Source organism: Dendropsophus ebraccatus, chromosome 4 (assembly GCF_027789765.1).
Source record: "Dendropsophus ebraccatus isolate aDenEbr1 chromosome 4, aDenEbr1.pat, whole genome shotgun sequence".
Taxonomy (NCBI): domain Eukaryota; kingdom Metazoa; phylum Chordata; class Amphibia; order Anura; family Hylidae; genus Dendropsophus; species Dendropsophus ebraccatus.
In genome coordinates this window covers 165,429,130-165,672,922 of record NC_091457.1, presented here as the reverse complement: position 1 = coordinate 165,672,922, position 243,793 = coordinate 165,429,130, and the positions used below count along the sequence as shown (strand labels likewise).

At 46.7% G+C, this 243,793-nt stretch overlaps 1 protein-coding gene across 3 annotated transcripts; it reads left to right on the top strand.

The window, feature by feature from the left end:
- The first annotated feature begins 4,929 nt into the window (after positions 1–4,929).
- TGFBR3 (transforming growth factor beta receptor 3) lies at positions 4,930–163,978 on the top strand. 3 transcript variants are annotated; one of them, XM_069967660.1, is made up of 17 exons: positions 4,930–5,025; positions 5,343–5,494; positions 54,897–55,081; positions 78,611–78,748; positions 109,239–109,422; positions 109,819–109,984; positions 112,624–112,771; positions 123,652–123,835; positions 124,374–124,594; positions 125,661–125,810; positions 129,037–129,183; positions 131,988–132,137; positions 134,119–134,418; positions 139,347–139,464; positions 140,915–140,953; positions 144,446–144,553; positions 163,782–163,978. In XM_069967660.1, exons 2-17 carry the CDS (start codon positions 5,425–5,427, stop codon positions 163,898–163,900), a joined length of 2,427 nt encoding a protein of 808 aa, XP_069823761.1. In that variant the 5' UTR covers positions 4,930–5,025; positions 5,343–5,424; the 3' UTR covers positions 163,901–163,978. The 3 variants fall into 3 exon arrangements, with proteins under 3 accessions (XP_069823761.1, XP_069823762.1, XP_069823763.1); XM_069967661.1 differs by lacking the exon at positions 125,661–125,810; XM_069967662.1 differs by lacking the exons at positions 125,661–125,810; positions 129,037–129,183.
- The last annotated feature ends 79,815 nt before the right edge of the window (positions 163,979–243,793 follow it).

Here is a 243,793-nt window from a genome sequence, read left to right as displayed (position 1 = left end):
ATTCGTCCGGGATTGTGCTTGTAATCCAAATTACTCGTATATCAAAGAAAATCTTCCCATAAGAGATCATTGAAATGCGGAGGATTCATTCCACAACCCAATAATAAGGTGGGTGAGGTGTTCTGTATCTATGGAGAAAACTGTATCAGTAAAGAAGGGGTTAATCAGTTAACTCCCCCACACACACACAACTTCCCAGGTGACTGCAATCCTGCTGGTGCTGGTAGCTGCTGGTTCTAGTGCCGGCTGTCTGGTGCAGCTATCGGTGAAGGGGTTAATTCAGGCGTCATTGGGAAGCAGTAGTCATTCACCATCCAGCGCCCAGGGAGGCAAAATGGCGGTGACACGTGCGGAGGAGCGGCGGGAGATGTCCGGACGAGGCCCTGGGGAGTTGAATCATTCAGCGCTTGGGTTACACATGCAGGATCTAGGCTGCCTGACTCTAGAGTAGGAGGGCGCCGCAGCCTCACTCACACTCAGTCCTCCGGCAGCAGGGAGAGGAGGCTGTGCTGCTCGCTTCCACAGGAGGATCTCCACAGTTCTACAGGGTACCAGACACGGATGGGCACTGGAGGAGAGCCGGAAAGAGCCCGACCACTGGCAGAGTTGATCAGGTGACAGTGGGTTAAAATGAAAGGGATTTCTACCCAGTACAGTATCAGGATGGGGGCACAGGGAGGTCATGTTACCAAATCTTGCTCCTTTTACGAATAACAATTTAAAAAAAAAAAACGTTCTCAGACCAAGTTACTTTTTTCTTTGTACTTACATTGCAACAAGTTTATCCCGAAGTCCCACAATGGTTAGTGTATCTGTAGCTGCTAAAGTAGTCATTGGGTGCAGTAACGGTATGGATCTCCCGGTAGAGTGTCAGCGCTCTCAGCTGAAGTCAATGTGCAAAAATTAGCAGTTTCTAAAAAAATAAATAAAAAGAATGTAAATTTTACTTACCGGCTAAAGAATCCTTCCATGTGGTGCGCTCATCTCCGCATTCGATGGGATCAGGAAGGAAAGAATGAATTGATAAATTCGCCCCATTGTGTCTGTTGCCCCCAGCCCTACAGCATCTTGACCAGAGAGAAATAATATATAATACTTCATGCTGGATGCCAAGAGCCCGTTTCAGTCTTCTGTGCAATGCTTCAGATACACCACACGACTGTACAGCTACCACATATCGGTGATGACCTGCATTACTATTGGTGTAGACGGTATAGGAGCTGCTATATGGCCCAACCATCGAGGGAACTGCCATACCGATCACTGCGATTGGGAGGAGGAGCCGCCACCACTCATTTGTCCATTTAGGAATTTATAGAATTTAAATGGGTTTTCAAGCATACACAACTGATGACCTATCCTTAGGGTAGGCTATCAGTGACCGACCGTGGGGTGATGCCACACCCGCAGCACCTACACTACACCGTGATGGCCGCCAGAAGCAGCTAACTGGCCAGTAACTGCGGCTCAGCTCTGACTCAGTCAATGTTGGGAGTGATGACTGTGGTGCCCACAAGGAAGATGAGCATTATGCTGCGGGCTAGCTGAGGGTAGTAGTGTTCTACTGTGAAATTATTATTGGATATTTTATGATAAGAATGTAAAGTTCTGCTATTTTCTTGCTTCTGTTTGAGTGTTCTCTTCTGGGTGGAATCTAGCTCGTGTACGGCCGCTGTATTCCTTCCAGATGACTTTATGAAACAATCTCCATTCCTTCCCCTATATTGTGTGGTGATGAGAGACGCCCTGGTCCACCTTGTCATACAGATCACCAGATGTTACGTGATTCGCCCACCCCGGAGCTTTATAAACACCGCATGTTATAATAGCCCTCTCCTGCAGCCGCCGGCCCGGGGTCAGTGAGGTCATCTCCTCCGAGGGATGACCTCATGGGATGGATAACAATGGACGCTGCAATATCACAGATAAGATAACAACGATGAGGTAGTAAGGATAAAGAGGCCGCGCTGTCCACCTATAGGGGGGGGGGCACAATTCCTGCTGTTTATGTTGGATAGATAGTCGGAATCTGCAGATGTGCAGGAGGCTCCAGGACACCGGGATCTTGCTGATCTGCTCGGGCGCGGTCCGGCTGAGAAGAAAAGACTCTACGTTCTGGGATGACATGTACTTGTCTCAGCACCCGCCAGCCGCACAGACACCGCCATTATCCCAGGATCAGAGACCTTGTCTTTGGGGGCAGAAGTTTATGTTCATTGTGAAAATAAGAAGTTCATGCAGCGATAAGCCGTACCGGAGAGCGGGCTCGGCATAAAATGGACGCATCTCTGCTATTTTATCAGGGCGCCCTCACACAGTCTTTTTGTGTGGCCTTTTTTAAGGTTTTAAAATAGCATTTTCGAGACAACCAGCGCAATCCCATTGAAGTATATGGGAGAAAAGCCGCCACCCCTTTAGAATGCTACTTTTTCCCAAGCTCCCACAGAATCTGAAAAACGCCACCCGCTAAAACTCCATGTGTGTAAGGTCAATCTCATTCACTGGGCACCCCCGTTCTCATGATGGGTTGGACCCCAGTGATCAGCTGGTCATTGTCTATCCTGTGGATGGGGGTAATGGTAAATCTTGGCATAACTCATGAGGACAAGCCATAAGTCTGGATAACCTAACCCTATGACTAAGGTGAAGGTCGGTCTCAGTGAGGATTCTGGTCACCATGACACCTGATGGCAGGGCCGCTGCTTGTTGAGGAGGTGAAAGTTTTTTTGTTTTTTTTTTCGAGGACAATTTAAAGGAATTTTACGGATTTCTGCCGAGTACTAGGACATGTTCTTTTTTTCTAATCTTTACACCATGGGGGCAGCCATCTTGTTTTTTTCAAAAGAATGGACGCTGATTGCATTGAAATCAGGGGCCATTCTTTTCTGCAGCGGCAGCATTGCATTGAATTTAATGCAATGCCACCTTCTGTGTTTCTACTTCGTTATTTTAATGTCCGTTCTGTAAAATGGACGTTAAAATAATGAACATGCCCATTCTTTCGGATTTCTGGAAACATCAGCTGTTCATACAATGTAATGTACGGCCGGTGGGCATACTTTACATTTTAGTCTACTTTACATTGTAGCCAGGGGCGGATTAACTTTACCATAGGCCCCGGGCTGTTCACCAAGTCTGGGCCCCCCCACCCCACTGTAACTATGGCAGCACTAGCCTGGCGTTCATAGTACAGGACAGATAATGTCATGATGTCCTGATTTGTGCAAAATTGCCATAAAAAACAGTGAATCATGCAAATCATGGCGGAAGTGTAGCCAGGAGACAGTACACCACTGAAAGTATTATACTTTTTTGGTGGTCATGGGCCCCCCAGGAGCTCAGGGCCCCGGGCTGCCACCTGAAACGCTCCTATTATAATCCACTACTGATTGTAGCCAATGGTGCCCACAAATCAGTTGTAAAAAGACAAGGTTCCTGCAGCTAATACAGCGGTAATGGCTGCAGGAACATGCCAAACGGCGCCCAGTGTCCAGCAGTATAAAGCCGTGCGTTGCTATGCAATGGACAGACTAAATGTGAACATAGCCTTAAACAGTATTTTTAGTAATATGCTTTACAGCAAGCCTAGTTGGGTGATGTCCTATTGTCATGAATGGGAAACATTACTGAGAACGCTCTGTGACCTTTTTGAAGAGATCACTCCACAGGGAGGGGAAGGCTGAGCTTTGTCTGTTGTCTTCTCTATCTACTGGTGTCACATGACGCTGCAATGCTGCACGAATCACTTTACTGCAGCCTTCTCCTTATCATCCCTGACACAGTAGGAAGTTTCAGCCTTGTGGGAAGAGTGAAAACTGCAAGATATCAGGATTATATTATAATATAGATAGAAAAATGAAAGAGGCGGGGGTGGGGGGGGGGTGGTTAGGGTTATCTTTGGGTGTGCTGTCATTTTTGATATTGTAATTATCTGTTGCTGATGTATTGGAAGTGTGGTTTCTTATTGTTATATTTTGGAACTTTATAATAAAAATTATATAAAAAAAAAAAGATAGAAAAATGAAAACTTTGAAAAAACAACAGCAAACATGTTTAACATAAAAACGTGATATAAAGAAAAGGTCGTTCTAATGAGACTCCCTTTAATTACAGCACAATCACTGCGTATACCATTAGTTTCAAAAAGTTATGTTTTGGGAGGGAAAGAAAAAGAAGCCATCCTGCCACTGATTTTTTTGGGGGGATATATTTATTTTATCGCATTCTATGTGTAGTATAAATTATAATGTTAAAGGGGTACTTCAGCAGAATTTTTTTTTTTTTAAATCAACTGAAAGTTACACAGATTTGTAATTTACTTCTATTTAAAAATCTTCCAGTACTTATCAGCTGCTGTATGCCCTGCAGGAAGTGGTGTAAACAAACAAACACTGAATAAGATAGCAGAAAACACCTTCTAAGTGAACACCAGAAAAAAATGCTTAAAAAAAGCTGAAAAAACTGCAGTTTATTGGTCATGTTAAATATATATATATATATATATATATATATATATATATATATATATATATATATACAGTGCTCCATTCTGAGCTGAAGTCATTGTAAATGCTGATTTGGTGCAATCCGCATGGAATTTAGTGTTGAACAATTTTGGATCAATTTTACACAGACGTAATTAAAAAGTTGCCAGAAAATGCTTTAATGTCATAGTTTGAGTAAATGAGAAGAATTTTCTTATTGCATAGTAATCCTCTCCTCCCTCCAGTATCTGAATACACTAACAATATTCTGTTAATAATCATCATTATTGACCATAAATCATGTAACAGGACAATAGTGACTGCGGCCACTGGATGGCGATAGAGTTCCTCCTGCCGCCCTGCCAGCAGCTGTTACAGTACAGGACAGCAGTGGCCACGCCCCGGGGACAGCCAGAGCTCCGCCTTCTTCTTTTCCTCTCTGCAGCCTGGAGTGTCCCAGAGCCGGAGATGCCTGAAACTTCAGCCCAGTGGGATCTGACAGCGGGCAGCAGAAGCTGGGCAGCCTGTGCCTGAGACTGGGGTGAGTGTTCCCTGCCGGCTGATGGCATTGGGGTGATAGTAGTGACCCCTGCCTCGAAGGGCAGATCCCATCCTCCAGCTGCGCTCTCTCTCTCTGGATCAGCAGCTGCATGCTTGCACTTGGGTTTCTTGCATTGTAATCTGTTGCATCCTCTGCACAGAGTTCTGCTGGATCCAGAGTGTGTCAGCAGAGCCCAGCGTGCGCCCCGGAGAGCTCTGCTATTCCGCCGCCGTGTCCTGCATGGAGCTGGGGGTGGGATATGTCAGCAGGATGTTTTCATCAGTTACAGATTGAAGTTTTCTTCTCTTCCTTCCCAGGCTGCAGGAGGATCTGCTGGAGAGAAACAAGAGGAAAGCTGGGGGGAAGCTTACGGGACGGAGAGCACCCCGAACGGGCAGGATGAAGGCTGCGGGGCTCCTCGGTGCATGCCTCCTCCTCTGCTGCTGCCGCTGGCCATCAACCTCTGCAGGTAACATGGATCGTCCGCTCCTGCCACCTCCCAATCTCTATGCTATAAGACGATTGTGGAGAACTACAAACCCCAGCAATCCCTGCAGAGATGGAGAGCTGTGGTGACCTGATTGATTTTAGAGGTTATTCCTATAGCTGTCAGAGAATGCTGGGACTTGTAGTGCTGCAGCAGCCGCAGACACCGGTGTAAACTACATGATGTGTAATGGAGAGTTCTCTGCCAGAGTTTAGTCTGATGGGAGTTGTAGTTCTGTAACTTTGGCTGCCTGTAGTTTTGCTGTTTCAGCTGTGATGGAGGCGACAGGTTTGTGGTTTCAGCTGTCAGCACAGGAGAGGGGTACTTTGGCTGGATGAGAATTGTACATTGGCAACTTTGAATGTTAGAGCATGCTGGGAGTTGTAGTCTTGCACCAGCTGGTTTGTAAACACTGGTAGAATCCATATGATACTCCTCTATATTGTTTTGCACTATAGATTATTCAGATGGGAGTTGTAGTGTTGCAGCTTCAGGCGACACGGCATGATGGCTGTTGTCATTTCAAAACCTCTGAGCATGTTGGGAGTTGTAGTTTTGCGACAACTGAAGAGCCACATGTTGGAGATGACAGCATTATTTGATCCTTGGGTCATTTGTGCGTCATCAAGATCCATCAGACCCATCATTCATTTGCAACTTTAAATGCCAAAGCATGCTGGGAGTTGTAGTTTTGCACCAGCTGGAAAGGCACAGGTGGTTAACACTGTACTCCTGGTTCTCCTGTATATTGTTTTGCACTATAGATTATTCAGAGTTGTAGTGAGTTGTAGTGTTGCAGCTTCAGGCGAAACGGCATGATGGGTGTTGTCATTTTGAAAACCTTTGAGCATGTTGGGAGTTGTAGTTTTGCAACCACTGGAGATGGCAGCTTTATGTGATGAGAGCCGCAGATCCTTGTGTCCTTTGTGTCCATCAGGATCCATCAGACCCGTCGTAGACTTTCTATAACTCTGTGCAGTGTACCATATGACACACTCAGCTCTGCTGCATCTGTATATACATTATACAGATGCATATATACGGATATATATATGTATGTGTGTGTATTATACAGATGCATATATACGGATATATATATATATATATATATATATATATATATAATGTGTGTATTATACAGATGCATATATACGGATATATATATATATATATATATATATATATATATATAATGTGTGTGTATTATACAGATGCATAATTATGGATAGATATATATATATATGTATGTGTGTGTATTATACAGATGCATATATACGGATATATATATGTATGTGTGTGTATTATACAGATGCATATATATATATGGAGATATATGTGTGTGTATTATACAGATGCATATATACGGATATATATATATATGTATGTGTGTGTATTATACAGATGCATATATACGGATATATATATATGTATGTGTGTGTATTATACAGATGCATATATACGGATATATATATATATGTATGTGTGTGTATTATACAGATGCATATATACGGATATATATATATATATGTGTGTGTATTATACAGATGCATATTTATGGATATATATATATATGTGTGTGTGTGTATTATACAGATGCATATATACGGATATATATATATGTATGTGTGTGTATTATACAGATGCATATATACGGATATATATATATGTATGTGTGTGTATTATACAGATGCATATATACGGATATATATATATGTATGTGTGTTTATTATACAGATGCATATATACGGATATATATATATGTATGTGTGTGTATTATACAGATGCATATATACGGATATATATATATGTATGTGTGTGTATTATACAGATGCATATATACGGATATATATATATATGTATGTGTGTTTATTATACAGATGCATATATATGGATACATGTATTATGCAGATAAAATTGAGTTTTTGTGCATGTAACTGTGGTGTATATAACGGAGACAAAGTGTATGGGATGTATGCAGACGTGGTGATCGGGACAGTGATAGATCCTCACCCTCATCCTCCATGGCCGCGGTGCTGACAGTGAGCGCTGTGTACTGTGGCATCCAGCCCAGGAGAGATGCAGCACCATCCGTCCGCAGCCGCTGACCTCCGGCCTCATCCCTGGAGGGGCTATTGCTATGAGAGCCTTGTGTATAGGATTATATACTGTAGATGAGGGATGTCAAACTCAGGCCCTCCAGCTGTTACAAAACTACAACTCCCATCATGCCGGGACAGTCGAAGAATGATGGGAATTGTAGTTTGGTGACAGCTGGAGGGTCTGGTGTTTGACACCTGTGATATAGAGTGATGTGGGGGGATTATTGTCCTGGTATTAACCCCTAATCCACCATCCCCAAAAACTACAACTCTCATCGTGCCATGACAGCTGAAGTACAACGTTCTGCAGCAGCTGAAGAGACACGGCTGAAAAGCAGCATAATCTGGTCATATACTGGTCTGTGTTACAGTGTAATAAGTTACAGCCGACATACATGATATAATCTGGTCATATACTGGTCTGTGTTACAGTGTAATAAGTTACATTGCCGTCTGGAACTTATAGAAATTGATGGGAGTTGTAGTTCTGCAACAGCCGGAGATACACCGGTTGGGGGATCACTATCCAAGAGACACCAGGGCGGCTTAATCATGGTAGTTGTGTATCAGCCTTTTACATATAAGTGACTGATGTGCTGGTGTATATAGTGTATGATACTACTGATGTGCTGGTGTATATAGTGTATATAGTGTATAATACTACTGGTGTGCTGGTGTATATAGTGTATGATACTACTGATGTGCTGGTGTATATAGTGTATAATACTACTGGTGTGCTGGTGTATATAGTGTATGATACTACTGATGTGCTGGTGTATATAGTGTATGATACTACTGATGTGCTGGTGTATATAGTGTATGATACTACTGATGTGCTGGTGTATATAGTGTATATAGTGTATAATACTACTGGTGTGCTGGTGTATATAGTGTATGATACTACTGATGTGCTGGTGTATATAGTGTATGATACTACTGATGTGCTGCTGGTGTATATAGTGTATAATACTACTGATGTGCTGGTGTATATAGTGTATGATACTACTGATGTGCTGCTGGTGTATATAGTGTATGATACTGCTGTGCTGGTCTATATAGTGTATGATACTACTGATGTGCTGGTGTATATAGTGTATGATACTACTGATGTGCTGGTGTATATAGTGTATGATACTACTGATGTGCTGCTGGTGTATATAGTGTATAATACTACTGATGTGCTGGTGTATATAGTGTATAATACTACTGATGTGCTGGTGTATATAGTGTATGATACTACTGATGTGCTGGTGTATATAGTGTATGATACTACTGATGTGCTGGTGTATATAGTGTATATAGTGTATAATACTACTGGTGTGCTGGTGTATATAGTGTATGATACTACTGATGTGCTGGTGTATATAGTGTATGATACTACTGATGTGCTGCTGGTGTATATAGTGTATAATACTACTGATGTGCTGGTGTATATAGTGTATAATACTACTGATGTGCTGGTGTATATAGTGTATGATACTACTGATGTGCTGGTGTATATAGTGTATGATACTACTGATGTGCTGGTGTATATAGTGTATATAGTGTATAATACTACTGGTGTGCTGGTGTATATAGTGTATGATACTACTGATGTGCTGCTGGTGTATATAGTGTATAATACTACTGATGTGCTGGTGTATATAGTGTATGATGCTACTGATGTGCTGCTGGTGTATATAGTGTATGATACTGCTGTGCTGGTCTATATAGTGTATGATACTACTGATGTGCTGGTGTATATAGTGTATGATACTACTGATGTGCTGCTGGTGTATATAGTGTATGATACTGCTGTGCTGGTGTATATAGTGTATGATACTACTGCTGTGCTGGTGTATATAGTGTATATAGTGTATGATACTGCTGTGCTGGTGTACATAGTGTATATAGTGTATGATACTACTGATGTGCTGGTGTATATAGTGTATGATACTGCTGTGCTGGTGTACATAGTGTATATAGTGTATGATACTACTGATGTGCTGGTGTATATAGTGTATATAGTGTATGATACTACTGGTGTGCTGGTGTATATAGTGTATGATACTACTGCTGTGCTGGTGTATATAGTGTATGATACTACTGCTGTGCTAGTGTATATAGTGTATATAGTGTATGATACTACTGCTGTGCTGGTGTATATAGTGTATGATACTACTGCTGTGCTGGTGTATATAGTGTATGATACTACTGCTGTGCTAGTGTATATAGTGTATATAGTGTATGATACTACTGCTGTGCTGGTGTATATAGTGTATGATACTACTGATGTGCTGGTGTATATAGTGTATGATACTACTGATGTGCTGCTGGTGTATATAGTGTATGATACTGCTGTGCTGGTGTATATAGTGTATGATACTGCTGTGCTGGTGTATATAGTGTATGATACTGCTGTGCTGGTGTATATAGTGTATGATACTGCTGTGCTGGTGTATATAGTGTATGATACTGCTGTGCTGGTGTATATAGTGTATATAGTGTATGATACTGCTGTGCTGGTGTATATAGTGTATATAGTGTATGATACTACTGATGTGCTGGTGTATATAGTGTATATAGTGTATGATACTGCTGTGCTGGTGTATATAGTGTATATAGTGTATGATACTACTGGTGTGCTGGTGTATATAGTGTATATAGTGTATGATACTGCTGTGCTGGTGTATATAGTGTATATAGTGTATGATACTGCTGTGCTGGTGTATATAGTGTATGATACTACTGCTGTGCTGGTGTATATAGTGTATATAGTGTATGATACTGCTGTGCTGGTGTATATAGTGTATGATACTACTGGTGTGCTGGTGTATATAGTGTATGATACTGCTGTGCTGGTGTATATAGTGTATGATACTGCTGTGCTGGTGTATATAGTGTATGATACTACTGCTGTGCTGGTGTATATAGTGTATGATACTACTGCTGTGCTGGTGTATATAGTGTATGATACTGCTGTGCTGGTGTACATAGTGTATGATACTACTGCTGTGCTGGTGTATATAGTGTATGATACTGGTGTGCTGGTGTATATAGTGTATGATACTACTGATGTGCTGGTGTATATAGTGTATATAGTGTATGATACTACTGATGTGCTGGTGTATATAGTGTATATAGTGTATGATACTACTGGTGTGCTGGTGTATATAGTGTATGATACTACTGGTGTGCTGGTGTATATAGTGTATATAGTGTATGATACTGCTGTGCTGGTGTATATAGTGTATGATACTACTGCTGTGCTGGTGTATATAGTGTATATAGTGTATGATACTGCTGTGCTGGTGTATATAGTGTATGATACTACTGATGTGCTGCTGGTGTATATAGTGTATGATACTACTGATGTGCTGCTGGTGTATATAGTGTATGATACTACTGCTGTGCTGGTGTATATAGTGTATGATACTGCTGTGCTGGTGTATATAGTGTATGATACTGCTGTGCTGGTGTATATAGTGTATGATACTGCTGTGCTGGTGTATATAGTGTATGATACTACTGATGTGCTGGTGTATATAGTGTATGATACTACTGATGTGCTGCTGGTGTATATAGTGTATGATACTGCTGTGCTGGTGTATATAGTGTATGATACTGCTGTGCTGGTGTATATAGTGTATGATACTGCTGTGCTGGTGTATATAGTGTATGATACTACTGATGTGCTGGTGTATATAGTGTATGATACTACTGATGTGCTGGTGTATATAGTGTATGATACTACTGATGTGCTGGTGTATATAGTGTATGATACTACTGATGTGCTGCTGGTGTATATAGTGTATGATACTACTGCTGTGCTGGTGTATATAGTGTATATAGTGTATGATACTACTGATGTGCTGCTGGTGTATATAGTGTATGATACTGCTGTGCTGGTGTATATAGTGTATGATACTACTGATGTGCTGGTGTATATAGTGTATGATACTACTGATGTGCTGGTGTATATAGTGTATGATACTACTGATGTGCTGGTGTATATAGTGTATGATACTACTGATGTGCTGGTGTATATAGTGTATAATACTACTGGTGTGCTGGTGTATATAGTGTATGATACTACTGATGTGCTGCTGGTGTATATAGTGTATGATACTACTGATGTGCTGGTGTATATAGTGTATGATACTACTGATGTGCTGCTGGTGTATATAGTGTATGATACTACTGATGTGCTGGTGTATATAGTGTATGATACTACTGATGTGCTGGTGTATATAGTGTATGATACTACTGATGTGCTGCTGGTGTATATAGTGTATGATACTGCTGTGCTGGTGTACATAGTGTATGATACTGTTGTGCTGGTGTATATAGTGTATGATACTGCTGTGCTGGTGTATATAGTGTATATAGTGTATGATACTGCTGTGCTGGTGTATATAGTGTATGATACTGCTGTGCTGGTGTATATAGTGTATGATACTACTGATGTGCTGGTGTATATAGTGTATGATACTGCTGTGCTGGTGTATATAGTGTATGATACTACTGCTGTGCTGGTGTATATAGTGTATGATACTGCTGTGCTGGTGTATATAGTGTATGATACTACTGCTGTGCTGGTGTATATAGTGTATGATACTGCTGTGCTGGTGTATATAGTGTATGATACTGCTGTGCTGGTGTACATAGTGTATGACCCTCCTCGTGTCCCCGCACTTGCTCTCTACCTTACCTCATTGGCCGCTGGGTCTTGTGACAGTGACAGATTATGTGTGTAAAATCTGATTACATTGTAATAGTTGAAGCCATTGAGCTCCAAGTCCTGAGGAGTGACGGCCGCTCTGCTGCTCCGATCCTCTGCTCTATCCCACAGTCCCCGCACTATATACCGATATATACCATATATACCGATAACATAGTGCACAGACAGCAGCCGGAAAGCTCTGTACAGAATGGGTGTATTCTCTCCAGTCCTCCAGTACTTATCAGCTGCTGTATGTCCTGTATGAAGTGGTGTATTCTCTCCAGTCCTCCAATACTTATCAGCTGCGGTATGTCCTGCAGAAAGTGGTGTATTCTCTCCAGTCTGACACAGTGCTCTCTGCTGCCACCTCTGTCCATGTCAGGAACTGTCCAGAGCAGCAGCAAATCCCCATAGAAAACCTCTCCTGCTCTGGACAGTTCCTGACATGGATAGAGATGGCAGCAGAGAGCACTGTGTCAGACTGGAGAGAATACACCACTTCCTACAGGACATACAGCGGCTGATAAGTACTGGAAGACCAGTTTTTTATAGAAGTGAATTACAGATGTGTATAAGTGTCTGATAGCAGGTGATGCACCCCATTATACAGAACAGTGACCGCTCTGTGGATAGAGATGTGTTTGCATCATTGAGCCTGTGATGTGTATCTTACTCTCAGACGTCGGGTGGTGATATTCATGGCCGCCCCTTGTCCTGTGCTGCGTCTGGTGGACTTTATAAGAGTTTCCCTTCTCCTGCCCCCTTTCTGCCAGTGCCTGGGCTCAGTGTCAGGGCTGGCAGCACCGCCCGCTCAGAGTAAGACATTGCCAGGCAGCACTTATTCATGATAGTAATTCATCATCTTCACATCCAGAAGTAACATCACTGCCGGGAGACATTGTCAGGGTGCCCTGAGCTGTCAGAGAGAGATGAGAGAGAGATGGGAGAGAGAGATGGGAGATAGATAGGAGATAGATGGATAGATAGATAGGAGATAGATGGATAGATAGATAGGAGATAGATAGATAGATAGATAGATAGATAGGAGATAGATAGGAGATAGATAGATAGATAGGAGATAGATAGATAGATAGGAGATAGATAGATAGATAGATAGATAGGAGATAGATAGATAGGAGATAGATAGGAGATAGATAGATAGGAGATAGATAGATAGATAGGAGATAGATAGATAGATAGATAGGAGATAGATAGATAGGAGATAGATAGATAGATAGATAGATAGGAGATAGATAGATAGATAGGAGATAGATAGATAGGAGATAGATGGATAGATAGATAGGAGATAGATAGATAGATAGATAGATAGATAGATAGATAGATAGATAGATAGATAGGAGATAGATAGGAGATAGATAGATAGATAGGAGATAGATAGATAGATAGATAGATAGATAGATAGATAGATAGATAGATAGGAGATAGATAGATAGGAGATAGATAGGAGATAGATAGATAGGAGATAGATAGATAGATAGGAGATAGATAGATAGATAGATAGATAGATAGGAGATAGATAGATAGATAGATAGATAGATAGATAGATAGATAGATAGGAGATAGATAGATAGATAGATAGATAGATAGGAGATAGATAGATAGATAGATAGGAGATAGATAGATAGATAGATAGGAGATAGATAGATAGATAGATAGGAGATAGATAGGAGATAGATAGATAGATAGATAGATAGATAGGAGATAGATAGGAGAGAGAGATAGATAGATAGGAGATAGATAGGTAGATAGATAGATAGATAGATAGGAGATAGATAGATAGATAGGAGATAGATAGATAGATAGATAGATAGGAGATAGATAGATAGGAGATAGATAGATAGATAGATAGATAGATAGATAGATAGATAGGAGATAGATAGGAGAGAGATAGATAGATAGATAGATAGGAGATAGATAGATAGATAGATAGGAGATAGATAGATAGATAGATAGGAGATAGATAGGAGATAGATAGATAGATAGGAGATAGATAGATAGGAGATAGATAGATAGATAGATAGATAGATAGGAGATAGATAGGAGAGAGAGAGAGAGATAGATAGATAGATAGATAGATAGGAGAGAGATAGATAGATAGATAGATAGATAGATAGATAGATAGATAGATAGGAGATAGATAGGAGATAGATAGATAGATAGATAGGAGATAGATAGATAGATAGGAGATAGATAGATAGGAGATAGATAGATAGATAGGAGAAAGATAGATAGATAGATAGATAGATAGGAGATAGATAGGAGATAGATAGATAGATAGATAGATAGATAGATAGATAGGAGATGGATAGATAGATAGGAGATAGATAGATGCAGCACCTGAGCTCCTTATACAGGACCGGCTGTAGTGATACAATAGACATTTACTAGAGTCACCGGAATAGAAGCCAAAGTTGCGGCAACTGTGGCCGGAGAATCTGCCAGCCGATAGTGTCAAGGAGAGACAGGTATGTGCCGTGTCACCGGGGTCTGTCCATTACATAACACCTGGCGGCTGTGAGGAGCTCGGAGTGCTTGGCTCGGTGTTCTTCCTTATAAGTCACATTTCCCGTAGAGGTTGGGTCCCTGTATATCGGACTGTGGGCACTTACAGATGTGACTCCATGGTTGGCAGCGGGGCAGGCACACACAGTCCTGGGGCGGCATAGTCCTTGTAGATGGATTATTTATTTAGCTAATACTAATAAACCTGCTAGCATATAAATCACCCAGGGATATTTCATCTCCACCCAGAGGAATGCTGGGAAATGCTGGGTGGGGTGTGTATAAACCGTATAACCCTGAAGAAGTCGCCCCCTGGAGGCAGGTATCGGGAGAAACAGGGCGGATTGTAGCTGAAGTCTGGCAGCGGCTTTCTCCCCTCTCCCCATTCAGAATATATACATGCTCAGTGGAGCCCCGTGTGGAGGTGTATGATGGGATCAGGACTATTATAAGCACCTCAGCTGAGGCGTCCTGCCCCCTGCTGGCAGATCCTGGTATTATACGACCCGTGTAATTCCTGGGCACGTCGCTCCCGGCACAGAGCGGCCTCATTGTCTCGATTTGTCCATAGAAATAAGTGCGATCCAGGAAGGTCACGGCGACATTGTCAGCAAGGCCGGGGGACGTCTTTAAGGTGGATCCCTACACTTTGCGCTACTTTCCCAGCTGGATTTAGAGATTTTTCCATTGCAGATGAAGCGCTTCGTTTTACATGTTGACCCTTTATTCCTTTAAATAGAATTGCTGGATCTATCTTAAGCCTCAGAGTGACCCCGCGCTGGGTTTATGACCGTCATCTAGTGCTGAACACAGAGAACATCACATTATACTGTAAGATAAGTTATTATGGAGGATAATAGAGAGAACTGCAGGAAAGCAGCTGAATCAGCAATGTTATGGGGATGGGCCCATCATTGATGTGTATGGGGGTCTCCAGACTGAACGGCAGCAGATCTACGGTTATTGGACAGTCAGTGTACCCCAGTCATTGTTCTTATTGGGGATAATTCACTAGCAGAGGGGTCTGGCAGCAGTTCTGCTGACAGCTATTCCTCCCATTCCCACTACACATGCACACCAGGTTCTGCTGACAGCTATTCCTCCCATCCCCTCCTACACATGCACGCCTGGTTCTGCTGACCGCTATTCCTCCCATTCCCACTACACATGCACACCAGGTTCTGCTGACCGCTATTCCTCCCATTCCCACTACACATGCACACCAGGTTCTGCTGACCGCTATTCCTCCCATTCCCACTACACATGCATGTCTGGTTCTGCTGACAGCTATTCCTCCCATCCCCTCCTACACATGCATGTCTGGTTCTGCTGACAGCTATTCCTCCCATTCCCACTACACATGCACGCCTGGTTCTGCTGACAGCTATTCCTCCCATTCCCACTACACATGCACGCCTGGTTCTGCTGACAGCTATTCCTCCCATTCCCACTACACATGCACACCGGGTTCTGCTGACAGCTATTCCTCCCATTCCCACTACACATGCACACCGGGTTCTGCTGACAGCTATTCCTCCCATCCCCTCCTACACATGCACACCGGGTTCTGCTGACAGCTATTCCTCCCATCCCCTCCTACACATGCACACCGGGTTCTGCTGACAGCTATTCCTCCCATCCCCTCCTACACATGCACGCCTGGTTCTGCTGACAGCTATTCCTCCCATCCCCTCCTACACATGCACGCCTGGTTCTGCTGACAGCTATTCCTCCCATTCCCACTACACATGCACACCAGGTTCTGCTGACCGCTATTCCTCCCATTCCCACTACACATGCACACCAGGTTCTGCTGACCGCTATTCCTCCCATTCCCACTACACATGCACACCAGGTTCTGCTGACAGCTATTCCTCCCATTCCCACTACACATGCACACCAGGTTCTGCTGACCGCTATTCCTCCCATTCCCACTACACATGCACACCAGGTTCTGCTGACCGCTATTCCTCCCATTCCCACTACACATGCACACCAGGTTCTGCTGACAGCTATTCCTCCCATTCCCACTACACATGCACACCAGGTTCTGCTGACAGCTATTCCTCCCATTCCCACTACACATGCATGCCTGGTTCTGCTGACAGCTATTCCTCCCATCCCCTCCTACACATGCACGCCTGGTTCTGCTGACAGCTATTCCTCCCATTCCCACTACACATGCACGCCTGGTTCTGCTGACAGCTATTCCTCCCATTCCCACTACACATGCACGCCTGGTTCTGCTGACAGCTATTCCTCCCATTCCCACTACACATGCACACCGGGTTCTGCAGGGTTCCACCCTCCAGAAACCCCCCCATTAAAACTTTACAACTGGTACCAATGCCGACACACACAACTTAGCTGATCCCATTGATGTTAGTGGTATGGGCCGATGATCTGATGTGGGGAGGTGGGGTCCTAGCATGATGGGAATTGAAGATTTGCAGCATCTGGAGGACTGCAGCCGACTGGAGCCCCCGTTCCCTGATATAGACCCAGTAGCAGTAGAGGAGGAATAAATGGAAAGATTTCATTTAGCATGCACATATTTTTCTGTAGAAATAATGCAGATGATCTTGTGTTCTGGCACCAGGACGTGGGCGGCCGTCGCTGATCTCCTGTCAGAAGTGCCACCATTGTTAATGATTGACCGCTGTATATCAGATACTATGAGCTCCCTGCAAACTTCACTTTGTTTAACCAACCAATTCACTGCCCGAGCTATGGGCAGCCATGAGATGTATGAGAAGCCGGCATCAAAGGGCCGAGCCCCAACCATGAGGGTGTGAAAGCCATGTTTACTTGTCAGAGGAGGAGGAGGAGCGGCTGATGGATGGCCGACCCATCAATGAGCCGCTCTGTGGCCTGAAGGTTGCCGAGAACTTTCAGACACTTGGAAGGTTGTGAGATTATTTGCAGAATCTGTGGAAGCCGGCGGCATCCTGAGGAGGGAAACAGTCAGCATTTGTATCGCCTGTACACACCAGTGTCCTTATTACTGTACTGCTATATATACAGCGTATACCGTGATATGTGCGGATTATTACTGTACTGCTATATATACAGCGTATACCGTGATATGTGCGGATTATTACTGTACTGCTATATATACAGCGTATACCGTGATATGTGCGGATTATTACTGTACTGCTATATATACAGTTTATACAGTGATATGTGCGGATTATTACAGTACTGCTATATATATACAGCGTATACCGTGATATGTGCGGATTATTACTGTACTGCTATATATATATACAGCTTATACAGTGATAGGTGCGGATTATTACTGTACTGCTATATATATATATACAGCGTATACCGTGATATGTGCGGATTATTACTGTACTGCTATATATACAGCGTATACCGTGATATGTGCGGATTATTACTGTACTGCTATATATATATACAGCTTATACAGTGATATGTGCGGATTATTACTGTACTGCTATATATACAGCGTATACCGTGATATGTGCAGATTATTACTGTACTGCCATATATACAGCGTATACCGTGATATGTGCGGATTATTACTGTACTGCTATATATACAGTGTATACCGTGATATGTGTGGATTATTACTGTACTGCTATATATACAGCGTATACCGTGATATGTGCGGATTATTACTGTACTGCTATATATACAGCGTATACCGTGATATGTGCGGATTATTACTGTACTGCTATATATATATACAGCGTATACCGTGATATGTGCGGATTATTACTGTACTGCTATATATACAGTGTATACCGTGATATGTGCGGATTATTACTGTACTGCTATATATACAGCGTATACCGTGATATGTGCGGATTATTACTGTACTGCTATATATACAGCGTATACCGTGATATGTGCGGATTATTACTGTACTGCTATATATACAGCGTATACCGTGATATGTGCGGATTATTACTGTACTGCTATATGTACAGCGTATATGGTGATAGGTGCGGATTATTACTGTACTGCTACATGCGGTGGTGGTGGTGGAGGGGAGGTGGCAGCGGTGGTGGTGGTGGTGGAGGGGAGGAGGAGGTGGCGGCGGTGGTGGTGGTGGAGGGGAGGTGACGGCGGTGGTGGAGGGGAGGTGGCAGCGGTGGTGGTGGAGGGGAGGTGGCGGCGGTGGTGGTGGTGGTGGAGGGGAGGTGGCGGCGGTGGTGGTGGTGGTGGAGGGGAGGTGGCGGTGGTGGTGGTGGTGGAGGGGAGGTGACGGCGGTGGTGGTGGTGGTGGTGGTGGAGGGGAGGTGACGGCGGTGGTGGTGGTGGTGGTGGAGGGGAGGTGACGGCGGTGGTGGTGGTGGTGGAGGGGAGGTGGCGACGGCGGTGGTGGTGGAGGGGAGGTGACGGCGGTGGTGGTGGAGGGGAGGTGGCGGCGGTGGTGGTGGTCGGGGTGGAAGCTTCTCTGCCAGCCGCCACCTTCTGTGTATTTCAGCACAAACACAACCTAAACAAATACTATTAGCGGCTGTGATGGGCGATTACTCCTCTCTTCCTCAGATGTTACTGCAGCTTTGTTTACTGAAATAATAGATTGTCCTCAGGGTGGGGGATGGGGGTCGTCTACAGCGGCTCATGTCCCTGACGGGATTCACTACAGCAGTGGTCTCCAGCCTGTAACTTTCCGGCCACATGGTGTCAGGGCATGCTAGGAGTTGTAGTGTGTAACAGCTGGAGAGAAACAGCCATCAAACCCGTGCCCTCTTCCAGACACCTTTGGCCCCTGCAGAGCCACCTATGGGCATCTTTAAAGTATTACTGTCATTAAGTTGGTACTCTGTTTCTGGTGTCAGAAAGTTATAAGATAGATTTGTCATTTATGTCTATTTAAAAATCTTCAGTCTTCCAGTACTTATCAGCTGCTGTATGTCCTGCAGGAAGTGATGTATTCTCTCCAGTCTGACACAGTGCTGCCACCTCTGTCCATGTCAGGAACTGTCCAGAGCAGGAGAGGTTTACTATGGGGTTTTGCTGCCATGACAGAGGTGGCAGCAGAGAGCTCTGTGTCAGACTGGAACACATACACCACTTCCTGCAGGACATACAGCAGCTGAAAGGCTTGTTGCAGGAAAGGGATTATATACAAAGTATATGGAGCCTGTCTTATGCAAAAAAAGATTGGGAGGGAAGAGCCTGGCTAAGTGCTTCTCACTACTCGTTCTAGCATTACTCCTGCTCTTTTCTGATTCAACAATAGGGGGCGCAAGCACTGAATGTGCCTGGGAGAGCATGAACGTCACCCAGAGCCCTGACTGTCAGTGTAACGGGATGAAATCAGCAGAACAGTCTAAATGTTTATTAATACATTTTTTATCCCATGTGGACTGAGCTGTCTCCCTGATCCATGGAGATCTGATAGCTGAAGATGTAAGATCAGAGCTGATCCCTGGAGATTTGACAGTTGGAGATATCAGCGCTGATCCCTGGAGATCTGACAGCAGGAGATATCAAAGCCGATCCCTGAAGATCTGACAGCAGGAGATATCAAAGCCGATCCCTGGAGATCTGACAGCTGGAGATATAAGATCAGATCTGATTTCTGGAGATCTGACAGCAGGAGAGATTAAACCCGATCCTCAGAGATCTGACAACTGGAGATATCAGAGCCAATCCCTGGAGATCTGACAGCAGGAGAGATCAGAGCCGATCGCCGGAGATCTGAGAGCTGGAGATATAAGATCAGATCTGATTCTTGTAGATCTGACAGCAGGAGAGATTATACCCGATCCTCGGAGATCTGACAGCTGGAGATATCAGAGCCAATCCCCGGAGAACTGACAGCAGGAGAGATCAGAGCCGATCCCTGGAGATCTGACAGCTGGAGATATCAGAGCCAATTCCTGGAGAACTGACAGCAGGAGAGATCAGAGCCGATCCCTGGAGATCTGACAGCAGGAGATATCAGAGCCGATCCCTGGAGATCTGACAGTTGGAGATATCAGAGCTGATCCCTGGAGATCTGACGGCGGGAGATATCAGAGCCGATCCCTGGAGATCTGACAGCAGGAGATATCAGAGCCGATCCCTGGAGATCTGACAGTTGGAGATATCAGAGCTGATCCCTGGAGATCTGACAGCCGGAGATATCAGAGCCGATCCCTGGAGATCTGACAGCAGGAGATATTAGAGCTGATCCCTGGAGATCTGACAGCAGGAGATATCAGAGCCGATCCCTGGAGATCTGACAGCAGGAGATATTAGAGCTGATCCCTGGAGATCTGACAGCAGGATATATTAGAGCAGATCCCTGGAGATCTGACAGCAGGAGATCTCAGAGCCGATCCCTGGAGATCTGACAGCAGGAGATCTCAGAGCCGATCCCTGGAGATCTGACAGCAGGAGATATCAGAGCAGATCCCTGGAGATCTGACAGTTGGAGATATCAGAGCTGATCCCTGGAGATCTGACAGCAGGAGATATCAGAGCAGATCCCTTGAGATCTAACATCTGGACATATAAGATGAGAGTTGGCCCCGGCTGAGTTACAGGAGGGCCGTTCTCTTCTATCGGTCAGCTCTATAATCGTGTTTCGCTGACTCTGCTTCTCCCCGGCCGCCCCCAGACTCTCAGAAGTCGATTTCTCCACACGAGGAAAAAATAAACACAGTTGCCAAAATAATTCCGTCCATAAGAAGCTGCGAGGTTTAGTACTAAAATGCAGAATACAGGAAATCCTGAGACAACACAGGGATTTCAGCCGGAAATGTGCGCCTCCGCGAAGGCTAAACTCCAGTGTGATGGGCCCCCGTATCCCTGAGAGCAACGCCCCCTTTCCAGGGTCACAGCCTGCACACACGTGTCTCCTTAAAGGGGTTGTCCAGGGGAAGAAAAAACCCTCGTCCTCAGGTTATGTGGAATATTACAATTCATCCCCATTCATTTCAATGGCACTGAGCTGCAATACCTCACTCAAACAGCAGGGCTGCTGTTGTTGGTAGAATGCGGCCATGCTTTTCTAAGAAGACTGGTGATGCTTCGTTCTCAATTGCTGTGTAACAGAGAAGCTGTATAATACGCAGCCGTCAGTGAGCTCACCCGTCCCCGTGCCTCCAGGCTCTCAGTAATCGCAGGAAACCAGGTCACAGGTCACATACCGGCTCCTGCAGCAGCAACGTCACCACCCGGCCGAGTCATTGCCGTTGTCCCGCCCCAGTCACTGATTGGCTGAGCAGGCAGTCGCTGTGCTGGGGCTGTAACGTTGCAGCTAGCCGAGCTGCAGGACCCCGCTGATGTGTAGGGACCCGGGAGCGGCATTGCAGAGACACGGGGACAGGTTTGTTATCTTCTCTCACACCCCGTCCGCCCGCCTGCTGCGTCTCCTTTAAAGATTGTCTAAGTTTGGACTTAGTTTTAGTAAATGTGGGCGGATGACTGCGGACTAGATGGGTCCCTCACTTGTTGGAGTCTGTAACACCCCCCCCCCCCCTTGACCCTCGCAGGGATGTTCCCACCAGGTACGCGGTGTCTCTTTGCGTCACATCTCCCACCCGTGGATACATGACTCACCGGCGTCAGCTATGTCACATCACCGGCGGCAGCTATGTCACATCACCGGCGGCAGCTATGTCACATCACCGGCGGCAGCTATGTCCCATCACCGGCGGCAGCTATGTCACATCACTGGCGGCAGCTATGTCACATCACCGGCGGCAGCTATGTCGCATCACCGGCGGCAGCTATGTCGCATCACCGGCGGCTGCTATGTCACATCACCGGCGGCTGCTATGTCACATCACCGGCGGCAGCTATGTCGCATCACCGGCGGCAGCTATGTCACATCACCGGCGGCTGCTATGTCACATCACCGGTGGCAGCTATGTCCCATCACCGGCGGCAGCTATGTCACATCACCGGCGGCAGCTATGTCACATCACCGGCGGCAGCTATGTCGCATCACCGGCGGCAGCTATGTCACATCACCGGCGGCAGCTATGTCACATCACCGGCATCAGCTATGTCCCATCACCGGCGGCAGCTATGTCACATCACCGGCGGCAGCTATGTCACATCACCGGTGGCAGCTATGTCCCATCACTGGCGGCAGCTATGTCCCATCACCGGTGGCAGCTATGTCACATCACCGGCATCAGCTATGTCACATCACCGGCGGCAGCTATGTCCCATCACCGGTGGCAGCTATGTCACATCACCGGCGGCAGCTATGTCACATCACCGGCGGCAGCTATGTCACATCACCGGCGGCAGCTATGTCACATCACCGGCGGCAGCTATGTCACATCACCGGCGGCTGCTATGTCACATCACCGGCGGCAGCTATGTCACATCACCGGCGGCCGCTATGTCACCTCACCGGCGGCCGCTATGTCACCTCACCGGCGGCAGCTATGTCACCTCACCGGCGGCTGCTATGTCACATCACCGGCGGCAGCTATGTCACATCACCGGCGGCAGCTATGTCACCTCACCGGCGGCAGCTATGTCACCTCACCGGCGGCTGCTATGTCACATCACCGGCGTCAGCTATGTCACATCACCGGCGATAGCTATGTCACATCACCGGCGTCAGCTATGTCACATCACCGGCGGCAGCTATGTCACATCACCGGCATCAGCTATGTCATTCAGAAGGTTTCAGGTTTGGGCTTTTCTTTTCACTTCCTTTTCCATGGACTATTAATAGAGGAAGTGCAATGGTTACCACGCGAGCGTCCGTCCTGCGGTTACCGTGATATTTGGTGACCGACCGACTTTTTCAGTGCATTTTGAGTAGTTTCTGTCACATAAATTATATCACCTGGGTAATACTATACGCTATATACATCTAATAGATCACCTGGGTAATACTATACGCTATATACATCTAATAGATCACCTGGGTAATACTATACGCTATATACATCTTACAGATCACCTGGGTAATACTATACGCTATATACATCTTACAGATCACCTGGGTAATACTATACGCTATATACATCTTACAGATCACCTGGGTAATACTATACGCTATATACATCTAATAGATCACCTGGGTAATATCTATACACTATATACATCTTACAGATCACCTGGGTAATACTATACGCTATATACATCTAATAGATCATCCGGGTAATATCTATACACTATATACATCTAATAGATCACCCGGGTAATACTATACGCTATATACATCTAATAGATCACCTGGGTAATACTATACGCTATATACATCTAATAGATCACCTGGATAATAACTATACGCTATATACATCTTACAGATCACCTGGATAATAACTATACGCTATATACATCTAATAGATCACTTGGGTAATACTATACGCTATATACATTTTACAGATCACCCCAGTAATAACTATACGCTATATACATCTTATAGTTCACCCGAGTAATAACTATACGCTATATACACATTTATGTTTTAAGAGTGTGTTCACACGTACAGGATCCGCAGCAGATTTGAAGTTGAATCTAATATGGGCCATCAGATCTGCTGCGGATCCTGTACTTGTGAACGCACCATTAATGTGTTTCTCACCAACTATGCACGTCACATGTCTGCAGGATGGGTGGTGATGTTCTGATTGGTGGGGGTCCAGTCATATTAAGGGGGTCCTGTCTGTGTCACCCCCCCCCCCCTCACGGGTGGCATAACACTACAATACATGTGTTTTATTTTTGCCCTTCTGGCACTGTGGCCCACTGGCACATAACCCTGATGGCGGTCTGCCAAGGCCCGGCACCCGGTGATCACATGATGACCAGGACGGGAAGCAAGAAGCTTCATGGCTGCCGAGCTGTAAGTAAAGCAATCCGGACGTCAGGGACGGTAATAGACCATCGGTGCCGACAGTTCAGTCACCTGTGGCTGGTGGAGAAATACAGACCCCTCTGCAATGGTCCAGGGACAGCTGGCGTGTATGAGGACCCGGTGCACTAGTTACCCTGACCACCGCCTTCTGCAGCCGGCTCTCCCATTCCTGATCTCCCTTACTATACACAGTATAAAGTTGTATATGTCCTGTGATCGGTGCCATGTTCTATAGCAGCCAAATGTCTTATACAGAGAGAAGGGAACAAAGCGCAAGATTGGGAGAGTGTACGGGAATAAACCTGGGAACGGGAGCCTCTCCAATCCATTGCTGGATGCCGCTCCCGACACGGCTGCTCCCTCACTTACCGCTTGGCTATTGCTCTTTCCTGCCAGTTATTTTATTACAGAATGAAAGGAACAGATTTTCTTCCATTTCACCTCCGTTCACCTCTCGATGTAGGAAATGTCCGTATGTTCATTTTATATCATGTAGGTGGAGCTGTATATGTGTCTGATACAGTGATGTGACCCTGTATACATATATACATATATACATCCATCACTCACATTGCCTTCTGTTTTCTGCTTTTCCAACACTGATTCTCTCTCCAGTTCTTCCTGCTGTTAGTGAATATTGATCTTTAAAGGGGCACTCCGGCGAAAATCTTTTTATTTTAAATCAACTGGTGTCAGAAAGATATTATTACCAATCACTAACGAGAGCTACCAGAGGACGTTCACCGTATTACACAGATTGCAGATCACTAACGAGAGCTACCAGAGACAGCTCACCGTATTACACAGATTACAGATCACTAACGAGAGCTACCAGAGACCACTCACCATTATACACAGATTACAGATCACTAACGAGAGCTACCAGAGACAGCTCACCGTATTACACAGATTGCAGATCACTAACGAGAGCTACCAGAGACAGCTCACCGTATTACACAGATTGCAGATCACTAACGAGAGCTACCAGAGACAGCTCACCGTATTACACAGATTGCAGATCACTAACGAGAGATACCAGAGGCCGTTCACCGTATTACACAGATTACAGATCACTAACGAGAGCTACCAGAGACAGCTCACGGTATTACACAGATTACAGATCACTAACGAGAGCTACCAGAGGACGTTCACCGTATTACACAGATTGCAGATCACTAACGAGAGCTCCCAGAGGCCGTTCACCATATTACACAGATTACAGATCACTAACGAGAGCTACCAGAGACAGCTCACCGTATTACACAGATTACAGATCACTAACGAGAGCTACCAGAGGACGTTCACCGTATTACACAGATTGCAGATCACTAACGAGAGCTCCCAGAGGCTGTTCACCATATTACACAGATTAAAGATCACTAACGAGAGCTACCAGAGGCCGTTCACCGTATTACACAGATTACAGATCACTAACGAGAGCTACCAGAGACTGCTCACTGTATTACACAGATTACAGATCACTAACGAGAGATACCAGAGGCCGTTCACCGTATTACACAGATTACAGATCACTAACGAGAGCTACCAGAGACAGCTCACCGTATTACACAGATTGCAGATCACTAACGAGAGATACCAGAGGCCGTTCACCGTATTACACAGATTACAGATCACTAACGAGAGCTACCAGAGACTGCTCACTGCATTACACAGATTACAGATCACTAACGAGAGATACCAGAGGCCGTTCACCGTATTACACAGATTACCGATGACTGACGAGAGATACCAGAGGCCGTTTACGGTATTACACCGAGCAATAGTCGTTAGTAATGATCAGTTACTCTCTGATCCCAGGAAATGAAGGAACAATGCGGAATCACACTGAACCATTAGTGACGATTCTAGGTTCAGCTCATATAACGATTTTTTACAGGACAATCGTCCCGTGTAATAGGGCTGTTTTGTTGAGAGAGTGAAATCCTGGGATCGCTGGAGTGTTCCTTTAAATGGATGCTGATCTATTTATTTGCTCATTAGAGATGAGGGAGGGGGGGGGGAGTCACACAAACCTGAACGAGCGACATTTATATCCGGCTGCCTGAGGAAGCTGGATGCAGCATGGATACAGCCAGAGGCCACATCTGTGTTTTCCAGACAGTTCTTGAGCTGCATCCACCTTCTCCAGACAGTCCTCGGGCCGCATCCACCTTCTCCAGACAGTCTTCGGGCTGCATCCACCTTCTCCAGAAAGTCCTCGGGCTGCATCCACCTTCTCCAGACAGTCTTCGGGCTGCATCCACCTTCTCCAGAAAGTCCTCGGGCTGCATCCACCTTCTCCAGACAGTCTTCGGGCTGCATCCACCTTCTCCAGAAAGTCCTCGGGCTGCATCCACCTTCTCCACACAGTCTTTGGGCTGCATCCACCTTCTCCAGACAGTCCTCGGGCGGCATCCACCTTCTCCACACAGTCTTCGGGCTGCATCCACCTTCTCCATACAGTCCTCGGGCTGCATCCACCTTCTCCAGACAGTCCTCGGGCTGCATCCACCTTCTCCAGACAGTCTTCGGGCTGCATCCACCTTCTCCAGTCAGTCCTCTGGCTGCATCCACCTTCTCCAGACAGTGCTCGGGCTGCATCCACCTTCTCCAGACAGTCCTCGGCCTGCATCCACCTTCTCCAGACAGTCTTCGGCCTGCATCCACCTTCTCCAGACAGTCCTCGGGCTGCATCCACCTTCTCCAGACAGTCCTCGGGCTGCATCCACCTTCTCCACACAGTCTTCGGGCTGCTTCCCCTTCAGACAGTCCTCGGGCTGCATCCACCTTCTCCAGACACTCCTCGGGCTGCATCCACCTTCTCAGTCAGTCCTCCGGCTGCATCCACCTTCTCCAGACAGTCCTCTGGCTGCATCCACCTTCTCCAGACAGTCCTCGGGCTGCATCCACCTTCTCCAGACAGTCTTCGGGCTGCATCCATCTTTTCCAGGCAGCGGGAATACCTAAAGCTCCACTCACAGCATATTTAGGTTATACATGTTCCCGGCATACATCAGGACACTCCGCAGTGTATGTGGCGGCTGTATGTACACAACCGGTTACACCTGGGTTATTGCGGAGCCCAGTGATTGGCTGCTCGAGCTCTATTAGCGCACAGCCCTCCCTACAGACGTGTTCTATTACACTATAGTGTAGCCTCCATCTTACGGGCAGTGACTATAGGCCGGGGGGGGCACTGGGGGCTGACTTGCACTTCGGCTTTTTATATCCTGACGGCCTGTGAAGTATTCCGCGGCTTCTGCTCCTGCTGGCACTTACGGCTTTCAGTAGATCCCTGCCACAACCTTCAGTGTCAGAGTGACTTATATTCTGTGACCCTTTTAGCCCTGACTATTGACAGCTTGGCTTTCCTAGCCCCCCCCCCCCCTCCCGGCAAGGTGAGCTGTCACTCACACCGCTCTATTTCTGGCAGCAGCTAATGTGAGATGGGGGGCGGGGGTCCCCCTGACCATGGGAATTACTTTACCAGATTATTCTACTCCGGTGCATCACTGTCTGTATATACAGCTTATACCGGGGAGGGGGAACCTGCAGCCCCCCAGCCTACGGCTGTCCAGGCATGATGGCAATTGTAGTTCTGCAAACAGCTGGAGCTCCAGTCTGACACAGCGCTCTCTGCTGCCACCTCTGTCCATGTCAGGAACTGTCCAGAGCAGGAGAGGTTTTCTATGGGGATTTGCTGCTGCTCTGGACAGTTCCTGACATGGACAGAGGTGGCAGCAGAGAGCACTGTGTCAGACTGGAGAGAATACACCACTTCCTGCAGGACATACAGCAGCTAATAAGTACTGGAAGACTGGAGATTTTTAACTAGAAGTAAATTACAATTTCTATTTCTATATAAATTTCTGAAATCAGTTGATATGAAAGAAAAGGATCTATGTCAGAGTGCCCCTTTAACACAATTATTTAGCAGAAGAATTTGATAGAAACAAAAAATGTAGCTGCATTTTCCCCAAAACAGCGCCACCCCTGTCCTTCGGGTTGTGTGCCATATTACAACATGCTACATTTACTTCGATAGAACTTAGCTGCAGTACCGCAGACAAACTGAGCACAGGAGGGGCGCTGTTTCTTAAGAAAGGGGACATATTTTTGTTCTAATGCTCCATAACTCCTTCCCTGTTTTCTAGTGTTATTATTTCCCCGTTTACGCTGAGGTCAATCATGCGGTAACACGTAGTAACCAGATACAACAATTCCATCGGGGTCCTAGTGCCCGGATCATTAATATGGAGCCTTACATTGGCTGAGTGTAAGCTGAACAGCTGAAGGATTGTGTCGCTGAGTGAATAGTCAGGAGGCCGGCGGCGCGGTGACTTGGAGAGAAGCCAGCGGGAGGCTCCTCGCTCTCTCTGCCTATGGCCATATTGTGTGAGCTTCCATAACTGCAGGCACGGCGGCCTGATCTGTCGGATACACCGCTTCTCCTCTTCTCCTGAGCCGCCCTTAATTATTTCCTATAGCCGCACTATTTATCATCTTCTTCAAAGAAAAAAGTTGCAGTGGCGGACAGTAAGACGCGGCGCCCCCATTCTGATAACCAAACAGTCCTCTATGGGATCAGTCAGATTTCTGCACAAACACGTAAAAAAAAAAACCTGATCTGGGGGGCAACTGTCTGATCATTCGGGGGGCGATTACTGCGACCCCTTTAATTCACAATATTAAGTCTTAATCAAGGTTTCTATTTTCTGACTTTCATTCTACAGGGAGCTGCTATCGTCTCCTCTATCTACTGGTGTCACATGACGCTGCAATGCTGTACAGATCACTTTACTGCAGCCTCCTCTTATCACCACAGACACAACAGGAAGTCTCAGCTTAGTATTAGCCCCAGTGGTGAGAATGAGAACTGCGAGATCTCAGGATTATTATATAATATAGATAGTAATGTCTCCATTGATGCCGTCAGTGGTTGTATCAGCGGGATCGCTCCCATCCCCCTCGTGTATGATTGTTGTTGAGAATCGATAGACGGTAAATCTTCTGTGTTTTGCAGCAGTTTGATTTGTTTGCCAGATGTCTGTCTGTAATCAGAGCCAATCGATGTCTGTCTGGTCAAACTTGACGCTGATCCAGCTGTTTGACTATCAAGGTCCGAGCAGATGCCCATAACACAGGACACCATTGCCAGGAGTCTTCCATCTGCCAAATTCTACAATTGCAAAAGGGGCGTCTGTGATGGTCCAGCAAGTAACCCGTCCCTCTCACCTTTCCTCCAGTTTATACGGAAATAAGGTCCATTTTACATGGATATCTGGTGTTGTTTGTCCTGTGTTTGTATACTTAAAGGGGTACTCCGGCCAGCATTTTTTTCTTTCAAATCAACTGGTGTCAGAAAGTTTTATACAGATTTACTAATTTAAAAAATCTCAATTGTTCCCATACTTATCAGCTGCTGTATGCCCTGCAGAAAGTGGTGTATCCTCTCCAGTCTGACACAGTGCTCTCTGCTGCCACCTCTGTCCAGTGCAGGAAAGGTTTTCTATGGGGATTTGCTGCTGCTCTGGACAGTTCCTGACATGGACAGAGGTGGCAGCAGAGAGCACTGTGTCAGACTGGAGAGAATACACCACTTCCTGCAGGACATACAGCAGCTAATAAGTACTGGAAGAATAAGGATTTTCAAATAGAAGTAAATTACAAATCTCTATAACTTTTTGACACAAGTTGATTTGAAAGAAAAAGAAATAGCTGGAGTGCCCCTTTAACAACTTGTGGGGGTCTAGTTTAGGATATATAGAGGACAATTTGGGTATGATGGGAGTTGTAGTTATGCAGCAGCTGTAGGGCCTCAGGTTAGGAGTCGGTGCTGTCAGTTTCGCCTGCGTGTCAGTGCTTGTTTATGTATCAGCACTAAAGGAAGTACTTATGTGTGAGGAGGTCAGGACGCCGGCAAAGCGGGGGACATGGACTGAGATCATTTGTCCATGAGAACAATATAGTCGCCTGCTCCGACCCATCACTTCTAGCGTTATTGCATCTCTGGCGTCTACCGTATCGGACGTACACGTCTTGATTTCAGGGACCGTTGGAATTTCGGTATTTGGAATAAAGTTCCCTAAGTTCTATTTAAAAAAAACTAAATAAAACAATATATAAAATAGTATAATAAATATAATAAAAGTAACGACGACAATGTTCTGAGTGCGAGGGTGACCTCACCGGCCTGCGCTCTTACTACGTGTGTGTATCATTTCTGACATACCGCGCACTCGCCCCGCATCTGGAGCGAGCCTGGAGCTTGGACGCCTCGGCCGGCGTTGCTTCGCGTAGGTGATTCACTAGAAAGGAATTATAATGAAGCTGTTATTCGCAGCGTTGGCCGTCTCCTCGTCCAATATTTATGTGTATTGGAAGAACAGAGCAAAGTGAGTAAGAAGGGAGTACATAGTTGTTGTTCTGTCAGAGCGTGACCCTTTCTCCTCTCTGGGAGGGGATTGGTATCACGTACAACGTCCGGCGTGCCTTGGCTTTCTGGACGGAACGTCTGTAACGCCATGTACTGTCGTGCAGGAGATGGAAGGCTTAGTTTTAAGGAGTTGTCCTATTCACAATTCCGACTTTTTAGCTGGGGGGCTAGAAACCCTCCATCGCTGATAATCGGTCCGTGTAAAAGTAACAGCCGAGGATCGTGAAAACGCACGCTCATCGATTAAAGGGGTAGTCCACCCAAAAAAAATTTCTTTCAAATCAACTGGTGCCATAAAGTGCCAGAGATTTGTAATTCACTTCTATTAAAAAAACTTAAGTCTTCCAGTACTTATCAGCTGCTGTGTGTCCAGCAGGAAGTGGTGTTTTCTTTCCTGTCTGACTCAGTGCTCTCTGTTGCCTCCTCTGTCCATGTCAGGAACTGTCCAAAGCAGGAGCAAATCAACATAGAAAACCTCTCCTGCTCTCCAGACTGGAAATAATACAACTTCCTGTTGGGCATACAGCAGCTGATAAGTACTGGAAGGCTTGAGATTTTTTAATAGAAGTAAATTACAAATCTCTGGCACTTCATGGTAGCAGTTGATTTGAAAGAAATTTTTTTTTGGTGGACTACCCCTTTAATCGCATCTTTTGTGCAGCTTCAAAATTTATCGTTATCGGACGCACCTTCTTGTAAACTGGTGAAGTGCTGCCTATAGCAATATATATATATATATATATATATATATATATATATATATATATATATATATATATATATACACTCACCGGCCACTTTATTAGGTACACCATGCTAGTAACGGGTTGGACCCCCTTTTGCCTTCACAACTGCCCCAATTCTTCGTGGCATAGATACAACAAGGTGCTGGAAGCTTCCTCAGAGATTTTGGTCCATATTGACATGATGGCATCACACAGTTGCCGCAGATTTGTCGGCTGCACATCCATGATGCCAATCTCCCGTTCCACCACATCCCAAAGATGCTCTATTGGATTGAGATCTGGTGACTGTGGAGGCCATTGGAGTACAGTGACCTCATTGTCATGTTCAAGCAGAAATCGAGACTCATCAGACCAGGCAACGTTTTTCCAATCTTTTACTGTCCAATTTCGATGAGCTTGTGCAAATTGTAGCCTCAGTTTCCTGTTCTTAGCTGAGCGGAGTGGCCCCCGGTGTGGTCTTCTGCTGCTGTAGCCCATACTGTGTACTGTGCGTTCAGAGATGCTCTTCTGCCTACCTTGGTTGTAACTGTTGGCTATTTGAGTCACTGTTGCCTTTCTATCAGCTGGAACCAGTCTGCCCATTCTCCTCTGACCTCTGGCATCAACAAGGCATTTCCGCCCACAGAACTGCCGCTCACTGGATGGTTTTTCTTTTTCGGACCATTCTCTGTAAACCCTAGAGATGGTTCTGCGTGAAAATCCCAGTAGATCAGCAGTTTCTGAAATACTCAGACCAGCCCTTCTGGTACCAACAACCATGCCACGTTCAAAGGCACCAAATCACCTTTCTTCCCCATACTGATGCTCGGTTTGAACTGCAGGAGATTGTCTTGACCATGTCTACATGCCTAAATGCACTGAGTTGCCGCCATGTGATTGGCTGATTAGAAATTAAGAGGTAACGTGCAGTTGGACAGGTGTACCTAATAAAGTGGCCGGTGAGTGTGTATGTATATATATATATATATATATATATATATATATATGATGCAGATCAATGGCGCTGCCTGGCCACATGACTAACCGCGCCTTCGGAGGGCCCTGCTATCAATCTCGCTGACTGATTGTGTCTCTGTCCAGCCCCATATCAGGCCGTGTAAAACGACCCTTAGGCTGGGTTCACACTACATTTTTACAATCCGTTTTTTGCAAAAAAACGGATAAAAAAAGGAAAGAAAAAACGGATGCATGTGTGTGCATCTGTTTTTCCATTGACTTTCATTATAAAAAAAAAAAAAATGGATCAAAACTTATCAGTTTTTTTAGCGGACACAAAAATGAGGTCGACCACGTTTTTGTGTACGCTTTAAAAAAACGGATCCGTTTTGATCTGTTGTTTTTTTTTTTATATATATATATATAATGGAAGTCAATGGAAAAACAGATCAAAACGGAATGCACAGTTTTTTCATTTTTTTTTTTTCGTTTGTTTTTTCGCTTAAGATCCTATTAGACAAATCAATTTTACTGATTAACGATAGACTATTGCAAACCTGATTATTTATCGTTAACCTGAAATCGTTCACTATATCGCACAGAACGATAGTCGTTAGTTATAATTGTTACTCAGATCGTTTACACGGTGTGAACGATTAGTGATTGAATGCGGAATTACAGCAATTACATCAATTAACAACGATTATGGTGTCAGCACTAAACAAACGATTTGATCGCTGGCTGCATTTACACAAAACATTTATCGTTTAAATTTGAAAAATATAACGATAATTCACACGATAATCGCCCCTAAAAACTGAAATTTAGATTTCACGACCACTTCTACAAAGTAGCTATTGCAGCAGAAAAACACCAAAAGTGTTTTTTTTTTTTTTTAAAGTTTTGCCCGGTTCACGAATCCCCCTTCTGTGTTTTTGATTCTGCTAACCTCTATCCAGCTTCCTTCTGCAGCCAGTCCTGCTAGATAAAGATGTTGGGTGAGATCCTCAGGATGTGTCTCCATGCGGCATTGTCAGAACTTATCCGGTGACTGATTTCAAAATTCCTTCCTCAGTTGACGCCTATAGAAATCTGGCTGAAAGACTTTTTTTTTTTTTTTTTTTCCCTGTTTCTTTCTTTTCAATGAAAGTTCCTACATGACGGCCTCTGGATTGCAACACTTTAGTGGTGTCTGATGGTGGCACACTTCCATCTCTTATTTCAGAGAGAAGAAATCCTCCCAAAGCCGCCGAGAACTTTTCAACCCTTGGGGTGAGCTCTGTACGTCTGAGAATCTCGTTGCTTACAACAACAGACAGTACACGGCAAACTTCTCCGTACTCGGCCAACTGGCGATGCTCGGCTATTATTCTCCTTCACGTTGGGTGAAACAGGTTGTGCAAATTTGTCCCGGGGCTGCGGAGATTTGGCCTCGAGATGGCGTGTAATTAACTGTCTGCATAATAAAACACTAAAAAGTTGGCCAAAAATAGAGTAATAGATCAGGCTGTGTACTCGGCCGTCACACACAAGACATGAACCAATCTCGTCTCGTGTAAAAGTATAAAAAAGGCGATGGTGAGTAATAGACGCGTGTGTCATAGCGAACATCTGCCGCACTAGTTCTGTAGAAACGTTGTCTCTAGGCGGGGGCGCTGTGATAACTCTGACAGAGAACGGATTACCGCTTCATAAAGGTGGAGGGAGGGATCTGTATGAGGTGTACGCCGAGTATTGTTTTACCCTTTGACCTTTTCACGTTGAGAGATGACAGTGGATTTGTCTTTTGTTCATCTGCAGGAAAAAGCCCTAAAGGCCACGGACACATTTACACTAATAGTTTTTATTACTCATTTGTTTTTAAATCCATTTATCTGGCCGTTTCTCAGAAAGACCCAGACAAAAGGGAGGAGATCATACATGGAGGGAAGATATCACAGGCTGTAGATAGGGAGGAGAGCATACATGGAGGGCAGATATTACAGGCTGTATATAGGGAGGAGAGCATACATGGAGGGCAGATATTACAGGCTGTATATAGGGAGGAGAGCATACATGGAGGGCAGATATTACAGGCTGTATATAGGGAGGAGAGCATACATGGAGGGCAGATATTACAGGCTGTATATAGGGAGGAGAGCATACATGGAGGGCAGATATCACAGGCTTTTTATAGGGAGGAGAGCATACATGGAGGGCAGCTCACAGGCTGTATATAGGGAGGAGAGTGTACATAGAGGGCAGATATCACAGGCTTTAGGTAGGAAGGAGAGCATACATGGAGAGCAGCCTACACAGGCTATAGATAGAGAGGAAAGTAACTCAGGCTGTAGATAGAAGGGAGAGCGTACATAGAGAGTAGCTCACATAGGCTTCAGATGGGGAGAGCATACATGGAGAGTAGCTCATACTGGCTGTAAATAGGGAGGATAACGTGCATGAAGGTCAGATTACACAGGCTGGAGATGGATAGGAGGGCATGCATGGGGAGTAGCCTAGACAGGCTGGAGATAGAGTGGAGGGCATGCATGGAGAGTGATTAACACAAGCTGTAGATAAATAAGAGAGCACAACTGGAGAGTAGGTCACACAGACTGGAGAGAGAGAGTAGAGCATACATAGGGTGTAGACAGGGAGGACAGCGTACTTGGAGGGCAGCTCACACACGATGGAGACAGGGAGGAGAACATACATGTAGGGAATATCAAAAATATACGGGTATAGGCCACTATGTATGGACATGGTTTCAGACAAAGGTCATAGATGCAATGGGGGAACGACCCTTTGCCTGATAGGAAATCATTTTAAACAGCCTGTTGCAAGATGGGGGGAGGGGGGGGGACAGCTTTCCCTCAAAAGGTACAGAGTTTACATTAGTTGTATCAGAGTTCTCCTGCGTCTCGTTCTATACCTTGGGGACGATAGATTTCCTCTGAGGAAGAATGAAAGACTCTGATCTTGTGAATGCAGCGTCCTGTTCACTGATATCCTCTCATCCTAGAAACGTGCCAACAAGTCTCCCGTAATAGGAGCGTCTTCCTGGACCAGGACATGGAAGCTTCTGTCTTCTCCATACAGATCCTTCTTATATATTTTACCACTTTACGAACTGATCATTATTGATATCTTGGTTATTAGTTTACGGTGGGACAAACCTTAGATACTAGGTTCCCCTTTAATTTGTAGGCACTTTAGCACATGACATGTCAGAGGAGGTGTGGGGGGGTGAGATCCCCACTGGGGCACAGCTGCTCGGCACTCAGCTTTTCCTGGAAAACCACAGTGTACGGATTCATAGGAAGAAGTCTTAAAAGAGGTGATCACGCTGAGCATATCTGCTCCCTTTGGGGGTCTTAGCACCTGGATCAATCTGACAAATAACTACGACCTGTCAAATGTTTTTCATATAATAGGAATTAAAGAGAAAAAGAAAAAAGAAACTTTCACCCAACAGCTGTTCTCTCCCCCCCCCCCCTCATATTCATGCATTAGTTGTCAATAGAGAAAGGGCAGTAACCTGCTGCCAGACACCTATGGGGTTATCTATGTAAACAACAGAAGCATTGGGCATTCAAATTCAACATGTCTGATCCTTCTTTTTCCCAATAACATCTGTCGGTAGGTCCCATCACATTCGATAGTCCTGATTGGTCAGTCCTGCTGAAATCATTGGTGTTTGCCGTTCACTGATAGCCAAGCAGAAGTCTGAAAATGGAATTGAAATGCAAACTATACTGGAAAGTTATAGAATTTTTTTTTTTAAAGGGATTGTCTGGGCGGCAGGGGGTTGTGTAAACATAACAAACACCCCCAGCTGCCCTGCAACTTTTGATTTTGCACAGACAACCTCTTTAACAATTCACTTTAAGAAGTCATAAGATAAGTCTGTAGAGACCTGATATGAGATGAAGAGTGAATTTGGCTTGTATGGTTTGTAGTAAGTGATGTCACCATTAGCCTGGGTTCACACTGCAAATACCGGATGAAAAAACAGATGCATTTGTGTGCATTCATTTGGATCTGTTTTTCCATTGACTTCCATTAAAAAAAAAACAGAGCCGTAACAGATGCATTCAATGGATGAAATATAAACCGATTGCAAAATCTCAGTGTGAACCCAGCCTTACTATGATATCCTGACCCGTCAGTCCAATGTGCATCTTATATAAACGAGATCCCGTTCTTTGTAACAGAGAACAATGAGTCCTGCGTTGTTTTATAGGCGTCCTGCTTCTAACGCTGCGTATGTTTTCCGGTCCCCTCCCCCCCTCCCCCTTCTGTAATATAAAATATAGATTTTACTAGTCCGGCCTCTCGTTTCATGGCCATTTTTGGTCTCATCTTTTTAGTTTGTGTTTTACTCCTATTTGACATCTTGGCTTTAGCTGCTCATAGTAGAATCGTGGAGACAACAAGTCCATTATCACAGAGACTGCCGCTTCATACGTTTGTGTTACGTCACTGTCCATTGTCTATTGAGCCCGTGCGCTTTCCTTGTCATCAGCGTTGACCTTTGTCTTCCATGCTTGGGTTGTTGCAATTATAGAATTTTATATTTTTTTCATTTATACTAAATTTCTTCCTTCCCAAATTGGTGAAAAAACATTGAAGCAAACCTTCCTGAGGGCAAGTTTCCAACATCGCACAAAGACGTTTTCTGTTGTACTGAGATTTAGTTCATTTGATGAATCTGTGAAAAGATCTTTTGTCCTTTATGTATTCCGGCTAAAAAGGAAATAATTGTATCCCCGGAATATACAATCTTCTTTCCATTATGGCTGGGCGCCCTCCATTACGACGCTCAGGCCCTCCGATGCGGGTCGAGGGTGGCACACCAGGATGGGCACCTGCTCTGGATCTCTGTGGCTGCTCCATCTTGTAGTATCTCTCACCATCACAAACAGATCACGTTACAAATGGAGATGGACTTGACTTTAACCCATTTCGGAGGGCTTCATCTTACAGTTTTTCTTTTTCCATTTTGGATATTTCAGACACTATAAACTTGTGGAAGTTCACTTTACTATGTCAAGGCTGTGAGTGTGTAATCATTATGTAAAAGGGCGTACTGGCAACATTGTAACCAAATCGCTACAATGAAGCCCCACCCTGGAGGTGTCTGGAGTGGATAGAGGAGTCTAGAGGGGACAGAGCAATCCAGAAAGGACAGAGGAGTCTGGAGGGGACAGAGCAATCCAGAAAGGACAGAGGAGTCTGGAGGGGACAGAGCAATCCAGAAAGGACAGAGGAGGGGACAGAAGATTAAAGAAGAACAGAGGAGTCTGGAAGGGGACAAAGGGTACTATTACACGGAGCGATAATCGGGCCAATTCGGCCGATTATCGCTCCGTGTAATAAATGCAAAGATCAGCCGATGACAATGATCATCGGCTGATCGTTGATATAGGTTAGAACCTATTTTTGTCGGGCACCGACCGCGCATCGCTACATGTAATAGCGGTGCACGGGCGGCCACTAACGATATACATTACCCATCCACGTTCCAGGGCTGCTCCTGCCGTCCGCTTCTACCGGGATCCCGCGCGTGCTCTAACTTCACAGTGGCCTGTGAGCCGATAGGCCTCTCAGCCAATCACAGGCCGTGGCGGTCCTGGCCTCTGATTGGCTGAGCGGCCTATCAACTGACAGGCCGCTGTGAAGCTAGAGCGCGCGCGGGACCCAGGGAGAAGCGAATGGCAGGAGCAGCCCTGGAACATGGATGGGTAATGTATGCCAGTTTAGCAAAGGCTGCTTGTTAAACGATTATCGGGGCTGTGTAATAGGCCAAGTAAACGAGCGACAATCTAGCTCGTTTATCTGGAGCTCGTTTACAGGTATTATGGGGCCCTGCTCGGCCCGTGTAATACCACCCTAAGGGTCCTATTACGATTACGATTTTTAACGATAAACGATTGCAAAAGAGATTGTTTATCGTTAACCTGAAATAATTCACCATATTACACAGAACGATGGTCGTTAGTTATGATTGTTACTATAACCGTTATTGTGATTGTTACTTTGATCGTTTATTCCTTCTGATCCCGGCAAAACAATGAACAATGTGCAATTACACTGAACAATTAGTGAAAAAATGCGGAACTTCTGCGAATGTGGAATTACAGTGAACGACTAACGATAATTTTAGGTTCAGATCTAAATCAACGACATACAAGCGATTTTTCGATTGTTGCCTGCAATTACACAGAACGATTATTGTTTAAATTCAATCGTTATAACGATTTTTCGCACGATAATCGACCCGTGTAATAGGGCCCTTAGGTGTCTAGACAGAGGGACAGAGGAGCCTGAAATCAGAGGTGTATATGGGAGGAAAGGTGTGTCTAAATGGGGACATAGGAAAATGGAGGGAACAGAGAAGTCTGAAGGGGTCTTAAGAGTCTAGAGGGGGACAGAGAGCTTGAGAGAGGACATATAGATTTGGGGGGTTCAGGGGCTCTAAAGAGGATACAGAGGTCTGGAGGAGACAGAGAAGAAAAGTAAGGACAGAGGAGTCATGAAGAGATAGAGGCGTCGGGCAGGAGCTTGTTTCCCTCTCCCCATGACACCTGAACACTGGGCAGGAGCGTCTATTATTACGGGAGTGTTGGCACAATAGCTGTCATCCTGATGAGTGTTTGAAGGCTTCTTGAAGGGATTTGATGGCTGTTTTTGTCGGAGTGTCCTCACACCCTCACGTTATTACTAATATGCCGCGGCAGAACAATATGTATTATAGTTATTCTCAAAATTTACAAATGCTGTTACCCCCTTGGTCCCCAATAGTGCTGAATCCTTTCACTGTCAGATATGTTACTGTCGTACGTAACGTCGTATCCACTTCAGACGCAGAATAATTGCCCCTCTGGTTGTATTTGCTTTTGAAACTTGAGCCTCTTTTCCAGGACCCTAGAGTAAGCAAAGCCCACACAATGCCTCCCATCTTGGACTTATTAGAAGCCGGTTAAGCCGGGGCCGGAGCCGATGACAGAACGATACAGCCACTCTAAGGTTTCAGATGTCTTAGTCACAATGTGCTTTCAATTACCGCCTGTCATACAGTCAACTGGGGGATCACCTTTGGCTAAAAAGGTGGCGGGGGACAAAGAATGAGACTGGGGCTATGGAGCAGACAATGCCAGACGTGACCCCAGGCGCTTCAGAATTAACAATGAGGTTTTCCCTCAATACAGTTATAAGAACGCAACGTTTTGTGATCTCGACCAACATGTGGGTCATATTTGTGCCGTAGAGACACCCATTGGTTGACATGGCACAGTTTGGCTCAGACAACCACAGTCTTGGAGATGACTTTATGGCCATTCAGTCTTTCAAAGTTACTTTTTCCTTTGTTCTAGTTGCGTTGGACGGAAATCACGCTTAATCCCGGGAGAGGACGAATGTTCCATGTGTCACATGACCGCATTTTTCTTAAACTCCTTAGAGGAAAAATAAGGTTTCCTGGTTAATATAATAAAATATAATGTCTTTCCCAGCGGCAGCTGTGCCCTCGCAGGTGGGCAGAATGACCGGCTGATGACTTGGCCTTACGTTATTAAAGTTTACGGCCATCTGTCGCTGACATACCTGCGGCACGCCGCTCTCTCCACTTCCCCTGGATTTGCATACGGCTTCAGACAATCTGGCTGTTCTTGCCTCCTGGAGTCCGAGTTCTAGTCACCTATGGAATTTGGCTTTTATTTTGCTCTCAGTGCTCATAGTCTGCCTGAGCCGACCTATCATTCCTGACTACTGACCCTCTTCAGGCGGCTTCAACTCTCTTTAGTGCCGACTGATCCCGTTGCGTAACAAAACATTTTTTTGCCGTATAATAATTTAGCCGATGAGCGGCGTGTCGCTTTGTATTAGATAAAGGCAAAGAAAACAAATCTCCCCCCCCCCCCTTAGTAGAACCTGAATATTCCTTTTTAGGTCTTAAAGTTCACGATTGGAGAATTATTTTGCAGCTTGTCGACGCGTCCAAGATATGTTCTCCTGCAGCCAAGTTTGTGCAATAAATGGGGAAAAAAAGGATATACATTGTCTAAACTTGTTTTCAACCCGATGATGTAAGAGCGAAGACGTTGCTTGGTTTTGGCAATGTTGTTTTAGGATTCGATTTTGAGTGTTGCGGAAGGCATTGCCATGTTGGGGGGGGGGATGAATAGAGCAAAAGGGATCAAAGCCGCAAGGCCACCAACAGAGACCAATATCCTTAAAAAGTGTGCAGTATTTCATTACTGGTGGCTGGAGAGGTTGGGTATCGCCTTTGGGAGTCCTAGAAAACATGGATACAGTCTATGGCCTATGTCTGTATCCATGTTTTCCAGGGAGCCTTGGGGCTGTATCCAACTTCCTCAGCCATGTTACACTTGGGTTCGCTCATCCCTAGATCCTAGTTTTTTGGAAAGAATTTGTCCTCCAGGCCACCTTCTCCATATAACATCCCTTTAAGCCAATGTTTGACCCTCAAAGGGTTGCTACGTCCAGTAGATGGCAGTGGAGAGCAAACTCCTTTCCTTTTGATGGAGAGCTACTTTGCATCATTTTTACCATGGTGCATTCAGGAGCTTTGGATGACTCTGACATGGAATTACAGACGTATATATAAAAGCTACCATGTGTCTCCTTGTCATAACAGCTATCTAAGAGGAACCTGAACTGCAGCTGACAGATTCACTTTAAGTCAAGAAAGATTTATTTCTAGGTTTTTACCAGTGGCGTAGCTACTATATAGGCAGACCACACCACTGCACTTAGGAGGCCCGCAGGCCCCTGGCCCTTTAACTGTAAGCCTTCATGATAAAAGTGTCGCTGGTACTAATAGAGCAAGAAGCCATGGGCTCCCTGTCCTGCCAGCATTGCGCCCCCAGACACATACTTACCTTGCCCTGCGTAGTCCCCCAATATCCGTTCTCCCAGCTCTCTGGTGCACGTGTGACATCACTCTGCGGCGGGGAGAACAAAGGAACATTGGGGGGCTGCTCCAGGCTGGTTAGAGTGAGGGGGTTTGTATAATTTTTTGCTGTGGGGTCCCATGAATCCTTGCTATGCCCCTGCCCTTTAAGTTTGGCTCCGGGCATGGCCTGACTGGCTGTGATGTGAAGGGATTTCAGGATTTTTTTTTTTTTGCAATCGAAAGAAGAAACTAAACGGATGTCTATGTCTGCCCCCACCTCAGTGTTCCTAGCCGGCCGTCCTGCGATGACATCACATACGATGTTCAGCCAATCAATGACCTCAGCGGGTTCTGCATGTATGTACAGCACGTCCCCTATGACATCAGTGATTGATTGCAGCATCGGGGGTGGGGGGGCTCCAAATCATCAGCAGATTGATCAGTGTAGAACTGGATATTATCAGTTCTGGTAATCTTAGTATATACGGTAACAATGAGATATGGGGGCACTGCGAGGATATGGGGTCCAGCAGTGAGGGTTCGGATGGACACCAGTGTAGTTATATGGGGCGCAGTGCGGTTATTTTCACAGAATCCATGATTCTTGTAGAAGGAATCCAATGTGTCCTCTGGGTAGAAAGATATATAATCTGCATTTGTTGAAGATCGTGGGTCTGCATGTGGCTGACATATGTACATAGCACGTCCCGTCCCCGCAGCTGACTCATTTATTTGTTTCAGGCCAGAAATGATAAACAAATGGGAACGGGCTTCAATTGGCTCTAGAGGCGCGGCCGTAACCCCCAGAGATGACATATTATCATTAAAGGATTTTCATGGACTGTAATATTGATGATCGGTCCTAAGGAAAGATGACGAGTGTCTGATTGTTGGGATCCCAATGGGGTTAATGGGATGGAGCTGCAGTACTAGCTATGTCCACAAAAAAAGCTATGGCGCTGTAAAGAGTGTAGAGGAGGAGACTATTTGGGTTTAAAAAAAATAATTATTTTCAAATTAATAAGGAATTACCTGTTCCACATTGTGCGCTTCGCAGCTGTGACCACCCTGTCATGCGGAAACTCTTTTTGCTAAGTCACGGCTTGATTTGTGGCATGCTGCTCTGTTCCCATGGTGCACTATGGTATGAGCACGTCACACTACAAAAAGTATGTACACAACTCCATTGCTGAACAGTGGAATCACTTAGGGCCCTATTCCACTGGACGATTATCGTTCAGATTATCGTTAAAACGTTTGAATCTAAACGATAATCGTTCGGTTGAAATGCAGTTAACGATTAATGACCGAACGAGAAATTGTTGATTGCCTTATAAGACCTGGACCTATTTTTATCGTTGCTCGTTCGCAAAACGTTCGCAAATCGTTCGCATTGAATAAGACATCGTTCTGTCGTTCGCAATAGATACGAACGCAATAGCGAAGAAATAGCGAAAAAAAACGATCGCAATTACGATCATAAGTAACGATTATGGTTCCATGGAATTGACTGAACGTTTTTAGGTCTTTCGCAATAGCGGTTGTTTGAGATTGTTAATCGTTAACGATTATGCAAACGATAATCGTCCGGTGGAATAGGGCCCTTACTCAGGACGTACTATCTCAGGAAGACTCAACACACCTGGACAGATCTCTGCTATCTATGGGCTCCATGTAGAGAACGGAATCTTACTAACCGAGATTCATTACTAACTTTGCAAAAAGTTCAGTTCGCAACGAAACCAGACTTTTTGTAAAGTTTAGATAGATTGCAGTCGTACAGCTTAATACACGTAAAAAACAAAAATAAAGGTGAGTGCTCACCGGTCCGTGCTCCCCCTGTATGGGTTACGGGTCCGCAGTGTCTCCAACCACCTCCAGTCCGCTCAGCCAATCATTGACTATGACAGAGCAGTGCTGTGGCCAGTTACTGGCTGGGCAGGCTGTCACTCCTGAGATGAGAGCAACAGCCCACTCCGCTATTGCGGCTTTCACGTCTCGTCGCAGAAGTAACAGCCTACCCAGCCAGAACCATCCAAGGCCCTTTCCCTTCTCAGTTGGTGGATGGCTGAGCCGGACAGAAGTGGACAAACCCCAACTGTGATCCAACAAACCTGCCAATTCCACCTTTTTAAAAGTTTGCTCCTCTCCAGCTCCATGTAATGCTCCATTTGCCCTGTGGCGGCGCTGCAGTGCTAAACACCCCGTGATCACTACTTATAGGTGGCTGGAAAAAAAAAATCAGGGAAAAACACAAAAAAGATTCCCTAGTACAGAATGAAGAGAGCTGCAGTCATACCCCCGAGAAGTAGAATATAACACACATATATATCATCATCTATCGAGCGTTTATAATTCCAACGCGTTTCATCCCCCAGCGGCGCACAAATATAGATTAGATTTGCGGTTATGGAAACTTTAGAAGAAATCTCTTTGTAAAAAAGTTCCTGTAAATGAAGACCCCAGCGCTAACGTACTGGCGGACAGTATATAAAACCCAGCTGGGAGTCATTACCACTAATACACTCCATGGTTTCCGTGCCCGCTGACTAGGTGCTCGCAACGTTTGGGTTTTCTCCAAGAATTAAAAGTGCATACAAAAAAACCTGAGAGATTTATGACTTGGGGAAATGTGTACGAGCGTCGGAGTCCGGAGTGCAGGGTCTTCACCCCCCTCCGCCATTCCTGCGCCTCTCCTGCCTGATCTCTTGTTTATTACATCCGAGAGGCCTGTCCTGCGTCTGCGAGCTGGAAAAACACGGAGCTGATTAATGGGAGCCGCCCGCCGCTGCGGGAGATGACAGAGCGGGGGCGCCGACGTCACTTCACCTAAACAATGGTGGATGCCGTCACCGCACAGCAAACCCTTACATCTCACTGTTTATTTATTGCAATCGTGAAATCGTAGGTGATGGCGAGATGGAAGCGGCACCCCGCGTCTCCGGAAGATGCTTCACGATCTTACAGAGGAGAAATGTCCATGGCTGGTGGGCGATGACGTATCGTGCGGATTGCATCATGGTTTGATCATAGAGTTGGTTCACGAATAGGGAACGTCCACACGCGCTGAAATGGACCCGCGGTGCAGATTTTAAAATTTGTAATCTACAAATTTGTGTTGCAAAATAAGCAAGTATCTGTTGTGATTGTTTCTATTACATGAAATGATCAGCCGTATTCAGCCGATTGCTGGCCCTTTTGGCCGATAAACCTTTGGTGTGATTTCCAGAGGCAACCATCACCTGACATGCACAACATGGGCTGATCGTTGTCTCTGAACATGTTCAAAAAGAGCGATAGCGATGGTCTGCTGGCCGTTCCTCCGTGTAATAAAAATCGCCCCCCCCCTCCCACTACAGCTCTCCGCAGCCACACCCCCTCACACAGCACCCTGCATCGTCCGGGCAGCCCCCCCCCCCCACGGCTCCCCGCAGCCACACACCTTTTCCCCTGCAGCTTCCTGCACCCCTTCACACAGCACCCTGCATCGTCCGGGCAGACCCCACCAATCCCCCCCCCCACGGCTCCCCACAGCCACACACCCCTTCCCCTGCAGCATCCTGCACCCCCTCACACAGCACCCTGCATCATCTGGGCAGCCCCCCCCCCCCCACGGCTCCCCACAGCCACACACCCCTTCCCCTGCAGCATCCTGCACCCCCTCACACAGCACCCTGCATCATCTGGGCAGCCCCCCCCCCCCACGGCTCCCCACAGCCACACACCCCTTCCCCTGCAGCTCCCCACAGCCACACACCCCTTCCCCTGCAGCTACCTGCAGCCACACCCCTTCCCCTGCAGCTACCTGCAGCCACACCCCCTTCCCCTGCGACTCTCTGCAGCCACACCCCCTTCCCCTGCAGCTCACCGTAGCCACACACCCCCTTTCCCCCCAGCTCCCCGCACCCTGCTTTGCTGCATCAAGCTGCACCCCATGACACTGGAATTTATCGGACTCTTGGCCCTGACCGGGGTGAGATAGCCGGCACTTTGGAGCAATGTATTGGCGTGCCCAGTGGCTTCCTTCTTTTTGGACTTGTCCTCCAGCAAGATCAGTGCCCTAAGGCTTTGTTCACATTGCGAGGAGCCATAGAGGATTTGATATGATAGGATCTGTTTACTATATGATTCTGTTGGATCCCGCTGGCACATTATGGGTAGAATGATGGATGACTGTGAGTAGAGACTGGTCCTTCCATCGATCATACTAGTTATACAGACTAGGAGACTATGGAGTCATCACCCGTCTTGTCCAGTCTTGTCACAGGAGAGGGGCCGGTTCTGGATAATAGCAGCCATACTCTTGCCGTATTCTTCTAGTCTGCAGACACCATGTGGATGGGATTAGTGCTGCTCACCTGATGGATTATATTTTATATTAGTCCACTTGGTGCACGTCTTATCTTTTCTCCACCCGTCCATGGTTGTCATTTCTTTTGACGTCTTCCGCGGTGTAATTTATCATCTCGTTTCTAGCCGACCTCATGTCACACCAGCGTTTGTTTCCACACCTTGGTGGACTAGGATGCCTCAGAGCTATATACTGAACAGCCATAACATTAAAACCTGATGTGGCCCCCCCATACTGTGCCCCATTAGGTCCAGACCCCATAACAATGTCATGTGACCTTCATATCCCTGTGATGCCCCCTGTGGGATCAGCAGCAGATCCTGTGCGGTGTGAGGTGCGGCCTCCATGGATCCCACAGATGATTAATAGGAGATCTGGAGAATCGGGAGGACGAGTCACCATCTTGATCTTTTCCTGTTCCTTATTACTGTACAACGTCTGCAGTGTGGCCCCCGGGGTATTATCCTGCTGCCATTAGGGGGTTCCGCTGCCATGAAGGGGGGGCTTGGTGTATAATGGTTAGGTAGGTGGTCGGTGTCACAGTAACATTCGCATGATGCCAGGACACAAGGTCTCCAGCAGAACATTGCCCATCACATTGCCCCCGCCATCTTGTCTTCTTCCCATACTGTAGGTATGGGGAACGTTCAGCCCTCCAGCTATTGCAAAACTACAATTCCCATCATGCCTGGACAAACAAAGTATTTTCTTTCTAAACAGTTTGTTTCAAAAAGTTATATACATGTATAATTTACTTTTATTTAAAAATCTCCAGTCGTCCAGTACTTATCAGCTGCTGTATGTCCTGCAGGAAGTGGTGTATTCTCTCTAGTGTGAAACATTTCTCTCCGCTGCCACCTCTGTCCATGTCAGGAACTGTCCAGAGCAGCAGCAAATCCCCAGAGAAAACCTTTCCTGACATGGACAGAGGTGGCAGCAGAGAGCACTGTGTCAGACTGGAGAGAATACACCACTTCCTGCAGGACATACAGCAGCTGATAAGTACTGGGAGACTGTAGATTTTGAAATAGAAGTAAATTATAAATCTATATAACTTTCTGTAACCAAATAGTGGATGATCCGTTATAAATCCCACTAACAAGCTGGTGGTTATTACACCTGAGCTATAACATTTCCCAGCATACGAATCATTAGCAGCAAAAATTACCAAAAAAATGCAGAATAAGCAAAGTAACGTTATTAAAATCCCATGGCGTCGGCTGGAAACTCGATTCCTTCTCGCTGTGAAAAAAACAAGAGGCGGCTGGTTTGGCCGGGACGCTTCTGCCTGTAACCGGAGCCGTCTTTCGGGGCCGCTCATACACATTGTGCTGTAACCGGACCCCCGCCTGCTCTCCCCTCCTCGGAGTGTTTCTGGTGATGACATTTGTAATAATATAGACACCCGGGTTTTTTGTTTGGTTGTTTTTAGATCGGTGTGTGGAATTTGTGCTGGCGATGGGTTTCATCAGAGCTCGGTATTGAGTGACACATATGTCTACGACACCCTCTCCTCTACTGAAGTGTCTGTCAAGTATTCTTTAACATGAATGACACGTGCACTTACACTCATTGGCACTTACTCAGTCATCTATCAGTGCTCACCTTCCCGGGTGAGTGCTGGAAAATTAGTAAAAGTTTACAAATGCCGATGTACAGATCCGATAAATGACCGAGCTGCTATGGTGTGATGTACGGGAGCCGATAAATGACCGAGCTGCTATGGTGATAAATGACCGAGCTCTTATGGTGTGATGTACGGGAGCCGATAAATGACCGAGCTCTTATGGTGTGATGTACGGGAGCCGATAAATGACCGAGCTGCTATGGTGTGATGTACGGGAGCCGATAAATGACCGAGCTGCTATGGTGTGATGTACGGGAGCCGATAAATGACCGAGCTGCTATGGTGTGATGTACGGGAGCCGATAAATGACCGAGCTGCTATGGTGTGATGTACGGGAGCCGATAGATGACCGAGCTGCTATGGTGTGATGTACGGGAGCCGATAAATGACCGAGCTGCTATGGTGTGATGTACGGGAGCCGATAGATGACCGAGCTGCTATGGTGTGATGTACGGGAGCCGATAGATGACCGAGCTGCTATGGTGTGATGTACGGGAGCCGATAAATGACCGAGCTGCTATGGTGTGATGTACAGATCCAATAAATGACCGAGCTGCTATGGTGTGATGTACAGGAGCCGATAAATGACCGAGTTGCTATGGTGTGATGTACGGGAGCCGATAAATGACCGAGCTGCTATGGTGATAAATGACCGAGCTCTTATGGTGTGATGTACGGGAGCCGATAAATGACCGAGCTCTTATGGTGTGATGTACGGGAGCCGATAAATGACTGAGCTCTTATGGTGTGATGTACGGGAGCCGATAAATGACCGAGCTCTTATGGTGTGATGTACGCAGGGGCGGTCTTGGCATTTCTGGGGCCCCAAGCAAAGTTATGTCTGCCCCCCCCCCTCGACACGCGTTTCAGAACAATAGACCGCTGTGTGTTGCCCCCAGTAGTATATACCCCTTGTGCACTACCGCCAGTAATACATACTCCTTGTGTGCTGCCCCCAATAGTATATACCCCTTGTGTCCTGCCCCCAGTAGTATATTCCCCTTGTTTGCTTCCCCCAGTAGTAGTATATAGTGTGTGTTCCCCCAGTTATATATAGCCCCCTGTGTGCTCCCCCAGAAGTATATAGACCCCCTGTGTGCTGCCCCCAGTAGTATATAGACCCCTCTGTGAAGTCCCAGTAGTCTATAGCCCCCCTGTGTGCTCCCCCTGTTATATAGCCCCCCGTGTGCTCCCCCCATTTATATAGACCCCCGATGTGCGCTCCCCCAGTTAAACAGACCCCTGTGTGCTCCCCCTCCCATATAGTATATAACACAATAAAACAAACACTTATACTCACCTGGGTCCGGGCGTCTCCTCTTCTCTTCACTCTTGTGGCCGCAGGAAGGGTTTTCCCTGCAATCACAAGAGGCCGCACTCCCCTTGTCCTGGCGCCGATGCTCCAGTGATGTCACTGGAGCGCCGGCACCACAAGGACAAAGCTGCCACTTGTGACCGCAGGGAAAACCCTTCCTGCGGCCACAAAAGTGACTGACAGGAAGGGAACAATGTCTCCCGCCCTGTCAGTGCTGCTGCATGTAACTATGAGCACTCATTACGAGTGCTCATAGTTACAGCTCAGATGGCAGCAGCGAGCGGGGAGCGGCCCTGTCCAGCGGTTTCGAGCACAAGAGCGGGGCGTGGGGGCCCCCCTGGATGTTGGGGGCCCCAAGCGTTCGCTTGGGGTGCTTGGTGCCAAAGACCGCCACTGGATGTACGGGAGACAATATATGAGTGAATACTTATGGTGTGATGTACGGGAGCCGATAAATGACCGAGCTCTTATGGTGTGATGTACGGGAGCCGATAAATGAATGAATACTTATGGTGTGATGGCAACGTCTAACAAACATTGTAATCTGTCCTGTGTTCATAGAGAGCATTGCTACTACTGGCTATTCTATAACTTGTATATGGCATTTTTCACCAGTTTTCACCCTCTGCAAACTCCATCTCTAATGTTCAGTTGTCCCTAATGTAGTGGGTGTAGACTAGCTGCTATGATATCTACACTGTGCACACAGAAGATTAGACCTTGCCTCTATATCTCTGTAGCACACTCTCTGAAGCAACAGCAGCAGGGACATTATAGAGCAGTACTGAGCAGTGTTAACTGTGAGCACTGTACTGAGGGAGATACATCACTTAGCAGTTTTCTGCAGCTTCTCTGTGTCTTTTTCTCTTACTATGCAACCCTTCCCCCCTCCTCTCTGTAGACTTCCATACGTAGCTGTGCCTTGATCCCCTAGTGAGTTTATGTCTCCAGATTTTTGCAGTGAATAACGAGTTTTGGAGGGTAAGGGGAGAAATATGCATTTTTCTCTGTTAAGATATATTAAAAAGTTTCTTACATTTACATGTCCTTTCATGTTGGGTGAAGTGCATGACCGGGCGCTGCACTCCCTGGCTGGCCACCTGGTCTGACTGTTTATCAGCTTCCCTTATGGTCTATGAAGCCCAATTCCTGTGATCAGTTGTATTTGGTGGCCGGCTGAGGAATGGCGCACACTCCCACGTACATCACCCAACTATAACTAAAGGCCACAGCAGATCAGCCTGCCTTCCAGTACTTATCAGCTGCTGTATGTCCTGCAGGAAGTGGTGTATTCTCTCCAGTCTGACACAGTGCTCTCTGCTGCCACCTCTGTCCATGTCAGGAACTGTCCAGAGCAGGAGAGGTTTTCTATGGGGATTTGCTGCTGCTCTGGACAGTTCCTGACATGGACATCCTTGGTCTGCATCCCTGGTGTCCTGGAGGTTCCCTCTCTAAGTTTGACCATTGTCCAGTAATAAGCAGTGTCACCGTGCGGGTCCCAGGGGCTTTGTTGGGTTTGGCGTTATCGTAGATCTGTGTTCCTCCCTCGCGCCCTCGTTTCCGCACGGACTGTTCCATGTTTTCTGTTTTCTTGCTGGATAAATGAGCGATGGAGTTTGGTTCCACTCCGTCTCCTTCGGGACGTTTCATAATAAAACACTTGATGGACTGAAGTCAAACATGTCACCTCACACGTTCCGTATTGTAAATGATGGCCCCGGCCTCTGGTCTCCATATGGTAGAGACCTGAGCGATCCCCTATGATATCTGATGGAATTGCTCGCCTAAGCAAGAACCCTCGTCCCGTGACTATACATTTCCTTCACGCTGACTCCATGTATATTTACACAGGCAGAAGAAATGTAGGATCTTGGCAGAGAAGGCGCACAGTTTAATTGCATCCGTCGAACATAGGGAAAGGTTCTGCTTCAGACTATTATGGGACGATTAAAGGGGAGCTCCACACATTTGTCTTGTGACGGGGTTGTCTGGTTTTGTCTCTCTCTAGTACCAATTGGAGCAAGAACCCAGAAACCCCAAAACATCATCTACAGATGCCTCTGGTTTGGCTGATATCTCTAGTCAAGACAATTATGATGTGGATGTATAGGACAGATATCCTGTTTCCCCGAAATTAAGACCAAGTAGAGGTTTTGTTGAATTGCTAAATATAAGGCCTTCCCCGAAAGTAAGACCTAGCAAAGATTTTGTTTGGCAGCATGGCCGCCAAACAGAGCACCAGGACATGCAGCTGGGATTCTTTTTAGCCCGCTGCCATTATCCTCTACCTTCACTGTCCTGCTGCCACCCCAGATGTTCCCTTTCCAAGGTTTTCCCTTGTAAATGTACAGGCAGGGCATGAAGTGGGCCGTCATCTGCCACCATCCCCATTGTCCCCTACTGCCAGATGTAGAGCTACACATAGTCTGCCGTTATACCGTCACCTGCTACCATACCTTACGCTGTCCCTGCTGTGCTGTATGAGTGTGCTGTGGTGAGCTTCTTTGGTGACCAGAAGCTGCCATACCTTACTATTTGTCCCTGCTGTGCTGTACGAGTGCACTGTGGTGAGCTCCCCCTGGTGGCCGGAAGCTGCCATACCATACGCTCTGGCCCTGCTGTGCTGTGCAAGTGTGCTGTGTTGAACTCCCCCTGGTGGCCGGAAGCCGCCATACCATATGCTGTGTCCCTGCTGTGCTGTACGAGTGTGCTGTGGAGAGCTCCCCCTGGTGGCTGGAGGCTGCCATACCTTACACTGTCCCTGCTGTGCTGTACGAGTGTGCTGTGGTGAACTCCCCCTGGTGGCCGGAAGCCGCCATACCATACGCTCTGTCCCTGTTGTGCTGTACGAGTGTGCTGTGGTGAGTTCCCCCTGGTGCCCGGAGGCTGCCATACTGTACACTCTGTCACTGCTGTGCTGTACGAGTGTGCTGTGGTGAGCTCCCCCTGGTGGCCGGAGGCTGCCATACTGTGTGCTGTGCATGTGACATATGATTTCTTCTTCATGAAAAAATAAGACATCCCCTGAAAATAAGACCCCGCGCATCTCTGGGAGCAGAAATTAATATACAGTAAGTCACTGTACGTAGGACTTCCTGCTAATTTGCATCTTACTTCCCATGGGGCATTGCCTGTGAATCTCCTCATTGAGGACCAGTTACCCCCCAGGACTGATGTTTGATAATTGAGGCCGGTTGGAGCTGGGGCCCCTTCCACCCTCAAAGCCCGTCGGGTCCAGTCGATGTGATTGAGTCATCGTCTTCTTGGTTTTATCGCTGCACTTACTCACATATTGGCTCTCGTGTTCAGTTTTCGGAGATCTGGTGAAAGGTTTTGTTAGAAAACAGGAGACGGACTTGTTTTTAAACAAAATGTTTTGCACCGAGCGCGGCGACTCGGGAAAATAAACCCCTTACCCAGAATGTGGGGCGGTGGTTTACTTTGGGCCGGATACAGGTAGACTATCAATATGACAGATCGCTGCTTAATGTGAAATTGACTTTATAAATAGGCTTCTTGTTTGCTCTGTGATAAGGCGACACTGGCAGAGATTGGCCGCCACGCAGGGTTCATACAGGTTCTCGTACTGTCATTACACAGAAACCGTCATGGGCTGAAAAAATATAAAGATTTATATTTAAAGGGCTACTCTATGCTGTGCTCTCCCATATACGGGGGCCCTATGCTCTTCTATCCTATACACAGGGGCCATATGCTGTACTATTGCATACACAGGGGCCCTATGCTGTGCTATCCTATACAAAGGGGCCCTATTTTGTGCTATTCTATACACTGGGGCCCTATGCTGTACTATCCTATACACAGGGGCCATATGCTGTACTATTGCATACACAGGGGCCCTATGCGGTACTATTGCATACACAGGGGCCCTATGCTGTGCTATCCTATACAAAAGGGCCCTATGCTATGCTATCCTATACACAGGGGCCCTATGCTGTATTCTCTGTTGGCTCCAGGGTTGTCATTGCTCAGTGCAGACCATCCATGATATGGAGATAGAGCTATAAATAATAGGTTATAATGGTGCGGTATTATGGATAGCCCTGTGGGTCGGGACCTCTTACCTGCACATCTGCCTATAGTATTAGATGGTGATTTACATGGCGATCTGATGTCCTCCTTCATGTGGTTTGCTATGTCTTTTTGCGTCTTGTTTTTGTACTATGTTGGACGGGCCCTATATACTCAATCATTGCGTCTTTGTGCGTCCTGTTTTTGTATTACGGTGGACGGGCCCTATATACTCAATCATTGCGTCTTGTTTTTACATTACGGTGGACGGGCCCAATATACTCAATCATTGTGTCTTGTTTTTACATTACGATGGACGGATCCTATATACTCAATCATTGCGTCTTGTTTTTACATTACGATGGACGGATCCTATATACTCAATCATTGCGTCTTGTTTTTGCATTACGGTGGACGGGCCCTTGCGGATCATTGCATCTCTAGGACCCCGAATTCCTTCTCCTTATTCTTCTTCTGATTCTGCATTAAAAATGTTTTTGAATTTATAATTTGTGTTTCCAGACGGTAAAAAATTCTCCCTTGTCATTATAAATCTCTGCCGTTTGGAAGCCGGGGCGAGTTTTTTCTTTGCATACATTTCCTGTAATTTTCCCAGAATGTGTCTATGGGGCCGTTGTGATTGGTCTATGGAGAAGCAGTGGTAGAACAGAGCCGGAGTATTCCCTATACACTTCACTCATACATACATCAAGTGCTTTCCTGTAATTTAGAGGCAGTCAGAGTCGCTGATGGATCCCACTCCTTACAGAAATGTTTCCCAGTTTACTGGCTGAGCGGCTCCAGCAGATGAATACTTCTCCTTATCCGGCGGGAGGAGGTCGGGGTAGTGGCGGCCATTGTTCTGAAGACATTAGAGCAGAGTTTACAATGTGCTTGTACCAGTTTATTGGCATAAAGTAATATAACAACATGGCGCTTGGTTCTCTAGACACCGTTGTGCTAATAATAATATCCCCCTTTGTGTTAGATTGTAAGCTCCTCTGGTCACAATCCTCCCTCTTTATATAAAAAGACTATCTTCTTTACCCTAAGTCTATGTTTAGTGGTGTTATTAACAATGTACTGTAAATGGGGAAGGGGGAGAAAAGCTCCACTGGATGACCTGCTCCACCTCTCTACCAGACTCCTCTGCCGCATGCAGGCTCCTCTCTCCCCTCCAGACTCCCCTACCTTCTGTCATCCAGTCCCTCCCCTAGGGGGTCTATCAACCGGTCCCTCCCCAGTGGGTCTGTCATCCAGTCCGTCCCCCAGTTGGTCTATCGACTGATTCCTCCCCCAGTGGGTCTATTAACCAGTCCTTCCCCATGGGGTCTATCATCTGATCCCTCCCCAGGGGGTCTATCATCCGATCCCTCCCCAGGGGGTCTATTAACCGATCCCTCCCCAGGGGGTCTATTATCTGATCCCTCCCCAGGGGGTCTATCATCCGATCCCTCCCCAGGGGGTCTATCATCTGATCTCTCCCCAGGGGGTCTATTATCCGATCCCTCCCCAGGGGGTCTATTATCTGATCTCTCCTCCGGTGGGTCTATCATCTGATCCCTCCCCCCAGTGGGTCTATCATCCAGTCCCTCCCCAGGGGGTCTATCGTCCGATCCCTCCTCCGGTGGGTCTATCATCTGATCCCTCCGCAGGGGGTCTATCATCTGATCCCTCCGCAGGGGGTCTATCATCCGTTCCCTCCCCAGGGGGTCTATTATCCGATCCCTCCCCAGGGGGTCTATCATCCAGTCCCTCCCCAGGGGGTCTATCATCTGATCCCTCCCCCCAGTGGGTCTATCATCCAGTCCCTCCCCAGGGGTCTATTATCTGATCAGTTTTATGATAATAACTGTGATGGTTACTGATAGAGTGATTGCTTTTATTATATGATTAACTCATTGTGCTTATTCTTTCCTCTTTGATAGGTCCCATCCCTAACCCTCCATGTCTGCTGTCACCTGTCACTGCGCATCACCCCGTCCAAGCCTTTCTGGAGAGCTACCATGTTTTATCTGGCTGCGCGAGTAAAGGAACAATAAACGAACCCCAGGAGGTTCACGTCATAAATCTGAGATGTGTGGAGGAAGACGCCTGTCAGAGCGAGCACGAGGTACGTGAGATTTACTGCGCTTCCTGGAGGCAGAATACTGCACGCTGGTCTATTGTTATATTGCACGCTGGTCTATTGTTATATTGCGCCATTATTATCCCTGCTGCTAATGCTCATACTGCGGAGCTCACAGGAGGGAGCGTCCTATACTGCGCCATTATTATCCCTGTACTGTGACATCACTGTGTGTATTTCCCCCCCTGTACTGTGACATCACTGTGTGTACTATCCCTGTACTGTGACATCACTGTGTGTAGTATCCCTGTACTGTGACATCACTGTGTGTATTATCCCTGTACTGTTACATCACTGTGTGTATTATCGATGTACAGTGACATCACTGTGTGTATTATCCCTGTACAGTGACATCACTGTGTGTATTATCCCTGTACTGTGATATCACTGTGTAGTATCCCTGTACTGTGACATCACTGTGTATTATCCCCCCTGTACTGTGACATCACTGTGTATTATCCCTGTACTGTGACATCACTGTGTGTAGTATCCCCCCTGTACTGTGACATCACTGTGTATATTATCCCTGTACTGTGACATCACTGTGTGTATTATCCCTGTACTGTGACATCACTGTGTGTATTATCCCCCCTGTACTGTGACATCACTGTGTGTATTATCCCCCCTGGACTGTGACATCACTGTGTGTAGTATCCCTGTACTGTGACATCACTGTGTGTATTATCCCTGTACTGTGACATCACTGTGTGTATTATCCCCCCTGTACTGTGACATCACTGTGTGTATTATCCCCCCTGGACTGTGACATCACTGTGTAGTATCCCTGTACTGTGACATCACTGTGTGTATTATCCCTGTACTGTGACATCACTGTGTGTAGTATCCCTGTACTGTGACATCACTATGTGTAGTATCCCTGTACTGTGAGTGGTTCTCCATTCCATGTTGTTCTCTGGGGCCCTGTGGTTAGTCTCCTGGATGGTGGACAGTCTATAAGCCCGGCGTGGCTCTTGTTTACTTGCTCTCTCCTGTTATTACACTCTCTCTTTTCCTGTTTCACAATATACCTTTCTAGAAGACTCTTACAAGAACAGAGTTTTGTTATAAGAAGCTGGTGTCCTGCATTACCTCTTCCTGCCTTCATCTCTCTCTGCTGTATAGGATTATTCATCCATACACCCCCGACCTCTTCCCTTTCCTTGTAATACAATACTCTGAAAACGATTGCTAAATAGTCCAGGAAGCCCCAGAGATTGCCTGGCGGCGGCAGCGGGGTTGGGGGAGGGGAGGGGGGGGGGGGCTGGGTGACAAACAAGCTGAGCAGAACCACAACTGGACTGGGGGGGATAAAGCATTTTATAGCAGATCTGAGTTATCTCTCTGATCCTTGCAAAAGTTAGTGACCCCTGCGACCTTGTGGCTTGGACAGAAATCAATCCCACTTCATGTCGCAAACAGATAAGTGGTTTCCTGATGTCTGCTGGCTGCGGACCTGTGTACAGCAGAGTACCGAGATCTGAAAATAGACTCGCCAGGTTCTGGTCACATGATACTCTGATGGTTTACAAGGTGCCGGTCGATATAAAATCTGATATTATTAAAGGAAGAAAAACTATTTGGATTCTCCAAACTAATTCTCCAAAGTAATTTTACTTTTTTAAATACAATACAAAAAGGACAAACAGTTTCTAGAATTAGTAGAAGACCATTGTGGCCTCACAGATACCCGGTTTCTTCAAAAAATAGGCTCGAAAATAACCTCTAGCTGGATTTTTCAGGGATTTTGGAGCAGGTTGTAAATATTAGTTCTACCACAAAGTAAACCCTAGTTCACACTTCCAGCACTAGGTATTGTCACGTGACTAAGTCGGAGAAAGGGCATCACGTAGCTAATCTCTAACTGGTTTACAGTATAAGTAATGGTACAAAAAGGAGAACTACTTTGTGGAGTACAAGAAAGTAATCGAGCATAATGGGCAATTGTCATTAATGTGAAAAAAATAATATAAGTCCTTGTCTTATTTTCGGAGAAACTCTATATCAGTGACGACCTCTCACTTTCCTGTACATTAGAAATTCATTTTCCAGATTCATAGAAGTATTTTCTAGAATAAATTTCTATAGGATTGTCCACAAACGATCTCTTCTTAACCAGATCGAAACGATGTTTCAGAATTTTCTTCCTTCGGGAGGAAAACTATTTTGCATATTTATTACCCATGAAGCACTGCCTGAAAATGTTTCCACATACCAACTGGATCTCTTCATTAAGAAACAGTACTATACGGAGTACCATCAGAGGCATCTCTCAAGCCAACCAGTACCAGTATTCCTCTGCTCTTATTGGACAATGGGCAAGAACCTCCTCCTGATCTAGCTAGTATGCGATACTTTTCTCCCTTTTTAATGTGAGAAAATTATAATTATGTATTTGTTTTTGTTTCCCCCCCCCACAAAGCATTGCCTGAAAATACGTCTCTATATACCAACTGGGACTCTTTACAGTAACCTTTCTTGAACACAGTTGCCTAAAGAAGCCTATGCACCGTCAATAGCTGTCAGCCAAATAATTGTCAGGCTAAAAGTTATTTCTCGCGTTCTCCCCATAAACATGAACGTTCAGCTCTCCCGAATGTTCCTGTGTTTCCTATGGAAAGGGGAGCCGCAGTGAGACTGTTCTGGTGGCAGCTTATCTCTCCTTTACAAAGGGGTCGGACAATGAAAATCCATCACACCCAACCTCTGTTTTCACCGACATCATCTGTCAGTGGAAAGTCGGACAGCCCTCTACACTTTATATTGATGGACAAACCTGTCACAGAATTGTGCTCTAAAACCCAACCCAAGTGAACAGTTGGCCCAAGAGTCCAACCCCATGATGGGAGGAAGAGAGGCGGCATATGCACCGGGATCTCATAGTAGTCTAGTGCCACCAGCCCATTGGTGGACTTGTCTCTCTTTGATGCAATCCTGTCCTTTGTGAAACTATTTGCCCATATTGAAAGACATATTTTGGAAATTCATTGAACTATGTAAAATGTTGGGAAAAAATATTAATCTACCAGTAATGTTATGTTTATAAGCGTGTTATATTGATGAGTGAGAAGTCGCGAGTTCTGTCCCGTAAACAAACATTTGTCTTAGATATCTTTTATGAGATTACGTAAGGCGGTAAGTTGTGCTGTTGGCCTGGGGGTGACACGACAAGTAATCTCTACGAAGCGTGCCCAGATCCTATCTCTCGTGGGACTAATGACGGTGAGCTCGGCGTTTCGCTGGACTCCTCTTGGTGAGGACGTCCAGTATCGTGAGTTTTTTCCTTTGCCTCCTGTTAACTAAATGTTCTTTTGGCTCTTGGCTATATCACTCCAGGCTTCTAGACACTTCCATGGAAATGTGCTTTAGATTATTTCTATTGTTTAAGCGAAAACAATGCTATTATTATTCCTACACGGCGAGGGGCAGTAGGATGTCGCATATTTTAAGTGTAAAGTTATTCGGTAATTACCAAAGAGTGAAGTTTTATTAAAGCGAATATACTATCAGGTACATCGCTTTTTCCTTTTTTTTTTTTACATGAACAGATCGGCACCGGCACAGGGATTTCGGTGGCACAGTCCTTTTTTTAAAACGCTGCTGAGTGCTGCTCTTTTGCCATGCAGCGGGATCCCTGTCCCTTTTGTAAAGATATGTGGAACAATCCCCAGGGGTAAAACCCAAGTTGCTTGCATTGTGCTGTAATGTCTTCAGGGTTTTCGATGGAAAATTCATGCAAAAAGTCAACTGATTGTAATCATACCTTAAAAGGGTTGTCTGGGCACAGGTCTTTTTTGAGATATGCCCAAGGAGGGGGTGCTTGAAATTTATAAGGTAGTCTTTTCTCCATGACTTCCGCACAGCCGCTGGTAGCTATATCTGCTCCGTCCCCGCTGTGCGGCCTCTTCCTGGTTTTGGGGCCATGACATTGCAGGTCCACCCAGCCAGTCAATGGATTGCTCAGGGTTTCTCTCTCCAAAGTACATGGTATACCTCACCCCCACTTCCTACAATCTTGCTTCAGAGTTACTAGAGACAGATTTCACCTGCCAACAGGCAGTGGGCAGCAGATTGCAGGGAAATGAGACACATAGTGGACAAGACTTTCAAGCTGTTTCTCTGGGGTAAGTATTCGTTTTTGGTAAATTAGGTAATTTACAGATTTGTTAGGAATCACGTATGCTATTGTATGGAGGGAAGGTGTTTGAAATGACCGAGACTGTTTAAGGTCCTTTAGCAGGAAACTGCAACATACAACCTTAAATCATCAAAAAACTGATTATCAACTGAAAACCACCAAGAACAGCCTCTGCCTTCACTTCTATATGCACTACAACTGCACAAATGTAACCCCCTGAGAGGCCTTGGCCTCCTGAAGGACCTTCCCGGTTGCCCTGGAATAAATTAATTGTCCTATTATCACTCTGTAAAAAAATGTTTTCGAGCTGCATCATGAACTCAATCAACGACTTGATCTGTTTTTAATTCTGCTGTAAAGAGTGTGTAGGGCGGCAGCTGCATCTGCATCTACCGGGGATCCCATCTGGTTTACATTGCCTGGATTTCAGATGCTTAACAGAACGTACCTTTCCATATGGAATCACTTGCATTGCCAAACCCTTGTGTGTCGCTAAACCAGATAGGAAAAATTTGTTGTAGAAATTTAAGTAGAGGAAATTTCCACCTGCTTGGTAAAACACCATTGACATGATTGGGAAAATTTCTGCAAAAGTTGGTTCCAATTGGTTCTGGGGTTTTACCAGAGGCTTCTCTCTCCCTAGATACTATGTGGTTCCTACGTGAGCAGTCAACAATTGCTGCCCAGGTAAAGTATTTAGCAAGTCTGTGAAGGTGTCGGAGCCGATCAACCGTATGTAAAACTATAAGGAATGCTCAGTCACCCCTGATACTTGCTGCCGGGGACAGCTGATTCACCTTGTCTCATAATAGTGAAACTTTAGTCAAGGGCAAAGTTTTTCCTCGGCCAGAACTAGTATTTCGCTATTAGGTGCTTTCATGAGTCAAGTTAGAACAATTCCCTGATTATATGGAACAGTTCTGGAATGTTTGTTTTCTGTCCTGTCCGATCACGAATGATTCCCTTAGAATTTGTAGCCACCTTCGGCAGGTATCTCGGGGATGTTGGCTTAGACTCGTCTGCAGAAGGTTTGCTCAGAGTTCTGTCATATTAATAAAAGAAAACACGTCAGGTTTAAAAATGTTGTTTTGCACGAGACGGTCGCGGTCTATGTTGGCTGCAGATGCCCACGGGTACCAGAAAGCATGGCTACCATTCCCCTTAATGATTTTCTTGACTGCTGGCCTTGACTTACGCTTAGTAAGAACCGAGCCAAGTCCTTTAAAAAAAGAAATAAACTGTAATTGCATAAAACTAAGATCGTTTCTCAAGTCCTGTCTAAGAAAAGTCACTTAACAAATGAAATGGAGATGATGACATCAGACGCCGCTGCATAAACATACTTTCTTCTTGCCGTTACATTTTTTATTTGCCTTTTTACATTGCTCCCAGCTGCAGAGCGTCCCACGTGTCAATAACATTGGGGAAAGTTAATCCTGACACTGAGTGCGATTTAATGATGCCTTCTCTATTAGGAGTCGCTAGCGGGAAAAGCTTCCTATAGGGAATTGACTCTCAAGATGGTAGACCTTGAAAACATTCGAAAAGTGCCGTCTTGCTTTGGGGCCTCTATAACCCTGACTGCAGAGGTCGTGTTTCCGTGAAGCGATGCAGCTGGATGGACAGCGGCGTTAGCATTTCAGCCCACTGCCAAACTGATAATAGTCATTCACGTCCATCCACGTCCATCGTGAAGGTGTTAGGTTTTGGATTATGTCTGATGTTATGGATGTCGGTGAAAGTCGGACAAGTTCAGAAACTAATATTTTTCCAAAAGAAAAATGATGATGACAGGTTTATCATGTCACACTTTAGACTTTCCTTTGTGGTTCGAAGGATAAAAACAAGAGAAATAACACGGTCTATGCACATAAGATAGCTGCTGAGTGAGTGTTTGTTCGGCCAAGTTATCTCTTCTGATCCCCCCCATACACATCAGCCAAGTATGCATGTGTTCTTCATTGGGAGAAGGGAGGAAGCCACTGCCAGAGTCTTCTGTCCTCTCCTGATAATGCTGACCCCCCCCCCCATCTGTTCCTCTCTGGACTCCTCTGTCCCCCTCCAGATGCTGGTCTCCCTCCGATCTCCTATGTCTTATCCGGACCATTCTGTTTCCCCTCCAGAGTCCTCTGTCTCTTCACATGCCTCTGACACCCCTGCCCATACCCCTCTGTCCCCTTCCAGACTCCACTGTTCCCCCCAAAATCCTCTGGCAGCGGCTTATGTTCCCAAGGACAAAAGTATTGTGCACATGAAATCCACAATGCCAGATACTTTTCTTTATCCCTCTGCGGCACAGTCAGCAGGCCCAAATAAACATTACACAAGTCCAATCCCACCAAAATCACCAGGTTCAGCTCACATATATTTGCTTTAATGTAGACAGATATAAAGTACAGTTTTTTTCTTCGCATATAAAGCACCGCAAGGCTCGGGTGTGTAACACGGGCACGGCTCCCATTAGATGTATGTGACATCCACAAGGGGCCACTCTCTATAACATCAGTATGATCTATCAGGGCGGACGGCTGCGAGATCTCCTTATGGGATTAATGAAAGTAAATCATGGATTTGTTTGCTCTCAACCTCAATAGAATTGGAAGTTCCTCCATGTTATTTAGCAAGGACCGGGGCCAAACCAGCATCAAAGATCCAGAACAGTCAGGCGGAAATCCTCCGGTTTTTATACATTTAATTCAAATATATCCGTTCTCTTGAAATATTAAATAATTTTAACAATTAAGAAACAAACATATATATATATATATATATATATATATATATATGAATTACATATATGATTATACTATTTGACACAAAGTAATCTGGTAAAGATGATCATGATTCACTAGACGGGAGCGAGGAACGTCGTCTACTTGCCTTTGCCGAATTGCCTGGTTGTGGGAACTTCTTATCGTTGACCCAGATAATTCTAGAACCCAGGTCAACAAGTGGTCGCAGGTACCACATCCTCAGAATGAACCTTGGAGGCTCGGCCCTGGAATCTGGATTGTTATACGGCTGTTGTGGGCTGTCTGCAGACGGGTGTCCCTGCCAGTTGGATCTCATTTTCAGCTATTTTATGTGTTCTTCCAGAAAATGAAAAGTAATTATGTGCAGGCGGGGTCTCGTCCTGTCTGTGATACTCAGAAAATAAAAAAAATATATATTTAGTAAGTTGTTTTCCATTTCTTCCAGAATACACGCAACGCATCTCGAGCTTTGTACATTTTGTTATATGAGGGAAATGTGAGATGTGTGCGGAGAAGCGTCGCATGCACACATGATGCTGAAAACAAACTCCAGACCCTGGGATGGTTTTATTGATAACACTTTACAGAGCGATATCAACGGCCGCCAAGTATAGTAACGTTCTTCCCTGTCACTTCACATTTATTTAGAGTGGAGTAACATGTAACGGAAGGGCCTCACCGAGAGTATATATGTACATACCGGGACGTCCATCCAGCCGCAGAGTGACATGCAATGTGCAGTCATGATCTGATCTCCTTCCAGTACTTCTCATTGTATCCAGCGTAGTCGTAGTAGTAGTAGCAGTAGTAGTAGTAGTAGCAGTAGTAGCAGTAGTAGTAGTAGTAGCAGTAGTAGCAGTAGTAGCAGTAGTAGCAGTAGTAGTAGCAGTAGTAGTAGCAGTAGTAGTAGTAGTAGTAGCAGTAGTAGTAGCAGTAGTAGTAGTAGTAGTAGTAGTAGTAGTAGTAGCAGTAATGGTGTTACTGGGGTTGTGTAGGTTAGATCAGAACTCATTGCACAGCTCGGTGCAGGAGGACTGCATGAACAACCCAGGAATAACTTGCATCGCCCTATGTGGTGTCAGCCATGTTGCCTGGTGAATAAAGGGCTTCCCAATGTTACAGACACAGAGAGATTTTGTAGCTGTGATCCATTTGGCATGTGCTGTGCAGGGTGCAGAGTCTAAAGGTGGCCATACACCCTCAGTAAGTGATGGCTGAACAATCTTCTGGCCATCACTTACCTCTTCTTTCCAGCCCCCAGTCTGGGAACGAACAAGCGAGCCTGTTTTCCCTATGGAGAGGTTACACCGCAGCCAGAGAGATTTGGCTGCAGCTTATCTCTACCAGAATAAAGGAGTCAGGAAGTGTTTTTCTATCATGCCCCAACTCTTCTCTCCACTGACATGGATGGACAGGAGAGCCTCATATACCTTATAGTGAGGGCTGAAGCCACCGTGAGTGTCAGGTACAGACGACAAAAGTATGAGGTGTACGGGGACCTTGGGGATCCCTAAAGTCCCTGCTAGAATGTGTGGACTGTGCTGGAGGAGGACGCTCAGTGCCCAGATTATTCTCTGATTAGTACCAGGAGAACAGTCCCAAGGGTGAAGCAGAAGCAATATTCAGGAAGAAGTCAGATCAGATCCAATAAGTGTCAATCAAAAGTCGAAACAGGGAGCAATTGGAAAGCAAAGTTTGTCAAGATGATTGACCCTTAGATCCAACTTTGGGCACCTTAGAAATGTAACCCTGCTACACATCCAGATCGGGTCAGTCATTGCCTGATCCGGAGCCTGGAAACTAGACACGACCATAGGCAGAGACCACGGGCAAGTATGAAGCCATGTACTGGAAGACCAATGGAAGGAGCAGAATCCTCCAACAGACTTCATGTAAATCTTATTTAAGGAATATTGTGGTATAAACCTCAATTATTTATATAGTTAGAAAACCCCAGAGCCCCCAAAAAAAGAGAAAATCCATAAAAAATTCCTCATAGTGTAATGTTCCATGTTATTTGTGAGATGGAACAAAAATTCCGACCTAAATGGATGGATTACAGCAGCTGCCTCATGAAGAACCAACTCGTAACTTTAAAGTAGACGTTGGGGATTCCAGGGGTCACTTGGCCTCCAGATACTGTGTCACATCTCCATTCTCAGAGTGGCCTCCAGGTCACGCCTGTAGAGATGATCTCCGTAGGTCTTAGAAGTTCTCTGTGACCACATTGTAAACTCTTTTCTATTCATCTCGGTACGGGCATCGTCTTTAACTGCACTGGTATTTTATATACTGTATACCTTTGTACTCACTTAGCTTATACAATGTGTAAAGAAATCAAGAAAAAGTGTAAAAACTGTAGATCTTGGTAAATTTCTGTTTGCTACGTGTAAGATCTGCTACACTTGATACCTATGAATGGGTACAGTATGGATGCCATGATTTGGCTCTGCTTCTTCCTACTGGCCTCTGCCACCCTAAAGCTGGCCATACACATAAGATGGCTGTTGGCCAAATGTCCGTCCTTCCTGATCACGCTTGGCCGATTTCACATGTTCTCATCAGGAGGAGTGGATATCCACTGCTAGACAGTTGTGGTGGTGGATTATCTCAATGAGAACAAGAGGATTGGATGTTAAAACTCAACAATCCTTCTCCAGATCCTTCTCACCCGGGACACTTTATACATAAGGTCAACTTTTTTTTTTTTTTTTTGGTGGAGTGAGTTGTTGGGTGGTGCATTGATAATATTTCTGGTTTGTGACTTTGAACTGTGTTTGATATAACCTATATATAACTAGAGATCAGCGTAACTAGAGCATGCTCGAGTCCGATCCTTCAGCATTTGATTACCGGTGGCTGAAGAAGTTGGACGCAGCCCAAGGGAGTCCTGGAAAACATGGATACAGTCATAGGTCATAGGCTACATCCATGTTTCCCCACACTCCATGAGGCTGCGTCCAACTTTTTAAAATGCTGAACGTTCGGACTCGAGCATGCTCTAGGTGCGCTGATCTGATGTATGACCCGAATTCTTTGAAGAATCAACCATTGGGTCTATCATCGGCTTTTCACAAAATGGTAAATGATCAGTCGAATTCAGACAATGAGACCATACACTTGTATTTTCAACCAACCACATCCAAAAAATCCAATCCAGTAGATAACATTTTTGGCGTCCTCCATCACTTGCATATTATACGGCAATCCTTCAATCTTTCATCTCTCTTTGGTTTAACTGGTTGGAGATGCATCAGTTCCTCAGAAATCCACCTAATACTCTAAATTTGTAATATAGTCTCTGTTATAATTCAGTCCTCAGGCGTTGAGGTCGCGGCTGTGTGGAGGGGATGGCGGTAGGAGAGGGGCGGCCATTGCTTGTCCTGCAGGACATATGACATAGATTATAGTTATTCTGTGTGGACTCTGTAGGATAATACACTTTGGCCGAGCACCAAGCCGCTTAGATTATCATCGGCCGGGATGTTTTATGTCTCCTGCGGAGCTGGATTATAACGTTGGCGGCAGTGGTCCGTCAATAAGCAAAAACAACAGAGGTTTGTAATGCACTGCTCTCATAAGAGACGGGCAGCGCGGTCCGGGGGTAGGCTGCTGTTATTACGTATACAGAGGAGGGATGGAGGATGAGATCAGTCTGATTAATCCGGATCATGAGTCCAGAGAGCTGGAGGCTGCAGGATGAGAGGCTTGGGCTGCGTCCTGGTTGTGGACAGGTTATTAAAGGGATCCCCTCACCGCTCCTCATCTGTCTGTTTTAGTAAAAATTTTTATTTCCCCTTAAATAACCATCCGTGAACATCTTCTCCTATAGCTCTGGGATGTGCCGCTCCGCTGTTCTTCTTACTAGAAATATAGGACTAATTAACCAATTGGGTAATATTAACAGGCTGGGGGAGCTTGGGGGGGACAAGGCGGGAGGAGGTGTGGCTTTCTCCCGCGCCTCATTTTTCATGATTTACGCCTGGCGTAAATCATGATCCAAATCTACACCTGCTGGAAGCAGGCGCCTGGTCAGCCGGATTCACCAAGATGCGTCCGCCTCTTAGTGAATCTTGCTGGAGAAACTTGTACACCGGTCTTCATAAATCCCCCCCCCCCCCCCATAGTGTATACAGATTTTTCTTTCAAATCAGCTGGTGCCAGAGATTTGTAAATTACTTCTATTAAAAAATTTCCAGTCATCCATAGGATGAGGATGATGAGCCAGGACTCCATGGAGGATGAGGATGATAAGCCATGACTCCATAGACGATGAGGATGATGAGCCCGGACTCCATAGAGGATGAGGATGATGAGCCAGGACTCCATAGAGGATGAGGATAATGAGCCAGGACTCCATAGAGGATGAGGATGATGATGAGCCAGGACTCCATAGAGGATGAGGATGATGAGCCAGGACTCCATGGAGGATGAGGATGATAAGCCATGACTCCATAGACGATGAGGATGATGAGCCCAGACTCCATAGAGGATGAGGATGATAAGCCAGGACTCCATAGAGGATGAGGGTGATGATGAGCCAGGACTCCATAGAGGATGAGGATGAGCCAGGACTCCATAGAGGATGAGGATGATGAGCCAGGATTCCATAGAGGATGAGGATGATGAGCCAGGACTCCACAGAGGACGAGGATAATGATGAGCCAGGACTCCATAGAGGATGAGGATGATGAGCCAGGACTCCACAGAGGATGAGGATGATGAGCCAGGACTCCATGGAGGATGAGGATGATGAGCCAGGACGCCATGGAGGATGAGGATGATAAGCCAGGACTCCATAGAGGATGAGGATGATGAGCCAGGACTCCATAGAGGATGAGGATGATGAGCCAGGACATGCTCTTCATCTGATTGACGTTCCTGGGGAAACTAACAAAGCGGTGACTTCTGGCCTGGAAACATGGAAAGTTCATCAGATAAACCAGTATCCTGAAAACCATGAAAACAAAAGGAATTCAGCCTCAGTTCTCAGCCCCTAAACAATTCCGAGGGAATTCTCCTTCCTGCCGAGCCAAAACACAAGGCGGAAGTCCTTTAATCAGTCCTAATAGAGGAGGGTAAGAGGGTGTCCTAGAGGAAACAACAAGCAATTTACCAGGAGCGCCTCACAGTGCGGTAACCTACACCGCTCACAGCGCGGAACCTACACCGCTCACAGTGCGGAACCTACACCGCTCACAGCGCGGGACCTACACTGCTCACAGCGCGGAACCTACAGCGTGGAACCTACACCGCTCACAGCGCGGAACCTACACCGATTACAGTGCGGAACCTACACCGCTCACAGCACAGAACCTACAACGCTTACAGCACGGAACCTACACCGCTCACAGCGCGGAACCTACACCGCTCATAGCACAGAACCTACACTGCTCACAGCGCGGAACCTACACCGCTCACAGCGCGGAACCTACAACGCTTACAGCACGGAACCTACACCGCTCACAGCGCGGAACCTACAGCGTGGAACCTACACCGCTCACAGCGCGGAACCTACAGCGTGGAACCTACACCGCTCACAGCGTGGAACCTACACCGCTCACAGCGCGGAACCTACACCGCTCACAGCACAGAACCTACACCGCTCACAGCGCAGAACCTACACCGCTCACAGCGCAGAACCTACACCGCTCACAGCACGGAACCTACACCGCTCACAGCGCGGAACCTACACCGCTCACAGCGCGGGACCTACACCGCTCACATCGCGGAACCTACACCGCTCACAGCGCGGAACCTACACCGCTCACAGCGCGGAACCTACACCGCTCACAGCGCGGAACCTACACCGCTCACAGCGCGGGACCTACACCGCTCACAGCGCGGGACCTACACCGCTCACAGCGCGGGACCTACACCGCTCACAGCGCGGGACCTACACCGCTCACAGCGCGGAACCTACAGCGTGGAACCTACACCGCTCACAGCGCGGAACCTACACCGCTCACAGCGCGGAACCTACACCGATTACAGCGCGGAACCTACACCGCTCACAGCTCGGAACCTACACCGCTCACAGCGCGGAACCTACAACGCTTACAGCGCGGAACCTACACCGCTCACAGCACGGGACCTACACCGCTCACAGCGCGGAACCTACACCGCTCACAGCGCGGAACCTACACCGCTCACAGCGCGGAACCTACACCGCTCACAGCGCGGAACCTACACTGCTCACAGCGCGGAACCTACACCGCTCACAGCCTCACCGCCTCTCATCTCACAGTGCCGAACCTACACCGCTCACAGCGTGGAACCTACACCGCTCACAGCGCGGAACCTACACCGCTCACAGCCTCACCGCCTCTCATCTCACAGTGCGGAACCTACACCGCTCACAGCGCGGAACCTACACCGATTACAGCGCGGAACCTACACCGCTCACAGCTCGGAACCTACACCGCTCACAGCGCGGAACCTACAACGCTTACAGCGCGGAACCTACACCACTCACAGCGCGGAACCTACAGCGTGGAACCCACACCGCTCACAGCACGGAACCTACACCACTCACAGCGCGGAACCTACAGCGTGGAACCTTCACCGCTCACAGCGCGGGACCTACACCGATTACAGCGCGGAACCTACACCGCTCACAGCCTCCCCGCCTCTCATCTCACATATACAGTCTACACCATCCTGACCGCACACAGCTGAGGGTTTGCCACTACATATCAGTGCATGTTAGGCTACGTTCACACTGGGCTTTTATGCATTTATAATTGGTTACTTTTAACGTACACAAAAACTTTGGTCAACAACGTTGTGTACACTGAAAAAAGGTGAAAAAAAATCGCTTTCATTTTGATCTGTTTTTTTTTTTTTTTTATAATGGAAGTCAATGGATAAACGGATCCAAACAAATTGTACGCAATTGCATCAGTTTTTTCATCATTTTTCCCCATAAAACGGACTGCATGAACGCAGTGTGACCCCGGTCTAACAGCTCTAACTTTCTGACTTGCACCTTTGTAGGATTTCCTTCATCTATCCTCGTTGCCGTTTCCAGGTGTATAGTATGTGCGGTATTATTCTCGCAGTCACGGGTTTTCTCCACTCCTTTCGGCCATGTTCCACGTCTTCTGTGAGTTTCTTCTATTCCTCACGGACAGGTCTTTGGGTTTTCCTAGAAGTGCTGTGAACAGCTGCCCGTTCCGCCGCGCTCTCTGGTATCACATCGTGTTTTCTTAGCCGTAATATGTGGACGTATCTGAACCCCCGCACTCGGCCCAGGCTGGAGCCTCCCCGGAGCACATGATTTCCTCCATTTCCTCACCCCCATGACAATCATTATAAATGACACCCAACCTTCCTCACATTCATACATTCACCGCACCGCACATGAAATCTGTTCATCTCTCCTTACAACGAGCGGAGAAGCTGAGCACTTGCTGAGCTTCTGTGGTGTTACTTAAAGGGGAAGTCTGGGGAAATAAAAAATATTCAGTATGGGTCGGGGGTGTGAGGGAGATAAGAAAGATCCTCTACTTATCAGTCCCTGGGCCGTTGTTTTATAGAAATATACGTTGTGTGAAGGTGGCCTAAGGTGACGGTGGGTTCATGGCCTCCCATTATTGTCGCCACCTTCTGCTTTGGTGCAGTGTTATCTTAGCGCTGCTGGTGTAATACAGACATTCAGCTCTGTCGGTCAGAACGGTAAATGAATAATCCTGGAAAGCACAACCAGCCGGAGGCCACAGTCGTCCCGTCCTTGGCTTCACAGGTCATAGGCCGCGCTGCCTGCTCTGTAACTCACAGCCTTGTAGCATTATTTCTCCATAAGCACAATGCTCGGACCGGCCATGTGTATACAGAGAACGTAGTATAAACAGCAGCCGCTTATCTCTGCGGGGGAGAAGGGGTCAGATTACATTGGTTTCTCCAGTTTCTCTTGGACCAGCAGGCCTTGCTTGTACACGTTGGGCCCTGTTCACATCACAATTCAGGGCTTTGTAGCCAGTATACATCAGGTTTATATACAAAATAAGAAAGCAATACCTCTCCACACTCCCTGGCTTCTCCCCACATGCCCCGCAGTAGCTGCTCAGCCAATCACTGGCCAAGACAGGACAGAGCCGCGACCAGTGATTGGCTGAGCAGCCCGTCACTGCAGAGAGCGGGCCAGAAGCTTCAGCTGGAAGGACACCGGGGAATGTGGAGAGGTAAAGTATTGGTGGACAGAGGTGGCAGCAGAGAGCACTGTGTCAGACTGGAGAGAATACACCATTTCCTGCAGGACATACAGCAGTTGATAAGTACTAGAAGACAAGTTTTTTTTTTTTTTAAATAGAAGTAAATTACAAATCTGTATAACTTTCTGACACAATTTATTTTCTCCAGAGTTCCCCTTTAAGTAAACAGTGGCCGGCACCACAGTGAATATATCATGAAGCTCAGACACTTAGTAATATTTATTAATCTGCAAGAGGCCGGAGAACACAAAATCCCTGTAGAAAATACTTAGAGGTTTTTTATTGCACGATATCCATTACAGAGAAATGTCTGAAGATGTTTCCATCTCTTTCCGTCTGTTCTGACCCTGCAGGTCTATGGCATCAGACGGTAAGCGAGCTGCCATGGATCTGACCCTCAGCCCCCACCTAGGGAGCCATGTTTATTGGGAAGATTTTTTTTGTGCCCGGATTATTTTTTCCTTTGTCCACAGATGACTTTAGCAGTGATGGCGCGGCGGCCATTGATTGTTTGCCTAAGTCTGGTTACTATGGAGTTCTCCAGCCGGCCATGAACCGCTCCATCTCCAGGGACGGCGCACAGAACTTAGCAGCTGCCCTAACCCACATGACTTGTGCCGAGGCGGCTTTAGGAGACTGGATCCCATCAAGTGAATGGGAAAGGACAGAAGAATAATGACCCAGAGGCACCAGGATGAGATCACTAGTCTTGTATCTTGTCCTCACACTTGTTCTTTTCCCTTATGGAGAGTTACTTTATTCTTTTTACAAAGGAAGCAGCTTTATCCTGACTCCATTAACTCTCCAGAATACAAAACCCTGCAGACCTTCACTCCTGGGCAGGGCTGTATTAACAGCTGCTGCTGCCCTAGGCGCTAAACCTTAAGACGCCCCATCTACACGCACCTATTGGTGATACCAGACCTGACCAATACCACCATACCCCCCTGGAAAAGACACCAGATTTACTGGCAAGTCTGAACAGGAGGATGGAAACTTAAAAAATAAAAACAAAAAAAATAGTTTTTTCTGTCCCCCTGCTCCCTGGTGCTGCGCCCTGCAAGGTGGTGCCCTAGGCACCGGACCACGGGTGCCTAGTGGTAAATACAGCCCTGCTCCTGGGCTCCATATGGGGGTGCGATGTTCTGGTATTATATCTTACATCAGGGATGGGGAACCTGCTGCCCTCTAGCTGGTCTAATGCCCCTATTCCACCGGTCGTTAAGAGCTCTCAGCGCTCATTTGCTCCTCGTTCCCCGCTCGCTGCCGCCGCTATTCAACGCGGCTGCAGCGAGCGGGTGAGTGCGGGAGGGGCGGCGGGGAGCTGCGGGGGGAGGGGGCTGATCGTCCGGGCAGCCCATAGGATGTAGCAGCGTCTGCTGCCGATTCTCCTATTCAATGGAGCGCCGGCAGCAGATCGCTGCTATATCAGTCGCTTGTTTTTCAACATGTTGAAAAACAAGCGACTGCAACGATCAGCCGACATGAACGACGTCTGCTGATCGTTGCACTCCATTCCACGGGACGATTATCGTCCGTAGTGGCCAATATCGGCCAAATACGAACGATAATCGTTCCGTGGAATAGGGCCTAAAGACTACAACCCCCATCACCTTTAAGCTTTGGCTGCAAGACATGATGGGAATTGTGGTTTTCCAATGTCTGGAGGGGCCGCAGGTTCCCCACCCCTGTCTGAGATGTAGGTTGTGCACCCCGAGGGACATCACTGGGATGTCAGTGTTGGATTTCCCTGTAGATATCGATGTAAGCCGTCAGACACGTGTTAGTATCCAGGGGTGCAGGGCACACACAGAGCATTATATACAGTATATCATGAGCGTGTATCCCCGGAGTGCAGGGCCCACACAGAGCATTATATACAGTATATCATGAGTGTGTATCCCCGGAGTGCAGGGCGCACACAGAGCATTATATACAGTATATCATGAGTGTGTATCCCCGGAGTGCAGGGCGCACACAGAGCATTATATACAGTATATCATGAGTGTGTATCCCCGGAGTGCAGGGCGCACACAGAGCATTATATACAGTATATCATGAGTGTGTATCCCCGGAGTGCAGGGCGCACACAGAGCATTATATACAGTATATCATGAGTGTGTATCCCCGGAGTGCAGGGCGCACACAGAGCATTATATACAGTATATTATGAGCGTGTATTCCCGGAGTGCAGGGCACACAGAGCATTATATACAGTATATCATGAGCGTGTATCCCCGGAGTGCAGGGCGCACACAGAGCATTATATACAGTATATCATGAGCGTGTATCCCCGGAGTGCAGGGCGCACACAGAGCATTATATACAGTATATCATGAGTGTGTATCCCCGGAGTGCAGGGCGCACACAGAGCATTATATACAGTATATCATGAGCGTGTATCCCCGGAGTGCAGGGCCCACAGAGAGCATTATATACAGTATATCATGAGCGTGTATCCCCGGAGTGCAGGGTGCACACAGGGCATTATATACAGTATATCATGAGCGTGTATTCCCGGAGTGCAGGGCACACAGAGCATTATATACAGTATATCATGAGCGTGTATCCCCGGAGTGCAGGGTGCACACAGAGCATTATATACAGTATATCATGAGTGTGTATCCCCGGAGTGCAGGGCGCACACAGAGCATTATATACAGTATATCATGAGCGTGTATCCCCGGAGTGCAGGGCGCACACAGAGCATTATATACAGTATATCATGAGTGTGTATCCCCGGAGTGCAGGGCGCACACAGAGCATTATATACAGTATATCATGAGCGTGTATCCCCGGAGTGCAGGGCCCACACAGAGCATTATATACAGTATATCATGAGCGTGTATCCCCGGAGTGCAGGGTGCACACAGGGCATTATATACAGTATATCATGAGCGTGTATTCCCGGAGTGCAGGGCACACAGAGCATTATATACAGTATATCATGAGCGTGTATTCCCGGAGTGCAGGGCACACAGAGCATTATATACAGTATATCATGAGTGTGTATCCCCGGAGTGCAGGGCGCACACAGAGCATTATATACAGTATATCATGAGCGTGTATCCCCGGAGTGCAGGGCCCACACAGAGCATTATATACAGTATATCATGAGCGTGTATCCCCGGAGTGCAGGGTGCACACAGGGCATTATATACAGTATATCATGAGCGTGTATTCCCGGAGTGCAGGGCACACAGAGCATTATATACAGTATATCATGAGCGTGTATTCCCGGAGTGCAGGGCACACAGAGCATTATATACAGTATATCATGAGCGTGTATTCCCGGAGTGCAGGGCACACAGAGCATTATATACAGTATATCATGAGTGTGTATTCCCGGAGTGCAGGGCGCACACAGAGCATTATATACAGTATATCATGAGTGTGTATCCCCGGAGTGCAGGGCGCACACAGAGCATTATATACAGTATATCATGAGTGTGTATCCCCGGAGTGCAGGGCGCACACAGAGCATTATATACAGTATATCATGAGTGTGTATCCCTGGAGTGCAGGGTGCACACAGGGCATTATATACAGTATATCATGAGCGTGTATTTCCAGATTGCGGTGCGCACACAGAGCATTATATACAGTATATCATGAGCGTGTATTTCCAGATTGCGGTGCGCACACAGAGCATTATATACAGTACATGTGTTCTGCAATGTAATACGCGAAAAGAGAGTTTAATAGCAACGTAATCTGAGTTGACACGGCCGCAGCGTCTCGGAGGCGGCTATGAACAAATGTGCAATAGTGCTATTCCTTTATGGGTTCCATCTGCGTATACGTTACAGGGTCAGTTTATATAAAAGCTTAAAGTGAAAAAAAATCCCATGTAAAACAAGCGACATTTAATCCCCTTAACCAGCTGATAGCAGAACGCTTTACTGTAAGATGTAATACTATGCTGTGGATACAAGGGCCTTCCTGCTGTCAGTGGATTGCCGGCAGATAGCAGAACGCTTTACTGTAAGATGTAATACTATGCTGTGTATATGAGGGCCTTCCTGCTGTCAGTGGATTGCCGGCAGATAGCAGAACGCTTTACTGTAAGATGTAATGTGATGCTGTGGATACAAGGGCCTTCCTGCTGTCAGTGGATTGCCGGCAGATGGCAGAACGCTTTACTGTAAGATGTAATGTGATGCTGTGGATACAAGGGCCTTCCTGCTGTCAGTGGATTGCCGGCAGATAGCAGAACGCTTTACTGAAAGATGTAATGTGATGCTGTGGATATGAGGGCCTTCCTGCTGTCAGTGGATTGCCGGCTGATAGCAGAACGCTTTACTGTAAGATGTAATGTGATGCTGTGGATATGAGGGCCTTCCTGCTGTCAGCGGATTGCCGGCTGATAGCAGAACGCTTTACTGTAAGATGTAATGTGATGCTGTGGATATGAGGCCCTTCCTGCTGTCAGTGGATTGCCGGCTGCTGTGGACTCAGGCCGGTCCTATGGAGTGTGAGGGGTGGAAGCTGCTGTGTCACGCCGGACACCCTCCAGTCCTCCACAATGGCTCCATTCACCGGCCCGGACAGCCTAACCCTCAATTATCCCATCATTAACTTTTATTGAATGAAAGAATTCTGAAGACTTGGCTGAAAAAAGCAGCGTAATATCTTCACAGTTTTGTGGTTTATTTGTCAGTGTGTTCCAAGGCCGCGAGCGCACATGGCAGAGAGGTCACTGGTGGGTGGTGGAGCCTTGCTGCCGGCCATTCAAAATGTACTGATGATGGATTGTATAGTCGTCAATGGTCTGACATGAACATCCGGGGCGCCAGTGCAAAATCTCCATTGTAAGAGATGGGTGATGCGATGCACGGAGCATCCGATGACATCACGTGTATATACTGTACAAGCTTCACACTCCGTTGTGTAAATTTATGTTTGTGGAACACTGATGGCGACTATTGTTGGGAAGACCGTCTATCGCCAGCCACCTAAGACAATCCTTCATTGTAAAGGGTTTATCAAGTGCTACAAAAATATGACCGCTTCCTTCCAGAGACAGCACCGCTCTTGTCTCCAGATTAGGTGCCGTTTGCAGTTAAAGGGGTTATCCAGTGCTACAAAAGCATGGCCACTTTCTTCCAGAGACAGCACCACTCTTGTCTTCAGTTTGGGCGGGGTTTTGCTGCTCGGTTCCATTGAAGTGAATGGAGCTTAAAGGGGTTATCCAGCGCTACAAAAACATGGCCACTCTTCCCCCTACTGTTGTCTCCAGTTCAGGTGCAGTTTGCAAGTAAGCTCCATTTACTTCAATGGAACTGAGTTTCAAAACCCCGCCCAAGCTGGAGATAACAGTAGGGGGAAAGTGGCCATGTTTTTGTAGCGCTGTATAACCCCTTTAAGCTCCATTTACTTCAATGGAACTAAGCTTCAAAACCCCACACAAACTGGAGACAACAGTAGGGGGAAAGTGGCCATGTTGTTGTAGCGCTGGATAATCCCTTTAATTGCAAACCACACCTGACCTGGAGAAAAGAGTGGCCATGTTTTTCTAGCACTGGATGACCCCTTTAAGCTCCATTCACTTCGATGGAACTAAGTTACAAAAACCTGCACCCAACTTGGAGACAAGAGTGGTGCTGCTTCTGCAAGAAAGTGGCCGAGTTTTTGTGGCACTGGATAACCCCTTTAAATCTCATCTGATGAGCAGTGGTTTAGGTTGAAATTTACCATTTTCAAAAACTACAGATTATAAAACTACAGATGGGTTTAGGTCCAGCCGAGTGATATGGACACAGAAATGCGTCTGTAATATCCCCGCGTAAAACCAGCCTAAAGCTTTTAAAAATTGCAGATTTTCAACTAAAACTATTCCTTGTCAGGTGCAATTTAACAGAGGATGATGGTCTTAGCCGGCTGTCGATAGACTATCTTCATCTGGAAAGAAGTCGGCCTTGTTTAAAATTTTTGTCTGATGTTTGATTGAATGAAATAATATTTTCAGACTATTCCTATAGTGTCACCTGGTGTCACTGATCACGGTTGAGCCTTTGGCTTGTACCCATGAGATAATGGGCGGCCAAAATGGACAATTCCAACCATAGTTTGTAATTTACCGTCACTAACAAAAGCCGATGGATAGTGATGAGCAAACTTACCAAACGTTCTGGTCCGTCCAAACCCGAATGCTTGACATTTGACTCCCGGTGGCTAGAGAAGTTGGATACTGTCCTAGGCCGGCCAGGAAAACACGTCCGCATCTAACTTCTCCAGCCTCCAGGAGTGAAATGCTGAGCGTTTAGGTTTGGACGAACCTGAAGATTTGGTAAGTTCATTCATCACTACTGATGGCTTTAATGTTGGTGTAAATCGGGCCTCGTTGGTTTCTTTTGTTTGTAGTTGGTTGAGAAAATTAGTGTATGCAGTGAATGTTCGGCTGTCGGTGAGCTCACTGTGCTGTTTTTATTTTTTTAAATGCTTAAACAATCCATTGATAACTGAGCCTCCTGATGGCTGAGACCATCAGGGAGGAGGATCCTCATGGGAGGAGGCTCCTCAGGATCCTCGTGGGAGGAGCTTAATTACACTGCATTGCCATCACATTTCCTTAACATCCACAATAAAAAAAAAAAACACAGATCCCATCCTAGTTTTTGCAGATTTCGTGAGTCACTTCCACTCCACACTTCTTCCGAATTCATAACATTTATGTCTGTGGCACAAAAGAGGTTAAAACCGCCGGCTTTCAGGAAATGAGTAATATTTGCTTGGTTTTTATACTCTCCCAATTACATCCAGAGCAAGAAAAATATTATTTTTAGCTTTTACACTGTGTAATCGTGTAGTTAACAAGACTCTCCATTTGCCGATAGGATTTTTGGAATTGTTTTGGGTATTTTATACGGATTTTGTAGAACATAGAAATGATTGAGGGGAAGGCAAACAATCTGATCTCTGCCAGGATTAACACAAAGTGCCGTGATTTATTGGCGGTATTTCTGTATGATCCCGTCTTATGTCACCTAAACATAGTAGAACGACATCTCCTAAGACAAGAGTAACGTTACACCATTGAATGCCGATGGTCTGGACCACACTGGAGGCCGCACAATAGCACAGCTGTCTTTTTGATGGGCTCCATCTGCTGCCTTTGCCCACGCTTGGCGTGTACGGTGGAGCCACGTTACATGCTGTCTACTGTTTGTCATGTTCCGCTAACATTTTTGATATTTGTATACTGACACTTCATAATGTTACTTAGCGTGACAAGAAGCTGCAACGGCGCCTCCTACTGGTGATACTGGCTGTTATTACTGTAGGATCTGATGTGTCTGTGAATTATTATTGTGCAATAAGAACCATTCCGGCTGAAGGACAGTCCCAGATATACAGACATTGGTTGGCCCAGTTGACCTTCTCTTAGTGTCATCTATGGAAAATATGGGTCATACGACATGGAGCAGACCTACAATGATCAACTATGTAGCAGATGAAGATCAATAATAAACTTTTTAAGCTTGTTTTACATCGTCATTGTGCTTTTTGCTCTGCTTCTGTTCTTTTCTTAATGTCACATGGTCCCTGACGCACTAAACACTGCGCCTCATTTTGATAGGGCTTAAAGGGGTACTCCAAGGGGGGAAATTGTGTATTCAATTCAATTTACTTCTATTAAAAAATCTCCAGTCTTCCAGTGATTATCAGCTGCTGTATGTCCTGCAGGAAGTGGTGTATTCTCTCCAGTCTGACACAGTGCTCTCTGCTGCCACCCCTGTCCAGAGCAGCAGCAAATCCCCATAGAAAACCTCTCCTGCTCTGGACAGTTCCTGACATGGACAGAGGTGGCAGCAGAGAGCACTGTGTCAGACTGGAAAGGATACAGGACATACAGCAGCTGATGAGTACTGGAAGATTGTAGGTTTATACATTAAAGTAAATTACAAATCTATATAACTTTCTGACACCAGTTGATTTGAAAGAAAAAACATTGTGCCAGAGTACCCCTTTAAAGTAGTAGAGCGTATTTGCGTACATGGAACATTGCGCTAAGTCTCCACACACCAAATGGATCTACTCAGTGATACCTTGTGGACCTTAGGGAGGTAAACTCCTTGACTCCCTATTTGATGCAGTATCAGCTGTCCCCATATGTGCAGATCTTCCTCCTGCGTCTCCTGTACATTGGGTTTTGTTGACATTGACTCCCTATTTGATGCAGTATCAGCCGTCCCTGTATGTGCAGATCTTCCTCCTGCGTCTCCTGTACATTGGGTTTTGTTGACATTGACTCCCTATTTGATGCAGTATCAGCCGTCCCTGTATGTGCAGATCTTCCTCCTGCGTCTCCTGTACATTGGGTTTTGTTGACATTGACTCCCTATTTGATGCAGTATCAGCCGTCCCTGTATGTGCAGATCTTCTTATCTTGTTTCCTCTTGTCTATTTACAGGTCACTTTGCATTTGACCCCAATCGCATCTCTGGATGTTCATAGCAAACCCCTGGTGTTCATCCTAAGCTCCCCGCGGCCTGTGACCTGGGAGCTGAAGAGCGAGAGGCTAAAGGTGGACGTTGCCCGATATTTCTTTGTAAGTATAAATATATATATATATATATATGTTTTTGCTCTATGAGCCACGTGGAATCAATAGATCGGGTTATTAAGCCCGTGTTATTAGGAACTTACCAAGCCCGTGTTATTAGGAACTCACCAAGCCCGTGTTATTAGGAACTCACCAAGACAGTGTTATTAGGAACTCACCAAGCCCGTTATTAGGAACTCACCAAGCCCGTGTTATTAGGAACTTACCGAACTTGTGTTATTAGGAACTCACCAAGCCCGTGTTATTAGGAACTCACCGAACCCGTGTTATTAGGAACTCACCGAGCCCGTGTTAATAGGAACTCACCAAGACAGTGTTATTAGGAACTCACCAAGCCCGTTATTAGGAACTCACCAAGCCCGTGTTATTAGGAACTCACCAAGCCCGTGTTATTAGGAACTTACCGAACTTGTGTTATTAGGAACTCACCAAGACAGTGTTATTAGGAACTCACCAAACCCGTGTTATTAGGAACTCACCGAGCCCGTGTTATTAGGAACTCACCAAGACAGTGTTATTAGGAACTCACCAAGCCCGTTATTAAGAACTCACCAAGCCCGTGTTAGGAACTGACCGAGCCCGTGTTGTTAAGGAACTCACCAAGCCCGTATTATTAGGAACTCACCGAGCCCGTGTTATTAGGAACTCACCAAGCCCTTTATTAGGAACTCACCAAGCCCTTTATTAGGAACTCACCGAGCCCGTGTTATTAGGAACTCACGGAGCCCACGTTGTTAAGGAACTCACCGAGCCCGCGTTGTTAGGAACTCACCGAGCCCGTGTTGTTAGGAACTCACCGAGCCCGTGTTGTTAGGAACTCACCGAGCCCGTGTTGTTAGGAACTCACCGAGCCTGCATTATTAGGAACTCACCGAGCCCGTGTTACTAGGAACTCACCGAGCCCGTGTTACTAGGAACTCACCGAGCCTGTGTTATTAGGAACTCACCGAGCCCATGTTATTAGGAACTCACCGAGCCTGTGTTAATAGGAACTTACCGAACTTGTGTTATTAGGAACTCACCGAGCCCGCGTTATTAGGAACTCACCAAGCCCGTTATTAGGAACTGACCTAGGCCGTGTTATTAAGAACTCACTGAGCCTGTGTTATTAGGAAATCAACGAGCCCGTGTTAATTAGGAACTCACCGAGCCTGTGTTGTTAAGGAACTCACCGAGCCCTTGTTGTTAAGGAACTAACCGAGCCCTTGTTGTTAGGAACTCACCGAGCCCGTGTTATTAGGAACTCACCGAGCCTGTTTTATTTGGAACTCACCGAGCCCGTGTTACTAGGAACTCTATGAGCCCGTGTTACTAGGAACTCACCGAGCCTGTGTTATTAGGAACTCACCGAGCCCGTGTTATTAGGAACTCAGCAAGCCCGTTATTAGGAACTGACCTAGGCCGTGTTATTAGGAACTCACAGAGCCCATGTTAATTAGGAACTCACCGAGCCCGTGTTGTTAAGGAACTCACCGAGCCCGTGTTGTTAGGAACTCACCGAGCCCGTGTTATTAGGAACTCACCAAGCCTGTTTTATTAGGAACTCACCGAGCCCGTGTTATTAGGAACTCACCCAGCCCGTTATTAGGAACTGACCTAGGCCATGTTATTAGGAACTCACTGAGCCTGTGTTATTAGGAAATCACCGAGCCCGTGTTAATTAGGAACTCACCGAGCCCGTGTTGTTAAGGAACTCACCGAGCCCGTGTTGTTAGGAACTCACCGTGCCCGTGTTATTAGGAACTCACCGAGCCTGTTTTATTAGGAACTCACCGAGCCCGTGTTACTAGGAACTCTATGAGCCCGTGTTACTAGGAACTCACTGAGCCCGTGTTATTAGGAACTCGATGAGCTTATGTTATTAGGAAATCACCGAGCTTATGTTATTAGGAACTCACCGAGCTTATGTTATTAGGAACTCACCGAGCTTGTGTTATTAGGAACTCACCGAGCCCGTGTTGCTAGGAGCTCACCGAGCCCGTGTTATTAGGAACTCACTGAGCTTGTGTTATTAGGAACTCACCGAGCCCGTGTTAGGAACTCACTGAGCCCGTCTTACTAGGAACTCACCGAACTTGTGATATTAGGAACTCACCGAGCCTGTGTTATTAGGAACTCACTGAGCCCATGTTACTAGGAACTCACTGAGCCCGTGTTATTAGGAACTCACCTACACCGTGTTATTAGGAACTCACCGAGCCCGTGTTATTAGGAACTCACCTACACCGTGTTATTAGGAACTAACCGAGCCCGTGTTATTAGGAACTCACCGAGCCCGTGTTATTAGGAACTCACCGAGCCCGTGTTATTAGGAACTCACCGAGCCCGTGTTATTAGGAACTCACCGAGCCCGTGTTATTAGGAACTCACCGAGCCCGTGTTATTAGGAACTCACCGAGCCCGTGTTATTAGGAACTCACCGAGCCCGTGTTATTAGGAACTCACCGAGCCCGTGTTATTAGGAACTCACTGAGCTTGGCTTCCAGGAAGGATCATGGAGATGGTTGCGTCTTGGTAATGTTCCTGATGTAACAGAAGATTCCTTATTACAGACCACACGTTTTTGGTTAGGACGTCTTCCTTCGGTAACGCCTCGCTGGCTTAGTCATCTGGTTAGTCAGACAATACAAAGGGCGGGGCTCTTACATGATTGTTCGGGGAGATCGTGTCCTGTGTTTCCTTACGTTGTGTTACGTTCCATCGGCTTCCAGGAACCCTTTAACTGCAATGGTTGCCTCATCCTCCCGATTATCAGGCCACACGCAGCAGACTTGTTGGAGAGTTTTGCGGCACTTTTCATAGATGGCCGCTGCGGTTTGGGACGTTGCTGCGTTTTTTCAGAGATGCAGAATGACACCTCCGTGGGTGGAGTGGAGCTGCGTACATCGTGGTTACAACCAGCAATTCTTTGATTTAATGGAAATCGACTCCCCATGACCTGCTAGTGAGCGTGCAGTGAATGTTACTGATACTCACTGTGTAACTGGAGCACCAAAGTACATCAAAGGTCTTAAAGTGGAACTTGTTAAAAAAAAACAACTTCCAATCAGTGCCAGGTTCTTATCTATGTGCCCCCTGACACTCTTCATGTGGTTTTACAGTAATCCCGCTCCTCTGGTGCAGTTTTTTGCCTGCCAGTTTTTTTATATGCTAATAGAACAGCTCGGTGCCCTGGAGGCGGGCCCAGCGCCCGACACTGATATCCCCTCCCCTGGATGACACGCCTCCTTCAGAATCAAGTCTGACATTTTTAACGAGGGGAGGATATATCGGGGTGCTGGGCCCGCCTCCAGTGACCTGAGCCACCCGATTAGCATATAAAAAAAACTGGCGCAGATGGCAGTAACCAGGCGACAGATTGAAAAATAGACGGTACCGCCGCGATCTATGCATCAAGAACATTTGCTTTAAATATAATTTTGGATAGAAAATAATTGTCCTATCTGGAGTTCCCCTTTAACATGTTGGACACCTTGGATTTTAAGTAGCCAATCCTTTTGGCCCCACATTGGCCTCCCCGTAGCCATAAATGAGATGAAATGAAGATGATGTAACGTGCCCCCGTATTATTTCCTGATACCCTCCCTGCGCTGATCGATATGGTTTTCCTTCCGTCCCTGGAGGATCTGTTACCGTTGTACGGAGCGACCCGAGTCGTCTGTCCCCATCAGAGAACACCGGATTAGCCGACAAGGTCGGGATCTTACGGGGACTAATCAGGAGCTGGAGGTAAAGGGGGGGATTTATTGTATCCGAGCCGCCGCTGAGTGACTCTTCTAATGAGATCTCACCGGTAACTTGGCAGCGGTGATAACATCGGTCCGAGTAATGAACGTCCCCCTCATAAGCCTGTCAGGGTGTTTATAATGGACGTTTTATTAAAAATACATGGCAGCTTCTAAACAGGTGACGTTATCTCGCGACTGGTAACCTTGGCGTATCTGTCAGTCACCGTTACTGTAATATAATCTACAGAGAAGTCCTGCCGAGTCCGTTATTACAGCACAGGGGGTGCGGGGATTCTGGGAGCCGGAATTGTCAGCAGTCCAGATGTTACTGAGATATTAGGGGGCGGAGCGGAGCGGAGTGTCCTGCATATATGTCAGGTATAATGACTATGGGAGGGAGGATGGGCTGCCGTGTACAGATGGAGCCAGCTGTGCACGGACATGTGATATGTTACATACCATCCACATCAGAGGCGCGGGGGGCGCCGTGTCCGTATAACGTCATAGATAACTATGTGTTTATATTGCATCATCTTTCTGCTTTGGATACTTTGTAAATCATCCATTCCCTTCATAAAGTCTAATAGGTGAAAAGAAAAAGAAAGGTCTGTTGTTTCCTCAGATATAATGTCCTTCCTGTCCACCAGTCGCATCTGCTACTCATCTTTATGCACTGGAAGCAGCAATACCAGTCACAGCCCAATGACTAGGGGGGCGCTGTTTGTAGATTAGTTACATTGTTTCTTATTGCTTTAGCCTGTCTGTGTGTTTGTGAATTGTTCGGATTACTCCTGATGCTGGACGTTGTCTATCAGTCAGATCGGCGCTCGTTTCCATTGCCTTTAGAAGGCACAACCAATCGAGTGGCCGCACAGTGATCATCACCAGTATTGCTATTGGCCGCACAGTGATCATCCACTCGGCCAGTTGTATGCATTGCTATTGGCCGCACAGGGAGATGAGCCCCTGATATATTTTGCCGCAGTACAAAAGATGCGATCAGCCAGGTTTTCTTGCTCCTCAGCTGATCCTGTAGGATATTCTTGTAAAAGATGCTTTCGTTGCTACATCCCCCCCGTCAAATCTGAAGACCACCTGCCCCGTTTGGATTGTTGTCCAATGTAAACATCAGTATAACAGTAGAAGAAGAAGAGGGAGGAGCAATCAGCTGTATCCATAGTGGCGTCACATCGGCTTCTTCATGGTGGAGTCACATCGGCCTCTTCATGGTAGAGTCACATCGGCCTCTTCATGGTGGAGTCACATCGGCCTCTTTGTGGTGGAGTCACATCGGCCTCTTCATGGTGGAGTCACATCGGCCTCTTCATGGTGCAGTCACATCGGCCTCTTCATGGTGGAGTCACATCGGCCTCTTCATATGTTTAGCGTAAATAAAAGTATAACACTAAACCTAGAATCCCATCTCCTCTATTTATATCGGACCCAGGAGAAAGGAACTGATGGTTTCCAATAACTTTCCCTGCAGATTCCTGTGGTTTTGTAAAAGGATACGAGACAATGAGCTCCACCCTGGCTCCCCAGTGATTTGGGCTATAGAGCAGTGTGGGCACCTGGCCATCCCCGGCCGCTCTGCTCCTTGTGGCTTGGGTCTGGTGTATACGGGAGGGAGGAGCAATCAGCTGTATCCATAGTGGCGTCACATCGGCTTCTTCATGGTGGAGTCACATCAGCCTCTTCATGGTAGAGTCACATCGGCCTCTTCATGGTAGAGTCACATCGGCCTCTTCATGGTGGAGTCACATCGGCCTCTTTGTGGTGGAGTCACATCGGCCTCTTTGTGGTGGAGTCACATCGGCCTCTTTGTGGTGGAGTCACATCGGCCTCTTCGTGGTGGAGTCACATCGGCCTCTTCGTGGTGGAGTCACATCGGCCTCTTCATGGTGGAGTCACATCGGCCTCTTCATGGTGGAGTCACATCGGCCTCTTCATGTTAGAATCACATCGGCCTCTTCATGGTGGAGTCACATCGGCCTCTTCATGGTGGAGTCACATCGGCCTCTTCATGTTAGAATCACATCGGCCTCTTCATGGTGGAGTCACATCGGCCTCTTCATGGTGGAGTCACATCGGCCTCTTCATGGTGGAGTCACATCGGCCTCTTCATGGTGGAGTCACATCGGCCTCTTCGTGGTGGAGTCACATCGGCCGCTTCGTGGTGGAGTCACATCGGCCTCTTCGTGGTGGAGTCACATCGGCCTCTTCGTGGTGGAGTCACATCGGCCTCTTCATGGTGGAGTCACATCGGCCTCTTCATGGTGCAGTCATGGCGGCCTCTTCATGGTGGAGTCACATCGGCCTCTTCATGGTGGAGTCACATCGGCCTCTTCATGTTAGAATCACATCGGCCTCTTCATGGTGGAGTCACATCGGCCTCTTCATGGTGGAGTCACATCGGCCTCTTCATGGTGGAGTCATATCGGCCTCTTCATGGTGGAGTCACATCGGCCTCTTCATGGTGGAGTCACATCGGCCTCTTCATGGTGGAGTCACATCGGCCTCTTCATGGTGGAGTCACATCGGCCTCTTCATGGTGGAGTCACATCGGCCTCTTCATGTTAGAATCACATCGGCCTCTTCATGGTGGAGTCACATCGGCCTCTTCATGGTGGAGTCATATCGGCCTCTTCATGGTGGAGTCACATCGGCCTCTTCATGGTGGAGTCACATCGGCCTCTTCATGTTAGAATCACATCGGCCTCTTCATGGTGGAGTCACATCGGCCTCTTCATGGTGGAGTCACATCGGCCTCTTCATGTTAGAATCACATCGGCCTCTTCATGGTGGAGTCACATCGGCCTCTTCATGGTGGAGTCACATCGGCCTCTTCATGGTGGAGTCACATCGGCCTCTTCGTGGTGGAGTCACATCGGCCGCTTCGTGGTGGAGTCACATCGGCCTCTTCGTGGTGGAGTCACATCGGCCTCTTCGTGGTGGAGTCACATCGGCCTCTTCATGGTGGAGTCACATCGGCCTCTTCATGGTGCAGTCATGGCGGCCTCTTCATGTTAGAATCACATCGGCCTCTTCATGGTGGAGTCACATCGGCCTCTTCATGGTGGAGTCACATCGGCCTCTTCATGGTGGAGTCATATCGGCCTCTTCATGGTGCAGTCATGGCGGCCTCTTCATATGTTTAGCGTAAATAAAAGTATAACACTAAACCTAGAATCCCATCTCCTCTATTTATATCGGACCCAGGAGAAAGGAACTGATGGTTTCCAATAACTTTCCCTGCAGATTCCTGTGGTTTTGTAAAAGGATACGAGACAATGAGCTCCACCCTGGCTCCCCGGTGATTTGGGCTATAGAGCAGTGTGGGCACCTGGCCATCCCCGGCCGCTCTGCTCCTTGTGGCTTGGGTCTGGTGTATACCCAGTCTGTAGGCCACATGCAGATTCTGATAGTGACGGCTCCGCTCCAGCCACAACGCCGCATCCATCTTCTCAGGAAGCCGCAGACGGTTATCATTGTTTCTCGGGATTGTCGATCAGATAACACTTCACTCCTGGAGAGATTTGGGAATAATCGCTGCTCATAACTTCAAGACGTGAGAAAAGTTACATTTCAGTGAACAACTACTTTCTGTTGTCTCTCAGTAAAGTATATAAAATATTCAGCAGGGCAGAACAGATGTGACGAGCTCCATATACGTCCGGCTCCCTGCATAGTAGTATAAAAGCTGCTGCGCTACATTACAGGTGCTATCCAGGATTTCTTCCAGGAACAGCGCCACTCTATCCTCAGGTGGTGTGTGGTATTGCAGCTCAGTTCTTTTTAACTGAATGGAGCAGAGTTGTAATACCACAAATAACCTGAGGACTGGGGTGGTGCTGTTTGTGGAAAAAAAGAGGCCATGTTTTAATAATCCTAGAGAACCCCTTAAAGTATATGAATAGGGGAAATAAGTATCTGATCCGCTGCCGACCACCTACACAGAAAGGAGTGGTCTGTAATATTTCTGGTCGGTAACATCACCGGTGAGAGACAGAATCTATAGAACATTCCAGATAATCACATTGTAGGATTTATAAAGAATTATTAAAAATTTTATTACATGAAATAAGGATTTAATCATTGACCAATGGGCAAGAATTCTGCCTCTCACAGAGCGGTTACTGTCTCTATAAGAAGCTCCTCCTCCTCTGCCCTCATTACCTGGATTACCTGGACCTGTTTCACCTGTATAATAATCAACGGCCCATACACTCATTACACTCCATCCTCTCCACCATGGCCAAGAACAAAGAGCTGGCTAAGAACAACACTGTAGACCTGCACAAGGCTGGGATGGGCTACAGCACAGTAGGCAAGCAGTTTGGTGAGAAGGCGACAACTGTTGGTACAATTATTAGAAAGTGGAAGAAACATGAAAAGCCTCGCCATCTTCCTTGGTCTGGGGCTCCATGCAGGATCTCACCTTGTGGGGTAAGGAGGATTCTGAATATGAATCAGCCCAGAACTACAGGGGAGGACCTGGTCACTGACCTGCAGACAACCGGGACCACAGTCTCATAGATTACTGTTAGTAACACACTACACCATCATGGATTATAGTCCTGCAGGATACAAAAGGTCCCCCACTCACACCAGCACATGTCCAGGGTCTTCCAGCTGACAGTGACTCAAATCCCACAGCCGGGACAACTAAGGAGGAGACACACAGCCGGGACAACTAAGGAGGAGACATACAGCCGGGACAACTAAGGAGGAGACACACAGCCAAGACAACTAAGGAGGAGACACACAGCCGGGACAACTAAGGAGGAAAAACACAGCCGGGACAACTAAGGAGGAAACACACAGCTGGGACAACTAAGGAGGAAACCCCCAGCCGGGACAACTAAGGAGGAGACACACAGCCGGGACAACTAAGGAGGAAACCCACAGCCGGGACAACTAAGGAGGAGACACACAGCCGGGACAACTAAGGAGGAGACACACAGCCGGGAGAACTAAGGAGGAAACCCACAGCCGGGACAACTAAGGAGGAGACACACAGCCGGGACAACTAAGGAGGAAACCCACAGCCGGGACAACTAAGGAGGAAACCCCCAGCCGGGACAACTAAGGAGGAGACACACAGCCGGGACAACTAAGGAGGAGACACACAGCGGGGACAACTAAGGAGGAAACACACAGCCGGGACAACTGAGGAAACCAACAGCCAGGACAACTAAGGAGGAGACACACAGCCGGGACAACTAAGGAGGAGACACACAGCCGGGACAACTAAGGAGGAGACCCCCAGCCGGGACAACAAAGGAGGAAACCCTCAGCCGGGACAACTAAGGAGGAGACACACAGCTGGGACAACTAAGGAGGAGACACACAGCCGGGACAACTAAGGAGGAGACCCACAGCCGGGACCACTAAGGAGGAAACCCCCAGCCGGGACAACTAAGGAGGAGACACACAGCTGGGACAACTAAGGAGGAGACACACAGCCGGGACAACTAAGGAAGAAACCCACAGCCGGAACAACTAAGGAGGAAACCCCCAGCCGGGACAACTAAGGAGGAAACCCACAGCTGGGACAACTAAGGAGGAAACCCACAGCCAAGACAACTAAGGAGGAGACCCCCAGCCGGGACAACTAAGGAGGAGACCCCCAGCCGGGACCACTTAGGAGGAAACCCCCAGCCGGGACAACCACGGAGGAGACACACAGCCGGGACAACTAAGGAGGAAACACACAGCCGGGACAACTAAGGAGGAGACCCCCAGCCGGGACAACTAAGGAGGAAACACACAGCGGGGACAACTAAGGAGGAAACACACAGCCGGGACAACTAAGGAGGAGACACACAGCCGGGACAACTAAGGAGGAGACACACAGCCGGGACAACTAAGGAGGAGACACACAGCCGGGAGAACTAAGGAGGAAACCCACAGCCGGGACAACTAAGGAGGAGACACACAGCCGGGACAACTAAGGAGGAAACCCACAGCCGGGACAACTAAGGAGGAAACCCCCAGCCGGGACAACTAAGGAGGAGACACACAGCCGGGACAACTAAGGAGGAGACACACAGCGGGGACAACTAAGGAGGAAACACACAGCCGGGACAACTGAGGAAACCAACAGCCAGGACAACTAAGGAGGAGACACACAGCCGGGACAACTAAGGAGGAGACACACAGCCGGGACAACTAAGGAGGAGACCCCCAGCCGGGACAACAAAGGAGGAAACCCTCAGCCGGGACAACTAAGGAGGAGACACACAGCTGGGACAACTAAGGAGGAGACACACAGCCGGGACAACTAAGGAGGAGACCCACAGCCGGGACCACTAAGGAGGAAACCCCCAGCCGGGACAACTAAGGAGGAGACACACAGCTGGGACAACTAAGGAGGAGACACACAGCCGGGACAACTAAGGAAGAAACACACAGCCGGGACAACTAAGGAAGAAACCCACAGCCGGAACAACTAAGGAGGAAACCCCCAGCCGGGACAACTAAGGAGGAAACCCACAGCTGGGACAACTAAGGAGGAAACCCACAGCCAAGACAACTAAGGAGGAGACCCCCAGCCGGGACAACTAAGGAGGAGACCCCCAGCCGGGACCACTTAGGAGGAAACCCCCAGCCGGGACAACCAAGGAGGAGACACACAGCCGGGACAACTAAGGAGGAAACACACAGCCGGGACAACTAAGGAGGAGACCCCCAGCCGGGACAACTAAGGAGGAAACACACAGCGGGGACAACTAAGGAGGAAACACACAGCCGGGACAACTAAGGAGGAGACACACAGCCGGGACAACTAAGGAGGAGACACACAGCCGGGACAACTAAGGAGGAAACACACAGCCGGGACAACTAAGGAGGAGACCCACAGCCGGGACAACTAAGGAGAAGACCCACAGCCGGGACAACTAAGGGGGGAACACACAGCCGGGACAACTAAGGAGGAAACACACAGCCGGGACAACTAAGGAGGAGACACACAGCCGAGACAACTAAGGAGGAAACCCACAGCCGGGACAACTAAGGAGGAGACACACAGCCGGGACAACTAAGGAGGAAACACACAGCCGGGATAACAGAGGAGGAAACACACAGCCGGGACAACTAAGGAGGAGACACACAGCCGGGACAACTAAGGAGGAGACCCACAGCCGGGACCACTAAGGAGGAAACCCCCAGCCGGGACAACTAAGGAGGAGACACACAGCTGGGACAACTAAGGAGGAGACACACAGCCGGGACAACTAAGGAAGAAACCCACAGCCGGAACAACTAAGGAGGAAACCCCCAGCCGGGACAACTAAGGAGGAAACCCACAGCTAGGACAACTAAGGAGGAAACCCACAGCCAAGACAACTAAGGAGGAGACCCCCAGCCGGGACAACTAAGGAGGAGACCCCCAGCCGGGACCACTTAGGAGGAAACCCCCAGCCGGGACAACCACGGAGGAGACACACAGCCGGGACAACTAAGGAGGAAACACACAGCCGGGACAACTAAGGAGGAGACCCCCAGCCGGGACAACTAAGGAGGAAACACACAGCGGGGACAACTAAGGAGGAAACACACAGCCGGGACAACTAAGGAGGAGACACACAGCCGGGACAACTAAGGAGGAGACACACAGCCGGGACAACTAAGGAGGAAACCCACAGCCAGAAGAACTAAGGAGGAAACCCACAGCCGGGACAACTAAGGAGGAGACACACAGCCGGGACAACTAAGGAGGAGACACACAGCCGGGACAACTAAGGAGGAAACCCACAGCCGGGACAACTAAGGAGAAGACCCACAGCCGGGACAACTAAGGGGGGAACTCACAGCCGGGACAACTAAGGAGGAAACACACAGCCGGGACAACTAAGGAGGAAACACACAGCCGGGACAACTAAGGAGGAAACCCACAGCCGGGACAACTAAGGAGGAGACACACAGCGGGGACAACTAAGGAGGAAACACACAGCCGGGACAACTAAGGAGGAGACACACAGCGGGGACAACTAAGGAGGAAACACACAGCCGGGACAACTAAGGAGGAGACACACAGCGGGGACAACTAAGGAGGAAACACACAGCCGGGACAACTAAGGAGGAGACACACAGCCGGGACAACTAAGGAGGAAACACACAGCGGGGACAACTAAGGAGGAAACACACAGCCGGGACAACTAAGGAGGAGACACACAGCCGGGACAACTAAGGAGGAAACACACAGCCGGGACAACTAAGGAGGAGACACACAGCCGGGACAACTAAGGAGGAGACCCACAGCCGGGACAACTAAGGAGGAAACACACAGCCGGGAACTGTCCAGAGAAGCAGCAAATCCCATAGAAAACCTCTCCTGCTCTGGACAGTTCCTGACATGGACAGAGGTGGCAGCAGAGAGCACTGGAAGACTGGAGATTTTTTAATAGAAGTAATTTACAAATCTATATATGTTTGAAAAAACATATTTTCCCCCTTTGAGTCCCCCTTTAAGTCAAGATGAGGCGCAGTGTTTAGTGCGTCAGAGACTATGTGACATTAGGAAAGCCTTGACATTTATCTCCGTTAGTGGTGAGTGCTGCATGTTGCTTTCTCTTGAATTTCTGCATGATAAACAAAGGCGCCGTTCACAGGTTGAGCTCCTGTGGGCGGCCGTGGTGTCCGCCGTGTGTCAGCCGTCAGCAGGCGTGTTACAGATCGTGTTCTGCAGGTATCCTCCCTTACCTCGGGCACGCAAACCGGTGTGTAACCAGGAGGCGGAAAGGACAACTTCACTTTACTTTACAATTTTACGCTCGGCTGCAGCTGTGACTCATTTTTGGGAAGCTGGGACGGAGGAGAGGACGCAGGCCGTGGTCCCAGGGACGTTCACACTAATAGATGTCATTTACAATTTATAGGAACTTCTGTACAATTCTATTTACATAGCTGCCCTGTAAACCGCGCTGCGCTGGAGGTGGCGGAACGTACAGGCAGTCAGGCTTCCTACAGGGATTTGTGGACAGATCATGGCTGAGCAGATCAGAGGAGGGGACAGAGGAGTCTGGAGGAGAATAGAGGAGTCTGGAGGGGACAGAGGAGTCTGGAAGGAGGAGGATAGAGGAGTCTGGAGGGGACAGGGGTCTGGAGGAAGGAGAAGGATAGAGGAGTCTGGAGGGGACAGAGGAGTCTGGAAGGAGGAGGATAGAGGAGTCTGGAGGGGACAGAGGAGTCTGGAAGGAGGAGGATAGAGGAGTCTGGAGGGGACAGAGGGGTCTGGAAGGAGGAGGATAGAGGAGTCTGGAGGGGACAGAGGAGTCTGGAAGGAGGAGGATAGAGGAGTCTGGAGGGGACAGAGGAGTCTGGAAGGAGGAGGATAGAGGAGTCTGGAGGGGACAGAGGAGTCTGGAAGGAGGAGGATAGAGGAGTCTGGAGGGAGACAGGGGGGTCTGGAGGAAGGAGAAGGATAGAGGTTTCCAAAAGGAGACAGAGGAGTCTAGAGGGAACAGAGGAGTGTAGAGGGAGACACAGGCATCTGGCAGGGGCTTTCTCCATTTACAAGTCATACATGCTCAGCAGAGCCGAGGGTACATGTGTATGGGGAGATCAGGGTGTTGGCTGCACATAACTATATGTTATACGGTGTATAGCTGCAGTATACCCTTACTCTGCAGCAGTATACAGAACTGGGAGGAGTTTATGTGATGAGGTAATCCTGTAGTGCACAGGAAGTCACCTGACCCCGGACACACCACTTCCTGTGACATATTGAACGCTGTGATTTTCTGTGGGTCAGGCAGGTGATCACATGACTCAGTTACAGTAATGAAACACATGGATGCAACTGTGCAGGAATAAACAGATAGCGCTGTAGGACTAGAGCTTGTTAGCGTGCATTTTATGGGCAGGATCCCCCCAAAACTGGAGTCTTCCCGCATTGCTGCTGATTGTGGCTCAGAATCTATCACGACAGTATAAAAAATAATGAGAAAATTAGTAAACCAAATGGGGCCCTGGGACTAGTGATGGTGAGTGCACATGATATGGCCAAAAGAAACCTCCGGAAACCATGGAGGACTTACTTAATTATTGAGTTCAATAAAACTCAACTGGAAAAAAAAACAGCAGTTTTGTTAGTGTTTTATGGCCCAAAAAATTTAAATCTAGATCTAAAACCCTTGTTTAGATTAATTATTGCAAATGTGACAGAATTATGGCACAATTTTCTTGAAAACCACATTTACTCTGAGTTTTTGCCACTTTTTAGGCTCTTTTCTGATGCTCCTGAAAAAGAGGTGTGGCTTTAGAGAGAAAGGGTGTGGCTTCATAAAAAGGGCTGCGGCTTAAAGGGTTATTCCCAAGTTTCCACTTCCCACTTTCTTTCCTCTGTGGGTGGATTCCTTCACTGTGATTGGGTCTTTTCACCAGCAGCAGCACTAAGGCTGGCATCATGGTTGCTGGCCTGGGCTGTGCTGTGCTGTGCTGAGCTCTGCTGTTCTGTGCTGAGCTCTGCTCTGCTGAGCTCTGCTGTTCTGTGCTGAGCTCTGCTACACCAACTCTAAGAGCTGTCAGTTTCATGCATTACTGCAGATACAGCGGCCTGTAGATGCAGCCAGGGAGTTTGTGTTATCCGTAAAGGCCCGGCCCCGCTGGCGACAAAGCTGGTCAGGAACCTAGACAAAGATCAGTCCACACAGCAGACACAGCAGACACAGGAGAGGGCCGAGCATGGAGCAGAAGCTAAAAGGGGAATAAGAACCAATTGCAAAGTTTCTTTGAATTACCTAATGGTTTAGAAATTGTTATGGAGATTGGAATACCCCTTAAGGTTACAAACCCACTTGGCGGGTCTGCAGCGAGTCTCCATGCTGCGTTTTTGCAGGGAGACTCGCTGCAGATCCCGGCCCTATGCTTTTAATGGCAGACAAACACGCAGCAGGGATGTACATCCCTGCTGCGAGTTTGTCTGCAGCCCTCCCCATTAACCCCCCGGCCGCCGGAGCTGATACTTCACCTGATCCCGGCTCCGGCGGTTCCCGATGTCTTCAGCAAGCCGGAGCGGGGACCAGGTGAAGTATATGCTCCAGCCAGCTGCCCGCAGCCCCGGCCGCCCGATCGCCCCCCCGCAGCCCCGGCCGCCCGATCGCCCCCCCGCAGCCCCGGCCGCCCCCCCATCCCCCCCCCCCGCAGCCCCGGCCGCCCGATCGCCCCCCCCCCCCGCAGCCCCGGCCGCCCCCCCATCCCCCCCCCTGCAGCCCCGGCCGCCCGATCGCCCCCCCCGCAGCCCCGATCGCCCCCCCGCAGCCCTGGCCGCCCGATCGCCCCCCCCCCGCAGCCCGATCGTCCGTCCCCCCCCCCCCCCCGCAGCACCGATCGCACGCCCCCCGATCGAGCGGCCGGGGCTGCAGGGGGGCGTGTAAGCGATCGGTGCTGCGGGGGGGGGGGGGGGGGGGGGCGATCGGGCGGCCGGGGCTGCGGGGGGACGATCGGGCGGCCGGGGCTGCGGGGGGGGCGATCTGGCGGCCGGGGGCGGGCAGGATATACATTACCAGGTCCCCGCTCCTGCTTGCTTCGGCGGCTCCCGGCACGCTCCGCCCGGCCAATCAGTGCGCTGCCCCGCCGCAGCGCACTGATTGGCCGGGCGGGCCGTGAAGACATCGGGAGCCCTGAAGCAAGCAGGAACGGGGACCCGGTAATGTATAATGTCCGGCGGCCGGGGGGTTAATGGGGCGGGCTGCAGACAAAATCGCAGCAGGGATGTACATCCCTGCTGCGAGTTTCTCTGCTATTGAAAGTATAGGGCCAGGATCTGCAGCGAGTCTCGCTGCAAAAACGCAGCAAGGAGACTCGCTGCAGATCCGGCAAGTGGGTTTGTACCCTAAGGGTGCGTTCACACCTACAGGATCCGCAGCAGATCCGCAGCAGATTTGATGGTGCAGATTTGATGCTGTGTTCAGTTATTTAAATGAAATCTGAAGAAAATACACTGCGGATGCGGTAGGTGTGAACGTACCCTTAGGCTGGGTTCACACTACGTATATTTCAGTCAGTATTGTGGTCCTTATATAGCAACCAAAACCAGGAGTGGATTGAAAACACAGAAAGGATCTGTTCACACAATGTTGAAACTGAGTGGATGGCCGCCATATAATGGCAAATATTTGCTGTTATTTTAAAACAACGGCTGTTATATTGAAATAATGGCCGTTATTTACTGTTATATGGCGGCCATCCACTCAATTTCAACATTGTGTGAACAGAGCCTTTATCACCACCGGCGGCAGCAGATGCCCATCAGCCCAGGATCTGATCAATCCCGACACAGATCATTGAGCTGTAGAGTATTTTGAGTATTGTTATTGGCAGGAGTAATTCTATTGTCTGTATTATTTTCTATCATACAAAGCGCAACCATCTAAACATGTCGGTGGCGCCCATCCACCATAACCGCACCGCTAAACTATTTGGATCATCTGTCCGATCCATTCTGTACTTTACCATCTGGAAGCGGTTGCTATGTTTTGTTGTTCCTCTTCGAGCGCGCTGTATGTGGTTATTCTGCTCCTTCGTGCAGGTTTTTTCTTTCTTTGGCTCCGATCCCTCCGTTCTCCTGCATGGCAGAAGCCGATCCCTTCACCGGCCACTGGTAGTCAGGCACAGGCCCGGTCCCCTTTTGGATGGCCGTCAAAACTGTCTGAAAAACAAGCGCCATTTGTTTTCCTGCACGCAGCGTTTAACGGGAAGTCAGGAGGATACATTTCCAGAATCGTATTTTAAATAGATCCAGATGTGCGCCCGAGCCTCGGCGGGGAATGGAGCGAGGCGTAAGAGGAAATGCTCTGCCATAGGAACTGCAGCTATTAATGTTTCCACACACACAGAGGTGGGCTGCATGAATGTGCTGAAAGGGAACGACGCCAAACCCAGAGGTGTAAATTGCTTATAAAACAGGAACCGAGTGGTTTACATCCATTGCCTTGATTTGATACGACGTCCCGAGGAGCGGCAGCGACAGATATCGGGGCACCAGGAAGATGGATGATTCTGGAAATGACATTTATGTTGAGAGTTTAGGTAGAAACCACAGGGGATTATCTGGTTTATAACTGCGTCAACTCCTTCAGCTCTGCTACATCCATCATTGAACGCTTGACGCATTACACATTCATCATAGAGAAAATAATCCGTATTCATTTATCTGCTCATATAAAACATACAGAGCAGCAGTATAGCATTAGGTGACCAATCCAAAAAGTGTCATGTATACTTCAGGCTCTAAAAGAGACCTTTATATATGTTACAGGAGGAAGAAGGGAAAGGGAGGACATGATGGAAACCTTTATATATCGTACAGGAGGAAGAAGGGAAAGGGAGGACATGATGGAAACCTTTATATATGTTACAGGAGGAAGAAGGGAAAGGGAGGACATGATGGAAACCTTTATATATGTTACAGGAGGAAGAAGGGAAAGGGAGGACATGATGGAAACCTTTATATATGTTACAGGAGGAAGAAGGGAAAGGGAGGACATGATGGAAACCTTTATATATGTTACAGGAGGAAGAAGGGAAAGGAGGGACATGATGGAAACCTTTATATATGTTACAGGAGGAAGAAGGGAAAGGGAGGACATGATGGAAACCTTTATATATGTAACAGGAGGAAGAAGGGAAAGGGAGGACATGATGGAAACCTTTATATATGTTACAGGAGGAAGAAGGGAAAGGGAGGACATGATGGAAACCTTTATATATGTTACAGGAGGAAGAAGGGAAAGGGAGGACATGATGGAAACCTTTATATATGTTACAGGAGGAAGAAGGGAAAGGGAGGACATGATGGAAACCTTTATATATGTTACAGGAGGAAGAAGGGAAAGGGAGGACATGATGGAAACATTTATATATGTTACAGGAGGAAGAAGGGAAAGGAGGGACATGATGGAAACCTTTATATATGTTACAGGAGGAAGAAGGGAAAGGGACATGATGGAAAACTTTATATACTGTATGTTACTGGGGGAAGAAGGGAAAAGGAGGAACTAATGGAAACCTTTATATATGTTACAGGAGGAAGAAGGGAAAGGGAGGACATGATGGAAACCTTTATATATACAGGAGGAAGAAGGGAAAGGAGGGACATGATGGAAACCTTTATATATGTTACAGGAGGAAGAAGGGAAAGGGACATGATGGAAAACTTTATATACTGTATGTTACTGGGGGAAGAAGGGAAAAGGAGGAACTAATGGAAACCTTTATATATGTTACAGGAGGAAGAAGGGAAAGGGAGGACATGATGGAAACCTTTATATATACAGGAGGAAGAAGGGAAAGGAGGGACATGATGGAAACCTTTATATATGTTATAGGAGGAAGAAGGAAAAGGGAGGACATGATGGAAACCTTTATATTTTACAGAAGGGAAGAAGGGAAAGGGGGACATGATGGAAACCTTTATATATGTTACAGGAGGAAGAAGGGAAAGGGGGAACATGATGGAAACCTTTATTTATATGTGTTACAGGAGGAAGAAGGGAAAGGAGGGACATGATGGAAACCTTTATATATGTTACAGGAGGAAGAAGGGAAAGGGAGGACATGATGGAAACCTTTATATATGTTACAGGAGGAAGAAGGGAAAGGGGCATGATGGAAACCTTTATATATGTTAAAGGAGGAAGAAGGGAAAGGGAGGACATGATGGAAACCTTTATATATGTTACAGGAGGAAGAAGGGAAAGGGGGTACATGATGGAAACCTTTATATATGTTACAGGAGGAAGAAGGGAAAGGGGGGACATGATGGAAACCTTTATATATGTTACAGGAGGAAGAAGGGAAAGGAGGACATGATGGAAACCTTTATATATGTTACAGGAGGAAGAAGGGAAAGGGAGGACATGATGGAAACCTTTATATATGTTACAGGAGGAAGAAGGGAAAGGAGGACATGATGGAAACCTTTATATATGTTACAGGAGGAAGAAGGGAAAGGAGGACATGATGGAAACCTTTATATATGTTAAAGGAGGAAGAAGGGAAAGGGAGGACATGATGGAAACCTTTATATATGTTACAGGAGGAAGAAGGGAAAGGGGGACATGATGGAAACCTTTATATATGTTACAGGAGGAGGAAGGGAAAGGGAGGACATGATGGAAACCTTTATATATGTTACAGGAGGGAAGAAGGGAAAGGGACATAATGGAAAGCTTTATATATGTTACAGGAGGAAGAAGGGAAAGAAGGGACATGATGGGAACCTTTATATATGTTACAGGAGGAAGAAGGGAAAGGGAGGACATAAAGGAAACCTTTATATATGTTACAGGAGGAAGAAGGGAAAAGTAGGACATGATGGAAACCTTTATATATGTTACAGGAGGAAGAAGGGAAAGGGAGGACATGATGGAAACCTTTATATATGTTACAGGAGGAAGATGGGAAAGGGAGGACATGATGGAAACCTTTATATATGTTACAGGAGGAAGAAGGGAAAGGGAGGACATGATGGAAACATTTATATATGTTACAGGAGGAAGAAGGGAAAGGGACATGATGGAAACCTTTATATATGTTACAGGAGGGAAGAAGGGAAAGGGACATAATGGAAAGCTTTATATATGTTACAGGAGGAAGAAGGGAAAGAGGGGACATGATGGAAATCTTTATATATGTTACAGGAGGGAAGAAGGGAAAGGGACATAATGGAAAGCTTTATATATGTTACAGGAGGAAGAAGGGAAAGAGGGGACATGATGGAAATCTTTATATATGTTACAGGAGGAAGAAGGGAAAGGGAGGACATGATGGAAACCTTTATATATGTTACAGGAGGAAGAAGGGAAAGGGGGGACATGATGGAAACCTTTATATATGTTACAGGAGGAAGAAGGGAAAGGGAGGACATGATGGAAACCTTTATATATGTTACAGGAGGAAGAAGGGAAAGGGAAGACATGATGGAAACCTTTATATATGTTACAGGAGGAAGAAGGGAAAGGGAGGACATGATGGAAACCTTTATCTATGTTACTGGAGGAAGAAGGGAAAGGAAGGACGTTATAATATGAGGGCGGACTAGATGGACCAGAGGGCCTGTTTTTTTGCGGACAGTCTTTTCTGTGTCTATGAATGATCTGGTCACACGCGGCTATGAGCTGTATATGCAGGGGAGGGTCTGAGGACTCTGTGCTTCCTGTGATATAGAGCCGGTGTGGAGGTGTAGTAGTGGGGGGGCAGAGTGTATATAGCAGCTGGTGCAGGACGTGTGGCATGGATCCCCTGCAGACAGAGCAGTATAGTATATAGTATATAGTGCAGTGTAAGTGATGGCTGCCCCGGAGCTAGAAGAACGCTCTGTCTTCTCCAGGTTACGAGACGCCTTCCCATGGTGCCCGTGTTTCTTGGCCCCGCTCCTGCAAACATCTATCACAGACGCCCCGGGGGCCCATAAACTGAGGTGCAGCGGAAAATTCATCAATCCTGGACTAATAAGAACAAATATTAGGCCGCGTGATTCCCGCCAGCGCCGCGCTCCTCACTATGACAAGGTCACCTGGTGGTCACGGCCATCACTGGGACTTTTTGGAGTATTTCCGCTACCTGTTCTGCCGCTCGGCTCTGCTGTGTGAGGACGGGACGTGTTTGGCGTCTGGTTCGCATTACCCTCTGCATGTACATTGGCTTTAGGCTTTATGTCCAGCGCTTATGGAAGAGAAGCAAAGACTTAGCGGAGGCGATCCGCTGTATGGTGCGGAGAGAAGACGGCCAGATCACATGACCTGCGGACTTATTCCTCATTCACCGACAAACTGCATAGAAATCCTGCAGATCATGACAGCAGAAGTGAGAGAGAGAGGAGTAACCCAGACTGCGGGGTGTGAACAGATGCTGATGTAAGCTACATTCATGTAATTATATAGCAGGGATATGTAACTGGTATTTAAAGGGGTTCTCCTACTGTGATGTGGGAAGAATGGTGGTCAGACCCATGCTGAACGGCAGGAAGAAGGAGAAGAGGAGTAGTTGTAGTAGTGGAGATAATACTGTATAAAGGGCATGGAGGCAAACTCCAGCACAAAGGATATGCTGCTCTGAAGCACTGAACTGCTGCCGATGATGACAAGATAGAGGGAGGAGTAGATTGTATTCAGAAAACAGCCCTGTATACATATACACTGGTATTAATACAGGGGATAGCTGCCCAGAACTAGTCAGAGATGAGTGGAAATCCTTGATTTACCTTTTTAACCACAGTATGGATCCTCTGGAGGAAGTGAACAGTGAAGAGCAGACTGCAGGGGCGGGAAACACTTTTAGTGATTTTTTTTCCTGGGGTAAGGAATGAATCTTGGTTAATACAGTAATTTACAATGATGTTGCAGATGACATAGGCAATCATCATGGAGGGAAGGGGTTTGATACAGCAGTGACCATTGGTGCCACTCCGGCCCCACCGCCACTTCAGTGTCCACAGCAGGATGTGCTGCCTTGGCTTTGGCTGTCCAGGCATGATGGGAATTGTAGTTTTGCAAGAGCTGGAGGGCAGAAGGTGTGACACCTATGTTCTGTGTATGATACACACACGGTTACTAGAGATGAGCAAACCTCACGCACAATCATCCCAATCTGACCGTGCGGCCCTAAGGAGTCCAGGAAAACATGGAGACGGCCTGTGGCTGTAGTCAGAGTCACACGCGTAGGTTTGGATGAGGTTTGCTTATCTCTAAAGGTTACATGTGGCCGTGTCCTTAGTCTATGGAGCCGCCGCCTGAAACTGAACAGCTCTCTACCTCTCCGCACTCTCCAACTGCACTCTACCTCTCTACCTCTCTACCTCTCCGCACTCTCTACCTCTCCGCACTCTCCAACTGCACTCTCTACCTCTCTACCACTCCTCACTCTCTACCTCTCCACCTCTCTACCTCTCTACCTCTCTACCTCTCCGCACTCTCTACCTCTCCGCACTCTCCAACTGCACTCTACCTCTCCACCTCTCTACCTTTCCGCACTCTCTACCTCTCCACCTCTCTACCTCTCCGCACACTCTCTACCTCTCCATCCGCACTCTCTACCTCTCCGTCCGCACTTTCCACCTCTCCATCCGCACTCTCTACCTCTCCGTCCGCACTTTCCACCTCTCCATCCGCACTCTCTACCTCTCCGTCCGCACTCTCTGCCTCTCCGCACTCTCCACCTCTCCGTCCGCACTCTCTGCCTCTCCGCACTCTCTACCTCTCCATCCGCACTCTCTACCTCTCCATCCGCACTCTCTACTTCTCCATCTCCACTCTCCACCTCTCCATCCGCACTCTCTGCCTCTCCGCACTCTCTACCTCTCCATCCGCACTCTCTACCTCTCCGTCCGCACTCTCCACCTCTCCATCCGCACTCTCTACCTCTCCGTCCGCACTTTCCACCTCTCCATCCGCACTCTCTACCTCTCCGTCCGCACTCTCTGCCTCTCCGTCCGCACTTTCCACCTCTCCATCCGCACTCTCTACCTCTCCGTCCGCACTCTCTGCCTCTCCGCACTCTCCACCTCTCCGTCCGCACTCTCTGCCTCTCCGCACTCTCTACCTCTCCATCCGCACTCTCTACCTCTCCATCCGCACTCTCTACCTCTCCATCCGCACTCTCTACCTCTCCATCCGCACTCTCCACCTCTCCATCCGCACTCTCTACCTCTCCATCCGCACTCTCTACCTCTCCATCCGCACTCTCTACCTCTCCGTCCGCACTCTCCACCTCTCCATCCGCACTCACTACCTCTCTCTGTATTGGGCAGTGGTGGTGGTGGTGGGGGGGGGGGTTTATCTGTTCCTATCTTCATATAGTTCCAGGTATACCCTGGTCCCAGGTATATATAATCTCCATTTCCAGGAACAGTTGCAGTTTTGTAGCCCCGTCCGTCTTCTCCGTCCTTCCTTCTGTCATCCATTAGAGCGCTGATCCTTTCCTCATCTCTCCTGTATCAGGGTGAGATCGGCCTCGGCCGTGGATATCGCAGGGTTATCTCTACAACAAGTGGCACAGGCCTCTAAGTCAGGAACATCTGGTAGCACTGCTGAATGGCCGTTCATCCCAGCGCTATCACTCACCGCTGACGTCTCATACACTGGTTTCCAGGACGTTGCAGGTTGCAGGGACCGTTCTTCTTGTCTCACTTATCGGAGACGGATCCTTCTGTCTGTCTTTCCTTTCATCAGACCAGTAAATCCAAGATGGATTCCATACAGGGACGTAAGTGTCGGCAGTAAAGAGAGACCAGATGTTGTGCTGTAATGGGCGACATTCGCTGCAATTCCAGATATAATGTTACAACCTGTGACTGAATGGGGGTTTTATGGCCTTTATAGTATTTTAAGTTGTCCCATAGAGCTGAATGGGGAGTATGGGCGACTTTATCATTTTAGGCTAAAACAACCATCACAGAATACATACATTACTGGTATATATAATGGTTGTTCCATTACTGCTATGAAATCATAGAGGGTCCCCAACTGGGAGAGATTGTAACATGCAGAGGATTTAAAGGGGTTGTTCACTAAAATATTATATCTTTCAAATCAACTGGTGCCAGAGATTTGTTTGTTACTTCTAATTAAAAATTTCCAGTCTCCCAGTACTTATCAGTTGCTGTATGTCCCGCAGGAAGTGGTGTATTCTCTCTAATCTGACACAGTGCTCTCTGCTGCCACCTCTGTCCATGTCAGGAACTGTCCAGAGCAGGGGAGGTTTTCTGTGTGTCAGACTGGAAAGAATACACCACTTCCTGCAGGACATACAGCAACTGATAAGTACTGGAAGATTGAAGATTTTTAGTGGAAGTAATTAACAAATTGTGTTATACTGTACACTGGAGCTCTATAGGATTATATGCAGTTTTATATCCTACACTGGAGCTGTATAGGGTTATATGCGGTGTTATACCGTACACTGGAGCTGTATAGGGTTATATGCGGTGTTATACCGTACACTGGAGCTGTATAGGGTTATATGCGGTGTTATACCGTACACTGGAGCTGTATAGGGTTATATGCAGTGTTATATCCTACACTGGAGCTGTATAGGGTTATATGCAGTGTTATACCGTACACTGGAGCTGTATAGGGTTATATGCAGTGTTATACCGTACCCTGGAGCTGTATAGGGTTATATGCAGTGTTATATCCTACACTGGAGCTCTATAGGGTTATATGCAGTGTTATATCCTACACTGGAGCTCTATAGGGTTATATGCGGTGTTATATCCTACACTGGAGCTGTATAGGGTTATATGCAGTGTTATACCGTACACTGGAGCTGTATAGGGTTATATGCAGTGTTATACCGTACACTGGAGCTCTATAGGGTTATATGAGGTGTTATACCGTACACTGGAGCTGTATAGGGTTATATGCGGTGTTATATCCTACACTGGAGCTGTATAGGGTTATATGCGGTGTTATACCGTACACTGGAGCTGTATAGGGTTATATGCGGTGTTATACGGTACACTGGAGCTCTATAGGGTTATATGCGGTGTTATACCGTACACTGGAGCTGTATAGGGTTATATGCAGTGTTATACCGTACCCTGGAGCTGTATAGGGTTATATGCAGTGTTATATCCTACACTGGAGCTCTATAGGGTTATATGCGGTGTTATACCGTACACTGGGCTCTATAGGGTTATATGCGGTGTTATACCGTACACTGGAGCTCTATAGGGTTATAAGCGGTGTAATATTGTACACTGGAGCTCTATAGGGTTATATGCGGTGTTATACCGTACAGTGGAGCTCTATAGGGTTATATGCGGTGTTATACCGTACACTGGAGCTCTATAGGGTTATATGCGGTGTTATACCGTACACTGGAGCTCTATAGGGTTATATGCAGTGTTATATCCTACACTGGAGCTGTATAGGTTTATATGCGGTGTTATACCGTACCCTGGAGCTGTATAGGGTTATATGCGGTGTTATACCGTACACTGGAGCTGTATAGGGTTATAAGCGGTGTAATATTGTACACTGGAGCTGTATAGGGTTATATGCGGTGTTATACTGTACACTGGAGCTGTATAGGGTTATATGCGGTGTTATATCCTACACTGGAGCTCTATAGGGTTAAACGCGGTGTTATACCGTACACTGGAGCTCCACCAGGCGGGCAGATAAAACTAATAAGCGGCTTCCTGAGTAAACACAGCTGGCGGCACGGTACAGGGATGTATAGTGTTACACAGAATTACAGAAGCAAATACATGTTCAGATTCTTAGCGGCCTCAGTTATCTGGCGGTCCGGGCGCAGTACAGGGACGTCCTCTGCGCTCATCTCGCTGACCGCCACTTACGGCCGTGTTCACATATGTTGCCTTAGTTGCGGTTTGGAGTAGTCAGAGGTTTACCGTATTCTTCCAGCTGACATGGAGGGCAGACATACTGGATTTTGTTGGACGCACCGCGATCAGTTCACTCTCACACCATTACAGGCGGTTATATCATTTGGGCACTGAGTGGCTGTTTTCATTAAATCTTATATGGTTCCGATTTAGTCGATCTCGGCAGGTGGTGTAACTAAGCTACAAAAGGCCCAGAGCTAATTATTCAGATCTCGGCCTCCTTACCATTCCTGTGTATAAGGGAACCTGGCATCTACCAACCTAAAGCTCCGCCCTATGCTGTGGATATATATACATATGCCTATATATACATTCTGTACATTTCCCTATAGGTGTATATGTAAAAGATGATCACTTGCTCTGTATGCAAATTAGCCTCTTGGAGTCCTGGAGGAGGAGCCACTCGGCTGAAGCATCATGGGAACTGGTCCCTAACAATCAGATTGGTGCCTGGAGGCAGCTATATGTCACCACTAGCCGCTGTCTTCTAGGATTTGGGCATGCTTAGCCATTACAATGGCTTCATCGGCTCTCTTGGAATCGCCCCCCGTTTCTCAGACTGCTTCCTACTCCGTCTTCCTCTTGCATCCGCCATGTTTCCACCGTCTGCACTCGGCTCTTCCTCGGCTCTGACTTCTTCTTGCTATTGGCTGCTACCTGGAGATTGGCGGAGCTGCCTATATTCTTGGACTCCCAACACCACAGACATAGAGCAATATCAGTCAGGACCAAGAATATATGGCGGACTAGGCAGCCAGGGCCTGATCACTGGACCCATACTCCAATAGTCAGCTGACCAGATCCCGGACTGTGAATGGCTTAGTATCAGCCAAGCAGTGCCAGACTTGTTATACTACAGAGCGGGGAGGGAGGTATATAGTATGAAGGGCCTAACTACAGGGGAACTTACAGTATAGGAGCCTAACAACAGTGGGACATGGCGGCTACCTACCTATAGAATGGGACTACAGTATAGAGGTGTACTGTGTTTCTCCAAAAATGAGACCTATGCCGAAAATCAGCCCTAGCCCATTATATATGGTCCTGAGAAACTACCGGACGTTGGGATGTAGCCTTGGGCTGTGTCTTTCCTTGGACATGCTCGGACATTGAGTGTCATCCTGGTAGCACGGCGCGGGCTCTCCACCAGAACAGCAGGGGATCACTTGGCTGCGGCACCAGGCGTACAGTATGGGCATAGATGTGCTTGAACTCTTCCGAAACACTGTCAGCCACTTTACTGCTGGTGATTCAACTCTGATTCCTCAATGGCAGGTGTGCAAACAGCGCAGGCCTTTTTTTCCCCGGTTTTGTTTTGGAGCCAGGTGGTTGACTCTGGTCCAGGAATAATAAGAGCCCTTGGTCTCCTGCCATCCCCTTAAGCTGCTGCAATAAAGTTTATAGAATTGACAGATGAGGCAGAACGCCTTACTTTTATATTACCACTACTAAGGCCAAGAACACAAGTCTGCTCAAAACTCTAATGCAGCCCGTAAGCAGATCTCAGCCCGGCCGGTTCCAGGATGGCAGCCGTACAGCTTGGCCCGCTCCCGGCTCACATCTGTTTTACTGGTTCCACCGGACTATTAAAAAAAACGTGAGTGCCCCCCTCCTCTTTATTGTATTTGTGATCCGCTAGATAGGTTTCCGAGTCCCGTGGTCAAATCAGGTCACGTTCAGCAGAGAAGAGGAGGACTCGGCTTATATTGGAAAGAAACGAGTGCGTTACATAAAACTATGAGATCAGATGTCCGGGAAAGCATTACGTGGAAAGTTAGGAAAAGCGGGAAAGAAAAAATACTGCGTTTTTAGTCATTTTGTTCTGTGCCAGCATAGTCACCCAGCGCTTCTCTCTGCACCGGGAAGGCGATGCCCTTTACCACAGTATAATCGCAAGTTACTTTTATTGATTTATATTAAGGGGAACTATCAGCAGGTTAGCGAAATCCAACCTGCTGAAATGTCCCTATTGATCAGGAGATGCCGAGGAGGAAGCTTCGTCTCTTATAGTTTGTCTCTTACCTTCCTCCTCTGCACCCTCCCTGTGCTGTTAGCAGTGTAATCCTTGGTCAGGAGCACTGTCAGGAGCACTGCCCCGCCCCCAGAAGTGATCCTGAAGCGGGGCAGTGATCCTGATGGTGCTCCGGACCAAGGATTACTGCTAACAGTATGGAAACACTGCAGAGGAGAGACATAACTGTGATCTAGATTAAATTTCTCTGTAATTTTGTTTACACATCTCCAATGCAGACCTAGGAGTTTCCATGGTAACAGACTACAGGCAACTTCTATAGTGTCTGATCCTGCCTACTTTCTTATGCAGTATAAAGGTTGCTAAGGTAGGGGAGGGATCAAACTACTATTTTTTTTTGTTGTTTGTTACCATGGAGACAGATTGGTCTGTATTGGAGCCATAAAAGCTAATAATGTAACCAAAAACTACAGGAAAAGAATGGTTAGAACCAGTTTCAGGTTATGGTGAATAAGATTAACACTATACAATGAGTTCATATTTTTACAAAGGTGGACATAACCTTTAAGCCATTGCCAACATCTGTCATGAGGGATGTATAGCACAGGCTCAGGAGCGGAGCACACTCCATAGGTGGCGAGTGATGGGGTTTAACTACAGCCGACACCCATGATTGGAGATAACTCAGACCTTGACCATTTAACCTGACTGTTATACAGAGGCAGCCCCCACGACTATGTCAGTACACGGATACAATGGACTATGGCTCTTGTAAGACACTATATGTAGCAGCCCATTGATGAGAGTGGTGCTATTTCTGGGGTTCCTTTGTAGAGCTCCCCTCTAAGCCCTTCTGTGTATCTTTTGCCCAATTGGCAGATGGTGAGGGATTAGGAAGAGGGCTAAGAGGTGATAAGTCTATATATTGTAGGCCTCATCCTTATATTGAGCAGTGTCATTCGTCTGTAGGATAAATAGATTTCTGGTAATACAAGTGGATGTTTTATGAAGACGTCTAATGACTGTGATTGGATCAGGTCACAGCTGCCAGATGGGCCTCCGGAGCAGAAATCACTGAGGGGTCGGATCGGGGTGGGGCTCTATAAAGACGTCCATGAATGCAGAACCATATAATTATATGGGAACAAGTAGAGATGAGCAAACCTGAGCGGTCGGCATGTGATCACCGTTGGCGGCAGAAGTTGGATGCAGCTCTGAGGAAAACATGGATGCGGTTAATGGCCGACCAGTGGTCACATCTTCTATAGGGTTCATAGTTCAGTCAGGTTTACAGATACAAGTAATACAGAATAATCCTGGTGCACTACAAGTGCAGCGGGTATGGCTGTGTTCACATACGGCCGCTTTGTGGCAGTAACATCAGTACCAATCCTCACAGATTAATGGGACAGATGCAGAACCGGCTCTGCTGCATCAGGTGGTGTCGCTGGGCACTTCCCATCCATGTATAATCCCTCCGAGCCCCAAGAAGATGTCCTTCCTTCTATCAGAAGAGGCTTTTTATATTTTATATTTGTTGAATTATAATGTGCCCGGAAATCTGCCAAGGTGTGTGCACCGGCCATTGTACAGAGATCCTAACAAAGGGCACGGCCATAGGGGAATAAGGAAGGCTCCCGCCTGGACGCTGCTCACTCCGCCATCTCACCTCTTACTGTACAGAAAACCTCATCTCCTCCCGCCGCCCTGATATCATCCATGTTATAATCACTCCGCTCTGTTATATACAATGATGTGTCTGCTGAGATCTCTGAGCTGTGAGCGGCCATCGCCTTACATACGGCTCTGGGCTCTACGTGTGGTCCTGCTATAGGTGTAGCTGTAGGACTGTCACTCTATACTGGATCTGACATACAGAGTACATTGTCTAATGGAAATTACCGCCTACCTCATGTCTGTGGAGGATTTATCCAGGATTAGAAGAAAAAAAAAAGATATTTTCTTCCAAAGACAGCGCCTCTCTTGTCCTCAGGTTGGATGTGGTGTTGCAGCTCAGTTCCATTGAACTGAATTGGTCAGCGTTGTAATATCACACACAACCTGTTTTGTACATTTTTTTTAGTCCTGGATACATTTTTATGGATTGTCACTTTAAGGCGTTATTTAAAGTTTCCCTGTCATTATAACTTTAAAAATCTAAATTAGCAGGGGATGTGATATAAGGCAAGTCTGCAAATTACATTCATTATTATTTTAGTTCTCATGTTACATAACAGCTATACTTAGTGTATCCAGGTCCAGTCTCCTGAAGGCAGCTATATAACAGCTATACTTACTGTATCCAGGTCCAGTCTCCTGAAGGCAGCTATATAACAGCTATACTTACTGTATCCAGGTCCAGTCTCCTGAAGGCAGCTATATAACAGCTATACTTACTGTATCCAGGTCCAGTCTCCAGAAGGCTGCTATATAACAGCTATACTTACTGTATCCAGGTCCAGTCTCCAGAAGGCTGCTATATAACAGCTATACTTACTGTATCCAGGTCCAGTCTCCTGAAGGCAGCTATATAACAGCTATACTTACTGTATCCAGGTCCAGTCTCCTGAAGGCAGCTATATAACAGCTATACTTACTGTATCCAGGTCCAGTCTCCAGAAGGCAGCTATATAACAGCTATACTTACTGTATCCAGGTCCAGTCTGCTGAAGGCAGCTATATAACAGCTATACTTACTGTATCCAGGTCCAGTCTCCTGAAGGCTGCTATACTTACTGTATCCAGGTCCAGTCTCCTGAAGGCAGCTATAAAACAGCTATCCTTAGTGTATCCAGGTCCAGTCTGCTGAAGGCAGCTATATAACAGCTATACTTACTGTATCCAGGTCCAGTCTCCTGAAGGCAGCTATACTTACTGTATCCAGGTCCAGTCTCCTGAAGGCTTCTATATAACAGCTATACTTACTGTATCCAGGTCCAGTCTCCTGAAGGCTGCTATATAACAGCTATACTTACTGTATCCAGGTCCAGTCTCCTGAAGGCTGCTATATAACAGCTATACTTACTGTATCCAGGTCCAGTCTCCTGAAGGCTGCTATATAATAGCTATACTTACCGTATCCAGGTCCAGTCTCCTGAAGGCTGCTATATACCAGCTATACTTACTGTATCCAGGTCCAGTCTCCTGAAGGCAGCTATATACCAGCTATATACTTACTGTATCCAGGTCATAATACAGTCAATATGTAATTAAATGTAATTTTGTGCATCTGACAAAAAAAAATACTAATTGCAGCTTTGAAACCCATCAACTTTTTTTCCCTCCCTTTAGAATTTGCTGAAAAATCTGCAACAAACTCCCACCGTACCTGCACCTGCGCAATTTGATGCAGAAACTTTATGTGTTCTGTGCTCTTGCAGTGTTTTTGGTGGCAGAGATAATGGTGATTTCTCCTCCCGCCAGGTATCTCCAGGCTCCTCGGTGCACTATGAGGCGGGAAGCCTCTCCCAGAAAACACAGACGGAGGTGAAGCTCCTTCCTGACGACAATGATTCCCTGCTCAAATGGACCATGAAGAATTATCGAGCCGTCACCTCTTTTACAGAGATGAAAATGACCAATTACATTGACATCAGAGTGGGGGAAGGTACGATGCGTCACTGTCAACAGGGGATGCTGACTGTAGGGGCTGATCAGAGGTGGTGACATCACACAGGGGGCGGGGCTAGAGCTCAGAGACAAGATCCAGTAGGGCCTCCTGAGACATCATTGGGTTGTGTGCTGTCTCAGGATAAATGGAGGTGCTAGGAAACTGGAAACAACACCACATTGAAATTGAAGAACTACACAAACCAGCCAAAAACATGCTGAGGCCATTACTATGCGTGATAACACTATATTAGTAAGGTATATATCTTGGGGTTACACTGGAGCGCCCCTTTAAGTGGTGTATAGAGGTGTATGCTCTGAACTGTATCTCGCAGTAAAAGAAGTAACTCAGATTGGCCTGAAAGTGAACTGAAATCTCAATGTTCTATTTTAGATCATTCTTTCCCTGCTACGTGCAACGTCCAGAGGAACTTCATTTCTCTGAATTATCTTGGACGTTATCTGGAGACCAAGTTTGCTGAGAGCTGCGTCCTGGACGTTGAGGATAAGCAGCTGGTGTACATCATAGAGCTGGACTCTCCGAGTGACAAACTCTACAGGTGAGATTCTCTTATTGGGATCGGGCAATACATCTGGATATGAAGCCTAAAACCATCGAAACGATAGTATAGTTATAGCGCCTGTCGCTGTGTGTGGCCCCTCAGCTGTCATGTCTGTGTGGGGGCAGCAGTCACATGGTCCTACTACCGGGCTATGTACCCAGCGCGCCAAACTTTCTGGTTAATGCCCAGTTAAAACGGGGAAATGATTGTGCACCATTAAGCAGATTACTGGCCCTTTAAGTGATTTTCCCATGAACAAGGCTCAAGTGGTAAAACATGTCCAATGAGTGGGTGTCCCTTCTCTGGTCACGAGGACGTGCCCCCCATTGATAGCATATGCCCGCTACTGATCCATTCACTTGAATGGGTTTGACTTGCTTCGTCTCTACCCTGAAATTTTTGTTAAATTTCTCAATGAAGTGGTAGCATGCATGTCCAGGACATGGGACCCCCCATTATTTTTATTGGTGGTGTTCCCAGCTGTTGGATTCCCTCTTGGTTAACTATATAGGTGTTGTTTATGGAAAAGTCCCCTTAATTGAGTGTTCTCAATGAATGTATAGCCCAGGCTGCCAGGAAGTCAGCGGACCATGCTGTATAGAGTGGCTCTGGGTTTTGGCCACATACCAGCATTGGCAGCGACGCTTACACTTCACTTTGTTGGATTCTCCTTCACTCTCGATGGATTAGGATTTGGCACACGAGGGGCCCATGACCGTGATTGCCGGGAGCCCTCTATAATCTATCCCATATGAGAACTAATGTCAGAGCGTCATCAGATGCTGTGTATAAGAACGTCCGCATTGCATTGCTTGCATTGTTTGTTTGTTTTTGGAGATTAACGTTCCTTCTCTATCAGATTGGTATTATTCTACACGTTCTCTGTAGAGTATAAGCTGCAGTCCGATGGCATGGAGATAGTCCGTGTACAACATCTGCTCTCAATTCCCACAACGTATTACATTGCCAAACTTTAATTGCCATTGAAAGTGAAATAGGAGGTAGCGGGCAGCTGGGTACATGGAACGCCCCGTGTATTTTTAGGCTCTAGTATTATAGCTTTTTTGTTTTTTCTGAGCTCTGAATAAGATTCCTTCATTATTATGGATTAAACGCCCGGCGTTCTCTGTGTTTAATGACGACTTTGGGTGCCAGGACATTGAGGTTTGCCGAGAGCTGGACGGTAACTTCAAAGCGCAGCAATTTCTAATGATAATGATGAGCAGATGGGATCTGAGAGGGTGAATGGGTGGATGGTCGGATCTGCCAATGAATCCTCTGGCAATTGGTGTAACGATGTAAAGATGGCCGCTGACTTTGTATAGCTATTGGCTGAAAACTCATTGGAGGAGTTATCTCTTCCCACCCCCATACACATCCACACCTGGCTCAGTCCCGAATGGTAAGAGGAGAGTAAGGGTCCTATTTGACGAAGCGATTTTTAACAATAAACGATGGCAAACGAGAAAGTTTATCAGTAATCAATATCGTTCACCGTATTACACAGAACGATAGTCGTTACTCCATCTGATCCCAGCAAATGAAGGAACGGTGTGGAATTACACTCAACAATTAGCAAACGATTAACCATGATGTGTGTGTTGGCATCAAACAAAGGACGAATGATTTCTCATTGGTTGTTTGATCGTTGCTGCATTTACACAAAACGATTATTGTTTAAATTCAAATGCTATAACGATAATTCTCACAAGAAGAGTCCCTTGTAAGACCATAAGACACTGCCAGGCACCTTATCATCACTGACATTCTGAAATCCTACTGCCCAATCCTTCCCTGTCAGAGAAACGTTGGGGAGCCACCACACACTAGATGCTTGGCCGGTCCCACCCAACAATGAGCTGACGTGTACGGGCAGGTTACGGCTGCATTCACATCTGGCATCTATCAAGCTCTTGCAGATTCTATTGACTTATACTTGAGTCCATCAGTTTTCTCCCGAGTGTTGATCATTTTAACTTATGGTATTCTGCATGGCAAATAAGATAAACTCTAGACCATAGATGTAAACTGGGCGAAGACTGACCATGCACTTTAAATAGGTATTGGCCTTTCCGTTCACGTGCCTGTTCGTTTCAGCCAAGCGTGTATATGTTCTTCTGTGGGAGAGGCGAGTAGGCCGCTTCAGACATCTCCGACATTGGCTTACTGTATCGTAGAGCGTAAGACGTATTCAGAGCAGAAGGATCAGGCATATTAAAGTCCAACTGCTTGATCCTTCTCTTCCCCAACATACCATTGCATTGGGAGGCCACCATGCGCAGCAAATTCTGTTACTTGTGTTGTTTATGTATCTGCTTATTGTTTCACAAAGACAATAGCTCTGGACCCTGTGACCTTGTAACCTTGTGACTGGTGTTAGAACTTTCCACCCACGTTCCGCATTTCGCACCTTGGCTCCTCTGAGTATCTTTTAACCCAACTACAAATCATCGTGTTATCAGTCAGTAGATTGAATGTGTCCAGGTTTCGTCTGGTTTGCACATGTTATTTCTTTGGCGAAAATCAAAATATTTAATTGATTGAGCAGATGCGGGAGCAGGATACGCTCGGCTGATAGAAAACGGCCGGTTATGGCGACATTCCTCACTCCGAATGACTTTATTCTTCTTGTGTAGTTCATTTCAGGTCGACATCATTGTTGACATCAGTCCACGCCGTCCAGATACCAGTATCGTCAAGAATCTGGTCCTCATCCTCAAGTGTAAAGAATCGGTCAACTGGGTGATCAGGCCGGACAACATCGAGGGCAGGCTGGAAATCCTGGTATGTCTTCTTTACCATCTCTATTGTTGCATATACATATCACTGATATAGAATTTTTGGTGCAATGATAAAAGACTTTTTTGTAAAAATAAAATTACAAAAACATCTGTATTGGACCTCTGTTCAGGGGCCTGATTTGTTGGTCTTGCTAAATGAACGGACACCTGACGAAAACCTAACGGACCCCATTATATCCAATAGGATCTGTTGGTGTCTGTTGTGCCATGGCCCATCCATCTCTTATATCTGCCCCTGAACAGACCCTCCGACACTGAGGCTAATGTACGCACTTTTAGGCTGGGTTCACACTACGGAAAAAACACAGCCCTATTTCATAACAACGGCCATATTTGTGCGAACAACAGCTGTTATTTGCAAAATAACGGCCGTTGTTTGCGCAAATACGGCCGTGTTTTTTTACGTGTGTGAACATAGCCTTACTCTGTTTTTTGCGCACAGTGTCCAGTATTTGGAAATCAAGGTGCAGTAACCAAGATAAAAAACACAATACAAATATTCTTTAAAGCGACGGCCTGTTCAGTTTAAAGGGGCTGATTCCCCCAATCATGTTCAAAAATGTACCATAGCACTCCTACAGGTTTTCCAAACCCAAAATAAGTATAAAAAAAAATCTCTCTATGGATTTGGATGAAGCAGAGTTACCACTCCTGTAGCCCAGCAGGATAGAAAGTCCATGCAAAGTTGTAAAGGTAACAGCATCCAGGCATTGTAAGGTGCAAAAAAAAAAGTGCTTTATTCCCTCATGGCAATAACATAGCAGCGACGTTTCGACCTGTACGGTCTTTCTCAAGCTGATCAGCTTGAGAAAGACCGTACAGGTCGAAACGTTGCTGCTATGTTATTGCCATGAGGGAATAAAGCACTTTATTTTTTGCACCTTACAACGCCTGGATGCTGTTACCTTTACAACTTTGCCCCCAATCATGTTGTTACACTGCTGCAACGCTTAAAGGGAATGTGTCTTCAGAAAATGACTTATTGTATAAATGTTTATATGTAAAACCTATTTTTAAAGAATTTTTGTTGTTTTTTTTTCCAATTTTCCATTTTTCTGTCTATATTATAAAATAATCCTGAGATATTGCAGTTTTCATTCTCACCACTGGGGCTAAAACTAAGCTGAGACTTCCTGTTTTGGCCGCCTCCCATAACAATGTACAAAAAGGGAAATAAAAAAAATTAAAGTCACAAAATAGAAACAGATTTGAATAAAAGAACAAGTTTTAGTATCTGACTCTAATCAGTTACAAAAGTTTAGGTTCCCTTTAAGGACTAGTTACAATCTGTGAAGCGAGGGTTCAGATCTCCTGCAGTGCCCCCGGAGGGGAGATGAGGCATTGCACCTTCTACACTGGAATCAGTAGAGTGTTTGTATAACAGATGGCTTGTTACTATGTTGATGAAGTTTTTCCAAGATAGGAGCAGATTAAAAAGAAATACGGTCTTATTCCTATTGGTTCCCTTTCTAATACATAATCTGCATGAAATGTCAGCCATGGTTTTGGAGAAGTAGCACGTGAGAGCCGTGAGCGCTGTATATGCTCTATACATGACCCCCCCCCCCCCATTTAGAGGAGAGGCCTCCTGTTGACAGATTGCTAACATTTCACGTACAATAACATACATTCCCGCTTATCTGGAGTGCCTCCTATCTGCAGATGAACTTATTTATAGTTTTCTAAATGCGGCCTATAAATCCTGCGTCTTTATTGCTTATCGTCGCTGCTAATTGATCCGATCTTAGTGTGAAATTTCCATATATTATATAGATTGCTGAAGGACTCCTAATCCTCCGGTAATGCCCCATAGAGATCTGCCCGGTGTAGATTACATGGCACAGATAGTTGTGTACATAGAAGCTCCGACAATAATGGAGAATGTTGATCCTGGCGTCTACGTGGGATGGCCGGGAGGAGCCGGGAAGGAATCTTTCCACGGCTGATGCAAATTGGACTATGCCTCCATGACCTCAGCCATGTTTATGCCGCATAAAAGACAAGATGACAGCACTGTGTACATAATATTAAAAGGGTATTCTGCTCAAACATAAGTTTTAATATATTGCTGCCCATGTGGAGACTAACAATTCCTTCCATACTTGTTATTATATATTTGGTCTCCTTTCCCCAGTTCTCAGCTGCTGCATTCTGCTGAAGACACAAAAATCTGTGTGTGAGCTTTTCTCTCTGTCTCTCCCTCCTCCCTGATGTAAACAAGACCCTGGCAGCCTTTATCTGCAACTTTGTAGCTTCTGGGAGGATTATTTTGAGTTGTTGTAGTTAATGCTCTTACCATTACAAAGAAGCTACAATGTTGCAGATACAGCCTGCCAGGGACTTGTTTAGATCAGATGTCTCAGAAGGTAGGGGCCAGGAGGGGGAGACAGAGAGAAAAGCTCACACACAGATTATTGTGTCTTCAGCAGAAAGCAGCAGCTGAGAACTGGAGGAAGGAGAGCGAATACATAATAACAAGTATGGAAGGAATTGTTAGTCTCACCATGGGCAGCAAGATATCAAAAGGTATGTTTAAGCGGAATACCCCTTTAATGAGAATTTTTACAGTTTTCTGGATTAGTTGGTCTTGGACACATAAAGAGTTGAGCTTTGGTCTTGTATCTTTGTTCATAACCTGACAATTATATAAACTACTTTTCCAGTTCAATTTTCCTGTTGCAGAATGCGATTTTCCTTCCAGATACTGGGATTTTTTTGATGATTTTTGGCTGATAGGACTGGAGAGTGCTTCACAAAAAAAAGCAGAACAGAGTAGCGCTGTGCCGTTATCACCGGCTGGGAAGATGGAGCCTTCTTTTTGGGGCAACATATTATAGCAGGGCTTGTAGAAATAGTGACCAGGTGCTGCCCCTGATGGCCTCCTCTGGTGTGATAAGAATCCTATTCTCCTGCATATTAGGAGAACGGCTGAGCAGAATGAAGTCAGTAATACACCGATCTGTTCAGCATTTCTGTCACTAGTTTATGTTGCCCTATTTTAAGGTGGGATAAACCTAGTGGTGAATTCCCTTTAAGAAACTTACATGTGTTTTTACGAAAAACTAGTGGAACCAGAATGCGCGGCCGCCATCTTTCCAAATTTATTTCAAACTTTACAAAAACTTTGGTTTTGTACCAAATCAAACTTTTTGCAAAGTCGGAAACAAATTGCTGTTCGGGAATTTCGGTTCTCTCACCCACTGATATCTGTGGAATCCGAGGAACCTGTTATCCTATTAACCTGGTAGAACAAGTTTTTTTTTATTGTTTTTTTGGGACTTGACCCCAGTCTGTAGCCGGGATGATTTATCTTTTTTTCCCTGCGGGCCGCATTGGTTTATTTCTTCTGCGGCTTGGTGTTATTTTCGGTCAGTGTAAACCGTGGAGATCTGCTCGGTGGCTCCTATGGGATATTTCAGCACAGCGTGAACCAGCGCTGACCTTAATGTTTCCACTCCGATCTCTTTCACTTACGTCTGAGTCTTCCCGACCTCGACGCGTCTTCATCAGCTTTTACTATAAATATTTAAGAATAAAATCTTATATATATAACTTGCTTGGGATTTTTTTTTTGGTCATCTGTACTTAACCCTTTCAGGATTCACGGCGTGACTTTGGCGAGGTCTTCTGCACAGCGCGCTGGATCACCATGGAGAGGAAATCCCCACGTAGTAGGCCGCTCTCCGATGCCAAACGCCTTTATATAAACCATGTGCTTTGCTTCTATCGTCAGATATCTAAATTGTGATTTGAGTTTTTCCTCCACTTTCACCCAGTGGGAAGCGTTTGCGCTCATTCATGAGGCTCGGAGCTTCTCTTCTTCACTGATTCCTATAAGGGAGTCATAGGCCATCTGGGAATCGCAAGAACTATATGTCGCAACCCAGTCTTCCAGTAAGAAGCTCTGTGACTGGTATTCCCTTACTGGCTGCAGATAACCCGCCAGCTGGAAGACATTATACAATAGCTACCTTATTAAGTGCTTAGGAAATATACAGGTTTTTCCTATCAGAATAGGCACATTTTTATAGTTATTTTATACGATTAAACTATTGAACTTTTTGACGTTGAAAAACTGCATGTGGGCTGTACCTACTGAGCTTAAAGGAACACGAATCCTAAATTTCAGTACATATTGCAGTCGAAGAAATCCTAAAGAACGCACAAGGGGTAGGGACTGATGGGAGGCCGCAGAAGAGTGACACTCAGCAAGGTTTGCCAAATGAGGCTCCATCGTTCTGCGACCGCCGGATCATTAATCTCGGCTGCACGTTCCCAGGATTAGAAAAAAAACAGCTACCTTCTTGCAAAAACAGCGCCACCCCTGTACTCAGATTGTGTGTGCTATTACAATTTATCGCCATTCACTTCAGTAGAACTAAACTCCACACCCTCCACCCGACCTGTGAACACGCATGGTGCTGTTTCTGGAGAAAAGTCGCCATGTCTAAGCCTGGATCTCCTGCTGATCTGTTCTATCTTACATGATGACTGAAGTTTTGATCAGTCATAGGGGACATATATGAAAGTTGGTATATGCCTGCCAGGTCGGTGTGGCAAGGTTTACTATGACTTACGCCCCAATGAAAGTCTATGTGGTCACAGATAGCGAGGAGAGACGCTCTGCATCAAAACTTTTGTCATGTCTTTAGGATGTGTCAAGTTTTTTGTAAATGGACTTGCTCCTTTAAGGGAGAAGGAGCTCTAGATTTTTTATTTCCAGTGCATTTTCCGTATGCCGTTTCTGGTTTTTAATGTACGGGATTCGTATCGGGTGCGATCTAGAAAGCAGAGACTAATCCCCAGTCACTGGTATACAGCACATGCTTCTCATCTTCATACGTTCCAGTAGTCCTGGCGGGGAAGTGGTTAATCTTGCAGCGAGTTTGCCTTCATGTTCTGTCCCTGGTGTTTAAATTTAGTCCTGAAATAGTAATGTATACATTCATATTGGCAGAAGCTACCAGGCTGCTTTAGTTCCAGATACAGCCGTGCACACATGTCCGGATGTGTCCGAGCTCTGAAAGTGTTCTGTATCTGTGGGGATTGGTATCGGAATGAGACTGAGGGGTCCCTTGTCCCCCCATGAATCAGGCAGCAGCGCACATGCTCCATAGCTATTCCATATGCATGTTATCGGAGCTGATCACTATAGACGCTGTGGACAAGGGGCCCCCCATTCTTGTGATCGGTGATACCCCACCAGTCAGATACTTGTCACCTATCCCCGGTCTCACTGACTCCCCGGTGTGCCCCCTGCAGCGTAGGCGTCAGTGTTTGTTCGGCACAGAGGTGCTACCTAGACCAGGCCGCTTGTTTTTCCAGGTTTTGTTTGAGCTTTAGTGAAATCCCTAAAAGCCCCCGTCTCTTCTGTATACTATATACAGTCCTGCATGAGGCCCAGATACCACCGAGGTGTGGCTTGTGAGGGGCTGGTAGATAAAGGCCGGGAAGCCTCGGTGTAAGGAGGGACCCCTGCTGAGGTTATGGGAGAAATGTGTCGGCTGCCGTATTTTCTGGAATCGCCGTGATGTGAAATAGTCTCAGAAAGTGAAGCTAATCCCTCCATGGCTTCCTAAGTTGGTTCTCACCTGGATTTCACATGAATTCTGATCCAGTATCCACCCTGGGATCTCTTATGGTGTAGGCCCTTGGTAGATGTGCTGCAGGTTTGTGGTTTATACTCGATGTTATATTGTGCAGAATATGACAGGAAAATACATGGGGTTAGAGATGAATCTCGAGCATGCTCCAGCACGGCTGAACTCGACCCATTACTGGCCCCTAATGAAGCTGGATGCAGCCCTGAGGCTTCCTGGAAAACATGGATACAGCCATAGACCATAGGATACATGGATACAGTACTCTGCCATAGCCTGTACTGTACTCTGCCATAGGCCATACTATACTCCACCATAGGCTGTACTATACTCTGCCATAGGCTGCACTATACTCTGCCATAGGCTGTACTGTACTCTGCCATAGGCTGCACTATACTCTGCCATAGGCCATAGCCTGTACTATACACTGCCATATGCTGCACTATACTCTGCCATAGGCTGTACTGTACTCTGCCATAGGCTGCACTATACTCTGCCATAGGCTGTACTATACTCTGCCATAGGCTGTACTGTACTCTGCCATAGGCTGCACTATACTCTGCCATAGCCTGTACTGTACTCTGCCAAAGCCTGTACTGTACTCTGCCATAGGCCATACTATACTCTGCCATATCCTGTACTGTACTCTGCCATAGGCCATAGCCTGTACTGTACTCTGCCATAGGCCATAGCCTGTACTGTACTCTGCCAAAGCCTGTACTCTGCCATAGACTGCACTATACTCTGCCATAGCCTGTACTGTACTCTGCCATAGGCCATAGCCTGTACTGTACTCTGCCATAGGCCATAGCCTGTACTGTACTCTGCCATAGGCTGTACTGTACTCTGCCATAGGCCATACTATACTCCACCATAGCCTGTACTATACTCCACCATAGGCTGTACTGTACTCTGCCATAGGCTGCACTATACTCTGCCATAGGCTGTACTGTACTCTGCCATAGGCCATAGCCTGTACTGTACTCTGCCATAGACTGTACTATACTCTGCCATAGCCTGTACTGTACTCTGCCATAGGCCATAGCCTGTACTGTACTCTGCCATAGGCTGTACTATACTCTGCCATAGCCTGTACTGTACTCTGCCATAGGCTGTACTGTACTCTGCCATAGGCCATACTGTACTCTGCCATAGCCTGTACTGTACTCTGCCATAGGCTGCACTGTACTCTGCCATAGGCCATAGCCTGTACTGTACTCTGCCATAGCCTGTACTCTGCCATAGGCCATAGCCTGTACTGTACTCTGCCAAAGCCTGTGCTGTACTCTGCCATAGGCCATAGCCTGTAGTGTACTCTGCCATAGGCCATAGCCTGTACTGTACTCTGCCAAAGCCTGTAGTGTACTCTGCCATAGGCCATACTGTATTCTGCCATAGCCTGTACTGTACTCTGCCATAGGCCATACTGTACTCTGCCATAGGCTGTACTGTACTCTACCATAGCCTATACTGTACTCTAGTATAGGCCATACTGTATTCTGCCATAGGCCATACCCATGTTTTCCAGAACTCCCTAGGGCGGCATCCAACTTCTCCAGCCACTGGTAATGGAAAGCTGCATGCTCTGGTTCGGACAAGCGTGCCTGAGATTCGCTCATCTCTAATGTGGATTGGGCTCTGGTATAAAATGAGCCCGTGTAACATGTAACAACGGCCTAGACCCGGATTAACCCCTTCAGTATATATGGGTGAAATCCACAATGATCCCACAGCACATAAGCCTTGTACGTAGCACAGATGGATTTTGTATAAAATTGTTGCAGATTTGCCGCAAAACCCTCTGTGATAAAATCCAGGCCGGTTGGGTCTCCCCCATAGACGGCCGTCCACATGTCCGGGGCCCCTCGCAGCAGCTGCCGTGCACACTGATCAGCCAGTGACACAGGAACGCCTTTCATCATATCTTACTTTAGTGATACATTGCTGAGGACCCACCATGATGTGGACATAAGAAACACATGGACATTCCTTCCATTCCAGCAGGAAAAGGTTCAATTTGCATGAGAAAAATGCGAGTCCTGAAGCTTAAGCTGCGGTGGAGGAGACGCATTATGGCGGAAGGACAGGGTGGGCGTAGTGATAAGACGGCGTATCCAGTATGTTTACCCGATGATCCGCTCTCCGTCCTGCAGCACATGGGACATAGACCTCCGGCTGGGCAGTATATATGATGACGGACGTTACTGAGTGTTGCCTATGTTAGATACACTACCGTTCAAAAGTTTGGGGTCACATTGAAATGTCCTTATTTTTGAAGGAAAACCACTGTACTTTTCAATGAAGATAACTTTAAACTAGTCCTAACTTTAAACAAATCCCCTCTATACATTGCTAATGTGGTAACTGACTATTCTAGCTGCAAATGTCTGGTTTTTGGTGCAATATCTACATAGGTGTATAGAGGCCCATTTCCAGCAACTATCACTCCAGTCTTCTAATGGTACAATGTGTTTGCTCATTGGCCCAGAAGGCTAATTGATGATTAGAAAACCCTTGTGCAATCATGTTCACACATCTGAAAACAGTCTAGCTCGTTACAGAAGCTACAAAACTGACCTTCCTTTGAGCAGATTGTGTTTCTGGAGCATCACATTTGTGGGGTCAATTAAACGCTCAAAATGGCCAGAAAAAGAGAACTTTCATCTGAAACTCGACAGTCTATTCTTGTTCTTAGAAATGAAGGCTATTCCATACGAGAAATTGCTAAGAAATTGAAGATTTCCTACAACGGTGTGTACTACTCCCTTCAGAGGACAGCACAAACAGGCTCTAACTAGAGTAGAAAAAGAAGTGGGAGGCCGTGTTGCACAACTAAGCAAGAAGATAAGCACATTAGAGTCTCTAGTTTGAGAAACAGACGCCTCACAGGTCCCCAACTGGCATCTTCATTAAATAGTCCCCGCAAAACACCAGTGTCACCATCTACAGTGAAGAGGCGGCTGCAGGATTTGGGGCTTCAGGGCAGAGTGGCAAAGAAAAAGCCATATCTGAGACTGGCCAATAAAAGAAAAAGATTAAGATGGGCAAAAGAACACAGACATTGGACAGAGGAAGACTGGAAAAAAGTGTTGTGGACGGATGAATCCAAGTTTGAGGTGTTTGGATGACAAAGAAGAAGGTTTGTGAGACGCAGAAGAAATGAGAAGATGCTGGAAGAATGCCTGACGCCATCTGTTATACATGGTGGAGGTCATGTGATGATCTGGGGTTGGTGCTGGTAAGGTGGGAGATTTGTACAGGGTAAAAGGGATTGTGAATAAGGAAGGCGATCACTCTGCACCGCCATGCCATACCCAGTGGACAGCGCTTGGTTGGAGCCAATTTCATCCTACAACAGGACAATGACCCTAAACACCTCCAAATTGTGCAAGAACTATTTCCAGCAGAAGCAGCAGCTGGTATTCTATCATAGGTAATGGAGTGGCCAGCGCAGTCACCAGATCACCACCCCATTGTGGGAGCAGCTGGACCGTATGGTACGCCAGAAGTGCCCATCCAACCAATCCAACTTGTGGGAGCTGCTTCTAGAAGCGTGGGGGGCAATTTCTCCAGCTTACCCCAACAGATTAATAGCTAGAATGCCAAAGGTGTGCAATGCTGGAATTGCTGCAAAAGGAGGATTCTGGGACGGAAGCAAAGTGTGATGGAAGAACAATGTTATTTCACATACAAATCATTATTTCTAACCTTGTCAATGTCTTGTCTCTATTTTCTATTCATTTCACAATGTATGGGGGTGAAGAAGTGTGACTTTTCATGGAAAACACGGTAGTGTATGTACAGGACGAGCGGTCAGTATGTATAGCTGTGATCGGTCTGGACCTTGGGATTCATGTTCAGAGATTTCCAGTTGGTTTGAGGTCCCTGATTGTGAACATGCCTTCCCAATCGTGATCTGACAGCCGGCCCGGCCGTCACTTCTAGTCCCGTTCTTTTCTACTGGAATTTTCTGTACACTGTTTAGCACGATGGGGCGGCCGGCATAACATGTCAGTATCCATCTGTAATAGGACATGGAGTAACTCACAGGGCTGAGGAGTCTGTAGGACAACCTTCCCCAGTCTGACTCCATCTCCCGCGTCATTATGTTTCCTGGAGTTATCTGTAACCTGAGACATCTCACCGTCCTCCGATGGTAAATCACATGAAAGATGATTGGCAAGTTGGATTCCACCTGTCCTATCCTTTTTGTTTTTGGGGAGATTCTGGTCACCACCAGAGATGTCTGGTAGAGGCTTCACCGCTCAGAGTTAGGCCCCCTTCACACTTCTGTTACGGTCTGAACACTGATCAGTAAGGGGTACAGGAGGCCTCAGGAAACCATCAGTGTTTACTGTGCCTAAAAATAGGAGAAGGAAAAAAAACATACTCGCAAGTTGCAACTGTGTTCCCCTCTGTGCCACCGCAACATTGTGCGGGAGAGAGCGGCCTTTTGTGGCCAGACGCATAGTGCTCCCTCCAGTCAGAAGAGTGATTAATAGAGATGAGTGAACCGGGTTCGGGTTCGAGTCCATCCGAACCCGAACGTTCGGCATTTGATTAGCTGGGGCTGCTGAACTTGGATAAAGCTCTAAGGTTGTCTGGAAAACATGGATACAGCCAATGACTACATCCATGATTTCCACATAGCCTTAGGGCTTTATCCAACTTCAGCAGCCACCGCTAATCAAATGCCGAAAGTTCGGGTTCGGATGGACTCGAGCATGCTCAAGGTTCGCTCATCTCTAGTGATTAACAGGGCCAGGAGCCATTGGCCCTGGCCCTGTCAATCACTCTTCTGACTAAAGGGAGCATTATGCCTCTGGCCACAAGAGGCCGCTCTCTCCCACCCAGTGTTGTGGTGGCAGAGAGGGGAACAACGTTACAAGTGTCAAGCACAGCGCCGCATTTAACTGTATGTGCTCCTGATTATGAATACAGGTAAAGGTGCTGGTGCTTGTTTGGGCTGCCACGCAACGCATCCGGAATTCCACAAGTTTCTGGAAAGTTTTTGGTTTAGGAAACTCATTTTGATTACTTTAGGAAATCATCCTTCAAGGACTCTCACACATGTTTCAAGGTGAAAAGTGGTAACAAAGAGCATCTTCTGTTCAGGAGGACCCATCCCCTCCATGTTTTACATTGGAAAAATACATTGTGTAATACCTCATTTTACCTGTAGAGGTGCTGCAGGGAAATTAAACACTCGCTGCTTCCTAACAAGAAAGGTGTTGTCTAAAGAGTTTGCTTTTACTCTCTCTAGACCCCGAACAGCGTTACCTTCAGCAGAACGGAAAAGACCCTCATGACAAACAAACTGGTGATGGCCGACATCCCGGCCACCCAGGAGCGGCTGATAAAGTGGGCGACTGATAGAGATTATCCCGTCACATCCTACACACACGTCCCGGTGGCAAACAAGTTCCATATCCTGCTGGATGAAATAGGTAATATGGATGAATATCTAGAAAGTTCCTGATTAGTTTTATGTATTGTACTTTATAGTAACTAATCCGGTTCTAGAATCCACCATAAATCTCCTCTCCAACACTGCCCGATCTACTTGGTCATTATAGAGAGGAGTTCTATTCTTAGGACGCTTTCTCTCTGTTTCTTCCTACCCCCCTACCTTCTGAGATGACTGATGTAAACAAGTCCCTGGCAGGCTTTATCTGCAACTTTGTGGCTTCTGGGAGGATTATTCTGAGTTCAAGTTGTTAATGAACTCACTGAGGTTAATCCTCCCAGCATTACAAAGAAGCTACAATGTTGAAGATACAGCCTGACACTGACTTGTTTACATCAGATGTCTCAGAAGGGAGGGGGGAGGAGGGGGAGACAGAGAGAAAAGCTCACACACAGATTTTTGTGTCTTCAGAAGAAAGTATGGAAGGAATTGTTAGTCTCACCATGGGCAGCAACATATCAGAAGTCTTCTTTGAATGATTTTTCTTATTCATGTCCTGACCAATAATATCTCCCTAGAAATGATGGATGATGGGAACTTTACCGATCCACCTGAACTGTTTCTGCTCCGTAACGCCAATCAAGACCAGAGTCCAGACTTTTTTAAGCTATTTGGTGGCGGTGATGGTCCGGAATTGCCGAAGGAGCCCGAGGAAGTGCAAGGAAATATTAATGTAGCCTTGTCTGTGAAATGTGATGAGAACCAGATGGTGGCGACCATAGAAAAGGACTGCTTAAAGGTAGGTGGTGAGCCCGGGGGGGGGGGGGGGGGGTGTAAGCACATTAAGTAGATCCACAAATAGGTCTCTATGGTGATTGGGCTTCCATATCCCAGTAACCAAGATGGAGTAAGTGGGCTGTTGAGTTCCTAACAAGAGAAGCTGCCCCTGTGCCTGTCGGTGGACAGCATGGTGTCGGGATGTTTAAAGGGGAACTTCGGCGAAACATTTCTTCTTTCAAATCAGCTATTGTCAGGAAGTTATTTAGATTTGTAATTTACTTCTATTTAAAAATCTCCAGTCTTCCAGTACTTATCAGCTGCTGTATGTCCTGCAGGAAGTGGTGTATTCTTTCCAGTCTGACACAGTGCTCTCTGCTGCCACCTCTGTCCATGTCAGGAACTGTCCAGAGTAGTAGCAAATCCCCATAGAAAACCTTTCCTGCGCTGGACAGTTCCTGACATGGACAGAGGTGTCAGCAGAGAGCACTGTCTCAGACTGGAGAGAATTCACCACTTCCTGCAGGACATACAGCAGCTGATAAGTACTGGAAGACTTTTAAATAGTGATTTTAAAAAAGTAAATTACAAATCTGTATACAATTCTGACACCAGTTTATTTGAAAGAAAATATTTTTGCCAGAGTTCCCCATCAAGACCACTTAGGAATTGGCTGAAAGTTCTGAAAAATGTATGCTACAAGTGCAAAACTAAAGGAGTTGTATACTGGCGCTACTAGATCTACACCTAAACCTTAAAGGGGTGTCCAGCAATATAGATTTGCTTCTTAAAGGGGCTAAAATAAACCTGCCATGACTATACATGGAGACTGGGAGTTGCTGAGCTGTGGGGATTGGGCACAGTCAGATCAACATGGGGAGGGGGAGTACAAAGTCATTTATGTTACAACTCACACTATATTGCTAGACAATCCCTTTAAGGTCAGTGTTTAGTGCTGATTTTATAATTTCTTATTGTTATTTTGATATGTAATGTACAACCGCCCTGTAATGCTCATACATTGTACTGCATTGTTTCTGGCTTCTCTCCTAATGGTTCTTTGCCTTTACCCTCTGCATCCCTTTAAGGCCTATGGATACTTAGGGGGAGAACTTTTTCTTCTCGATCCTGTTTGCAGAGCGAGAGAGAATGGCACTCACTATATCTTAGAGTCGTCAGTGACGGAATGTGGGACACGGCACAGTATTGATGGCTCACACATTACATACTACAATAGTGTAAGTAGCCGCTAGCTCTCTGCCAGGCGATGGGAGGGATGGTAGCACAATGACAGTAACCCTGCCCCTGGACAGTAACGCTGCCGCTGGACAGTAACGCTGCCGCTGGACAGTAACGCTGCCCCTGGATAGTAACTGTGCCCCTGGACAGTAGCGCTGCCCCTGGACAGTAGCGCTGCCCCTGTATAGTAACTGTGCCCCTGGACAGTAACGCTGCCCCTGGACAGTAACGCTGCCCATGGACAGTGGGGCTTTGTTGCCAGGCCTCCACCATTATCTCATTTCTATAGCTTGGCCTCCAGTATCCGGGGTAGGTTGGATTTTCCTGTCCACTTCCATTGTGTCCCCTGCTCAGCCACATGGTGACCTAGTTAGAACGTTGTGCATGTTTTTCTCATCTTGCCGTGAGCTCAGGATGTCCGTGTAGGATCAGTAATGACTTATACAGGCCGGAGGATAGAGAAGGGGAATTCATGTGCATTGTCTCAGTACGTCACACGGCGGAAGAGGCACCTGCGCTTCTTACAGGAGCAGCCATTTATATCAATAGATTTATATAGGTTTTACCTTTCTACAATTAGACTGTGCAGGACTGAGGGAGTATACTGCAAGGAATAGGAAAAAGTCTGTTCTTGTTTTCTCAATAGGGAGAGAGGATTAAGTGTTTGTCACATTTTCTGTCCCCTCCAGACCCCTCTGTCCCCTCCAGACTCCTCTGTCCTTTCCAGACTCCTCTGTCCTTTCCAGACTCCTCTGTCCTTTCCAGACTCCTCTGTCCTTTCCAGACTCATCTTTCCCTCCTCCAGACTCCTCTGTCCTTTCCAGACTCATCTTTCCCTCCTCTATCCTCCACTAGACCCTTTCGCCGCCCCCCAAACTCCTTTGTCCCCTCCACAGTCCTCTGTCCTTCCTCTAGAATCCTCTGTCTCTTCTGGTAGCAATATATCTCCCTTGAAAATAAACTTACTGGCCATGGAAAAATCTTTTCCCTCAATATAAGCCATCGGGGATTATTGGGACACCGCCCCGATATACATTAGACGGTTGTCCAGTCCTACCACAGTCAGCTGGTGAAGCCAACACTTACAGATGTATTAGGGACTCCTCTAGAATGTGACAGGACCGCCAGTTATCTTATGGTTATGGGGGCACCCTGACATGTTGAGTGTCAGTGCCCGATCCTGTTGGAGATACGAGGTGTCTGGCAGGGCCTATTCTCCATTACCTGTGAAAGCATGTAAAAGGCTGAGCAGTAAAAGGGATCACACCCGTCTTTCACCATGGCGTTTTTCCACCGCACACAACATCCAGCATTTAGCTTCTGCCATTGTACATATAGTTCTAATGATGGGACCTTGCGGAGTCCCCGATGTCCAGATTGCCTGCTCCCATGTTGCGGTGTATTTGTACAGATGAATTACACCCTAGTTCTTTCTGTTCGCCTCGTGAGCGGCCGTGCGTGCAGATTTATTGGCGTCCTCGTTGACCTCTTATTTTCTGCGTGTTTTAGGCTCAGCACAGTGCAGCCTCCCTTATTGGAGCCTCCTTGTCTTCTGTAGACACCAGGTTATTACCCTTGTATATTATCACGAATGGCTGGTTATTGAGCTGGTCCATAAGCGCACATGCATGTGAACAGTATATTAGGCTTGTTTCTGCTAAGTCTCATCTGCTGGTGAGTCTTGACATCCAGGCTGTTGTATATTAGGACTGGTCTGGCCGTACTGAGCCCCATAAAACAAATCCGGAGTAATCTCTATATATGAGGCTCCACTATAACTCCGATCAGCACAAGAGCTGCGCTCACGAGAGGGAGACTTCCTCCCAAGGGCGCCATCTCCAGGTATAGAACCCCCCACCTCTTCCTTTCTCCTTCCTGGTTTCATCTTTTCCTTAGCTCACAATCTGCCTGCCATGTGGCTTGGGTTATATCTGTCAGGTCGGAGTGACACGGTTAGAACGTCCTATATTTAGGGCTAAGTTTACGATTGGTAAATCGAAAAAATAACTGATTTGCAGAACTGTATTCTGCTGGAGAAATGTGAGGGCAACAAGACGACTACAGAAGCCGATGGTAATATATTGGAATTACTGTCCCTAATTGATTAGTATTGTAGGGACCCCTCTCATATTGGCTGAATCTCCTCCACAGGGAAGAGCCACCCATCTGTAGTGTTGAGTGGCGTTGCCGAACTGTTCGGGTCCGGTAACCTTCTATTAACCAGAACGCTTACAGCCGTATCCATGTTTTCCAAGGCTCTTCAGATGCCGAGAGTCAGATGCCAAGCATTTGGGTTCAGAGAATGTTGCTGAACCTAACACTAGTAGACAGTTGTTTCGGGGTTCTTGTGCCCATCTGTACAGAGTGGTGGTGGGGGGGGGAAGGGTCACTAGAGAAACATCTTCAGTAAAGCCCAAATGTATTACCGATTCTCGTTGAAAAGGCCCATGTGGTGTATGAAGACTTACTTTATGGCAGTGGACTATGGGGGAAAAAATATGCAAATTAGCTTTTCTCCAGAAGGAAGAAGAATAGCCAACCAACACCCTGGTCTACTACTAGAGACGAGCACAACTTTAGTATGCTTGGGGTTCATCCTAGCCTGTGCGTTCGGCATTTGATTACCAGTGGCTTAAGAAGTTGGATGCTGTCCTGAAAACATGGGTACAGTTATAGGCCATAGGCTGTATTCATGTTTTTCAGAACTCCCTAAAGCTGCATCCAACTTATTTAACCACTGGTAATTAGATGCCGAGCATTAGGGTTCGGACAGGCCCGAGCATGGTCAAGAACCCAGATACAGCGGTCTACAGAAATGCCTAGTTTTTCCAGTAGATTCTGGTTGAGATGGTTGAGTCAGAGATATTGAGATTACATAAGCCAGGCCAGGGTCTCCAGTAAAAGGAAGAGTCAACCATCTTCATCCTCCTTATGATATAGCCTGTATGATAGTTTTGTCCCATCGGGAGGAGAGATAATTGGCATACTCATTTCCCATAGTGCATTGCCTGAAAATCAGTCTCCATAAGCTAACTAGGTGTCTTCAATGACAACCAGTAACCCCCCCCCCCCTCCATCCCCATATATCAGCTTAGTCTCTGCAGTGTAACTGTACGTGTTCAGGGGAACTATAAGTGCATGATCACGGTTATTTAGCCAGAGATAATTTTTTGTTATATTTTTGTAAAAGCCGTCACACTGACAGCTTGTCCTGTGATGTTACAGATTGTTATTCCGCTGTCACCGCCCGTTGAGGGAAGTGGCTGGCCTAGCGATTACGAGGATTTGGAATCTGGAGACAGCGGTTTTCCAGGAGACACAGATGAAACTGAACTAGATCTCTTCTTCTTGAAGCGGCATGAAATTGTGGTGGTACGTGCCTTCAGGGAGAGAGCAGGGGCTTCTGATTCTCAATCTTTTCTCACTCTGTCCCTCTGGATTATCTACTGAATATTAGGGTCTGACCACATTTTGCTTTGTTGTATAGGATCAGGGGTTAATCGGCTTGATAGACCATCACGGGACCCAGTATGGTTCTCACCCACAAAAAAAAACTCAGTATAATTATGCAGTAAGTTTCTAGAGGCCGCAGTCTAATGGACTCCAATGGAAATGTTAGAGACAGACGTTAGGAGCGTTCCCGATAAAGTGTAAACCCTGCCGTAGTATAACATTAACAGCAGTCAGGATGATCGGGCGGGTCTGACCCCAGGAACATGGGAATCCAACCACGAAGAACACTCAGCCACATGCACAGACTCATGACTAGTGTTGAGCGGAAATGCCGAACTGTTCAGATTCGGCAGACTTCTCCGAAACCTGAACGTTCGACAATTGACTCCCAGCGTCTGGAGAAGTTGGATGCTGCCCTAGGGCTGCCAGGAAAACATGGATACAGCCATAGGCCATAGGCTGTATTCATGTTTTCCAGGACTCCAACTTCTCCTTACTCCAGGAGTCTAATGCCAAGCGCTCAGCAGTTCGGCAACTCCACTCAACATTACAATATTCCCTCATTGTACGGGCAATGAAAGTGATCATACGGGAGTGAACTACACATGACGCTCCGGGGGTGTAACGCTGGGCCATATACAGTTATCAAGGCAACTGATGAACAGGACTTTCAAAGAACTTGCTGGTCATATGTTACCTTGACAACTGTAGCGCCCAGCGCCCGCTGTGTCACCCTGCCCTAATCTTTGCAGAAGGGGCTTGGGATGAACTCGGGACTTACACTTTAAGAGCAGAAGACAGTAGTAATAATATAGTTGCCAACATATTTAGACAAAATTGGGAAATTTAGACCCCACCCCTGAGGTGCCCTAGCGTGCCCCCAGGTTTATATAAACCCCACCCCTTCTGTGCTTTGGTCCCGCGATTGTTCTGGCAAAATTGGGACTATTTGTGAGTAAAAGGGCATTTATATCTGTTACTTGGGTAACAGGTGCCCAACCTGTAAATCTGCCCCCGAGTTTTTCTGGCCGGTGCAGCTTAGATGTATGTGAGGTCTCCAGAACCTGCCCGGGGTCTGCCCCTCACATTACATTATACATAGAGACATTATAATACAAGAGACATTTTCCAAAAACTTATTTTTCTTTCAAAACCAGAGCATTTCTTGTGAGATTTGGATGTAGGTTTTACTCTCCATAGGACCCCAGCCTACCGTCCAGCAGCGGGTGTGGTTTATGTTAGCCCCACCCAGAAGTGGGTGTTTTGTGGACAATCCCAAAGTTTAGGCGTGTCCTGATGTTTTCTTTATACATGTTGCCGACTATGGCCCCAATCATACGAATTATACATATTAGGGATATAAACCCACACACCGTATATGCAGCGTATTTACTGCTGCGATACGCAGCAAATACGCAGCAAATACACAGCAGATTAGATCTAAATAACTAAAAACAGCATCAAATCTTCACCATCAAATCTGCTGCATATTTGCTATGTATTTGCTGCGTATTTGCTGCGTATACGGTGTGTGGGTTTGTACCCTGTAAACAACCATTGAAGCAGTGGTCCAAAAAGTAGGTGGACAGTAAGTGTAATAGGGTTATGAATCGGGGGAGATTTATCAACCATGGTGTAAAGTGAGACTAGCTCAGTCGCCCCCGACAACCAATCAGATTCCACCTCTCATTCCTCACAGACTCTTTGGAAAATGAAAGGTGGAATCTGATTTATCCTCCATATACTCTAGTATTATACATATACAGCAGATATATCCTCCGTATACGCTAGTACTATACAGATACAGCAGATATATCCTCCATATACTCTAGTATTATACATAAACAGCAGATATATCCTCCATATACTCTAGTATTATACAGATACAGCAGATATATCCTCTGTATACTTAGTATTATACATATACAGCAGATATATCCTCTGTATACTTAGTATTATACAGATACAGCAGATATATCCTCTGTATACTTAGTATTATACATATACAGCAGATATATCCTCCGTATACTCCAGTATTATACAGATACAGCAGATATATCCTCCGTATTCTTAGTATTATACAGATACAGCAGATATATCCTCCGTATACTCTAGTATTATACAGATACAGCTGATATATCCTCCATATACTCTAGTATTATACATATACAGCAGATATATCCTCTGTATACTTAGTATTATACAGATACAGCAGATATATCCTCTGTATATTTAGTATTATACATATACAGCAGATATATCCTCCGTATACTCCAGTATTATACAGATACAGCAGATATATCCTCCGCATTCTTAGTATTATACAGATACAGCAGATATATCCTCCGTATACTCTAGTATGATACAGATACAGCAGATATATCCTCCGTATACTTTAGTACTATACAGATACAGCAGATATATCCTCCGTATACTTTAGTATTATACAGATACAGCAGATATATCCTCCGTATACTTTATTACTATAGATATACAAATACAGCAGATATATCCTCACTATTGTGCCATGTGCTACATTCCGCTAGACAATTGAGTGCGCGGCGGCCATTACAACCGCTAATGCGACGAGCAGATTTGTTCCCGGCTCCTCTGCAGCTTTCTCCGTTACTGGATTTCCTACAGACTACACCTGCTCTGGTAATTGTTATAGAATAATAGGAGTTTATATTCTTTTTACCCTTTTTTGTTGTTTCCCTTCATAGTTTAACTGCACGATTCCCAGAAACTGCACAGATCCTGTGACCGCAATAAATAACGTCTCCTTTAAGATGGATCTGTACAGGACAGATTTGTTCCTGAGTCCTGATCATAACATAACGGACGTGCCCGACAATGGACAGGTCTTTGTGGAGGTAAGGCTCTGCTGGGTCAGGCTGGTCACTGGGGTCTTGTTACTGTCACCACTGTCACCAGGTGAGCTGGAGAGGAGGAGCTACAGAGAGGGAGGTGCTAGAGAGAAGGAGGTGCTGAGGAGCTGTAGAGAAGGAGGGGCTGGAGAGAGGGAGGGGCTGAAAAGAGGGAGGAGCTGGAGAGTGGGAGGAACAAAAGAGAGGAGGAGCTGAGGAGCTGGAGAGAGGGGCAGCTGAGGAGCTGAAAAGAGGGAGGAGCTAAGGAGCTGGAGAGAGGGAGGAGCTGAAGAGAGGGAGGGGCTAGAGAGAGGAGGACCTGGAGAGAGGGAGGGGCTGAGGAGCTGGAGAAGAAACCACACTATGAGAGAACTACACAACTTCTTGTCAATATTTTAAACCTAATGAAGCCAGTACTGTTAGTGATAACACTATATTAATAGGTTATATATCTTGGTATATTGGTTAATAGTTTTATTTAAAAAAAAATTCTGATACCGGAATACCCCTTTAATATTTCAAAATACACAACACCATTAAAACATAAGCCATATCCAAGTGTTACAAGTACAGGCTCCATTTCTCAGTCTTTGCATCTTACACTGGGGTCTCTTTCCTGTGAAGGAGGGCTCGTTCGCACACTCATTTCCCATGATGCATTGCCAGAAATGAATCCTATAAGTCTCCATACAGCTCTATATGTCTGGGCTGAGGGTGGGTGGAAGGTATGGGATCCCCTTGTGGTTCTGTTAGCGGATCACCCCCAGAGCTTTGTTCCATACAGCAGATTCCACCAGCAGGGATCCAGCGCCCTCTGTTTTTTCCGTTACACGTGTGAAGCGTTCCCGAGGAGGCCGCTTTTGGTCACTTCTCTGTACATTTGAGCCTTTACTCCTACACTGCACATGCTAAAACATTGCAGAAATGTGCAGCATCACTAATGGTGCAAGAAAACATGAGATTCCAGACATATTTCCCTGATAACCTTGTGTTTCCCGCCTCTCCTCCATCCACCGTGGGCCGCATTGTCCATTCTTCAGCTATTTCACAGCCCATTTACCGTCCCTTCCAGATATTTCCAGGAAGTTCTGCCCGGTGCACTTAGACTTATACAGTCTTGCAGATTACTTAGACTTTCTGGTTCGTCTTCAGAGATTTATTACGTTGGGGTTTATCCCACAATCGGCCATTTTTTCTGAAAGCCCAGCACCCATCTGACCAGCGACTCTCAGGATTGGCTTCAGATTTCTTGCCATGGATTCCACAATCTATTCTTCTGACAGACATAGGTTTCGGGTGAACATACTGTCTACTCTCCTATATGTCCTTGCCATGTAACTGCGCATGCGTGATTTCACTGCATAGAGGCAGCATGCGCAGTCACTAGAGATGAGCAAATTTTCCAAAAGTTCAGGTTTGATCGGCCTTTGAACCGCACTGCCTGGAGGACTGCCTGGAAATCATGGATACAGCCAAAGTATCTATGCAAGTGTTCCAGGCAGTCCTCAGGCTGCATCCATCCTTCTCCAGGCAGCCATGTTTTCCAGGCAGTCTTTGGGCTGCATCCACCTTCTCCAGGCAGCCATGTTTTCCAGGCAGTCCTTGGGTTGCATCCACTGTGGTAACCGGGGGGTTGCTAGGTGGATCTTGCAGGGGCAGGTGTTGGTGTACCGCTAAGCACTTGTCACAGGACTAGGTGGTATATGCCCTCTCCGGGTCCCAAACATACTTACAAGGTAACAGGTGTAGGGCAGATGAACCACAGAGTCCAGGTTAACTTAACCACTTGAATGTTCCTTTATAAAAATAAACCGGCTGGCCATGTTTTTGTGTATGCTAAAAAAAGGTTTAGATCCTTTTCATATAATATAAGTCAATGGAAACACAGATCAAAATGGATGCACACAAATGCATCTGTTTTTTAGCCGATTTTTGCATTAAACTGATGCAGTGTGAACACGGCCTAATTCTGCTTTTGCATTTCCAGGTGTCGGTAAACAAGGTGGAGAAGGAATTGAGCTTCGTCATCCAGAGCTGCTTTGTTTCTTCCTCCTCCAACGTGGATGCGTCTACCGGACATAACATCATAGAAAACATATGTCCTACGGACGAGTCCGTGAAGTTCTACAAAGTGACGAACAAGAACGATCCAACGCGGCCAGAACAGACGGAGAGGAAACGCTTCAGCTTCATGTTTAGGTCGATGTTTAACACGTCCCTGGTCTTTCTCCACTGCGAGCTGACGCTGTGCGCCAAGAGGGATGGAGCGCTGAGGGGCCTGCCCAAGGTGAGTGCCGAGCCGTCATCCCATTCATCATCCTCCTAAAGACTTGGGGTCACTGGTAAACGTTCAGCCCCTTCAGGTCAGCAAACAATTAACAAGAAAAATGTGACAGAGCCGCAGACTCCTCCGCCAAGCGTCAGAGGCGCAGATAACCCCGTCTTCTCGAGCCCAACGCTTCCATCTGCCAAGACCAGGTCCCTCATTGCTGTAAGATTCCTTTATTCCAGATACATAAAGCAGACACGGCCCCGGATCCCCGACACACAGAACACTCACGTATAGAGGCGAGCTGCGGCAGCGGCTTCCTCCATCCATCATGGGGTGTCTTTATACTCTAAGGAGGCCGAGAAACATTTCAGCTGAGATACGTAACTCGGGGTATCGGGGTGATTCCTGGGAAATAAGGCAAAACTGGTTGATGTTACAAGTAGAAGTTTGCGATACATGAGGCGCGGGGTAAGGGCAGTGCCAGACACAATCAGTGGATTTAGAACCATTTTTTCCCTCTGAAGTATATGTGAATGTATTACCTATATATATATCCTTGGGTGGTTAATGACAGCGCTGTGCAGGTATTGGGTCCCTAACATGTACTTGTACTCGACAGTGAGAGTTTGGCCAAGATTAGAAAAATGTGGCTGTGAAACAGCGCCACACCTGTCCATGGTTATGTCTGGTATTGCAGCTCAGTTCTGTTGAAGAAAATCTATCCAGCTGTGATAATTCTGTTAAATATGTGCAGTAGAAATCTGCTGCATGTAGACGCGTCACTTAGAGCAAGGATGGGGAATCTAGATACTACAACTCCGACCATGGCTGCACTGCCAAAGCTTTAGCTCTCCAGACATGATGGGAGTTGTAGTTCTGCCACAGCTGGAGGTCTGATGAATGGAGCCCCGTCTCATTAACGCCAGCACTTTCCATTTTTCTTCCCTTCTTCACCTTGTTGTATATGACAGTGGGGCGTAATAAATGACCATATATCGGCCTCCCACCATAGAGTGGATGCAGAGCAGGACTGGCCTGGATTTAGCGGAGCAAAGAGCAAACAGCCCGATCATTTATAACGTGTGGGATAGGCGGAGCTCAGACTGGTGGAATCTTCTCGGGGAATTAGAAACATAGAAGATTTCAGCAGATAAAGCCCCCCGTCCATCTATTCCGCCCTCATATTATTTCCCTCCTTAGGATAGATGTATGTATATACCAGGCAGATAGATGTATGTATATACCAGGCAGATAGATATATGTATATACCAGGCAGATAGATATATGTATATACCAGGCAGATAGATGTATGTATATACCAGGCAGATAGATATATGTATATACCAGGCAGATAGATATATGTATATACCAGGCAGATAGATATATGTATATACCAGGCAGATAGATATATGTATATACCAGGCAGATAGATATATGTATATACCAGGCAGGTTTTTATTCAGTTATTGTAGATTTACCTACCACATCTGCTGGAAGTTTCTTCCAAACATCTACTACTCTTTCAGTAAAGTCATATTTTCTCACGTTGCTTCTGATCTTTCGCCCAGTTACCTCTCACTGTCTCCTCCTGTTCTTGAGTTCACATAACTGACACTGACTGACGCTGACTGACACAGACACTGACTGACTGACACTGACTGACTGACACATAGCACTCAGCTCAGTCTTCCTTCTCTTCTTCTCTGTCAGGCTGCTCTCCACACTGTAAGGTTGAGGACCTTCTGGTCATGTGATCAGGTTCTTTCTCTCTCTCCTTGTCACTTTCTTCCCCCCCTTCTCTCTCCCTGTCACTCTCTCTCACTCTCTTCCCCTCTCCCTCTCTCTCTCCCCCCCCCCTCTCTCCCTGTCACTCTCACACTCTCTCTCCCTCTTTCTCACACTCTTCCTCTCTCTGCTCTACAGTGAGGGGGCTGATCATCAGAGCACCGGGCCTCTCTCTCTCTCTCTCTCCCTCTCTCTCACTCTTTCCCTCCCTCTCTCTCTCTCTTTCTCTCTCTCTCTCTCTCTCTTTCTCTCCCTCTCACTTCTCCCCTCTCCTCTCTCTCTCTCTCCCCTTCCCTCTCACTCTCTCTCTCCCCTTCCCTCTCTCCCCATGTACTACAGTGAGGGGGCTGATCATCAGAGCCCCGGGCCCCTCTCTCTCTCTTTCTCTCTCTCCCTCTCTCTCACTCTTTCCCTCCCTCTCTCTTTCTCTCTCTCTCTTTCCCTCTCACTTCTCCCCTCTCCTCTCTCTCTCTCCCCTTCCCTCTCTCTCACTCTCTCTCTCTCTCCCCATGTACTACAGTGAGGGGGCTGATCACCAGAGCCCCGGGCCCCTCTCTCTCTCTCTCTCTCTCTCTCACTCTTTCCCTCTCTCTTTCTCTCTCTCTCTCTCTCTCTCTCTCTCCCTCTCACTTCTCCCCTCTCCTCTCTCTCTCTCCCCTTCCCTCTCTCTTACTCTCTCTCTCTCCCCATGTACTACAGTGAGGGGGCTGATCACCAGAGCCCCGGGCCCCTCTCTCTCTCTCTCGGCCCCTCTCTCTCTTTGGGCTGACATTGGCCGTGACTTGTTGTGTGAGCTCTAAGGCGGATAGATCTGCATGGATTTATCTTAAGTGTTTTTTCATGCTACTAAAATGGAGTCGAGCTCCTGGCAGCGGCCGTCGTGCTCCTCGTGTTCTGTATTTTGCTCGGAGGGGATTACATTTCACAGCAGCCTGGCCTCCGGGGACCTGGATGTAGAATGTAAAACACGACTGGACGTTATCAAGACCTCTCACCGCCCTTCAACACCTTGTGTCAGCGCGTGCTTCTCCATACCTGACGGGGGCGCTCAGGATCCCACAAGGGGAGAGACGACCAGACAGATCAGCTAAGCTGTATTCACACACGCCGGATTGTCTCCTCTACATCTGCAGATTTACCGAGCACCAATCTGCAGCATTTCTGCCACGTGGGACTTAGTCGGTAGATTCAGGCGCAGGTCACATGATTTCCTGTTATTGCGCACTGTGCAGGGAGGTTATAAGTAATTCACAAAACCACAGAATTCACCAGGGACTCGGGCTTGTTACTATTCTACCAGACCGAATATTTTTATTCTTGGCTGCAAATAAGAATCCGTCACCTTGTTTGTTGGCCGGTTCCGTAGACCCCTCTGTGTCGCTGTCCGCAGGTCCGTGGTCTCAGCCGATGGAACGCGTGAAAGAGGCCGGAGCATCCTGGGCTGCACACACAGTGGTCTTATTCTAATGGCTGATAATACATCTGATACTGTGTAAATATAGCCTGACTTTTATAAAGAAAATAGCCTTAAAGTGAATGTATCACCCAGATTCTATTTACTGATCCACATACTAAAATGTTATTTTCTAAATGTGAATTGTTAAAGGAGAAGTCTGGCGAAAATTTTTATTAAAGTATTGTATTCCCCCTCAAAAGTTATACAGATCACCAATATACACTTATTACTGGAAATGCTTATAAAGGGCTTTTTTCCCTGAACATACTACTGCATCAAGGCGTCACTCCCCAGATAACATGGTGATGTCACTTCCTGGATAACATGGGGATGTCACTTCCTGGATAACATGGTGATGTCACTTCCTGGATAACATGGTGATGTCACTTCCTGGATAACATGGTGATGTTACTTCCTGGATAGCATGGTGATGTCACTTCCTGGATAGCATGGTGATGTCACTTCCTGGATTTAATAAAAAAAAAAAAAAAAAAAATAAAAAAAATGGTGATGTCACTTCCTGAATATAATGGTGATTTCACTTCCTGGATAACATGGTGATGTCACTTCCTGGATAGCATGGTGATGTCACTTCCTGGATAAAAAATGGTGATGTCACTTCCTGAATATAATGGTGATGTCACTTCCTGGATAACATGGTGATGTCACTTCCTGGATAACATAGTGATGTCACTTCCTGGATAACATGGTGATGTCACTTCCTAGATAACATGGTGATGTCACTTCCTGGATAACATGGGCACTAGAGGGACACTGAGCATCCTTCTGTCATCATCCTCTCCAGCAGCCACAGCCCACACAGCTCTGGGAGTCGTGACATCACCATGTTATCCAGGAAGTGACATCACCATGTTATCCAGGAAGTGACATCACCATGTTTTCCAGGAAGTGACATCACCATGTTATCCAGGAAGTGACATCACCATGTTATCCAGGAAGTGACATCACCATGTTTATCCAGGAAGTGACATCACCATGTAATCCAGGAAGTGACATCATCATGTTATCCAGGAAGTGACATCACCATGTTATCCAGGAAGTGAAGCCTTGATGCAGTAGTAAGTGCAGGGAAAAAAGCACTTTATAAGCATTTCCTGTAATAAGTCTATATTGGGGATTTGTATAACTTTTTGGGGCAGTACAGTACATTGATAAAAAAAAATTCTCCTGACTTCTCCTTTAAGTTTGGTTGTGGTACATTATTATGGGGGCGGCCATGTTGCCTGAGCTGCCTTTAGAGCAGTCAGAGATGTGCATTACAGCAAACATCATGGACTTAGGCACAATAGACAGGAGCTGTCCCATTGACATGAATGGGAAAGGAGTCTGGGGCATGCTGTGTGACCTTTGCAGAGGTCATTCCATGAGGAGGGGGCTGAGCTGTGCATCATGGTTTGTCCTCCTGACATATATGTCTGTGGTAGGCCTCTGGCTCATGGGGCAGGGCTCGTAGCTCTTAGCTTTTAGCTGTTACATTGCTGTATTCTGTGGGTTTTTTTGTGTTCTTCTGTATGATGGGGACAACACACAGGACAGATGTCCCTCCGCCTGTAGTTCTGTGTAATCTGTAACGTGATCTCTTTGGACGGCGATACGACCTGTTCCCTCCGTGTTCCAGGTCGGTCTGATCCTGAGCCGTACACCCGGAGTTCCTCCCTGACCTTATCTCTTTTCCTTCCAGTGCATTCGCCCCGATGAAGCCTGCACCACCCTGGACAGCAGCATGCTGATGGTGATGATCGACAACAGGAAGACCCTGACCAAGCCGCTGGTGGTGGTGTCACAGGGGAGCCCCCCAGGTAACCCCCCCCCTCCCCCACCATATAGTGAGGTCCCCGCAGGCGCAGCTATAGGATGGTAGAACAGGCCTAAAATATTTGGTCCATAGGATTTAGCTGGATGTTAACATTTCAGTACCAGAGATCCTTACATGAGGATGTCATTGGGTTTCGTATCGGCCGGTGCAGGCCGTGTATCTGCTGTATAACGTACTAATCCCAGAAGGGAGGGTTAATAACCATCAGTCACTCAGTCATAGGATTCATGGGCCTCGCCTGCTGAACTCTCCTCTAATAACACTTAAAGGGATAGTTTAGCAAAAAACAAAATTATTTCAAATCAACTGATGCCAGAAAGTGCCAGAGATTTGCAATTTACTTCTATAAAAAAAATATTCCAGTACTTATCAGCTGCTGTATGTCATGCAGGAAGTGGTGTATTTTCTCCAGTCTGCAAAGCAGGAGAGGTTTTCTATGGTGATTTGCTGCTGCTCTGGACAGTTCCTGACACGGACAGAGGTGGCAGCAGAGAGCACTGTGTCATACTGGAGAGATTACACCACTTCCTGCAGGACATACAGCAGCTGATAAGTACTGGAAGACTGGAGATTATTTTTTTAATAAAAGTAAATGATAAATCTCTGGCACACACTGGGACCAGTTGATTTAAAAGAAAACATTTTTGGTGAACTTCCCCTTTAATATATTGCTGTCAGCCGCACATCCCCTGAGAGATGTTCAGCCGATAGCGATAGATATATATGCGATCAGCCGAGGATCGGGCGTTTCCAAGCTCCTCGTGGTCACTGACGTTTTTACCATCAGCCAAAGTAGCGTTTCTAGCAACTCTCCCTGCCGATTATCAGCGTGTGTAAAAGACCCCGAAGGATCCGAATATTTGTGCCATGAACCATAGTAAAGCTGCTGTAAAGCAAACTGCTGAAAACATCCGATCACACAGGACATGGCAGCTCGCCGTCTCCGTTCCTCGCTCATGTATATATAGGATTTGATGTTTTGTTGACCGGACATTTTATTCCCAAGAAAGATTCCTCCCAGACGGCCATGGCGCACAGACTTCTCTGCCGCTGGAGGAGATTACTGGTGTTGCTGATCAGAGTGACGGCCGGTGATAACCCGGCTCCGGAAGGAGATAGAGATTCTGCCCCCCCTATCATATACAGCCGGGGGTCCTCAAGCTGGGAGCGGTATGGCAGTTTGGTTCCTTGTAAAGTCAATGGAGCTGAATTGTAATACCACACACGACCTGGGAACTGGGGGGGTGCTGTTTTTGAAGAAGAGCTGCTAGTTTTTTTTATACTTGAGAAATCCCTTTAATTCTAGTTGTATCTACAGGTTGTTTCCTTTCACCTTGTGTATATGATGATTGGCCTCCATGTTCTTGTCCTATCATACATCTTATTGTATCTATATGATGCTTATGTGTAATAATGTTCCTTTTTGTATACAGGTACTTCAGTCAACAAAGCCCCACCAAGTATCCCTGAGCGTAAGTCATACCGTGTATATATATATTCTATATATATGATGAGAGACGTTATACCGTACACCATGGGGTTGATGTTACGTATTCTGACAATTACATGGCCGCTCACAATCCTCCTTCATAGCAGGTGGTGGGGGGTGCAGAAGAGTCTAGAAGGGATAGAGGAATTAGGAGGTGCTTAGAGGAGTCTGGAGGAGGGGGCAAAGGAGTCTGGAGGAGGGGGCAGAGGAGTCTGCAGTAGGGGTCAGAGGAGCCTGGAGGAGGGGACAGAAGAGTCTGGGGGAGGGGACAGAGGAGCCTGGGGGAGGGGACAGAGGAGCCTTGGGGGAGGGGACAGAGGAGTCTGGAGGAGGGGACAGAGGAGCCTGGGGGAGGGGACAGAGGAGCCTGGGGGAGGGGACAGAAGAGTCTGGGGGAGGGGACAGAGGAGCCTGGGGGAGGGGACAGAGGAGCCTTGGGGGAGGGGACAGAGGAGTCTGGAGGAGGGGACAGAGGAGCCTGGGGGAGGGGACAGAGGAGCCTGGGGGAGGGGACAGAGGAGTCTGGAGGAGGGGACAGGGGAGCCTGGGGGAGAGAACAGAGGAGTGTGAAGGAGGGACCAGAGGGGTTTGGAAGGGGGGACCAGAGGGGTTTGGAAGGGGGCGAGAGAAGTCTGGAGGAGGGGACATAGGAGTTCAGAGGTTGGGACAGATGAGTTTAGAGGGCACAAAGGAGTCTGAAGGAGAACACAGAGCTGTGTGGGGGAGACCGTGGTCTCTGTCCCTCCCAAATGGCCTCTGTCTCCCCTGAGCAGCCTCTGTCCTGAGCTCTTGACCTTACTCTTCCACTCACCCTCAGGTTTGGGGTCAGCTCTCTTACGTTTTCTCTCAGGTTTGGGGTCAGCTCTCTTACGCTTTCCCTCAGGTTTGGGGTCAGCTCTCTTACGTTTTCTCTCAGGTTTGGGGTCAGCTCTCTTACGTTTTCTCTCAGGTTTGGGGTCAGCTCTCTTACGTTTTCTCTCAGGTTTGGGGTCAGCTCTCTTACGTTTTCTCTTAGGTTTGGGGTCAGCTCTCTTACGTTTTCTCTCAGGTTTGGGGTCAGCTCTCTTACGTTTTCTCTTAGGTTTGGGGTCAGCTCTCTTACGTTTTCTCTCAGGTTTGGGGTCAGCTCTCTTACGTTTTCTCTTAGGTTTGGGGTCAGCTCTCTTACGTTTTCTCTTAGGTTTGGGGTCAGCTCTCTTACGTTTTCTCTCAGGTTTGGGGTCAGCTCTCTTACGTTTTCTCTTAGGTTTGGGGTCAGCTCTCTTACGCTTTCTCTCAGGTTTGGGGTCAGCTCTCTTACGCTTTCTCTCAGGTTTGGGGTCAGCTCTCTTACACCTTCTCTCAGGTTTGGGGTCAGCTCTCTTACGCATTCTCTCAGGTTTGGGGTCAGCTCTCTTACGCTTTCTCTCAGGTTTGGGGTCAGCTCTCTTACGCTTTCTCTCAGGTTTGGGGTCAGCTCTCTTACGCTTTCTCTCAGGTTTGGGGTCAGCTCTCTTACGCATTCTCTCAGGTTTGGGATCAGCTCTCTTACATTTTCTCTCAGGTTTGGGGTCAGCTCTCTTACACCTTCTCTCAGGTTTGGGGTCAGCTCTCTTACGCTTTCTCTTAGGTTTGGGGTCAGCTCTCTTACGTTTTCTCTCAGGTTTGGGGTCAGCTCTCTTACGCATTCTCTCAGGTTTGGGGTCAGCTCTCTTACGCTTTCTCTCAGGTTTGGGGTCAGCTCTCTTACGCTTTCTCTCAGGTTTGGGGTCAGCTCTCTTACGCTTTCTCTCAGGTTTGGGGTCAGCTCTCTTACGCATTCTCTCAGGTTTGGGATCAGCTCTCTTACATTTTCTCTCAGGTTTGGGGTCAGCTCTCTTACACCTTCTCTCAGGTTTGGGGTCAGCTCTCTTACGCTTTCTCTTAGGTTTGGGGTCAGCTCTCTTACGTTTTCTCTCAGGTTTGGGGTCAGCTCTCTTACACCTTCTCTCAGGTTTGGGGTCAGCTCTCTTACACCTTCTCTTAGGTTTGGGATCAGCTCTCTTACGCTTTCTCTCAGGTTTGGGGTCAGCTCTCTTACGCTTTCTCTTAGGTTTGGGGTCAGCTCTCTTACGTTTTCTCTCAGGTTTGGGGTCAGCTCTCTTACGCTTTCTATCAGGTTTGGGATCAGCTCTCTTACGCTCTCTTATTATTAGAATAGGACGGATGTGCCAATGAGGAAAGAACTTTGCGTCTGAAGGATCTGACAATAAATAGACCCTCTTGGACATTGCTCTTGGGTCTCTGCGACTTTTCCAGCTAGAGGAAGTCTTGTATTTCTTTGTCTGGAATTAATTTCAAACATTCGCAGCTTTGCCAAATTTTCAGAACAATAGATTCTATTTTGGTGATTTTGTGTCCTTTGCCTGACACGACCGGTTTCACGCACGGTTCCTCTCTCCACCTACAAACGGGCGCCGGGCCAAGGAGGTCTCATAGGTTACAAAGTAGAGTTGGCTGAAATGGCCGAACACATGTAGGAATAAGTGATATTTCCTTAAATCCTGGTAATTCTGTCTGTGCGGCTTTAGAAGGCAGTAAAGTGCTACTGCTGAAAAACTTTGTTCACGGACGTGCAGCAAAGAACCAACTCCTCACAGCTACGCGGGAAGAACAATTCAGCACCAGATTTTATCTCTTAAGGAGAATCCCACAGATGCCGCTATAGGAGCTGATTTATAGCCCATAAAATGAGATGGCAATATATAGAACGGCAAGGTGAACCCACAACAAAACTTAAAGGGGTATTCCAATCAGTCATAATTTTTGATATGTTGCTGCCCATGGTGAGACTAACAATTCCTTCCATACTTGCTATTATCTATTCAGTCTCCTTCCCCCAGTTCTCAGGCTGCTACTTTCTGCTGAAGACACAAAAATCTGTGTGTGAGCCTTTCTCTCGGTCCCCTCCTCCTCCCCCCTCCCTTCTGAGACAGCTGATGTAAACAAGTCCCTAGCAGGCTGTATCTGCAACATTGTAGCTTCTTTGTAACGGGGAGGGGGGGGCTTTAGGTCGAGTGTCTAATGAACTCACTGTGATTAACCCTCCCAGCATTACAAAGAAGCTACAATGTTGCAGATACAGCCTGCCTGGGACTTGTTCACATCAGCCGTTTTAGAAGGGGGGGGGAGGAGTGGGAGACAGAGAGAAAGGCTCACACACAGAATTTTGTGTTTTCAGCAAAAAGCAGCAGCTGAGAACTGGGGGAAGGAGACTTAATAGATAATAACAAGTATGGAAGGAATTGTTAGTCTCACCATGGGCAGCAACATATCAAAAGTTATGTTTGAGCGGAATACCCCTTTAATAGACCCCATTATAAGACAGTGGGGTCCGTGAGGACATTGTGGACTTTACTCCGTGTGGACTCCGTCTTAGAGCCAAACATGTATTGTCTATAATATAAAAATTCTACAATAATCCCCATCAATAATGTTTTCTCTCTCATTCCTCTAGCGGTCTTCTACGGGCTGGACACGCCGGTGGTGGTCGGGATCGCATTTGCCGCCTTCATTATTGGCGCACTGCTAACGGGAGCCTTGTGGTACATTTACTCTCATACAGGTAGGTCATATTACTATTGGGTTTTGGAGTCTGAAATCCCCAAAAAGTCACATTTCTACGTCCTCTCTAAGATTCATGTCAGCAAAGTTTTAACTAAAACCCCATTGACATTATGTCTTCAGGGTACGCCTGGTGTCAGGAAGTGCCAGAGATTTGTAATTTACTTCTAATAAAACATCTCCAGTCTTTCAGTACTTATCAGCTGCTGTATGTCCTGCAGGAAGTGTTGTATTCTCTCCAGTGTGACACAGTGCTCTCTGCTGCCACCTCTGTCCATGTCAGGAACTGTCCAGAGCAAGAGAGGGTTTTTTTTATGGGGATTTGCTGCTGCTCTGGACAGTTCCTGACATGGACACAGGTGGCGGCAGAGAGCACCCTGTAACACTGGAGAGAATACACCACTTCCTGCAGGGCATACAGCAGCTGATAAGTACTGAAAGACTTGAGATACAAATCTTTTTCTGGCACCAGGTTATTTGAAAGAAAAAAAATTGTCGAAAATCGCATCGGTGACATTTTGCCCTTTTAGAGTTTGATCTGTTGCTTCACGTTTATCTCTTCGTTGATATAAATCACGAGTTTCCATATCGTTTCTCGATGAGACAAGAAGTGTAAAAATATTCCCCATTAATCTCAGAATGTTATTTTCCGCTGAATACTTGAATCCAGAGTCATAATTTCACAGTTCATTTCATGAGTAAAATCCAGCGTGACATCACTTTATGGCATGCTGTAATCTGGGACCGGATCGGTGGAGAGCGCTTAAGGCGGTGTACTGAAAAAATCATATTGAGTGTTTTTTCCGACTGTCAAGAAAAATGTCATTTTTAGTCTTCTGAGGCGGCCAAAACATCACAGAGAGTACCGCCTTCTTATAAAACGCACTTATGTAATCTGTATGTCTTTTTTTTCTGTTGAAAAAGGAACTCCGTCTAATATTGTTTTTTTAGTTAACTGGTTTTAAAAAGTTATATAGATTTGTAATTTACTCCTATTTAAAAATCTCCAGTTTTTCAGTACTTATCAGCTGCTGTATGTCCTGCAGGAAGTGGTATATTCTCCCCAGTCTGACACAGTGCTCTCTGCTGCCACCTCTGTCCATGTCAGGAACTGTTCAGAGCAGGAGAGGTTTTCTATAGAGATTTGCTGCTGCTCTGGACAGTTCCAGACATGGACAGAGGTGGCAGCAGTGAGCACTGTGTCAGACTGAAGAGAATACACCACTTCCTGCAGGACATACAGCAGCTGATAAGTAGTGGAAGATTGGAGACTTTTAAATAGGAGTAAATTACAAATGTATATAACTTTTTAAATCCAGTCTCTAAAAAATTATTAGCACTTATTACGACTTCCTGCAGGACATACAGTAGCTGATAAGTACTGGAAGACTGGAGATTTTTAAATAGAAGTAAATTACAAATCTATATAACTTTCTGAAACCAATTGATTTAAAACCTCAGCTGTGAAGGCATGATGGGAATTGTAGTTTTGCAACAGCTGGTGGGCTGAGGATTCCCCATCCCTGCCTTTAAGCATCAGAAAAACATGGCCACTTTCTTTCAGAATCAGCGCCTCTCTTGTCCTCAGTGTGGATGTGGTATTGCATCTCTGTTCTATTGAAGAGAATGGAGCTGGACTGTAATACACACAGCCTGAGGGCCTGTCATGTACATCTCGTCCTCACCCCATCAGCGGGGATCCCAGGCCGGGTCTGAGCATTGTGCAGAGTCTGACTGTTACCCTCCCTTCCCCCGCCCCCCTAGCAAACAAATTAATGTAAAACACGTTCCCTTATACATTCCATATTCCAGCACACGCAGCCTTCTCCGCCCCTGTGGTTTGGGGAATACATTCCTGGTTGCGCAGCTGAATAGTTTTGCACCACAAATAGTTTTCTCTGCAATATTTAAAAAAAAGACGACTTTTCAGGCCGATTTTACAGAGGAAACACTGGAAGCCGTGATTCTATCCTGCACAGTGATGGATCACATATATATATGGTGTACTCTCTCCAGTCTGACACAGTGCTCTCTGCTGCCACCTCTGTCCATGTCAGGAACTGTCCAGAGCAGGAGAGGTTTTCTATGGGGATTTGCTGCTTTTCTGGACAGTTCCTGACATGGACAGAGGTGGCAGCAGAGAGCACTGTGTCAGACTGGAGAGAATACACCACTTCCTGCAGGGCATACAGCAGGTGATAAATACTGAAAGATTTTTATATAGCAGTAATTTACAAATCTACAAAACTTTATAATACTGCTTAATTTAAAGATCCCTTTAAGTTGACATCACCGGGCCCCACCATGAAGTTGCTGATCGGCTGTGTCACAGGCAGATGATGGCTCCGACCATTGTTATAACAATGTAGGATAATTCTTCATAGACTTCTATAGTATAAAGGTGGAGAGCGCAAAACCCAAACCATCTGTAGCCGCTGGACCCCGGGGCCCAGAGCTTTCATACAGATTTGACCCTGTGGCCCGTGACCCTTATCCCCCAGGCCCGGACCCCTCCCCGCTGACCATTCTCCATGCTTGTGTTGGTAGTTTGAGCTGTTTCGGTTTATGTGCCGGTTCTGCGGTTTTATACTTGTCGTACATGGAACCAGAAAGAAAGGATCTTATACACATAGAAGGCGCCTGGCTCTGCTACATGGCTCTAACCTAAAACATGGGGCGATACAGGGTGACAGTCAGGGTGACCATGACCATAGCCGTGTCTGCAGAGCCCCCTAGCTGGCGGAGGGTGTACTGCAATGCATCCCTGCCCGGCTGTAGAATGGCCCCCCCTCCCCAGCTTTTAGAGTCTGACTGTTGTTGCCTATGTAGATGGGAGTGCTGTAAAGCATGTCTCTAATTGCAGTTAAAACCATCTCTCCCCATATATACTGAAAAATAAAATAATAATAATGTTTCGGTATCTGAATCTAATCAGTAATAATAAGTCTTGGTGATACAGATGTATGAGTAACAGTGTAAGGGCCCTATTCCACGGGGCGATTATCATTCAGATTATCGTTAAATTGTTTGAATCTAAACGATAATCGTTCGTTTAAATAGCAGTTAACGATTAACGACCGAACGAGAAATCATTGATCGTTTAATAAGACCTGGACCTATTTTTATCGTTGCTCGTTCGCAGATCATTCGCATTGAATAAGAAGTCATTCGGTCATTCGCAGTAGTGACGAACGCAATAGCGACGACAAGACGACCGCAAGAACGATCATAAGTAACGTTTATCGTTCCATGTATATGGGTGAACGATTTCAGGTCTTACGTAATATCGGTCGTTTGGATCGTTTATCGTTAACGATTATGCGAACGATAATCGTCCCGTGGAATAGGGCTCAAAGTGTGAATTCACACGGACAGGATCTGCAGCAGATTGGACGCTCAGCCATTTAGTTGCATTGATATCTGCAGCGGATCCTGTATGTGTGAATGGACCCTTAGTGTGAGCTGTTGTTTCTTTCATGAGTTTATGGGGGAGCTCTGACCGCAGGCTGGGGTGATGGTTGTTACATGCGGGGGCAGGGAGTGGTGGTGATGTTAGAGGAGCATCTGGTGTAATACCGCACAGGGCTCATGTACCGCAGCTCACATTACAGGCCCGGCAGCTTCATGTCAGACCGCTCCAAACCACGTACAAGCCACAACAGCGGCGGCAGAGAGCTTGTGGTGCGTGACGTCAGCGAGCGTGCGAGGTGCAGGAAACCTACCGGGAACAAGTCACAGTCGTCAAGAGAAAAAGGAGGCCAAAGTATTAGAGAGCGATGACCTGATGGTGCTGTGTATAGTAGAGAGCGATGACCTGATGGTGCTGTGTATAGTAGAGAGCGATGACCTGATGGTGCTGTGTATAGTAGAGAGCGATGACCTGATGGTGCTGTGTATAGTAGAGAGCGATGACCTGATGGTGCTGTGTATAGTAGAGAGCGATGACCTGATGGTGCTGTGTATAGTAGAGAGCGATGACCTGATGGTGCTGTGTATAGTAGAGAGCGATGACCTGATGGTGCTGTGTATAGTAGAGAGCGATGACCTGATGGTGCTGTGTATAGTAGAGAGCGATGACCTGATGGTGCCGTGTGTAGTGGAGAGCGATGACCTGATGGTGCTGTCTATAGTAGAGAGCGATGACCTGATGGTGCTGTGTATAGTAGAGAGCGATGACCTGATGGTGCTGTGTATAGTAGAGAGCGATGACCTGATAGGACTGTGTATAGTAGAGAGCGATGACCTGATGGTGCTGTGTATAGTGGAGAGCGATGACCTGATAGGACTGTGTATAGTAGAGAGCGATGACCTGGTGGTGCTGTGTATAGTGGAGAGCGATGACCTGATGGTGCTGTGTATAGTAGAGAGCGATGACCTGATGGTGCTGTGTATAGTGGAGAGCGATGACCTGATGGTGCTGTGTATAGTAGAGAGCGATGACCTGATGGTGCTGTGTATAGTAGAGAGCGATGACCTGATGGTGCTGTGTATAGTAGAGAGCGATGACCTGATGGTGCTGTGTATAGTAGAGAGCGATGACCTGATGGTGCCGTGTATAGTAGAGAGCGATGACCTGGTGGTGCTGTGTGTAGTGGAGAGCGATGACCTGATGGTGCTGTGTATAGTAGAGAGCGATGACATGATGGTGCTGTGTATAGTAGAGAGCGATGACCTGATGGTGCTGTGTGTAGTAGAGAGCGATGACCTGATGGTGCTGTCTATAGTAGAGAGCGATGACCTGATGGTGCTGTGTATAGTAGAGAGCGATGACCTGATGGTGCTGTCTATAGTGGAGAGCGATGACCTGATGGTGCTGTGTATAGTAGAGAGCGATGACATGATGGTGCTGTGTATAGTAGAGAGCGATGACCTGATGGTGCTGTGTATAGTAGAGAGCGATGACCTGATGGTGCTGTGTATAGTAGAGAGCGATGACCTGATGGTGCTGTCTATAGTGGAGAGCGATGACCTGATGGTGCTGTGTATAGTAGAGAGTGATGACCTGATGGTGCTGTGTATAGTAGAGAGCGATGACCTGATGGTGCTGTGTATAGTAGAGAGCGATGCCCTGATGGTGCTGTGTATAGTAGAGAGCGATGACCTGATGGTGCTGTGTATAGTAGAGAGCGATGACATGATGGTGCTGTGTATAGTAGAGAGTGATGACCTGATGGTGCTGTCTATAGTAGAGAGCGATGACCTGATGGTGCTGTGTATAGTAGAGAGTGATGACCTGATGGTGCTGTGTATAGTAGAGAGCGATGACCTGATGGTGCTGTCTATAGTAGAGAGCGATGACCTGATGGTGCTGTGTATAGTAGAGAGCGATGACCTGATGGTGCTGTCTATAGTAGAGAGCGATGACCTGATGGTGCTGTGTATAGTAGAGAGTGATGACCTGATGGTGCTGTGTATAGTAGAGAGCGATGACCTGATAGGACTGTGTATAGTAGAGAGCGATGACATGATGGTGCTGTGTACAGTAGAGAGCGATGACCTGATGGTGCTGTGTATAGTAGAGAGCGATGACCTGATGGTGCTGTGTATAGTAGAGAGCGATGACCTGGTGGTGCTGTGTGTAGTGGAGAGCGATGACCTGGTGGTGCTGTGTATAGTAGAGAGCGATGACCTGATGGTGCTGTGTATAGTAGAGAGCGATGACCTGATGGTGCTGTGTATAGTAGAGAGCGATGACCTGATGGTGCTGTGTATAGTAGAGAGCGATGACCTGATGATGCTGTGTATAGTAGAGAGCGATGACCTGATGGTGCTGTGTATAGTAGAGAGCGATGACCTGATGGTGCTGTGTATAGTAGAGAGCGATGACCTGATGGTGCTGTGTATAGTAGAGAGCGATGACCTGATGGTGCTGTGTATAGTAGAGAGCGATGACCTGATGGTGCTGTGTATAGTAGAGAGCGATGACCTGATGGTGCTGTGTATAGTAGAGAGCGATGACCTGATGGTGCTGTCTATAGTAGAGAGCGATGACCTGATGGTGCTGTGTATAGTAGAGAGCAATGACCTGATGGTGCTGTGTATAGTAGAGAGCGATGACCTGATGGTGCTGTGTATAGTAGAGAGCGATGACATGATGGTGTTGTGTATAGTAGAGAGCGATGACATGATGGTGCTGTGTATAGTAGAGAGCGATGACCTGATGGTGCTGTGTATAGTAGAGAGCGATGACCTGATGGTGCTGTGTATAGTAGAGAGCGATGACCTGATGGTGCTGTGTATAGTAGAGAGCGATGACCTGATGGTGCTGTCTATAGTAGAGAGCGATGACCTGATGGTGCTGTGTATAGTAGAGAGCGATGACCTGATGGTGCTGTGTATAGTAGAGAGCGATGACCTGATGGTGCTGTGTATAGTAGAGAGCGATGACCTGATGGTGCTGTGTATAGTAGAGAGTGATGACCTGGTGGTGCTGTGTATAGTAGAGAGCGATGACCTGATGGTGCTGTGTATAGTAGAGAGCGATGACCTGCTACTCCGATGAAAATGTTATTATTTTCTATAGGTCAGACATCACCTCCTCCCCTTCCCTGCACAAATGACAGAGCATGCCCACAAAACTCTCTTATAGCAATTACAAGAGTATTCTGGAGATAAAAACTGTTTTCAAATCCACTCTTGCAACAAAAGTATATAGATTTGTAATTGACCTCTTTTTAAAAATCTCCAGCATACCAGCACTTATCAGCTGCTGTATGTCCTGCAGGACGTGGTGTATTCTTTCCAGTCTGACACAGTGCTCTCTGCTGCCATCTCTGTCCATGTCAGGAACTGTCCAGAGCAGGAAAGGTTTTCTATGGGGATTTGCTGCTGCTCTGGACAGTTCCTGACATGGACAGAGATGGCAGCAGAGAACACTGTGTCAGACTGGAGAGAATACACCACTTCCTGTAGGACATACAGCAGCTGATAAGTACTGGAAGACTAGAGATTATTAAACAAAAGTAAATTACAAATCTATATAACTTTCTGACACCAGTGTGACACATGTGTGTATGTGTGTGCGAGGATCCTTGCAGTCTCCTTACAGCAGAGTGCAGACAGGAAGTGTTGTCATGAGGAATCTCGGGCCCCTTTAACTTCAAGCTGATAACCTGCCATAGAAGTGACATGTATAAGAAGACTATTCCAGCGAGCGTTGTAATAGGAGCCGTCCGTGTCTTCTGCTTCCAGTTATCTCCCTGTGTTCTCCACCTTCTGATCGCTTCCCCATGTGTGGCTGTCAGACGTCCGTGCCCCCCCCCCACCTGTGTATAGAGGCCGTTGTTTCTTCATACACTTTAGCGCCACATTGAGGATTTCTAAGAAGAGAACAAAATAAATCAAAAACAAGATCTGGAAATCTTCTTAACTTAAGTGACCCCCTTGCATCATCCGGGGCGGATTCCATCCCCAAACGGCCGCAGAAACTTCTCTAATAGGATCGGAGTGGCCGTGGGCAGCGGCGGGCGCTCAGGTTTCCAGCCCCTATAGGGAAACACTGGGACGGAATAAGCAGGGAGCGCAGTGACTGCAGAGGAGAAGGGGCTGCAGGGGGCTGTGAGGTTAGGAGCAGCGGCCAGACACAGCATCGCTATACCAACCCGAGAGAAGGCCTAATCCAGCCCGATTATCCCGCTGCTCCAGATGTGTGCAGCCTACCATAATAAGGGGCCATCTGTTTCTTAAGGGAATCTTTCTTCCCCACCTACTTATTAACTCTTTCTGTTACCTCTAGTCCATGTGGTTATTACCTATGCTGTAATGATTCTATGTCACTAATACCTGGAGCCAGAAAGTTATATAGATTTGTCATTTATTTCTATAAAAAATAATCTCCAGTCTTCCAGTACTTATCAGCTGCTGTATGTCCTGTAGGAAGTGGTGTAGTCTCTCCAGTCTGACGCAGTGCTCTCTGCTGCCACCTCTGTCCATGTCAGGAACTGTCCAGAGCAGAAGAGGTTTTCTATGGGGATTTGCTGCTGTTCTGGACAGTTCCTGACATGGACAGAGGTGGCAGCAGAGAGCGCTGTGTCAGACTAGAACATACAGCAGCTGATAAGTAGTGGAAGACTGACAATTTTTTAAATAGAAGTAAGTTACAAATCTATATAACTTTCTGACACCAACTGATTCGAAAACATTTTACATCTATAAGAGTGTGTAGTGGGCATGCTCTGTGACTTGTGCAGAAGTCACTGTCCAGGGAAGGGAAGGACATCTAACCACCACTTATAGATTTCTATAGGACAGTGTTGTTGGCATACTCTTTGAGCTCTACAAAGGTCGTCATGTCAGAAAGTTATGTAACTTTATAAAAGTATATACAGTAAATATATTTGCCAGAATTCCCCTTTTAGAGGTGATGGTCACAGTTCATCTCCCACTTTCTGCACAATGGCAATTCACAGGTCACAGAGCATGCCCACAATACTCTCCTCTAAAAGTCTTTAGGTGATGGTAACAGCACACCTCCTCCTCACTGCAAAGAATGTCTCACAGGTCACAGAGCATGCCCACAATACTCTCCTGTAAAAGTCTTTAGGTGATGGTAACAGCACACCTCCTCCTCACTGCAAAGAATGTCTCCCAGCAGGTCACAGAGCATGCCCACAGCTTTCTCCCCTAGAAGTCAATAAGTCCTCTCCAGTCTATGGGGTGTCTGTAATACATAAAAGCTCAGGCAGGATGGTCACCACTATAACCATGTGCAGGAGAATAAACTGCAGAATCTGGTTTTATTTAGTGTGATGTATGGATGAGACAATCCCTGAGCGGCAGATGTCCATTAACCCCGTGTTCCCCTGCAGGGACGGGGTCTCAGTAATGGGGCACGGATAGCAGTGACGCCACATGTGGCCCCGGCCCGGGATCCGTCCCAGTACTTTTCCATTCAGATGGATGAGCGATCAGCGCTGTCCCAGGGGCCCCGGCTTCCTCGTGTAGCTGCGCTCAGACGCTTAAGTAATAATACATGTGTGATCATCCGGCCAGGGAGTAAACAACATGGCTCCCCGGACCCGCAGCTCATGTTTTCCACAGTCTTCTCTGACATGAGCAGAACGCAATGAGCGGCCGTGTTTATAGCGCCTGCTCGGCACATTCGGGTGTCTCCTTCCTCGCCATGTGACAACGTTTGGTTCTATGTTTTTGGGGGTTTTTTGCACCATTCCCGCCGCTCCCCTGGATCTGATGATGAGAGTCCCATCACTTATCACTTATTAGCTGTGAGAGTCCAGATTGAGCCGCTACTAATGGCTGTCAGTGATCCCGCCAGCCGCTGCCGGCACATTGCTGGACAGCTGGATATTCCGGCCCTGGCACTGGATCCTTCCTAATTGGACTGATTAGGCTTTTGGGTGGGCATGTGAGATGCCAGTCAGCTCCAGCCAGACGGCAGCGCCTGTTATTGGCAGCGTTCAGCTCTTACAGTAAATTATGAAATATTTGGATGAGACCGCGCGCACTTATCACTGTTATCGCCCAATATCCACAGATAGGAAGTCGCCCACGTACATCTTTCCTGTTGATTTCTAACTTTCCCTAATTTTACAGACACCGCGTTTCCCCGAAAATAAAGCAGTGACTTATATTATTTTTTGCTCCCAGAGATGCGCGGGGTCTCATTTTCAGAGGACGTCTTATTTTTCCATGAAGAAGAATTCACGTGTCACATGCGCAGCAGGGACAGAGTATGGTATGGCGGCTTCCGCCCACCAGGGGGAGCTCACCACAGCACACTCATACAGCACAGCAAGGACAGCGTACAGTATCGCAGCTTCAGGCCGCCAGGGGGAGCTCACCACAGTCCGCAGCACTCTCATACAGCACAGCAGGGACAAGGGGTACGGTATAGTGGCTTCAGGCCACCAGGGGGAGCTCACCACAGCACACTCATACAGCACAGCAGGGACAAGGGGTACGGTATAGTGGCTTCAGGCCACCAGGGGGAGCTCACCACAGCACACTCATACAGCACAGCAGGGACAAGGGGTACGGTATAGTGGCTTCAGGCCACCAGGGGGAGCTCACCACAGCACACTCATACAGCACAGCAGGGACAAGGGGTACGGTATAGTGGCTTTAGGCCACCAGGGGGAGCTCACCAAAGCACACTGTACAGCACAGCAGGTAGAACATACAGTATGACGGCTTCAGGCCCCCAGGGGTCGCTCACCACAACACACTTGTACAGCACAGCAGGGACAGGGGGTACGGTATAGTGGCTTCCGGCCACCAGGGGGAGCTCACCACAGCACATTCATACAGCACAGTGTGTAATATGGCGGCTTCCAGCCACCAAGGGGAGCTCAGCACACTCATACAGCAAAGCAGGGACAGAGCATACGGTATGGCAGCTTCTGGCCACCAAGGGGAGCTCACCACAGCACACTCGTACAGCACAGCAGGAACAGTGTACAGTATGGCGGCAGGTGACTGGTTAACAGCAGACTGTGTGCAGATCTGGAAGCAGGCAACGGGCCTCTTGATGCCTGCACATTAACAAGTGACAGCTGCGGAAGGGAACATCGGGGTTGGTGGCAGGTGATGGTCTTCATGTCCTGCATGCAGCTGCTCTGCAACAGACGGTGAAGGTAGGGGACAATGGCAGCGAGCTAAAAAGAATCCCAGCTGCATGCCCTGGTGTTCTGTTTGGCGGGCATACTTCCAAACAAAAACTTTGCTAGTTCTTACATTTGGGGGAGGCCTTATATTTAGCAATTCAGCAAAATTCATCCGCTCTAGATCCAGGGTATCGTACAAATAAATCTTAAAGGGGTCGTCCAGTTTAGAAGCCAATAAACACTATAGGAGAATTGTGAGCTAATAGGAGGCGGTCGTCTGTTCAGGATCCTTCTCTCATGGCCACAGTCGTCTCAGAGTGTCTCTTGTTTTGGAGGACCGGTCCTGTCCAGCATGAATGGACATGAATGTGTAATACTTCATTTCTCTTTTGGTGGCGCTGCAGGAAAATTGAACAGATTCAAGCAGATCACGGGGGATCTAGCATAGAGACACTTTTAGATCAGCTTGTTACAATGGGATCCTTCTTAGATATTGGGATTGTGCACAGTGTAGATTCCCTTAAATAACTGAAAATTTTGGTTAATTGCAGTGCCTCCTGTTTTTGTTGGACCACACAGGAAGTGCTGCTCAGCCAATGACCTGCCAGAGAAGTGACCCGCCTCCACCAATGATTGGCTGTTTACTGCACGTAAAGCTGAGAACAGGAAGTGCATGTCAGCCGGGATCCGGCGGCTTTTGGGGGAATCTGTCGGGGGATTTTTTTATGTGAAATTGCAAGCGCACTAAAATGTTCAGGCTCTGAAAGGAGAAGAACTTTAAAGGGGTTAATCAGGCTTAGAAAAACATGGCCGCTTACTTCCGTCCTCCCGTGTACAGATGTATCAACATGATTCTCAATTGGGACACATAGCATTGCTGTAGACTACATCTGTACCTCTGGATCTTCAAAGCCTGGCCAAGGGACGAGACGTCCAGCCGGGCCCATGAGGGCCGATGCCGATGGACTCCCTACCAAGGTTAAAAGAGACAATGTCAGCCGCCCTCCCAGAGGGAACCGGGCTCGTTTCCATACTCCATTTCATCTCTGCTGCCCAGACACTCGCCATGACCTGCAGTGTGAACAGGACGCATCGCACATCGTCTGAAGTGCAAATGAATTGGATGTTCTACCCCGAAAGAAGGATCAACATATGGATGACATCCAGGAGGCCGAAGCTTTGGAGGATGACAAAACAAATGACCTCATATGCTTTGCTTTGCCAATGGATACTTAGAAAACCAGAGAGCGGTACAATATTTACCCAGCCAAAAGACTATGCGTAAATTGTACAGAGAGGAACAAAATCTTGGCGCGTCATTCTCATTGCGAATACACCGGCCAGGGTTACAAAGCCGTATTGACTCGCAAGGGAAAGTGTCAGACTGGGTAAAATAGTATCTGATTATAGCATATTATATTAGTAGAGTGGGGTCCCTAGTACGGGCCAGAGGGAAGAGAGGAACTGCAGAGAACGTCTGCACCCAAGAACATGTCCGAAGTGCAAGAGAGTGCCCGCAAAATGCCAACTATAAACTCTGACCCTTTGTGTTCCATTTGCCAAGACTGTCTCACCTAAATCCATATCAAGGAAGGTTGGGTAAGTAAGGATAGTGACATAGGAGAAGGGTTGGTAGGTAAGGATAGTGACATAGGAGGAGGGTTGGTAGGTAAGCATAGTAACATGGGAGGTTTGGTAGGTAAGGATAGTGACATAGGGGAAGGGTTGGTGGGTAAGGATAGTGACATAATAGAATGGTTGGTGGGTAAGGATAGTGACATAGGAGGTTTGGTAGGTAAGGATAGTGACATAGGAGGAGGGTTGGTGGGTAAGGATAGTGACATAGGAGAAGGGTTGGTAGGTAAGGATAGTGACATAAGAGAAAGGGTTGGTAGGTAAGGATAGTAACATAGGAGGTTTGGTAGGTAAGGATAGTGACATAGAAGAAGGGTTGGTAGGTAAGGATAGTGACATAGGAGAAGGGTTGGTAGGTAAGGATAGTGACATAGGAGAAGGGTTGGTAGGTAAGGATAGTGATATAGGAGAAGGGTTGGTAGGTAAGGATAGTGACATAGGAGAAGGTTTGGCAGGTAAGGATAGTGACATAGGAGGAGGGTTGGTAGGTAAGGATAGTGACATAGGAGGAGGGTTGGTGGGTAAGGATAGTGACATAGGAGAAGGGTTGGTAGGTAAGGATAGTGATATAGGAGAAGGTTTGGTAGGTAAGGATAGTGACATAGGAGAAGGGTTGCTGGGTAAAACACTTGCTTAGCCAATCACTATCTGTGGTCAGCTGTCCGGCCAGTGATGTCAGCAGACAGTTGTGAGTAGTGGGGGCCGGGCACATTTTTTTATATAATTGTTTTAGTCGGTATTCACCCCATTATCACATAGAGAGACGTCCCCAGAAAACCTCCTCCTGTCCTTTTTGAACGTCAGACATCTAAAACGCACGGCCGGTTTTACGCCATTCAGAAGGGTCATCTGTGAAAATATTTTATGGAGTCGCTTGAGAACATTTATCAGAGAAAAGGAGCAGATGGTTGCGGTGATTATTTCTGCCACAACGTCAGGAAAAATAAGAGAAGTCGTAATAAATGGGGTCAAAAATATGTTGTGAAATGAAAGTTTATTATCTCCAATATGATTAATAGTCGGAAGGTCCGAGCACTGACCCCTGCGGAGTCCGGCCACCAGGTCAATGACCACTGAGGAGGGAGCCGTCTGGATTCCTGGTGCACATTGTGGTCTCTGCTATATACAGTGTCCATCTATGAACTGGGAAAGCCTGATCAGATGGGGAGGAAGCCATACAGATTGATGAAACTACACTAACTATTGTTCCCGCAAGTCCAGGGAAGGTTTCAATCAGTATTTTAACTCCATAAAGGGGAACTCCGGCAAAAGTCTTGAAAGACAAACGACTACAATGATCAGCCGACATCGTTCATGTTCTGTTCTGTTGTGTTCTGTTACACAATAGGATTATCGGCCGTAACGGCTGATATCGGACAAATACGGCCAATATTCGTTTCGTGTAATGGGGCCTTTATTCAGCTGGACTTTATATTCACAGTAGCTGGAGGACCTTCCCCACCGCTGGCTTCAAGTGTGAAATTCCTCATCTTGGTCTGATTGATCAATAAGCGCTTTCTAGAGCCACAACCTTGCAGCGTGGGAGTTACACCCACCTGGTTCACCTTCACTACTTTACTACTTTATGTATAGATGGTTCCACATACCCTGGGTTGGGTCCAGCTTTCACCAAGAATCAGGATAGGGAACCTTCGGCTCTCCAGCTGGTGCAAAACTACAATTCCCATCATGCCTGGACAGCCAAAGCAGTCTTTTTTAAGGGGTTGCTGCCCATGGTGAGACTAACAATTCCTTCCATACTTGTTATTATCTATTCAGTCTCCTTCCCCCAGTTCTCAGCTGCTGCTTTCTGCTGAAGACACAAAAAGCTTTTCTCTCTGTCTTCCCCTCTTCCCCCTCCCTTCTGAGACGGCTGATGTAAACAAGTCCCTATCTGCAACTTTGTAGCAACTTTGTAATGCCAAAAGTGAGTTCATTGGCAACTTGACCTCAGAATAACCCTTTCAGCATTACCAAGAAGTTACAATGTTGCAGATACTGTCAGGGACATGTTTACATCTGCCGTCAGGGAAGGGAAGGGGGGAGGAAGCGGAGACAGAAAAGCTCACACACAGATTTTTGTGTCTTCAGCAGAAAGCAGCAGCTGAGAACTGGGGGAAGGAGACTGAATAGATAATAACAAGTTTGGAAGGAATTATTAGTCTCACCAGGGGCAGCAACATAGCAAAAGTTATGTGTGAGCAGAATGCCCCTTTAATCTAAGACGACCTCTTTCGTTTGTCGTTCCTTACTATGTATAATAATTTCAGTTTTATGTATTTTCTGTCGTTTTTTCTCCCCTCGGGGGGTGATATATCATCTGGGTATTAGCGCAGTTCCTGATCCTTCTTCGACATTTCCCGAGCTCTGACATTACCCAGAAATGTTTTATTAATGTGAATTCATATAAACAGGCCGGGCAGCAAACTGGGATTGGCAAAAAGGGTAGAAAAGTCAACTCCGAGATTTCCTGTACAGGGAGGAACATGCAGCGTGTGCCAGGCATGATTAATAAGGGACGCTGTGTATCCAGCCTGTATACAGCTATAGGAGAGACACGGTGTATCCAGCCTGTATACAGCTATAGGAGAGACACGGTGTATCCAGCCTGTATACAGCTATAGGAGAGACACGGTGTATCCAGCCTGTATACAGCTATAGGAGAGACCCGGTGTATCCAGCCTGTATATAGCTATAGGAAATACACGGTGTATCCCGCCTGTATACAGCTATAGGAGAGACACGGTGTATCCAGCCTGTATACAGCTATAGGAGAGACCCGGTGTATCCAGCCTGTATACAGCTATAGGAGAGACGCCGTGTATCCTGCCTGTATACGGCTATAGGAGGGACACGGTGTATCCGGCCTGTATACGGCTATAGGAGAGACCCGGTGTATCAGGCCTGTATACGGCTATAGGAGAGACCCGGTGTATCCAGCCTGTATACGGCTATAGGAGAGACACGGTGTATCCGGCCTGTATACGGCTATAGGAGAGACCCGGTGTATCCAGCCTGTATACAGCTATAGGAGAGACACGGTGTATCCAGCCTGTATATGGCTATAGGAGAGACGCGGTGTATCAGGCCTGTATACGGCTATAGGAGAGACCCGGTGTATCCAGCCTGTATACGGCTATAGGAGGGACACGGTGTATCAGGCCTGTATACGGCTATAGGAGGGACACGGTGTATCCAGCCTGTATACGGCTATAGGAGAGACACGGTGTATCAGGCCTGTATACGGCTATAGGAAATACACGGTGTATCCGGCCTTTATACGGCTATAGGAGAGACGCCGTGTATCCAGCCTGTATACGGCTATAGGAGGGACACGGTGTATCCGGCCTGTATACAGCTATAGGAAATACACGGTGTATCCGGCCTGTATACGGCTATAGGAGAGACACGGTGTATCCAGCCTGTATACAGCTATAGGAAATACACGGTGTATCCGGCCTGTATACTGCTATAGGACAGATGTTGTGTATCCAGCCTGTATACGGCTATAGGACAGATGTTGTGTATCCAGCCTGTATACGGCTATAGGAGAGACCCAGTGTATACAGCCTGTATATGGCTATAGGACAGATGTTGTGTATCCAGCCTGTATACGGCTATAGGAGAGACGCGGTGTATACGCCATGTAGGAGAGACCCGGTGTATACGGCATGTATACGGCCCCATGTGGGACCCATCTAACAAGTAGGCATTATTTAAAGCAGAGAATTGACAAACATCAAAGACTGACATCCTGAATATAACACCAACGTGTTTCTTTCTTTGTGAAGTTCTTCATATTATCTGTCCCAGTAATGGCATCAAGATCCATGAGATTCCAGACAGTGATGGCACCAGGATCCATCAGATTCCAGACAGTGATGGCACCAGGATCCATGAGATTCCAGACAGTGATGGCACCAGGATCCATCAGATTCCAGACAGTGATGGCACCAGGATCCATCAGATTCCAGACAGTGATGGCACCAGGATCCATCAGATTCCAGACAGTGATGGCACCAGGATCCATCAGATTCCAGACAGTGATGGCACCAGGATCCATCAGATTCTAGACAGTGATGGCACCAGGTTCCATCAGATTCCAGACAGTGATGGCACCAGGATCCATCAGATTCTAGACAGTGATGGCACCAGGATCCATCAGATTCCAGACAGTGATGGCACCAGGATCCATCAGATTCCAGACAGTGATGGCACCAGGTTCCATCAGATTTCAGACAGTGATGGCACCAGGTTCCATCAGATTCCAGACAGTGATGGCACCAGGATCCATCAGATTCCAGACAGTGATGGCACCAGGATCTATCAGATTCCAGAGAGTGATAGCACCAGGTTCCATCAGATTCCAGACAGTGATAGCACCAGGATCCATCAGATTCCAGACAGTGATGGCACCAGGATCCATCAGATTCCAGACAGTGATTGCACCAGGTTCCATCAGATTCCAGACAGTGATGGCACCAGGATCCATCAGATTCCAGACAGTGATGGCACCAGGATCTATCAGATTCCAGAGAGTGATAGCACCAGGTTCCATCAGATTCCAGACAGTGATAGCACCAGGATCCATCAGATTCCAGACAGTGATGGCACCAGGATCCATCAGATTCCAGACAGTGATTGCACCAGGTTCCATCAGATTCCAGACAGTGATGGCACCAGGATCCATCAGATTCCAGACAGTGATGGCACCAGGATCCATCAGATTCCAGACAGTGATGGCACCAGGTTCTGCCTCCTGGATTTTCTTGCAGATTGATATAAGATTTCTCCATCAGATTTTTCCTCCGGTCGGTTTCTCTGGGATTTTTATAATTTTTTGCCACTCGGGTTTTATTTAGATCCGTTTTTAGCTCTGTTTAAGCGGTTTTCTCCATCGTCTTGTTGTTTTCCCCCATAGATCATTACAGCTGCTTTATACCCCGCGGGGCGCAGAGCAGATCTCCCCATAGACGCATTATTTTTTTTTACACCCGGGATTATACAAATAGCCCTTTTCTCCTCGTTCTTGGCAGCGGCCGCCGATGAAGCTGAGATCTGCGGCAGCTTGTGGTCGCCTCTAAATAAATCCAGCGTCTTTGTGCGGGTTTGCGGCGGTTTATGACCACTCTTTGCCGCGTGCCGCTAAATCCCGTACAACATGGCGTCTGTTTTTGAGGGAATAAGCGCCTCCTCCTCTCTTATTGTGTGCGGCGGACGCGATGTAGATGGTTCCACCGAATCTGCGACAGATACACGGCAGATATATGAGCCCCCCTCGTATATACATATATATATATAGTGAGATATATATAGGCGGCTGTGGATAGATTGCTGGATAGTATTGTCGGTTTCTGTCACTATATAATAAGCTGGTCGGTGACCGCTGTATAATGGCTGTGTATAATGCAGGACGCGTTTCTGGTTTATACAATGGATGACAGCGATCCTGTAATAGGACCTTCCTGCTGGGACTCGGCCCGGCCTCCATTCTGCTGCTGTCTTCTTGGCACAGATGTTGCAGGGGCCTCAGACAGGGGAGCGCAGCTCCGGAGGACGTGTTCCTGGATTTCTCGGCAGGACGAGGTTTATCTTGGGAGCGCTCGCTCTGGCGGTCATCCCCCCTCCCCCGGGCAGCTCTAATGCACAAGGACCGGGTTTATTTCCTTGTACACAACGTCCCGTCATAGGTCCCTGTAAAATCTGTATCCGATGAGGGACGTTGTACGGCTCTGTACGCCGGGGGAGTTGCCGCCATTTACAGCATCACATGTTTTCCTTGGATCTGTACACACGGCCCTGAATCCGCAGCTCGTGAATACTCCCTCAGAACCGGCGGTTTTGAGGTTGGCCGCCACCATCCTGCGCTTTTTCACCTTCCAGTTGTCAGAATACTGACCGCATTGTCCGATCTTTACCGTATTGATCGTAATATGGGGGAACCACGAAGCTCGGGGACGGTAGTCCATGCACACCTAATGCCCCCCCCCCCCCCCCCCCCCCCGCTGCTTCACAGTAGAAAAATAACACAACTTTGTTTCAAAAACAGCGACGTCCCCTGTCCTCAGGCTGTAAGCGGTATTACACCTCATCTCCATTCACTTTAATGCGGGATGGGGAACCTTCTACCCTCCAGTTGGTACAGAACTACAACTCCCATCATGCCTGGACAGCCAAAGCTTCGCAACAGCCGGAGGGCAGAAGGTTCCCTATCCCTGCTTTAATAGATCTAAGATGCAATACCAGACACAAACTGAGGACAAAGGTGGCGCTGTTTCTTTAAGAAAGTTGCTTTGTTGTTTCTAATCCTCAATAACCAGTGTAACAATCTCATCATAATGCTACAGAAATACATCTATACGGAAAATAACCTGTGATGCAGATTCCAAAGGGGTAGTTCACAAATTATTTTTTCTTTCAAATCAAATGGTGTGAGAAAGTGCCAGATTTGTAATTTACTTCTATGTGAAAATCTCCAGTCTCCCAGTACTTATCAGCTGCTGTATGTCCTGCAGGAAGTGGTATACTCTCTCCAGTCTGACACAGTGCTCTCTGCTGCCACCTCTGTCCATGTCAGGAACTGTCCAAAGCAGCAGCAAATCCCCATAGAAAACCTCTCCTGCTCTGGACAGTTCCTGACATGGACAGAGGTGGCAGCAGAGAGCACTGTGTCAGACTGGAGAGAATACACCACTTCCTGCAGGACATACAGCAGCTGATAAGTACTGGAAGACTAGAGAACATTTTGACACAGTTGATTGAAAATCTTTCCATGTTTCCTGTTTCGGTGGAAGAGATGAGATGTGGGGAGATCCAGCAGATGTTTGATAAATTCTTTCCCAGCGCATATTTACCTGCGAGCACTTGGGGAAGAGGACGCTGCTTGTTCGGGTTGTGCATATATAATGGGAGTGCTCCGTGCCCCCTGCTCGCCCCCCGGACTCCCTGTAAATGCTTCCTTGTTCAATCGTTGTTTGATTTATTCATCTCAGGAGAAAACTAATCAGAAATCTGTGTTCTTGGCCATTTCAGGTGATACAGCAGGAAGACAGCCGGTCCCCACCTCCCCGCCGGCCTCCGAGAACAGCAGCGCGGCTCACAGCATCGGCAGCACACAAAGCACCCCCTGTTCCAGCAACAGCACCGCCTGAGATCTGGCAACAGCAGCACTGCCTGAGCTCCAACAACAGCACCGCCTGAGATCCGGCAACAGCAGCACTGCCTGAGCTCCAGCACAGGAACCGCCTGAGATCCGGCAACAGCAGCACTGCCTGAGCTCCAACAACAGCACCGCCTGAGATCCGGCAACAGCAGCACTGCCTGAGCTCCAGCAACAGCAGTTCCTGAGCTCCAGCAACAGCAGCACTGCCTGAGATCTGGCAACAGCAGCACTGCCTGAGCTCCAACAACAGCACCGCCTGAGATCTGGCAACAGCAGCACTGCCTGAGCTCCAACAACAGCACCGCCTGAGATCCGGCAACAGCAGCACTGCCTGAGCTCCAACAACAGCACCGCCTGAGATCTGGCAACAGCAGCACTGCCTGAGATCTGGCAACAGCAGCGCTGCCTGAGCTCCAGCAACAGCAGTTCCTGAGCTCCAGCAACAGCAGCGCTGCCTGAGCTCCAGCACAGGAACCGCTGCTCCCGGCCGCAGCTTTAAAGTCATCACTTGTTGACATTAATTTTCCAAGACTGAAAGAAATCATTTAGGTTTTTTTCCGGATCTCGGCGTGATTGCGGCTGTTTTTCTTTCGTGATCGCGGCTGTTTTTCCTTTCTGGATGAATACCGTATTTACACGGCCCGTCCAAAGAGCATCAAGCCAAAAAAAAAAAAGTGGTAATACTACTAAGTACGCAGCGTGCAGAGCTGCATCCTGGGTCTCCTTGGCTGTCAATGTGAAACGTGTGCCAGTCCCTAATAATGCTGCTTCCCCTTTAAGCTGTATGACGGCGCCCCGGATCTGTACATAACAGAGGATATATACAGTGTGTATATATAGGGATACGGATGAGAGTCCTGTGAGCGCTGCCGGGCAGTGTCACATATTTAGCCACTATCAGGAGCTGTTCACACCTAGTAGCATTGTTGCAGAAATTTCTGTGCATGGATTCTGCAAATGCAATGCGGTTTTCTCCATGTATGTTGATTTGATGCATTGATTTGTGCAATCCTCATTCATCTGAACGTGGTTGTTTCTGCATCACATGCATGGATTCTGCTAGTCCTGTTGGGATGTTCCATGTGCAGTGGTTCTGCATGCCCCGGTTAGATGGATGGGGTTGTGCTGCTTCATGTGCATTGGCTCTGCATATCCCATTTAAATGGATGGGGTTGCGCTGCTTCATGTGCATTGGCTCTGCATGCTTAGATGGATGGGCTTTCTCTGCATCATGTGCATGGATCTGTGCAACCCTCATCCATCTGAACAGGGTTGTTCCTGCAACACGTGCATGGGTGCCGCATTCCCCATGAGACTGTCCCATGCGCATTGGTCTCTGCAGAGGGTTGCTTCTGGATTTCTGCAGATGAATCGGACACTTGCAGAAATTGCTGTAACAAATCTCTGGCGTGTGACTTCTCCCCTTTAAGCAGCAGGTTGATGAATGTTACCGTTTTCTGTTCTCAAGTGCTCCTCGCAGCTGGAGTGTGTATTGTGCAATGTTGGGTTGTATATAGTTCTTAGTACGGGGAGTAAGTCATTGTGCAGCAGAGCGGTCACCGTCCCGTCTCCCGGCTGTTCTGCGGGTTTTGGCAGCAGTGACACGTTGCGTCTTTATCCCTAGACGCATCTTGTGTAATAACCCGACGGCTGCACGAGGGGAAACCCTTCACTCTCCCGGAGTCTTGTGGAGAAATGCTGGTCGTCTCCTCCCCGTCCACTTTTTTTCTTTTCTCTCTTTTTTACTTTCTTTCTTTGTTAATTTTGGGCACTTTTTTTGTTGTTTTTTGTTGTTTTCTTTGCTTATACTTTGCTTTTGTGTGACTGTGATGAATTGCAGAGCAACGCACAGCAGTCCTCAAGTGCAATAAGGGGTTGGAAGGATTGAGATGAATGTATGTATATAGACGTCCTGGGACGGTTGGGATCTTTTGGGCTTTTGTTTTTGTGTTTTTGATTGTTTTGTTTTTTGAGGGGGGGGGTTTGCTTTTTAATACCTGCCAATAACCTCTTTTTATACTTATCTTTATTTAGCCATAAGATGCATTTTAGGATAAAAAGGGCCGTCCATTGTTAGGGCTCATTCACACACCATCATGGTGTCCATCATTATAATGTACATAGATAAATCGTATATATTTTTGCTATATAAAAGGGAAACTCGTTTTTTTTTTTTTGTTTTATTTTAACTTCCCTGCTATTGGATGTCTGTATTATAGGCCGTCAATCATCATTGATAAACTGTGCTTTGCATTGGTGCCAGAATGTCTTGTGGTTGACAATCCCTAATGGTCAGAGGGTGATGGTCACCCATTACATGCCCTGAGCAAGGTCCATGGGGTGGTTAGTAGGTATGGTGCATAGCACTGGCTGGGGTATTGCTGTCTATAGGATACACCTCTCTACATTTCTTTTTCTATTCCAGTAATGATGAGTATCTCCCGGACCCAGTTCTTTTCTATCTCGGGTAATGAGTATCTCCCGGCCCCGTTCCTTTTCTATCTCGGGTAATGATGAGTATCTCCCGGCCCCAATCCTTTCCTATCTCTGGTAATGTTAAGTATTTCCCGGCCCCAATCCTTTCCTATCTCGGGTAATGTTGAGTATTTCCCGGCCCGTTCCTTTCCTATCTCTGGTAATGATGAGTATCCCCCGGCCCAGTTCCTTTCCTATCTCGGGTAATGATGAGTATCTCCCGGCCCCGTTCCTTTCCTATCTCAGGTAATGATGAGTATCTCCCGCCCCGTTCCTTTCCTATCTCGGGTAATGATGAGTATCTCCCGGCCCGTTCCTTTCCTATCTCGGGTAATGATGAGTATCTCCCGGCCCGTTCCTTTCCTATCTCGGGTGATGATGAGTATCTCCCGGCCCCGTTCCTTTCCTATCTCGGGTAATGATGAGTATCTCCCGGCCCCAGTTCTTTTCTATCTCGGGTGATGATGAGTATCTCCCGGCGCCCCGGTCCTTTCCTATCTCGCGTAATGATGAGTATCTCCCGGCCCGTTCCTTTCCTATCTCGGGTAATGATGAGTATCTCCCGGCCCGTTCCTTTCCTATCTCGGGTGATGATGAGTATCTCCCGGCCCCGTTCCTTTCCTATCTCGGGTAATGATGAGTATCTCCCGGCCCCAGTTCTTTTCTATCTCGGGTGATGATGAGTATCTCCCGGCGCCCCGGTCCTTTCCTATCTCGGGTAATGATGAGTATCTCCCGGCCCCGGTCCTTTCCTATCTCGGGTAATAATGAGTATCTCCCGCCCCGTTTCTTTCCTATCTCGGGTAATGTTGAGTATCTCCCGGCCCCAATCCTTTCCTATCTCTGGTAATGTTGAGTATCTCCCGGTCCTTTTCTATCTCTGGTAATGTTGAGTATTTCCCGGCCCCAATCCTTTCCTATCTCGGGTAATGTTGAATATCTCCCGGTCCTTTTCTATCTCCGGTAATGATGAGTATCTCCCGATTAGAGATGAGCAAACCGGGTTCGGGTTCGAGTCGATCCGAACCCGAACGTTTGGCATTTGATTAGCTGGGGCTGCTGAAGTTGGATAAAGCTCTAAGGGCCCTATTCCACAGTAACGATAATCGGCCCCATTTGGCCCGATTCGGCCGATTATCGTTCGGTGAAATAGAGAGAACGATCAGCCGATGATCGTGTCATCGGCTAATCGTTCATTTAGGGCCAGACCTAAAATCATAATTTCCCTACTGTGCATCGCTACGGTTGAATAGCGGTGCGCGGCGGGCGACCGGCGATTTGACAGCAGCAGCATCATACATTACCTGTCCCGGCTTCTTCTCTGCGCTGTCTTCATCCCCGGGTCCCGCGCGCTCTATCTTCAGAATGGCCGGTCGTTTACAGATCGCCACTCGTTTACATTGTTGATCGGGCCCTCCTCGGCCCGTTGAATAGGACCCTAAGGTTGTCTGGAAAACATGTATACAGCCAATGACTTTATCCATAATTTCCACATAGCCTTAGGGCTTTATCCAAGTTCAGAAGCCACCGCTAATCAAATGCCGAAAGTTCCGGTTCGGATCGACTCGACCATGCTCCAGGTTCGCTCATCTCTACTCCCGATCCTTTCCTATCTGCGGTAATGATGAGTATCTCCCGGCCCGGTCCTTTCCTATCTCGGGTAATGTTGAGTATCTCCCAGTCCTTTCCTATCTCGGGTAATGTTGAGTATCTCCTGGTCCTTTCCTATCTCGGGTAATGTTGAGTATCTCCCGGCCCAGTCCTTTTCTATCTCTGGTAATGATGAGTATCTCCCGGCCCTGGTCCTTTCCTATCTCGGCTAATGATGAGTATCTCCAAGTCCTTTCCTATCTCGGGTAATGTTGAGTATCTCCCAGTCCTTTCCTATCTCTGGTAATGATGAGTATCTCCCGCCCCGTTCCTTTCCTTTCTGCGGTAATGATGAGTATCTCCCGGCCCGCTCCTTTCCTATCTCGGGTAATGTTGAGTATCTCCTGGTCCTTTCCTTTCTGCGGTAATGTTGAGTATCTCCCGACCCCGTTCCTTTCCTATCTCGGGTAATGTTGAGTATCTCCCGACCCCGTTCCTTTCCTATCTCGGGTAATGTTGAGTATCTCCCGGCCCCGTTCCTTTCCTGTCTCGGGTAATGTTGAGTATCTCCCGACCTCGGTCCCTTCCTATCTTGGGTAATGATGAGTATCTCCCGGCCCCGGTCCCTTCCTATCTTGGGTAATGATGAGTATCTCCCGGCCCTGGTCCTTTCCTATCTCGGGTAATGATGAGTATCTCCCGGTCCTTTCGTATCTCGGGTAATGATGAGTATCTCCCGGCCCTGGTCCTTTCCTATCTCGGGTAATGATGAGTATCCCCCGGCCCTGGTTCTTTTCTATCTCGGGTAATGATGAGTATCTCCCGGCCCCGGTCCTTTCCTATCTCGGGTAATGATGAGTATCTCCCGGCCTCGGTTCTTTTCTATCTCGGGTAATGATGAGTATCTCCCGGTCCTTTCGTATCTCGGGTAATGATGAGTATCTCCCGGCCCTGGTCCTTTCCTATCTCGGGTAATGATGAGTATCTCCCGGCCCTGGTCCTTTCGTATCTCGGGTAATGATGAGTATCTCCCGGCCCTGGTTCTTTTCTATCTCGGGTAATGATGAGTATATCCCGGCCCCGGTCCTTTCCTATCTCGGGTAATGTTGAGTATCTCCCGACCCTGGTTCTTTTCTATCTCGGGTAATGATGAGTATCCCCCGGCCCTGGTTCTTTTCTATCTCGGGTAATGATGAGTATCTCCCGGCCCTGGTTCTTTTCTATCTCGGGTAATGATGAGTATCTCCCGGCCCCGGTCCTTTTCTATCTCGGGTAATGTTGAGTATCTCCCGGCCCCGGTCCCTTCCTATCTCGGGTAATATTGCCTTTCCCTCTGATCTGCCCCGGACATATAGCTTTGTTCCTTCCTTCTGGAGACGTAGAAGGTCTGTGTTGTTTTGGGACTCCAGCACTTGCACTGTATACATTGTACCGTTTACTCAGCTTCATTCTTGGCTCGCTGACAGGGTGACATTGAAGTCATCCATCCTGGGGGTTGTCATACGAGAAGTTTCTGCCTTGTAAATGACCCGGGGCAGCTTTACGGTGATCTAACGCAGCTGAGTCATAACATCGGGGAATGATAGGACGTCTCCAGGGTTAGATGTATGCATGAGGCAATTACACAAGAGGGGATACAGAACATATACAAGTGACCTGTATTATAGCAGGTTTAGTATAACATTGCCAAGGTGTAGTCTCCTCATATGTAAGGAATAGGAATTTAGTTGGGTTTATAGCTTCACAAAGGTTATCTGAGATTAGAAAATGTTCTTCCAGATACAGCGCCACTTTTGTGCATTGGTCACCATTGGTATTGCAGCGTATTCCTATTTAAGTCAATGTGGTTGAGCTACAATACCAGATACAGCCAGTGGACAAGAGTGGCGCTGTATCTGGATGAACATAGCATGCTCTTTTAGTCTTGTCCAACCTCCTATAGGCCGTTATGAAATAATTTTATCTTTCTTCTTGACAAGTATAAAGGGCTTGTCCAAGATCTCAAGAAATAGCAATAACTGCGGGAAATATTATAAAGTACCAAACCAACCCAAAGTCACCTGTCGAACCGTCCCCACTGCTCCCTGATTTCCTGTCCTGATGACATCACGTATAGCCATGTGACTGTTGTAACCAATCACTGGCCTCTTTGGTCACATGGTAGTGTCACTGCTCAGGCTGGTGATTGGCTGCACTGGTCACATGTTTCTACAGATCGTCATCAATGCCGAAAAAGTTAAAAAGAGAAAACCGTCGGCATCTAGTGAAACCTGTCGGCTGGTTTGTTGTTTTATACTTTTTATTCTCTTGAATGAGTCCTTTAATCCAGTAAGGAAATATATTTCTCCCTACCTTTCTGGAGGAGGTGATGGAGACGTTTTGTACGTGATCAGGATTGGACGGAACCGAAACTCAAAAAAAGGATACATTTATTTCATCCAGTCCGGGAATTAAAGGGTCACTAATAATCCCTCCTTTCCGGTGGCGTTAAGGTCCATCGGTTTATTCCTACTGTTATAAACCACTGCTGTAAAGTTTTCCCCTCTCAGCTTGTGCCATTTGCTTCTAAAAGAAAAAGAAATACCTATTGTTGCCACTAGGGGCGGCGTAAAAAAAAAAATCATATAAGCTACCTGTGTTACGGACAATCAAACGCTTTGCCAAACCTAAAGCTGAATGTATTTTTAAAGCATAGTCTATATATATATATATATATATATAAAAAAGGCAAAAAATAAGAGAAAAACTTTAAAATGTCTTCAAAGAAGACAAGAGACTCTACTATTCCTATAGCTATATTTTACTACATGATATAGAGAGTTTATATTTAAAGGTTTTATGGCAAATTTACTCTATAAAATTTGTTGTTGTTTTTTGTATTATTCCAATTACTGTGAATTTTAACCCCACCCGTTGTAAATCCCTGAACACGCTCCATCTCATACTGGACCCCTGGTTGACACCAGGCGGCCATGTTTTGGGCTGGATACAATCTGTAAACACTTTAAATGTATATTTTTGAGAGAGAATGATTTGTACTATCAGTAATTTACTTTAATGATAAGATTTATATATATATATCTACAAAGCTATATCTACAGATAAGAAGCCATACCTATAGTATACAGTATATATGAAGTCACTTTTATCTGCATTTATTGTGTGTTTCTCCACGGAAGTCGCCTGTCCAGCTGGAAAACAAACCAACGCACATGTCACCCCCCTTACCCTTCCTCTTGGTTCGAAAACTATTATGATGCGTGGAGCAAAATGGCGCAATGGTGCAAAAAACAAAACAAAAAAACATGATTTAGGGATACTCAGTCAGGAGTTGTTTATGCTATATGTGTCTATACGTGACCACCCAGTGGTTGTGATGTGGATTGTGGCTGGTTTACTGTTAAGCCACACCCCTTTACTTCTAAGCTACACCCTTTACCATCAAGCCACACCCTTCACCATTTAGCCACATCCCCTTTACTGTTAAGCCACACCCTTTACAGGTAAGCTTTATCCCCTTTACTATTAAACCACGCCCTTAACAGCTAAGTTACATCCCATTATCTGTTAAGCCACGTCCCCTTTACATTAAGCCACACCCCTTTTTAATGCACACAAAGTGTGGTAAACAGATGGTAGAATGTGGTGCTCGGTGTGTGCTCAGGTGCAGTAGTCAATCTGACCCATCGTTGTATTGTTGGACGTTGTAACCGTCCATGCGGAGAGGTAAGGGGGGGGTACCTCTGTATGCTCACAGCTCCGTATACGTCTCATATCCTGGGATCTCAGCAATGTTGTACATTTTGGGACCTATCGTTATTAGTGGAATTCGCCGTTGTCCTCGGTGTAACCGGCCAATAGTCCTGATATTGCCGGGATGATCCCACCGGCCGTATCACACACTCTGCCTTACAGGGTCCTGCTCGGAAGCCTCCCTGAGGGGCCGCTCCTGCGGGATCCTGGGACAGGTACACCGAGCGGCCGACAAATCCTCCTGTGTCTGACACACAGCAGCTGGGTCCCTGCTAGGGACAGTGTCACCAGGACGGTATACGCCATTTATATAGACTTCCCCTGTAATATTCCATATGTATCAGGACAACAGCGCACAATGGCGACCGTGACTGTGACGTCCAGTGACCGGAAGAGCCAAGGGAATAGATTTATTTTATACATTGAGGGAATTCTAGTCTAATTCTTTGGTGTCTTCTCGGAACATTCTCGATGTCTTGCGTTGGATCGTTGTGTTGGAATTGTGTAATTGTGCGATGTGGGTTATCCGTCCCCTGAAGAAGTATCACCAATAAGTGTACACAGGAACCCGGTGGGGAACACCACATTGTCCATACCCATCGTATTCCAGGAAGTGTCAGCATAATAGTTACAGTCACTGCCAATATGTGGTGGTTGATGCACTATGGTTACAGTAGGTTACAATGCGGCAATAAGTTGTCACCTTGGTTACGCTGCTTAGTTGTCACCTAGATTACGCAGCATAGTTGTTACTTTGGTTACGCAGCAATAAGTTGTCACCCTGGTTACACAGCGGCAGTTGTCACCTTGGTTGCGTAGCAATAAGTTCTCACCTTGGTTATGCAGCACAGTTGTCACCTTGGTAACGCAGCAGTAATTGTCACCTTGGTTACGCAGCAGCAGTTGTCGCCTTGGTTACACAGCAGTTGTCACCTTGGTTAGGCAGCAGCAGTTGTCACCTTGGTTACGCAGCAGCAGTTTTCACCTTGGTTACGCAGCAGCAGTTGTCACCTTGGTTACACAGCAGTTGTCACCTTGGTTACGCAGCAGCAGTTGTCACCTTGGTTACGCAGCAGCAGTTTTCACCTTGGTTACGCAGCAGCAGTTGTCACCTTGGTTACACAGCAGTTGTCACCTTGGTTACGCAGCAGCAGTTGTCACCTTGGTTACGCAGTATAGTTGTCACCTTGGTTACGCAGCAGCAGTTGCCATGTAGAGCCGTGTTGCAGATCTCTCCCATCCATTGTGCCCCTATTGTAGTCAGAGCATGATGGGAGTTGTAGTCCTGCAGGTTTGGGAGCGTTGCTTATTATGTGTCGCTTGTCCTCTCACCCATCGTGTTACTTATAGATCGGCTCATTTACATGTTTAGACTGCCGGGATGTATTTAGACTGCGTTGCATCCGGCGGCTTTCTCTGTAAAGGATCTGAAGTGTCATCTGCATCGGGAATGTTAAGGACTGTACAAAACTTCACTACTTAAAGAGGTTTTTCCTGCTTAAAGTGGCTGAGCAGAATTAGAAAACATGGCCGCTTCTTCACAGCTTGTGCGCAGTTATCCACCTCCCCCAGTTCTTTGTAGTGGAGCTGGGCCCGTTACCCTGGTGGGTATAATTCTGCACATCCCCTTTAAGACATAGTACAGTATATCGCTATAAGTGTCCGATTGTTGGTGTCAGCACAGTGACCGCCCACGATGGCCGGAAGTGACCGCAGTGTTAGGAGAGCGCTGTGCCCATTCACCTCTCCAGAAGGCCGTCAGGGCCCAGGAGTAGTGGTGGGATATGGCGCTTCCCTTGCACCAGTTACAGTGGCGCCACCTATGGAGAACTGCTTGTCATGTTATTTTTGATGATTGTTACTTTTGCCTTCTCCGACTCGTCCTTGATCTGTATATATAATTAGTTTCTTCAGGATAAGAGAAACACTGCTGCCATTTTCCAGAATCGCCGCCCCCCCGTCCATAGGTCGTGTCCGCTATTGCATCTTTGTTTTATTGAGCTGCAGTACCGTGTGCGGCCTGCGTATGGGGGGGGGGGCGCTGTTTTTAGAAGGACGCAGCAAGTATTTCTATCTCTGTACAATCCATTATTCACTTTCTCTACATCTGTAAATAAAATGAAATTTCCCGATCAACTTTTATCATTTTTCTGTTGGGGGAAATAAGTTCCGGTCCCCATAATCCTAATCTCGCCCGTCAGACGTCTGTTCTCTTCTGCAATATGTAATCTACCTCATTTTTAAGGGTTGCCTATAAAGTTCCATGTAAAGTTGATCGGAGGGAATTTATGCAATAAACCAGGAATTCTCCGACAATCGGGTATATATATCAGTCCCTGGTGACAGACTGCCCTGTCCCCGTCCCGCCATCACATAGGAGGCGACCTGCCGCATACACAGGCCGCAGTTCTCATTATTCCAGCACAATCGTCTATTGTTTCATTATTGTTTATATTTTGTACAAATTTGATGTCACCTTCTATTCTTGTGCATAATAAAGAAATAAATCTATATAGAAATATAAAAATGTCCTGTCCGGTTTGTGTTTATCTCATTTCATTTTAATTGAAAGTCCATTCTGACCGACGGCGTTTATGGCCAAGTGCGAACCAGACCGAAATCCCAGCCGGTCACCGAACCAAGGAGAAGCCGTGCCAGATCTGGTCATGTGACATGAGAGGGCGCCGCCTACTTGGCACAATGTTTTCAGCCTGGTGATTAACCTTCTCCCTCCCAGTACATACATCACCCATTTAGACAGTTGTCTTCATCCACCTCTTCTTCTGGTCACAGAGGAGGAGGCCTGCAGGTTGCTGTTCCCTGGAAGACATTGGTCACCATTGCCATTAAGACTCCTGAATTGTGAGGGGAATGTAGATATTTAAAGGGGATTTTTTAGAATAAAACAATCATAGCTGCTTACTTCCAAAAACAGCACCACACCTGTCTTCAGGTTGTGTGTGGTATTACAATTCAATGGACCTGAACTGCAATACCAGACACAACCTGAGGATCAGCGTGGCCTCATCTCTCAGCTTTGAGCGACAGCTCTAGTGATCTCCTCATTGGATGCTTCAGGGAGTGGACGGGTTGGGAAAGCAGAGAGCTCTGGGCAGTTACCTCCTGAGCACCAAGCATTAAGGTTCCGCCTCCTGGACACTTAGCATTAAGGTTCCATCTCCTGGACACTTAGCATGAAGAATCCACCTCCTGAGCACCAAGCATTAAGGTTCCGCCTCCTGGACACTTAGCATTGAGGTTCCGTCTCCTGGACACTTAGCATGAAGAATCCACCTCCTGGACACTTAGCATTAAGGTTCCGTCTCCTGGACACTTAGCATGAAGAATCCACCTCCTGAGCACCAAGCATTAAGGTTCCGCCTCCTGGACACTTAGCATTAAGGTTCCGCCTCCTGGACACTTAGCATTAAGGTTCCGTCTCCTGGACACTTAGCATGAAGAATCCACCTCCTGAGCACCAAGCATGAAGGGTTTGCTTCCTGGGCATATGATATTTTTTCCCTTCACCAATGCAACCTGTATGACCTGACCGTCAGGTGAGTTTTCATTCCTCCTCTGTTCTTTCAACATTTTGGAAGCTAAAACCCACTTACATACTCTCTTATAAGTAGACGTCTGGATGATGCTGGTGAGCGTATACTGCTGGGGTATTGCTGTCTGCACTGCTGGGCTATTGCTGTCTGCGCTGCTGGGGTATTGCTGTCTGTGCTGCTGGGGTATTGCTGTCTGCGCTGCTGGGCTATTGCTGTCTGCGCTGCTGGGGTATTGCTGTCTGCACTGCTGGGGGTATTGCTGTCTGCACTGCTGGGGTATTGCTGTCTGCACTGCTGGGGTATTGCTGTCTGCACTGCTGGGCTATTGCTGTCTGCACTGCTGGGGGTATTGCTGTCTGCACTGCTGGGGGTATTGCTGTCTGCACTGCTGGGGGTATTGCTGTCTGCACTGCTGGCGGTATTGCTGTCTGCACTGCTGGGGTATTGCTGTCTGCACTGCTGGGCTATTGCTGTCTGCACTGCTGGGGTATTGCTGTCTGCACTGCTGAGCTATTGCTGTCTGCACTGCAGGATTATTGCTGTCTGCACTGCTGGGCTATTGCTGTCTGCACTGCTGGGGTATTGCTGTCTGCACTGCTGGGGTATTGCTGTCTGCACTGCAGGATTATTGCTGTCTGCACTGCTGGGGTATTGCTGTCTGCACTGCTGGGGTATTGCCAGTGGCGTTTCTACCATAGAGGTTGGCAGTTGCTATAGGGCCCGTGCAGGAGGGGGGCCCGTGGGAGAGGGTAAGAGGTGTGTCCTTGTGCTTAACCCCTTATGTACTGCAGTGTGTAAGTGACCCAATGTTTACTTACATGCTGCAACACAAAAAAAAAGTTAACAAGCAGAAGGCAGAGATCTCTGTTTCACTGCACTGATAACCTCTGTTCTCCAGCTGGCAATCAAGTAGGAAAGGAAAATGTGCAGAGCTCCTTGCAGAGGTCAGGGGTTAACAGTGCACCAGCAGTAAAGTAGATATATGCTCAGTGCTTTGTGTTGTGTGTAGGGGAGGGGGGGCCCCTTAAAATTTTTTGCTATGGGGCCCCGTGAATCCTAGCTACGCCCCTGGGTATTGCGGTCAGCACTGCGGGTTTCTCATCATCCGGTGCTATCAGTCATTCCTAATGATTTGTGTAACCACAGTTTCCCTTTGCATCGGTTCCATCCCCCGTCACTCACCAGAACCATAAACCTCTTCTTGCCAAGAAAAAGCCCTTTATTCCCTCTACGGATTCTGAATCTTTAGCTGCTTCTTCATAAAGAAAATAAATCATTGCAAAATCTGTTCTCTGACTGCAGCCACATAGCAGCCGACCGCTGATTCCAGAGCTCAGCTACACAGCGGCGGTCATGTGATGGATACTGAGGAAGGGAAGGAAGATGTGGTAATGATTATGATAGAAGGACAGCGCCGCCCTAGAGGTAAGTACAGATACAGCATTGCATACTGTGATATAGAAAACTATGTGGATATTAAAGAGATCAGAAAAACATGACTTCTTTCTTCCAGAAACAGCACCTCTCCTGTCCCCAGGTTGGGTGTGGGGTTTGCAGCTTAGCTCCATTGATATGAATAGAGCCTCAATCTCAGGTCTCCTACTGTAATGAAGAGTCAAAGAGGAGTTGTGGTTCAGCGTTTGTGCCTCATTCCGGCACACCTCACCACTGCTTCCTCCTCACTCTTCTTCATGAATACTCAATGCTACCCGGCCTCCTGTTCGCTCAGCAGGATCTGCCAACAGAGGACTGATCTGCAATCAGATCTGTGCTGGAGATGTGGTCTAGGGGTAGATTACCTGTCTAGAGACTAGAGATAATCGAACAGCGGGAATTTTCAGGTTTGTTCGAATTCGAACCATCGGCTTTTCATTCAAATCCGATGGTTCGAGTTCGAACGAACCTGAACATTCCCGCTGTTCGATCATCTCTACTAGAGACCGGCAACAGGTCTTTCTTTGGTTCGAATCCCCTGATGAAAATTAAATATAGCTCTTTATTTTTTCCTCATAATTATATAATTTTTAAAAGTGCAAAGAATTCCCAATCAGGTCCAAATTAGTTTTTTTTTTTTAATACAATGATGAGAAAAATAAAAACTAAATAACTATTTTTTTTATTTTTTTGCATTATTATATTTAAAAAAATTTAAAACTAAAGGGGGCCTGAATTAATTTCTGCACCACAGAACAGTCAGCGGCCATTTACACGTCCACAAAATATTGTGCCCGGAGCTCCCAGAATCAGCATGGATCAATACCAGGACTGCATGGAGCTTCTGTCTTCACTATGAGCCTCAGTATTCCCGACCCACATAACAACCAGCTCGTCCAGCTACCACTCCCAGAATTCCCCGGCAGGAAGTGGCCGGAGGATCCCTGGCAGACAATCACGGGATTTATTGTTTTGCAGCAGCTGGAAACCGCAGGTTCCTGACTCCTGACCTCACCACACTCGAGGACGAAACAATAAAACTCAGCAACATGTGCGACTCCAGATTACAGGGTGCGGAGAAGGCCAAGATGATAAAAAGAGAAGGAAAAGAGGCATTCACGTAGACGGGGAACTATGGCGGCTCCAGGGCCCGATGGATGATGGTAAACGATGGGGCTCCAGGGCCACTGGCTGAAGAGAAACAATGGCGGCTCTAGGGCCCGATGGGTGATGGGAAACGATGGGAGCTCCAGGGCTCGATGGGTGATGGGAAACAATGGCGGCTAAAAGGCCCAATGGGTGATGGGAAATGGTGGGGGCTCCAGTGCCCGATAGGTGATGGGAAACGATGGCCGTTACAGAACCCCATAGGTGATGGGAAATAATGGTGGCTCCAGGGCCCGATGGGTGATGGGAAACAATGGCGGCTTCAGGGCTTGATAGGTGATGGGAAACGATGGCGGCTCCAGGTCCCGATGGGTGATGGGAAACAATGGCGGCTCCAGGGCCCGATAGGTGATGGGAAACTATGGCGGCTCCAGGGGCAATAGGTGATGGGAAATGATGGGGGCTCCAGGGCCCGATGGTTGATGGGAAACTATGGCGGCTCCAGGGCCGATAGGTGATGGGAAACGATGGGAGCTCCAGGGCTCGATGAGTGATGGGAAACAATGGCGGCTAAAAGGCCCAATGGGTGATGGGAGACTATGGCGGCTCCAGGGCCCGATAGGTGATGGGAAACTATGGCGGCTCCAGGGCCCGATGGTTGATGGGAAACTATGGCGGCTCCATGGCCGATAGGTGATGGGAAACGATGGCGGCTCCAGGGCTCGATGAGTGATGGGAAACTATGGCGGCTCCATGGGTGATGGGTGACTATGGCGGCTCCAGGGCCCGATGGTTGATGGGAGACTATGGCGGCTCCAGGGCCCGATAGGTGATGGGAAACGATGGCGGCTCCAGGGCCCGATGGTTGATGGGAAACTATGGCGGCTCCAGGGCCGATAGGTGATGGGAAACGATGGCGGCTCCAGGGCTCGATGAGTGATGGGAAACGATGGCGGCTCCAGGGTTCGATGGGTGATGGGAAACTATGGCGGCTCCAGGGCCCGATAGGTGATGGGAAACTATAGGAATAGACTGACTGCAAGGAAATCCACAAAGAAACGGAATATCCGTGAGCTGTAGGGATTCTCCTTCTATTGCCTGGCAGCGCTAAATAGGCCCAACATTACAGGTGGGGATGAGGGTTTTGGCGGCTTTGTTATATTTACTCCAGTTTTGTGGTGTTAATGCCATAGTTCCTCTATGATTTCTGTCTAGAGTAGCTGCAAATCCCCATAGAAAATCTCTCCTGCTCTGGACAGTTCCTGACATGGACAGAGGAGGCAGCAGAGAGCACTGTGTCAGACTGGAAAGAATACACCACTTCCTGCAGGACATACAGCAGCTGACTGGAGACTGGAGATTTTTACATAGAAGTAATTTACAAAACTATATAACCTACCACCTCGTGTGTATGACCTCTGGCCCCTCTCTGACTTATGAACCTGTGCTGCCCGCCCCGACCTGTTTACCTGCCCATTGACTATAACAGAACTCTACCATTCCTGACCTCGGCCTGGACCCGTTGTTTCCCACCTATACTGGGTGCAGTGGTGGAGGGAGCGTCCTGATGGCCTCCTGCGTCCACCTTACTGAGGGTGACAACCATGTAGATAATACCCTCAGGTGTGAGTGTCGGGGGTTCCGGAGGATCCCCCCCCCCCCCCCCGCTGGCGATTATAGTGAAGCATCTCGCCATATGGCGCACAGTACGGACGGTGAGGAGTAAAGTCGTCTGTAGATTCGGTTCCTATCACTCCATAGAGATGTTCATTAAGAAAGTATTTCCCTGGCAGCCTGCAGCAATCCAGAGAGCAGATAATCTGCGGGAAGCCCCAGACTGCTCTGCTCTTCACCCCCATAAATCCCGCTCCTCCATGCTTGTGTGGCTCCCGGCCATGATATTCCCTTCAGGCACTTTGAAGTGAGGCCACGTACTATCAGCGTCTCCAAACAGCTGGAAAATAGACAGGGGAGAAGCTCAGTTATTTGTTTCCACATCTTCTTATATTCCGTATAGAGGCACAGTATAGCGGTATACAGGGTCAGAGGAATGAGAAAAGATCAGGCCTCCTACTGCCTGCAATCATTCTGGACCCAAAGCACTATGGGGCAAGGAGGAGACAGAGAGGACTGTGCAGCTGTAACTGAAGGACCACACAGTTCTATAATAATAGAGATGAGTGCAGGGAGGGGATAGAGAGGACTGTGCAGCTGTAACTGTATGACCACACAGTTCTCTCTATGACCAAAGAGATTCGAGCAGAGAGGGGATAGAGAGGACTGTGCAGCTATAACTGTATGACCACACAGTCTATGATAATAGAGATCAGTGCGGGGAGGGGATAGAGAAGACTGTGCAGCTGTACCTGTAAGATCACACAGTTCTGTCTTTAATCATAGAGATGAGTGCAGGAAGGGGATAGAGAGTACTAAGCAGCTGTAACTGTATGGCCACACAGTTCTCTCTATGATCATAGAGATGAGTGCAGGGAGGGGATAGAGAGGACCGTGCAGCTATAACTGTATGACCACACAGTTCTCTCTATGATCATAAAAATGAGTGCAGGGAGGGAACAGAGAGGACTGTGCAACTGTAACTGTATGGCCACACAGTTCTATGATCATAGAGATAAGTGCAGGGAGGGTACATAGAGCACTGTGCAGCTGTAACTGTATGACCACGCAGTTCTCTCTATAATCAGAGATGAGTGCAGGGAGGGGATAGAGAAGACTGTGCAGCTGTACCTGTAAGATCACACAGTTCTGTCTTTAATCATAGAGATGAGTGTAGGGAGGAAATAAAGAGGACTGTGCAGCTGTAACTCTATGGCCACACAGCTCTCTGTAGGACCAAAGAGATGAGAGCAGGGAGGGGATAGAGAAGACTGTGCAGCTGTAACTGTATTATCTCACAGTTCTTTCTATGATCATAGAGATGAGTGCAGGGAGAGGGTAGGGAAGACTGTGCAGCTGTAACTGTATGACCGCACAGTTCCCTCTATGATCATAGAGATGAGTGCAGGGAGGGGATAGAGAGGACTGTGCAGCTGTAACTGTATGACCACACAGTTCTCTCTATGATCGTAGAGATGAGTGCAGGGAGGGGATAGAGAGGACTGTGCAGCTGTAACTGTATGACCACATAGTTCTCTCTATTATTGTAGAGATGAATGCAGGGAGGGGATAGAGAGGACTGTGCTGCTGTAACTGTATGACCACATAGTTCTCTCTATGATCATAGAGATGAGTGCAGGGAGGGGATAGAGAAGATGGTGCAGCTGTAACTGTATGACCACAAAGTTCTCTCTATGATCATAGAGATGAGTGCAGGGAGGGGATAGAGAGGACTGTGCAGCTGTAACTGTATGACCACATAGTTTTCTCTATGATCATAGAGATGAGTACAGGGAGGGGGATAGAGAAGACGGTGCAGCTGTAACTGTATGACCACATAGTTCTCTCTATGATCATAGAGATGAGTGCAGGGAGGGGATAGAGAGGACTGTGCAGCTGTAACTGTATGACCACATAGTTTTCTCTATGATCATAGAGATGAGTACAGGGAGGGGGATAGAGAAGACGGTGCAGCTGTAACTGTATGACCACATAGTTCTCTCTATGATCATAGAGATGAGTGCAGGGAGGGGATAGAGAGGACTGTGCAGCTGTAACTGTATGACCACATAGTTTTCTCTATGATCATAGAGATGAGTACAGGGAGGGGGATAGAGAAGACGGTGCAGCTGTAACTGTATGACCACATAGTTCTCTCTATGATCATAGAGATGAGTGCAGGGAGGGGATAGAGAGGACTGTGCAGCTGTAACTGTATGACTGCACAGATCTCTGTATGATCATAGAGGTAAGTGGAGGGAGGGGATAGAGAGGACTATGCAGCTGTAACTGTATAACCACACAGTTCTATGATAATAGAGATTAGTGCAGGGAGGGGATAGAGAGGACTATGCAGCTGTAACTGTATGACCGCACAGATCTCTGTATGATCATAGAGGAGAGTGCAGGGGGTCAGGGAGTGCTGTGCAGCTAATCACAGGGAGTTCTGTCCATGATCATAGAGATGAGTGCAGGGAGGGAATAGAGAGAACTGTGCAGCTGTATCTGTAAACAGTTCTTTCTATGGGTAGAATGGTTTTACAATACTTGCAGAATATCAGCTATGGCCCCCTGGAAGGTGCTGCCCAACCCATCCATAATATAATCTGCCATTGTACGTACGGTAGTGGGTGGTCTCCCCATGTAAGTGAATACGGGTCGGGGGCTTTAGGGATAACGTATGACTTGCTGTTGTGGCTATGGCCTGAATCCTATTTTTCTTGCCAAAAATTTTGTGTTACAAATTTTATTTTATGTTACAAATAATGTAGTAATAGTGTAATAGTTGTAGGTGACTGCAGAGCTCACACTCATTATACTGTGATATCACTTTTTCCCCTTTATGTGCTATATAAATATAAATAAACAATCTATATTTCTTTCATTGGTGCAGACAGCCCTATATGTGTATATGAGTGTGTGTACTGTTTGTGTATGTGTACTGTATATGTGTGTACTGTATGTGTATATGTGTACTGTAGGTGTGTACTGTATGTGTACTTTATTTGTGTATGTGTGTGTATGTGTATACAGTATGTGTATGTGTACAGTATCTTTATGCGTGTGTATATGGGTACTGTATGTTTATATGTGTTTGTGTACTATATGTACTTTGTGTCCTGTATGTGTGTACAGTATGTATATATGTGTTTGTACTGTATGTGTACTGTATGTGTGTATGTGTACAGTATGTATGTCTATGTATTTGTGTGTGTGTACTGAATGTGTGTATATGTACTGCATGTTTGTGTGTGTGCACCATATGTTTGTACTGTATGTGTACAGTATGTGTACTGTATGTCTATGCGTATGTGTACTGTGTGTGTGTGTGTGTGTTTGTATATATATATATATATATATATATATATATATATATATATATATATATATATATATATACAGGGGCGTAACTAGAAATGGCTGGGCCCCATAGCAAACTTTTGATTGGGCCCCCCCCCCTCCCTCGATCGATCGACCACTACTCCATCAACACACTCAACTCTACACAGGTTCTGTACACCATATATATTACAGTGCAGTTACATCAGGTGACTCACAGGGGACGTCTTCTCTGATCAGAATTGTTTCCTTTTTTATCTTCTTCTCCATCCGTCCTGGGCCGTTATGAGAACGTCTCTGAGCCACGAATTCACATAATCTGCCAGACAAACATATTAGGCTCCTCACTCTGGCACCATCCTCATTTCTATACACACTGCACATCTGTATTGGCCCCTTTACACCCTCATTTAGTTGGTAGCCCTAACTCTATGTGACCCCCTTATAGTATATGCCCCTCTGTGTATTCCCCCTTACAGATGCCCCCGTGTTAGCCCCTTATAAATGACCCCCCTGTGCTTTCCATCCCCCTCATAGATGGTCCCCCATGTTGCCCACCCCCTTATAGATGCCCCTCATGTTGTCCCCCTATAGATGGCCCCCTTGTGTTGTGCCCCTATAGATGCCATCTCATTTGGTCCATCTATAAATGCCCCTTATGTTGTCTCCCTAGAGATGGCCCCCTGTATAATCCCCCTATAGATGGCCCCTTGTATTATCCCCCATAGATGCCCCCCCTGTATTATCCCCCATAGATGCCCCCCTGTATTATCCCCCATAGATACCCCCCCTGTATTATCCCCCATAGATGCCCCCCTGTATTATCCCCCATAGATGCCACCCCCCTGTATTATTCACCATAGATGCCACCCCCCCTGTATTATCCCCCATAGATGCCCCCCCCTGTATTATCCCCCATAGATGCCCCCCCTGTATTATCCCCCATAGATGCCCCCCTGTATTATCCCCCATAGATGCCACCCCCCTGTATTATTCACCATAGATGCCACCCCCCCTGTATTATCCCCCATAGATGCCCCCCTGTATTATCCCCCATAGATGCCCCCCCTGTATATCCCCCATAGATACCCCCCCTTTATATCCCCATAGATGCCCCCCCCTGTATATCCCCCATAAATGCCCCCCCCCCTGTATATCCCCCATAGATGATACATAGATGTATCATCCCCCTTTGCAAAGCAAATAAAACCAAAACACAACTCACCTAACTCCCCCGTCGTCTGTCTTCTCCGCTTCTCCCCAGGGGGCTTCCTGGGGGGTGTCCCGGGGATTCCAAAGCAGCACTGGTACCGGACTCAGCGTCCGCCCGGGCTTGTACTTCCGGGTCACGGAGCGTCTGTGCCGGAAGTACAGGCCGGGGGGCGGACTATGAACTCTCTGCTACCTGTGCTGCCGGAGATAGGACGGGATGACAAGGGGGGGCCCCTCGTGCTTCCCGTCCTATCTCCGGCAGCACAGGTACCAGAGAGTTCAGAGTCCACCCCCCGGCCTGTACTTCCGGCACAGACGCTCCGTGCGCCGGAAGTACAAGCCCGGGCGGACGCTGAGTCCGGTACCAGTGCTGCCCCCAGGTACCAGGACACCCCCGGACCCGAAACAGCTGCAGCACCCGGGAGGCCTGCTCGGCCGCCGGGTGCTACAGGCCATGTCAGCTCTGGGGGCCCGCGCCACGGGTCCCCTGATGCGGCGGGACCCCGTAGTTCCGCCCCTGTATATATATATATATATATATGCAGTGTCCCAGAACGCAAAGACTACTACTCCTATCGTGCTCATTTCTATCACTTAGTCCATGCTGGTTCTGGTAACTGTGCACACTGCAACTGCTGCTAGTTTTCCCCCTGATATTCCCTGGTTATGTGTATTCTCATGTATATCTTCGTATATATATATATATATATATATATATACTCCTGTGTATTGTTATTACCTTGTACAGTGGTATGCAAGGCTGTGGATCACGTGCCAGTGCCCTGTAACCATGGTTCCTCCAATGGCTGACTAGCTCTGGCCAGGAGCAACCATGTGACTTCCCACTTCCTGCTGACAAGTGAGTTCAGCCCCGGCTTTCAAGCAAGGAGGTTGTGTTGCTCTGTCCTCTCCCTCAGAAGGGGACGGAAGCGTCTCTGCAGCCTTTTCACCATAAGAAGAGTGACTGATTCTGCTGCTGCGTTCCAGTAACCGACTGCCTGCCTATACAAGTGTCCGGAGTCATCTTCTCTCTCATCTGGGTGTCGTGCGGATATCTCTCTCATCTCTACAAGTACCCACAGCAAGTATTACTCCCAAGTTCATCCACCCAGCAACGCTAGTTTCTTCTCATACTACTACTCCCAACATCCGCCACGTATCTCCGCAGCCTATGCAGCATCACTCCTGCACTAACTGTCTAAGCCTGCTATATACCCAGTTGCAACCGGAGGAACTCGTTACTACAAGTTACTTCAACTTTAATAAAACCGCTGTTACTGAACCCTGGCATTGGTGTCTACTAACTGGTGCCCTGACTAGGTGCAGCGAAGAATCGCATGCCCATCATCACCCGCAGATTCCACAGACCGGCCCTACAGCTGTGCCGCCCTAAGGCCTATACCGTGACAAGTATAACCCCTGCAGCTGCCCCGGTCATTGCCCGCTCATAACATCAGCACTGCGGAAGTGGCCCCCAGGGGCCAGGGCATCGCATTTTGGCGTCACGAGCAGGATCTTACATCACGCGGTGTGCGAAGATTTACATTTTATTATTGTCTGCAGAGACTGTGCCCGAATCATCATGGGCGTAATTGAAGTGCCCCAGGCCCTAAACTGTATCCAAGATGGCCGCTGTCTCCTCTTATTCCTTGCTACGCCATACTCCGGGCCAGAGGGGGTTAACTGGCATGCTGTTATGCTGAATCGCCATAGACTTTGCATTGACTGTTCCTGATTGGCCGGCTGACGTTGCTGTTGCTGGGCAGATTCTGGGACCTGATCCTCCAGCCTGGCGCTCCTCCCCTTCCTGCTACAAGTTCCGGACAGTGCACAGCAAGATGGTGGCCAACGAGAAACATTTTCCTGCAGCCGCGGCTCCCGTGATACCGGAGCTGCCGGAGAGCAATCCTGCCTGCCTGCTAGCGCCGCTCCCATCCTACAGCGACACCAACTGGGGCGCTGCCCTGTCGGACAACGTAAGTCTTCGCCGGGCCTCCATCCCGGCCTCTGCTGATTAGAATGAGGGGCCCATACCTGAGACCAGCATCTCTCCGGGATCCGGTCACTCCAACCCTGTTGGTACTGTTCCTGTGCCCGCAGCTGCCACAGGGGCGCTGTTCCTCATCGGGCTCTCCCGTCTCTCCGGCTATAAGGAAGAGCCTCCGGACTCGCAGCTCACCCAGGCCGAGGAGGACTCCCCAGACGAGATGGACACCGCTCCGGTGTCCCCGGAGGGCACCCTGGATCCAGAGGAGGTCCAAAAGGCTGCCATTCTTCATGCCTGGAGTCGCCAGGTCCAAGCCCTCTGGGAGCATCATCGGGCAGAGGTCATGGCCGCTAACAGGGAAGCCTCGGTTGCTATCTGGCAGCCGACTGATCCTCCACACCCTGGGCAAGAGTAAGCATCCTCTGGGAAGCTAGGCCGACATGGCCGTCCCAACTGTTCTCACAGTCCGCCTCTACATAAATCTCCGTAGTGCCGGAGCTGCGGGGGCATTTTTACGTCCGGCATAAAAACGCCGGACTTAATAAATGCCTCCCTTAATCCATTCCTTCCTAATGCACTTTCCTGTGATTGTGTGTTCCGCACAGGGTATTGTTGCACTTGTTCATTGTTGCACTTATTTCTAGTGTTGCACTTATTCTGCTATCGTATTTCAGGGTTGTCAAAGTCATTTGTATTTCCTCCTCTGAGTAAGCAAAGGGATTATTTGGATAGCCTCAGAGTAGAGCGCCTCTTTTGTAAAACAGTATAATTTTCTAGTGTCAGAGTCAGATAGCTCCTCCTCTGAGTAAGGAAAGTTATTTCATATATACCTCAGAGAAAGTCTAGATTATATAGGAGTTTTTTTTTTATCCAGTCTCATATTCTCAGTATTGTCTATATTATCTTTATAGCTGGAAAGATTTAGTTGAGCCAGTTTGTATTCAGATTTCTCTCAGGTTTCCTTAAGATTTACTTGAGCCAGTTCTCATCAAAGACCTCGTTGTATATGTCGTCCTTTGTACCTCCCTTCCTGGTGTCTCTAGTGTTGGTCGCCCTGTTTTGTCTCCACACGTTAGGAACCACACATAGTAATACTCCAACATTTACACTTGTCCATACCCATTGCACCTTGGATGCCTTTTCTTGTGTTTGGCCTATAGAGTGCTTGTGTCGCATGATTGCTTGTGTGTATGAGGGATCCCAAAAGTGTATGGTTGCTTTTATTATTTTTCTCTCTCTCTTCCAGGTATCCAAGACATTTCACAAACACGCCAAGGGAATACACAGGTCTTCACAGTTCTCCTCCAGTAGGGTAACACTTTATACAGAAAACCTACTGTCTAACTGGCTGGAACATGGAGGGTCACCTGCCAGCAGTTAAGTTGTCCTGGCTTACACGTCAGATGGTTCACGCACTAGTTACCTGGTCGCCAGAGTACGCTAGGCACCCCTAGGTGAAGTCCTGCCACTAGGGTTTCTCATTCTTTCTCCTTTTCTACCTGTGCCTTGGGTGTGGGAAACACACACCTCATCACACTCACTCTCATCTTTCATTCCTGTTGTCTGATTGTCCAGTCTATTCATGTCCTCTCCAACACAGGAGCCAGAAGCAACAAACTCTGCAAGCTAAGTACTTCTATATTGTATTGTGAGCGAGTTTTTGATCTGAAGTGTGTTTTTGTCTAAAGTGTGGGACTTTAATATTCTGGGACTTTAGATTCGGGGAGTTTTAGAGGAAAACAAATTGTTTATTTGCTTTTGAACACATTGTTTGCTTTTGTTGCTTGTTTGTTTTTTCTTTCTTTATACATAATATCCCCATATAAATGAGCGCCATGTTTGACAATGCGGCCCAATGTACATCTTGTGCGATGTATGCAATCCTTGATCAACCGATCGAGGGTGCATACCATTGTGGGAGATGTGTGCATGTTGCTGGTTTGGAAGCCCAGATCCTGGATCTAAATGAGCAGCTGCAACGATTGAGATGCATTGGCAAACTGGAAAGGGGTCTGCTTCTGACTGAGCAAGCACTCCAAGGGGTAGATGGGGGAGAGAGTGATAGCATGGAGGTACAGGAGGAAGAGGCAGCTAGTTGGGTCACAGTTAGAAAAAGGGGTAGAGGGAAGAGTGTGAGGGAGGCCAGTCCTGATCTGGCACACCCCAACAAGTTTGCCAAATTGGCGGATGAGGGGGATGTTGATTCAGGGGTGGCATTGCTGCAGCAGGACACTGCCTCTGAAAGCCAGGGGGGTGTCTGCTCCAGTAAGGTGGGAAACAGGAGTTCAGGGCAGGCCAGGCAGGTACTGGTAGTGGGGGACTCAATTATTAGGGGGACAGACAGGGCAATCTGTCACAAAGACCGGGATCGTCGAACAGTGTGTTGCCTTCCTGGCGCTCGAGTTCGTCACATCGCGGATCGGGCTGACAGATTACTGGGAGGGGCTGGCGATGACCCAGCAGTCATGGTGCACATTGGCACCAATGATAAAGTTAGAGGTAGGTGGCGGGTCCTTAAAAATGATTTCAGGGACTTAGGCAGGAAGCTTAAAACTAGGACCTCCAAGGTGATATTTTCCGAAATATTACCTGTACCACGAGCCACACCTGAGAGACAGCGGGAGATTAGGGAGGTAAATAAGTGGCTCAAGAGCTGGTGTAGGGTAGAGGGGTTTGGGTTCATGGAGAACTGGGCCGACTTCTCGGTCGGTTACAGGCTCTACGGTAGGGACGGGCTGCATCTCAATGGGGAGGGTGCAGCCGTGCTGGGGGAGAAGATGGCTAAGAGGTTGGAGGAGTGTTTAAACTAGGGACCGGGGGGGAGGGCAACTACAATATAGTAAGTAAAGACAGAGTAGATGGAGAGCTGGGCCTAGATTATGGAACTGGGGGTGGAGCGGCGGGAGGGGTTAGAATAGTCACTAGTGATAAAAGGAAAGGGAATATGGACAAATATATTAAATGTATGTATACTAATGCTCGAAGCCTCACTAATAAAGCTGAGGAATTAGAACTCATAATGGTTGAAGAGAAATATGATATAGTGGGGATAAGCGAGACATGGCTGGATGAGACCTATGACTGGGCCGTTAATATCCAGGGTTATAGTCTATTCAGAAATAACCGTAAAAATAAGAAAGGGGGAGGGGTCTGTCTATATGTTAAATCATGCCTTAAGCCTATTCTGCGGGAGGATATATGTGATGATAATGTGGAGTCTCTTTGGGTAGAAATAAGGGGAGGGACGAAGAATAATAAAATTCTTATAGGAGTGATTTATAAACCGCCAAGTATAGTGGAAGAATCAGAAAATCTTCTTATAAGACAAATAGATGCGGCAGCGAAGCAGGGGGAAGTCATTATTATGGGGGACTTTAACTACCCAAATATCAACTGGAAAGCAGAAACCTGCAGCTCCAGGAAGGGAAGCGTGTTTTTGGAAATAGTAAAAGATAATTACCTTTACCAACTAGTAGAGGAACCAACAAGAGGGGGGGCCCTTCTGGACCTGATCTTAACCAATAGGCCAGACAGAATATCAAAAATAGAGGTGGGGGGTCACCTAGGTAATAGTGACCATAACATAGTAAGTTTTCAATTATCCTTCAATAAAATGATTAGCAAAGGGGCTACAAAAACATTAAATTTCAGGAAGGCTAATTTCCAAAAACTAAGAGAGGACCTTGGGAACATAGACTGGGACAATGCCTTCAGAAATAAAAGTACACAAGAGAAATGGGACATATTTAAGAGCATCCTGGGTAAATCGTGTGAACGACACATACCATATGGGAATAAACGTAGTAGAAATAAGAGAAATCCAATGTGGTTAACTACAGCTGTAAGGGGTGCAATAAATGATAAGAAACAAGCATCCAGACTACTAAAACAAGAAGGTAGTGGGGAAGCATTGAGCAACTATAGACAGAAGAATAGAATGTGTAAAACGCAAATAAAAGAAGCAAAAATAGCAACAGAAAGAAGGATAGCCAAAGAAAGTAAAACAAATCCCAAAATGTTCTTCACCTATATAAATAACAAAAGACTTAAAACCGAAAATGTTGGTCCCCTCAAAAATAATCTGGGTGTAATGGTGGAGGGGGAAGAGGAAAAGGCCAATCTACTAAATACATTCTTCTCTACTGTATTCACAGAGGAGAATCCCATAACAGACGATATGACTAGGGATAATGTTAATCCTCCCATAAATCTCACCTGCCTAACACAACAAGAAGTGGGGAAACGCCTTAAAAATATTAAAATCCATAAGTCACCGGGCCCAGAAGGTATCCATCCTAGAGTTTTGCAAGAATTAAATACTGTGTTAGACAGACCGTTATTCCTATTATTTAAAGATTCTATTACGACAGGGATTCTTCCACAGGACTGGCGCATAGCTAATGTGGTACCAATATTCAAGAAGGGGTCAAGGAGTGATCCTGGAAACTACAGGCCCGTAAGTCTAACATCTATAGTAGGTAAAGTATTTGAGGGGATTGTAAGAGATGCTATACTGGAGTATCTTAATGAAAATAATCTTATGACTCAGCACCAGCATGGATTTATGAGGGATCGGTCCTGTCAGACTAATCTGATCGGCTTCTATGAAGAGGTAAGTTATAGACTGGACCTGGGGGAGGCTGTGGATGTTGTTTATCTGGACTTTTCAAAGGCATTTGATACTGTGCCGCATGAAAGGTTGGTCTACAAAATGAGGATGCTGGGACTCGGGGAAAACGTATGCAAATGGGTAAGTAACTGGTTGTGTGATAGAAAACAGAGGGTGGTCATTGATGGAACATATTCAGATTGGGTTTTAGTTACTAGTGGGGTACCACAGGGGTCAGTGTTGGGTCCACTTCTTTTTAATATTTTTATTAATGATCTTGTAGAGGGGCTACAGAGCAGAATCTCCATTTTTGCAGATGATACTAAACTGGGTAAAGTAATCAGTACAGAGGAGGATAATATCATATTACAGAGGGATTTGGAGAAGCTAGAGGCTTGGGCGGAGAAATGGCAAATGAAGTTTAATGTGGATAAATGTAAGGTTATGCATTTGGGCCATAGAAATAATAAGTACAGTTATGTGCTAAATAATAAAACACTGGGTAAAACTACTTCCGAAAAGGACCTGGGGGTATTGGTGGACAGTAAACTCAACTTTAGTGATCAGTGCCAGGCAGCAGCTGCCAAGGCTAATAAAATAATGGGATGCATCAAAAGAGGTATAGATGCTAAAGATGAGAACATAGTTTTGCCTCTTTATAAATCACTGGTCAGACCACACTTGGAATACTGTGTACAGTTTTGGGCACCGGTATATAAGAAGGACACAGCTGACCTAGAGCGGGTGCAGAGGAGGGCAACAAAGGTCATTAAGGGAATGGGTGGGTTACAGTACCAGGACAGGTTATCACGCTTGGGGTTATTTACGCTAGAAAAAAGACGTCTTAGGGGCGATCTGATCACAATGTACAAATATATGAATGGACAGTACAGAGATTTTTGTAGTGGTCTTTTTACTCCTAGGTCTGTAACAATGACAAGGGGGCATCCTCTACGTCTAGAGGAAAGAAGATTTCATCATCAGCATCGACGCGGGTTCTTTACTGTACGAGCGGTAAGACTGTGGAACTCTCTGCCACATGATGTTGTCATGGCTGATTCAGTAAATAAGTTCAAGGGAGGCCTGGATGCTTTTCTTGAACAATATAATATTACAAGTTATGGGCATTAGATTTCTGGTGATACGTTGATCCGGGGATTGTTCTGGTTGCCATTGCAGTCGGGGGAGGGGGGAGGGGGGGGGAGTTTCTCCCTGTGGTGGGGCGTTTGTCTTCTGCCTCATAGGGGTTTTTCGCCTTCCTGGATCAACACAGTAGGATTTTCCTAGGTTGAACCTGATGGACTCTTGTCTTCTTTCAACCTTATTTACTATGTTACTATGCTACCTTCTAGATTCGCCGAAGTCGGCTCAAACTTGCTAGGGAGGTATGCAGTGTCCCAGAACGCAAGGACTACTACTCCTATCGTGCTCATTTCTATCACTTAGTCCATGCTGGTTCTGGTAACTGTGCACACTGCAACTGCTGCTAGTTTTCCCCCTGATATTCCCTGGTTATGTGTATTCTCATGTATATCTTCGTATATATATATATATATATATATATATACTCCTGTGTATTGTTATTACCTTGTACAGTGGTATGCAAGGCTGTGGATCACGTGCCAGTGCCCTGTAACCATGGTTCCTCCAATGGCCGACTAGCTCTGGCCAGGAGCAACCATGTGACTTCCCACTTCCTGCTAACAAGGGAGTTCAGCCCCTGCTTTCAAGCAAGGAGGTTGTGTTGCTCTGTCCTCTCCCTCAGAAGGGGACAGAAGCGTCTCTGCAGCCTCTTCACCATAAGAAGAGTGACTGATTCTGCTGCTGCGTTCCAGTAACCGGCTGCCTGCCTATACAAGTGTCCGGAGTCTTCTCTCTCATCTGGGTGTCGTGCGGATATCTCTCTCATCTCTACAAGTACCCACAGCAAGTATTACTCCCAAGTTCGTCCACCCAGCAACGCTAGTTTCTTCTCATACTACTACTCCCAACATCCGGCACGTATCTCCGCAGCCTATGCAGGATCACTCCTGCACTAACTGTCTAAGCCTGCTATATACCCGGTTGCAACCGGAGGAACTCGTTACTACAAGTTACTTCAACTTTAATAAAACCGCTGTTACTGAACCCTGGCATATATGCTCAGAGCCCGTTTTCCTGTGTACTTTGCCCCCGTATCACTTACATGAAGCCTCTGGATAGTTGTGTATTGTCTCCCGGGTTGATTTCTCTGCTGTGGACACGTAATACAGATGTGGGGAGAAGAGACAGGAAAACAAGTCTTTATTTTGTATATATTTGTTTTGCAGCCGATTTTCCAGACTTATTCTTCCGTCCTCTTCGCTAATATAAACTGAGCGGCCCAGACACTCGCAATGTTTAAGTTATCGGAGCTTAAGGAGCCGCTCGCCAGAGGAGACGGATGGGTGACTGTCAAATATTTATCACTTAAAGAGCTTAAGGTAACATACCGGTCCTTCATAGATCCACAATCCCTGCTATAATAACCTGCGGCAATCACTGCTACACACACACACACACACCTGCCGACACTGCTCACACTCACACACACACACACTCTATTACTTACTCACACACACACACACACACCTGCCGATACTGCTCACACTCACACACACACTCTATTACTTACTCACACACACACACACACACACACCTGCCGACACCACTCACACACACACAAAGTGCCAAAGATTTGTATTTTGCTTCTATAAAAAAAATCTCCAGTCTTCCTGTACTTATCAGCTGCTGTGTGTCCTGCAGGAAGTGGTGTATTCTCTCCAGTTTGACACAGTCCCCTCTGCTGCCACCTCTGTCCATGTCAGGAACTGTCTAGAGCAGCAGAAAATCCCCATAGAAAACCTCTCCTGCTCTGGACAGTTCCTGACATGGACAGAGGTGGCAGCAGAGAGCACTGTGTCAGATGGAGAGAATACACCACTTTCTGCAGGACATACAGCAGCTGATAGGTACTTGCATACTGGAAATTTTTAAATAGAAGTAAAGTACAAATCCCTGGCACCAGTTGATTTAAAAAAAAATATTTTTTTATGAATTACAACAAGGGACATGTTAGTTTATAATGTATGATACATATATGAAATTATGTTAAATATAAAGTATATATATATATATATATATATATATATATATATATATATATACACTACCGTTCAAAAGTTCAATATCTACATAGGTGTATAGAGGCCCATTTCCAGCAACTATCACTCCAGTCTTCTAATGGTACAATGTGTTTGCTCATTGGCTCAGAAGGCTAATTGATGATTAGAAAACCCTTGTGCAATCATGTTCACACATCTGAAAACAGTCTAGCTCGTTACAGAAGCTACAAAACTGACCTTCCTTTGAGCAGATTGTGTTTCTGGAGCATCACATTTGTGGGGTCAATTAAACGCTCACAATGGCCAGAAAAAGAGAACTTTCATCTGAAACTCGACAGTCTATTCTTGTTCTTAGAAATGAAGGCTATTCCATGCGAGAAATTGCTAAGAAATGTAAGATTTCCTACAACGGTGTGTACTACTCCCTTCAGAGGACAGCACAAACAGGCTCTAACCAGAGAAGAAAAAGAAGTGGGAGGCCGCGTTGCACAACTAAGCAAGAAGATAAGCACATTAGAGTCTCTAGTATGAGAAACAGACGCCTCACAGGTCCCCAACTGGCATCTTCATTAACCCCTTAAGGACAGAGGCAATTTTTTCCTCCTTGTGCATAAAAGGCCATAGCACTTGCATTTTTCCACCTAGAGACCCACATGAGCCCTTATTTTTTGCGTCACTAATTGTACTTTGCAATGAAAGGCTGAATTTTTGCATAAAGTACACTGCGAAACCAGAAAAAAATTCAAAGTGTGGTGAAATTGAAAAAAAAACCCAACGCATTTTGTTTATTTGGGGGAAATGTGTTTTTACGCCATTCGCCCTGGGGTAAAATTGACTTGTTATGCACATTCCTCAAGTCGTTACGATTAAAACGATATATAACATGTATAACTTATATTGTATCTGATGGCCTGTAAAAAATTCAAACCGTTGTCAACAAATATACGTCACTTAAAACCGCTCCATTCCCAGGCTTATAGCGCTTTTATCCTTTGGTCTATGGGGCTGTGTCAGGTGTCATTTTTTGCGCCATGATGTGTTCTTTCTATCGGTACCTTGATTGCGCATATAAGACTTTTTGATCGCTTTTTATTACAATTTTTCTGGATTCGATGCATCCAAAAATGCGCAATTTTGCACTTTGGGATTTTTTTGCGCTTACGCCATTTACCGTGCGAATGTGATTAATTAAAAGTTCGGGCGATTACGCACGCGGTGATAGCAAACATGTTTGTTTATTTATTTATTTGTTTACTTTTATTTATAACCTGGGAAAAGGGGGGTGATTCAGACTTTTATTAGGGGAGGGGATTTTTATTGACAACAACACTATATATTTTTTTTTTACACATATACTAGAAGCCCCCCTGGGGTTAGGGTTATCCCCCCCCCCTGGGGTTAGGGTTATTCCCCCCTAGGGGACTTCTAGTATATACACTTTGATCTCTCATTGAGATCTCTGCAGTATAGATATGCTACAGAGATCCATGAGATAGGCACTCGTTTACTTCCGGCTGCTGCAGCCGGAAGTAAACGAGTGCCGAGCCGGGGACGGCGCCATCTTGGAGCGGTCCCCGGCCAGCTTCAGAAACGGAGATCACTCCTCCGGGATAACATCCCGGAGGAGCGATCTCCGCCACTAGACACCAGGGAGACACTGGATCCGGTAATCGGATGCAGCTGTCATTGCTATATATATATATATATCCCTTGGATTCATCATACCACGGTCGGGTCTGCACAGAAGCCATGACGCCAGTGTGAACAGCGCCCGATGCTACAACCAAGAGAATAATATGACAGTAATCTACTAAAATATCCGACACAGGTTATAAAACTGAAAATCGATGGTGGAGATCGGGGGTTAAGTAGTGAACTATAATATGAAGCACCGAGATATAACGGCCGGACGTCAGTTCACTCCTGCGCCTCGGTCTACGCGGAAAATATTTTAGGTTTTAATTTATGAAAACACCTAAATATACAAAAACCTTTCTGCCAAATAAAGTATGCAACAATCGGAATTTATCTCGTAAAAACTGATTTCTGAGTATGGGGTTTAGCGCGGTTTGCAGATATATATTGCTTTTCCATACCTTCGGCTACTCTCCTGCTGCCAAATGTGGTCGGAAAATTGTGGGGCGAGAAAACGGAATAGCAGAACAATAAAGCAGAGGCAGGAATATAAAATCAATAGACGGAACGCGAGGCTTCTGGGGAGCGCTCCAGCTTGGCGCGAGGACGAGTGGGACGAGATGGGAGGAATTATGGCGTGCGATTCACTGCAGATGGAAACTTCTTCATTTCTAGATACGGGATATCGGCCAATCCTTCCGCCAGTCTATGTTTACTCGTCGTATTAACCGTTTTATTGTTTCATCTCTTCTCCAATAGGAATCGGTCAGGAGTAAAGATGGGGAACATAAAAAGTCAAAGAACAACAGAAAATTCTCCCCAAACTTTATCTACTTATCAGAAATAGTAAAAGCCTCTCCAGAAGACCAGAAATGGAGAGCAGACGGTCACGCTGAAGCTCAATTTGTTCTCATGGGACGCAACCCACTTCTAGAGATATCTGGAGAGGAGCAGGACGGAGCAGGCCAAAGAGGTCTGGAGGAGGACAGAGGTGTCTCAAAGAGGAAAGAGGACCCTGGAGTAGAGACGAGCGCAACTGGAACATTCTCAAGTCTATGCAAACCCGGAGGTCTCAGCATCTGATTACCGTGGCTGAAGAAGTTGGATGCAGCCCTAGGGAGTCCTGATGGATACAGCCATAAACTATAGGCATGTCCATGATTTTTGGATGCTTAGGGCTACATCCAACTTCTTCTGCCACCAGTAATCAAATGACGACACTTCCGGGTTTGGATAGACTTGAGCATGTTCCAGTTGTGCTCATCTCTACCCTGAAGGTAACATAGGATTGTGAAGAGGAGACATAGAAGTCTGGAGGGTAGGAGGTGCTCCTCCACATCTTCTATTGGGCTGCATTGGATCCACCAATCTTCGCTCATCTGAGAAGCAGGACCTGGTGGCTCAGTCAATCTCTGGCCAAGATGGGACACTGGAGCACGAAGAAGATCGAAGGACCAGACGAAGCCGAACTAGAACTGCATTATATCTATTGTATGAGGGGTCTGGCCCAATAATAGTCTTACCCCTTTAAGGGTTTTCTAGCTCTGTTCTGTTGCTTCAGTCACTTTTTTGATGGCCCCGTAGAGAACATTGAGCTTTACTATGAGACTACGTGTGTAGGATTGCGTCCTTGGAGAATACGATATGGAACGTGCAGCAATATATATATATATATATATATATATATATATATATATATATATATATATGATTTGTAGCGTTCGCCCCGCATGCAGCAGTTCTGGATCACACAGCGGAGTCCCGGCTATAATCTGATAGGGATTTAGCATTCTCACGTCCCCAGCGAGGAGCTCGGCTTTCATAAATCTCTGCTCTTTGCCTTCTCACCTAATTCGATTATCAGGAAGACTTCTCTCCACTTTATTAATAAAGTCGGTATTAATAGGTCACTGTGCGCAGAGTTCACATCCTTCCATGGAGACGCTTCTTCCAGGAACGTTCAGCTCTTACAGGGAACCCTCTGATTCTCCTCCGTGAAGCTGAAGCTAAGAGGATTGAGCAGAACAAAGCAGAATCCATGGCGAGCGATGGAGGAGGACAAGTCCATGCAACGTCTGCCGAGAGCCGTAACCCAATCCTAATCCCCCAGCCATCACCCATCGCTCGTATTTCCTAATCCAGAGCACAATTAGGTTTTGTTGGTTTTGCTGGTATGACGTACGACTGCCGGGGGGGGGGGGCTATGTAGCTAAACCTGGGAGGGTCTGGATCGTCGCCATATTAAAAAGTTTAGCAGATTTTGTTTTTTATAGACTTTAATATGAGTCCTCCCTCCACCTATATAATATAATGCACATGTTATCATGAATGATCCTGACATGACCCCGTATTCTGTACTGTTACTGACTGTGCGGGTCCCAGAGCTCCTCTGGTGCAGCCATATTGGAGGAGTTGTGCACTAGCCAACAGTACAGTCCTCATTTTTCTGTAGAACAAGTTCAAAAACTAGGCCTAATGTGGTGCTCCACCGGTGTGGTAGATGACCGGTTATTTGCCAGATGGAGAAGTGTGACTCCGCTACAGTAGTGGTTGGTCGGGGAATAGCTCAGCCAGGTGCTCAGCCAGGATGTCGAGAGAGTCCCAACCCAAAGTCGTACTGTGCTCTGCCAGAACTTGAGAAGTAGAATAGATAGAAATACTTGACAGTAGAAAGAATACTTGGGCCTGTGTTTTGACTCTTTTGGTCTTTACACCACCTATTGCCCACCAGTGTCGGGTGACCCGTCCTAGACGGTGACACAAGCCTCAGACCTTGTTACCTGGGATGAGCAGAGTGGCCAAGGTTTCCTGGTGACACCCGAGATGTGAGATAGAGTACGTAGGCTTCTAGCAACTTTGCTCTATCCGGATCAGTTCTTTTTTCTTCGGGATACTGTCCTGCACTTTTAGACTGGTTCTCTGCGTGGGCTGGGATGATCCCTGACTTGTCCTCTCTAAGTGTGTGTTAAGCACTGCATAATGTATAGAAGTGCTGCTTTCAAGAAGAGAGTGTTATTGCTTCCCATGTGCGTCTGTCCCCTATCACACTTCAGACTACACTGGACTCTGACTAGTTGTGTGTCCTCTAACAGAGGACCTGGCATGAGCCAGGGCCCAGCTTGATTGCTGTAGGGACAGCTCTGGCTTGCGTCCTTCCTCTACAAAATCCAGAGTAAGACTCCCAAAAGTGTGGCTACACTTCCTCTCCTCATGTGACAATTACCTACAGCATATGCAACATGTACTGTGAGTGAGTGAGAAAAGAGTGCAAGAAAAAGAGAAGGATAGAGATAGGTAAAAAAGAAAAAGAGCTCTGATTGGTGCACAGATTACAGAGAAAATAACCCAATAACTGCTACAGCTGTGCAATACCTAGGCATACAGTACATACACCAGCGACACCTAGTGGTAAAACATAGGTAATACTTCACTACCACTAATACTTTAAAGTACAGGCTTTTGCGAGGGGTGTAAAAACAAGGAACACCCGTGGTGGAACAACGCACTAAGAAATACAATGTGTAATGATAGAGGACAAGGATGCGCAGCCACGATCTCACCCGCTCCCCTGACCTACTATCCAACCTAGGCGATGGCCCCCAACTGGGTGATGGTCCATTACTAACCAGGTGCACAGGGAAGTATAGTCAGTCAGCTGGGTGAGAACTAACCGGGCACAAGGGCCATAATAAGTCATTTTTTCTTTCAAGGGATTTTGAGGGATTTAAAAAAAAAAAAAATGGATTACAGACTCATGAGGCTGGGTTCACACTACGTATATTTCAGTCAGTATTGTGGTCCTCATATTGCAACCAAAACCAGAAGTGGATTAAAAACACAGAAAGGATCTGTTCACACAATGGTGAAATTGAGTGGATGGCCGCCATATAACAGTAAATAACGGCCATTATTTCAATACAACAGCCGTTGTTTTAAAATACAGCAAATATTTGCCATTAAATGGCGGCCATCCACTCAATTTCAACATTGTGTGAACAGATCCTTTCTGTGTTTTTAATCCACTCCTGGTTTTGGTTGCAATATGAGGACCACAATACTGACTGAAATATACGTAGTGTGAACATAGCCTGATCAAACTGCAAAAGAAAGAGAAATCCGCTGGGCCCCGGAGCAGTGATGTCATCATGTACATTGCTCACACGACGCTCCAGCCAATCACTGCACATGGTGTGATCACGTGCTGTTCATGCTGGAAGAGACCGCTAAGGTCAAAGGTTGACAGCTTTCCCAGTGTACAAATATAACTGTCACTCATTAGGACCGCCCACTGGACTCCTAAGCCCCCAAATAAGCAGAGATTTACATTAAAATGACTAGTTATCCTGTATATATATATATCAGTCTGCTCAGCTCCGCCGGCTACATCACATGATGCTCTCAGCCTTAATTACATTTTCAACAATCTTATGTTAAGTTTTTTTTTGTTTTATTTTGTTCCCGGAAAATCCTTTTACAAGAAATTAGCCGTCTCGTTGGGATTCTGGAGGTGCGTTAATAATTTACAGTAAGTCCTGAGCTGTGATGAAATTGTGTCACACGCAGTATAGTATTTTTTCCTTCAGTGTTTGCCAGCAGGATTATTCGGCCGTAGAACAAGTAAAGTTACGGGAAGAAAGGAACCATAAGGCGTGCAGCGCCCGGCGGCCGTGCCAGCTCCGTATCCCCGATAATTACGCCGCGTCCTCCTGGGTCGGTGTCGCAGCACAATCAGACTCTGTATTAATAACTTCTTCCCTCCAAGATATACAACGACTTTAACGCTTCTGGCAGGAGCCGCGGCCGTGAATGTTTATCAGGTCGGGAAGTTTCCAAGTCCCCGGAGCTCTAATCAGAATCTGATGCGGAGAGCAACGTCCCTCCTAACGCCCAAGTCCGACAATCACATTTAACACCCGGACGCTTGAATGGACGACACGGCACAGTCAGGAACAGGGGACGGATGGGGACAGGTCACATATGGATCCAGTTACTACAGGAACTCCATGTACATATTGTGCTCCCGTCTGCGGCGCTGCTGGTGTCCTACCACAATTATGTTGTTCTGCAAAGACGAGACTCATAGTAACATTACAGAGACAGATTTAAAGGGGTTATCCAATGTTAGGAAAAACACAGCTACTTTCTTGTAAAAAAAAAAAAAAAACAGTGCCTCCCCTGTCCTCAGGTTGTGTGTGGTATTACACTTTAATGGAACTGATCTGTTTCAAGGAGAAAGCGGACATGTTTTTTAAAGCCTGGATAATCTCCTTTGATCGGTTGATAACACGGGACAAGTAGGCTCAGGACTCCATGCAGGGTGCTGGTACTCCAGTAATAGTCAGAATGGAGGGATTCTGTTCCGGCTATCTAACCATTTAGATGACGATGTCAAAACTGACAGCATTACTGGTGCGGTGGTCCTGATTGGCCTACTGCAGTGAGGAAATTAAAGGGGATTTGTCACTAGGTTTATTCCACCTTAAATGAGAGCAGCATAAACTAGTGACAGAAATGCTGGACAGATCGGTGTATTATTTCCATCATTCTGTTCAGCCGTTCTCCTAATATGCAGGAGAGTAGAATTCTCCCCCCGCCAACCAGCTGCTGATTGACAGGTGACTGCCTATACACAGCATGGATAGATAACTGCCAATCAGCAGCTGGTGGACGGAAATTTCTGCTTCTCATGAATATCCAGAACTACTGAGCTCATGCACATAATGGAGAGGACTACTTATTGTCCATGTTGTTCAGGAGGAGATCTCTGGATCAGCTGCACAGAACAGTGTAAGTGATCCATCATTCTGTTCAGCTTCTCTGTCACTAATGCTACCCTGAGAGAGGACGCCATAATCCTACTGACACAGTCCCTTTAATGTATTATGGCTCTTAGAATGTGAGAATGTAAAAAAAAACCTGTCCTTAAAGTGGTATTCCAACCAAGAGAAGGGGGGATGCAGGGGGAGGGAGCGCCCCAGGGGGAAGAAGACCCATCGGGAGCCGCAGGGAGAAGAAGACACAGGGGGGAGAAGTCGCAGGGGAAGAAGATGGCTGAGGAGGGAGCCGCACATGGAAGAAGATGCAGGGGGAAGAAGTCACACAGGGAGAGACGGAGGAGGAAGAAGACACATGGGAAGGGAACTGCAGGAGGAAGAAGACACATGAGGAAGAGGGGGCCACATGGGGAGGGAGCCACAGAGAGAAGAAGGGGCATTCCAACCAAGATCAGGGGGAATGCAGGGGGAGGGAGCCCCAGGGGGAAGAAGATGCATGGGGAGGTAGCTGCAGAAGATAGAAGACACAAGGGGAGAGAGCCGCAGGGGGAAGAAGATGGATGGGGAGGGAGCCGCACAGGAAAGAAGACACAGGTGAAAGAAGATGCAGGGGGAGGGAGCCACAGGAGGAGGAAGACACATGGGGAGGGAACTGCAGGAGGAAGAAGACGCACATTGAGGGAGCCACAGGGAGAAGAAGATGCAGGGGAAAGAAGATGCACAGGGAGGGCACCGCAGATGGAAGGAGACAGAGTTCAGCTTCCTGGAGGCAGGCACACTGAAGGTGATATCAGTGGGAAGGGTTTATAGGGGTAGTGTGGCGCTCAGAAATTATTCACAGAATAACACACATTACACAGTTATACAACTTTGTAATGTATGTTATGTCTGTGAATCGCCCCGTTCCCCGTGTCCCCCCACCCCCGCCCGTGTACCCGGAAGTGTGTGGTGCATTATACATTACCTGATTTATGCCAAACGTCATCTTCGGACGGACGGCCGAGTCGCTGCCGCCCGTCCCCCCTCCGCCACGTCACAACTGTGCTCAGCCGCGATTGGCTGAGCACAGTTATGAGCATCGGATGACGCTGCAGAGGGCGGCCGGCATTCGGGACAGTTGGAGCTGTTCGCCGTCCGCCCGAAGAAGACGTCACTCGCTGAAGATCGGAGACGGGTGTCGGCACGTGACAGGTATGTATAGCGCACCACACTTCCGGGTACACGGGTGGGGGTGGTGGGACATGGGAAGGGGGCCATTCACAGACATAACTTACATTACAGAGTTGTATAACTTTGTAATGTGTGTTAGTCTGTGAATAATTCTTTACCGCCGCACTACCCCTTTAAGCATAGAAGCAGTAATTACATATTGAAGATAGTTAAAGCTATGGGTGATTTATTTAATTATGTAAAAATGCTTTTCAGGGGAATACCCTTTAAGGGGAAACTAATATAAAATATGCTTAAAAACATTGCTTTTTTGCACTTGTAAGGCACTGGCTGACCCATAAGGGGGTATTCCCAGCTTGTGATCCCCATCCATTGAATAGGTCTATTGGGGTCTAAACGCTAGGACCTCATGTGGTGTGTACTTGACCGGTCACCTATTAAGTTGTTCCGGGTGACACCACTTCTATGGTGGATGGTCGGTGGAGTATAGCTCAGCCGGTTATAGTTCTGTCGTTACGCCAGTGCTAACTCAGCACACTGGTGTCATGGTATACCTGCTTGTTATGTGTGGCTGACTATACCCTTTCCCAATGGTCGGTAACCTGCCGGGTTGTGATGGGTCCCTTGGGCGCTTATCACGGTGGTCTGGAGTTATGACCCACCTGGACTGTCGGTACCTCCACCCACAGATAAGGGAAATGACCCAAGGACGGTGTAGCTCATGTGTAGGTGCTGGTGCAATGATCATGATCACTAAATAAACTCTTTCTTTACTGATAAATCTTGTGTGATACAAGTGACTCATATAATACGTTACTGATACAGACTTGGCTTTTACTGGACCTGTACTGAGAGCTGTTGAAGTAGAGAGGAGAGTAGCAGTGCTGACTTGAATGTGTGCTGAGAAGAGTAGAGAGAGTTCAGAGGAGTGGAGAGGAGTAGGTCATGAGAGTCCCAACTCAATGTAGAACTGTACTCTGCCGGAACTTTAGAAGAAGAATACTTGAAGAAAATACTTGAAAGAATAAAAATTCTTGTGCCCGTGTTGAGACCTTTGTCGATATACCACCTTTTTGCCCTGCAGTGTCTAGTTACCTGTCCTATCAGGGTGATACAAGCCCCAGTCCTAGTTACCTGAGTTGAGAAAAAGTGTCTGAAATTATCTGGTGCCACCTGTGTTGCGAGATAGAGTACGTAGGCTCTTAGCTGCTTTGCTCTATCCGGATCAGTTAGGATACCGTCCTGCACTGTGTTAAGATGTTCACAGCATGGATTGGGGTGATCCCTGACTGGTCCCCTTATTAGGTGTTTAGCAGTGCATCTTAAAGTGTTACTTTAAAGAAAGTCTCTGTGTTCTTCATAAGCTGGTCTGGCTAAGCTCAGCAGGGATGCCTGATCTGTGTGTCTTGCTCCTCGGAGAAACAGAAAGGAACTAAGTGTGGGTTTACACTTTCTCTCCCCATGTGACAACTCCCTACAGGGTATGTGTAACAGCTCCTCTGAGTGGTGGAGAAGAGAGTGCGAGAAGAAAAGGCAGTAGAGATAGGTAAAAGAGAACAACAGCTCCCATTGGTGCACAGATCACAAACACAACAATAACCCATTCATGACCACAGCTGTGCATCATATATACATGAATATACATACTACTGACATCTAGTGGCAAACTTATACAATACTTCATCAACACTTCACTTTTGTAGTGTCAGGATACAGTGGTGATCACCTTCTAGAACAGGAACAGGGAACCTTTCACCCTTTAGCTGTTGCAAAACTACAATTCCCATCATGCTTGGAGAGCTAAAGCTTTGGCTGTCCAGGCATTGTGGGAATTGTAGTTTTTCACCAGCTGGAGGGCCGCAGGTTCCCCAGATTCCCCTGCACAGTCCGGCCCTATAGTAGATCCCTACTGATGGCCGTTCTTGGGATTCCTATACTTATTGTTCCTGCAGTCGCTGTTTTCCTGGCTCTCTGGCACCGGGGGACACATGATATGTATTAATGTACAGTAATTCTCTAAGTATTTCCAGGGATATTGTGCAATCCTGCTATTTTCGTGCGCTGATATCTGGCAGCGAGCGCTGAGCGATGGACGTTACATACAACGTTAAGCATCTCCCTTGTTGCCTCATACAGACTCCTTGTTCGCAGCTGTTTACCATGGATTCTACTCTGGAATAAGCAACACAGAATGAAATTCAAGGTCACCTAAGGAGCAGATATTCCCTACATTGTGGTCGTCAATTATATAGTCATATAGAGGGTGGGCTCCAGTCTGATTGTTCGTTGTATAGAGAGGGATCAGCTGTGTTGGATTTCAATGTGCCCAATGCTTTGCACCCACAGGAGATAAGCCGCTGCCAGGCACCTCAGTCTAAGACCTACACTGGGTTTTCCATTATTCTGTTCTGGAATACGGGTTGTTATGGATCCGTCTCAGGGGGTACACAACGACCCCCCGCGGGGCCCAATGTTACATGGTGGTGTCTGTGAATGCTGTAGTGATAGAGATGACAGAACTCTGAAAAGAACCTCCAGTATAGATGTGCCCAGATCCCTATTCCCGCTCCCTATCACCGTGCATGCTCGGCTGGCCGCTCTCTGATAGGTATTCCCGTCTTTACTCTCTATTTTCGGGCACCATAATTTTTCTGTTGGTCACCAGTTGTATTCCCAGCATTCATTTTTCTTACTCCCGTCTTTACATAAACGTGTATGGATCCTATTTTGGGGACATTTCCTGATGTATTGTGTTGTGTACATTTCTGGCAGCTCTAACCTCAGCGAATTACTGAACTTTAGGTGATAGAGTCTCAATCCTCTACTCTTGGGGTCATTCCCCATTACTTCTGGCCTCCATTACGTTACAGTCTGACCTTTGACCTCTGCTCTTCCTTGCTCTCCCTTCATACCTGCGCAGTTACTGGATCTCCATAGGAGCCGTTCCTCTCCCTCCCTTTCTCCTGACGTCTCTGTTTTCCTATAGCTCAGCGTCTCCCGGTTTGTCGCCGGAGGGGCCGTGACCCATGAATTCCCCGCACGCCGGTCCAGACCTCATTGTGGTGAAGACAGAGAGTTGTGTTTAATACAAGGGATTAAGATCCCAACTACAACAATACAATAAAAGCAAATAATGGACTTTATGTAGGATGTGAAATTAGAATAGTAATAGCGTAAGGCTTCTCATGGTTTTAAGGAGAATTGTACTGAACTATAAGAAATAAATATCTGATACTGATAAAATTCTGCCGAACACGATAATAACTGGGAAACATTGTATAGAACATGATTGATAAAGCTCTAAATTCTGGGGCTTCCTACCCCTTTCTGCTATTCCCTATTCTACATAATCCAGCCTTTCCCCCTGGGGTGGAAGTCCACCTTGGGCTGTTTTAGGGTCAAGGCCCTTCTTCAAGCCTCCTCCTAGTTCTCTCTTTCTGCCCTCAAAGACCTTTCTGACCTTTGCTCTTTAGGGTTATGGAGAGCCCGGCAATGCCACCATTTTCTACTTTCTCTTTCTTCTCCCTGCCTCTTAGCTTGTTCCCTCAGAACCTTCGACTCCCTGTCTGGGCTCCGGCCCTCTCCGTCACTCTCTCTCCCTTCTGTATACCATGTTGGGCTCCCCACCGGAGCAGTCTAGCCCCCCATTCCTAGCTGCCTGAGAAGGTCACCTTGGCTTCCTTGGCTTCTCCCTATCAGGTATCTTGGGTGATCACGTTGACCAATTCCTCTTCTATTTCCTCCCATTTGCAAGAGGCCGGATATAAAGCGCCATCCAGATGGTAAGGCATCCCTACACACATTCACAGGATCTTCCCTGGGGCCTCTCTCTAAGAAGAAGGATCTCTCATACTTACCTTTTGGAGTTGTCCAAACTTGGTCCCTTTTGAGAAGAAGTATGGTACTTAGTCTTCACCTTCAGAGATCACCAGATTCTCTTCTCTTCGGCCTTCCTCCTCCTCCACATCTGGGACATCCCAATGAAGTCATACCGCTATTCCATACTCTACCACCAGGTCAGCACTGTCAGAGCTTGGATACCGGCCTTGTGGTAGTGTCTGAACCCTCCCCCACTATCCATTGGTTATGCAAGGTAGAGGACACCCCGCACATGGGAAAAAAAAACAGCCCAATGACTGGAACACCTGCTTCTTCCGAATCTGGCACTTTAAGGAATCAGTTTCAGAAACAGATGAATTTAAGGTTCTCCTAGCTTTTACTCTCCCCTAGCCCTTTTTTTAGACACTTTTTCTTCCCCTTTGCTTCTTCTTTATCTCTTTTCCCTCTTTTTTTTACTTTCTCCTATCGATGAGAGTTTATTCGGCTCCCCCTTCTTTTATGCATTCTGTATATGTTTGCATTTGTTTTGTTAACTCTTTATTTCCAAAAATCAATAAATTCAGAATTAAAGCAAAAAATTCACTGGACTTAAGAAATCTTTCAGCATGACTATGGTCTACGTACTTTATACCAACCTGATATCATTGACAATCTGGAAGGTTTTTCGGCTACTGTAAATAGGGGTCAGGAAAATTTTTTGATAATCATTCCTAAGTTGTCTGAGCCCTTTAAACAATACAGTAAATGAAATCTGTAAATTTTGGACATTGTGTTACTTTATCGTGTTAATATGAAAATCTAATCCCTCCAAATTCCTCCAAGTACTAGTGACCCACAATACAGTCACACCCAAAGGAACGCGGCAGCGCCAAGAATAACTCGTTCTGCGACCTCTCTTTGTGTTGGGGTCGTATAAACACCTTATGTATGTATTAATTGGCTTTTGTTCTTTTTATTGGTTTTACTTGGATTATCTTAAGAAAGTCTTGGGTTAGTTTAGCCCAAGAAGGCCAACGGCTCGCTGCGCGAATGATGGAATTACCAGGAAGGGGCCATTTATCCTGAATTCTCTCCAGTGGAATCTTGGATCTTTGGAACTTCTTGGAGATCAATGCTGAGAGCGTACGAGTGGACAAGGCCGGGTGACAATTCTAATCCTCCCGCGTTTTGTGTTAGTTCACGTGTTTTCCGTGCAGGGAGGACGGGTTTCTTCGCGGCACCTTTCTGCGTTGCGGATAGACTTAAGCTGGCTCTAAAGCTGCCACATATTTGCTTTGGCCTCGTATCCAATATTGTCTTAGATGGGTTTTCAGGAAATTCGACCTCGCTGACACCGACCATGAGCGTCTACCAACAAAAATAAATAATAGGCGCATTTTGTAAGTCGATCTGTGGGACTGATATTGTTCACTGCTGTTGTAGTGCTCGGGCTTTAGACATCGGGGTAATAAAGTTTAGATGAGTAATCCAGCCTCCTGCTGAGGAAAGGCTGAGGATGGGGAATACATCAAGTGCTGGCTGAGGAATAAGAGTCCTGATCGAAAGGCAAAATGCACATTGCTTGTAAAAAGTTATCAGCTCTACGGTCTATGGTGATATGTGAACAAACCCCTAAGAAATTCTCAGTTATAGACCCCCAGGGAAAGTGTTGGCTGCAAATGGACGTTTCACTTCCTTAATGTGTTGCCTGTTATATCACATTATCCTTGAGCCGAACCTGAAGACCTGCAAGGCCGGGGGCAGATGTTGTCTCCATATCAGCCCGATACATTATCATTCATCCCAGTGTTAGGCCGCTCTGTACGGATAAAGTCAATGGGGAATTTTGGGAGTCTCCTTTATGGTTATTATGTCACCTAGCGGCTAATGTAGGTAACATACAGTATATAGAAGGGAGACATGTATACCTGTACTGTGACATCACTGTGTGTATTATCCCTGTACTGTGACATCACTGTGTATTATCCCCCCTGTACTGTGACATCACTGTGTGTATTATCCCTGTACTGTGACATCACTGTGTGTATTATCCTTGTACTATGACATCACTGTGTGTATTATCCCTGTACTGTGACATCACTGTGTGTAGTATCCCTGTACTGTGACATCACTGTGTGTATTATCCCCCCTGTACTGTGACATCACTGTGTGTATTATCCCTGTACTGTGACATCACTGTGTGTATTATCCCTGTACTGTGACATCACTGTGTGTATTATCCCCCCTGTACTGTGACATCACTGTGTGTATTATCATCCCTGTACTGTGACATCACTGTGTGTATTATCCCTGTACTGTGACATCACTGTGTATTATCCCTGTACTGTGACATCACTGTGTGTATTATCCCTGTACTGTGACATCACTGTGTATTATCCCTGTACTGTGACATCACTGTGTGTAGTATCCCCCCTGTACTGTGACATCACTGTGTGTATTATCCCCCCCGTACTGTGACATCACTGTGTGTAGTATCCCTGTACTGTGACATCACTGTGTATTATCCCTGTACTGTGACATCACTGTGTATTATCCCCCCTGTACTGTGACATCACTGTGTGTATTATCCCTGTACTGTGACATCACTGTGTGTATTATCCCTGTACTGTGACATCACTGTGTGTAATATCCCTGTACTGTGACATCACTGTGTGTAATATCCCTGTACTGTGACATCACTGTGTGTATTATCCCTGTACTGTGACATCACTGTGTGTATTATCCCTGTACTGTGACATCACTGTGTGTATTATCCCCCCTGTACTGTGACATCACTGTGTGTATTATCCCTGTACTGTGACATCACTGTGTGTATTATCCCTATACTGTGACATCACTGTGTGTATTATCCCTGTACTGTGACATCACTGTGTGTATTATCCCCCCTGTACTGTGACATCACTGTGTGTATTATCCCTGTACTGTGACATCACTGTGTGTATTATCCCCCCTGTACTGTGACATCACTGTGTGTATTATCCCTGTACTGTGACATCACTGTGTATTATCCCTGTACTGTGACATCACTGTGTGTATTATCCCTGTACTGTGACATCACTGTGTGTATTATCCCCCCTGTACTGTGAGATCACTGTGTGTATTATCCCTGTACTGTGACATCACTGTGTGTATTATCCCTGTACTGTGACATCACTGTGTGTATTATCCCTGTACTGTGACATCACTGTTTATTATCCCCCTGTACTGTGACATCACTGTGTGTATTATCCCCCCCGTACTGTGACATCACTGTGTGTAGTATCCCTGTACTGTGACATCACTGTGTATTATCCCTGTACTGTGACATCACTGTGTATTATCCCCCCTGTACTGTGACATCACTGTGTGTATTATCCCTGTACTGTGACATCACTGTGTGTATTATCCCTGTACTGTGACATCACTGTGTGTATTATCCCTGTACTGTGACATCACTGTGTGTAATATCCCTGTACTGTGACATCACTGTGTGTATTATCCCTGTACTGTGACATCACTGTGTGTATTATCCCTGTACTGTGACATCACTGTGTGTATTATCCCTGTACTGTGACATCACTGTGTGTATTATCCCTGTACTGTGACATCACTGTGTGTAATATCCCCCCTGTACTGTGACATCACTGTGTATTATCCCTGTACTGTGACATCACTGTGTGTATTATCCCTGTACTGTGACATCACTGTGTATTATCCCTGTACTGTGACATCACTGTGTATTATCCCTGTACTGTGACATCACTGTGTGTATTATCCCTGTGCTGTGACATCACTGTGTGTATTATCCCTGTACTATGACATCACTGTGTTTGCTGTGGTCTCTGTGGTCACGTGTTGCACCCCAGGACCGCGGTATAAATGTCGCCTCCAGACGCTGTAACTATATAACGTTCCTGTAATCCGGAAATGACAAATTCTTCTTAACTAAACTTTTCCTTCTCTTCGGGTTTGATCTCCGCCTTGTTTCTCTTGTTTTATTGCACAGTTAGGAAACATGTAATAACGTCTCACGTTTCGTCTCTTTAGCGGTCGCATAAGTGTAATATTAATCTGTATTACACCGGTCATATAACACTTGGCTGGTATCGGACAGAGCGGCCATTGTCTGCGCTCATCTTCACAGGAGACCAGACCAGACAAGTCATAAAAGTCAGAACTTCTAAAATAAAATGTGAAGTCAGCAGGGGAGCTGCGTACTGTGTGTGATGAATGGTGTCTGGGCCTCCAGGAGATCACAGGTACAAGGGATAGACAGGAAGGAGGCCACAGGGACCCCTATACAGGGACTGCACAGACATCAAAACAGCAAAACTACTGTCACCGTGACTGATACAAAGGACTTCTATATTTGTATATTGCAAAAATAGTATCTGATCCCCCACTGCCGACCACCTATACAGAATGGAGCGTTGTGTAATATTACTGGTCGGTAACGTCATCGGTGAGAGAAAGAATCTATAGAACATTCCAGATAATCACATACATAATTATTCACCGTTTTGCTACAGGAAATAAGGATTTGATCACCTACAAGCAGGAATTCTGCTTCATCTCATTACCTATATAATCACCTGTCCTCACACTCATCACACTCCAACCCCTTTATTATGGCCAAGTGTGGTGTCCCACCGCTATTGGATATACCCTTTGTAAAAGCCTGTACTTTTTAGGTGTAAGTGGTGATGAAGTAGTACCAGAATTTCGCCACAAGATGTCGTTATTGCAAGTATGTATATTCAGTTTTTGCGCAGCTGTAGTACTTAAGGGGTTATTGTTTGTTTGTGTGTGACATAGATCTGTACGCCAATAGGAGTTCTCTCTTCTTCTCACCTATCATCTCTCTCTTTACTTCTCACATACACACTCCTCACCCACTCACAGCACACCTTACAGGGGCTGTAGGAAGAAAGTCACAGGGGTAGAGGAAGTGTAGTGTCTTTTGTCTTTGGACTCTGTAGAGGAAGGACACCAGCAAGAACGCTCTCTACAGCGGTCCAATTGGGCCCGGGCCCCTGCCAGGTCCCCAGTCTAAGTTGTGCTCTAGACACTGAACACATGTACCTCTACGTTGTTTCTTCTCAAGTAACTCCACCCAACACTATGCAGTGTTAAACCTTCACTGGAGAGGACAAGTCAGGGATCATCCTAACCCACGCCGTGGACAAGGAGAGAAACAGGACAGGACAGTATCCATAAGAAAGTAAGAAACTGGTCCGGATAGAGCAAAGTTGCTAGAAGCCTATGAACTCTATCTTGCAGCACGGGTGTAAGCAGGGAACACTCATCAACCGCTCATCCCAAGTAACAAGGAATGGGGCTTGTGTCACCCTCTAGGACGGGTCACTCAACACTGGTGGGCAATAGGTGGTGCAAAGACCAAAGAATCAAAACACAGGCACAAGTATTGTCTCTCTTCTCAAGTATTCTTCTATTTCTACCTGTAAAGTTCCGGCAGAGCATAGTACTACTTTTGTTGGGACTCTCTCGACATCCTCCTCTCTACTCTTCTAATCCTTTCTTCTACTTCTCAGCACGCAGCTCAGTCAGTACGGCTGTACCACTCTTTCTACTCTCAATACAGATCTGGATCCTAAAGTATTAAGTATCTTATCAAGTGTAAAGTATTGTATCAAGACAAAGTTGTATTATCTGCTGCCTACCTCAAGTATTTTCAGAGTAAATAAGATTATATTTATGCTAAAGAGACTCTGTGATTCCTCCTTCAAGCACCGACACAGCACACACAAACTCCTTGGGTCATCTCCCCTTTCTGTGGGTGGCAGTGCCAATAGTCCGAGTGGGTCACTTTTCCACTCCGCACCACCGTGATAAGTACCCAAGGGACCCCGCAACAACCCGGCAGGTCACTGACCACAGGGGAATGAGGTATAGCCGGCCCCTTAAAATAAAAGCAGGTGTGCCACCATACCTGTGTGTCCAACCTGCACTGGTGTCACAACATAACATCACTGGGCACGACTATATCTCGGCCAACCACCATAGAACTGGCATCACACCTAACCATCTGGCAAGTGACCGGCCGGTGGGGCCATGTATGACCAGTTACAACCTTCTTCCCTCAGTAAGAGCAGTGAAGATGGGTGGTGGCTGGGTCTTCCTGCTGACAGTGACCTGGAACACAGCCAGGACAACTAAGGAGAAGACACACAGCCGGGACAACTAAGGGGGAGACACACAGCCGGGACAACTAAGGAGGAGACCCACAGCCGGGACAACTAAGGAGGAGACACACAGCCGGGACAACTAAGGAGGAGACCCACAGCCGGGACAACTAAGGAGGAGACCCACAGCCGGGACAACTAAGAAGGAGACATACAGCCGGGACAACTAAGGAGGAAACACACAGCCGGGACAACTAAGGAGGAAACACACAGCTGGGACAACTAAGGAGACCCACAGCTGGGACAACTAAGGAGGAAACCCACAGCTGGGACAACTAAGGGGGAGACCCCCAGCTGGGACAACTAAGGAGGAAACCCACAGCCGGGACAACTAGGGAGGAGACACCCAGCCGGGACAACTAAGGAGGAAACACACAGCCGGGACAACTAAGAAGGAAACACACAGCCGGGACAACTAAGGAGGAGACACACAGCGGGGACAACTAAGGAGGAGACCCACAGCCGGGACAACTAAGGAGGAGACACACAGCCGGGACAACTAAGGAGGAGACACACAGCTGGGACAACTAAGGAGGAGACACACAGCCGGGACAACTAAGGAGGAAACACACAGCCAGGACAACTAGGGAGGAGACACACAGCCGGGACAACTAAGGAGGAAACCAACAGCCGGGACAACTAAGGAGGAGACCCCCAGCCGGGACAACTAAGGAGGAAACACACAGCCGGGACAACTAAGAAGGAAACACACAGCCGGGACAACTAAGGAGGGAACACACAGCCGGGACAACTAAGGAGGAGACCCACAGCCGGGACAACTAAGGAGGAAACACACAGCCAGGACAACTAAGGAGGAGACACACAGCCGGGACAACTAAGGAGGAGACCCACAGCCGGGACAACTAAGGAGGAGACACACAGCGGGGACAACTAAGGAGGAGACCCACAGCCGGGACAACTAAGGAGGAGACACACAGCCGGGACAACTAAGGAGGAGACACACAGCTGGGACAACTAAGGAGGAGACACACAGCCGGGACAACTAAGGAGGAAACACACAGCCAGGACAACTAGGGAGGAGACACCCAGCCGGGACAACTAAGGAGGAAACACACAGCCGGGACAACTAAGAAGGAAACACACAGCCGGGACAACTAAGGAGGGAACACACAGCCGGGACAACTAAGGAGGAGACCCACAGCCGGGACAACTAAGGAGGAAACACACAGCCAGGACAACTAAGGAGGAGACACACAGCCGGGACACCTCTGGCTGTGAAAGATCGCCACCCCTGACAGTGAGGTGATGATCTGAACCTGAAGACTTATTCCTTACAGATGGTGACTGTGTTATCACTAGTAATGAGACAGTGAGAAGACTCTGACCCGTCTCTTCTCCATCCCGGGATATGTTAGTGCTTTTCCCATATACTGGTGGGGAGCGGCTCTTCTTATTAGTTTCTCTGTCCGTTGCTCCGGGACGGGTGAGAAATGCAAAGAAAACACGGACATCTCCACAGACGCTTATTGCCGCCTCGATCCGAGCACTTTGCTTCCTGTACAAATATATTTATCCAGCGCCATTATTTATTCAGGGATTTTTTAGGCCTCGTGTGTGTGGACTTGTGGTCAGAGATCGGCTGCGCCTCCCGCTACACCATGCCAGAGATTTCTCCTGCTTTATATGTGAACAATGGAACGTTATGTGCAAAATAAAGTAAAACCTAACAGACTGTTTTTTTACGTATACAAAAGTTTGGTTGATCAAGTTTTTGTGCATTAAAATTAAACATACTAGAGAAGATCATAATAATAAAAATAATGATAGGTAAAAGATAGAAAAAAAAATAAAGAGAACAAAACTACACTGCATGTGAACATAAAGAAAAGTTGGCTATAAAACGACGCCAGGGCAGGAGGGGAGTATCGCCGCGCAAAAACAGAAGAATCGTACATGATAAATCTGGCTTATAAAGTAGCTGACATGAAACCTCGGCCCCGCCACGCCCCTATGGGCAGAAAAAAATTTAAAAGAAGCTGCCGGCATAAACTTTAAAAAATCACACAAATATCTTCATAAATGCTGCCTAAAAACACCAAACAAGCGAAAATAATAGCGCAAGAGAATGATCAATGTGGCCCACAGACCTTGGTTCTGGACATTGATCTTCCTAATAACCTCCCCTCGCCCTCCTCCTCCTCCTCTTCCTCCTCCGTTCCTGAGAATCTCAGGATTTCACACTCAGCAATAGTTCGACCACTGACTCAGCATTTCCCGCGCTCCTCGCACCTTACAAATCTGCGCCTGCCGGCTGGGTGACTGATCGTACAACATTATGGGGCACATTCATCATTCTTTTTGCGCTGTCATTTTGGCTGATTTGGTGTTTTTGTGTATAAACTTTTAAGCAATATTTATCTAGGTATTTGCGCTATTTTTGAGCAGGTTTACGCTGAGCCTTTTTAAAAACATTTTTTCATTTTAGTGCAGAGAAATACACAGCAGTCTCCATTCCTACCCTGGCGCATTTTTTTTTTGCCAATTTTTTTGTTCGGCTGTGTTCACACTGCATCTTTGCAATTAGTTTTTTTCATCCATTTCATACAAAAAAAAAACAAAAATGGATAAAAAAAAAAGGATGCATCTGTTTTTTCATTGACTTCTTTTGTAAAAAAAAAAAACAGATCAAAATGCATCCTTTTTTTAGTGTACACAAAAACGCAGTTGTCCACTAAAAAAAAAAACGTTTTGATCGTTTTTTTTTTTTTAAATAATGGAAGTCAATGGTAAAACAGATGAAAACACATACACACAAATGCATTCATGTTTTCAAGATTGCAAAACAGTGTGAACCCAGCCTTAGTCAAAAATGCACCAGATTCATCATGTCCCATGCCCTAATGACTTTGAGCAAGGTCTCTAAGTTTTGGCGCAGCATGGAAAAATACACAAGTACAAAAGAAAATTGCGCGATGATAAATGTATCCCTATGTGTCTTCCTCAATCGTCTCCCATACACGGCCGCCGGATTCTGTGTCCTTTCCGGCGTGGACTCTTCCTGTTTCGGTGCACGATCCTGTACAATATCAGTGAACACTATTGTACTATATGGGGTTACAGCACAGAAAGGGTTAACATATATTAGAAAGTTATTTGGAGTCCAGGGGAAGGTTCTGTCCGTGCGGGGAATGAGATGGTAAATAATGGAGCAGGGATACAATGGATGTGATGGCCGAGGGAACAATGCCGGGAAGCTGAATAGGGTTGTCGGTCAGAGAATAGGAAAAGTCATGTGAAACCAAAGGGAAACAAAGTGACAGGAAACAACATATAAATGTGATTAAAACGCTGAGGTGAGGTCCGAGGAGAGCGGTGACCAGGTCTGGAGGAGACCCCGGGGCCCTGGGGCATGGGAATCAGGGAGATTAATGGGTGGCGGCTGCTCCTATAACCCGCTCTGAGGTGCGGCACTGAACACATAGCTATGGAAAGCTTGTTGTTTTATCCAGACAACTCCTGGTTATACTTTCTTCTGGGGCGTGTAGAAGACACGTTATATGTGTTCATGTTACATATCTCCCATCTGTCTCATCAGCATGAAAAGCATACATATATATATATACACCATAGTGTTCCTATAGGTTTCTATTAGGGAGGGTAATGGCACGCAGCCATGGCCACTACCCCCTACCTGTTCTGCACTGAGCTCTGATCATCTCCCTTTCTCTCAGTTTCTGGCAGCTTATCCTGCTCTGAGCCGGCCTCCTGGAGGATTGGGCTCCACCTAGTGGCAGGCATGTATCTGTACACCTATATTTATTAACTCAGCCCACAGGTTCTGGAGTTTTCTGGCATGTTCTCCACCTCCTCACCTCTTTGCTTAGTTTGTCAGTCAGTCAGCAACCACGTTTGTGCTCCATGGCTCTCCGCCACTTCCTAGCCATCTTCTAAAAATTTGGATCTACAGCCTGTCCTAGTTCCAGCTCAGCTTCAGTCTGAACTATGTCCTAATGTTGCCTCCTGTACTTTTACCACAGAGGAAGTGTCACGGCTGCGGCGGCGTCCCGTGCTCCAGGCCACCGCCGCAACTCCTCCTCCAACGCCTCCTAGGATTTGCCAACTACTATACCTCCCGATCGTCTAGTGCCAGTCGCCACCTCTACTCTTCAGAGAATGCCTCCCGGAAAGACCTATGTGCGCCCTGCACTTCGAAGACGAATTTTGAAGTGGGGTCATTCCTCTTTGGTGGCCGGGCATTCGGGAGCTCTAAAGACCAGGCAACTGATCTCCTGCCACTATTGGTGGCCCAGCTTACTCCAAGATGTCAAGGACTTTGTGGCTTCCTGTACTATCTGTGCCAGGAACAAGTCCTCCCGTCTAAGACCTACCAGCCTACTACAGCCCTTGCCAGTTCCAGACCGTCCCTGGTGCCATATAGGCATGGACTTTGTCACAGACTTGCCTCCATCTGCGGGTAACACTATCATTTGGGTTGTTATAGACCGCTTCTCCAAAATGTCTCACTTCGTGGCTCTTCCTGGACTACCATCCGCTCCTCGTTTGGCCCAGTTGTTCTTTCATCATATTTTCCGCCTACATGGCCTTCCTCTTCATATTGTGTCAGACAAAGGCTCACAATTTGTCTCCAGATTCTGGTATGCTCTCTGTTCACAACTCAATCAAGTCCTTGGCAATTATCTACGACACTTCGTCTCTGCTTGCCAGGACAACTGGTCCAGTCTGCTTCCATGGGCAGAATTTTCATCAAGTTCCACAGGCAAGTCACCCTTCTATGTGGTCTATGGTCGTCACCCTCGTCCTCCTCTACCTCTCTCCTCGTCCTCCGAGGTTCCAGCCGTCGAAGAACTGGTGTCAGACCTTCAGTCCATCTGGGGACAGACGCGGCAGTCCTTGCTCAAGGCTTCCGACCGCATGAAGGTCCAGGCGGATAAGAGGAGAAGACCTGCTACAAGCTTTTCCCCTGGTGACAAAGTTTGGCTTTCGGCCAAATATATCCGGCTCAAAATTCCCAGCTACAAATTGGGGCCTCGCTTCCTCGGACCTTTTTCTGTGCTAAAATGCATCAACCCAGTCACCTACAGACTCCGTCTACCCCCTACTATGTGGATCCCGAACTCCTTCTACGTCTCCCTCTTAAAGCCAGTGGTCCTCTCCAGTAAATCCCCGGTTACTTCTCCTCAAGCTGTCTCGGACGATGTCTATGTTGTTAAAGATATCCTGGCTATGAAGACGGTCAGAAGAAAATGATTTTTTCTAGTGGACTGGAGAGGTTTTGGTCCTGAGGAGAGATCCTGGAAACCCGAGACTAACATCCTGGACCAAGATCTTATCAAGAGATTCCTGCAGGCAAGAAAGAGGGGGAGGCCAAAGGAGGGGGGGTACTGTCACGGCTGCGGCGGCGTCCCGCGCTCCGGGCCGCCGCCGCCGCAACTCCTCCTCCCCGCGGGCAGCCGCCGGTGTCCCAGCACCGGGACCCGGTGCTGCTGCTAGTTCGGCCCCTGGGGGCGCCTCACCTTCCTCCGCTCCTGTCTCCCACTGTGCCGGCCGGCGTGCGCGTCCCCGCCTCCTAGACTGAATCACTCCCTATAATCATACACTGAATCACTCCCTATAAATACCAGCATGCCCTGTCCCTCGTGTTGGAGCCTCTACATGCTTCCCATAGCGTTTGGCCCAGCTCCCTGTTGTTCCTGACCTCAGTCCTTGTTCCTTGTTCCTGTCCGCTGACCCGGTCCCTAGTCCATGTCCGCTGCCTTCCTATTGTTCCTGAGTACTGTCGGCCACCTGGGATTACGCCTACAGCCCTCTGCCTGCACTATCTCCTGCCTACTGCTCCTGCCACGCCTCGCCTGCCGTCACTAGCAACCAAGCCAGGGATAGGTACCTGGGGGTCGCCTGCCGCAGCAAGTCCGTCCCGCCTTGCGGCGGGCTCTGGTGAAAACCAGCGGCCCCTTAGACTCCACTCCCTGGTGAGGTTAGTGCCATCGCTAGTGACGGTTCAGTGGATCTACGACTCCAGGCGGTACAGGAAGAGTACCTAGTCCCTGACTCCAGAGGGTAGATACTGCCTGGTGAAAACCTGGGGCTCCTTAGACTCCGCTCCTCAGGGAAGGAACTCCAGCACTCCTTGGTGATCCAGGGGATCCACCTCCTCGGGCTTGGACCATTCATTACAGGGAGGGCTCTAAGAACTGCCCACCCACAGACCTGCTAACAAGCCATGCATTAAAGGGGTATTCCTACTTAAGGGGTATTCCTACGCACTGACGAGCGCTGGAGAGACATTGCTGCAGAGCGCTGCCCTGATATTCATTAGACGGGGCACCGAACCTCCTCATTAGCACATGGAGTAAACTGAAAAGTCCAAGAAAACGGTGCCCAGGATCCAGGTAAGCCACTTCCCTTTATCCTTAGTGCCCGTGCTCTGTAGGGATGTATCTGTCAGTTAGATTCTTCTAAACTGCTGATAGTTTCCCTTGAAAAACATTTTCTGATGCTGGAATACCCCTTTAATTTCTCATTGGATTCCATTAATTCACCTTCCTTTTATCTTCCCGGTCACATGCGGCTGCAGTCACATCTAATATCAATAAGGAAACTTTAACAAGGTTATTGGTTTTTTTTAATACAGAATTGTTATATTCACACTCCGTAGATGTAAGGCGGGTGACTATACCGTAGATTATAATGATTACCGGCCCTTCTGTAGAACATCGCACAACAATAAATCTGCCCCGGTGGATGATCACACTTCACAGCATCGAGAATTTAGGTTTCATCCGGCCCAGACGCTCAATTCTAAAGAACAAATAGAAAAAAATAAATAAAATGAAATGAAATCTCCGCCGGTGTCTTGTCAGTAGAGTAATGTCTGCCAGCTGGAAGTGCGACTCCTGGAAACACAATAGATCAGGGTAATAAGCCGCATCCAAAATTAAAACTGCCGACTTCTGGTTTATTAACCTTTCTGAGAAAAGACTTTTATATGTTACTTGAGATCGACCGAGAAGTTATAAAACGTGAAGGAAAGAGGAGGCACAAAACGTGAAAAAAGAGAGCAGGAAATCATAAAACGGGAGGAAAGTAAAAGGAGCAGAAAGAATAGAAAAAAAAAACAAAAATAAAGAGATGGTATTGAATCTGGTGTTGACGTGTTTCTTCTGGTCTATCGCCTTTTGTACATGTTCACGTCTTACTCTTCATGTCAATCAAAAAGGATCCAACCTATTTTCAGCGTCTAATAAATTAGGTTATTTTATCGCCTTTCTGTCTTTGATGCTTTTCTTCTGCTGTGTTGTCTTCCTGTCTGGTGTATATGTGGTGTCTCACCACGGGTGTTTCTGCTTTGAACACCCCTCGCAAAAGCCTTGTACTTTGAAAGTAAAGTGGTGATAAAGTTATGTATAAGTTTTGCCACTAGATGTCACTATGTCTATTTATGTATATGTGTTGCACAGCTGTAGTCATTCAAGGGCTACTGTTTATGTACCACATGGTCTGTACACCAATGAGATATGCTGTTCTTTCTCCACCTATCTCTATTCCCTTTTCTTCTCACACTCTCTTCTCCACCACTCAAAGAGGCTGTAATATACACCCTGTAGGAAGTAGTCACATGGCGAGAGGAAGTGTAGTTCAGTTCTTCTCTGATTCTCTGAGGAGCAAGACACACAGATCAGGCATCCCTGCTGAACTTAGCCAGGAGCCAGGCTTTGCCAGGTTTCCTGTCCGGGACAGACCAGCTGTAGTGTACAGACACGTATAGAGAACAAAGAGACTTTCTAAAAGCAACACTTCCACTAACGATGCAGTGCTAAACATTAGAGGACAAGTCAGAGAACACCCTAACCCAACCCATGAACATATCTACACAGTGCAGGACAGTATCCTAAAGCAGAGGAACTGATCCGGATAAAGCAAAGCTACCGCTAAGGTCTACATACTCTATCTCACAGCGCAGCTGACAAAGGAAAATTTCAGACACTTTGCTTAACTCAGGTAACTAGGACTGGGGCTTGTGTCACCCTGGCAGGACGGGGAACTCAACACTACAGGGCAGAAGGTGGAATAGCAACAAAGGTCAAAACACGGGCACAAGTTTTATTCTTCTTTCAAGTATTTTTTTCAAGTATTATTCTTCTTCTTCTAAAGTTCCGGCAGAGCACAGTACTACATTAGGTTGGGATTCTCAACGGCAAACTCCTCTCCACTACTCTGAACTCTCTACTCTTCTCAGCACGTAACCAAGTCAGCACTGCTATTCTACTCACTATCTCAGTATCTGTCAGCACAGATTCAGTGAACACAAGTCTGTATCTCAACAGTCACTTATTATCCTCCATTACCAGAGACTTGCTAGTAAAGAAAAGTTTATTTATTCTACTAGGACTCAGTGATCATTGCACCAGCACCTACACACAAGCTACACCGTCTTTGGGTCATATCACCTTTCTGTGGGTGGCGGTACCGACAGCCCGGCTGGGTCATATCTCCACTCAGGACCACCGTGATAAATGCCCAAGGGACCCATCACAACCCGGCAGGTCATTGACCATTGGGGAGCAATATAGCCAGCCACAATAAAACTAAAAGCAGGTGTGCCTCTATACCTGTGTGCTGAGTTAGCACTGGCGTAACAACAAACTCCTCAACGACTGAGCTATATTCCACTGACCATCCACCATAGAGGTAGCGTTACACATCTAGCAAGTGACTGTTCACAGGGCAGCTACCACATATATCCTGGAATAGATGTCCTGTCCCTGCTGTACACCCTAGACAGGAATTCCACCAACTCCTTATACTCTTGCCTATATCCCCTCCCACATGTTGGGAGTTGGCTGAATTCCCGGCTAGAGAGTACTCTACACAGAAGCAGGAAGTCCATCACAGAATGTCCACCAAGTTAGGCTGAAGACAACAGAGCAGACAGTTTGCAGGAAGCATAAGCTTTCTCATTGGACATCTCTAAGTTACTGTGGTTGTTCCCCAAATGTAGATGCAGACTCTCACTATTGTTGATTGAATTCAACTATGGTGGTGAATCTCTAGTAGCGTATACTGTGGATATGCTGGATATGCCATATACATAGAGATAAACTCGCCTGACTCGGCTTTCTGTACCTGGTGTCGGGGCATGCTGTATTCTGCGTGATCATTGAGGACACATGGTACAGGATGCATCCTACATACAGGTTCAGACAAAACCGAGATCAGTTGTCAGAGAAATGCAGACACCACCATCGGGCACCCACACGACACCGCCATCGGGCACCCACACGACACCGCCATCCGTGCACCCACATGTCACCGCCATCGTGCACCTAGATGTCACACCCATGTCACCTCCATCTGTGCACCCACATGACACCGCCATTGCGCACCCATATGACACCACCACCTGTGCACCTAGATGTCACACCCATGTCACCGCCATCGCGCACCCACATTACACCGCCATTGTGCACCTAGATGTCACCGCCATCACGCACCCACATGACACCACCACCTGTGCACCATGACTGCACGGATGTGACGGGCGCCCCGCACCTTACCAGAAGTTTACAATGTTCCACAAATTCTTTGCTTTTCGTCTTTTTCCGGAACTTTTTATACAGTTGTTGTAATTAGTTGTATAATAAGTAACAAAGCCTGGATTCTTGTACAAACATGAAAAATAATAAGGAGCTTGTAAAATCGTGAAAAATTTATGGTGACATCCCACATGAAAGCGAACGCAGACTTCACAGGCGAATTCTCTTCAAAGGATGGAGGCCGGCCTCTGCGTCTTGTGGAGCATCTGCTTCGGAGAACGCGGCCGGTAACTACACAGCAACGTCCTGGAGCAGATCTGACTGTGCTCAGGACTGCGCCTAGGACTGCGCCTGGGACTGCACCTGGGACTGTGCCGGGGACTGTGCCGGGGAGTGTAATTGCCGCCATGTTTATAGCTCATGCTGCTTGGAATCCTCTCGAGAACATCCAAATGAGAAATAACATGAGGCTGAGAGCGCACAAAGGACGCGACGACCGGAAAGATCCATGACGGATCCTTAGATCTCTACCCGGGGATTCGCAGTTACAGTAGATACCACTCAGATTGAGGAGGGAACGATCTGCTCTCGGTTACCAACGGTCATCAACCTGATCTGATGTCAGAAAGAAATCGCACTGTATGAACTATGACTCTCCACATCTCCAAAGCAAACACACATTAAAGGGGTTCTCCAGGCTTAGAAAAACATGACTACATTCTTTCAAAAACAGCGCCACCCCCTGTCCTCAGTTTGGGTGCATTTTTGCAGCTCAGTTCCATTAAATTGCAGTACCGCACCCAATAGCACATTATATGGAAGCCACTCCCCCATGACTAATATCTGTCTGATAATTCAGCTCTGTTCCCTGCAGCTCGGTGCAATCCGATTGGCTCCTGTAGATAAGCACAAGCCCGGCTCCCACTTATCAGGAGACTTATATATTTTCCTTGCTGCGGGGATATAAAACTTATAGCCTCCTAGGCTGGACTCTATGGACGGGGAGATTGTATGGGTGGGGTGATTGTATGGACGGGGAGATTGTATGGACGGGGAGATTGTATGGACGGGGAGATTGTATGGGTGGGGTGATTGGATGGACGGGGTGAGCACAGATCCTTTCCTGAAGCCGAGCGCTGACGGTTTTCCTTCCCGCTTGTTTGGCTGAATTACAGACTTTAATGACTTAGATGATGATGGATTCCGGAACATTTTAGAAGCGTTATCTGAACTTTCCCTAGAATGGCGCACAGCCCTTAGAGCGGGTGATTGATTCTCCAAATGTCGGCACTCCATACGTCATCCTCCTTGTGATCGTTCTCTCCTCGGCTCTTACCCATTCTAAGAATATCCAGAATATGCAGATCCAGCAAATCAGCTGGTGTCATAACGTTATACAAGTTTGTAAATGACTTCTATATAGGATTTCTATGAGGTTTTCTATGGGCATTTGCTGCTGCTCTGGACAGTTCCTGACATGGACAGAGGTGGCAGCACAGAGCACTGTGTTAGACTGGAGAGAATACATCACTTCTTGCAGGACATACAGCAGCTGAAAGGTACTGGAAGACTGAAGATTTTTTAATAGATGTAAATTACAAATCTATACAACTTTCTGAAACCAGCTGATTTGAAAGAATTTTTTTGTGCACTACCCCTTTAATAGTGAGGATGTGTGTGTTGCACAATAGAAATGTACTTCATCTCAAGCTTTTATTCACAGTCATATCTTAATGTCAGATGTTGAAACGTCGCTTCACCCCGGACTCCGCAGATCGGCAGATTAGGCCGGGAACACCCATGAACGTCCACTTGCTGACACTTCTGGATAAATCCATCTGGGGAAACACTTGGACGCAGCACAATTCTCTGTCTCACTCATGATTCATTCCTGGTGGAGCCCGGGGGCGGATGAATCAGCCGCAGCCGCTATCTCTGCGTGATCACACTAATGGCGGACACCACCTCGTAATAGGCCGGGATTGGCTGATTACATATTCAGCGCCCGGACAGATGGAGAAACACAATCTCCGCTTGTCAGAACAATCACTGATCGGGGACCATGTGTTTCATGTTAACCTCTGTGTTCCGGAGAATTCCCTGCGCAGCTCACGTTCTTACAGCTATAATACTCCTGTCCTCATATATTCAATCAGGGCCGGAAAAAAGTGAACCCCACAGAGTAATAAACCTTTAACTGTACACGGGCCAGAATTGGGGCGATTTATGTCCTATAGTAAGAATGTCTATTATTGCCCATAGCAACCAATCACAGCTCCTATAGCAACTAATCACAGCTCCCATAGCAACCAATCACAGCTCCCATAGCAACTAATCACAGTTTCCATAGCAACCAATCACAGCTCCCATAGCAACTAATTACAGCTCCCATAGCAACCAATCACAGCTCCCATAGCAACCACTCATAGCTCCAATAGCAACTAATCACAGCTCCCATAGCAACCAATCATAGCTCCCATAGCAACTAATCCCAGCTCCCATAGCAACCAATCATAGTTCAGATCATTAAGCATACTTAGACATCTGCTTTTACAGGTATCCTGGGACTTTTAGTGAGCTTTTTACTTTCGGTCTCCTGGTTATGTGACTTGAAGCTTTTATCCGTAGTTACAGGGTAGATTACCTAGAGGGGCACTGTGCAAAGTTTAGTTGCGATGACTTCAAGACTGAGAAGAAAACTTGTACTCACAGTAGAGAATCCATCCATTGTGGTGTCCCACCACGGGTGTTTCTAGTTCAAGCACCTGTTGTAAAAGCCCTGGACTGTAAAGCAAAGTTGTAATGAAGGTGCATTCTCAGGTTTTACCACATGATGTCACTGTATATATGTATGTATGCTTCACAGCTGTAGTAAACCTAGGGTTATTCTTGTATTCTTTAAATCTGTGCACCAATGAGAGTTGCTGTTCTTTTTTCTACCTTTCTCTACCCTTTTCTCTTCTATGCCCTCTCTTCTCCACCACTCACAGCTGTTACACACCCTGTAGGAAGTAGGCACATGGGGAGAGGAAGTGTGGGTCCACTTTAGTTAGCTCCTTTCTGTTTTACAGTGGAGCAAGACACACAGATCAGGCATCCCTGCTGAGCTTCGTCAGAAGCCTGTCTGGGACAGACCAGCTGTGGTGTTAGGACACGTATGAAGAACACAGAGACTTCTTTTCTTAGAGCAACTCTCGTACTCAAGATGCAGTGCTAAACACTAAAGAGAGGACAAGTCAGAGAACCCCTCAACCCAAGCCGTGATCTTATCTACACAGTGCAGGACAATATCCTAGACTGAGGAATTGATCTGGATAGAGCAAAGCAGCCAAGGGCCCACATACTAGCGCAGCGCAGGAGACATCAGGACATGCTCAGACACTTAGCTCAACTCAAGTAACCAAGACTGGGGCTTGTGTCACCCATGTAGGACGGGTACCCCAATACTACAGGGCAAAAGGTGGTTTGGAGTGACAAAGGTCGAAACATGGGCACATGTATTCTTCTTCTTCAAGTATTTCCTTTTTCCTTCTTCTACTTATGTTCCGGCAGAGCACACTACTAAATTGGGTTGAGACTCTCTTGACACACTCCTCTCTATTCTTATGAACTCTCTACTCTACTCAACCAAACCACCACTTGTGTATTACCTCAACACTTCGGCATCTCTCAGTACAAGTCTGTATCAGCTACCTATTTTCTCTATTATCCTGTATCACCAGAGACTTGTCAGTAAAGATCAGGGGTCAATACAGCCAGCCACACCAAAAAACTAAAAGCAAAAAGCAGGTACAACACCATACCTGTGTGCTGAGACTAGCACTGGCGTCATGACTATATCCCTAGAACATGGGAACTAAAACAGGCAGTACAGGCACAGGCCGGCAGCTAGCCCCCTGATAGGTGACACTGGCTCTGGATACAGCCAGGCTCACATCCACAGGAACAACTAGTACAGACTTCGGGGGAGATTTATCAAAGGGTGTAAAATTTAGACTGGTGCAAACTACCCACAGCAACCAATCACAGCTCAGCTTCAGGCAGTGCTGAAAGGAAAGCTGAGCTGTGATTGGTTGCTGCTGGCAGTTCGCACCAGTCTAAATTTTACACCCTTTGATAAATCTCCCCCTTCAACTTTATCTCAACTTCAACTCCAGAGGAGGTTTAGATTTCTGCCATGGTTTACACCTCTTTCCTGGCATACACCATTGTGGTGTCCCACCTGCTTATGTATACACCCTTCGCAAAAATCCTGAAAAATATCCTGAAAAAAGAGGAACTGATTCAGATAGAGCAAAGTTGCTAGAAGCCTACGTACTCTATCTCGCAGCATGGCTGTAACAAGAAAACCTTGGCCACTCTGCTCAACCCAGGTAACAAGGTCTGGGGCTTGTGTCACCCTCTAGGACAGGTCACCCGACACTGGTGGGCAATAAGTGGTGTCAAGACAAAAGGTCAAAACATGGGCACAAGTATTCTCTCTACTCTCAAGTATTCTACTTATTCTACTCCTAAAGTTTCGGCAGAGCACAGTGCTACATTGGGTTGGGACTCTCCCGACATCCTCCTCTCTACTTCTCTGAACTTACTCTACTTCTCAGCACGCAACCCAGCCAGCACGTCTGTTCTGCCCCTCGGGCTCTGAGCACAAGTCTTGTCAGTCAAGTCCAAAGTATATTGTCAAGTCAGAAGTCCATTGTATATAACAGTATCAAGTATTTCTAAAGTAAAAGAGAGTTTATTTTTATGTATGATCCATCTTATACCGGCAAAAATAATTGCACCACCTGGGTGGGATAGGTGGAGTGCACGACTAAGTAGAGGCCGCTCCCCCCCATCTGGAACACAGAAAAAAAGACAAATTTGGTCAGCTCTCCTAGAACACCATTCACACTAGGCCGGAGCACGTTGCAAACACAAAAAAACACAGAAAAATGCAACAGCTCACCGCAAGGGCAAGATACAGACATGAAAATAGTTAAATATTTCTGTGTGTTTGCAATTTCAGCCATAGCAACGCGCTCCTGCCTAGTGTGAATGGTGTTCTAGGAGAGCTGACCAAATTTGTCTTTTTGTCAGAGTTTATTTATGGTAACGGGACTCAGTGATTATTGTTCCGGCACCTACACAGTAGATACACCATCCTTGAGTCATCTCCCCTTTCTCTGGGTGGTGGTACCGATAGTCCCGGTGGGTCACATCTCCACTCCGGACCACCCTGATAAGTACCCAAGGGACCCATCACAGCCTGGCAGGTCACCGACCACAGAGGAAAGGGTATGGCTCGCCACTCTAAAATAAAAGCAGGTGTGCCCCCCAGGAGCTCCAAGCCCTAAAACTGACCTATTATAATCCACTACTGATGCCCAACCGGCACTGGCGTCACGACAACCTACCATCTGGCTGAGCTATATCCCAACCTACCACTACTGTAGTGGGGTCACACTTCACCATCTAGCAAGTGTTTAGGAGAATTGCTGCAACTCCAACATCCAGTTATTAAAGGGAATCTGACAGCTCAGTATCATGCTCAGAGCTGCAGTCAGGAGGTATCATGATGACATTTTCCTTCTAAGCTCATGGAGACCTGATTCTGCTCTCAGAGGGGTTTGGGCGCTGCAGGGACTTCCTATTATCTGCGGCTTCACATCCCAGTGTCAGTGTCTAACTGGTGCATGTACCCTCTGAACTGACCACAGCACAACGTATCCACTAGGTGGCAGCAACACTCACACTGCATAAATCACAATGTAAATGGCAAACAGCAAAGTACAAACCAACGGGAATGTGTCATCAGAAAATGACATCGTTTAAATAATATTTTCGTGTTAGAATTTCTGGTGACATTTTTTAATTTTTTTTTCTAATTCTAATTTTCCATTTTTCATTATTTCCATCTATATTATAAAATAATCCTGATATCTCGCATTTCTTATTCTCACCACTGGGGCTAAAACTGAGCTGAGACTTTCTGTTGTGTCTGTGGTGATAAGAGGAGGCTGCTGTAAAGTGATCTGTACAGCATGTCTTCTAATGGAGAGGATTGTGGGCATGCTCTGTGACCTGTGCAGGGGTAAAAAGTATAAAATAGGGAGGATGTAGTTATAGCAATCACCTATTGACTTTACGGATGAGTGTAATGGGCATGCTCTGTGTAGGGAGGGGGAGGAGCTGATTGGTAATTATCAGCTATTGTGAATGACTGATATCTCTCTATGTCACCTGTCACTCTAGTCCTTATGGTGAGCAGTGATCTCTACAGAACAGGAATAATATCGGACTTTTATGTAAAAGTGATGTGAACAATAAAAAAGAATCACGGAAAAATTCTTAAAAATAAAGATTTAACCTAGGACGTTGATTATCGGTCCCTAAAAGGTGATAGTACGATCCTTCAGGGGTTACTGACCCCTAATAGGAAGTGACTGGTCGGCCAGGTGGCTGTCAGCGGAGCCGGGCGGCAGGAGCAGCGGATATTATAGAGCCGTCAGACCACGCACAATTAAATTATGGTAAAAAAACAAAATCAGCGAAACATTTTAACATGTGAGATTTAAAAAGTGGCCGAAACGAATGATTTCTTGGGTATAAATCCCGGGTCGGCTGTTTTTCTTTCATGAACCTTTCAGGAGGAATTTACACTATCACATAGTAAATGTTTTCTCTGGCAGCGCGCCCCATCCCGGCCGGTGCCAAGTCTCATTCATATGGCCGATCGCGGAGGGGCGGACGGTAGAAGAGATGGAATATTGTCAGGACTAAGCTGTGTTGTATCTGACAATAGGACGGTTTCTATACGTACAGGTTTCTGTATGACTGGGAAGATATAAAGGGTTCCTGTCACTTTAAGAAACTTATCACTTAACCCAGGGACATGTCAGAGGTTTGGATTGGTCAGAGATTGAGCGTTCAGACCCTCACCAGTAGTTAGATTGCAGTGAGCAGGGGAGTGAAGCGCTTTACCGTGCTCTTCTCCCAGTACTAATAATCAATGAGAATCTCCATTGTGGATTTTAATAGTGACCAGGATGTGAGGGAGGGAAATTCAAATGCTATCAAATGCTTCTATGCTGTCAATCACAGTGCAGGGAGAGAGCAACAGACATCAGAGAGACACCAACTAGATAATCTCCTGTACTAATCCTATATACAGTGGTGCCTTGGATTATATATATATATATATATATATATATATATATATATTTATTTACATACAGTGGTGACTTGGATTAGGAGCATAATACGTTCCGGGACGGCGCTCGTAATCCAAATCCACTCTTACACCAAAGCATATTTCCCCATAAGAAATCATAGAAATGCAGACAATTGGTTCCACCCCCCAAATATACTGATTATTATTCTGAATAACATATAGAAGAGATGGAACAATGAGAAACAGCAGAATCTGTCATACTATAAGTTACTGTACAGTAATGGAGAGGATGGGAAACACAAGGGCGGACAGAGACTGCAGGGAGCAGGAAGGAATGAGCAGGACAGATGTGGTCACATACATGCAGCGCTCTCTATCCGGGGAGAGAGGGGTTACAGCTATGAGAAGATTACCTCCACAGTCCTGTCCCCTGATGTAAGCCCCAGCCTGAGGTGGATCTGCTATGATTTGGAAGGTGAGGGAGACTTCCTGGTTCAGAGTATTGGGCTGTAGACCCCGCTATGCAGACCATGCCCCTCCCCCACTCCCCCTCCCACCCCGTACAGGGAGCTCTTACACCAAAGCAATGCTCTTACACCAAGTCACAATTTTGAAAAACTGTGAGCTCTTAAACCAAACCACTCTTAAACCAAGATACTCTTAGACCAAGGTACCACTGTACTATGTGTTTATGATTGTGACATCTACAGTTTAATTGCAGCAATAACAGAAAGATTAAGAAAAATAAATAGGAAAAATAAAAGGAAAAAATTGTGTATTTTTTTATCTCGAATTAGCTGTGTAAAATTGCACAGTTTTAGAATAATTTGCACCAATAGCAGAAAAATTAGGGTAAACAAATATTTGCAATTTGCAATTCTGGAATTTATACAGCAATTTTGGTGAATTTGCTGTCAAATTGCATTTTTAAAAAACATGAAAAAGCTACTTTTTTTTTTAATATAAGCATAAACTTATTTATTGCATTAAAAAATAGAGGTCACAGTTATATACACAAAGGGAGGCATTTATTAAGTCCAGCGTTTTTTACGCCGGACTTAAAAATGCCCCCGCAGCTCCGGCGGTACGGGGATTTATGTAGAGGCGGACTGCCTGTACATAAATCCTGTGCGCGCCGGTGCGCACCGCCGAAAACCTACGCCAGCTGAGGACTGGAGTAGGTTTTCGGCGTACATTTGGGCGGAACGGATGATAAATCGCGCGGACTCTGAGTCCGCGCCCTCCGTTCCGCCCACTTCCCGCCCCCTGGCGTACTCGGCGGAAAGTGCCGATTTGCGATTATTTTATTCGCAAATCGGCCATTTGCGTATAAAATAATACGCAAATCGGCACTTTCCGCCAAAAATCATCCGTCCGCAGGATGATACATGTGGCCCAAAGTATTTAGGATTAGTTCAGGAGATTATCTAATGTGGAGTCGATGCCTCTCTGTCTCTCTGATGCACCTTGCTCTCTCCCTGCACTGTGATTGACAGCACAGGAGCAGAGCTTTGAATCTCCCGCCCTCACTTCCTGGAGGCTTTAATATTGATGAGCATTCATTGACAATAGGAGGTGGCAAAAAATAGTGACACCTAGTGGCCAATGATATAATTCTGAATTTCAAAATATTTTTTTTAATGAAGTGAATTACAATACTGCTGGACCCTGATGCCTTAGAATAAAGGTGTTTTTAATGACTAAGGAAAAAAGTACAACTAAAAAAATTCAAATTATACGGCATTCTAGTGATTTGTTTCTAGTTACTCCCAAGACAATACTGCATATCATTGTGTAGCAGAGGGGGATGCTGTAATATGTAGCAGCAGTACATGTGGCTCTCGGCCTCTTTGGTATCATATCATTCTAATAAATCCTTGTATTCTCTTATTTTATTGCGACCCCCAGGAAGCACCGAGGTGTCAGCCTGCTGGAAACATCTATACTGAGATAATATGACACTTACCGGACGCCATTGTTCCGTCGTGTCGTCCAAGATGCACAACGGCCAAACACCAAACACATGGTACAGACCCCCATTTTCCTGTTATATTGTTGCACAACCTTTACGGCGTCATTATTTTCCTTGTGATTTGGAAAAGTTATATCTCAGAAACTATAAAAAAGTATCCGTGAGAGGTGATAATGAGCGCTCCGAGGATCTGCCGACATCACTTATTACAGTGAACGGAAATGTCTATATTAAGGTGATAAAGGAAAACAGAAGAAGAAGAAGAGATGTAGTCCCAGTCTGAGGCCGGGTGTACACAATACATTATAAAACACTGTATAAAAGAATGACCGTTCCGGCATCTATCTGTTGTTCTGCAGTGATGAGCGCCCGAGTGTCGTTGCTGGAGAGAGACACCTCAATATTCATAAGGAGGAACGGGCCAAGTTGGTGCACTAAGGGTGGTAGTCCCACCCCCAGGGCACTGAACTGCCTAATTTACATATTGATTAGACTCAAAATTTAGTTTCCCTTTAAGTGAATCTCCATTAATTATCAGATTATCAGAATGTGTGCTGGATTACATCTATATTAATTATTATTTTATATATTGTGCATAGGAATCATCTATATTAGGCTGGGTTCACACTGTGTTTCTGCAGTCCGTTTAATGGATACATTTTTTAAAAGGAATCTGTCACTAGATTTATTTCACCTTAAATGAGGCCAGCAAGAACTAGTGACATAAATTCTGAGCAGATTGGTTTATTACTTACATCATTCTGTTCAGCCGTTCTCCTAATATGCAGGAGAATAGGATTCTTGCCGCACCCCTCCCCCTTGCCCTCCAGCTGCTGATTGACAGTTGACTGCCTATACATAGCATGGAGAGATAACTGCTAGTCAGCAGCTGATGGGCGGAGTTTTCTGCTTCTCATGAATATCCAGGCCTACTGAGCACATGCACATAATGGAGAGGACTATTTATTGTCCATGTTATTCAGGAGGAGATCTCTGGATCAGCTGCACAGAACAATGTAAGTGATACATCATTCTGTTCAGCTTCTCTGTCACTAGTTTATGCTACTCTGAGATAGGACGCCATAATCTTACTGACAGAGTCTCTTTAATGTAGGTAAACCACGTTTTTGTGTACTGAAAAAAAACGTTTCATTTCGATCTGTTTTTTTTTTGTTTTTTTTATGGAAATCATTGGAAATATGGATCCAGTTGTACACATCTCACATCCTTTCTTTCCCATAAAATGGACACTTTAAACGGACTGCAAAAACACAGTGTAAACCCGGCCTTACGTATTCATTGTTTTACATCTATATTACTGAAGTGCATCAGACGTCTGCTACTCCTGTCTCTATGATACCAAGCTGTCTTTATGATGTGGACTAATATGGTATTTTTGGGGATTTTTGAAGCTATTTCTTGTGCTGGACGTTCTTCTTCTGTACGTTGGACATTTACCTCCAGGTGACTCTGTGCACTTGTTTCATTGGGCAGTGAGCTGGTTGGGGATCTGTGTCCAGAGCCTGCACCTGTATGCTATTGTATGTTGGATAACATTGATATGACTTATAATTATTGTGTATGCCATGTGTGGGATTACACATTTAATCGTAGTTCAGTAGAGAGCGGCTAACTTGCATCTGTGCTCTACTGCGGATCAGCCTTACTTTCCTCTCCTTTTGGAGGTGACTGTCCTGATGAAAGAATCCTCGGTGTAGGCAAGGGGCCAGGCTCCAATTCTCTAACTAAAAGATGGAAGTGCTGAGTGTAAGTCTGTAAACTAGCTTAACCTTCCTACCAGGGGCGTAGCTAGGATTCATGGGGCCCCATAGCAAATAAACTGTTCACACTGCCTTTAACTATAAAGGCCTATTTGGAGCCATTATGGTTAAATACATAGGTGCAGGAGCAGACTACCTTCTGCTTAACCCCTTATGTACTGAAGTGTGTAAGTGACATAAACCTCACCTACATGCTGCAGCACAAAAAAGGGTTAAAAGCAGAAGAGAAGGAGATGGCTAGTGCACTGATAACCCCTGACTTCTGCAGGGCTCAGGAGAACAGAGGTCAGGGGTTATCAGACCAGTGAAGCAGAGATCGTCTTGTCTTCTGCTTATTAACCCATTTTTATGTTGCAGCATGTAAATGAGCTTTGGGTCACTTACACACAGCAGTACATGAGGGGTTAAGCAGAAGAACACAGGTTGGCTCTTATCTTCCCAGTGCATCCCAGGGCCCCCTGCTTCCTACATAAGTGCAGCCGTGCAGGAGTCAGACACCTAGTGGTTGGAGTAGGGCACAGCAGCTAACTGCACTAACTGTGGCACCTCACAGAAACACTTTTACCTGGCATGTAAAGAGCAAAGAAAAGATGTAGTGGGACGCTACATATATATCATGTGTCAGATTACATCTATATGACTTATTATTATTGTATATATGGTATATTATATATTACATCTATATGACTTATTATTATTGTATATATGCTATATTATATATTACATCTATATGACTTATTATTATTGTATATATGGTATATTATATATTACATCTGTATGACTTATTATTATTGTATATATGGTATATTATATATTACATCTATATGACTTATTATTATTGTATATATTGTGTGTCGGATTACATCTATATGACTTATTATTATTGTATATATGGTATATTATATATTACATCTATATGACTTATTATTATTGTATATATGGTATATTATATATTACATCTATATGACTTATTATTATTGTATATATGGTATATTATATATTACATCTGTATGACTTATTATTATTGTATATATGGTATATTATATATTACATCTATATGACTTATTATTATTGTATATATTGTGTGTCGGATTACATCTATATGACTTATTATTACTGTATATATGTTGTGTATTACTGTATATATTGTGTCCCGGATTCTCCGTTTATAACATCTTCTGTGAATCGGTCAGTGAATGGTTAAACCCTCTCGCACTGGTTTCTTTGTTCCCCGTGAAAGCTATTATGGATCCTTGAAATATTAATGGTGTGAATGATCTGGTTTGTGTCTGTGACTGCTCTGAGTCATTGTCCTTGGAGAGCGGCGTCAGACCTGCGTGTTACCAGCTCCTCAGCCCTGTAACCGCTGGAAGGATCCGTCCTGTCACCGTGTCCTGCGCTCATGTCTATGGGTTCACATCCAGCTTGGCCTCCATCCACCAGGTCTCCTAATAACACCTGCCTTTCCTCTTGCCCGTAGGTCGGCGTTGTTGCCCTTCTGGGTATTTAACCGTCCAGCATTGAGCTCTCGGAGCCTTTTCCTTGTTTTCTCTGCTTCTCCTATAGCACAGCTGTTGTTAGACAGCCGCCCTGTGAGATATCCGCAGGAGAGACGTGCCAAACTGTCTCTGGAGCGCGGCTGCCAATAAACACGACCAATAAAATCTCCACAAGTAAAAATAATAATCCACGTCTGAGCGTTTTCTGTATCTTAATTGTCTGGTTTAAGTGGATAGAAATCTAAGTCAAATAAACAGAGAAAAATAATCTAATGTGGCATCAGACGGCCGGGTGCTCGACTCAGCTGGCTCTAGAACATATCATTTAGGCTGGGTGCTCAATTCAGCCGGCTCTAGAACATATCATTTAGGCCGGGTGCTCAATTCAGCCGGCTCTAGAACATATCATTTAGGCCGGGTGCTCAACTCAGCCGGCTCTAGAACATATCATTTAGGCCGGGTGCTCAATTCAGCTGGCTCTAGAACATATCATTTAGGCCGGGTGCTCAACTCAGCCGGCTCTAGAACATATCATTTAGGCCGGGTGCTCAACTCAGCTGGCTCTAGAACATATCATTTAGGCCAGGTGCTCAACTCAGCCGGCTCTAGAACATATCATTTAGGCCGGGTGCTCAATTCAGCCGGCTCTAGAACATATCATTTAGGCCGGGTGCTCAATTCAGCCGGCTCTAGAACATATAATTTAGGCCGGGTGCTCAATTCAGCCGGCTCTAGAACATATCATTTAGGCTGAGTTCAAATGAGCGGATTACTTAGATATTTTGCACCAATAATTACCGCGAAAATGACTCCGGCTATAATCACTATGATCACTATAATAACTATGATCACTATAATCACTATAATCTCTATAATAACTATAATCACTATGATGCTGTCAGCTCAGGTGATAAGACCTGGAGTTACAACTCTCATACATATTCAGAGACTGACCTGCACATTCAAAGAGATCCTTTACACAGCCTTAGGGTCCTATTCCACGGGCCGAGGAGGGCCCGATCAACTATGTAAATGAGCGCCGATCTGCTAGATCGCCGCTCGTTTACTGGGCCTATTCCACGGCCCGATGATGGTTGAGCGAGGGCTGCAGGGACATCGTTACAGATGTCCTTGCAGCATACATTACCTGTCAGGGCTTCTCCTCCGCTTTCTTCCTCCCCGAGTCCCGCGCGCTCTAGCTTCAGAATGGCCTGTCAGCTGACCGGCCAAACTCAGCCAATCACAGGCCGCGGGGGGCCTATTCCACGCTAAGGGGCCTATTCCACGGGAGCGATTATCGCTCGGTGGAATAGAGAAAATGATCGTGTCATCGGCTGATCGTTTATTTAGGCCCAAACCTAAAATCATCCTTCCCCCACTGTGCATCGCTATGGTGGAATAGCAGTGCGCGGAGGGCGACCGAGGATTTGAGAAGCAGCAGCATACATTACCTGGCAGGACTTCTCCTCCGCTCCGTCTTCCTCCCTGGGTCCCACGGCGCAGCATCAGCAGCTCCGGAGCAGCTTGTCTGAGCAGTCAGACCGCTCAGCCAATCACAGGCCAGGACCGCCGCGGGACCCAGGGAGGAAGACGGAGCGGAGGAGAAGCCCTGCCAGGTAATGTATGGTGCAAGGGCTGCAAGGACATCAGTAACGATGTCCCTGCAGCCCTCGCTCAACAATCATCGGGTCGTGGAATAGGCCCAGTAAACAATAGGAGTCTTAGCCAACCACTCCCTGAGGCGGGTCACTGCGGATTGGCTGAGCCGCCTGTCACTTCACAGACGGGTGTAGATGCGGCTCTGGTCAGCTGGGAAGAGGCAGGAGGACACCAGGGATTACTTTACTATACTTTACTATATACATTTATCGACCGCTGCCAGGATACCTCTTATTACGCAGATAGGTGCATGGTCGCCGGACAATGATGTTGAAACGCAATGATTGGCTCCTCGGCTGATCGCTCTGTTTATTACATAGGGAAATATCTTTTTGCCTCGGGTAATAGTGCCCTATAGGGGGACTCCGGTGAAAATCATTTTCTTTCAAATCAAATCGTTTCAGAAAATAATATATAGTTTTTAAATTTACTTCTATTTAAAAATCTCCAGTCGTCCAGTACTTATCAGCTGCTGTATGTCTTGCAGGAAGTGGTGTATTCTCTCCTGTTTGACACAGTGCTCTGTGTGCATGTGTTTGGGGGTCAGGAGATTGCTGTTGGTTGAAGACCTAAGCACCGTCCTCCATTGAGCCAGGCAGTTGTGTCCCAATGTACAATACATTGTGTCCCTATGCTTATCTCCGGCCACCACAGTTATACTTGGTAAATAATCCTGTGCTGGATGTAAGGAATCCAACAGCTGTGCGGCAGATCCTGGGAAGGAGAAGAACAGCCAAGAAGGTCTCGTTATTTTCTCGTGTGACTGGATGATACATATATTTATGGAGCTGTCACTTTCTGTAACAATATCATTAAAACACAGAGACATTTATCCGGCTACTTAACTGACTGCAGAGACACGTGGCAGGTTCAGGTGCAGCAGAGCTGAGTATGTTATGCGACACAAACCTGTACTTTAACATGACCTCAAGTAAATCCATTGCAGTGATCCGTCATGTTGCTTTGGCCCAAGTTACAATTATTTAGGCCATCACCACTGACTTACAATGTACCTCTACCTGTACTATATATAATGTACTGCCCTCTACCTGTACTACATATACTATACTGCCCTCTACCTGTACTATATATACTGTACTGCCCTCTACCTGTACTATATATACTGTACTGCTCTCTACCTGTACTATATATAATGTACTGTCCTCTACCTGTACTACATATACTATATTGCCCTCTACCTGTACTACATGTACTGTACTGTCCTCTACCTGTACTATATATAATGTACTGCCCTCTACATGTACTGTACTGTCCTCTACCTGTACTACATATACTGTACTGTCCTCTACCTGTACTACATATACTGTACTGCCCTCTACCTGTACTACATATACTGTACTGCCCTCTACCTGTACTATATATACTATACTGCTCTCTACCTGTACTATATATAATGTACTGCCCTCTACCTGTACTATATATACTGTTCTGCCCTCTACCTGTACTATATATATACTATACTGCCCTCTACCTGTACTATATATACTATACTGCCCTCTACCTGTACTACATGTACTGTACTGCCCTCTACCTGTACTATATATACTATACTGCCCTCTACCTGTACTATATATACACTATACTGCCCTCTACCTGTACTATATATACTATACTGCTCTCTACCTGTACTATATATACTGTACTGCCCTCTACCTGTACTACATGTCCTGTACTGCTCTCTACCTGTACTATATATACTGTACTGCCCTCTACCTGTACTATATATACTGTACTGCCCTCTACCTGTACTATATGTACTGTACTGCCCTCTACCTGTACTATATATAATGTACTGCCCTCTACCTCTACTATATATACTATACTGCTCTCTACCTGTACTATCTATAATGTACTGCCCTCTACCTGTACTACATGTCCTGTACTGCCCTCTACCTGTACTATATATACTGTACTGCCCTCTACCTGTACTATATATAATGTACTGCCCTCTACCTGTACTATCTATAATGTACTGCCCTCTACCTGTACTACATGTACTGTACTGCCCTCTACCTGTACTACATGTACTGTACTGCCCTCTACCTGTACTATATATACTATACTGCCCTCTACCTGTACTATATATACACTATACTGCCCTCTACCTGTACTATATATACTATACTGCTCTCTACCTGTACTATATATACTGTACTGCCCTCTACCTGTACTATATATACTGTACTGCTCTCTACCTGTACTATCTATAATGTACTGCCCTCTACCTGTACTATATATACTGTACTGCCCTCTACCTGTACTACATGTACTGTACTGCCCTCTACCTGTACTATATACACTATACTGCCCTCTACCTGTACTATATATACTATACTGCTCTCTACCTGTACTATATATACTGTACTGCTCTCTACCTGTACTATATATAATGTACTGCCATCTACCTGTACTATATATACTGTACTGCCCTCTACCTGTACTATATATAATGTACTGCCCTCTACCTGTACTATATATACTATACTGCTCTCTACCTGTACTATATATACTATAGTGCTCTCTACCTCTACTATATATACTATACTGCTCTCTACCTGTACTATCTATAATGTACTGCCCTCTACCTGTACTACATGTCCTGTACTGCCCTCTACCTGTACTATATATACTGTACTGCCCTCTACCAGTACTATATAAATGTACTGCCCTCTACCTGTACTATATATAATGTACTGCCCTCTACCGGTACTATATATACTGTACTGCCCTCTACCTGTACTATATATACTATACTGCTCTCTACCTGTACTATATATACTGTACTGCTCTCTACCTGTACTATATATACTGTACTGCCCTCTACCTGTACTATATAAATGTACTGCCCTCTACCTGTACTACATGTCCTGTACTGCCCTCTACCTGTACTATATATACTGTACTGCCCTCTACCAGTACTATATAAATGTACTGCCCTCTACCTGTACTATATATAATGTACTGCCCTCTACCGGTACTATATATACTGTACTGCCCTCTACCTGTACTATATATACTATACTGCTCTCTACCTGTACTATATATACTGTACTGCTCTCTACCTGTACTATATATACTGTACTGCCCTCTACCTGTACTATATATACTATACTGCTCTCTACCTGTACTGTATATAATGTACTGCTCTCTACCTGTACTATATATAATGTACTGCCCTCTACCTGTACTATACTGCTCTCTACCTGTACTATATATAATGTACTGCTCTCTACCTGTACTATATATACTGTACTGCCCTCTACCTGTACTATATATACTATACTGCTATCTACCTGTACTGTATATACTATACTGCTCTCTACCTGTACTGTATATACTGTACTGCCCTCTACCTGTACTATATATACTATACTGCTCTCTACCTGTACTATATATACTATACTGCTCTCTACCTGTACTATATATAATGTACTGCCCTCTACCTGTACTATATATACTATACTGCTCTCTACCTGTACTATATATACTATACTGCCCTCTACCTGTACTATATATACTGTACTGCCCTCTACCTGTACTATATATACTGTACTGCCCTCTACCTGTACTATATATACTATACTGCTCTCTACCTGTACTGTATATACTATACTGCTCTCTACCTGTACTATATATACTGTACTGCCCTCTACCTGTACTACATGTACTATACTGCCCTCTACCTGTACTATATATACTGTACTGCCCTCTACCTGTACTATATATACTATACTGCTCTCTACCTGTACTATATATACTGTACTGCCCTCTACCTGTACTATATATCATGTACTGCCCTCTACCTGTACTATATATAATGTACTGCCCTCTACCTGTACTATATATACTATACTGCTCTCTACCTGTACTATATATACTATACTGCCCTCTACCTGTACTATATATACTGTACTGCCCTCTACCTGTACTATATATACTATACTGCTCTCTACCTGTACTATATATACTGTACTGCCCTCTACCTGTACTATATATACTATACTGCTCTCTACCTGTACTATATATACTATACTGCTCTCTACCTGTACTATATATACTATACTGCCCTCTACCTGTACTATATATACTGTACTGCTCTCTACCTGTACTATATATACTATACTGCCCTCTACCTGTACTACATGTCCTGTACTGCCCTCTACCTGTACTATATATACTATACTGCTCTCTACCTGTACTATATATACTATACTGTCCTCTACCTGTACTATATATACTGTACTGCCCTCTACCTGTACTATATATACTGTACTGCCCTCTACCTGTACTATATATACTATACTGCTCTCTACCTGTACTATATATACTGTACTGCCCTCTACCTGTACTATATATACTATACTGCTCTCTACCTGTACTATATATACTATACTGCTCTCTACCTGTACTATATATACTATACTGCCCTCTACCTGTACTATATATACTGTACTGCCCTCTACCTGTACTATATATACTGTACTGCCCTCTACCTGTACTATATATACTATACTGCTCTCTACCTGTACTATCTATAATGTACTGCCCTCTACCTGTACTACATGTCCTGTACTGCCGGAGCGGTAGAGTGGGCTGAAGTAGTGGCTGAACCTGAAGCTTAGGAAGCAGCAGTGAGAGAACCCAAAGGCTTAAAATCCTGCCAGTCTTCATCCCAATTTTCTGAAGGGGTTGGCAAGAAGGGCCTTTGGACCGGTTTCTTGGGCCTGGTAACGGCTGCAGCCCAGGGACCCTTTGGGGACCCCACAAGAGTATACTCCACAACTTCCCCAGCAGTGAGGTTGTTCAAGTAGGCTGGCTGATAGTCTCTCATCACAGCCTTCCGGTTGACCAGCACCAGCAGCCCAGTGTAGGAGTCCATGATCAGCCCGTATCCCCTATGCTTATCAAATTTAGTGACAGCTCCTCTTCTGCTCTCCAGAGGGGCTGCACCTGCACCTGAACTGCGGTGGTCTGCCAGGCAGTGGTAGAGGCCGCAGGCACAGTAGTAGCCATAGTGGGGGCAGCTCTAGTGGCAGGCGGCAAGAGGGAGAGGGCCCGCTGAATGTCGTCCACTATCTGCATCACTTTGGGCTCCCGACCAAACACCCATTGCAGTAGCGGCGGAGAATCGCGCCCAGGAGGCCGCTATAAGCCCGGAGAGATAGGGCCTTTGTGGAAAGTTTTCCCCCCGGGGTCAGGATTGAGAGGCACCTGGGGAGGCTCGTCCAGAATCCGGTCGTCCTCAGACGAGAGGGACGGCCCCGTGGAAAAAGCGTACCGAGAGGAGTCGAAGGAATCAGGACTTGGGCGGCCACTGAGGTCGCAGGAGGCCTCTTCCTCGGCGCCGGCAGCATTCGGAGTAGAGGCCCGGCTTGGCTCTTCACTCCCGGATCGGGCAGACCCCCCAGCTACTATCGCTATCGGAGGGCAGCGGGGCCAACAGGCATGCCGGATCAAATGCTGGTAGGGACGCAGGCAGCTCCGGTAGTGCAGAATCAGCAGCAACAGGTGCGCACTACTGGCAGGACGCCATCTTGCTGCGCACTGGCGTGGTCTTGAGGACCTGGGAGGAGGCGGAGCACAGAGGCTGAAGTTCCGTTCCGGCAATCTGCCCAGCAACTGTGACGTCATCCGGCTCAGGTAGCCAATCAGGAGGGATCACAGTAAAGTCGATTGCGCCGATTCCTGCGCTTTGGCGGCATGGCCATTAACCTCTCCTCTCTAGGGTATGGCGCAGCAAGAAATTCTGGAACAGTAGGCCGCAATAGGAAATAACAGACATGCTCCACACTGACAGGGAGAAGGGGCGCATCCATAAACCCCATAGTGGCACAGCGGCTTGTCCTCTTTAGGCACACCACCTTGAATAAAGTCTCTCTGGGGGCTGTAGTGCACCTTTGGGGTTGCTGGGAATCGGCACAACGTAGATCGGATCCTGTTCGTGACGCCAAAGTTTGCGCTGGGCCACTCCGCTGAGAGGAGTAGTAGGTGGTAGTACTGGGTAGGGACCCGGTTAGCCACTTGCCTGATGGTATGTTACGGTATGGGCACGAGGGATAGCAGCTGTAGACCGGGAACCTGACCAAGCGCAGCCGAGCAATTCTTCGTTGTCCTTAGTAAGGGCACCAATAATTACACCAATGCCAAGGTTCAGAAACAACGGTAGTTGTGTATTTATTATAACGGTGGTAACTAGTAGCAACAGTCTCTTCGGGTGCAACCGGGTATAAGGCAGAATTGGATAAGGCAGAGTAATGGGTGATGCTGCAATAGGCTGTAAGAGTAACGTGCTGGATGATGGGAGTAGTAGTGATACTGAAGTTTAGATGCTGGGCGGAAAGAAAAGGCCGGACGCAACGGAGTTAAGGGAGGCCAGCATGACAGGGGAGCTGGCACGGGAAGGGTTAACTTGTGATCTGGCTGGGAAGAGCGGGAGTTGCTAAGGGGAGGGGTATGGGAGTCAGGGGAGGGTATATAGGTTACTGCCTCTTCCTGGATCTGGTCAGCACATGCGGAGCAGCAGTGAAGAGTCCCGCCCTCCCTCCCTTAGTTGGGGATAGCTGGATTGTTCGGGTCGTCGTTGGGTAGTTCGGGGTGGGGGTTGGGTTGTCATTTTGTCATAGCAGCGGCTGGCGGGTTAGGGGGTCCTTGGGGTTGGAAAAATGGAGTATAAGGGGGGGTACACGAGGTGAGGTGCACCCCCATTCCCCCTCATTTTATTAAGGATTATCGGGGGGGCCTTGGAGGAGGCTGGGCTCCTGACTGGGTGGTGTCCCGGGGAGTAATGGTTTGTGGACAATCGGCCAGTGCCTTTGGACTTGTGGTAGGGCTCCTGAGCCTGGGGGAATCGGCTGGGGGTCGGATATGAGGGGTAATAGCCTGATATTTTGTGGCACAGTTATGGGTGGCCGGTTGTAGTTTTAGCCTCAAGGACCTCCTTCCCGTTCTAGGTCATTGTTGCATAATGTTTTTATGTTTTGTACGTTTATTAATAAAATTTGGCTGTTGTGGCCAAAACTTTCCAAAGAACCGGGTCTCTGTCTTCTTTGTGGGAAGGATGGAAGGGGGGTGGTATGTGGGAAGAGGGGAGGGGGTAAGGGTAATGGAGGGATCAGCTTCCCCATGTCATGAAACTGAGATGAATACTTGCTGTTGATGATTAGAGAAGATGATGAGAGGAATGACAGAAGAACGGCAACCAGATCTTTAGCATAGATGAGGATCTTGAGACTTGAGAATAAAGACACAGCCAGGTCCCGACTGGACCGGAACACTGCTAGTAACACTGGAGCAGCAGAGCGCACGTATCTCTCTCCTGGCAGCGGAGAGAGGACACACACATTACCTGTCCCCTAGAAAGTAGGAGACAGGAATTAGGAACAACAGAGCAACACACCCTTCTCCCCTAAAGGTGGAGAGAAGACTGAGGTAGGACAGGAAGTCACATAGTATTCCCAGCCAAAGCTCGATGGCCATTGTGGTTACCATGGAAGCAGGGGACAGTCAAGCCATTGCATCATCACACCATTAGGACATATAGGACCAAATATACATGAAAATGAGTGAAACAGCAGACCTGAATACTGAGAGGGGTGACACATCATACAGTTTGCAGTGGACCACAGTTTCCTAGAACAGAGGCAATAACATATTGACTGACTCAGATATAAAGATACACTTTAGAGGAAACAACAAGAGAAGGAACTCTGTTCTGGGACACTGCATATGTACTGTACTGCCCTTTACCTGTACTATATATAATGTCCTCTACCTGTACTATATGTACTATACTCTCTCTACCTGTACTACATGTCCTGTACTGCCCGCTACCTGTACTATATATACACTGTACTGCCCTCTACCT

Excerpts from the sequence above, each read along its gene's own strand:
- TGFBR3 (XM_069967660.1), top strand. The coding sequence starts at position 5,425 with ATGAAGGCTGCGGGGCTCCTCGGTGCATGCCTCCTCCTCTGCTGCTGC. Across the intron at positions 109,423-109,818 it reads TGACATCAGAGTGGGGGAAG|ATCATTCTTTCCCTGCTACG; the intron begins GTACGATGCGTC and ends GTTCTATTTTAG. Across the intron at positions 144,554-163,781 it reads GTACATTTACTCTCATACAG|GTGATACAGCAGGAAGACAG; the intron begins GTAGGTCATATT and ends TGGCCATTTCAG.